The sequence below is a fragment of the Diospyros lotus genome, chromosome 8, assembly GCF_014633365.1.
Source record: "Diospyros lotus cultivar Yz01 chromosome 8, ASM1463336v1, whole genome shotgun sequence".
NCBI classification, from domain to species: Eukaryota; Viridiplantae; Streptophyta; class Magnoliopsida; order Ericales; family Ebenaceae; genus Diospyros; species Diospyros lotus.
This window is the reverse complement of record NC_068345.1, coordinates 40,735,829-40,969,828: the sequence shown is the minus strand read 5'-3', so window position 1 is coordinate 40,969,828 and position 234,000 is coordinate 40,735,829. Positions and strand designations below refer to the sequence as shown.

Here is a 234,000-nt window from a genome sequence, read left to right as displayed (position 1 = left end):
CTCGGATGTGGAACATGCACTGTGTAGGCAATGAAATCGAACTGGGTTCGTGATAGTTCCAATCGTTAAAGATTTGGAATTTTAGTGTAACTTTGAGTAGGGAGATGATGTCTCGGTGACACGTGCGGTTGGGTTATGCGGTCAATGAGTAATTAAGTGATCGGGACCTACTAGATGAAGTAGGCAGTTCACTCAAGACAGTTATTAATGATTATGTCTATAATGGAAACTTAGAGGTGTTGGGCTCAGGCAAGTGTAGAGCTTATGTCGGAACATGAGGGTATACTCAAGTGCATGTCTGGGAAGGGTTACCTTCTAAGCTGGAGACCGAGACTAGAATGGATTGCTGTTTGGGTTCGTTAATGATCCAACTTGACTAAGGATGTTCCCTAGGGTGCATTTGTGTTTTGAAGGTAATGATAGAATAAAATAATAAAGGATTTGAGGGTGAACAAGGATAATCGTGCATAAAATGGGAAGACCATCCTTACCCTGTTACTTGGTTTAGGGTAAAATAGTCCATCTGATGATCGTTTGCTCTCGGTTTGACCAGAAAGAGGTCACAAAACGAGTAACTATAAACAACCGCCATAACTTGATGAACAGAGATTTGGAGGATAAGGTGAAGGGTTGGTAGTTATCGAATGAGTCGTAGAAGGGATCCACAATTGGGTAAGTTGATTCCTAGGAGGGGAGATCGAGTGACATTTTAGATCCCGAGCATACGCGACAAATTGTGGGAGTAAGTACTGCCGAGAAAATGCTGTGTACCTGATTGAGAATCAGTTGGAAAAGTCAAACTAAAGGATATTGCTGTGAATTCGTGATTGAGTATGACATATTGCTTCTATGTCCCTATGCTTCGTAGGTACGTGGTAGGTTCCAATCACGTTATCGAGTATTAATTTTTCGACATGCAAGGAGATGGTTCTACTCCTGTCACTATCGGTTGTATCCAGAATTAGCTGCGTCCACATTGAGCCTGGTGCTGCGAGTCAGTTTATCATTAGGATTGAATGTCGCTGAATTTTGAGTTGCCTTTAAATTGATATGTGGTCGAGATAGCTTTGGGGAACGGTTGAGTTATGATGTGGTAATAGGAGAACATTGTGGTTGTATGTAATATATGATTGATGACGTTTCTTAAGCTAGTTAGGGTATTAGCGATTATATCGTGGCCCTAGTGAGGTGATGGATCGGGGAGATATGCTAATGTATTAAGTCTAGTAGTAGACTCAAACTTGTGGGAACTGGAAAATGATGATATGGAATGTCCTGGAGGTGATGTTGGATAATATCACGAGCGGTGTAAGCGTATCTTGAGGACATGTACTAGATGCGAATTTCGAGGACGAAATTCTATTAAGGAGGGGAGAATTGTAATATTCTAAAAATAATATAAGTGTAAATTAAATTTATTTAATTAATTAAATTGATTAACTTGTTTAAAAATTTTGTGGCTGTGCGTGTGTGTGTAGGGGTTAAGCAAGTGGCCATTTTGTCAAATGGAAAGCAAAGAAGAGCAGAGGAGAGAGAGAGAGAGCTGGGAGATTGAGGAGGGGGTGCGGCCGAGTGAAGAAGAAGCCGCGAGAGGAAGAGATAGAGCTCGAGATGGAGAGAAGATGGCCGAGCGAAGCAGCAGCGACTAGCGGCGGCCATGGCCGATTGCAGCGTGCGCGTGGGGAAGATGATGAACAGCAGCGGCCGCTGGAAGAGAAGAAGAAGAAGAAGAAGAAGAAGAAGAAAAGAAGAGGAAAGAAGAAAGGAAGAAGAAGAAGCCAGGCGTAGGAACAGTGGGCGCGGAGAGGAGGAAGAAAGGAAGAAGAAGAAGAAAAGGAAAGGAAGAAAGAAAAAAAAAATAAAGAAATTTTGGGATTTTTCGGCATGAGAAGTGATCAGGTACGTGGGTAAAAATTAGTCGAAGCATGTCATCTTTAAATTATAAATTTTAGGCGATTAAAATTAATTAATTTGAGTCTCGGTTGTGTTATTTGCTAGGAAATGATTTAATTTGCCTCGGGAGCTTGAGAGAGGTCGGAATCAGCTAGTTCCAGGCAAGTTCTCAACCCTCATCTCCTGATCTTTAATTCCCGTGAGAAACCCTATGATTTCTTGTATTTTATACTCTCCCTTTGTCTATTTCGGCTCGTTTATTAATTATAGAATTTTGAGTCGTTGATTTAAATTTAATTTACCAAGCTGGTTTCGAGGATTTTATTAGCGTGATTTAATTTAAAATAAATATGAGACTCGTTGAGATTTTAATTGTGGTGCGCTTACATGAGATTTTAGATGGTTAATTACTTATATTACACGATTATATTTAATTAATGTGAGCCACGGGTTTTATTAATAGTTATTAAATGCTTTACTTTGCAGTGGGAGTGCAAGAAAAAGAGGAAACAGTCGTGTGAAGGCAAGCTTCTAACCCTCTCCTCGTGTTCTTTAATTCCCGTGAGAGACTTCGTAGTTTCTCGTATTTTATCATCTCCTTTACTTTAATTCGGCAACTGGCCTTATTTGTTGAATTATTATTCATTGGGTTTAATTTAAATTAAATCCAGGACTTTTAGAGTTTATTTGTTATGAGTCTACGGGGGTTTGTATCGCCCCCCATTCCTTTGGGAATGATGCTGAACCAGCTTGGGAACTAGGTTCCTAGACGTGCGGGTTTATTTACAATTTTATTGGGTTTATTTACAGTTTTTCTTGGGTTTATTTATGGTTCGGTTAAAGCTATCAAGCAGTAAGGCAGGGGTCGGTTGTTGGTGACATTGGGGTAGACTATTGTACGGCCTTGAAGTGGACCGTCGGGTGGACACTCCTTGTCATTGGCCGTTGACCGGTGCCGAACACTGCTGACTAGCTCTGCCAGTATGTGATTTTCTGCACGTTTAGATTTATTATATTACTGTCCATGATTTGATATGCACATGGGTACGTGTTGCATATTGGGATATTCATTTATTGAGTATGCTTGGACACGGACATGCTAGCTTGGTTAGGTTGCATCCAGCACGGGCATATGCATCGCGTGTAGTTTACTATGTGGGCGGAGCATGGCCTGATGCCTGGATGTATGGGCGCCGGTGTATCACGTTGATGCTCACTACGCCATTGCATTGTTATGTGCATTGCATGGCTACTGGTAGTTATTAGTTCTCGGACGGGAGTACCGTTCCAAGGGAGCCTATGGCTCGGTTGTCGGGAGTATCGACGGGGACGGGCGACGGGAGTACCAGCCTGGGATCGCGCGCGCAGGTTTGTGGAGATATTTGTTGCCTTTCAGGGCAGCGGCAGGTTGGCATGGGACTTGGGTGCCGTGTGTCTTGTGTGGGCCCCAAGGACCGGTATGTGCTTTTATTATGCTCCACTATTGTGTTGTAGCGTCTCATGGCTTGTGTGTACCTAAGGATTTATTTTGGAGAGTTTTTTTTTTCTGATTATGCTCAACCTACAGCCTTTCTTTTCTTTATGCTTGCTGAGTCTCTCGACTTACCTTGCTTTCCATCATTCTAGGTAGTGGCAGCGTGGACCTTGGCAAGGGAGTCAGTGCCTAGCGACAGAGTCGGTATGGTGTACAGGCAGTCCCGTCAATCTCTGTCAACTCTGATGGTTGTATAGGGTTTGTTCTTTTATTTCTGACTGTGCCAGGTCATACCTCGTGTCTCATGTGTGTCGGCACAGGAGTTTGTATTTTTTTTTTTATCTTGTGACCGCTGTGCTAGCGGGGTTCCCGTAGTGCATGCATATGTATATAGTTTAGCTTCCGCTGTTCTTATTTTTGTGTATGCATGTCAGGGTGGTCTTTGTCTCGTGTTTCATTATTTTTCCCCTTCCGTAAGTGCTCTCGTTCGGATAATTTGGGTGGTTGGAAATATCCAGAGAGGAGTGTTTACTAAAGCGAGCAAAATGAGAAATTCTAAACCCGAAGAGAGATCAATGAAAACAACAGCATGTTACCCCATGATGTGATGATACGTGAATCTTTTGGGAATTGGGAAAATAAAGACATATACTTCATTTTATTGGATATATATAGAAAGTGAGAGTTTTATTAAGATCAAAACTGTTGGGATTTTTCTCACGGAGAAAGGAATTTTCTGATGAAATTCTTTTTCTTTTTCATTCATTTGGAAGAGTATTTATATATATGATACATGACTTTTTGATTCAAATACAACCTTCTAAATTTTTGACCTTTAATGCAATACCCTTTTTCCCAAAATGAGATGTACCTCTAAGCTATCTTAATACTCTTTTTGCAGCAACCCAATGAGCTTAACTTGGAGCTCCATAAACCTAGATAACATCCTTCCATCTTCAAATACATGAGACTACCAACAAAGCTTCTAACCATCCTTCCATCTTCTGGTTTTTCATCATCGATTTTAAAAAGTTTCTCATCTTGAACTAGTGGTGTAGGAGCAGACTTGCATTTTTTTAAAACATTTTTTGCATATTTGTTTCGAGAAACAAAAATCTTTTCACTTGATTATTGAATCTTCATGCCAAGAAAATAACTCATGGCACCCAAATCTGTCATGTCAAATTGCTTCAACATCTCTTGTTTGAACTTTTGAATTTCCTACAAATTATCTCTAATTACCAATAAATCATCAACATACAAAGATACAATTACCAAACCAGAATCTTTGTTGCCCTTTACATACAAAGTTGTCTCGTTTGGATTCCTCCTGAAACCTTGATTGATGAAATAATCATCAATACGATTGTATTAGGCTCTTGGAGCCTGTTTTAACCCATACAAAGCTTTCTTCAGTTTATAAACTTGGTCTTTTTGAGTTACATCCATCTGAAAGTTGCCAACCTTTTTGAGTTACATGAGAAATTAAAAGTCTGATGGTATGCCTTGCAACGTGTTGCCCTTTTTTGTTGACTGATGGCTTAAGAATAGAAATAAAGACCAAGAAGAACACAAAAACACAGAACACCAATACCCCACTCACATACGCAAAGGACACCCGAGATTTACGTATTCGAATTCATAAATGAATCCTGCTCACGACACGGGAGATCTCTAGTCAATCCACTATAGAAACAGGAACACGATTACAGGACTGATTACAAGAAGCCTCACTAATCAAGAACTTTACAGAAATACAAGCTCTCTTACAAATGCACTCCAACACGTACACAGATCTCTCGTTCTCTCTCTCAATTTACAGTGATACACACTTAGAGAAAAACAGGGGACACACATAAACTTTTTTTTTTTTCCGTTGCACTCGCATGCTCTGCCTCTTATTTATAGAGTAATTTTGATTAGCTTCAGGGAAGAGTTAGAAACAGTTAGAATTGGATAACAGATTAGGGTGTGGTCTGTTCTTTCTTTTTGAAACTTCATTTTATTGTGGGGAGTACCCAGCTGTTTCTTGGTGTTCCATGCCGCTGCCTTCTTCACATAATTTATAAAACTTAGATGAGATGTAGTCTTTGCCTCTGTTAGACTTGAGAACTTTCATCTTGCGTCACTTTGAGTATCTACAAGAGCTTTAAACTTCTTAAACACATTAAAGAATTAGATTTTCTTCTCATAAAATAAACCCAAGTCATCCTCGTAAAATCATCAATGGATAGAGTAATATACTAGTAACAAGTGATGGAATTCTTATGGGTCCACACACAATAGTATAAATAAGTTTTTAAGTTTTTGCTTAGACTCCTCTATAACTATAATAACAACATCAAACTTGTCTTACAAATTATTCAAAATCTTGAGCACTTGTCTATCTATATGGAACTGATTCTCCAAGAATTTTCATTTGATTCACCATCTTTGAAAATCTTGAAGAGTATATAACATATACAGGATACACCATCTTTGGAAGAGTATATAACATATACAGGATACACCATCTTTGGAAGAGTTTTTATACAGGATGCGACTTTTTGATCCAAATACAACCATTCAAATTGATTTCTAACCTTTAATGCAACACAACTTTCTAAGTTCAATGTAACACAATTTTTGAAGCATCATACATTAGCCTTCAATCGTACTTGGAAACGTATCATAATTCAACAATAATAATAGGAACTGTCACATAAAAGGCTAATTAAGGATTCTGAAGATATAACATCTTTTAGATTATATATTATTAAAAAAATATTCAAATTTTTTATTTTTTGAAAAAAAAAATTCAAACTAGTGGCTCAAGCAGGACAGAAGAGTGTTATGTTTTTTTTAATCTTGAAGTCTTCGGTCTCACCACATTTTCTACTGTAAACAAACACAAATTTTCTTCATAATCAATTACTCATAGACTATAGACGTAGAATGTGGCTTCCCACTCATTTCTTTACTTTAATATATAATTTCTCCGGTATTGATGAATTTAGACCCCTTTTTGTTTACTCTTCAGCTCCTCCTCAGCTCTATATGACAGCCCACATCAATTGGACTTGCCAAACGTCCGGGTAAGCTACAACTCAACAACGTCAATATTATTTACAGAATAATAAAATAGATTTTCGGTCGAGCAATAAGCAGCAAATTTAATTTAATTTAATTTAAGTTGAAGCTCTGTTATTTTCAATGAGATTATTGGACTAAAAATTTATTACAAATTTTTAGTAAAATTATTATAAATTTATGTAGAACTTTTATAAATTTGTATATAATGATTATAAATTTATGTTTGCCATACCTTTTTGTGGGTATTACATTTCCTTAAAACCACACACCGAATACTACTATTGAGATGGACTACTATATACATTTTAGGGGAAAATAATAAAATTATTTTTTTAATTTTATATTTCATAATAAATCATTCATTGTATTTTAATTTTTGTTATCAGTCATTAAATTTTAATTTTTTTATAATTTAGTTTATTTTTTATTTTTTTTATCAAACTCTATTACTGAAAATTAATGCCATATGCATTAATATAAATCTAAAAATAGCTTAATGTTAAAATTAACGTAAATCTCACAATTAATTGATTTTAATATTTATATTAATATATATTATATTAGTTTTATTTAAAATAATTTAATAAAAAATCAAAAAAAAGATTGAATTGTAATAAAAATTAAAATTTAATGATTATGGTGATAAAAATTAAAATATAATAATTAATTTGTTATAAATGTAAAATAATAAATTTATCCCAAATTTTAGCTTAATAATAAACTAGGTGTAATTTCACGCGATGCGTTAGTTTTTTTGTAAATAAATAATAGTGATATTTGTTTTATATTTTTTGTAAATATTGTTAGTATTAATTTTTAATTTTATTTGGAATAAGTTTTTGCTTGGAATATATTATAGATTTTGTTAGCTTTGTAGATTAGTGTGAAATATTTTATGTTATTTTAATTTATTCTTGTTATTTGATATTTTTTTGTATGATATATATTTTTTTAAAATTTCAGTATCGTAATTGGATGATTTGTTTGGTTTTTTTTTTTCTTTTATAAAATTTGAATTGAGTTTGTGGAAATAAATAGTATACCTTCAATTAGAAAAAGACTTTAATAGATTTAAAGTCTTTTATAAATTATGTGTGTGTGTTTTTTTTTATTTGTAATTAATTTATAGTACAGTATCATTATTGTTTTAGCTATGCACCATTTAATATTTTCATAATAAGTGTGATGATGCAGTAGCCGATCACCTTCTTCTGCTCCTACTATGTACCTGCAATGGAGACGGAGACTTGCTCCCCCGGTGTATTTTCGAAGATCAAGTTAGAACTCCTCACGAAAAATCCCCCGAAAAAATTCCTTGTACCTAAGTAATTAAAAGATGATTCCAAAAAAGGATCCCTTACCTTTTTTTCCTTTCTTTCTTTTATCCTTGCGTTAAGATGAAGATTCCGGATAGAGATTTTTAGGATCTCTATTCCGCTTTTCTTGGAATCTTATCAATAAGGGCTCAATAATCGTAGCCGTCTTCGAAAACTTCGGGATAACTTTCTTCCTCCGTATCCTTCAATGAAATGGTCAATCCCTAAGACCTTGGAGACTTCCTTACCGAACATCATGCCAACTAGCGTGGTGATACATATCTGCTATGTGTTCTTTTAGACCCAAGTAGGGTAGTATCGGTGAAGTACTTCTTTGGCGAACATGTGGCATGACTGCCATTGGACGTCTTCCTAGGATATGAACGTAATTACGGACCCGAGGGTATTCCCCTTATCAAAGTGAGTGTGTATAATTAAGGTATGACTATTGATATGTCTCTTATATTTTCATAAACAATAATGATTTTAAAACGGAATACATATTCTGATCACTTATCATAGATTTTTTTTTTTTTCTTCTAAAATGCTCTAAAACAATGGATATATAACCTCAGAGTATATCATATATAGGAGGGTTATTTTATGAAAAGTATGATGTATTCAGTTTTGGAGTTCTATTATTAGAGATTATAAGTGAAAAAAAAATAATAAACTTTTATTTGTTTGAAAATTGTCATAACCGTCTTATTTTTGTACATTTCAACTAACCAACTACTCTTTCAATGCAAAAAAACATATATAAAGAAGGAAGACTATACTTAAAACTAATTTTTACTTTGACTATTTGCAATAACGTGCAGGCGTGGAAATTATGGTTAGAAGGGCAAGCAGTAGAGTTGGTTGATCTGTTATTGGCACATTCATCACACACTTAAACTGAAGTGTTAAATTTGCGTACACATTGAATTCTTTTGTGTACAGAAATATTCAACAATTAGGCCTACTATATATATATCATCTGTAATTATTATTATGTTAGTAAGCAATATATAATATGGCGCTTTTTCAATTAACAGAATCAACATTTCAACGAGCCGATTACTGTTGAGAGCAACTCAACCCACGCCTTCTGTCAAAGAAATATTTCTTTTTGACTTTTAGTACTATGATGATACCTTTCGAAATGATTAAATATTTATTCCTCCACTTGTCCTAAGATTTCAGGTGCAGGGATAGGGTCCCATGTAAGTGTTTATCATGTGGGAACTCCCTTTTGTCAATTGAATATTTATTTCATGTCCAAATGCATTGGGTGGGTGGGTGGGTGGGTGTTTCCTGGAAGGAAAATTTGGTAGTTCATTTTCCACAAGAAGTTCGAGCCCACCAGTCCAGCCTCCCCACCTGTTCTTTTAGAACATAAGGAAAATTAAAGGACACATGGGGGCCTACATAAGGAAAATTAGACGGTAATGAGAGCTCCTTTTTCTAACCATTCCTTTCTTCCAGGACCTTTAATTTAGTTATGCTAATCATTTCAGTGGCCAAATAAAGAGTATAAACGTAGGTTAATGTTAATTATTATTATTATTATTTTAAAAATAATAATTAAATAACAATAAATATATTTTATTTTTGGTTAAAGTATATTTATTGTATTTTATTTTTAAATCTAAAAAATGTTATTAATTGTTAAATGTTTTGAAACCCAATACATTTATCATTACCTAAAAGAATTGTTTGAATGTTAGAAATAAGATTCAATCAATATATAGATTATGTGAAAATAAAATGCATTTATTGATACTTAACTATTGTTTTTAAAATAATAAAATAATTATCAATATTATTATTCATAAACATATTATAAGTAAAAATGTGACAAATAAACAAAGTGACAAGAAAGTGACAATCCCGCATAAATCTAAAGCAAAGGGATACATGAGATAAAATATGTCCCTATATATATATATATATATTTACAAAAAGGGCAATAAAGGAGCCTTGTAGTTTTTCTTGTATTCTTCCCTGTGAGCTATTATATATATATATTTTAACCACTGTTAGATTTTCACTCAAAAAAACTTCATAAAATTCTTTTTCAACCGATTCTCATAAATCATATGCCATCGATCAAGAATGCCTTCATGCATGTTATTGACTAGTAGTCATAAATTTCTCTTGTAAAGACAGGTTCATGTATAGAAAGAACACCTCCTGGTGTAATCATCCCTACCTAGATTGTTGCTGTAATCAAAGAAAAAAAGTATTTTTGAGTTGTAAATTGAGGCCCCTTCAACATCAGAATTGGCTCTAATACCATGTTAGGAGTTTCTTTTTAAGAAAAAAATAATTTTTTTTGTTCTTTTTCATTCACTTATAGAATATTTATTAATTAATCAAGATATAAATATAAAAAAAATAAGATATGAAAAACAATCCAGATCAAAGTGTTTTATATTGTATTTATTAAATTTTTTTGACAACTTTTAAAAAAGAAGTCACGTGATTTCTTATCTGAGTTTTTTCAGATAAATTTATCTTTTTTTTCTCCCCAGATAAATTTATCTTGATCCTTACAGATAAAAAAAAAAAATGACGCATGTGTTTTTAAATTTATTTAAAAAAATTTTAGAATGATTCTTAATCTTATTTTGATCATTTTATATTTTAATCTAAAAAATATTTAAATTTTATCTTAATATAATTTTATCTTATTCATTTTATCAAATTAAAAAAAAGTATTTATATATAAAGGATACATACTTTTTAACCTATCATCCAAATTTCTAACCATTAATAAAACACAGCTTTGCAAGTTCGACGCAACAGACACCTTTTACCTTTAATGCAACGCAACTTGCTAAGTCAATGTAACACAATTTTTGAAGCATCACACACTAGAATTCAAACGTAGTTGTTGGGAACGTATATAATTCAACAAATGCAATAGGAAGTTGTTGGAAACGTATATAATTCAACAAATGCAATAGGAACTGTCGGACATAAAAGCATCTTCAAAGGGAGTTGCTATTTTAGAGTGATAAATCATCATTTTGTAACTTTAAACAGTATTAAGACACCTCTAAATTATGCATTTCCTCCAATGACAGGTGCCAAAATAAGGTGTCATTTGAATATTTTAATATTTTTTATTAAAAAAATAATTAAAAATTTAAATTTCAAATCTCAATTAAATAAAATTGATTAACTAAAATAAAAATAATTATATATATATGTCGACGTTTGGAATTGGTCGACCGTGATTCGTTAGTCCGCACTGGTGTAATGAATTTGAGAAGGAGAAAAAGGGTTATCTAGTTCGATTCATTGATCCGCTGGCTGGTCCCTGCAAAATACTACTCAAATAAGTAAACGAGTAAGGAAATGCAGAGTACTAGCAAGTTGGCAGGGAAAAGTATACCAGGGCTCTTGGAAGAGCTAGTTGATATATGGGAGGAGGAGATGTCCTCCTGCATGTGTTGTATGTCTGTAGGTGATGTGACAGAATATCCAGCACTGGCGAAAACGCTTATGCAGCAACAAGGTGCCGACGGGATCCTCATTAATGTGAATGAGATCCGTCATTAATGAGGATGAGATCTAAGGTGGACGCGAGAAAATTCAGACACAATTGTAATGATGTTGTTGCAAGGGGTTAGAATGGGACTAACATGGGCCGAGAAGACGGGGCCAAATTGGGCTTGAATGGCCCAGCTGGGACGGCCCCTACCCTACTAATATTATCTAGCACATGACTTTCTCGTTTTGCGAGCTAATCAGCTAGGCCGACGAACTACAAGAGTCGATGGAGCTCGCTTGAAGTGTAGTTGGAAGCCCGCTCGGATAAGTCGGCGAGCCAGAGGCATTTCTGAGAGCTCACTTGGCCCTGCAATCCAAGCTCGGACTCCAGCAATGTGCGAGCTCGCTCTGAGAAATCCAGCTCGAGGTCTACTGGGCCTCATGCGATTAGGCTGGTTAGCTGAGTTGAGCCTAACCCATAAGGAGTAGAGCGGGAAATACCCGTAACAATATATAATATACCTCTAGAACCTTCCTTCCTCTGCGTTTCTCTTTCTTATCTCCTGCCCCTCCACGGCTCGCCCCCCCTCGCCCTCGTCAGTCGCTGCCTCTTCCTCGTAGGTCGCTGTCTCTGCCTCGCCCTCTTCTCTCTCGGTCGTTCGTCGTTGCTCTCCCTCGCCAGCAATTCTTCTTACTCCGTGGCTCCCTGCCTCGGCCTAGGCCTCGCCTTCACTGGCTCTGGCCCTCCGTCGCTCGCTGCCTCGGCCTAGCCCTCGCCCTCACTGGCTCCGACCCTCATTCGCTTGCTGCCTCATTAGTCGATAGTTGCCTTTCTGGCTCTTTCTCGCTCCGTCTCATATCGTTTGCTTAACTCATGTTTCAGGTAAATATATGTATATATAGAATTTAAAATATAGTCGTTGAAATTTTACCATTGACAAATGTAATCTCTCATATTTTCTCTCTCCAGGGGTTAAAAAAATGACACCGCAAGAGAATTATTGCCATTATTTGCAATCTCATATGTCACTCAGTATAAATTTTTTATTTTGAAATGTCATTTCAACAATTACGGGGATGGATCCCTGGACGACAACTCCCGTTAGAGTTCTAAAGATTTTGAATAAGTATTTACAATTTTTCAGTAAAATGATCCAAAAAATATTAAATATACATCTTTTAGATTATATATTATTTTTTTGAAAAAAAAATTCAAAAATCGGGTTCCCATTTCTTCACTTTAATAATTTCCCACCCATTTCTTCAAAATGTAGAATGTGGTTTCCCACGCATTTCTTCACATTAATAATTTCTCCGGTCTCCTCCTTAGCTCTATATATAACGCAACCCACGTCAATTCGGCCTGATCGGTGCTGTGTCATAAAGCTGGATCAGACCCCAGAAATCATGCCCTGGCTCTGTCAGTAATGGAAGATGAGATGAAGGGTCAGATCCTCTTAATTCTTTCCTTACTGTTCTGCTTTGTAATAAGCTTCACCACCCCCATCGTAGTCGACTCCTACGAGCGTTACCACTTTTGTTCAAACGCGAGCACTTACACTCCAGACAGTGCCTACGGAGCCAACCTCCAGGCCCTCTTGTCCGCTCTCTCGGACGCCGCCGACACCACCACCACCGGCTTCTACAACTCCACCGCCGGAGACAGCTCCTCCCCCTCTGACCAAGTCCACGGCCTCTTCCTCTGCCGCGGCGACGTCTCACCCGATCCTTGTTTAGAGTGCGTGTCGACGACCATCACAGAAATACAGAAGCTGTGCCCAGAACAGAGAGAAGCCATCATTTGGGACGATCATTGCACGCTCTGGTACTCGAACCAGTCCCGATCCGCCTTCTCCAACAATCCTGACGCTGTTGCAGAGATTTATAATAGGCAGGATATCAAAGCTTCGACCAAAACCGAGTTCAAGAAGGTTCTGGGAGAAACCCTGCGTGACGTAGCTAACCGGGCCGCAACAAGTCAATCGGCCGGCAAGAAGTTCGCCACTAAAGAAGCCAGCTTCGGTACTGCGAATCAGAAGCTATATACGCTCGCTCAGTGCACGCCAGATTTGTCTATTTCTGCTTGCAACTCCTGCCTCGCTGACGCTATCTCGGAGCTCAGCGTTTGTTGCGAGGGCAAGCGAGGTGCAAGAATTCTTACACCCCTTTACAACGTTAGGTATGAGATTTACCCCTTCTACTACCTCAACGCCGCCAGATCACCTCCGGCATCGGCCGTTCCTCCTCCACCGAATTCGCCCAACAGTCCAGGTAAACTGAAAAAACACAACACACACGCACACGCACACTCACACACATATATATTGTTTCACTGAATACAATCTCAGTCCACTCCACCAGCTGGTAGTTTGCTGCTCTGCCATCTTCCGAAAGATCTCACAAGTGAAGTGATCGTGAATGGTATATGTATACAAACAATATATATATAACACATGTGCATGCGTACATATATATACAATATATATAGGTGCACATGCATATATAGGTGCATATCTACATTTGCGTAGATATATTATATACATATATATATAATTCCTATATATATGTATACATAAAATAGCTTACATATATATTCCTTTTACAACATATATGTTGTTGTAGTATATATAGTAATTGTGATTGGCCAACAAACACTACATGTGAGAATACATTTCATTTCCTTTGTGAATTAGGAAATGAAGGAAGTAAAAGAAAAAGGACGATTATTATAGCTACGATCACAAGTGGATCTGCAATGCTCCTAGCGATAGGTGTACTCTTCTATCGAAGCAGAAGGAAAAGAAGAGAGAAAGGTATTCTATATTTGAAAATATAACTAAATTAATGATGTCATATATTAATATCTTTGTATTAATTTTTACAAATGCGTTACATTAGCTAACTCTCTATTTTTTCTATAGACAAAGAAAATAGTCAAGAAGTTCAATTAATAGGGTTGGCAGGAGGAATGGTTGACCAGAGCTATAGTATCAATACTGATCAGACAAAATCTTCAGACTTTCCCACCATTCAATTGGACCTTATACTTGCAGCTACAGCTCATTTTTTTGACGAAAATAAGCTAGGGGAAGGGGGGTTTGGTCCAGTTTACAAGGTAATTAAATTTAGTACATTAATTAATTTTTTTATTTATAATTGTGACTCATAATTTCTTAACGAAAAAGGATAATTGTTGGATAATGCAATTTTAAGTCACAGTAAATATCTCTAAAGATTCAATTGTTGGTTATGTGACGCAATTTACTTTAGAAAATTTAAGCTCGACACTTTCTCCTTCTAGTAAATGACATGAATTGAAAACTGATTGTAGGGTACATTACCAAATGGACGAGAGATTGCTGTCAAGAGACTCTCAAGAACTTCTCACCAAGGACTCCAAGAGTTCAAGAATGAAGTTACTTTGATTGCAAGATTACAACACAAGAATCTTGTCAAGCTCCTTGGTTGTTGCTTAGAGGGGAACGAGTCACTGCTCATCTATGAGTACATGCCCAACAAAAGCTTAGATGTTTGGCTCTTTGGTAATCAATCCGACGTCTATGCAATCAAAATAATTTCAATATTAATTTTTAAAATATAATCACTAACTTGAATGTTGTTTGATGTTTAATTATTAAATAGATTCAAGTAAAAGTGTGGAATTAGATTGGAAGATGCGTATTTTCATTATTAGTGGAATTGCTCGTGGTATTTTGTACCTACATGAAGATTCCCGACTTAGAATAATTCACAGAGATCTTAAACCAAGCAATATTTTGTTGGACAATGAAATGAATCCCAAAATATCAGATTTTGGAATGGCGAGAATTTTTGGTGGAAATCAAAACCAAGCCAACACAAAAAGAGTAGCCGGAACATAGTAAGAATACCTCTTCCATTTCAATAAAGCAATAATGATCTTAAAATTGAATACATAATCTCATGGCTTATCATGAATTTTTTTTTTTTTTTTTTGAAATACTCTAAAACAGTGGATATATGGCCCCGGAATATGCCATGGAAGGGTTATTTTCTGTGAAGTCTGATGTATTCAGTTTTGGAGTTCTCTTGCTAGAGATTATAAGTGGGAAAAAAAATACTGACTTTCATTTATCCGCGAATGGTCACAACCTCCTCACTTTTGTATGTTCAGCTAGCCAACTACTCTTTCAACACAAGAGCCATATGTAAAGAAGGAAAAATATGCTTGAACTAATTTTTGCTTTGACTATTTGCAATTATGTGCAGGCATGGGAATTATGGTTAAAAGGGCAAGCACTGGAGTTGGTTGATCCATTATTGGCGCATTCATCAGACTTAACTGAAGTGTTAAAGTGCATACACATTGGATTGCTTTGTGTTCAGAAAGATCCAACAGTTAGGCCTATCATGTCATCTGTAGTTGTTATGCTAGCAAGCAATAATATGGCGCTCCCTCAACCAACTGAACCGACATTTTATGTGGGTCAATTAGTCTTGAGATCAACTCAACCCACATCCTCTGCCAATGAAGCATCTCTTTCAAATATATCACCCCGTTGACTCTTACTATTATACTTTTCTTGTCTGGTTGCCAAAGAGAAAATCTATAACAACCTTGTCAGTCCATCCTATATTGCAACACTATTAATTTGTTAATATTTTATGTCCACTTTGAGGAATACCGTGGTCAAGTTTGCTTAGGATGTGTTTGATAATATAAAAATTTTATAGAAAATGTTCTATCTATAGAATTGGATTCTATTTTTGTTATTTGACACATTACATTTTTTATGAAATTTAATTTCATAGTATAACCATTAAAGTATCATTTAGTCTCTTTTTCATAAAAAATTTCATCTAGGAGAGAGGTGATTTTTATCTTTTATGCAAGTTAGAAAATATATATTTTTTTTCAATTAAATGCTATCAAACATACTCTTATGGTAAGTTGACTGGAATATAAGCATGCCATACAAACGACACGAGCAAAATGGATTGAAAATTTATTTATATACTAATATTTTATTAATTTGAAATTTTAATACTTCATCTAAATTTAAAAACTCATTAAAATTTTTAATTACTATTTGCACATAAAAATGGCATGCATGTAGACTTTATGAGATAAGAGGTTGTCTCCTTGTAACTTATCATATTATGCGTATTATTTAACTTATTTATATTGTTATATTAAAGTTTTCATATGATGAATGGATTAAATTCATTAATAAAGGGATTATTATACAAAAAACAATTATCAAATTTATCATTTCGTTCAAAAGAATCAAAGCTTACAACCTGTAAAGTGCTAAGGACATGAAATTATTGGCTCTCGTGTGTAAAGAATTAATATAATTCTAAAGGAACTGCCAATGAAATATTTTTTCTTCCACTTGCCCTAAGATTTCTCGTGAGTAGGGTCCCCCCATGTAAGTATTATCATGTGGGAACTGTCTCTTTTGTCGATCGATTGAACATTTCTTGCCCGAATACATTAGGTGGGTGTTTCCTGAGAAATTTAGTAGTAAAGAGATACTGTTTATTTAGTATTAACGTCAATAACATGTTTATAACTTGAAGTGGTGTCTACTCCTTACCATCGTTTATAGATAAGCCAGGCAGTGTCCGCTGGGTTCCCAAATTAAAGAAGGTCCAGTCCACCAGCAAGTCTTCTGCAGGCCGGTCAGGTGCTTCTACGCTACGCCCCGCAACGGTACTTGGAAATACAATAAATTAAAGCTGCTGAGAAAGCAGAGCAGCAAGGGAAGAAATAGAATCACACCCTTCATGTTCGCGATGCTCTCTCCTGGTGCCGTGGTCTTGGGTCTCAATTTCATATGTAGCTTTTATGATTCAGCGCCAGCAGCAGGTTGAGAGAAGATGTGAAGAAATTATTGGTAGTAGACTCGGTGAAAGCTGCATCCAGGTCAACAAAGCCTTAGCGGACTATAATTGGGTTCAGGGTTCTAGAGAGAGAGAAAGAGATAGAAATTAAGAGGTTCTTGTTGTAGAAAACGACACGAGGAGTAAAGACTGAAGACTAATAAAAATCAGTGTCATGGATGAAAACGGAGAAGCCAGAAAGAAACGGAGTCGTCAGGCAAACTGAGAGGTCCATTCGGGACACTGATAGTTTTGACGAAAGTTCCAACTTTTGTAGGAATATATCGTGGGAAACCTTGACCAAACGGAAGATATTTCTACGCATTCTGGAAGAAGACAGCTGATGCGTGCCTAATGACCAATTTGCCCTAATTCTTTGGATCTATTTTCAGTTTCGGGTAAAAGTTAGCGTTTATTATGTAGTTAGTTACAAATAGAGCATGCATCTTGAGAATGACAATGGGCCCAATATTAACCCAATTAAGCTACCAGACTTCAATTCGATCAGCCCAGCCCGGTCCAAGCAAATTAAGTGAACAACCAAATAGAAGGCCCAAGTTTTCGATTGGGCTTAACCCAAAAATGGGTAGCCCAATTGTGTTTAAACCCGAATAGCGCAAACCCAAACACCAAACAGAATATAAAACGACCCCTTGATCATCAGATTATAATAAATATGCTTGCTACCCAAAAACAAACAACTATTGGAGAATTAAATATTTGCCAACAGAACATTCTTTTTGTTACTATATATTATTTATTTTTAAATAATATATATTATATTAATTATATTATATCTAATCGTGTTTTAAATTATTTAATTAATAAATAAAATTATTTAAATATTAAAAATATAACATAATAAATACACATTATCATTGCATAATAATAGAGGGCCTTTTTATAACCATTCTTTTCCATGACTTTTAATTTAATTATGCTAATCATTTTGGTTTCCAAATAAAGAGTTGTCGATGTTCAATTTCGACCGACTGTGATTCGTTTTGGGCTGCAGTGAGTGAATCTGAAATACCAAGAAGAAGAAAATAAAAAATAACAGATATGAGTGAACACAATGAATTTTCATGTGATTCAGTCATAATGATACATACTCCACGAATATACTCCAATTATTCTTTTTGTTCCCCCTCTTATGATATTTCTGACTCTTATTTATAATGAGGGGTTTTTATAATTTGCATAAAATATAAAAATATAAAGATGATATAATAAGGGACAAACAATCCTTATCTTCTTCATAAAATTGGGAGTGAGATCCTCATTACGAGGAGTATGGTTCGCCTCAGATAAAGTAAGTAAGTCCCTGCCTCTGGCTGTTCAGCAGCCTTGTTGTCCATGCGACCTGGAGGTTTCAGGCCAGCGAACTAAATGGTTGATCTAGTGAACTATAGGCTTTATTGGGAGCTCGTTAAATCGATCGTCGGGAGCTCACTGGGAGCCTTACCCGGAGCTTGCTGGGAGATTATTTGGTTCCGCGATATGAGCTCGGATTTCAAGGGTGTATAAGCTTTCTTTAACGAGGTTGTTTGGACCTTCTGGGCTCCAGGTAATTGGGTCGGCCCACTAGACTGAGTCTACCCCATAAGGAGTGGTACGAGAAATACATGTAACAAGAGTATTAAACGTCGGTTAATGTTAATTATTATTTTTTTAAAGATAATCATTAGGTAATAATAAATATATTTTGTTTTTAAATAAATATTTGTTTGAATGTTAAAAATAAGATTCAATCAATATACATTATCCAAAACTAAAATGCTTTTATTGTTACTTAATTATTGTTTTTAAAATAATAAAATAATTATTAATATTATTCATAAACATATTATTTACATTTAAATTTTAAACATAAAAGCTAAGTAAAAATATGACAAATAAACAAAGTGGCAAGAAAGTGAAAATTCTAAGACAGGTCCGCATGAATCTAAAACAAAGGAATAGATGTGCGAGGCACATAAAATTAAATCAAGTTAAAGATGAATTGATTTAAGTCAAATGAAATCGAGTCAAAGTGGAGAACGGGAATGCTGGATTTCACATTTACAAGAAATTTACACAAATTGGAATGCTACCATTTGGGTCCACTTCAACTAATGGACAGGAACGGGTCACCTTTTCATTCCATAAAATTAAACACCGACCCATCGTTTGTAATGAAGACTCTGGGATTAGATTGTTGCCAATTCTATTTTTAATATGTTGGTGTTAAAATAAAATAATAAATTTATAAAATAAAAAATGTCATCGTTAAGTTGTTTGAGACCGTCGTTGCTTGAGAGTGTCATATGCCTAAGTCTACAAGAAAGAATACTATGCACAAACATTCCGATACTTAATTTAGACATTAAGAACTCTAAAAATTATAGAACTTCTCATTTTTTGAATGGAGGCCTATTTATTTATAGAAGAAAATATATTAATCTGAAAACTTTTTAGTTTAGAATTTTTAGTAGATGATGTTTATCTTAATATTTTAATATCTTATTAAAATTAGGATTTGACTAATCAGATCTGAAACAAGTCTAGAGTGGCCCAATGGGTTGGGTCAGACCAAATCTGGATCAAATCTAGGTCTTTGGCCAAAGCAATGGCCATCTGCAATGGCGAAACTCTATGATGGCAGAGCTTCAGGCAAGTGACAACGAGGGGTAAATGGCCGACAACAACAACGGCTTGTGGATGGTTGACTGGAGCAACTGGGAGGTGTAATCAACATAAGGTCAACGATTGACGGTAAGGCGAAGCAAGATAGCTGTTGGTAGTCGGTCGAATAATAGATACATTAATGGTGAAATCGACGAAGAAGGAAAAACAGTCTTTCGATGTTGTCGTTGGTGATGCGAAATCAACTATTTTGCATGCTTGTGTGGGACCCTTCCCGGTATACGAGAAATTTATGTTTTTTAGGCTTTTTTTTTGATCTTTTAATGGGTTTTTGTCCATGACACAACAATTGCTTTCAACTCTTTTATATAAGTTCTTGGATGGAAGAGTGGATTCTATCGTGGCTTACCATTATTTTTTATGATAGATTATTCTTACATTTTTTGAGCTTTAGATTTTGAATCGTTCTCACATTTTTTGCATTTTTGCTTTTTGAATCGTTCTCACGCCCTTGTGCTTTGATTTTTAAACTGTTCACGACTCAATTTTTTGGATCGTTCTCATGATCTTCAATATTTTCGTGTGTTCGGGACGGATAATTCATTTATTGATGCTATTAACCCTTGAATATCTTAACGGTTTTTAAACTAATAATTTTGTTATGTGTGTTTAGGGCGAGTCATTTTTTTGACGCTATCTTGGAGCTCCCTTCTTGTTGAGAGGGAAAGCGAGAGGCCATCGCATCACCTCCGGCATCGGCTATTCCTCATCCGCCGAGTTCGCCCACCAGTCCAAGTAAACTGAAAAAACACCACACACACGCACGCATATATATATATATATATTGTTTCATTGAATACAATCTCACTCCACTTTAGCAGCTGGTAGTTTCCTTGCTGCTCTGCCATCTTCTGATAGATCTCAGAAGTGAAGTGATCGTGAATGGTGTATGTATACAAACAATATATATATATATAATAAGGGAGAAGGGTTTTTGAAAATGCGTAAAATGTATCAGAGATACATTTCATTGTATGGCTCAGATTGATTTCACATTTTAATCTTCCCGCTCGCTGCACTCTCTGTCTACCCTCTGCAGGCGCAATGAGAAGGGTTCAGTGACCCACCTACTGCCTCTCTCTCTCCTTCTCTCTTACTCCTCTCTTTTAGCTTCCTCCCCCCGCTTCCTAAAACGCACCGTCGCCGCCCCCGCCGCCCCTCTCCCCTAATCCTCCTCTAGAGGCACCACTTTCTCCCTCTCCCCCTCCTCCAACTCCACCGTCGCCCCGCCCTCCACCGCAGACCCTATCTCCCTCGACCTGCTCCGTTGAGGAAACCCGACACATCCTCATCGCCCTCGCCGTTGAGACGGCCCAGAAACGAGGCTACGTCTTTTTCTCTGAGGTGCAGTTCATCCCGGAAGCCGATATCAAGGCCATCGATGAGCTCGGGAAGCAGCATAGTGATGGCCAGTTCGGGTACAGCGTCCAGAAGAAGATAAAAGTATAAAATAATGGAAAAAGAAAAATGAAAAAGATTAAGGATTAGGATAATGATCGGATGGGACGAGGGAAGGACAACAACAAGCATGACTGAATGATTATTATTAAATAATAAGACGTAGAAAGTACTAAGAAGAAGAAGATATGGTCCCAAGTTATCTTTATAATATTCATGCAGTGTGAAACGGTTTTGCTTGAAAAACGATTTTCCTTGAAGGGGTTGGTCCGAATTTCCCACCCCTGGGTTTTTTTTTTTCTCTATTCCCATTTTACCATGCTATATTTAGATACTTCAGTGCTTTCTGAAAATGAATTAAAAAGACAATTATTTTTCAGGCAATGTTACCAGTTGGTTGTTAGATTTGGATGCGATCGATTGCAGCACAGTCACGATACCATTTATTGTATTGCCACCTTCTTTTCTTCTTTCGTGAGTACTACAATTTGGACAATGCATAAAAAGAGAACAGAATTTTTAAAAATATATAAAATGTATATCAATAGTTGAAATTAGTTGAGATGAAAACTCAATTATTATCTTTCTCACAGACCTACCCACCCCATACCATCAACCGGTGCGATGGCGGTGGGGGGAAGCAAAGGTCGATGACGAGTGGGGGGGTGGGGGGATGGTTGTAAGGGGGGACGAGAGGGACAACGGTGAGTGGGGGGCCGGCGGCAGGGTTGGTCCTGAATTTTTTAGGGCCTAGGACAAAACTAAAAATTAGGCCCTCATATATATATTTAAACATAGTGATAAACTCACTCTTATTTTTCAATCAAGATCTAACATGTTCAAATTAACTAAAACTTTAACATTCAAGCCAAATAAATTGTATTGATTCAAACTTCAATATATTAAAATTTAGAATAAAAGACTACAATATATAAACAAGATAAATATTTATAACAATTCAATAAGTTCTTTTTTATCTTGCAAAATAAATTCTCTTTCATCTAGTAAAAAAAAAAAAAAAATTCTCTACATGCTGAATAGCTAAAGCAAAATAACATCAATCTATTTGAAATCTCTTTGCATCTTTAGCGTTAGCAACCAGCAAAACAAAAATATTTAAGCATTGTTACTTGAAAACATAAATAATACAAGGAAAGCCAATGTAATTTTAATACTTCAAAAAATAAATAAAGAACAATATAACCTAAAATTTGAGAAACTCCCTAGCGCACCTAGCACTCTTCGAACTTCAAAAACAGACTTGAAATCACAAATCACAGAAGCAGACTTCAAAAGCAGACTTAAAATTATAAATCAGCATGCGGAGCACTCTTCGAACTTTAAATAAAAAATGAACGACTTCAATTTCAAAAGCAGACTGAAAAAAAAATAAAAGCAGACTTGAAATGCTGAAGCGGGCAGACTTAAGTCCGCGAACTTCAAGTTCGTCGACTTCAATGAATTTGAAGTCCGCTTGCTGGACTTAATAAGCCTGTTGAAGGCGGACTTTAAATTTGTCTGGCCCTGAATTATGGGCCCCCCTTAAATAATGGGCCTGGGGCAATCGCACTTATTGCCCCTTTTTAGGGCCGGGCCTGGCCGGTGAGTGCGATGGCGATAAGGAGGGGCGAGAGGGACAACGACGGATGAGAGCAGCTGGTAGGGCTCGATGATGATTCGAGAGGTAGAGTGAGAGGAGGGCGACGACCGTCTATGGCTGATGGAGGGGACGATCAGGCAAAGCAATGCGAGCGGTAGAGGGAAGGGCACGGTAGACAGTGCTTGCGACAGAAGAGCGACAGACGGCAAACGTTGTTTGCGGCGGTGGGGGCGATGACGGTGTCGCACAAAAGCTATTATTATTGTTTTTAAAATAATAAAATAATTATTAATATTATTCATAAACATATTATTAACAATATTTAAACACAAAAGCTAAGTAAAAATGTGAGAAATAAACAAAGTGGCAAGAAAGTGAGAAGTCTAAGATGATCCGCATCACATCACATGAATCTACAACAAAGGAATAGATATGCGTGACACACATTTAAAATTAAACAACAAAGGAATGGACGTAAATGGGAAAGTTAGGACTTCAAAGTTAGCGCTGCATTTACTCAAATTGGAAGGCTGCCGCCATCTGGGCCCTCTTCTATTGACGAACAAGAGGAAGGTCACATTTTCATTTCATGGTCCAAAAGATGAAATTGCTCATTTCGGGCGCTTCCACACCCGATCTGATAGGATGTGAGAGGAGGTTAATCATGATGATTCAGCTAGACGTAGTGACTAGATTTGAATTCATCGCGCACAAAGAACCCCCTCATTTTGGAGAGAGGTACTCTCATATTGCTGCTTGCGAGATTCGATCCTCAGTTTTGGTTCAAGATTTATCACGGAAGGCACTTGGTGCCCCCTTCTTGACCAACTGGATTGCCCATGCAGGCACATTTTCATTTCATGAAATTAAACACCGATCCGTCATTTCAAATGAAAATTGAGGGATTAGATTGTTGCCAACTGTATTTTTAAAGTTTTATAAATATTATTTGAATAGTTTAATTTTATATTTATATTAATAAAAAATATAATATAATAAATACACATATCATTACCAAGGTTTTTAAAATCTAAATTTCAAGTCGGACTGAATTGGGATGAATAAAATCGAATTGTAAACTTGCTGCGAAGAGACTCAAGAACTTCTCACCAAGGACTCCAAGAGTTCAAGAATAAAGTTACTTTAATTGCAAGATTACAACACAAGAATCTTTTTTAGCTAGTTGGTTGTTCCGTAGAGGGGAACGAGTCACTGCTCATCTCTGAGTACGTGTCAAACAAAAGGTTAGGTTTGTTTTCTTTGACGTTTTCAACTCGTTTTAAATTTTTTAAAATATTAAAAATCCTTTTTCTTTACTATTTTCAATAACGTATTTTTAAAAATAACTAAAAATTTTATAGAAGAAACCCAAAATAATATTTTGTTGTTGTTTTGAGTGTTTTTAGTAAAAATACATTGAAAACTCAAAAATACAAAAAACAGTTCCCTCACCTCCCCCAACATAATCTCAACAGAACTCAGTTTCTTCTCTTTCTCCTCTTGCTATCTCTCTCTCAAGCATTGGCCGTTGACTGCCTCGCCATGTCCATCACTTCCATGAGCCACCATCGACCTCGCTCACCACCGTCGAAAGCCGCCGTCGACCGCCCCAACCTCAATTTCTTCTCTCATTCTTCTCTGCTCTCTCTTTCTCTCAAGCATCAGTCGTCGACTGCCCCGCCATCTCCATCGCTGCCATAAGCCACCATTGATCTCGCTCACCACCACCGAAAGCCGCCGTCGACTACCCCTCCCGGCCATTCAATCTTATTGGTTCAAACCGTGGGTCTCCTTTCTTCTTTTGATCGCCCCTCGCCATCTCGGTCACCTCTATTAGCTGCTATTGACCTTGCTCGCCACCGCTGAAAGCTGCCGTCGACCTCGCCCGCCACCACTGAAAGCCGCTACTATAGATTTTGCTGGTTTTATTGAAAGTTGTTGCTACCGTCAATGTTAGATTAAGGAGAAGATGCAGCCTATGTTGCACGGAAACACCTCATAGGTGCCGTTTCCCTGTTTCTGAAACGTTTCGGAAACGTTTCCTATTCCCGTTTCGGACCCTATTTATGCTTATTTTTTTAGAAAAACGTCTGTTTCCATGTTTCCATTTCCTATCAGAAACGTTTTCTGTTTCCGTTTCTGTGCAACATAGGATGCAGCGCTAGAGAATGGAAGTGCTGGAGAATAGAAGAAGAAATGGCAAAAAAGAAAAGAAAAAAATAAGAGAAAAAAAGAAACACAAAATAATTTTTCAAAATTACAAAACAAACACATTTTCTAGTTTTCATTTTAAGAAACAGTTTTGGATAATGACAAAATGAACATGTTTTCAAAAATCTCAAAACATACACTCAAAACACAAAATTGAAAATGAATTCAAAACTCAAAACTCAAAATTGAAACACGAAAATAACACCATCTTAAATTTTTGGTTCTTTGGTAATCAATTTGATATCTATGCAATCAAAATAATGTCAAAATTAATTTTTAAAATATAATTACTAACTTGAATATTGTTTGACTAGGGAATGCCCGTGCCTAAAGTCACGGCACGGTGTATTTATTAACATTGTATAACAAAAAATAAAAAAGTTAAATTAAAAAAGTTATTTTACAATTTAAACAAATTAAATTAAAAGTTAAATATCAAATAATACATATCAGTATAAAAAAAATTATAATTTATGAATATAAATATCAAATATAAAAAAATTATATTGAAAATTTAATTCCAAAATTTATTGCTTTTGTGCATACATATAAAATTTAATTCCAAAATTTGTATACAGATAAAAAGAGTGTGTGCGTGTGAGAATGTGATGATTTTGGGGGGGAAACATAGCTTGATCTTAGCCATTGATGAAAAATCAAAACCCATCTCAACCATTGAAAAAATGTCCCCCCTTACATTTGTGTTATACAATTCAAAAACCTTCTTACTTTATTATATAGATATAATATATATATACAAACACACATGATTGCGATCATGACAATAAGTGGTCGAGAACTCTTGTGTTCTCCGACCCCTATGGGTTAGGAATTCTTGATCGGAGAACACGTTTTTTTTTTTTTTTTTTTTATGTTATTTTAATTAAAAAATATTTTATTATAATAAAATAAACTTTGATAGTAAATTAAATATTAAATTTAGTAAATTAAACTTTGATAGTAAAAAAAAAAATTCTCTTATTATAAAGCAAGAAGATTTTTGACCAATTTCTATTAAACTTTAATATTTGACAAATTTCTATTAACTAATTTCTATTAAACTCAATAAATTAAATATTCTTTTTTAGTAAAATAGCAAATATTAAATTTATAAATATTATTTATAATTATTCATTATTATTGATTATTCATATATAATTATTCATTATTATAAATATTATTATTAATATTCATAATATAATTATTATTAGTCATTTTATAAACAATTTATAAAATTTTAAATGACAAAAGAAATAAATATTTTAATTATTTAATATAAATATAAATAATAATATTTTAACAAATAACAAAGTCGTCTACTGTTGGTGTCTTTTTCTATTTTAAAATTTTCAATTGTTGTAGAAAGCAATAATTTTTTACAGTAATTAATTTTTTTTTTTAAATAGAAAGCAAAGACTAAGTTTAGGTGTTGAACGAATTTATTGCATCATTTACAGTAGGGGTGTTCAAAAAAACCGACAAACCGTGGAAACCAACCGAACCGAACCGCACCGCGCGATTTTTTGAGGGAAGCGGTCCGGCACGGTTTGCGGTTTGAAGATTTCTCGGTTCGGTTTTAAACCGAATCGTTCAAGTATTTTGTAATAATAAAAAAAATATGAAATAATTTATTCTCAAACCAAAAAAAATAAATTTGGTAAACAGATTATCTGTTTTGTTTATATATAAACAAATTGTGGACAATCTGAAACAATCTGTACAGATTATTTGTATAAACAATCTGTACAGATTGTTTATATATACAATATTTTTATAGAAAACAAATTGTATAAATATTAAACAGATTATTTATATATAATTTTTTATTCATTTTAGTTTATGGGCTAAATGGTTGGTGAAATAATTTATTAAACTATGGAAATTGCACCACGAAAATTGATAGATTAATATTTTGGATGTTTTAAACAAATCGCGAAAACCGCACCGCAAAATGCACTGCGGTTCGGTGCGGTTTCGATGCACCAAACCAGACCGCGCGGTCTGGCTTGACAGAAAAACCGCACAAGCGGTTTGGCGTACAGAAAATGTCAAAAATCGATTAAACCGAACCGTGAACACCCCTAATTTACAGTAATAATTAATCCCCTCACTCAAGCTTAAAGTATAATTTTATTTACTTGTGATTTCTCTTTTTTAATTTTTATTTAATTAATTTGGTGCAATCAATCTGTTTGAATGACTGACTTATTAAGTGGTAGGATTAATTAATCTGTTGAAAATTTTTAGCGAAATATTATTTTTTAGAAATGTTCTCATAATATTATGTGTATAATTAAATTATTATTAAATGTTCTCATAATTAATTAATTAGAAATATCATTAAATGTTCTCATAATTAATTAATGAAATTATTAAAAGGTTACTGGCAATTGAAGTGGGAGACAAAGTGAGTAGGGCTAACATGAGGCACACTTACATGGTGAGAATTGAAATTGAAATGAGTAATAGCTTGCAGAATTGTTCTCCAGAGGCTGTCGAACATTTTCATTGAAGTGGGAGACAATAAAATTGTTAGATTTATTTTGGTTCAACTATATAAATGGGAGACAATTATTTTGTACACACATTGAAGTGGGAGACAATTAATTAATTATGTTATATTGTACACACATGCATATGAAAGTGGGAGACAATTCTCCAGAACAATTAGTTCAAGGCTGGCAGGAGGCACATTTGAAGTGGGAGACAAATGGGCCTGGAGAATTGTTCTCTAGAGGCTGCCGAGCACACATTGAAATTATATACACAAATTAAGAAAATATATACACACAATGACTATGCTTACAAACACACACGATACAAACACAATGCAAACACAGTCGCAACATTAAAACTATATACACACATTGGATATGCTCACAAACATAAAAACACTGACTACACACAGTGACTATTGGATATATACGCACACAATGACTATTGAAAATGCTCACAAACTAAAAAAATATATATGCACACAGTCATTGTGTGCTCACAAACACACAGTGACTATATACATACAAACACACACAGTCGTAATGGAGTTTCAGCGGCGGCGGGATATACATACACAATGAGGAGAGAGAGATAAGGGATGAGAGATAAGAAATATACATACACAATTATGGCAGATACACATAGTGAAATGGAGATAAGAAATATGCACACACAGTAAAATGAAATGGAGATACACATATATACCTTTGAGCTGGAGGCGGAGCTTCAGGTGGCGTTGGCGGGAGTTGATAGCGGTGGCTGGGTAGGGGCGACTACGGTGGGCAGCAGGGGCGATGACAGAGGGGGAGAATGGGATGGAGCGGGGCGTGATGGCAGTGGGCGACAATGGCGACAATGCAGGGGCTTTGAGAGAGAGAGATGGGGGGGAGAAGGGGGGTGGGTTTGCAGAGAGGGAGTGAGTTGGGTGTATAGGTGTCAAAAGGGCCGGCCCGGTCCGGCCCGAGTCGGCCCACGGGCTTTTTAAACGGGCCGGGCCGGCCCTTTTACTAAAAGGGCCGGGCCGGGCCCGGGCCCTTTTATAATTGATAGGGCCCGGCCCGGCCCACGGCCCCCCTACAAAAGGGCCGGGCCGGGCCCTTAGCCCACAGGGCCTAGTGGGCTGGGCCCGGTGGGCCCGGCCCTTTTTTTTAAATAATTTTTTTAAAAATAATACATATAATATATACATATATAAATATCAAAATAATACATATATAAAAATTAATTTGTTTTTTTAAAATATTTTCTATCTTAATTCTTAAGTTTTAAATATTATTTCATTATTTTATATTTCAAAATTCTATATGCCTTATAATTTTTGTTGTGAATTGATATGAAAAATAATGTACATATAAAAAGGAGAATGTTTATTTATAATTTAAATATATAAAAAATTTAACTTAAAAATTTTAAATAAATTAATTGATGGTTATTATTTATATATATTGCGAAATTAAATTTTTTAGCATCCAATATCAATAATTACCTAAGAATAACAAAATTAAAAAAAAAAATGAGTAAGGGCCTTACTGGTCCATAAGGGCCTCATGGGCCCGGCCCATAAGGGCCCAACGGGCCACGGGCCGGGCTGGGCCGGGCCGGGCCGTGGGCCCAATTTCTTTGGCCCAGCCCGGCCCCCCAATGGGGGCTGGGCTCGGCCCGGCCCGTATGAATAGTAACGGGCCGGGCCAAAGCCCGGCCCGTCACGGGCTGGGCCGGGCGGCCCGCGGGCCGCCCGGCCCTTTTGACACCTCTAGTTGGGTGGGTAGAAAGGGAGGAAGGGATGGGATGGGATGCATTTTGGGGGGAAAAACTATTGATCTCAGCCATCAAATCTCTTGAAAATTAATCTCAACCATTTAAAAAATATCCCCCTCACATTTGTTTCCAAATTTCAAAAACCATCCTCCCTTATTATATAGATGTTTAATTATTAAATAACTAAATGTGTGGAATTAGATTAGAAGAAACGTATTCTCATTATTAATGGAATTGCTCATGATATTTTGTATCTATATAAAGATTCCCGAGTCAAAATAATTCACATAGATCTTAAAATGAGTAACATTTTGTTAGATGACGAAATGAATCCCAAAATATCAAACTTTGAAATGGTGAAAATTTTTTATCGAGATCAAAACCAAGCTAGCATAAAAAAAAGTAGTTGGAACATAGTAAGAATGCCTCTTCCATTTTTATATAGGAATAATAATCTTAAAATTGAATACATATTCTCATTCCTTATCATGGATTGTTTTTTCTGAAATATCCTAAAACAGTGAATATATGGGCCCGGGGTATGCCATGGAAAGGTTATTTTTTGTGAAGTTTGATGTGTTTAATTTTTGAGTTCTCTTACTAGAAATTATAAGTGAAAAAAGAAATAATGACTTTCATTTATCCGTAAATGGTCATAGCCTCTTACTTTTGCATGTTCCAACCAGCCAACTACCATTCCAACGCAAGAAACATATGTATAGAAGAAAGAATATACTTGGAACTAATTTTTACTTTCATTATTTGTAATAATGAGCAATCATGGGAATTATGGTCTAAAGGGCAAACAGTCGAGTTGGTTGATCCATTATTGACACATTCATCACACTTAATCGAAGTGTTAAACTACATACACATTAGATTGCTTTGTGTTTAGAAAGATCCAACAGTTAAACCTACAATGTCATCTTTCATTGTTATGCTAGCAAGCAATACTATGGCGCTTCCTCAACCAACAAAACCAACATTTTCTATGGGTGGATTAGTTTTGAGATCAACTCAACCTACATCCTTTGTCAATGAAGTATCTCTTTTAGATATATTACGGTCGTTGACTTTTATTATGATACTTTTTTTGTTTGGTTGTCAAACAAAAAATTTATTAATAATCTTGTCCAAATATCCCATATTGTAACATTATAAATTTATTTATTTTTCGAGAATAAGTGATTGGCTTCTTGTGTCCGGTCATATTATACGTATTATCTATTTTATTTTTATTGTTACCTTAAAAGTTTTCATATGAATTGATTCAAATTAATTTATAAAGGGATTATTATACAAAAACAGATTTATCAAATTTACCTTTTCGTTAAAAAGAATCAAAGCTTACAACCTGTTTAGGGGTAAGGGCATGAAATTATTGGCTCTCGTTTCCTCCACTTGCCCTAAGATTTTTCGTGAGTAGGGTCCCATGTAAGTCTTATCATGTGGGAATTGTCTCTTTTGTCGATCGATTAAACATTTCATGCCTGAATACATTGGGTCCCGGCCTTTTAGAACATAAGGAAAATTAAAGGACACATGGGCCTAAATATAGATAACCCCAGGCAGTGTCCGGGTGGGTTCCCAAATTAAAGAGGCTCCACCACCAAGTCTGCTGCATGCCGGCCATGCTCATGCGCTTCCACGCCAGGCCACGCAAGTGACGCAACGGTACTTGTAAATATAATGAAGTGTAATGCAGTTTATTTCAAACAGAGCTTGCATCTTAAGAATGACAATGGGCCCAATATTAACCCAGTTAAGCTATCAGAATTCAATTTCGATCAGCCCAGCCCGGTCCAAATAAATTAAATGAATAACCAATTATATAAGGCCCAAGTGTTCGATTGGGCTTAACCCAGAAATGGGTAGCCCAAGTGTGTTCAAACCCGAATAGCACAAGCCCAAACACCGAATGGAATAGAAAGCGACCCCTTGATCAACAGATTATAGTAAAGATACTTTCCAGCTAACCAAAAGCAAAGAATTGTTGGAGAATTAAATATTTGCCAACAGAACAATCTTTTTGTTAATATATATTATTTTTAAATAACATATATTTATTATATTATATTTAATCATGCTTTAAACTAACTAATTAAATTATTTAAATATTAAAAATATAATAAATACACATTATCATTACATAATAATAATCAGAGCTTTTTCTGACCATTCTTTTCCGTGGCGTTTAATTTAATTATGCTAGTCATTTCAGTGGCCAAATAAAGTGTATAAACCTGGGTTAATGTTAATTATTATTATTATTATTATTTAAAAGATAATGATTAAATAATAATAAATATATTTTATTTTTAACTATTGTTTTTAAATAAAGACTTGTTTGAATGTTAAAAATAAGATTTAATCAACATATATTTTATGAAAAAAATGCTTTTATTGTTTTTAAAAATAATAAAATAATTCTTAATATTATTCATAAACATATTATTAACATTTTAATGTTAAAACTAAGTAAAAATGTGATAAATAAACAAAGAAAGTGAAAATTCTAAGACATCCCCCATTAATTTAAAAGAAAGGAATAGATATGCGTGACATTTATTTAAAATTAAGATAGGATGTCAAGTTGAATCGAAAGTGTTTATAGATAAATGTGAAACGGAACGTTGGATTACACACTTCCAAAGCATTTACTCAAATTGGAAGACTACCATTTGGGTCCTCTTCAATTACGGAGGAGGAGGAGGAGGAGGGTCACCTTTTCATTGATCATTTCATGGAATTATACACTGACTGACACATCGATTGAAATGAAAATTGAGGGAATTAGATTGTTGCCAACTCTATAAATATTATTTGAGAATTTAAAATTTTATATTAATAAAAATATATAATTTAAATAATAATTTTATTTTATTAATTACAACTTTTTGAAAACTTATTTAAAGAAGTTAGATGAATGAGAATGCTTTTAAGATGTTTTACTCTCATCACCTATATATATATATATATATATATATATATAACAAGGATGATTGATGGCATGGGACTCGCCCTCCATTTTATTCATCAGTAAATTAATGAATATGCTCAGGGTTCGTTGGATATGAAGCATCAAACGACATTGTTAGATTTAGCTGGTTAGAGAGCCACGTGCTGTAACTGTAGCTTGCCATTTGGCATCTGCTGGCGCTCGATTGCCCTTTCTTGCTCAATCTTATTCCCTACTCGCCTGTCACTTATATTGGAATAATCAATCATGCTTGCACGATTCGATCTCAGGCATCCATCTGTGCTTTATGAGTCTCGATCCCAGCCATTCATCATTATTTTTAATCTCGCGCCTCGGGATGTGAACCATCAGACAAAAATCGAAAAAGATGAGAAGAAGAAAAGCAAAGAGAAAGAAAGATCCGAGAGGTTTTGTTGAAGGCTTTCACCCTCGGGCTAAGGTTATCTGGTTTGCTCTCTGTTTTCTCTTTCTGTAAATGATTTGTATAGTGTATGTTCTATGGTTCGATAGTGTAACGCCCCAGTTTCCCGGAAGGGGGGAAAGCGAGCGTTATTCTTGGAATTTCAGGCACATATTTTTTTTCCTCATTAATCATCCATCATATACTCAACATCATTCGAAATCTCGACAATCCCGAGCCATTCTCTCAGTATATTAACTTAAGAATAAGCTGAGGCTAACAACATCATCACATCAGCGGAAGCAGAATCGAACCTCGACATACATAACCGAATTCATTTCATTCATAACGTAGAAATTGTTCGATAAGACACTTCAACAAAATACATCAAGTCTTATCTCTTGCTATACTGCTAATACCTTGAGCATAAACAAAATACATGCTACTGAAATCAACAGCTACATCTCAATAACCTCTTTTTCTTTAGCACCACTACTTTCACCTAGAACGTTTGAATATTTTAGGGACATAGTCTAAATTAGATGCTGAATCATCTAAGTGAGAGCTCAAAATCATTTTCATGAACATATGCAAATACGAATAACATCAACATAACCTTTAACAAATCATGCATCATAAAATCAAGCCGACATGACCCGACTTACCTCAGCCCAAGAGAATCCCACATAGCACTTAACCCTAATCGGGGAAAATGCAATCTTTCTAAAGGCAACACATCCACATCGAACAATGACGCAAGGCAATCCAACTTAAGAGGGGCAACATCAACGCATCTCTCCAACGTCTCGGGAACAATTGTTACCTTTCCCTACCCGGGAAGGTCAAGATCAACGCAGGAACCCGGCTCACCACATTTACATTAGAGATTATGTTCCCACTCAAAAGTACCTGGACCCCACATGCCAATGCCACATCCATGACCCTGCTTAAGGGGGACAACCTTACGCATGAACTCGGGTATCACCCCATATCATGCTAGGCTTTACGCTCACACCCAGAAGCAATTCGGATCTCGTCACACCCTGGCCACAAGATGATCAACACTATCCTTAGGAATCTGCATCCACCTCGGGAACAATATTACCGCTCAATGGTCCCGGGGTGGTGCCTCCTCGCAATCTAGCCACTCAAGCTGGTCCGGGGTGGCATCCACTTGCAGCCCCGCCACCTGGTCCCATAGGGTGAAGTCCATCTCAGCCCCGTCCCAGTGGGTATTTTTTTTTGGCACATTTCCCTAGTGCTACCACTCAAGTACCTCACACAGGTTGACGACACACATCCCACATAAACATCTCAAAACATGCTAATGCCAACGTCATAAAACATGCATCATTTAAACACCATTTCATGAACATAACTCATCGCATAAAATCAATGCACACGCATAAAACATTTAGGGACGAACCGTCATCTTTTAAACCTTTATCATACGTTAAAATCATTTTCATGCAATAAAACATTTCCAAGTAATGAAATCACGTTTAGTAAAATCAAACCACGTTTTTGTCATTCATATGCCATAAAACAAGTTTTCGGTCGAGAACTCTCACCTTTCGATGCAACTTAACTTTTCCTCGAAAAGCGCGCACCGCCTCATTAGCGCGCCAACCTCAAACTTCGCACAAATCACTTCGCCTTAGGCCTCAAGGCACCTTAGACATCATATTTATTTCCATAAGCATCAACATATCATTTTCCTTAATTTCCTCACGTTTTCCTATTTTCTCCATTTTTCCTCTTCTAAAATTCCAATAAATACTTCTTTAATAATTTCCTCAAATCTTACTTCACCAAAATTCATAATAATCAAATATCTTCAAGAGAAAATTACTGATCTTACATTGATGCTTCGATATCACGCAAAACGAGGCTCTTTGATGCTAAAATTGAGACAGTAGAAGGCCAAACTTCAAAACTAATGGCACACACTTCAAGATCTTGATTTTTCAGGAATTTAGAAATTTTTTGCAATTTTTTTCTCAGCCGCACGCGCCCTCACACGCTCAAGAAACATGCCCCACGCGCTTGCACGTGTGAGCCGCGCGTGTAATGCACGTGCCATTTCTTCTCCGACGAACTGGTTCGCCGGTCGGCCACCGAATTTTGGCCCCGATCACACCACGATGAATCCCACTCGAAGTCGATCCTAACCCCACCTCTTGATGCTCGAAAAGAGGCCGGGAAAGCCCTCAACCGACTGGCCAAACTCTCGGCCACACCCATTGCCTCCGAACTCTGATTTGCTCGATTACCCTCTCAAACCTTAACGAAAATGACTCAAACTCTCTAGAAACCTCAATCAAAACATGGGCTTCAAAAGCCCTATGCTTTGAGCCTCTGGTTCATTCGTTGGAGCCTTTGATTTGAAGCTCAAAAATGCCCCAGATTCGGCCAAACCCTAACTCGCGACTTGGCTATTTATAGCCTTAATTGGACCTCGAAATCGGCATGGGTGTTCGACCCAATGCCTCTAGCCTCCTATCCATCCATTGGGCGACCCAAATTCCCCGAAAAACGGCCTTGATCTACCGTTCATAGGTCGCGGCATAGCCACGACAAACCGACCGCCTGTGGTCGGATTTCTTGAAAATCTGGCCACCCTCGTGCTTGCTGTCGACCAAGGCTTGGTCCTTCGAGCTCCCACGACCATCCCCTCGAGATCCCACCAGTCAGAAGCCCCTTTTCGACGACCAGACATGGCTGTCGGCCATGGCAACCCCAAGTTTGCAAAATTATAGTTTTGCCCTCAACTTTTGCTTTATTGCACTTAGGCCCTTCTCATCAACCCCTGAACTTTCTTTTATTACCATTATAACCCTCCTATTTCAAAACTCATACTTCCTATTTTGAAGATCCCAAAAAATCGTCATTTCGACCTCTCTCCGGCCGATTCGACAAATTTTAAGAAATTACACTTTGGCCCAAATTTTTGTTTCGGCCTTAAATCCTTCTGTTTCTTCTAAAACCCACTTAAGGGTTGTTTAATACACCAAATACGACCCTCATCGGTCTTTCGTTGACTTCTCGGAAGCCCCTTACAATTATTTAGTTTTTCGGCCTTACTCATAGCTGTATTTTTGTTGTACCAAAAACTGTTCCCTATCCAATTTCTTTCGATGCTAAAAATCACTTCTCGACTTGTTCATTATCACTATCTTATTTTCCTTTGATATCTAAGTCTCGGGGCACTCCCTTCGATTGATTCGGTAGCTTATTTCCACTATTAAGCCCATTTTCGATATTTAATTCTCATTTAAATGACGTGGCTGATTAGTGGTTAATTTTATAAAAATTTTGTTATAATTATACCCTTCTTTTGATCTTAAAAATAGTTTAAATTAGATATTAATATATATTTTATGGTTATATGCAAGTTTAAATTGAAAAATGAATGAAATGAAATTTTAAAGTAAAATTTAATAATATATAAAATTATATATAATACATATACATCATTATATGCATGCATGTAATATATATATATATAATATAATATAATATAATATATATATATGTGCCATGTGTAATACATATATATAATATATAATTTATTATTAACATTAAATTATTTTTATTTTTTTTTAGGCATGAAAAATCAAGCCCATGAAGACTTAAAGTCCATGAAGAATTCAAGTCCATGAAGAAATCAAACCCATGGAAAAATCAAGCCCATGAAGAATTCAAGTCCATGAAGAAATCAAGCCCATGAAAAATTAAAGTCCATGAAGAATTAAGACCCAATTTGAGCAACCCATGGAAGATATTATTTGGAGAAGGCCCAAGGATTATTTTTAATCCTAATGAAGATTAAAAACCAATTTATAGAAATCTATTTTTTTTTATGTGAGAGCTTTATTAGGTGTGTTTTTTAGCTAAAATCCATTTAACTATTAGGTGGATATTATAGCTAAAATCCATTTAACTTTATGAATGCTTTATTAGGTATGTATTTTAGCTAAAATCCATTTAATATTAGGTGTGTATTATAGCTAAAATCCATTTAACTTTAAGTGTGTGAGTGCCCATTAGATATAATTATGTCTAGTTGAATAATTGAAATTGTGTGGTTTGTATTGCATCTTGTGGCCTATAAATAGATCACTTGATTGCATTTGTAAGGGTGATTATTATTCTTGAATTAAAGTTTAGTTGTTTCCTTATAATTCTCTCTTTGAGAATTGTTCTTGTTCTTTCCCCTTTTCTTTAGTATTCTCTTTTGTGATCTTACTTCCTTCCTTTCTTCTTTTAAATTCTTATGTCATTTATTATTACTTTATTATTCACCGCCTAAATAGCCGGTTAATTTGTGCCTTTAAATTTCTGCAATTTTAATTCTTGTCATTTAATTATTCACCGCCTAAATGGACGGTTAGTTTATGCCTTTAAAATTTCTGCAATTTTAATTCTTGTTATTTAATTATCCACCGCCTAAATGGCCGGTTAGTTTATGCCTTTAAAATTTCTTGTCATTTAAATTCTGTTATTTAAATTACGTCGTTTAAATTCATGTCAATTAACTTTTAAATGGAAATGAGTAGCTAAATCTAATCTTGGATTAAGGCAAGGACAGTGTCCAACGCCAATGATTCCCAAAGAAAGCTGCGCTTTAAATAAGTAACATTAATTTAAATTTCAGTATGAGTGTATCTTAATTATTGAGAAATCACTAGGTTTGGATTGGAGCGTAAGCCTAACTTAGAGCTTTCATGCCATGTATGAGAGTTACTAGAACTGGAAACGCTATCATACCCAAACCCGGATGATTAATTTAGTTGTTTTGTGTATTAATTGCAATTGAATTTATGGTGGTTGCTTAAATTAGAATCCCGCATATCATGTATGGGGATTGCTTAACCTAGAACTATCATCATCTCTAATTGCATTTAATAACAAACTCTCATATCTGAAATTAAATTAATGTTGCTAATCTTTTATGCTAAAATTTGGGAATCAACGGGTTGGCACTGAAATTGTCTTAACTCAAGTACTATCCAATTTTATATTCTCACTTAAAGTATTTATTTCAATTACTGCCTTAATTTATTTCCTAGAATCTGTTGTTTAAAAAACCATAAAAAACCTTGTTGCCAATTTATCCAAATGCGTGTGTGCTTGTGTGACATTCTTTTTATTTTGCCATAAATAAATCTCTCAGTGGACGACCTGGACTCATTCAGAAAATATAAATTTAAATTTGGACTACAACTGCACTCGTACACTGACGAGTATAAACCTCTCACCTAAACAAAGAAAAAAAAAATATAAAATTTTTATTGTGTTTTGTTTTGTGTTTTAATTGTAGGGTGGGAGTGCAGCCAAATTTTGGCGTCGTTGCCGGGGAGATTGAGGCAAAAACAAAAAGGAAAAAAAAAATATAAGAAGAAGCATCTCCTGATAAATTCGGTAACTCTGTTTCTTTTTACTTTATTTTTGCATAGTGTATGATACTTAGGTCAGGTAAAACTGTAGAAAATCAGTCACTCATGTCTCAACACAATGAGAACATGCCACTTCCACAGAACATGTCAGCACGTGGTAGTGACCACGGTGACCCTGATCCCATTGATCAGGAGATGATCAGACCCCTTAGGGAGTATCTTCATCCTCCTAGGCAGACAACCCCCTCATGCATTATTCTTCCCATCAATCATCATAGGTTTAACTTCAAACCTGGCACAATCCAATTGTTGCCAACTTTTCATGGCATGGATTCTGAAAATCCATATACTCATATGAAAGAATTTGAGGAAGTATGTAGCACTTGCATGGACCATACAGCAAATGAGGATGTCATAAGATTAAAACTCTTTCCATTCTCACTGAAAGATAAGGCAAAAATATGGTTAAGCACTCTTCCACCTAGATCTATAGGAACTTGGAGAGAAATGCAAATAACTTTCTTAAAAAAATACTTCCCTGCCAACAGAACTGCTACTCTTCAAAGACAAATCATGAACTTTGCCTGTAAATCAAATGAGAATTTTGCGCAAGCGTGGGAAAGGTTTAAAGACCTTCTTCACACTTGTCCGCACCATGCTTTTGAGCAATGGAGAGTGGTCAGTTTCTTTCATGATTCACTCACTCCCCAATTGAAAATGCTAGTTTCTACAATGTGCAATGGAGAATTCTATGAGAAGACTCCAAAAGAAGCTTTCCACTTCTTTGACACATTGGCTGAGAATACAAGGAACTGGGAAGTTGGTCCAACATCTGCTCTTGATTCAAGAGAAAATCCACAACCTAGAGGGAGATACCAACTGAGTGAGAGTGACGATTTAAATGCAAGACTAACTGCTTTAACAAAGAAAGTTGAAAACATGCAACCCAAAAAGGTGCAATCTGTTAATCAAGTGGAAGTAAAGTGTGCTGTGTGTGATGCAACAGATCATTCAACTGAAGAATGTCCTACCCTACCTGCTTTCAAGGAGGTATTGTATGGGCAGACTAATAACAATCATTCACACAACTTTGAGGGGAGACAAAATCAAAATCAGAGTGGAGCCTATTATGGGAATAATCAGAACTACAATTCATACCATCCCAATAATAGAAATCACCCCAATTTTTCTTGGAGAAATGATTCTGGAAATCATTCTCAACCTCCCTTCCCTACACAACAACATACCTTCCAACAAAATCAAGGTTCTTCATCCAATACTTACCAACCTCCTCATAGAAGATCTTTGGAAGATACCTTGCACCAGTTCATCCAAAGTCAAACAAGTATCAATAATCAGGTTGCTCAGCTTGTCAAAAATCAAGACCAAACAAACAGAGCCATAGAAGACATTAGGAGCCAGTTGACCAAGATAACACAAACATTGAGTGTGAGAGAACCCGGGAGGTTTTCATCCCAAACTAATCCTAACCCAATTAGGCAAACCAACCAGGCAGAAGCTTCAAATAGTGAAACCAACACTCATGAACAAGTGCAAGCAGTGACTGCCCTAAGAAGTGGAAGAATAATTGAGAAACCAACTGATCCTAGGATAAACCAACATGTTGATGAAGAAAAAGAACCAAAAGATCATGAATCCACCGTGGAAAAAAATGAAAAAAATGAGAAAAATGAGAAAAATGAAAAAAATGAAAAACAAAAAGAAGATGAGAAAGAAATTCAATACAGGCCCAAACCACCTTTTCCACAAAGGTTGAATCATTTGAAAAAAAAGCAACAAAATGCAGATATATATGAAGTGTTTAAGCAAGTGAGAATCAACATCCCGCTGTTGGATGCAATCAAACAAACACCTTCATATGCAAAGTTTTTGAAAGATCTGTGCACTGTCAAAAGGAAAACAAATGTGCATGAAAAGGTATTCTTGACTGAACAAGTCAGCGCCATTCTCCAATTGAAAACTCCTCCCAAATACAAAGATTCAGGCTGTCCAACCATTACATGCATCATAGGAAGTCAAAAGGTTGATCGGACACTCTTGGATTTAGGAGTTAGTGTCAATTTGTTGCCATACAGTGTGTATCAACAGTTGGGATTAGGTGAGCTTAAACCCACTAGAGTGACCCTTCAGCTGGCTGATCGATCAGTCAAAGTTCCACGAGGAATTGTGGAGGATGTTCTGGTACAAATCGATAAGTTCTACTTTCCAGTGGACTTCATCGTTTTGGACACCCAGCCGCATCAGGGGCCTCAACCTCCTGTGCCAGTCATCTTAGGTCGACCATTCCTTGCCACATCAAATGCCATCATCAACTGTAGGAATGGTGTGTTAAAGCTATCTTTTGGGAACATGACTGTAGAAATGAATATCTTCAGGGTAGCCAAACATCAGGACACTGAGAGTGAAGTGGAGGAGGTAGACTTGATCCAAACACTGACCAATGACTGTTTTGAAGAGTTCATGAGAAGACCCAAAGAAGGAAATTAAGATCTCGAAGAAATAAAAGAAGTGGAAGTCATAAGCAAAGAAAGTGAGAAGCCTACATGGATGCCTGGTTTAGAGCCATTAAGGAACTTGGACAATAAGCTCATGGCTCCTGATAGCCATCAGTCCATGCCTGAGAGAAAGCCATTGCCCAGTGATTTGAAGTATGTCTTTCTAGGAAAAGGGGAAGCATTCTCAGTGGTGATCTCTTCAAGTTTGACACCTCAGCAAGAGCAACAACTGATAGAAGTTCTAAAAGCACACAAGAAGTCATTAGGATGGACCATTTCAGATTTGCAAGGTATTAGCCCTTTGATCTGTACTCATAAGATATTCTTGGAAGAAGGAGCAAAACCAGTTAGGCAAATGCAAAGGAGATTAAATCCCAACATGAAAGAAGTTGTCAGAAAAGAAGTGCTTAAGCTATTGGATGCTGAAATAATTTACCCAATCTCTGATTCTAAGTGGGTAAGTTGACTGCACTCTCACCCTGCAATTAAAACACAAAACAAAACACAATAAAAATTTTATATTTTATTTATTTATTTAGGCGAGAGGTTTATACTCGTCAGTGTACGAGTGCAGTTGTAGTTCAAATTTAAATTTATACTTTCTGGATAAGTCCAGGTCGTCCACTGAGAGATTTATTTATGGCAAAAGAAAAAAAAAGAATGTCACACACACGCACACGCATTTAGATGGATTGATAACATGATTTTTTATGATTTTTTTAGATAACAAATACTAGAAAATAAAGCAAGACAGAAGTTGAAATAAATACTAAACGTGAGAATATGAAATTGGAAAGTACTTGAGTTAAGACAATTTCAGTGCCAACCCGTTGATTCCCAAATATTAGCATAAAAGATTAGCAACATTAATTTAATTTCAGATATGAGGATTTGTTATTAAATGCAATTAAAGATAATGATAGCTCTAGTTTAAGCAATCCCCATACATGATATGCGGGATTCTAATTTAAGAAACTACCATAAATTCAATTACAATTAATACACAAAACAACTAAATTAATCATCCGGGTTTGGGTATGATAGCGTTTCCAGTTCTAGTAACTCTTATGCGTGACATGAAAGCTCTAAGTTAGGCTTACGCTCCAATCCAAACCTAGTGATTTTTCAATAATCAAAACACACTCATATTGAAGTTTAAACCAATGTTACTCATTTAAAGCGTAGCTTTCTTTGGGAATCATTGGCGTTAGACACTGTCCTTGCCTTAACCCAAGATTAGATTTAGCTACTCATCTCTATTAAATTAATTGACAACAATTTAAATGACATAATTTAAATAATAGAATTTAAATGACAGGAATTAAAATAGAAGAAACTAACCGGCCATTTAGGCGGTAGATAATTAAAATATAAGAATTAAAATTGCAAGAATTTAAAGGCAAGAAACTAACCGTCCATTTAGGCGGTGAACAATTAAATGACAAGAATGAAAATTGCAGAAATTTAAAGGCACAAATTAACCGGCCATTTAGGCGGTGAATAATAAAGTAATAATAAATGACATAAGAATTTAAAAGAAGAAAGGAAGGAAGTAAGATCACAAGAGAGAATACTAAAGAAAAGGGGAAAGAACAAGAACAATTCTCAAAGAGAGAATTATAAGGAAACAACTAAACTTTGATTCAAGAATAATAATCACACTTACAAATGCAATCAAGTGATCTATTTATAGGCCACAAGATGCAATACAAACCACACAATTTCAATTATTCAACTAGACATAATTATATCTAATGGGCACTCACACACTTAAAGTTAAATGGATTTTAGCTATAATACACACCTAATATTAAATGGATTTTAGCTAAAATACATACCTAATAAAGCATTCATAAAGTTAAATGGATTTTAGCTATAATATCCACCTAATAGTTAAGTGGATTTTAGCTAAAAAACACACCTAATAAAGCTCTCACATAAAAAATAAAAATAGATTTCTATAAATTGATTTTTAATCTTCATTAGGATTAAAAATAATCCTTGGGCCTTCTCCAAATAATATCTTCCATGGGTTGCTCAAATTGGGCCTTAATTCTTCATGGGCTTAAATTCTTCATGGACTTTAATTTTTCATGTGCTTGATTTCTTCATGGACTTGAATTCTTCATGGGCTTGATTTCTCCATGGGTTTGATTTCTTCATGGACTTGAATTCTTCATGGACTTTAAGTCTTCATGGGCTTTAATTCTTCATGCCTAAAAAAAATAAAAATAATTTAATGATGTATTACACATGGCACATATATATATATTATATTATATTATATATATTACATGAATGCATATAATGATGTATATGTATTATATATAATTTTATATATTATTATTATTATTATTAAATTTTACTTTAAAATTTCATTTCATTCATTTTTCAATTTAAACTTGCATATAACCATAAAATATATATTAATATCTAATTTAAACTATTTTTAAGATCAAAAGAAGGATATAATTATAACAAAATTTTTATAAAATTAACCACTAATCATAAGTCCAACACAGGTAGTACCCAAAAAGTCTGGAGTCACTGTTGTAAAAAATGAGAACAATGAACTGATTCCCACGCGCATCCAGACAGGATGGCGTATGTGCATTGATTATAGAAAGCTCAATTCTGTGACAAGGAAAGATCATTTTCCTTTGCCTTTCTTGGATCAAGTTCTGGAGAGAATAGCAGGCCAAGCCTACTATTGTTTCTTAGATGGCTACTCAGGGTACAATCAGATAGAAATTGCACTAGAAGATCAAGAGAAGACAACTTTCACATGTCCATTTGGGACATTTGCATACAGGCGCATGCCATTTGGGTTATGCAATGCTCCAGCCACCTTTCAAAGGTGTATGATGAGCATTTTCAGTGAAATGGTTGAGCAGATTGTTGAAGTATTTATGGATGACTTTTCTGTTTATGGAAGTAACTTTGAGGCTTATTTGGAGAATCTGAAAAAGGTTTTAGCAAGATGTGAGGAAACAAATCTGATATTCAATTGGGAAAAATGTCACTTCATGGTGAAACAGGGCATAGTCTTGGGGCACATCGTTTCATCTAGGGGGATGGAGGTAGACAGGTCAAAAATTGAAACAATTCAAAAACTCCCCATCCCTAGGAATGTGAAAGATATCAGAAGTTTTTTGGGACATGCAGGGTTTTATAGGAGATTCATTGCTTCCTTTAGCACCATAACAAGACCCTTGTGCCATTTGTTGTCTCAAGATGTTCCGTTTGAATGGAGTCCTGCCTGTCAAAATGCTTTTGATAAATTGAAAGATGCACTCATTTCAGCACCTATCATTCAGTCCCCTGATTGGTCCCTCCCGTTTGAACTTATGTGCGATGCTAGTGATTACGCGGTAGGAGCTGTGTTAGGGCAGAGGAAGGATAAGAAACCTCATGTGATATATTATGCTAGCAATACTCTTAATGAGGCACAAAAAAATTACACCATTACAGAGAAAGAGTTACTAGCAGTTGTCTTTGCCCTGGACAAGTTTCGATCTTACCTCGTAGGGTCACTAGTGATCATTTTTACTGATCACGCTGCTCTGAAGTATTTGTTCACAAAGCAAGATGCAAAACCCCGTCTGCTCCGATGGATCTTACTCCTGCAAGAGTTCAACATTGAAATCAGAGACAAGAAGGGAGTAGAAAATGTGGTGGCTGACCATTTGTCAAGGATTCCAAGTCAAGATCTCACACAATTTGATGAACCAATTCATGACAATTTCCCTGATGAGCAACTGTTTAAAGTGAATGTTATTCGTGCATCATCTGTTGTCCCTTGGTATGCCGACATTGCGAACTACCTGGCAACTGGTCTGATCCCAGACCATTGGAGTAAGCAAGATAGGCATAAATTCTTCAGAAAAGTCAGAACCTTCTTTTGGGATGAGCCCTACCTCTTCAAGTATTGTCCTGACCAAATCATCCGTAGATGCATACCCGATCATGAGCAACAAAGTGTCATCAATTTCAGTCATACTCTTGCATGTGGAGGCCATTTTTCTGTTAAGAAAACAGTTGCAAAAATTTTTCAGAGTGGATTTTATTGGCCGACACTATTCAAGGATGTGTACAAGTTCTGTTCAAATTGCGATCGATGTCAAAGGTTAGGAAGTCTGTCAAGGAGAAACATGATGCCATTACATTCGATCCAAGTGTTAGAAGTTTTTGACTGTTGGGGTATGGATTTTATGGGCCCATTTGTCAATTCATTTGGTCATGAATATATCTTACTTGCTGTTGACTATGTGTCCAAATGGGTAGAAGCAATCCCGGCCAGAACAAATGACCATAGGACTGTCGTGAAATTTTTGAAAGAAAACATATTCAGTTGATTTGGGATGCCACGAGCAATCATCAGTGATGGGGGTTCCCATTTTTGTAATAAAGTTGTGGCAGGATTAATGAAGAAATATGGTGTACTGCATAAGGTTGCAACACCATACCATCCCCAAACCAATGGTCCAGCCGAGCTAGCCAATAGGGAGATTAAGCGCATATTGGAAAAGACTGTTGCTACTAATCGTAAGGATTGGTCCTTAAGACTAGTAGACGCTCTTTGGGCGTACATGACAGCTTACAAAACAATTTTGGGAATGTCTCCCTATAGGCTAGTATACGGTAAATCTTGTCATCTGCCGGTGGAAATTGAGCATAAAGCATATTGGGCAATTCATAAGATCAACAAGAGTCTAACTGAAGCAGGCTTATCCAGGAAGCTCCAATTGAATGAACTTGAAGAAATTCGGAATGAAGCATTTGAAAATGCACGATTGGCCAAGGTTCGCATGAAAGAGTTACATGATCGGCACATCATTCGAAAAAGCTTTCAGGTAGGGCAATGGGTACTCTTGTATGATTCTCGATTGCATCTATTCCCAGGAAAATTGAAGTCTCGATGGGTCGGCCCCTTTGTAATCAAGTCCATCTCAGGATATGGGGCATTTGAGATAGAAAATCTAGAGTCAGGACAGCTTCTAACAGTCAATGGTCATAGGTTGAAACCATACCAGGGTAGTGTTGAGGAGAATGAAGGAGTTGTGGATTTAGATGATCCATCATCATCTGATGAGTAGGGAAAGTTTCCTATCGTCTGGGAATCTGACGTTAAAAGACCACCTTTCCATTTAGGTTAAATGGATGTTTATAGATCTGAAAAAAAATAAAAAAAAATAAAAAAAAAAAATAAAAAAAAGAAAAAAATAAAATAAAATAAAAATAAAATAAAATAATAAAGAATTATATATATAAGTTGTTCATTTTCTGCATTACTTAATTAACTTTGATTCAAATAGTGTTTCTCTGTGTGCAGTCTAAATAAAATTTTTTTGCATACGAGTTCATGCATTGAAGACCACCAGGTATGCCTATCTTCTATCCTTTTATTGTCGATTGAGGACAATGCGCAATTTAAGTTGGGGGTAAGGTGTACTTGATTTTATTGGTGTTTGAAACTGATCTATTGTGCAAATAATTTTGTTAGACTCGATAATATTGTCTTGTGTGGTATGTATGATTTTATTAGGCCCCTAAAACAAAACATTTATTAAAAAAAAAAAATCAAAAAAATAATAATAATAATAATAAGAATAAGAATAAAAAAATTAAAAAATAATAATAAAATAATAATAAAAAAAATTTTTGAATTGAGAGAGACAGAATTGACGCTGGTGGTAGCTATCTTTTCTTGGGCAGTGCAATCACACTGCCCTATAAAGGATAAGGCACACTGCCAAATGTTGAAAAATGAGGCACCAAGCGTTGAAAAAGAGACGCCAAGCATAACCCTGTAATTATGGCATGCCTTGAGCCGAGTGTAAAATAGTGATGGTCATTGCTCTATAAGAGACTCCATATCTGTATAAGGCAAGCCACCCTTCTTGAGCTCAGTCTTCTTTCCTTTGTGTTATTCTCCGATCAGGTACTCTCATCCCTTTTGTAAAGTTTATAGTTCTTTACTTTTTTTCTTAGTATAGTTAAAAAAAAAAAAAAATGGATCTTTATCTCTCAAAAATTCACAAGTACTATCCATCTCTCCTGCAGAATGATTTGAAAAAAATTTATGTTGCTAGGTGTGAAAGACTTAGGTTGTTGATGCTTAATAACATCCCTGAAGATATTCGTTGGCTGATCGAAGCAAAAGTTCGATTAGCTGGTGAAACTTCACCTAGTTTTAAGCATTTTCCAGGCTTAGGGAAGAGTAGTTTTGCGAAGAAAAGAAGAGCGAAAAGAGTGAATGGTTGTTACAAATGTGCTCGATGGACCTGTAACACACGATGCAAATCTGTGGGGTTTACGTCCATAAATCGAGAAGATAAAATTAGTTTCATAAAGGATGGACTGAGTAAGGAGTCTCTGGATGATATCCGATTGATTCTTGAGACGCATCCGTGTGGAATAGTGCAAAGAGAACTTCTTGCTTTATGGACCCAGTTCAGAAGTGACCACCAACGCTATAGTCTTGGGAATCTGACTAAAAACGACCCTGTTTGCCAATCTATAAGAAAATTGGATGGGAAGCTTATCCCCACTTCATAGAAAGTGTTTAAGCCGTTTCTGGACGTAAAACCAGAGGAAGATGTGAGCCACAATCACAACTACTTATACATACACATGATTTTTGTTTGTATTTATTTCTTGTTGAATTGTTGTATAGCTACTTTTGATCGCCAAACTTCTTTTCAGGACATACAAAAGAAACAAACATGGAAGGCCAGTTAGTTCGTCGAATCAATACCATATGTGTACTTTGTGGCTCTCAACTTGGGAGCGATATTTGTTACGCACTTGCAGCGAGCGAACTTGGTAAAAAATTAGGAGAGAAAAAAATTAATTTGGTATATGGAGGGGGAAGTCGTGGATTGAATGGTTATGTTTCACAAGCTGTACATCTTGGAAATTCATCTGTGGTAGGTATAATGCCAATCGCTTTAGCTGAACCACATATTTCCGGGATTACACGCGGTCAACTTATAGAAACGACTTCTATGTCTGAGCACATGGCTTGTAAGATTTATCAGTCAGATGCCTTCATTGCTTTACCAGGAAGTTTTGGAACACTTGAAGAAATCTTTTGTATAATCTCCTGGGCCAAGAGTAATCTCCATACCAAACCTATTGGACTTTTAAATGTTAACCATTTTTTCGATGGGTTACTCTCTTTTCTTGATCAGGCTGTGGACCAACAGTTAATTTCTCGTTCAGCAAGAAAGATTCTCATTTCTGCATCCACCATTGATAAGCTGCTAGAGAAATTACATGCTTATGTTCCACAGTACGATCCTCATGAGCCTCGGATAGACTGGTCTAAGGCAATTAGTAACAAGCGCCAAAGGGGTCCGATTAATTTAGATTTATCACTGTGAGAAATGCTCTTTATTAAGATGGCTGAGTAAGGAGTACTTTTTGTACTCTTGAGACGCATCTAGTTATTGTACAACTTGTAGAATTTTTCTTGGTTGTGTTCTTTAAAAAAAAAAAAAAAAACAAAACAAAACTGTGGAATGTTGTTAGCAAAGTCTTTGATAAGATGGCTGAGTAAGGAGTACTTTTTGTACTCTTGAGACGCATTTTGCTTATCTTATGACTTGCATGAAATTTTTATTTTGGTGTGAAAATATAAATATATATATATATGGTGTGCTCATTTGTTGTTTAAGTTTTAGCAGTTCACAGCAAAATGGACTTGTGGAGTTACAGGTATTCTTAACAACCATAATTTATTACTGCAATTCAAGTTGGGGGGTGTAAGGTTTAGTTATGAATTATTTGGTTCATATTTAACTGTGAGTTTGCTATTGCTAGTTTGTAGTCATGTGTGAATTGATTATCTTTATCTGCTCTTATTAAAAAAAAAATTGTGTTTTAAATAACGCTATTCCTAAAGTTTTGAAGTTATGCACTGATAGCCGGTTAAGTTTGCAATACGAAACATGAATGCATTGATTTCTCATTTGAAAACGTTTATGCATGAGAATAAGTAATTTACATTCATCAGGGATTCAAAATTTAGAAATTGGTTATCGGTCATAAAGTCAAAGGTAATAGTAATTAGCTGATTAGTAAATTGTATGATCCCTCAACAGAAGTGGAGACTATTACCCAAGCAAGTGTTTGAGCCTAATAACCGTTAATTCTGAGTGAAATAACACTTACTCTAAATATGCTCTCTTGTTTATCTTATCTTTTCAATGGCTTCAAAATATCAATTCGCTTTGAATGTCTAGTATGATAGCGGATGAATTTGACTGGTTTCAAACTATGAATTAGATGACTGAGAAGCATGATAGGGGGATCAATTTCTTTCATTTTGAGCCTATTTTTTTTCTTTAAATCAAACTCTTGTTAGCCCATTTGAGCCATTTGTAGTACAACTTCTTTCGTTACCCTTATTTAACCCATAACCATATGAATTTTATCCAACCTGGTGTGATTTTGGGAATTAGTCTGTTTATCTATTTTCATATTTAAAAAGAAAAAGAAAAAAAAAAGAAAAAAAAAAGAGAAAAAAAAAAGAGAAGAAAAAAAAAAGTGAAAAAAGGGGACAAATTCTCTTAGTTATTCAGCATAACTGTTTCAAAATAAATGCTAAAAAAAAAAAAAAAAAAAATCCCGACACACCCTTTGCACACTCTACCTTTTCTTTGACAACCCGTATTAACCTTATAGCCCCATTACAACCCAGTCTGGTCCTTTTTTATGCTATAAATCATGTGATCTCAGAATTCGAGTTTGGAGTAGGGAATCATGTTTAAATTCAGAAGTTACTCGTCTAGAGCATTATTCCAATCATGAAGCTATGTCAATTTCCTTGTTCTTTCATGAAAATACGTTCCTTGTATTTGGGATGGCACCGAATTTTGAACTTGTTCTGCATTTACTCTTATAACGGTACACCCCCTTGTGTGTACACTTGAGGAATCCTTTTTATTGGAGAGAAAATCCATAGTAAGATTTGAAGTCAAAACTTCGAGGGAGTAAGTCTGTGTGTTGGTTATCCTAATTTCCATTCCTGAGATTGTATGACCTTTAACCAAAAATCTGATTTAGAATGCTAAATTATTTATTTAATTTTATGCATTTCGGTTTCGAATTTGAAATTTTTACATTCATACAGTTATTGTGAATAAAGTTTGGCAGGTGTATAATCTGATTGCTAAGGGACTAGCAATGTTTAAGTTGGGGGGTATGATTAGTGGTTAATTTTATAAAAATTTTGTTATAATTATACCCTTCTTTTGATCTTAAAAATAGTTTAAATTAGATATTAATATATATTTTATGGTTATATCCAAGTTTAAATTGAAAAATGAATGAAATGAAATTTTAAAGTAAAATTTAATAATAATAATAATAATATATAAAATTATATATAATACATATACATCATTATATGCATGCATGTAATATATATATAATATAATATAATATATATATATGTGCCATGTGTAATTCATATATATAATATATAATTTATTAATAACATTAAATTATTTTTATTTTTTTTTAGGCATGAAAAATCAAGCCCATGAAGACTTAAAGTCCATGAAGAATTCAAGTCCATGAAGAAATCAAACCCATGGAAAAATCAAGCCCATGAAGAATTCAAGTCCATGAAGAAATCAAGCCCATGAAAAATTAAAGTCCATGAAGAATTCAAGCCCATGAAGAATTAAGACCCAATTTGAGCAACCCATGGAAGATATTATTTGGAGAAGGCCCAAGGATTATTTTTAATCCTAATGAAGATTAAAAACTAATTTATAGAAATCTATTTTTTTTTATGTGAGAGCTTTATTAGGTGTGTTTTTTAGCTAAAATCCATTTAACTATTAGGTGGATATTATAGCTAAAATCCATTTAACTTTATGAATGCTTTATTAGGTATGTATTTTAGCTAAAATCTATTTAATATTAGGTGTGTATTATAGCTAAAATCCATTTAACTTTAAGTGTGTGAGTGCCCATTAGATATAATTATGTCTAGTTGAATAATTGAAATTGTGTGGTTTGTATTGCATCTTGTGGCCTATAAATAGATCACTTGATTGCATTTGTAAGGGTGATTATTATTCTTGAATTAAAGTTTAGTTGTTTCCTTATAATTCTCTCTTTGAGAATTGTTCTTGTTCTTTCCCCTTTTCTTTAGTATTCTCTTTTGTGATCTTACTTCCTTCCTTTCTTCTTTTAAATTCTTATGTCATTTATTATTACTTTATTATTCACCGCCTAAATAGCCGGTTAATTTGTGCCTTTAAATTTCTGCAATTTTAATTCTTGTCATTTAATTATTCACCGCCTAAATGGACGGTTAGTTTATGCCTTTAAAATTTCTGTAATTTTAATTCTTGTTATTTAATTATCCACCGCCTAAATGGCCGGTTAGTTTATGCCTTTAAAATTTCTTGTCATTTAAATTCTGTTATTTAAATTACGTCGTTTAAATTCATGTCAATTAACTTTTAAATGGAAATGAGTAGCTAAATCTAATCTTGGGTTAAGGCAAGGACAGTGTCCAACGCCAATGATTCCCAAAGAAAGCTGCGCTTTAAATAAGTAACATTAATTTAAATTTCAGTATGAGTGTATCTTAATTATTGAGAAATCACTAGGTTTGGATTGGAGCGTAAGCCTAACTTAGAGCTTTCATGCCATGTATGAGAGTTACTAGAACTGGAAACGCTATCATACCCAAACCCGGATGATTAATTTAGTTGTTTTGTGTATTAATTGCAATTGAATTTATGGTGGTTGCTTAAATTAGAATCCCGCATATCATGTATGGGGATTGCTTAACCTAGAACTATCATCATCTCTAATTGCATTTAATAACAAACTCTCATATCTGAAATTAAATTAATGTTGCTAATCTTTTATGCTAAAATTTGGGAATCAACGGGTTGGCACTGAAATTGTCTTAACTCAAGTACTATCCAATTTTATATTCTCACTTAAAGTATTTATTTCAATTACTGCCTTAATTTATTTCCTAGAATCTGTTGTTTAAAAAACCATAAAAAACCTTGTTGCCAATTTATCCAAATGCGTGTGTGCTTGTGTGACATTCTTTTTATTTTGCCATAAATAAATCTCTCAGTGGACGACCTGAACTCATTCAGAAAATATAAATTTAAATTTGGACTACAACTGCACTCGTACACTGACGAGTATAAACCTCTCACCTAAACAAAGAAAAAAAAATATAAAATTTTTATTGTGTTTTGTTTTGTGTTTTAATTGCAGGGTGGGAGTGCAGCCAGTGGCAACCTTATGCCAAAATGCGGTTTTACAGATAGGGTTGCCTTTAATCTGTATTAAGTGATTATAGGGCAAGTTTTGTTTCTTGAACCATCGTTTATACAAAGTGATTGGGAGGGTTTAAATGTGGGTGTAATCTCTAATTCTATTCATAGTTCAGTGAGCTCTTCTCACTAGAGTTCAACGTGGACGTAGCCCTAATTTGTGTGAACCACAGTAAAACTCTAGTGCCTTTTTTTTGTTTTCAATTTCATTTCAGTTCTGTGTATGAATGTTTTGCTTCCTGTTTTGTCCATCAAAAGTCTGAGATTGAAAGTTGTGAAAAACCCTAAGGTTTTTGTTAGTAGTTTACAACAAGTGGTATCAGAGCTGTATTAACATCGGCTCTTAGGGTTTCTGTAAGTTCAATCATTTTCAAATCTAGGGTTTCTTTGAGAGTTTGTGTCAGCAGGTGTGTGCTTGTGTTGATTCTCATAAGTGTCTAGAGTTCTCTAAGTTACCTTCATGCAAGGCGAAGATGACTTCTACCCGATTTGAAATCGGTATATTTGATGGAAAATGAGATTTTGGAAGCTGAAAAAAGAAGATGAGAGTGTTACTTTCTCATCATAAAGTGCTTATAGCACTTGAGATAGATGATCGCAAATGGTTTGCAGACCAGCTTGCGAGGATAGAGGAAATCAGAGAGGAAGCTTCCAATATTATCTTCCTCCATTTGGGTGATAGTGTGATCCGCAAAGTAGATGGTATGTCTACTCCCTTAGAACTCTGGAATAAATTAGATGCTTTGTTTTCTGTCATCACTGCACCTAACTTAGTTTACTTGAAAGGCATGATGTTTAACTTTAAAATGAGTACATCTAAGACAATGGATGAGAACATAAATGAATTTACTAGGCTTGCATTATTACTTAGAGGAACTGATTAAGCATTAGGTGACTCAAGTGAAGCTATGATTCTGTTAAATGCATTGCCTGATGATTATGATGTTGTTAAACATGCATTGAGATATACTGGAATTGTACCTAGTCTAAACCTTGTCATTTCAGGCATTAAGGCTAGAGAACTAGAACTAGGAACATCTAAGAAATCTGGAAATAATCTTTTTGTAAAGGGGAAGAATGAGAAAAAATATTATACTAGTAATAATGATCATACTAGTGGGTCAGGGCAAAAGGGTAAGAAGAAAAACAAGAAGGGTAAGTAAAAATGGAAATGCAATCACTGTGGGAAAAAGGGACACATTAAGAAAGACTGTTATGATTTTATCAGAAAACAAAAATAAAGGGGAAATGCAAATACTAATGCTAATAATTCAAATTCCTTAGCTGATGTTCTTACTGTTTTAGATTTTTCTATAGATAATGAATGGATCATGGATTCAGGTTGTTCTTTCCATATGTGTCCTAACATTGATTGGTTTCAAAATTTTGATAATAAAGAATCTGGAACAGTGTTTATGGGGAACAACCAATCTTGTAGGGTTAAGGGTATAGGAAATATATCTCTCAAATTACATGACAACAAAACTAGAATCTTAACTAATGTAAGATATGCTCCTAGCTTAAAAAGAAATCTGATATCTCTTGGCACGTTAGATAAGCTAGGGTTCTCTTATAAAGTAGAAAATGGATCCATGCATGTGTTTAAAGGAGATGAACTAATTGTTAGTGTTAATGCCCTAATGCTAGATTTAGATGGCATCTGGCATTTATATTTATGGGACTAATGATGTAATACTTGTAATATATAATAAAATATGTTTTCATATTTAAGGTCATATCTTCATTCATAGCTCTCCAATCATTAATATGAATGAGTCCTTAGACTTCCTGTTAAAGGTCTTATTCTTAAGTGTTGAGAATATGTGACAATTGACCTTTGTAATAAGGATGTCTTAATGGTTATTCGCAATCCTTAGACTTCTCAGAAGAGAACTATGATTAGTCGAGTACGAACTGACACATGAGATACTACATTTGATTAGTATGAGATACTAATGATAAATAATGACGAGTCGCATGCCATAATCCATGAGATGGATATAGTATACATGTGGGTAGGTGTTAGTGGAACGCTTACTGAATGTGATGCAGGTGATAGATCACATGGCTGGGAGGATCCATGATCTATCACAGGTTTCGATCGTGTTACTGATCCTTAGACCAGAAGCAACATAGTTGTCTTGTATGTCGGTGTCAAGAATTTGCCATTGCTAAATACCATTCGGTTACCAGGTGGGAGATGCACTGCGTGGTTCCTGTGTAGTGGCGTATGGAGATAGGTGATTGCTAATGGGATCCGTCGATCTTCGGCGTGAGGTGAACATTCTATGCGATCAGTGGTGGTTATGGTTGTATAAATCCCTGGCCAGGGTACACATGATTGAAAAGGTGTTTCTAATGTCGGAAAGTGTTTTGATGTGCCATCTCAATCACACCACACTGGATCTTAGCATAGTTATCGAGTTAGTGAGTTTGATCGATCCATGACTCTCACTCAATCGGGTTATTAATCGATGGAAATATTATAGTACATGGGAATTGAAAGCCCAAATAGGTTCTCAAGAAGTATGACTTCATTACTGGTAGGATCGCCTTGACATAATGCTAGTTGTCACTCAGGGTCTTTCGAGTTACATCGGGGAACTGGAGAGATCCTCATTGTAGACCAAAGTGTTTGGTTGGCGTCAAAGAGTTTGACGTGTCTCGATTGCTACTTAGTGGTGAATCTAGAAGGTTACACGCATATTCAAATGTAGTGGTTAATTAAGTGATGAAAGTTATAATCTTCATTAAAGGTTAACGAATTTTTTATCGGGATATTAATAATGAGAATGGTTCTAATTGGATAATTAATTCTTATATAATATTTTATATATAATAGTTATATATATATTATATTATATTATATTGAGAGAATTAATTTAAATTAAATATATGAAAATTAATAGAGAATTTTCATTATCTATATAATCTATATAATATATTATATAGATATTGATATGCTCTGCCAAAAGACCCATGGAAGCAAGCCGCAACTTATTAATTCCAACCAACCATTGAGAGATCATTTAACCAAAGAGCAAATTAAGATGATATGAAGCCTTACAGTTGGAGCATTTAATCAATTAAACTATTGCGGAGTCTAAAACTTAACAATTGAAGTTGAAACCCAAGCTGCCCAACACGTGAAAGCACAATTCAGGCAACATAAATATTGTTAAACAATTGAAAGTGAGCATAGGAGATTAAATAATTGGAAGTTCAGGAAGTCATGAATATTATATAAATATAATAGCAAGCATGGGCACGACAATTAGGCAATGAGAAGAAGCAGCAATTGGGGAGCAAGTGGGGGGCTAAGAGGCCACCACCCGATTTCAATTTGGCCACCCAATGGTGGCCAAAACTGAGACCCACTCGGTTGAACCGAGTGGTGTCTCGGTTGTAATTAGGGGAGCCGAGCTCTCATTTTAATAATGAGGGCGAATGCCCCTAATCGGTCCCTTGGAATCGAGATCCACTCGGTTCCGTTGAACCGAGTGGGTCTCGATAATTTCTAAGAGGAATTGAGACCCACTTGGTTCCTTTGAACCGAGTGGGTCTCGGCTATTATTTAAGGGGCCTCTCAGCCCCCTTCTCCCGGTTCATAGTGGCCATTAAGTGGCCACAACCAAGACCCACTTGGTTCTTTTGAATCGAGTGGGTCTCGATTCCTTCAAACCGAGTGGATCATACTCGGTTCTTAGCTTTTGCTTCTTCAAAATCCCAGAGTCGAATACATTGAGAATATGCCGTCCGGGAAGCTCCCGATGGTTGCCACGTGTCCCTCGGGAAGCCCGGGATGATTGCCACATGTCCCTCACTCTCTCATTTATAAATATGAGACTTGCCTCTTCATTAAGGGGGGATTGATTTTTGGAGAGATAAAAGGGTATATTTCGCTCTCAAGTCTCTTAAGGGCAGTCGGTTCTTTGGAGGCACTCAATTCTTGGGCAGTCGGTTATTGGGAAATCGATTCTTAAGCAATCAATTATTGGGCAGTCGATTATTGGGAAATCGATTTTTAGGTAATCGGTTATTGCTACAGTGTCAGTTCTCAAGGTCAATCGTTACTTAAGGCCAATCGGTTCTAAGGAAGACCTAGTCGATTCTTAGGTCAGTCGGTTTTAATCAAGACTCAATCGGTTCTGATGAAAACCCACCCGGTTCTTGGGCCAATTGGTTTTAACCAAGACCCAGTCGGTTATAATCAGCAGCCAGTCGGTTATAATTAGCAGCCAGTCGGTTATAATCATCAGCCAGTTGGTTCTTCAGCCAGTCATTTATAATCAGCAACCAGTCGGTTATAATCAGTAGCCGGTCGATTTTTCAGTCAATTAGTCGGTTATAATCAGCAGCCAGTCGGTTCTTCAGCCAGTCGGCTATAATCAGCAACTAGTCGATTATTTGAACAGTATTATTCATGAAAGAGCAATTATTCACCTGCAACTATTCATCAGCATAAACATGAACATTTATGCACATATCAGTAATGTCATGCATAATATCTGCGACATGCATTGGACATATTTATCGAAATATTGTCTGACTTGGCTGTCGGAGGGCTCGCGCGGGGAATTCCCCCGCGTGGCCTTTTAATTGTTGTTGTGCCCGCAGGCTAAATACTGGACGACTTTATCTTAGCCTTGGAAGACCAATCTATTGAAGGCCTCATCAAGTCCCACGTCGCTTATCACACGAAGATCCCTTTGGGTACTTAACAAAGAAGATTTTGAAGACTATTCCAGGTCCAGGCCTTGTTGAATTTCAACTCCAGCCCAATCCGGATCCCTTGAAGCCTCGCGAATGACACCCCTGACCCTTGACATTGATGGATACTTTTCCTCAAGTTGATCCCTACATAAATAAATATTATTGTTGTAACTTAGCCACAACAATTGACGTCGTTTGTGGGAAATGCAATGAAAAGTCAAACAAAATACGTCATCAATGGCAAACACCAGATGTAATATTCTAGTATTCTGAGAATAATAATAATTAATTTTTTTATTTTTAACATCAATTAGAGATTATAATTAAAAAAAATTAATGGGTTTAAAGTTAGTGGCTAAGTTGAAAAAATAAAGACTAAGTAAATAAGTTTAAAGTTAGTGGTTAAGTTGAAAAAAATAAAGACTAAGTAAATGAGTTAGAGTTAGTAGGCTAAGTGGGAAAAATAAAGATTAAGTAAATAGGTTTAGAGTTAGTAGGCTAAGTTGGAAAAATAAAGACTAAGTAAATGGGCTTAAAGTTAGTGGGCTAAATTGGAAAAATAAAGACTAAGTAAATGGATTTAAAGTTAGTGGGATAAGTTGGAAAAAATAAAAGGCTAAGTAAATAGGCTAATTAGTAGGCTAAGAAAATAAATTTAAAATTAATGAATTAAATAAAAGAATAATATATTTAAAAGAAGATTTAGTAAAAAATAATTAAGGTGACAAAATAATTAAAGATAGTAGGTGAAATAATTGAGAAATATTGGAGACAAAGTAGAGTGTGGACAAATAATTAAAGATTATGAGTGAGATTTAATGAAAAATAATTAAGAAAGATGACAAAATAATTAAAGATGATTGGTGAAATAATTGAGAAATTTGGGAGACAAATTAAGGTGTGGATAAATAATTAAAGATAATAAGTGAAATAATTGAGAAATGTTGGAGATAAAGTAGGGTGTGGACAAATAATTAAAGATTATGAGTGAGATTTAGTGAAAAATTAATTAAGAAAAATGACAAAATAATTAAAGATGATTAGGGAAATAATTGAGAAATATTGGAGACAAATTAAGGTGTGGACAAATAATTAAAGATAATGAGTGAAATAATTGAAAAATATTGGAGACAAAGTAGGGTGTGGACAAATAATTAAAGATTATGAGTGAGATTTAATGGAAAATAATTAAAAAAGATGACAAAATAATTAAAGATGATTAGGAAAATAATTGAGAAATGTTGGAGACAAAGTAAGGTGGGGATAAATAATCAAAGATAATGGTGAAATAATTGAGAAATGTGGAAGACAAAATAAGGTGTGGATAAATAATTAAAGATTTTTAGTTAGATTTAGTGAAAAAAATAATTAAGAAATGTGACAAAATAATTAAAGATAGTGGGTCACTACAATTATGTTAAGCTTAATTCAACCTCCTATAAATAGAGGAAACTTGAAAGATTTGGAAACTTAAATTAGAAGGAGAAAGGTTGAAAGAAAGATTTGAGAGTGAAAAGAGATTTGAAAAAGAGAAAGAAAAAAAATAAAGAGAGAGAGAGAGAAAAAAAATACCAAAACAATTCTTAGAAAAATTCTATAGGCTGGATTTAGTAGTTTGTGTGAAAATTTGTGGTAGAAGGCATTGTTGGATGCGCAAATCGAGGCTTAGTCGCAATATAAAAGAATATCAAATCGCTCCGCGGGAAGATGAGTTATCTTCAAAAATTTCTTCAAAAATTTTAGAAATATGAGAGTGATATTTTAGAATTTTTGATGATGAAATTGGAGGAGAAATACATGATTGATATTTATTATGGATTTTTTGAAGTAATAGATGCTTGAAAATCAAAGAGAAAATGAGAAATAAATAGAATATAGATTCTGAAAATTATGAGGAAATTTATGGGGTTTAGGAATATTGTTTTAGAAATTATTGTGAAGAGAAATTAAGAAAATTTTATGAGAAACTATTTATTTCATAATTTGGAGGAAATAATAGGAGAAAATGGGAGAAATTAGGAAAATTAGAGAAAATTATAAATCTGATTTTCTTAAGTAATTATGATGCCCAGGATATGTCAAGGTTCATAATTGAGTATGATTGAAAGTCCGACGCAAATTTTGAGGCAAAATTATGTTAAGGGCAAAATTGTCTTTTTGCAAGGTAAGTGGTACTTCCCAACTGAATTTGATTTTGTGAAAATGTTTGATTTGTAAGTTGTTCCACCCCAAAAACTGATTTTAGGTAAATGATTTCATCATGTTGTCATGCCTTGATGTGAGTATGTCATGTAGTTTGCATTTACATGTTTGATGATGAAATATGCATATGAGCACGATGAGATTCACGGTCATACTTTGCATGGGTTTGAGATTAGGTACTGGCTCCGTTACTTTGCCAATGGTGCACCCATACACCTCGGTCTGGTAGGGAGACTGGAAAAATGACGGGTAATCTTAAAGTGCAGTCGACCCAAACATGAGAGTTATGATGTTATGTGCATTGAATACATACATGAGCATTAAATGTTTTGTATCCTTACTTAGATGATTCATCATCTAACTTGGGCTTTGCCCCTGGAATATTCAAACGTTCCAGATGAAGATAATAGCAGAAACGAGGATGAATGAGGCATGTAATGGCACTTAGCAAAGTGCATGATGAGTTGTATGATCAGTTAAACATATGTTATGTTGCTCATGTATTTAAGTTCTGTTACTTCGAATTCTGAACATTTGAGAAATGATGATGTAGAACCCTATTTAGGGTTAATGTTAGTTGAGAACTTATGTTATGTATTAAGTCATGTTGAGAAATTTACGTTCCCGTGATGTAAGAACTGATTTATGATTAATGTTATGATGTTAGGTTCGATTCTAACTTCTGCATTTAATGTTTATGATAATTCTCATTAGAGATAAATGAATGGAAATTTTGGGATGTATAAGAGCAATGATATGGTTTAGTCTTCGTTTTAGTAGTATAAAAAAAAATTATCCCAGAATTGTCTTGAGTTATAACGCGCTCGAAAAATGGGGCATTACACCAAAGGCAATCAACGGAATATATTTCGAGGCGTTGAAATTCGCCCTCCTGCACGAGACTCGCAAAATCCAATGGGAGCGTATCAGCTTCCACCCAACTTTCAACGACAAGGGAGCCTTTAATCAACTCTCTATGACCCCCAAGAACAAGTGGGAGCCCAGTCACCCCCACCAGGTTCTCGACACTTGGTGAATCAGCACGAACCTCACCATCAACTTGGACCGTCACATCAAGTTATTCCTATTGTCCCCTTGGCGGACTATGAGGTATTACGACAATAACATATCAAAGGAATGCAAGCCCTACAAGACATGGTTGGATTACTCCAAAGTATGGTCCCTAGTACAATATTGTCGACAACAGTTAGAAGGTTTATACTCGAAATAGTACCACTGAGGGAAACTCAACCAAGAGATAAAGAGATTGATTCCTATGAAGAAGCTACGTCCAACACACACTCTCGATCCTCACCCCATTAAGAAAATTACTTAAAAACTCCATTGAGGGACCCTAACACCTTTGCATGACGAACATTGGGGCATAAGTCGACCTATCAAAGAGAGAAAGGTGACAGGCAAAACTCGAAAGGCAAAAGACAACCAGAAGCCATGACAAGCATGCCCGTAAGAGGAAAGCAAAGTCCTATTAGGAATTCATCGCCGAAAAATAAAAGGGTTGATAAAAACAACACTGCAATGAATATGCGAGATGACATGAAAAGAGCGATAGAAGAAGTACTGAAACAGAAAAAATTGATTCTGGCTATTGAGGAATAGCCCAAAAGGAAGTCCTCGTTCACCCAAAACATATTGGGGAAGTCATTGCCCAAAAAATTTAAAATGCCACAAATTATCCCTTATACTGGCAAGGATGACCCCGAAGATCATGTTGAAAATTATGAATCGCTAATGGTACTTCATGGATGGGAAAACGAAATCATGTGTCGAGCATTTTCGTTAACTTTAGTAGGGCATGCCCGGACCTGGTTCAAGGGATTACCTCATGGTTTTATTTCATCATTTGCACAGTTAAGAACAGAATTCATTAAAGCCTTTGTAATTAGTGGTCAGAGAAAGTGGGACGCAACACATCTTCTCAGTATTCGATAGGGAGCCAGAGAGACCCTTCGACAATATGTAGATAGATTTCGAAATGCCACCATTGAGATCTGAGACCTACCACTTGAAATGGCAATCTTTGCTATGATGCAAGGGGCACGACAAGTATCTTTCCAAGAGTTATTGTCATTAGACCCCCCAAAGTCCTTGGCAGATTTGCTTGTTAGAGCAAACAGATACGTACTCCACACTGAAGTGATGAAAACAGTGGAAGGAGATGAAAATGGAGAACGAAAGAGAAAAGATCGAGAAAGTGAAGAGGACTTCAACAAGCGACATGAAAGGGTACGGAGGCCGGATCCACCTAGACCCCAATTCAATCATTACACCCGCCTCACTCAGCCACAGTCTGCTATATTATCGGCAGTAGAAAGATCGGGGCTTATCAAGCCCCCGAAGAGAACTGATCATCCTATGGGAAGGGATTATGATGAATACTGCAGATATCATAGGACTCATGGACACTTCATTGATCAATGCAAGGAACTAAAAAATCAAATTGAAATGCTTATCTGGGAATGACATTTGCAAATATATGTACAAAAAGAAGAGAGGGACGACTGGGAGCCACAAAGAAGGGAAGAGAGGCCTGAGGGGCACAAGAACCATGATCGAAGACGAAAAGAGAAAGAGATGGACTATAGACAAAATCCAGCTCCTGACAATAAGCCAATTTCATGGTGATTAGAGCCACCTCGGCTGCATACAATGTGATTTTGGGCCGCCTCCTACTCAATGACATGAAGGCTATCATCTTCTCCAACCATCTATTGATGAAGTTCCCAACACCGCAGGGCGTGGGATAAATTCGTGGAGATTAGCGAACGACTCGCATTTGGGGAGAAGAATGAATGAACTCCACTCATTGCCAAACATACTGCGTAAGACTAATTCTGAGTTGTATTGTTTCTTTTAATATGAATTATCTGCATTTATGAGCCCAACGATAGATTGTGGGCACATACGCATTTGGTTGAACCACATTAATATTATTTTCTTGCGTGGATGAATTATTATTACTATTGTGTTCACTATTATTTGTCTACATTGCTGCTTGAGATGAAAGGAAAAGATCAATCGAAAGTCTTTTTCCCATAAAATGTCTCGTTGTCCAGTTTACAGCCCGACGACATGATGTACAAGATTGGCCCATTGTCCCGCCTAACGGCTTGAAATTGTGGTTCGTACAATCGCTCAATCTACAAGATTGGCCTATTGTCCCGCCTAAAGGCCCGACAATGTGGTTTGCACAATCGCTCTGTCTACAAGATTGACCCACTGTCCGGCCTAACGGCTCGGCAATGTGATTCACATAATCTCCCCATCTACATAATTGGCTCATTGTCCCGCTTAACGGTCCGACAATGTGATTTGTACAATTATCTCGTTTGAATGATTGGCTCGTTGTCCCGCCTAACATGTAGCGACCTGAAAATAGCAATTTAATTTAATTTTGGGGTTATTTGATTTAAAAGAAATATTAGAAATAATTTGTGGTGATTAAATAAAGTTTAATTATATGATTTTAAGGAAATAAGAAATTAGGATAATTAATTTTGTTATTTTAGGAATTTCTGGAATAAGAAAAAAATTAAAATAAATTTAATTGTGGGATTTTCAGAAGTTTTGGGCATTACTATAATTAAAATAGGGGGTGAGAGCGTAATTTATGAAAGTTTGGGGGTGCTGGCGTGAATTGTGGAAAAGCCCAAAAATCACCTTAAATATAACATAAGTTATATATATATCGAGGAAGCGTGCGGGAGCGAGGGCGTGCGTGTGAGGGGTCGGTCGCAGGTTCGAGCCCATGGGTGTGCACGCGCGAGGCTGGAATTTTGGTTGATTTATTTCAGCCATTAGACGTCGAAATGACGTCGTTTCGACTGAGGCGGTGGCCTCCCTAGTGGCCGCCCCATTGCTATCACGTGGCTCCTTCTCTTCCTTTCGTTTTTGGCTTAAATTAGCCCGATTTCAGGCGTGTTTTTTGCACAATTCAACAGCAAACAATTACAAAAAATTCCAGTGAGCTGCGATCTTGAATTTGAGAGATTTTGGGCTTCAAATCAGGATTAAATCAGGTTTAATCAGTGATTTAATTATCCAGGTATGTAGAGCAGCTAGTGATTAATATTCTGTACGGTCAGAATTTTTTTTAGGGCCCAATTTTATTAATTTTGGTAAATAATTGGGATATTGCAGTTTGTATAAATTTTTACCATGTTGGGTTGAATCAAGGCTAAGGTTATCTTCGAAAAGGCAAGTTCTTTTCATCCACCTCGTCGTTTCTTTCGTTGTCAATTTATTTGACCTCTCTTCATTTGATTCGGCTGTTAATAAATTATGGGATTTTAAACGGTGTGTTTTAAATATTTAATTTATTAACTGGGTCTCGAGGATTTTATTCATTGATTGCCTACGGGGGTTTGTACCACCCCCAAGCTTATAGGAATGATGTCGTACTCACCCGGGACTAGGTTCTTAGCTGTTGGGTATTATTAATGGATTTTTGGTTGTTTATTGGTTAGAGCAGTTGTGTAGTGGGGGCAGGGATTGACTGTTCGGTGTAGGTGTGGCTGTCGTACGGTCTATCTTAGGCCGTCAGATGGTCTCTCCTAGTCACTGACTACTGACCGGTGCCAGGCACTGTTGACTAGCTCTGTCGTTATGTGATTATAGCATGCCTATTTATATTTTATTCTTGGTGCATGGTTTGATGTGCACATAGGTACGGGCTGCATGTTGGGATTATCATGATTTGGTTATGCTTGATCACGAACATTCTAGTTGGCTAGGTTGCATCCAGCACGGGCATATGCATTGCGTGTGATTTACTATGTGGGCGGAGCATGGCCTGATGCCTGGATGTATGGGCGCCTTGTATCATGTTGATGCTCATTATGCCATTGCATTTTATGTGCATTGCATGGAGACTGATAGTATTTAGTTCTTGGACGGGAGTACCGTTCTGAGGGAGCCTTTGGCTCGGCTGTCGGGAGTACCGGCAAGGATACGGGTGACGGGAGTACCGACCCGGGACAGTGCGCACAGGCTTATGGAGATATATGTTGCCTTTCAGGGCAGCGGCAGGTTGGTATGGGACTTGGGTGTCAGGTGTCTTATGTGGGCCCCAAGGACCGGTATGTGCTTTTATTACGCGACACTTTTGTCTGGTTGCGTCACATGGCTTTGACTGCACTCTCACCCTGCAATTAAAACACAATAAAAACAAATCATAATAAAACTTTTATATTTTTTTTATTTTAGTGAGAGGTTTATACTCGCCAGTGTACGAGTGCAGTTGTAGTCCAAATTTAAATTTATATTTTCTAGATGAATCCAGGTCGTCCACTGAGAGATTTATTTATGGCAAAAAAAAAAGAATGTCACACACACGCACACGCATTTGGACAAATTGACAGCAAGATTTTTTATGGTTTTGTTTTTAGACAACAGATACTAGAAAATAAAGTAAGGCAAAAATTGAAATAAACATTAAACGTAAAAATATGAATTTGAATAGTGCTTGAGTTAAGACAATTTCAGTACCAACCCGTTGATTCCCAAAGTTTAGCATAAAAGATTGGCAACATTAATTTAATTTCAGATATGAGGGTTTGTTATTAAATGTAATTAGAGATGATGATAGTTCTAGGTTAAGCAATCCCCATACATGATATGCGGGATTCTAATTTAAGCAACTACCATAAATCCAATTACAATTAATATACAAAACAACTAAATTAATCATCCGAGTTTGGGTATGATAGCGTTTCCAGTTCTAGTAACTCTCATACATGGCATGAAAGCTCTAAGTTAGGCTTACGCTCCAATCCAAACCTAGTGATTTTTTAATAATTAATACACACTCATACTGAAATTTAAATTAAGGTTACTTATTTAAAACGCAGCTTTCTTTGGGAATCATTGGCGTTGGACACTGTCCTTGCCTTAACCCAAGATTAGATTTAGCTACTCATCTCCATTAAATTAATTGACAGGAATTTAAATGACATAATTTAAATAACAGAATTTAAATGACAGGAATTAAAATAGAAGAAATTAACCGGCCATTTAGGCGATAGATAATTAAAATACAAGAATTAAAATTGCAAGAATTTAAAGGCATAAACTAACCGTCCATTTAGGCGGTGAACAATTAAATGACAAGAATGTAAATTGCAAGAATTTAAAGGCAAAAACTAACCGTCCATTTAGGCGGTGAATAATAAAGTAATAATAAATGACATAAGAATTTTAAAAGAAGAAAGGAAGAAAGGAAGAAAGTAAGATCACAAGAGAAAATACTAAAGAAAAAGGGAAAGAACAAGAACAATTCTCAAAGAGAGAATTATAAGGAAACAACTAAACTTTTATTCAAGAATAATAATCACACTTACAAATGCAATCAAGTGATCTATTTATAGGCCACAAGATGCAATACAAACCACACAATTTCAATTATTCAACTAGACATAATTATATCTAATGGGCACTCACACACTTAAAGTTAAATGGATTTTAGCTATAATACACACCTAATATTAAATGGATTTTAGCTAAAATACATACCTAATAAAGCACTCATAAAGTTAAATGGATTTTAGCTATAATATCCACCTAATAGTTAAATGGATTTTAGCTAAAAAACACACCTAATAAAGCTCTCACATAAAAAATAAAAATAGATTTCTATAAATTGATTTTTAATCTTCATTAGGATTAAAAATAATCCTTGGGCCTTCTCCAAATAATATTTTCCATGGGTTGCTCAAATTGGGCCTTAATTCTTCATGGGCTTGAATTCTTCATGGACTTGATTTCTTCATGGGTTTGATTTCTTCATGGATTTGAATTCTTCATGGACTTTAATTTTTCATGGGCTTGATTTCTTCATGGGTTTGATTTCTTCATGGGTTTGATTTCTTCATGGATTTGATTTCTTCATGGCTAAAAATAAAAAAAAATAATTTAATATTATTAATAAATTATATATTATATATATGTATTACACATAGCACACATATATATTAGATTATATTATATATATAGTACATGCATATAATGATGTATATGTATTATATATAATTTTATATATTATTATTATTTACTTTAGAACTTCATTTCATTTATCTTTCAATTTAAACTTGCATATAACCATAAAATATATATTAATATCTAATTTAAACCATATTTAAGATCGAAAGAAGGGTATAATTATAACAAAATTTTTACAAAATTAACCACTAATCAGGCTTGTGTGTACATGTGGGTTTATATTTGGGGTGATCTCTTCTTCGATTCATGTTACAGCTTTTCTTTTCATATAAACTTGTTGAGTCTTGCGACTCACCTTGCTTTCTATCATTCCAGGTAAGGGTAAAGCGAAGGCCGAGGGAGAGGACCGCACCACCTAGTAGCCAGCCGTGTTGGTAGGGTGTACAGTTAGCTGCCCCGTCATCTCTGATGTTTTGTTAGAGTTTCTGTCTTTTATTTTTTACTGTGCCAGATTGTCCCTTGTATCTCCTATTTATTGGCACAGGGTTTGTATATATTTATTTACTCCTTGACCGCTGTTTCAGCGGGGTGCTTGTGGGCATGCATGTTTACTGTTTTGTTTCCGCTACTGTATTTCTTACGTATGCATGCCAGGGTATTTTTGACTCATGTCTTTTTCTCTTCCCTTATGTAAGCGCTTTCGTTCGGATAGACCGGGTGGTTGGGATATTCGGGCGGGGGTACTTACATAACGACTCGACAACGCGGTTTGAATAATCGTTCCATCAACAAGATCGGGTCCCCTAACCGCAGACGTAGGGTCACACCGAACCGCAAAAACAAAATATAATGCAGACGTAAGTTTACGTCGAACCACGTGAACAAAATATGATTATTTCTTAATAAACGCGAATGTAGGGTCACACCGAACTGCGAAAATAAAATATAATGCGGACGTAGATTTACGTCGAACCGCAAAAATAAAATATAACGTGGACGTAGGTTTACGCTGAATCGCGTGAACAAAATATGATTATTTCTTAACAACCGCGAACGTAGGGCCATGCCGAACCACGAAAATAAAATATAATGCAGACATAGGTTTATGTCGAACCGCGAAAATAAAACATACTGCGGACGTAGGTTTACGCTTAACTACGTGAATAAAATATGGATTTCTCTTTGACCATAGATACATATGCATTACTCTCATAACTACAGCAGACATCACCATGGTTTCAAAAAGAAAAACTCTCACCCTTTCGGGAGCTGGGAGCGCAAGGAGGAGTCAAGTCAATGAGCTAAGACGAGCAAATATTGAACATATGGATTTATACTGTAAAGGAAGAAACCCTGGCGTCATAAGTATTTTGCCGAGATATCTATTTCATCATCTTATAGCTGTTGATGCGTATGAAGGTCTGCAATACGAAAATGATGGGGTTAAAATGATCTCGCAATTTGAAGGAGGATTGCAGGGCGATATACTCTTATGCTTGAAATTTTCGAACAAAAGAATATGGAGCAATTGATATGTCCTACCAAAAGACCCGAGGAAGCAAGCCGCATCTTATTAATTCCAACCAACCATTGAGAGATCATTTAACCAAAGAGCAAATTAAGATGATATGAAGCCTTACAGTTGGAGCATTTAATCAATTAAACTATTGCGGAGTCTAAAACTTAACAATTGAAGTTGAAACCCAAGCTGCCCAACACGTGAAAGCACAATTCAGGCAACATAAATATTATTAAACAATTGAAAGTGAGCATAGGAGATTAAATAATTGGAAGTTCAGGAAGTCATGAATATTATATAAATATAATAGCAAGCATGGGCTCAACAATTAGGCAATGAGAAGAAGCAACAATTGGGGAGCAAGTGGGGGGCTAAGAGGCCCTCACCCGATTTCAATTTGGCCACCCAATGGTGGCTAAAATCGAGACCCACTCGGTTGAACTAAGTGGTGTCTCGATTGTAATTAGGGGAGCCTCTTGCTTGTCATTTCTGTTGGAATAATCAATTGTGCTTACACGATTTGATCTCAATCATCTATCTATGCTTTATGAGTCTCGATCCCAACCATTCATCATTGCTTTTAATCTCGCGCCTCGGGATGTGAACCATTAGACGAAAATCGAAAAAGGTGAGAAGAAGAAAAACAAAGAGAAAGAAAGATTCGAGAGGTTTTGTTGAAAGCCCTCGCTCTCGAGCTAGGGTTCTCTAGTTTGCTCTCTGTTTTCTCTTTCCATAAATGCTTTGTATAGTGTATGTTCTATGGTTCGATAGGTTTACCTTTAATCTGTATTAAGTGATTATAGGACAAGTTTTGTTTCTCAAACCATCGTTTGTATAGAATGATTGGGAAGGTTTAAATGTGGGTGTAATCTCTGATTCTATTCATAGTTTAGTGAACTCTTCTCACCAGAGCTCAACGTGGATGTAGTCCTAATTTGGGTGAACCACGGTAAAACTAGAGAAAAATTGAGCAAGTAAAAGAATAAAATAAAGAGTTCTGTATTTCTGTAACAGAAACTATATCAATCTCCCATGAGCACTTGCTACTCATTGATACTAATTTATATACTAGCAAACTAAACAACTATAACTTATTAAATAACTATCAGCAAAAGATAGCTAACAGCAGAAACTATCTCATTTGACTAATAGCTTTGAATAAGTCAATAAAACCTATCTTATTTAACTGTTGTAATTTGATTTTAAACTGTGCAATATCTGTTCATCTTGTTGGACTGCTTCAATTTGATTTTGAATTTGATTCAACCAATTGTGTTGTTGATCCATGCGATATCTTCTCATCTTGTTGGACTATCTTTTTGTTTGAATTTGCTGACTCCAAGTCTTCTTGACCACTTCAAACTCTCTCCACTGATTTTGAAATTATTTTGAGAACTCAGAACCTTATCACTCCAAGATTTTTGGGATTCCTTATTTCTCTTTTGGTTCTCATACTTATTGCTGACCTGTGATGTATCGTTAATAAAACTCTCGTGCTTTTTTTTTGTTTTCGTTTTCGTTTTAGTTTTGTGTATGAATGTTTTGCTTCCTGTTTTGTCCATCAAAAGTCTGAGATTGAAAGTGGTGAAAAACCCTAAGATTTTTTTTAGTAGTTTCCAACAGGGTTTTTATTGGGAAACTAGAGTTTAAAATTAATAATAAATTATTAGTAATAATTAGATTTAATTATATAAATATTAGGTTCTTGTAAAGACTGGTTGTATAAAAAGATTAGCGGGTGTAATCATCCCCACCACCCCAACTGTTGCTGTAAACAATGAAAAAATAATTTATGAGTTGTAAATTAGATTAGAATTGGCTCTGATATCACGTTGGCATTTTTTTTTTTTTTTAAGGAAGAAAGAATTTTTCTGATGAAATCCTTTTTCTTTTCCATTCATTTGAAAGAGTATTTCTAACCTTAATTAGTGCAACATAACTTTCTAAGTTTAATGTAACATAATTTGTGAAGCATTGATCATACATTAAAATTTAAAAGTACCTAGAAATATGTCATAATATTCAACTCTTTTCTTCACACTTTAATAATTTCTCCGGTTTTGATAAATTTAGACTCATTTTTATTCACTCTTCAACTCCTCCTTGGCTCTATAACACAACCCACGTAAAGCTAAAACTGAAAACAGATCTAAAGAATTAGGGCAAATTGGTCATTAGGTGCGCATCACCTGCCTTCTTCCAGAATGCGTATTGATATAGGGAAATTCTATTTACAACCATCAATTTTGCTCTCCGTAACCTATTTTTAATATTCCTAAAAAATCCTCACATAAAATCTCATATTTACCCTTAATAAATGCTGTATGTTCAACCACTCAGCATTTACTCTTTCAAGCGCGCGTGTACGCAATTTCTCATCCACCGTCGATACAGCCACTTTATTCACTATATCACCATATCTGAACACTTTTACTCACCCACGCCGCGCAGCCATTGTTATTCAACATACAACATTACAGAACAACTATTACTCACTCAACACGAAAGATTACTAAGCAAAGTTCAGCTCGTGATAGGCAAGTTAAGCATGGAAGATTATCATAAACAAATGTTTGCGGAGTTTTACAAAGAAGATAATAACTATTCATGTTCTGGCGAGAAAGAAGATGATGAAATACATGAGGTATTTGAAAATTTGTTGTATTTCTAAATTTATTTATAAGCAAGAGTTGGGAAACTCTGAAGGATACCCCAAATCCTCGGGGGGAATCAGTGTGCCCCGAATTCTTCGATTCGAGGACTCCTTGAGTATCCGAACCGAAGGATTTGGGAACTCGATGATGCCCCGAATCCTTCAGTTCGGGAGAGTAAAGTAACCCCGAATCTAATGATTCGGATATTTCATTACTTTAAATTATTTATGTTTTTTATTTACATAATTTTTATTTTTTGTTCATATTTCATCAGTCAGCTGTTGAACCGGTTACCAATCAGGTATCATACATTATTAAACTTTCATTTAGTTATTATGTGAACAATGTTTTTAAATTATTTATGTTTTCTATTTACATAATTTTTTTTCATTTCAACAGTCATTTGATGCTATTGAACCATTTACTACCAATGAGGTATCATACATTTTTATTAAATTTTTATTTCATTATTATTTGAACAATATTTGAATTCTATTTTTTTATCAGTTGTTTAGCAGTAAAGAAGAACTTATTGGATGGGTTAGACAAGTTGGAAAAGAAAATGGAATTGTTATTGTGATAAAGGGTTCTGAATGTGGAGGTCCCGGAAGGCCATTTAGAGTTCGTTTTGCTTGCGAAAGAGGTGGAAAATATAGACCATCAAAAAAGAGAGAAGAATCAGGGGAAGAATTAAAACGTAAGTGTACGGGTTCAAAGAAATGTGATTGTCCATTTCAATTAGTTGGCCTCAAAGTTTTAGACGAAAAATGGAAGTTGAAGATTACATGTGGATTTCACAATCATGCACCATCAACTCAACTTGAGGGTCATTCATATGCAGGGCGGCTTACAGAAGAAGAGAAAAAAATATTGAATACAATGTCTAATAATCTTGTGAAGCCTAGAAATATTTTGATGGCTATAAAGGCACAGGACCATAGAAACGCAACTACTATCAAAACTATATATAATGCACGTCAAAGATATAGACTTATAGAGAAAGGTGGTCGATCACAAATGCAACAGTTGATGAAGAAATTAGGAGAATGTAATTATGTGGAATGGCATAGATGTGAGAGATCAACAGATTGTATTACAGATTTATTTTGGGCTCATCCGATGGCTATAGAGTTATTAAAGGTATTCCCCCATGTTTTAATAATGGATTGTACATACAAAACTAATAGGTACAGATATCCACTGCTTCAGATTGTTGGTGTAACATCCACTGAATTGACTTTTCCTGTTGCATTTGCATTCATGGATCATGAATACGAGGATAACTATACATGGGCAATGGAAAGATTACAGAGTTTGATGGGATCTAATATATTTCCGAGAGTAGTTGTTACGGACAGAGAATTAGCATTGATAAATGCAATACATAAAGTGTTTCCAAATGCTACCACTTTATTGTGTAGGTGGCATATATCAAAAAATGTACTCGCTAATTGTAAGAAGTTCTTCGATAGAAAAGAGACATGGGAGAAGTTTATATTAGATTGGCAGCTTGTTATGTTTGCCTCAACTGAGAATGAATATGAACGTCGGCTTCATGACTTAACAGTTGAGTATCATATATATGACAATGCACTTGATTATGTGAGAAATGCATGGTTGAATAATTATAAGGAAAAGTTTGTTGCAGCGTGGACAAATAAGATAATGCATTTTGGGAATGTTACTACTAACAGGTACTATTTATAAAACTCAGATCTTATATATTTTTACTTATTATTTATATTATAATATACTCCAAAATTACGATATCTGATATATCAATATGATTTTGTTCAAGGGCTGAGAGTGCGCATGCGAAGCTGAAAAGACATCTTGGATCATCTCAAGGTGATTTTGAGTCATCATGGACAATCATCAACTCTCTTATTGAGTTACAGCATACTGAGATCAAAGGATCGTTTGAGAAGAGCTTAACATTGGTGCAACATAATTTCAAACTAGAAATTTTCAGAGAATTACGAGGTATTATCTCTAGAAATGCAATGAATATGGTGTTAAAGGAAACACAGATAGCTCAGAAAATTGGGGTGGATAAGATTTCATGTGGATGTGTGATAAGAAGTACACATGGTTTGCCTTGTGCACATGAAATTGCAGAGTTCATCATTCAAGGATGACCAATTCCCTTATCAGTTGTGCATTCTCATTGGAGAAAGTTACATTTGATGCAGACTAGTTGTGATGAAGATATCTCATCTCTACTGATGATTGAGCCAGAGATAGATACCATATATAAGAAGTTTCAATTAGAATCAGAGGCAGGTAAATTGGTATTGAAACAAAAGTTGAGAGAATTAGTTGATCCTGCTACAACTTCATTGATGGCACCAAGTGTTAAAGTTAAAACAAAAGGTAAGCCATCCTCAAAGAAAAAATATCACTTTGATAGTTCTACCAAGCGTGATCCATCTTATTTTGAAATAGTACAGTCGTCTCATGATAATACAACCCCAATAATACAGAGTTCAAGTAAGATAGGGAAGGAATGTAAGCATTCAAAATCTCGTGTGAATGTGAAATATAGATTGCGAGGTTATGATGATTCTTTTCCACCAAACATACAATATTTCATACACAATATTGTGAATGTAGATTCTGATGGACATTGTGGGTTTCGTGCCATTGCGGCATTACTTGGCATGAGTGAGCAAAATTGGGGAGATATTCGTCTTAACCTGATTGAAGAGTTACATGTTTTTCGTTCTGAGTATTCACAATTATATGGATCTAATATGCGTGTAGATGAGTTAATACATGCACTTTCTTGCTTTGAGTCTGTTGCACCTCCCCAGCACTGGATGACATTACCTGACATGGGACATTTGATCGCTTCAAAGTATAATGTGGTCTTGATCCATTTGTCTAGACTTCAATGTCTTACCTATCTTCCGCTGAGATCAGTACCTCCTCCATCACTACAACACAGAATTATTAGTATTGGTTTTGTGAATGATTGTCATTTTGTTCAAGTATTCTTATTTGTTATTATGTTGTGTATTTGGATTATTATATAGTTATTAGATTGTTATTAATAATACATGTTATTATTATTTTTCAGGTGTTTCTTAAATCAAACTCGCCAATACCTCCTGTTGCACTCAAGTGGCATAGATATCAAGCTGATAGTGCACGAGAATGGGAAACACCATATATAGCTAGAATTGAAGCATTTTTGTCTATGATCGACAAAAATGTTGCAACTAAAGATATTATTGATTTAAGTGATGGTTGACAAAAATATGAATGTAATGTTATTGATTTAAGTGATTGATAAGAAAATTATGTGGTAATTTGTTTATCAAGTTTTATTTTTATAAAATTATAATTGTATTAGTTATAGTTGTTATTGTGTATTAAATATGTGATATTTTTATAAAATGTGATTTGTATGCAAGTACCATTGATATGTTTCAGTTGCTTTAATTTAGTTTATTTAATTTTTTTGAAATTACATCAAAATTTATATTCATTTTGTTTTAATTTCTTTTCCATTGCTTTAATTTTAACATAAAATTAAATTAAAACTCTCCCGAACTTCAATATTCGGGGGGAGTCGATATATCCGAATCATGTGATTCGGGAACCCGCAGCATTCCTGAACCTCTAAGTTCGGGGTCATCCTCAATCACCGAATCTAGAGATTCGGGAGGATTTGTAAATTCCGAACTCGAGGGTTCGGGAAAATTCTCAATCACCGAACTCATAAACTCAAAAGTATTTGAAAATCTCGAAGTTAAGGATTCGGGGCCATCCCCAATCACCGAAGAGAGAGATTCTGGAATTTGAGTGACTCCCGAAGGCTGCACGTCGATACCTCCTTGACAGCATTTTTAAGTATATTAAATTTATATTTTTTAAGTTACATTATATTAAATTTATATTTCTTTACTTTTAATTTGTTTAGTTCCTTTAATTTTAGTAATTTTAAAATTTAAATCAACATTTATATTTATAATTTTTTTTAGTTGTTTTAATTTGAGTTTTCTTAAATTTTTTTAAAAGTTACATCAAAATTCATATTTTCTTTTGTTTTTTTGTCTTCAACCACTTAAAATTTAATTTGTTTAGTTAAATATAAAAGAGAAAGAAAAATAAAATAAAATTACATTAAATTAAAACTAACAATAAAATATTATTACAAATCACTTAAATAACTTGATCCATTTTAGAAATACAGCCAATAAAAGTACTAATAAAAATAATTAATTGATTCAATGTTCCATCCTACTCGTGCTTGAATTAGACATACTCATCATGCTTGAATTAGTCTTGCTCATCTTGATTGGGGGGTTGAGAAGTACGAGATGTGGAGGGTCCGGCAGCATCACACGGGGGCGATGGATTGAAGCTTGTAGAAGATGATAAAATACGGTTTACGTGGATACACGTCTCTCTCCATGCATCTGAGGATACGGGTTCAACACTTGACATGGTAAGATTGAGAGCACGTAATGCAACATCATTACGCTGGAAAAAAAAAAATATCAATGTTTTTGATTTAAATAAACTATATTCAATAATAACTTAAACATAAACTTAAAATCTTACTGCTTCAGCAAGACTAAGTAGATCTTGGCCACCTCTATCGAACCTTGATCTACGTTCAGGATTTTGTATCAATGCATGAGTAATAGATCCATACCACGGTAAGTATTCATATGTAAAGTGCCACGGAAATTCACAAGGTCTACCACGTCGATGTGGTGGTAATAAATGAATATCCCACCGATTCCAACTATGGTCAATAAATGCATAAATTACTCGATATGATGCCGTACCTGCACCCCGCTTAGCTTCAATAGGTGATAATGGAGGTGGAGGAATAGTTTGTACATACCCAAACTGTCATAATACCCTCTCAGGATGGTATGGTTCGATAATACTTCCACATTTTAAACAACCCGAGAAAAATGTAATCTCTGGTAATGGGTGATATGCACGAGCCCTCCAATACGGCATCCAAATTACCTGCAAGTGTTTTTTTTAATGTAAACATTAATTTTAGAATATATTAATTAATTTATAAAATCATAACACGAAAATAAAATACCTCGTCTAGTGATAAATCATCAATCTGCTCCATCACAGATTGTAAAGTATCATTATCACGAACAGGTAACCAACCAAGAGCACGTGGTTGTTCATCACTATATAACAAATTGTATTTATTTCTACTAAATTGAAAATGTTCATACACCCATGCCTGTAAATTTCATATAAATAATTATTAATATATGTTAAATATATGTACATACATAGAGTTATGAAATTAAAATAATTACCTCGAGTAAAGTAAGATATCCACTGATGCTCTTCACCTCTCGTCTACTCGCAATGCCAAGATGTCTATATAAATATGCTAGGCATGTAGCTCCCCATGCATAACTACCAATCATACTCAAATCATCCAACAATGTCAAATAGGCCACTGGAATTAATGTACCGCTCTTATCTACAAATAAGCTACAGCCTAATAAAAATAACAGATATGCTCTATTGACATGTTGGATTTCTTCGTTGGAAACTGAATCTGGTACATGCATGAATGTTTTTCTTAACCAATCTAACTTTACAAATGGTCCTCTATTTTCTGCTATCTGTTGGGCTGCTATATCTATTGAAATTCCAAGTAAACTAGATAATAAATCACGAGCTTCGTTACCACTCAAATGATAAGGGATAGATACGGGCCTTCCAGTGACTGGAATCTTCAAAATAGATGACACATCATATAATGTTATACTCAGCTCTCCAAATGGTAAATGAAATGTATTCGTCTCTGGCTGCCATCTTTCTGTAAATGCTGACACAATCGTAGGATTTATAAAACGATACGTGCAATCTATCAAAGGTGATAAACTAGAGGCCATAACGATATCACGAACACGTTGATTATTTAATGGCCATTCGGGAATTTTTAATCCATGACTTCTACATTTTAATACACCTCTTTCCTGTTAAAATAAAAAAATACTTAATTATTTCAATTATAATAATAACATGGGTGTAACAAAAAAATAATATAACTTACCTCTCCTGACCATATTGCAAACGCAACGTGATTTTTAAAGCTTTTCAGAATGGATGGATCCTCGGGGCCTCCAGGTAATGGTCCAACAGAAATATCATCGTGATCGGATGGTTGCTCTTGCTGACTAGCCTCAGTAGCATCAGCAGCAATGGCAATAGATGGTGAGGCATGTGGCTCTGAAAGAGATGGATCTACTGGTTCTGATACATCTAGTGGCTCACTAGTACCCTCTACTCTTCTCCTTCTCCTCGATGCAGTGGGACGCTGTCGAGAGGAAGAAGCAAGAGCTCGTTCTTCTTCATTTCTTCTCCCGCGTACCATATCTATACAATATAACACACAAATTATTAATATTTTTCTAAAACACAAGATTAATTAAAAAAATTAATTAGGCAAGTTTCAGGGGTTGGGGTTACCCAAAAGGGGTTGGGGTTACCAAAACAATAGGTTCGGGGGAACTCGCACCCCCCCCCCCCCGAACATCGCTGTTCGGGGGAAAAATTTTCCCCCGAACATCGCTGTTCTGGGGAAAAATTTTCCCCCGAACGAAAAAATTTTCCCGAGTTCCCCCGAATCTCAAGGTTCGGGGGAACCTATCCCTCAAACGCCCAAGTCTGCCGAATCAAAATTAACTGTTAAACAATATGAATCAAAATGTTTACCTATTTATGCGATTTGGGGGACTCCAACAAGCTGGATGAGGCAAACAAAATGGGCGAGGCTAAGTCAGTGACACTGTCACAGAAGACGAAGAAGGAGAATGAGGAGGAAAAGAATAGGGTTTGATGCGCGTGGGTGTAGTTTTTGAGGGTTGAGTGTGTAGAGGGTGTATTTGACATGTAAATGGTTACAAAAAGGAATAAGTGTGGCTGCAAATAGTAAAATTAAATATTTTAGTTAGAATGGTTATAAAGAGCAAATTCTATGGTTGCAAATAGAATTACCCATTGATATATTCCGCTTCGTTAAGGGTCCTATGAGAAAATCCCGACGACTCCATTTGTTTCTGCCTTCTCTGTTTTCATCCATGCCCCTGATTTTTAATAATCTTCAGTCTTCACTGATTTTTAATTCCCATGTCTCTCTCTCTGGAACCCTAAACCCAATTATAGTCCGATAAGGCTTCGTTGACCTGGATGCAGCTCTCGCCGAGTCTACCGCCATTATCATCTCTCAGCCTGCTGCTGGCGGGCGCTGAATCATAAATAAAAGCTAGAGATGAAATGAGAGCCAGGACCATGGCACCGGGAGAGAGAATCATGAACATGAAGGGTGTGATGATTCTATTTCTTCCTTTGCTGCTCTACTTTCTCACCAGCTTCATCCCCACTGTGTTTGGCTCCCTCAGTCTATACAATTTTTGCACCAACACAAACGCTTACAGTTCAAACAGTGCCTTCGGAGCAAACCTCAACACCCTCCTGTCGGCTCTCTCCAACGCCACCACCGCCACCGGCTTCTACAGCTCCACTGCCGGAAACAGCTCCTCCGACCGAGTCTACGGCCTCTTCCTCTGCCGCGGCGATGTCTCAACCGAAGCCTGCCGACTCTGCGTGGCGAATGCTAGCGTAGACATAGTGAACCTGTGCCCAACTCAGAGAGAAGCCATCGTTTGGTATGACTACTGCTTGCTCCGGTACTCGAACCAGTCCGTCTTCTCCAATCAGGGCCTAGTTTACTTGTCAAATACACAGGACATCGACACCTCGAGCCTAGCCCAGTTCAAGGAGGTCTTGGACGAAACCATGGGCGATATAGCTAACCAGGCTGCAAGAAATCAATCGGGGAGGAAGTTTGCGAGTAAAGACGCCAATTTCAGTGGAGATCAGAAGGTATATACGCTTGCACAGTGCACGGAAGATTTCTCTGTTTCTGATTGCAACTCTTGCCTCGCCGATGCTATCTCCAGACTCCCAGATTGTTGCGAGGGGAAGCAAGGAGGAAGAGTTCTTAAGTCCAGTTGCAACGTCAGGTATGAGATTTACCCCTTCTACTACCTCAGCGACACAGCATCGCCGCCCCCACCGGCGTCCTCTCCTCCTCCATCGGCTCCGGCGAACAGTCCAGGTAAACTCCAAAACAACAACGTCAATATTATTTACGGAATAATAAAATAGAATCTCAATCGAGCAATAAGCAGCAAATTTAATTTACATTAAGTTGAAGCTCTGTCATTTTCCATGAGCAGCAAATGTAATGGTAAATGATTCACATCGCTTTTGATTTATTGGACTAAAAATTTATTACTAATTTTTAGAAAAATTATTATAAATTTATGTAGAACTTTTCTAAATTTCTATATAATGATTATAGATTTATTAAAAATTTGTATATAAATTTGTGGCTATTACATTTCCTTAAAACCACACACCAAATGCTACTATTGAGATGGACTATAAATATTTTAGGGGTAAATAATAAAATTAGTTTTTTAATTTTGTTTTCATATTAAATTAATTGTTATATTTTAATTTTTATTATCACAGTCATTAAATTTTAATTCTTCTATAATTTAATTTATTATTTTATTTTTTTTATCAAACTCTGTTACTGAAAATTAATGTGTTATTCATTAATATAAATTTAAAATTTTCTTAATGTTAAAATTAGCATAAATCTCAAAATTAAGTGATTTTAACATTTATATTAATATATATTATATTAGTTTTCTTTAAAATAAGTTGATAAAAAAATCAAAAGAAAGATTGAATTGTAATAAAAATTAAAATGTAACGGTTATGGTGATAAAAATTAAAATATATTGATTAATTAGTTATAAATGTAACATAATAAATTTATCCCATATTTTTAGCCTAATAATAAATAAAAAATATTTTTATTTTTATGTCTTGTAACGTACCTATAATTCTTGATAACCCTTTACGGCAGTTTCCCCATCCGATCCTTGTTTTGAGTGCCTGACGAAGACCGTCGACGACCCACAACAAATACTGGTGGTGTGCCCAAAACAGGAAAAAGCCATCACTGGGGACGATGATTGCCAGTTCGGGTACTTGTCCAAGAATTCGGTATATATCAGGATTAATAGCCGGGACATCAGTGCTTCGACCAAAACTGAGTTCAAGCAGGAATTGGAGAAAACCCTGCGTGACGTAGCTAACCAGGCTGCAACAAGTCAATCGGCCGGCGGGAAGATTTCCACTAAAGAAGCCAGCTTCGGTACTGGGATTCTACATACGCTCGCTCAGTGCACTGCAGATTCTACGCCTGCTTGCAACTCCTGCCTCGCCGACGCTATCTCGGAGCTCCCCTCTTGCTGCGAGGGCAAGCGAAGTGCAAACGTTGAAGCATTGCATTGCAAAGTTTGGTATGACACTTCCCCAAACCCCGCCGCACCACCTACGGAATCGGCCGATCCTCATCCGCCGACTTCGCCCAACAGTCCGCCAGGTAAACTGAGAAAGCACAACACACACACGCACACGCACACAGGCAGGCACACATACACAGATATATACATATATATTGTTTCACTGAATAGAATCTCACTCCACTCCACCAGCTGGTAGTTTGCTTCTCTGCCATCTTCCGAAAGATCTCACAAGTGAAGTGATCGTGAATGGTGTATATATATATATTTACACACAACACACACACACACACACACACACACACATATATATATAATACATGTGCATGCATACAACTAATATATACAATACATATAGGTGCACATGGGTATATAGGTACATATAATACGTCTATAGTTACTACATTTACGTAGATATATAATATGTGTACATATATATAAAATTCCTATATATATATGTATGCATAGAATAACTTGTATATATATTCTCTTTAAAATATATCACATAATAATTGTGAATGACCAAAAAACACTGCGCGAGAAATAATGCATTTAATTTCTTTTGTGAATTAGGAAATAAAGGAAGTAAAAGAAGAACGATTATTATGGCTACGAGTATAAGTGGATTTGCAATAATGCTTCTAGCAGTAGGAGTGCTCGGTTCTTACATCCATAAGAGCAAAAGTAAAAGCAAAAGAAGAGAGAAAGGTATTTTATATTTGAATATATTATATTAATGATATCATATATTAATATCTTTGTATTAATTTGTACCAATGCGTTGCATTAGCTAACTCTCTATTTTCCCTTTGGACAAAGAAAATAGTAAAGATGCTCAATTATTAGGGTCGGCAGGAGGCATGGTTGATCAGAACTATGATACCACTAATCAGACAGAATCTAATTTACACTTCCTTACCATTCAACTAGATCTTATACTTGCAGCCACAGCACATTTTTCTGACGAAAACAAGCTAGGTGAAGGGGGATTTGGTCCAGTTTATAAGGTAAATTTTGTTCTTAATATTATGGACATTAATTAATTATTTTTTTTATAATTGTTACTCATAATTCTTAACGAAAAAGGATAATTGTTGAATGATGCAGTTTTAAGTCATCTTTTATCGTGGACGTAGATTTGGATAATTGATTCAACTACTTAAATCACAATGAATATCTCTATAAAGATTTAATTGTAGGTTATGCGTCGCAATTTACTTTAAAGAACTAAACCATGACACTTTCTCATTCTAACAAATGACATGAATTAAAAACTGATTGTAGGGTACATTACCAGATGGACGAGAGATTGCTGTGAAGAGACTCTCAGGAACTTCTCACCAAGGACTCCAAGAGTTCTTAAATGAAGTTACAATGATTGCAAAATTGCAACACTGGAATCTTGTCAAACTCCTTGGTTGTTGCTCCGAGGGGAACGAGTCACTGCTCATCTATGAATACATGCCCAACAAAAGCTTAGATGTTTGGCTCTTTGGTAATCAATTCGATGTCTATGCAATCAAAATAATAATGTTGAAATTATTTTTTAAAATATAATTACTAACTTGAATGTTGTTTAATGTTTAATTATTAAATAGATTCAACTAAAAGTGTGGAATTAGACTGGAAGAAGCGCATTCTCATTATTAATGGAATTGCTCGTGGCATTTTGTACCTACATGAAGATTCTCGACTCAAAATAATTCACAGAGATCTTAAAGCAAGCAATATTTTGTTGGACGACAAAATGAATCCCAAAATATCAGATTTCGGAATGGCGAGGATTTTTGGTCGAGATCAAAATCAAGCCAACACAGGAAGAGTAGTCGGAACATAGTAAGAATACCTCTTTCATTTTCATAGAGCAATAATGATCTTAAAATTGAATACAGATTCTCATCACTTATCATGGATTTTTTTTTCTTGAAATACTCGAAAACAGTGGATATATGGCCCCGGAGTATGCCATGGAAGGGTTATTTTCTGTGAAATCTGATGTATTCAGCTTTGGAGTTCTTTTGCTAGAGATTATAAGTGGGAAAAGAAATAATGGATTTCATTTATCCGTGAATGGTCATAGCCTCCTTACTTATGTATGTTCCAACCAGCCAACTACACTTTCAACGCACAAAACATATGTAAAGGAGAAAAAATATGCTTGAACTAATTTTTGCTTTCACTATTTGCAATAATGTGCAGGCTTGGGAATTATGGTCAAAAGAGCAAGCACTGGAGTTTGTAGATCCATTATTGGCACATTCATCACACTTAACTGAAGTGTTAAAGTGCATACACATTGGATTACTTTGTGTCCAAAAGGATCCAACAGATAGACCTACCATGTCATATGTAGTTGTTATGCTGGCAAGCAATAGTATGGTGCTTCCTCAACCAATAGAACCAGCATTTTCTGTGGGCCGATTAGTTTTGAGATCAACTCAACCCACATCCTCAACTAATGAAATATCTCTTTCAGATATGGATCCCCGTTGACTTTTTACTATGATACTTTTCTTGTTTGGTTGCCAAATAGAAAAGTTATCAAACAATCTTGTCCACCAATCCTATATTGTAACACTATAAGTTTGTTGGGTTTTTGAGAATAAGTGATTGGCTCCTCGTGAGTGGTTATATTGTATGTATTACCTAACTTATTTTTATTGTTACTTTAAAGTTTTTATATGAATTGATTCAATTCATTAATAAAAAGATTATTATGCAAATTTTTTTTATCAAACTTACCATTTCGTTAAAAAGAACAAAAGCTTAGAACCTCTTAAGGGGTAAGGGCATGAAATTATTGACTCTCGCTTTCTTCACTTCCCTAAGATTTCTTGTGAGTTGGGTCCCATGTAAGTCTTTATCATAGACTCATTCTACAGAGTCCGACAAGCTTACTGAGCGCCTTACATAAAGGGGTCCAAAAAACAAAATTGCCCCCACCCACTTTGCAAATTTGCAAAGTAGGCCACTACAGCTCTCTCTCTGCTCACTCATCTCCCTTCCATGGTTGTTACCTTGCCGTCGCACCTAGCTGCGTCTGTGTCTGTGATATCGCCTTTAATTTTGTAGAGGCGGCCCATAGTCACACCCACATAGTTAGTCGACAAACACCGGCCGACGATTCAAGGTGTTAAAGTTTGAGAATGTGTTTCAGGGATCGCTATGTGGTGATAAAAGAGGGTATTTTTGGAAAATTTTGATTGTAAAAAGTTATTAACGTGGTTACAAAGAATAAAAGGAGAAAAAAAAATTAATAGCTACGAAGAGCAAAAAAGATGGCTGTAAATAGAATTTTCCATAATTATGTTTCAATTATAAATTTACCCCATACTTTAATTACAAATTTATCCTTAAATTGAATATCCCTAATTTGCTATTTACTTCCTCATGGTCTTACTCATACTCTTTCTCGCCCCTCTCTCATACTTTCTCATTTTTCCTCTCTCTAGTTCTTGCTGACGTAGCCGTCGTCTGCTGTTGCCATCAATGCTTTTGGTCACCATTCTCTCCACGCACTACCGCCTTCATCTCTCTCTCTCTCTCTCTCTCATTCATTCCCTTTATCTCTCTTCTCATTCTTGTCGTCATAGACACAGACGCAGCTGCCTCCACCGCCATTGAAGCTCCTTTCTCTCTCTCTGGGTTTTTTGTTCTCGCTTGCTGCTTCTCTCCTATCATTGTTCACCTCTGTCGTCGACGCCTCCATCTCTTTCTCTCTCCCTCTCTCTTTCTTTCTCTAGACCTCCATCTTATCTAACGCCTCCACCATTCGCAGCCGTTGCCCGTCGTTTAGTGAAAATATATATTATCTCTAAATATAAATATACACAAACTAAGTATATATATTGCACAAATTATTTACATATATATAAATATACACAAATATGTTTGTTAAATACAATTATAAACTAAAAACATATTATACAAAATTATCTAGACCAAATTAAATCTATTTTGTTACTTTTAAAAATTTTGGCTCGTAACATGTTGAAACTTTTAAGAGTATAGTTTGGCTTGCTATTTTAAAAAAATTATTTTGTAATTTTATTTTATTTTTTAAGTTATAAAATAAAAATCAAACTATAAACCACAATATTATAATATTTATTTTTAATAAAAAGATATATTCTTATATCCATCACAATACAGTTATATTTCTTCTCTTTATCATTCATACAAAACATAAAATTTTATGTATTTTGTAATCATCTTATGTATAAATAATTATATATATTTTTATCTTATGATTTATTTATATTATTTGAATTAAAATATAAAAAATTGTACATAAAGTTAAAAAAAATCACAATATTATATTTCACGTTTATACAAGCAATAGAAATAAATAATAACATAAAAATATATTTTAACCCAAAGTATATTATTTATTTATATTCTTGTTTAGTTTATATTTTTATTTAGAAAAGATGTATATTTAACCCAAAATTATATACAAATACATTTTCTGTAACGACCCATTAGAGGGCCTAGTAATTATTCAAGAATGATTTAATTAATTGTTGAAGTATTTGATTAAGCGATTTTGCCAATTAATTATTTAATGTGGCAATTTAGAGATTTTGAAGGAAAAGAATAGCATTTATTTCTTTTTAATTTTGGAGTTTAAAAGAATTTGCCAAGGTGGCAATTTAGATTTTTAATTGAGATAATAGTATATAAATAGCATTTAATTCTAGTTATTTATTTTGGAAATTAAATGCAAGGGCATGAAGTTGATTTTGGAGTTTTATTATTATTTGAGAGTTTTAATAATAATTTTTGTATTATTATTAATTAAGTGAGATTATGTATTTAAAGGAGAATGAGAATCCATGTATGAGATGGATTTAGATTGAGAGTCTCCTAGTTAGATTTGGAGAAGGAATCCAAGTTGTAGAAGAAGTGTGATCTAGGACTTTATGTCTATATATAGAGCCCATTAGCTTAGCTTTTCTTCACGCCATGTGAAGAACCAAGAGGCCAAGAGATAGCAGAGGCTTGCTAGAGTCTTCAGGATCGCTCCAGGGTTCGATCAGAGAGTTCTATCAGGCAAGTATTCTTCCTGTAATCCCTTCCATTATAGGTTCATATCAGTTTTTCAGATTAATCCAGTTCTTCATTGAGTTCTCAGATTTTATATCAGTAACCAGAGACGTATATATATATATATATGTGTGTATAACAGTGAAGTTATGAGCAAGTTATAGTAATCCTTATCCATTTTGGATTGCAAGTTCCAGTAATCCTTATCTATTTTGGATTGCAAGTTCTATTAATCTTTATCCATTTTGGATTGCAAGTTCTATTAATCCTTATCCATCTTGGATTGCAAGTTTCAGTAATCCTAATCCATTTTGGATTGCAAGTTCTATTAATCCTCATCCATTTTGGATTGCAAGTTCCAGTAATCCTTATCCATTTTGGATTGCAAGTTCTATTAATCCTTATCCATTTTGGATTGCAAGTTCTATTAATCCTCATCCATTTTGGATTGCAAGTTTTATTACTCTAAATTCTAATATCCAGATACTTTGTATCGTATCCGGATGTATCTAAAGTTCTTCGAGTATGATATCCGGATGGTTTGTTTATACATCCGGAAAGGTCAAGATAATATCCGAATGTCTCGCCTGATATCCAGATGCCTCCCTCAAAAGTTAAATTTTTCATTCGAATAGTCCCCAGTTATATCCGAATGCATCAGTGAGATATCTGGATGACCAAAATCATATCCGGATGTCCTAGTTCATATCCGAATACTTCCCAACATATCCGAATAGCTTTTGCTTTGAATGTCAGTGAGCCTTTTTCATATCCGGATGTCTTTCATCATATCTGAATATCATTCCTGATATCCGGATGACTTTTCCAGAAATCCAATTTAGCTTCCAATGAGTCCTAATTCAAGTTTAATTCAATCAATGTATTCAATACCTTCCAACATTGAATTCATAAGTCAGAACATGACAAGTTAATCATACCCATACCATAAATCATAATTCATAGAATATTTGTATTCCAATATATAGATGAAGATCATATCATGTTTAGCATTATTTTATTTTGACATGATCAGCATTATTTTGTGAGATTATGTGCATACATTTTGGTATGAGCATTGAGCATGACTTTATATGGAGCACTACATATCGTGTGCCAGCATTTATGTGAGCATTGCATTGCATTATGCGCGCTAGGCGGCTTGTCCGCGGGGATCCCATCAGTTTCAGTTTCAGCTCGGTTTATGAGTTGCTCGCCTGGTGGCAACCAGGGGGCTAGGGGCTTTGCCCATAGTATGTGCTTACAGTTTTTATGTATGCAGGTTTCAGATCAGAGAGATATGTATTATCAGATTATGTGGGCCTATGAGCCAAAGTTGCATACCTGTATTTAGTTTACAGTTTATGTGCATTACATTTTTATGAATGCAATCAGACAGTGATTTTACAGTACAAGTTCAGTCAGTTATTTACCAGTATCGATATTCTTCGATTCAGCTTCAGCATTCTTTCCAGCTTATTACTTGCTGAGCTTTTGTAGCTCACCTTGTACTTTTTACCCCTCCAGGTTCTAGCAGGGGAGTATCAGATGTGGGGCCTAGCAGCAGTGTTCAGTAGTGTGTGTACGTGGAGCCGCTCAAGATAAAAGATGTCTGGGAGTTTATTGAGTTCTATAGAGTTTTCTTAGATTAGATCTATTTTATATTTCAATTGAGGGATTGTCCCTTAGATAGAGTTTGTGCTTTTCAGTTTGTATTGACTCAGAGTTTTTATTCTAGTTGATTGAGATGTTCAGTCATGGTATCAGATTTCAGTTTATTAGTTAGTTTATTTTATTATCCCCAGTAGCACCTCTTCTCGGGTAGTTCTAGGAGAGGGGGTGTTACATTTTCAGTAAATATATTATATATTTATATATGTGTTAGTTTAACAAAAGACTTAGAGAGAGAGAGAGGGAGGGCAAGGAGAAATGGAGGTGTCAGCGGCGACTGAAATGATAGAGGCGGATGGCGATGGAGGTTGCAACAGAGGTGAATGACGACTAGAAGCTTTGATGGTGGCGGCGAAGGTGGCTGTAATACCCAAGAAATTTGGGGGTGCTATTTTAAAGGAAAAAATAAAAATTCAGGGAAATAGGTATCTAAAAAGTCTAAAAAACTTACTGAATCAGTCGAAGGGAGAACCCTGAAGCTTAAATATCTAAGGAAAAATGAACGCCTTAAACGAGCATATCGAGGCAGGATTTTTAAGATCAAAAGAAATCGAATTCGAAACTATTTTCGGTACAACAAAAAAGTAGTTGCCATTTAGGTTGTAAGAACCGAATCTTTAAAGGAGACTTTTGGGAAGTCAACGGAAGCTTGAGAAGGCTTCGTTTTTTCATAAAGAACAACCCTTCAGTGGTTTCAAGAAGAAACGAATAAGGTTAGGGTCTAAATGAAGAAACGAGCCTAAGTGTAATTTTTCAAAGTTGCCCGAGAACAGTCAAAATGTCATTTTTTCCAAAAGTTTCAAAAGAGAAATTGAAAGATTTGAACTTGAGGGACTCAATAGCAATTAAGGAAAGTCCAGGGGTTGTGAGAAAGAGGGGCAAATTGAGAAAACCAAAATAGTTTGGGCCAAAGTGCAAAATAATGAAAACCTTGGCCATGGAATCCGACCAAGCCACGAGGAGTCGCCGAAAGCTTCTGGGGTTGCATGGGCAATGGTCAGGGAGGGCCAAAGAGTGATGATAAGCCGACAAGGGCCACTAGAGTGGCTAGATTTTCGAAAAACTCGACCAAAAAAGCTGGCCAAAAAATCGAACCCTGCAACTAGCTTTTGCAGCCGATGTTTGATGCTTTTAGGTCAATCTAGGGGTGGTGAGAACGTTTAAGGCAATGGGCAAGGCGGCCAAGGCCATTTGGAGCTTCAACATCGCCTATAAATAGAGTTCAACGATGGCTGAAATTTTCAAGAAATGGAAGCTCAAATTGAAACCATTTTCGAACGAATTGAGAGGCAAGGATAGATGGCTTTTGTTTCCCATAAGCTAAAGAGCATTTTTGGAGAATTTGGTGAGCAGCGGAGCATAAACGAAGGAGAATTGAAGGTTTATAGGAACCCTAGGCGGTCCGTTGGCCGAGAATTCGAGCTGCAAGTTGAGGCACTTCCCGACCTCCTTTTGAGCCATCTCAAGTACCATCATGATCGACTTGGTCGGACTTCATTGAGATGCAAAATTCTCATTTTTTTAGTGTACCATCACCGGGGAAGATGACCAATGCGTGAAGCTCACGCGTTAGTCTCACTCGCCTTATCACGCGCTAGCACGTGCAGGCACATGGGACCTTATTAATTTCTGATTTTTTTTTTATATTATTGGAAAATTATTTTAGGATTTTCTGTGAAAAAGGATTTGGAAAAAAAGTGAGGTAGGTATTTATTTTGGTTTATTAGAGTGAAAGGCAAGAAAATTAAAGAAAAATAGATTTTATTGATTATTTAAATAAATATCTTGCCTATGGTGCTTTTGGACTTGAGGTGAAACATTTGGTACGAATTTCAAAGTTGACACGCAAATCAAGACAGTTTGCATGCTTTTCGAGGTATCTCGATTTTTGTGAAAAGTGGGTGGTTTTATCCCCATAACCCATATTCGATATGATTACCTTTCTATGCATGATATTTACATATATTATGATTAATTTCGTCATATTTGTTCATATACAACTGCATGAAAAGTTATGATACTCACATGGCATGATATTATCATCATATTGAAACTCGTGCATGGAGTTGGGATGTCGCCCTAAGAGTGTAGCCGTAATTCCCCGATAGCAATTGATGGAACAACGTTTGGGTTATCCTGCAAAGGTTCAAGATTTTGTCTAGGGTTCCGTGTCAGGCTGGTAGGCCAGAGAAGTTACACTAAGGGTATCTTCTTATAAATGTCCATGCATCATTCATTCATTCATACTTGTCTAACCCTCATTTAGAAGATTTCATTTTTTAATATTGGACTATGTTCCTGGACTATTCCATATTCCAGGCGAGGCAAGCGGCCGGAAGGGCAAAGAGGTGATTGAAATGAGAGAAAGAAGGAGATAAGGTGTCGACGAAAGCTGAAATGATGACCATAAGAGCTGATGGTGTCAGTGGCAGCTGAAATGGTGACTATAAGTGTTGATGACAACGATTGCATCAACGAGAACGAGTAGAGAAAGAGAAAGAGGCGAGAGAAAGCGAATGAGAGACAAGGGGGAAGAATGAAGCAGGAAAGGATAAAAAGAGTATGAGGAAGAAGGCATGATTTTGGATGAGTATTCAAAAATTTGAGTTTAAAATATCGTGATATTTAAATGTCAAAATATCATGATAAATTTAATTATCATTCAACTTGTTACAATAAAATTCTCCATGTAGCATTATGTTTAAAAAGGCGCCACCACAAGTCTGCTGCATGCCATAATAATGAGATTAAAAATGAGAGCGCCTTTTTTTGAAATCGTTAAAACTAGTTCGGTTACTGAATTCTTATAGAATTGGATCAATCAAAACCGTTGACACCTCTAATAAAAGGGGATTTGTTTTATTTTATAACATAAATTTAGTTCATATTATGGACATCAATTAATTATTTTTTTATAATTGTGACACATAAAATCATAACAAAAAAAGATATCATCTTTCACTAAAATGATTCCAAAAATATTAAATATAACATCTTTTATATTATATATTATTAAAAAATATTCAGATTTTTGGTTTTTTGAAAAAAAATTCAAAATAGCGGCTCAAGCGACACATAAGAGTGTTTTGTATTTTTTAATCTTGAAGTCTTCGGTCAATTACAGGCTAAAACTATAGACGTAGAATGTGGTTTCCCACTCATTTCTTCACTTTAATATATAATAATTTCTCCAATTTTGATGAATTTATACCCCTTTTTATTTACTCTTCAACTCCTCTTTAGTTCTATAACACAACCCACATAAAGCCGAAACAAATAGATCTAAAGAATTAGGGCAAATTGGTCATTAGGCACGCATCACCGCTCTTCTGCTTGTTTCTGGTTTCTCCTTTTTCATCCATGCCGCCGATTTTTAACAGTCTTCAGTTTTCGTTTTGTTTTCTACAACAAGAACCTCTTAGTTTCCATCTCTCTCTCTCTCTCTCTCTCGTACCCTAAACCCTATAATAGTCCGATGCAGGTTTCACCGAGTCTAATGCCATTAATTTCTTCAAATAATCTCTCATTCTCAGCCTGCTGCTGGAGCTGAATCATAAAGGCTAGAGATGAAATTGAGGCCCATAACCTGACCATGGCACCTGGAGAAAGAATCATGAACATGAAGGGTGTGATTCTATTTCTTCCCTTGCAGCTCTGCTTTCTCACCAGCTTCATCCGGCCCACTGTGTTTGGCTCCCCCAGGATATACAATATTTGCACCAACAGTGCCTTCGGAGCCAACCTCAACACCCTCCTGTCCGCTATCTCCACCGCCACCGGCTTCTACAACTCCACCGCCGGAAACAGCTCCGACCGAGTCTACGGCCTCTTCCTCTGCCGCGGCGATGTCTCACCCCAAGCTTGCGGACAGTGCGTGGCGAATGCTAGCGTAGACCTAGTGAAGCTGTGCCCAACTCAGAGAGAAGCCATCGTTTGGTGTGACGACTGCTTGCTACGGTACTCAAACCAGTCCGTCTTCTCCAATCAGGGCCTAGTTTACTTGTAAGTAAAGAGGACATTGGCACCTCGAGCCTAACCCAGTTCAAGCAGGTCTTGGACGAAACCATGGGCGATATAGCTAACCAGGCTGCAAGAAATCAATCGGGGAGGAAGTTTGCGACTAAAGACGCCAATTTCAATGGAGATCAGAAGGTATATACGCTTGCACAGTGCACGGCAGATTTGTCTATTTCTGCTTGCAACCCTTGCCTCGCCGATGCCATCTCCCGACTCCCCACTTGTTGCGAGTGGAAGCAAGGAGGAAGAGTTATTAAGTCCAGTTGCAACGTCAGGTATGAGATTTACCCCTTCTACTCCCTCAACGCCACCTCAACGGCGCCCGCACTGGGCATTCCTCGTCCACCGGCTCCGGCGAACAGTCCAGGTAAACTCCAAAACGACAACGTCAATATTATTTACAGAATAATTAATAAAATAGAATCTCAGTGGAGCAATAAGCAGCAAATTTAGTTTAATTTAATTTGAAGATCGGTTATTAATTTTCCATAAGATATCAATGAATTAGAGAGTAATTAATGGTGAATGATTCGCATCGCTTTTGATTCATTGGACTAAAGATAGTGTTTTTTTTTTTTTTAAACATTACAGAGGATCATTAGATTATGACTAGAAGACGGATCATGGATATAGAAAGGGACTCTTTAATACAATTGCTTTACCAAAAAAAATTAAAAATTGCACAAAATTATAATACAATTGCTTTATCTAAAGTAGAACAGAAAATTAAAAATATTATAAACCATCACGCTTTACCACAAATCTAAACCATCACGCTTTACGTCAAACCCGCCGCAGTACCTCCGGCATCGGCTGTTCCTCCTCCACCGAGTTCGCCCAACAGTCACACCAATCTCACACGCCCACGCACACGCATACGCATACACAGAAACATATATATATATATATGTATATGTATGTATGTATGTATATATATATATTGTTTCACTGAATACAATCTCAGTCCACTCCACCAGCTGGTAGTTTGCTGGTCAGCCATCTTCCGAAAGATCTCACAAGTGAAGTGATCGTGAATGGTATATGTATACAAACAATATATATAGGTGCATATAATACTTCTATATATAGTTACTACGTTTAAGTAGATATATTATATACTTATATATATAATTCCTATATATATATGTATACATGGAAAATTCTCATTTTATTCTATGTATACATATATATTCTTTTTAAAACATATCTGTTGTAGTATAATATATAATTGTGATTGACCAACAAATACTACCAATACATTTCATTTCCTTTGTGAATTAAGAAATGAAGGAAGTAAAAGAAGAAAGGACCATTATTATGGCTACGATCTGGATTTGCAATGCTCCTAGTGGTAGCACTACAAGAAGAAGGAGTATTGTTGGTGAACTTTTTCCGACGATTTAATAAATCGCCGAATATGACATACGCATCCCTAGCAGTTTTGACAATCGTCGGGTATGGCATACACATCCCCGACGATTTCAAAAAATCGCCGGGAATATAATTTAATATAACATCACGAAAATTCCCCTTCTCTCTTGCACCTTGCCCAAATCTTCCTTTCATCCCCTTCTTTTCCAAAATCCCCCCTGCAAACCCTAGAACCCTCTCTCGCTCGGGCCTTGCTGTGTCTTTCTCGCTCACTCACTTGCCCTCACTCTCGTCATTGAGTCGTTGCCTTTCTCGCCCTAGCCCTCGCCCTCGCACTCGCACTTGCCCTTGCTCTCGCTCGCTCTCACTCTCGCTGCTCGTTCTCGCTCTCTTAGTCTCTGTCTCTCTTGCCCTCAATCACTCTCGCCCTCGCTTGCTCTCACCTTCGCCCTAAAAAAAGGTTAGCCTTAAAACTTCTGCTTTGATTTGTCTATTGTAGGTTTTCTTTTTTTTTCTTTTTTTACAATTTTGGAAGTAGATCATATATATAGATTTGGATTTCTTCAACTAAAAATGGATCAAACACTGAACTTCTTGTTCGAGTACATTGTTTCTCATACTTCTCTACTTCAACCTCAACTTTCACAATTCTAGTATTTAACAGAGAAGCTAGCATTTACAAGCCAGAGTCTAGCTGGGCACATTTTGTTTCTTGTCTAAGATTACCAGACTCTGAAATGTACTCCTAAACCATTTGTTTTCGCTTTAAGCTTGCAATTGATATGTTTGTCTTCAAAATAAGTTACATGAGCAAACATTTGCCAAACATTCATCCTCTAAAGTGAGCACGGTTTAACCAACCACCCTTGTGCTCCAATAATTCAGTAAATTAGCGACGCTTTTGTCCAAGGCAATTGTACTTTCCTCGCATAAAACTTGGGCCACCATCATTTGGATCCCTTCCGACTCTCTCGTATAAAATTCCCTAAAAAGGCATTCTCATTTTTCTCTGCCTATTCCTTCGAGCCGTGCCACTTGCATCCACAGTTTTTTTCTCCCCATCTAAGCATCAATCATAAAAAAATTACATATAAAAATAAAACTAAAGAACACCTTTTAATCAGACAGAGAAAATTCAAATGGTTTCTTCTTATCCTATACCCCAACAAGCTTTCTATGAATAAGCATATCAATATTGTATATTACATGCACAATTTTTAACTTTATTAACTCTGTTCTTGTGTACTTGGATGCCTTTTTATGTTTGTTTATTAGCTTTCTTTAGCTTGGCTGGCAATTGCATGAGTTTACATTGTCTTTTAGCAGTTTAAGAACCAAGGCAGCTAGTTTGTAATCAAGAACCTGTGAAGAAAAAATAGCCTTCCCATCAAACCATTACTTTGAAACAACAATGAACCAATAGTTTAATTATAGATACGTATCGCTCTCGTTTTGTTTCTAATCCTCCTCTCTGTTTATAGATACCCAAATATATGCGTGTGTTTAGGCACCCCCTAAGAGAATATTTCCTGGCCATTTGATTTGGTTTTTAATCCATTCAACAAGGCTGTGAAATTAAGTGTACATAACTAAAAAATAATAATTATTCTTTCATCATTTGTTTAATTAATTTTACCTCGGTTTTTCTGTTTTTTTATTTTTTATCAAATTAAGGTTCCATTTTCAGTGCAAGTTAATTAAAAGTCAATGTCACAACCCAAAACCTTTCATCGTCGTCACTTGGAGACATATTGGCAGGCAAATTTCCATTGATAGTATGACTTAGGTTTCTTCTTCTTATGTAGCTGAGGCTGCTTAGCGTAAGAGGGTTTGTGGGAGCAGATTAAACCTAGCTAAAAGCTTTGAGAAAAAGACTTGCATTCAATTATCGGCCATATATATGGTCCCCTCCTTAATTTGTTCACTAATCTATCATGCTTTCAATGAGTTTGTACTAACTTTGTCTTACTTGCATTCAGAGTGTTCTGTTTGTTACAAACAAACAAAACACTTTGAATTAAATTAAGTGGGTGACCTTATGGATCTAGATCGGGGAGTTGATACATGGGTTAGTAATTAAATTTTCTTAATTTTTTATGTAGTCCACATTATCATATTTTGACAAGTGGCAGCTGCTAGCGATCAAGGTAATGTACATGACCATATTCATTGCAAAATATTAGGTACACTGATCACCGGCCCAAATTAATTTAATTAAAGGTCGTAGTCATGATTATGCTTTATAAGCCATATACTTGCACTTAAAATCTTGAAAATAGTGAAAATTTTCAAGGGTTATAAGACAGCCAGCAAAAGTAGTGAAAATTTTCTCAGGAAAGTTTCCAAGAAGATTTTTGTTTCCTCATTCTGATTGCTCCCTCATTACTTTAATCATCCCTAGTCTGACCTAATTTATTCTTAATTTATTCTCACATAGCTGTCATGTTACTTGCCCTGCCAGTGTGTTTATGGAGAAGTTCATATAAAAATGAAATTTGACTTATCAATGAGAGATATATATATATATATATATATTGATAAAATTAAATGCTTGTTCTTAAGATTTATTATTTGATTTTATTATAGTGTCTGACTAAAACCCAAGTTTTTTTTTTTTTTTTGTGGGGTTTTCTTTAGACAACAACCCATCATTAATATTTAGAAGAAACACAAAACAGCTACGCTAGGATCCTAATATTTTTTTGACAAATGATTAGTCTTCATATGTAGCTAGTCTTAGATCAATAGAGATAATTGACAAACTAAGTTTATGTAATTAATCTTATTGTAGTGAAATTAAAATTTGGCACCTTGTTATATGGTGTTTTAGTAAATTATGGACAATAATTTACCAAAACAAAAGTATTGAAGTAATATAATTGAAGAAAATTACAAATGATTACTGAGTGTTTGAATCATTCTCAAGTAATCAAACTTTAAAGCGCAGGCCAAAAAATTAATATTTTTAATAAATAATAATAATAAATTATATATAAATTATTCAAATTATTTTAATTGAATCCTTATTCTTAATTAAAGTTGTTTCTCTTATTTAATTGAATCCTTATTCTTATCAAGTTTGATATATAAATTATTCTAATAGAGCTGAATAAGAGTTGGATTAATATATCGAACATGCTAGATCCTCGATACGAACAAAGAATTCATAAGTTCTTTCAGTTTGCCTATAGACATAAGGCTCCTGGGCTAAGTATATATTATCCATGTGTTAAATGTGTTAACTGATATTTTCATAAATGAGATGTTGTGCAGGAATACCTCATTCTGAATGAGTTTGACACTAATTACATAATAAGGACGGTTCATGGATAGTTATATGTGCCTCGTCATAGTCGAGAAGAATTTCAAGATTAGGAATATAATATTGGAGATGATATGGTGGGAATGATACATGATGCAAATGGAGTTCCTAGACACAATGTTGGAAGTAATGAAGAAGTTACGAGATTTTATGAACTGTTTGTTCATTTGATGAATAAACGAATACATCGTCACATTATTGCTAAGGCAATCATTGTGTCTATTGATCCGACCAAGTCTGTAGGGGAAGTAAAGTTAGGTAATGAGTTTGTTGAAATTAGTATATTTTATGTTGAATAGAAAGGGACTTAAAATGTTGAAAGTCCTCAAAATGGGTTGACCTCGGCAGAGGCGGACCACTTCTTTAACTATTTTATCGTTCTAAGTGGAATTAACTATAATTCATATATAGGTTTTTTAAACATCTTTGATGGATTCATGTATTTTTAATACATTTAATGAGTGTATATTATTTTGTTAAATTGAAAATATTATTTAAACATTCAAGTTTAATATTTTTAGGTGGTGTCTGTTAATCAAGATATAAATAAAAAAATGAGATATGAAAAGTATTATGGTAGTGTTTTTTTATTATATTTATTAAATTTATTTGATAATAATTAAAAAATAAGTCATGTGACTTAATATCTGAAATTTTATAAATAAATTTATCTTTTCTCATTTAGATAAATTTATTTTGGATCTTACAGATAAGAAAAATGACATATATATCCCTCAATATATTCTAAAAAAGTTAACAAGCCGTATGATAAAAATTTTAAAATGCTTCTTATCTTTATCTTAAATATTTTATATTTTGATCCTAAAAATATTATAATATTATCTTACTAATTTTAATAAACGCTATTTTAGTGATATTTTATATTAAAATATTACATTGCGCCTCATATTAGCATAAATATATAAAATATTAATAAAAATACCAAACTTATAGTGCAAATAGTCAAATTTGAAGGCGTTAAATGTAAATTACCCATGATTAAAAGAAGAGTTACTGTTTTTGGAAAAATTAATCAGGTGGGCGCGGGACCACGGTGGTCCAGCGAGGACCCACTGGTCAGGTCAGAACTGGGGAAACAGCGTGGTCCATTCCGTGATATAATACGCCCACCTGATATAGGTACATATATATAATACGCCTATATATAGTTGCTACATTTTCGTAGATATATTTCATACGTACATATATATAAAATTCCTATATATACATATAAATAGAATAGCGTAGATATATATATTATTTTTAAAACATATATATCTGTTGTGAAAGAGAATACATTTCATTTCCTTTGTGAATTAGGAAATGAAGGAAGTAAAAGAAAAGGAACAATTATAATGGCTACGATCACAAGTGGATCTGCAATGCTTCTAGCCGTAGGAGTGCTCGGTTCCTACATCTATTGGAGTAGAAGTAAAAGAAGAGAGAAAGGTATTTTATATTTAAAAATATTAAATTAATTTTATCATATATTAATATTTTTGTATTAATTTGTACAAGTGCGTTACATTAACTAAGTCTTTATTTTTCCTATGGACAAAGAAAATAGTCAAGAAGTTCAATTCTCAAGGTTGGCAGGAGGAATGGTTGAGCAGAACTACGGTATTATAGATCTGACAAACTCTTCACACTTTCCCACCATTCAACTAGATCTTATACTTGCAGCCACAGCACATTTTTCTGACGAAAACAAGCTAGGTGAAGGGGGATTTGGTCCAGTTTATAAGGTAAATTTTGTTCTTAATATTATGGACATTAATTAATTATTTTTTTTATAATTGTGACTCATAATTTTATAAAAGAAATGATAATTATTAGATAATGAAGTTTTAAGTCATCTTTTTCCGTAGACATAGAACTAACTGGATAAGTGATTCAATCACTTAAACACAATAAATATCTCTAAATTAAGATTCAATTGTAGGTTATAAGTCGCAATTTATACTTTAAAAAACTTAACCTCAACACTAGTAAATGACATGGATTGAAAATTGATTAATTGTAGGGTACCTAGAGATTGCTGCCAAGAGACTCTCAAGAACTTCTCACCAGGGACTTCAAGAGTTCAAGAATGAAATTAGTTTGATTGCAAGATTACAACACAAGAATCTTGTCAAGCTCCTTGGTTGTTGCTTAGAGGGGAACGAGTCACTGCTCATCTATGAGTACATGCCCAACAAAAGCTTAGATGTTTGGCTCTTTCGTAATTAATTTGACGTCTATACAATCAAAATAATGTCAAAATTAATTTTTAAAATATAATTACTAACTTGAATGTCGTTTGATGTTTAATTATTAATAGATTCAACTAAAAGTGTGGAGTTAGACTGGAAGAAGCGTATTCTCATTATTAATGGAATTGCTCGTGGCATTTTATACCTATATAAAGATTCTCGACTTAAAATAATTCATAGAGATCTTAAAGCAAGCAACATTTTGTTGGACGACAAAATGAATGCCAAAATATCAGACTTCGGAATGGTGAGAATTTTTTATGGAGATCAAAACCAAGCCAACACAAAAAGAGTAGTTGGGACATAGTAAGAATACGTCTTTCATTTTCATAAAGTAATAATGATCTTAAAATTGAATACAGATTCTCATCGCTTATCTTGAATTTTTTTTTTCTTGAAATACTCTAAAATAATGGATATATGGCTCCGGAGTATACTATGGAAGGGTTATTTTCTGTGAAGTCTAATGTATTCAGTTTTGGAGTTCTCTTGCTAGCGATTATAAGTGGGAAAAAGAATAATAGATTTCATTTATCCATAAATGGTCTTAGCCTCCTTACTTATGTATGTTCCAACAAGCCAATTACTCTTTCAACGCAAGAAACATATGTAAAGAAGGAAGAATATGCTTGAACTAATTTTTGCTTTCACTATTTGCAATAATGTGCAGGCATGGGAATTATGGTCGGAAGGGCAAGCGTTGGAGTTGGTTGCTCCATTATTGGCACATTCATCACACTTAACTGAAGTGTTAAAGTGCATACACATTGGATTGCTTTGTGTTCAGAAAGATCCTACAATTAGACCTATCATTTCATCTGTAGTTGTTATACTAGCAAGCAATAATATGACGCTTCCTCAACCAATAGAACCGGCATTTTATGTGGGTCGATTAGACTTGAGATCAAGTCAACCCACATTCTCTGCCAATGAAGTTTCTCTTTCAAATATATTACCCCGTTGACTTTTACTATAATACTTTTCTTGTTTGATTGCCAAAAAAAAAATTATCAACAGTCTTGTCCATTCATCTTATATTACTAACACTATAAAATTGTTGATTTTTTTGAGAATAAGTGGTTGGCTACTCGTGACTGGTCATATTATACGTATTACTTAAATTATTTTTATTGTTACGTTAAAGTTTGTATATGAATTGATTCTGTAACAACTCGTTAGCGAGTTTAGGCTGCTCGAATGATATTAACGTATGGGTGTAATTTTTTACTGACTTGAAAAAAAATGATTTTTTAGGATGCCATGAGGTATTGTAGGTGAAAATCAAGAAGAGTTGAACCCATGTTGAAGGGTCAAATACAAGGTATAAGTCAAAGCAAGGAAGATGGAAAAGTCAAATGAGCAAGGTATGTATAAAATATTGAGTTTGTGACATTAGAGATAATTATAAATGGAATTATGGATTATTGAAATATAATATGGGAATTATGGATTTATGGCTTCAACATATATAATTATGGATTTGGCCATTTAATGGAGATATATAAATGGGGAATTATTAAATGAAAGCAAAATTGGAAAGGAGAGAGAAAAGAGAGAGTCGATGGTGTTGAGAAGAAGCTAGGGTTCTCCATCTTCTTCTTCATTGATCATCAAGGCTTCAAGGGATTCATCACCCTCACCTTCTTCGTTTGCTAGATTTTTCTTTGTTTTGGTGAGGTTGGAGGATTTCATCATTTTGGAAGCTTTTCTCAAGCTCAACTCAAAAGAAAAGCTAGAAAAGGCAAGTTCCTTATGTTCTTCTCTTTTATATGCAATATTTAAGCCCTCTTTTAACAAGAAGTCTTTGGGTTTTATGTAACGCCTCGTATTCCAGGCACGTTATAACTTAAGATAATTTTAGAATAAATTTTTTTTATACTATTAAAACTAAGACTAAACCATATTATTACTCTTATCCATTCCAAAATTTTCATTCATTTATCTCTAAAGAGAATCATCATAAATATTAAATGCGGAAGTTAGAATCAAACCTAATATCATAACATTAATTATAAATCAGTTCTTACATCATGGAAACATAAGTTTCTCAACATGACTTAATACATAACATAAGTTCTCAATTAACATTAACCTTAGATAGGGTTCTACATCATCATTCCTCAAAACGTTCAGAATTCAAAATAGCAGAATTTAAATACATGAGCTACATAACATACATTCAACTGATCATACAACTCATCATACACTTTGCTAAGTGCCATTTCATAGCTCATTCATTCTTATTTCTGCTACAATCTCCATTTGAAATGTTTGAATATTCCAAGAGCAAAGCCCAAGTTAGATGATGAATCATCTAAGTAAGGGAAATAAAATATTTAATGCTCATGTATGTATGTAATGCACATAATATCATAACTCTCATGTTTGGGTCGATTGCACCTTAAGATTACCTGTCATTTTTCCAGTCTCCCTGCCAGACCGAGGTGTATGGGTGCACCATTGACAAAGTAACGGAGCCAGTACCTAATCCCAAACCCATATAACGTATGACCATAAATCTCATCATGCTCATATGCATATTTCATAGATCAAAACATGTAAATGCAATCTACATGACATACTCATAATAAGCCATGACAACATGATAAGATCATAACACTTAGTCCAGTTGAAAAGTACCACTTATTTTGCAAAAAGACAATTTTGTCCCTAGAGTAATTTTGTCTAAAAAATTCACGTCGGACTTCTAATCGTAATCAATTATCAATCTTGGCGTACCTTGGGCATCATAATTATTTAAGAAAATTAGATTTCTAATTTTCTCTAATTTTCTTAATTTCTCCCATTTCCTTCTATTATTTCCTCAAGATTATGAAATAAATACTTTCTCATAAAATTTTCTCAATTTCTCTTCTCAATAATTCCTAAAGAAATATTCCTAAGCCCCAGAAATTTCCTCATAATTTTCAGAATCCATGTTCTATTTATTTCTCATTTTCTCTTTGATTTTTAAATATTTATTGCCTCAAAAATCCATAATAAATACCAATCATGCATTTCTCTTCCAATTTCATCATCAAAAATTCTAAAATATCATTCTCGTATTTCTAAAATTTTTTAAGAAATTTTTGAAGATAACTCACCTTCTCGTAGAGCGATTCGATATTCTTCAATACTGCAATGAAACCTCAATTTGCGTATTCGACAACACCTTCTACCACAATTTTCACACAAACTACTAAACCCAGCCTATAGAATTTTTCTAGAAATTTATTGGTATTTTTCTCTCTCTATTTTTTTTTTCTTTCTCTTTTTCAAATCTCTCTCTCACTCTCAAATCTTTTTTTCTTACAACCTTTCTCTTTCTAATCTAAGTTCTCAAACCTTTCAAATTTTCTCTATTTATAGAAGGTTGAGTTAAGCTTAGTATAATTGTAGTGACCCACTATCTTTAATTATTTTGTTACATTTTTTAATTATTTTTCACTAAATCTCACTCATAATATTTAATTATTTATTTACACCCTGCTTTGTCTCTCACATTTCTTAATTATTTCACCCATTATCTTTGATTATTTGTCCACACCTTACTTTGTCTCCCACATTTCTCAATTATTTCACCCATCATCTTTAATTATTTTGTCATCTTTCTTAATTATTTTCTATTAAATCTCACTCATAATCTTTAATTATTTGTCAACACCTTACTTTGTCTCCCACATTTCTTAATTATTTCACCCATTATCTTTGATTATTTGTCTACACCTTACTTTGTTTCCCACATTTCTCAATTATTTTACCCATTATCTTTAATTATTTTGTCACATTTATTAATTATTTCCCACTAAATCTCACTCATAACCTTTAATTATTTCTCCACACCCTATTTTGTCTCCCATATTTCTCAATCATTTCATCCACTATCTTTAATTATTTTGTCACCTTAATTATTTTTCACTAAATCTTCTTTTAAATAGATTATTATTTAATTAATTAATTTTAAGTCCACTTTCTTAGCCTACTAACTCTAAGCCCATTTACTTAGTCTAGCCCATTAACTCTAAGCCCATTTACTTAGTCTTTATTTTTTTCAACTTAGTCTACTATCTCTAAGCCCATTAGTTTTCTCAATTATGATCTCTAATTGATGTCAAAAATATTTTAAATACAAAATTAATTATTATTATTTCCAAAATACTAGGATATTACATTTTATCAAATCAAAACTTCTTATTTTGAAAGAAAAGCTCTTGAAAATAACTATGTAGAAAGGATTGTAAACCTCCCTTGATCTTTGTGTGATGTTGTTAAAATGTTTTGGAACTTCAAATAGGGCTTGTGTCGATCATGCAAGCATTTTTGGAGACGCTTGTATGTTTGTGTGCAATCTCGAGTGGCAATGCATTTTGTCAGTTGACAGATGCCATAGGAATTGTTGATCATTTCCCCAAGACTGTCGACCGCTTTCACCAAGGCTGTCAATCGTTTCCCCACGGTTGTTAACCGATTCGACCATCTTTCTACTATGAAAATTATGTTGCTTCTTTGAATGTCTCCCTTTTAATTTTATATCTTGATTAGATGTCTTGGGAAGATAAATGTGCATGCAGGAGGTATGATGGTGACCTAGAGAATGGGCCATATAAAGTAAGTAACATTTGGAGGTATTATAAGAGTTGATTCATATGTGGTGTGAACACTTGCCTTGGGAATGTTTTAAAAATTTGGTTGTGGAGATGAGTGCTTAAGTGCATACAATGGGTATCGACAAGTTATTGTGTGAATGAAACAAGATAAGATTATCAGAGCTATGATTCATGTTTAACTGGGGGCACTCCTATGGTGGGGCCAATGTGACATCAGCGTGTGAGATCTTAGGCGTGTGCTGGCATGATAATGGAAGGTTGAGCAAACTGGGAACACTTCTACGGTGGGGCCACTACGGTATTGACGGGTGGCATTGTAAGCATATGCTAGTGCCATAGAGATGAGTTAAGCTTATGAGTGGGGCTTGATGGCCATGTTATATAAGGATTTGTGTGGTTCCAAAGGTTGTACGCTATGTTGTGAAAGTCCTTGTGATCAGAAAACTTGCTTTGTTGTGTGTTATATATGCCCACAATAAGATAGGGGATGGCATTGCATTGGGTTTGTATTGCTTAGAGTTGGAAAATGGGCGGGCCAGCCCGCCTCTTGCTTAGCCCACCCATTTCGTAGGCCAAGCCAAATTTGGCCCGCAAGAGAGGCGGATTGGGCCAGGCCAGGTGAAATAGGGCCTGGCACGGCCCTATGGCCCTTAATAAACTGGCCAAGGCAGGTTGAGCCAAGCAAGGCCATGGGCCACAAAGCACTAGCCCTGCCTGGCCAGTTTGCTATAATATTGGGCTGTGTTGGGAGGCAGGCGTGGCCATGGGCCGCCCAGCCCATTTGCCAACTCTAGTATTGCTACTTAACATGATCCTATTGTATATTGTTTCCTATTGCCTCATAAGCTTATATTGTACTAATCTCTTGTTCCATTCATTGTATTATACTTACTAGGCCTTATAGCTCATTTTTTCTACTCTCACCATTCTAGGTAAAGACAATGCTAGAGATGAGAGTGGTCTTAGCGGGGCATGATTGTTGAGTCAATTTATTCATATTAATTAAGTTTTGATAATTAATAAAAAGATAATCTTTAATAAATAAATTATAGTATTTTTGGTGATTAACAAAAAAATATTTTTCTTAAATATATTAATTGTAGTACCAAATTATTTTTGATTAATTTATAAAATATTATTTCATAGCATATATATTACCAAAAATATTATTTTGTATTAAAATATTTTTAAATATTTTTTAGATTAATTTATAAAATATTTTCATAGAATATGTATTACCATATATTATTTTCTATTAAAAATATTTTTTAGATTAATTTATAAAATATTTTCATAACATATGTATTATCAAAAATATTATTTTCTATTAAAATATTTTTTAGATTAATTTATTGATTATTTTCGTAGCACATATATTAAAAACAACGTCGTTTTGATGTCCCTTAGCTGAAATTAATTCCAGCATTTTCTCCCTATGCGTGCATGCCTCTTAAATCAAACTCATGACCTTCAGCTAGCCCCAACTTTCCTTCGCATGTGCGTGCTATCTAATCTACGAAGTTCCTTCGTTATATGGATATACATATTAATTTTAAGTTATAATTCTAACCTATTTTTGCTATAACAGTCAGATTTTTTACTATTAAAAAAATGTCTAAAATGTTTATAAATATCTCCCCCCCCCCCCCCCAATATCATTATAAATTCAAAGTACCTGAAAGATCCCAAATGCTTTCAAGCTAACATCCAAATAATTCGAGACTCACGAAGTATTATTGCATGAATACATTGGTCCGGGCCTTCAAGAACATAAGGAAAAGTAAAGAACACGTGGGCCTAAATATAGATAACCCCAGGCAGTGTCCGGTGGGTTCCCAAATTAAAGAGGCTCCACCACCAAGTCTCCTGCATGCCGGTCAGGCGCTTCCACGCCAGGCCACGCAACGGTACTTGGAAATATAATAAAGTGTAACGCTGTTTATTACAAACAGGGCATGCATCTTAAAATGACAATGGGCCCAATATTAAACCAATTAAGTAATCAGAATTCAATTTCGATCAGCCCAGCCCGGTCCAAACAAATTAAATGAATAACCAATTGGGCTTAAACCCTAACCATTATTTTCCGTGACCTTTAATTTAATTATGCGAATCATTTCAGTGGCCAAACAAAGAGTATAAACGTGGGTTAATGTTAATTATTATTATTTTAAAAATAATAATTAAGTAATAATAAATATATTTTATTTTTAAAATAAACACTTGTTTGAATGTTAAAAATAAAATTCAATCAATATATATTATCTGAAAATAAAACACTTTTATTGTTACTTAATTATTGTTTTTAAAATAATAAAATAATTATTAATATTATTCATAAACATATTATTAACAATATTTGGACATAAAAGCTAAGTAAACGGGAATAGACGTGAAGGGGGAAGTTAGGACTTCAAAGTTACACGACGTTTACTTAAATTGGACTTCAAAGTCACCTTTTCATTCCATGAAATTAAGCACAGACCCATCGTTTGGAATGAATATTGATGGATTAGATTGTTGCCAACTCTATAAATATTATTTGAATATTTAAATTACTAGTAATAATTAGATTTATATAAAGATTAGTTCTTGTAGAGACTGGTTACCTAGAAAGATCATCCTCAGACTGTTCCTGTAAATAATGAAAAAGGAATTTCTGAATTGCCTCTGATATCAAGTTTGGATTTTTTTTAAGGAGAAAGGAATTTCCTGATGAAATCCTTTTTCTTTTCCATTAATTTGAGAGAGTATTTATATAGAACCATTCAAATTTCTAACCTTTAATACAACACATTCTATGTTCAATGCATTTTTCCCTTTAATGCAACACAATAATAGTCCCGTCCATGGGTGTCGTTCATCCTTGCTGCTCTGCTTTCTCACCATGGCACCGGGAGAGAGATTCATGAACATGATGGGTGTCGTTCTATTTCTTCCCTTGCTGCTCTGCTTTCTCACCAGCTTCATCCCCACTGTGTTTGGCTCCTACGGGGGGGCTATTCAATTTTTGCACCAACACAACTGCTTACACTTCAAACAGTGCCTTCGGAGCCAACCTCAACACCCTCTTGTCCGCTCTCTCCAACGCCGCCAACGCCACCGCCACCAGCTTCTACAACTCCACCGCCGGAAACAGCTCCTCTGACCGAGTCTACGGCCTCTTCCTCTGCCGCGGCGATGTCTCACCCCAAACCTGCCGACTCTGCGTGGTGAATGCCAGCGTAGACATAGTGAAGCTGTGCCCAACTCAGAGAGAAGCCATCGTTCGGTATGATTACTGCTTTCTCAATCCGGTACTCGGACCAGTCGGTCTTCTCCAATCAGGGCGTAGTTTCCATGTCAAATTCAGAGGACATCGGCAGCTCGAGACTAACCCAGTTCAAGCAGGTCTTGGACGAAACCATGGTCGATATAGCAAACCAGGCTGCAAGAAATCAATTGGGGAGGAAGTTTGCGACTAAAGACGCCAATTTCAGTGGAGGTCAGAAGCTATATACACTTGCAGAGTGCACGGCCGATTTACTAACTCCAGACTCCAGGATTGTTGCGAGGGGAAGCAAGTAACAGTATGCGATTCGTCTGCCCGCACTGATAAAATCAACACGATTGCAAAGGAAAAAAACAAATAGCACAAATAACAAATAATACGTAAGAGAGTTTTTACGTAATTTGGCCAAAATAATGTATAGTCCACGACTGTTTTCTAATAATTTCAACAAAATAACAGTGTGTAATTGATCGTGTCTATAATATGGTTATCGACTCCTATTTATAGAGTGTGGTGCTTACAATTTGAATGACTCCTAAACGTAGAAAGATAATATTACAAAGATAATATGTTCTTATCAGTTTCGCAAAATCAGGAATGGGTTCCGTATTATCAAGGATTTGGTTTGCTCGAATAAGGCAAATGGGTATTGCCTCGGATTATTTCACGGTTTCTTTGTCATGCGAGCTAAAAGGATTGTCCAGCGAGCTGAAGGCGTTACTAGGAGCTCGCTCGGTTCCGTGGTTCGAGCTTGGTTATCGGCGATGCTCGACCTTGTTATGACGACTTTGACCTTGGGTCTGTTGGATTTCGGGAGATCAAGCCGACTTGCTGGGTTGAGCTTAGTCCATAAAAAGTGGATCAGAAAATGCTCGTAACACAAAAAAAACGTATTTTTAACAATCTCAAAATAAATATTTAAAATATAAAATTAAAAATAAATTCAAAATTCAAAATTAAAAACTGAAATACAATGAAAAGACTACCTTATTTATCCTAGCTAAACTCCAATCAAGTATACCCCACCAATTAATTAATTGGAGCAGAGGATACGACGAGGAGCTTGTGAAAATACCTTTCTGAAGCTGAAAACGAAGCCGTCAGAGTGCCAATAGAAATTTTGAACTTTCTAAATAATAATAATTAATTAATTAACAAAATAACAAAAAATTAAAAATAAAGCAGCCAAAGACAGAGAATTAAATAGCAGAAGACAGAAGAATCAAAGGAAAACCAGACGAGAGAGACTCCCGGCCATGTCTCGAGTTGATAACAATCTCAGGTAAAATTAGGTCTAAAGACAAAAAAGTTCTCACGTCGACAATCTTAAATGAGTTGATGATAATGTTTTTACCTTATAAATTCAATGTTGTGTTCAAGCAACAACATAATATTTTATAAATATTATTTGAGAATTTAAATTTAAAATTTTATATTAATAAAAAATATAATTTAAATATTTAAATAATATTTTTATTTTATTAAATTTTTTTTGAAAACATATTTAAAAAAATTAGATTAATGAGAACGCTTATAAGATGTTTGATGCTCGTCACTTATATATGTCAACGATAATTGATGGCATGAGACCCTCCATTTTAATCATCATGAATCAGAGGATCCAAATCCCTGCAGTATATTAATTAATTAATATGATCAGGATTTTTATTGGGAAATTGGAGCTTAAAATTAATAATAAATTATTAGTAATAATTAAACATATTATATAAATATTAGGTTCTTGTAAGGACTGGTTGTAATCATCCCCGGACTCTTCTTGTAAACAATGAAAAAAGAATTCCTGAGTAGTAAATATATATATATATATATATTTTTTTTTCTGTAAGTGGAGTTGTAAATATTAGGTATATGACTTTTTGATCCAAATACGACCATCCAAATTTCTAACCTTTAATGCAACACAACTTTCCAAGTTTAATATAACATAATTTTTGAAACATCAAACATTAAAATTTAAACGTACCTGGAAATGTGTCATAATTCAACAAAAACAATAGGAAATGGCACAGATAAGCCCAAGGATTCTGAAAATGCAAGTGTTACAATTTTTCAGTAAAATGATCCAAAAAAATATTAAATATAACATCTTTTAGATTATATACTATTAAAAAAAATTCAAATTTTTGATTTTTTGAAAGAAAAAATTCAAAATAGTGGCTCAAGCAGGACATAGAGTGTTGGTGACAAATTTGATTTTAACTTTGAAATATTATTTATAGACGAGTCTAGAATAAGTTTAATAAAATTTTATTTATTATCTCGCAAGTAGAATCCATTAAAGGTTCACAAGCTTGTTCAATTAAAAATTCACAAGGTCGTGAAAATATCTGATTTATTGGGGACGGAGTAGTAGACCCAAGCAAACCATAACAGCCGCCTTCGCCTGTTCCTCTCTACCTCTCGCCTGAATTAGGGCAAATTGGTCATTAGGCACGCATCACCCGTCTTCTTCCAGAATGCGTAGAGATATATTCCGCTCGGTTAAGATATCCCAAGTAAGTTGGTGAACTTTCGTCGAAACTATCATTGTCCCACGCCGTCCGGAATGGACTTTTCCCGACGACTCCATTTGTTTCTGCCTTCTCTGTTTTCATCCATGCCACTGATTTTTAGTAGTTTTCAGTCTTCACTCTTCGTTTCGTTTTCCACATCTAGAACCTCTTAATTTCCATTTCTTTCTCTCTCTCTCTCTCTAGTACCCTAAACCCAAGAATAGTCCGATTTCACCGAGTCTAATGCCATTAATTTCTTCACATCATCTCTCAGCCTGCTGCTGGCGGGCGCTGAATCATAAATAAAAGCTAGAGATGAAATTGAGGCCCATGACCATGGCACCGGGAGAAAGAATCATGAACATGAAGGGTGCGATTCTATTTCTTCCCTTGCTGCTCTGCTTTCTCAGCAGCTTCATCCCCATTGTGTTTGGCTCCTTATACAATTTTTGCACCAACACAACCGCTTACAGTTCAAACAGTGCCTTCGGAGCCAACCTCAACACCCTCTTGTCCGCTCTCTCCAACGCCACCACCGCCACCGGCTTCTACAGCTTCACCGCTGGAAACATCTCCTCCGACCCAGTCTACGGCCTCTTCCTCTGCCGCGGCGATGTCTCAAGCGAAGCCTGCCGACGGTGCGTGGTGATTGCTAGCGTAGACATAGTGAAGCTGTGCCCAACTCAGAGAGAAGCCATCGTTTGGTATGATGACTGCTTGCTCCGGTACTCGAACCAGTCCGTCTTCTCCAATCAGGGCCTAGTTTACATGTACAATAGACAGGACATTGGCACCTCGAGCCTAGCCCAGTTCAAGGAGGTCTTGGACGAAACCATGGGTGATATAGCTAACCAGGCTGCAAGAAATCAATCGGGGAGGAAGTTTGCGACTAAAGAAGCCAATTTCAGTGGAGATCAGAAGCTATATACGCTTGCACAGTGCACGGCAGATTTGTCTATTTCTGCTTGCAACTCTTGCCTCGCCGATGCTAACTCCAGACTCCCAGATTGTTGCGACGGGAAGCAAGGAGGAAGAGTTCTAAAGTCCAGTTGCAACGTCAGGTATGAGATTTACCCCTTCTACTACCTCAGCGACGACACCGCACCGGGGCCCGCACCGGGCATTCCTCCTCCACCGGGTCCGGCGAACAGTCCAGGTAAACTCCAAAACAATAACGTCAATATTATTTACAGAATAATAAAATAGAATCTCAGTCGGGTCAGGTTCATTAGATTATGATGACTAGAAGATGGATCATGGATATAGAACGGGTTTCTTTAATCTATCAGAAAGTGAATTTGTGCACCTTAGCTAAAAAAAAATTGCGCAAACTTATAGTACAATGGCTTTGTCTAAAGTAGAATAGAAAATTAAAAATATTATAAAAATGAAAACATTCAACCTAAGCTCACATCTACGTGTTTCACGCTTTACCACAAATCTAAACCATCACAATTCTTCCCGTAATGTCATCATAATGCTTTAATTCTAATTGTGATTGTCGTGATATATATAAATTTATAATAATAAAAAATTTGTTATTAATTTTTAATAAATTTATATAAAATTACTATAATTTAAGTTGAAGCTCTGTCATTTTCCATGAGATATCAACGAATCAAAATGAATGATTCGCATCGCTTTCGATTTATTGGACTAAAAATTTATTACTAATTTTTATTAAAATTATTATAAATTTATGTAAAACTTTTATAAATTTTTATATAATAATTATAAAGTTATATATCTGGTGCGTGATATTCATTGTTTTGTCATTCCTATTTGTGGGTATTACATTTCCTTAAAACCACACACCAAATGCTACTATTGAGATAGATTATATACATTTTAGGGGTAAATAATAAAATTAATTTTTTTATTTTTTTATTCATACTAAATTAATTATTATATTTTAATTTTTGTTATCACAGTCATCAAATTTTAATTTTTTTAATTTAATTTATTTTTTTATTTTTTTTTATCAAACTCATCACTAAAAATTAATGTAATATACATTAATATAAATCTAAATTTCATTTAATATTAAAATTAACTGAAATCCAACAATTACGTGATTTTAAGATTTATATTAATATATACTATATTAGCCTAATAATAAATAAATAAAATTATTTATATTTTTTACGTTTTGTAATGTAGTTATAACTGATTATACATGCACCTTTACGGCAGTTTCCCCATCCGATCCTTGTAAAGAGTGCCTGATGAAGGCCATCCTAGACATGGTGGTACGGTGCGGACAACAGGGAGAAGCCGATGATTGCCAGTTCCGATTCTCGAACAAGTCCGCATCCGGCTTCTCCAAGAACATAGATATCTCGATTAATAGCCGGGACATCAATGCTTCGAGCAAAACCGAGTTCGACCGGGTTTTGGGGGATACCCTGCGTGACGTAGCTAACCAGGCTGCAACAAGTGATCAATCGGACAGCACTGGCAACAAGTTTTTCACTAAAACTGCCAGCTTCGGTACTGGGATTCAGAAGCTATATACGCGCGCTGAGTGCATGCCATACTTGACTATTTCTGATTGCAACTCCTGCCTCGCCGACGCTATCTTGGAGCTCCCCGCTTGCTGCGAGGGAAAGCGAGGTGCAAGAGTTGTTACATCGTTTTGCAATGTTAGGTATGAGACTTACCCCTTCTACGACCAAAACTCCGCCGCACCACCTACAGAATCGGCCGATCCTCATCCGCCGACTTCGCCCAAGAGTCCAGGTAAACTGAAAAAACACAACACATGTCACGCACGCACAGGCAGGCAGGCGCACGCACACACACACAAAGATATATATATATATATATATATTGTTTCACTGAATACAATCTCAAGCCCACTCCACCAGCTGGTAGTTTGCTTCTCTGCCATCTTCGGAAAGATCTCACAAGTGAAGTGATCATGAATGGTGTGTGTGTGTGTGTGTGTATATATATTTACAATTTTACACACAACACATATATATATATATAATACATGTGCATGCATAAATATATATACAATACATATAGGTGCACGTGCGTATATAGGTACATATAATACGTCTATAGTTACTATATTTACGTAGATATATTATATGTGTACATATATATAAAATTCCTATATATGTGTATACATATAAAATAACTTGTATATATATTCTTTTTAAAATATATCACATAATAATTGTGAATGACCAAAAAACACTGCACGAGAAATAATGCATTTGATTTCTTTTGTGAATTAGGAAATAAAGGAAGTAAAAGAAGAACGATTATTATGGCCACGACCATAAGTGGATTTGCAATGCTTCTAGCAGTAGGAGTGCTTGGTTCTTACATCCATAAGAGCAAAAGCAAACGAAGAGAGAAAGGTATTTTATATTTGAAAATATTATATTAATGATATCATATATTAATATCATTGTATTAATTTGTACCAATGCGTTACATTAGCTTAACTCTCTATTTTCTCTATGGACAAAGAAATTAGTCAAGATGTTCAATTATATATTAGGGCCGGCAGGAGGTATGGTTGACCAGAACTATGATACCACTACTCAGACAGAATCTTCACACTTCCCTACCATTCAACTAGATCTTATACTTACAGCCACAGCACATTTTTCTGACGAAAACAAGCTAGGCGAAGGGGGATTTGGTCCAGTTTACAAGGTAAATTTTGTTCTTATTATGGACATTAATTAATTATTTTTTTTATAATTGTTACTCATAATTTCTTAACGAAAAAGAATAATTGTTGGATAATTGTCGACGTAGATTTGGATAACTGATTCAACTACTTGAATCACAATGAATATGTCTAAGGATTCAATTGTAGATTATGCATCGCAATTTACTTTAAAGAAACTAAACCCCGACACTTTCTCATTCTTACAAATGACATGAATAGAAAACTGATTGTAGGGTACATTACCAGATGGACGAGAGGTTGCTGTTAAGAGACTCTCAAGAACTTCTCACCAAGGACTCCAAGAGTTCTTAAATGAAGTTACAATGATTGCAAAATTGCAACACTGGAATCTTGTCAAGCTCTTTGGTTGTTGCTTAGAGGGGAACGAGTCATTGCTCATCTATGAATACATGCCCAACAAAAGCTTAGATGTTTGGCTCTTTGGTAATCAATTCGATATCTATATGCAATCAAAATAATGTTAAAATTAATTTTTTAAAATATAATTACTAACTTGAACGTTGTTTGATGTTTAATTATTCAATAGATTCAAGTAAAAGTGTGGGATTAGACTGGAAGAAGCGTATTCTCATTATTAATGGAATTGCTCGTGGCATTTTGTACTTACATGAAGATTCCCGACTCAAAATAATTCACAGAGATCTTAAAGCAAGTAACATTTTGTTGGACGACAAAATGAATCCCAAAATATCAGATTTCGGAATGGCGAGGATTTTTGGTCGAGATCAAAACCAAGCCAACACAGGAAGAGTAGTCGGAACATAGTAAGAATACCTCTTCCACTTTTATAGAGCAATAATGATCTTAAAATTGAATATCGATTCTCATCACTTACTATGGATTTTTTTTTTTTTTGAAATACTTCAAAACAGTGGATATATGGCCCCGGAGTATGCCATGGAAGGGTTATTTTCTGTGAAGTCTGATGTATTCAGCTTTGGAGTTCTCTTGCTAGAGATTACAAGTGGAAAAAAAAATAATGGATTTCATTTATCCGTGAATGGTCATAGCCTCCTTACTTATGTATGTTCCAACCAGCCAACTACACTTTCAACGCACGAAACATATGTAAAGAAGAAAAAATATGCTTGAACTAATTTTTGCTTTCACTATTTGCAATAATGTGCAGGCTTGGGAATTATGGTCAAAAGGGCAAGCACTGGAGTTTGTAGATCCATTATTGGCACATTCATCACACTTAACTGAAGTGTTAAAGTGCATACACATTGGATTACTTTGTGTCCAGAAAGATCCAACAGATAGACCTACCATGTCATATGTAGTTGTTATGCTAGCAAGCAATAGTATGGCGCTTCCTCAACCAATAGAACCAGCATTTTCTGTGGGCCGATTAATTTTGAGATCAACTCAACCTACATCCTCAACCAATGAAATATCTCTTTCAGATATAGATCCGCGTTGACTTTTTACTATGATCATTGCTGTTAAAATCCCGATTTTACGCGTACGATTTTACGATTCGAAGACCCCCAAACGATTCAAATCCCATGTAAAATCTAATTTGGGATAAAATCCTATAAAATCTCGATTTTACATGTACGATTTTACGATTTTACGCTTCAGAGATCCCCAAACGATTTTACGATTCAAAAACCTCTATTGATTTAAGTTGTAATTTAGAGGATGCTCCCAACGTCTCAATGTCACATAGCATCTGACATTGGAACTTATGCAATGAATTGTTATATTTTGCCTCTAAATTAGAACTTGATTTAACATTGATTACATAAATTCCAATATCACATAGCATCTAACATTAATTGCATAAGTTCCAATTTACTTGATTTAAATTATAATTTTTACTTGATTTAACATTGATTGCATAAGTAAATCAAGACAAACAAGTAATTAATTAATGGGTCACCCAACCCCAAATTGGGATATTACTTGATTTAATCAATGTTAAATCAAGAAAAAATTGTAATCTAAATCTAATGGAAGACATTGGAAGCATCCTCTAAAGAATTTTAAGCTATATTTTACCTCAAAATTACCTATATTTTGCCTCTAAATTGCCTATACCAACCTGCTAGTTTTTGAGCTATATTTGGGAAGTATCATTTTTTGAATTATAATAAGGAATAATCAAGTTATTAAATAATATTAATTCATTTTTTACAAAATTATATTATTATAAACATATATTTACAAAAATTAAAGGGTATTTTTAATTATCTCTAAAATCTTACGATTTTACGATTCGATTTTACGATCCGATTTTATGGACCCTTTGTCGATCCCACTTAAAATCCCGATTTTAACAACCTTGACTATGATACTTTTCTTGTTTGGTTGCCAAATAGAAAAGTTATCAAACAATCTTGTCCATCAATCCTATATTGTAACACTATAAATTTGTTGGTTTTTTTGAGAAAGAAGAGATTGGCTCCTCGTGAGTGGTCATATTGTATGTATTACCTAACTTATTTTTTTGTATGTATTACCTAACTTATTTTTATTGTTACGTTAAAGTTTTTATATGAATTGATTCAATCCATTAATAAAGAGAATATTATCAAACTTACCATTTTGTTAAAAAGAATAAAAGCTTAGAACCTGTCAAGGGGTAAGGGCATGAAATTATTGACTCCCGCTTCCTCCACTTGCCTTGAGATTTCTCCTGAGTAGGGTCCCATGTAAGTCTTTACCATGTGGGAACTGTCTCTTTTGTGGATTGAACATTTCATGCCTGAATACATTGGGTCCCGGCCTTCTAGAACATAAGGTAAATTAAAGGACACAAGGGCCTAAATATAGATAACCCCAGGCAGTGTCCGCTGGGTTCCCAAATTAAAGAGGGATAATGCTATATGAATAATTTGGGTGACAATTCTGCTCCAATTATAAATTTACTCTTTGTTTCAATTACAAATTTATACTCAAATTAAATACCCCCAATTTGCTATCCACTTTCTTATACTCTCTCTATCTCTCTCCCCCTTTCATTCCCTCTCGTCTCTCTCTTTTTTTGCTAGTTCTTGCCAACGCAGTTGTCGTCTGCCATCTATCGTTACCATCAACAATCTTGGTCTCCATTTCCGTTGTCGTCCAAAAATTTTGGAAAGCCCAGGAACTTTGTGAAAAGGGCTAAAAGGAAATTTTTAAACTTGAGAGGGGCAAAAGTAAATTTTTTGCAAAACTTGGATATCCATGGCCGATCAAGCTGACGAACATTGTCGATTTAGGCCAAGATTGGTTGAGGGAGTGGGCTGAGGGGCCTCAAGGCTAGGCTTATAGGTCGCTCCTTGGCTGACAACCGGTAGTGATGACGGCAAACATGGCTAAAATTTTGATCGAGAAGTGGCCATAATTTTGGGCCTCTGTAATTGGGTTTTTGGGGGCTTTGATCAAGGTTTTTGGACCGATCTAGGACAAGTATAGGTGCTAAGGACCTTGGAATAGAATGCCATTAGCACTTGGAGGCTCAGTTTCAAGTATAAATAGAAGGTTTCGGCCAAGGGTTTTTCATAACTTTCAGAGGCTAAAATCGTAAGTTCGAGGAGGAATTGAGTGAAATAGATAAGGGGCTTTTGCTCTCGAGGCACTGAGAATCAATTCTGGAAACTTTGGTGCGATTTGGTGTAGATTTTAATGAGTTTTTAACGTTGGCCGGAAACTTAGGCGAACAAGTTAGCTGAGACTTCAACGGCCGATTGGGCCATTTTGGGTCATCATTTCAAGCCGCCGAGCAACCCATAGTAATCGACTAAGGGAGTAGAGCATGCTAGGGGCATCAGCTAGCATCACTGGTGTACGGGCGCCGAAGAAGATGACTGGTGTGTGAAGCACACGCGCCAGTCCTTACTCGCAGCTCACGCGTTAAGCGCGTGCCAAGCAAGTATTTTTTGAAATCTTTTTGAAATTCTTAGAAAAATATTTTAGGAGTTTTGGTGCAAAAATATTTGGAAAAATGTTTGAGTATGTATTTATTTTGAAATATTAGAGAAGAATAGAAAGAAATTGTAGAAAAATAGGGTTTGATATTTTTTTGAATAAATATGATGAGTATGGTGCTTTGTGTCTCAAAATTGAGTGATTGTGCTACTTTTGAGACTTAGCATGCAAATCGAGGCTGTGCACGCTTTTCGAGGTGTTTTGGATCTAGTTTGAAATGTGAGTGATTTTACCCCAAAGGCTTATACATGATGAGATTTCCTTTACTATGCATACTATTCCCAAGAATTACTAAGTATTATGTAAATTATGAGCATATTGTCATATCTGTACATATACCGTCGCATCAATAAATGTGATTTCTTCACATTGGCATGATATTGTTGGCATATTGATATTTGTGTATGGGATGGGATGTTGCCCTAATAGTGTTGCTGTAATTCCCCAAGGGTAATGCCGAAACAATGCATAGGAGTAATCTGTTGCGTTGTGTGCAAGACGAAACTACTGCCTAAGGTTCCATGCTAGGTTATTTGTCAGAGAAGTTACACTAGGGTATCTGTTTATGTAAGTCCATGCATCATACATTCATGTTATTTTAACTCTCTCTTAAAAGATTCATTTTTTAATATTGGACATCTGTCCCTAGAATATTTCACGCTCCAAGCAAAATGAGCGGCTGAAAAGGCAAATGGGTGATCAAAGCGTGAGCATGATGGAAGTTGTGATGGGTCCTAAGCCAAGGCTAGGACAAATTATCCAGTTAGATTGGCTTGCTTTATTTTTTATTATTGTAATGTATATGTATGCACTCGTTTATATTATGATTTTTCGAAGTTTTATAAGGTTTTGATTCTCGCTTTTACTTATGTTTAAGTACACCACTTCCCAGTCATGTTTGGGAATTGGATTGTCCAGGCCCAATCTTGGTCCTCTACATAGGCCCAATCTCGACTCTCTCCTTAGGCCTAATCTTGGCCCAGCGCCAGCCTGCCGCGACATCATTGCGACTCCAATTGGGTATCCACGCGGCCACCTCAAATTCTACCCTCATTAATGGCAGATCCTATTCACATTAATGAGGGTCCCGTCGTCACCATGCTATCATCTGGGAACCTCTACCGGCGCCGGATAGTCAGTCCCATCACCTGCAAACATACGACGCACGCATGCAGGAGTACGTCTCCTCCTCCTATATCAGCCAATTCTCACTACAAGAAAATAGTGTATTTGAGACGGATTTTTTGTTTGAGATAGATTTTGAGATGAATTTTGGTCCGTCGGTAGAGTGCCCCTCGCAAAATTTGAGACAAATTTGAGATGAAATTTTTTCGTCTCTAATTGAGACGAATTTTGGGACGGAATTCTTCTGTCTCTGATTGAGACGGATTTTGAAACGCAATTTTTCTGTTTCTAATTGAGACAGATTTTGATGCGGAATTTTTCCGTCTCTAATTGAGATGGATTTTTTTCATCTCAAAATTCAGACGGATTTAGAGACAGAAAAATTAGTCTGAAATTTCAAATAGATATTAAGATGCATTTAGAGACGGAATTTTTTGTCTCAAAATTCGTCTCAATTTTAAGAAAAAAAGCAAATTTAATTTACATGTGAAATTGAGATGGATTTAGAGACAGATTTTTCCGTCTCTAAATCCGTCTCAAATTTTAAAAAAATTTAAAAAATAAAATAAAATTTATCGCATTGTGATACAAATTTAGAGATAGAAAAAATCTATCTCTAAATCCGTCTCAAATTTAGATATAATTAAAAAAAATAAAATATTTAAAAAAAAATAAAATTCAACCTGATAACAATTACAAATAACAGATCATGCATACAAATAACGTATACAAATCCATATTACATATCCATACAAATAACAGATCATGCTAATGATACGAAGAGTTCTAGGGCGATTGAGATGAAGAACGGTGATGTAGTCTATCTTCAATAGCCGAGAGCCACTGGTTGAAGGGTTCTATTGCTGTCCGAACAACTTCTTGTATCTGATCTAATAGTGAGACGGACGACGAAGGCTGTGGTGTCGATACATAGTAGGAACCAAGGATTATATGTGCCTTTGACCCCATCCCACAAATACGACTCTTTTTCTTATCGCCCGCAACCTCCAACCATAAGGATCTATTGTCAATAGTTGGGTACGAGGGCTGGCCAGCATCACTATCTTCTGAATGGCCAACAGCTGATGACTATGATGATGCCTCGTGTTGTCGCGTCTGAAAGTTAGCCTGCAAGCATCATGGATACATGTATGAAATACATTATACTATAAAAAGGCCAGTTAAGCATAATGAAATAATATAAAGACACAAGTAATGTATACTTACATAAGTATCCTCGAACCTCCTATGAACGAATCCGAAATTGTTTTTCCTTCTATGTGTTGCGAGGAACAACTCAGCTTGTGTCGGTGGGTGACCAAATTGTCTCGACTGCAAAGAAAAAAGAAAATGTTAATGTAAAAATTATTATTTCTCAAAAATTCATAAAGTAAAATATAATATTAAACATCAAATATTATCAATCTCTTTTTATGCTCAGACATTGGTACGAAACCACATGTATGCATACTACCTCCGATGTCTGTAGCCTTTTTTTTCTTTCCTTTTTTAGACTTATCCTTGAATTCTACAGAATTCCAATACTTCTTTAAGGCTTCAAATACAGAAAGTGACATCCATAAGGGTTTTTTATTCAAATCATTTCTGACACGAAATAAAATATCGATCATACTATCGGAGGCCGTCTTTTCAAAATTAACCCTGAATTGATGTTCCAAAGCACTATCCCAAGACCAGCTTTTATTCGAGACGGATTAAAATCTGTCTCTAAATCCGTCTCTAATTTGAGACGAATTTAGAGACGGAAAAAAAACCGTCACTAATTTGAGATGGATTAAAATCCGTCTCCAAATTCTTCTCTAATTTGAGGATTAAAATCCATCTCTAAATCCGTCTCTAATTTGAGACGGAAAAAATCAATCTAAAAATTTTGTCTCTAAATTATTGTTTTCTTGTAGTGTCTTCTCAAAACCAAGTTATGTTCTGACATTTGACCTATTGATACACTGATTCTCCTTACTCTTTTACTCACTCGACCATAGGAGTGCTTATAGGTGTCAGCCGCCCCCTAAATGGACCCGTCGCCAGAGCCAATGCCGCGCCTCCGATCATCCTCTCTTGGTTAGGAAGGAACATCTGGCACCCATCGTAGAACTCGATAAAACTTACCCACCCTATAAGCTCACAAAACCCTTTCGAACCAACCTCCCCACTGCTACACCACAACTCAAACCTTGACCGTGGAAACACCATTTCGACTCACTTACAGGTCAGAAGCCATGATCCCCATAGAGATTGAAGAACGTAGCCCCAGGCGACGACATTTTCGTGAAGACAACAACTACGAAGAACAGCGTGCCGACCTTAATCTTATCCAAGAAACTAGCGACCAAGCCCAAATCCACGAACAAGCAGTCAAACAACGAGCAGCCTCGGCCTCGAGTAACCTCAATCACTCTCCCTGAAGATAGCCTTGTATCAAACAGGCATTGGCAGACCTCGAGCTTCCTCAATCTAGCCCCAGCCTCGAGTAACCTCGGTCCTCTCCCTGAAGATAACCTTGTATCAAACAAGCACAACATAAACAGATCTTGGGTCACCTCGGACTCACTCGACCAGCTAAATATAAGGGATCTAAGAATTTTTCATTTTATTACTTGTAACTCATTCAATACAAGTATTAGCAAGACCTCGAGCTGATTAGTGGTTAATTTTGTAAAAATTATATTATAATTACACCTTTCTTTTGATCTTAAAAATGGCTTAAATTAGATATTAATATATATTTTATGGTTATATGTAAGTTTAAATGGAAAAAATGAATTAAATGAAATTCTAAAGTAAAATTGAAAAATAATAATAATAATAATAATATATATAATACATCATTATATGTGTGCATGGAATATACATATATATAATATAATCTAATATATATGTGCCATGTGTAATACATATATATAATATATAATTTATTAATAAAATTAAATTATTTTTTTTGTAAGCATGAAGAATTCAAACCCATAAAGAATTAAAGTCCATGAAAAATTCAAGCCCATGAAGAATTAAAGTCCATGAAGAATTCAAGCCCACGAATAATTAAAGCCCATAAAGAATTAAAGTCCATGAAGAATTAAAGCCCATGAAGAATTAAAACCCAATTTGAGCAACCCATAGAAGATATTATTTGGAGAAGGCCCAAGGATTATTTTTAATCCTAATTAAAAACCAATTTATAGAAATATATTTTTATTTTTTATGTGAGTGCTCTATTAGGTGTGTTTTTTAGCTAAAATCCATTTAACTATTAGGTGTGTATTATAACTAAAATCCATTTAACTTTATGAGTGCTTTATTAAGTATGTATTTTAGCTAAAATCCATTTAATATTAGGTGTGTATTATAGCTAAAATCCATTTAACTTTAAGTGTGTGAGTGCCTATTAGATATAATTATGTCTAGTTGAATAATTAAAATTGTGTGGTTTGTATTGCATCTTGTGGCCTATAAATAGGTCACTTGATTGCATTTGTAAGTGTGATTATTATTTTTGAATCAAAGTTTAGTTATTTTCTTAAAATTCTCTCTTTGAGAATTGTTTTTGTTCTCTCTCATTTTCTTTAGTATTTTCTCTGGTGATCTTACTTCCATCCTTTCTTCTTTTAAATTCTTATGTCATTTATTGTTACTTTATTAATCACCGCCTAAATGGCCGATTAGTTTACTCCTTTAAATTTATGCAATTTTAATTCTTGTCATTTAATTATCCACCGCCTAAATGGCCGGTTAGTTTCTACTATTTTAATTCCTGTCATTTAAATTCTATTATTTAAATTATGTCATTTAAATTCCTGTCAATTAATTTTCAAATAGAGATGAGTAGCTAAATCTAATATTGGGTTAAGGCAAGGACAGTATCCAACGCTAATGATTCTCAAAGAAAGCTACGCTTTAAATGAGTAACATTAGTTTAAACTTCAATATGAGTGTGTTTTGAATATTGAGAAATCACTAGATTTGGATTGGAACGTAAGCCTAACTTAGAGCTTTCATGTCACGCATGAGAGTTACTAGAACTGGAAACGCTATCATACCCAAACCCGGATGATTAATTTAGTTGTTTTGTGTATTAATTGCAATTGAATTTATGGTAGTTTCTTAAATTAGAATCCCGCATATCATGTATGGGGATTGCTTAAACTAGAGCTATCATTTTCTTTAATTGCATTTAATAACAAACCCTCATATTTGAAATTAAATTAATGTTGCTAATCTTTTATGCTAAAATTTGGGAATCAACGGGTTGGCACTGAAATTGTTTTAACTTAAGTACTATCCAATTTCATATTCTCACGTTCAGTATTTATTTCAACTTCTGTCTTGCTTTATTTTCTAGTATTTGTTATCTAAAAAATCATAAAAAATCATGTTATCAATCCATCTAAATGCGTGTGCGTGTGTGTGACATTCTTTTTTCTTTTGCCATAAATAAATCTCTCAGTAGACGACCTGGACTTATCCAGAAAGTATAAATTTAAATTTGGACTACAACTGCACTCGTACACTGACGAGTATAAACCTCTCGCCTAAATAAAGAAAAAAAATATAAAATTTTTATTGCGTTTTGTTTTGTGTTTTAATTGCAGGGTGAGAGTGCAGTCACGAGCCCGCCTCAATCCTTTCTTAACAGTGCTCCGGACTCAGGTCGATGCGGTCCGTTATAAGATATCGAGCTCACCTTGGTCCCCCATGTGCAATGTTGTGCTCTGAACCTAAGTCGACACTGTAACGACCCGTTAGTGGGTCTAAAAGTTTATTAATATTTTAATTGTGAAGATTTAGAGATTTGCCCTAATAAATTGAATGTTGGAAAATATTTTTAAGTGTCAAAATTTATGTATTTAAATTCATGAATTGGGTTGCCCATTTGGGCCAAATGTTTAAGGTCCATGAATGTGATAGGTTTAGAGAAATCCCATGGGGCTAAAATGAATTGGGCAATTAGTAAAGTGGGTATGGGAATTATATATATATATATATGTGTGTGTGTGTGCATATCTTGATGTGGCAAAATTTATATAAATAAATGATGTATTAAATTAATGGATTGGTCTTTGGAAACTTGGGTTGAGCCCAAGGGGAGATTTTGTATATTGCAAGTAGTATGGTTGTGAAGCCCATTGAGCTTAATGTTATGTTGAGGCCCTTTTTTGGTGGGCTAATGGAAATGGGCCATTATAATTAATTGAGCCAATGAGTTGGGCTTGGACCTATGTAAGGGTATGAGTGGATTTTTGAATTGGGCTTAGGCCCATGTGTAAAATATGAGAGATGAAATTTAATAAATGAAATTATATATATATAATTGTATTTTGTGGATTAAAAGAAAAGAAGAAAAGAATTGTAAAATGCAAAGTGACCAAATGATCCTTGTTTTACTGAAAAAGGTAAGGGCAATTAGAGAATTTCATAAATGGTTATTATTATAAATGAATTTATAGATATTATGGAGTAGAAAGGAAAATGAAAAAGAAAAGAAAAAGAGGTAAATGACTAAAAGGGGTTTAATGAGTTGTGGATTGTGTTTAAAAGAGATGGGCAAAATGGTAATTTGGCCAAGGGGAGTGGTTGGAAATCTGACAGGCGGCCATCCCTCCCCCATGCTCCTTTTATTTCCTTGTTCCTTTTTCTCTTTCCTTTCCCCTTCTTCCGATCAGTTTTCTTCTCCTTCCTCTTCTTCTTTTCTTCTTCTTCTTCTTCTTCTTCTTCTTCTTCTTCATTTTGGTGTCCATCGAAGCTTGAAGTGAAGTTGCAGCTGGGTGCATTCTTCTTCTTGAGTTTTCTTCATCTAAGGCAAGTTCTTCTTGCATTTCTTTTTGGTTATGCAAGTTTCTACTCTATTTCTCTTATATTACAAGTTCACGTTGATTCTCCTTGATATTGCAAACCTTGGTTTTTCTCTTGGGTCAAGTTGGTTTCCTTCTTGGTTTCCTTGTTTTCAAATCTTCTATTTGTTAGGAGATCAAATCATGAGTTTATATTGATGGGTGGATTATTTTCTCATTCTGTTAAAATCTTGTGTTTTGTCATCAATAGGTCTTTTTATGAGTTTTCATTAGGGTTTAGTTCACCCTAAATTCTCAAAGGAATGACACTTGATTGATTAAGAATATTAGAGAAGCAAGATTTGGTGTATCTTGCTTGGGAGGTTGAGTTTTGTTGGTTATCATTGTTATTTTTAAAGTTTCATGCCTCTATTGGTCGACCAAGTTTTTCTGTCAGTCGACCAAGTATGTGTTTTATTTTTCAGTTGTTCGACCAAGCATTTCTATCGGTCGACCAAGTAAGTGTTTTGTTCTCTGATTGGTCGACCAAGTGTTTTAGTCGATCGACCAAGTAACAATTTAAGCTTCTGTTAGTCGACCAAGTATTTCAGTCGGTCGACCAAGTGTTTTAGTCGGTTGACCAAATGGGCTGTTAGTCGACCAAGTGATTTCAGTCGGTCAACCAAGTGATAATATAAGCCTCCGTTAGTCGACCAAGTGTTTCAGTCAGTCGACCAAGTGATTTCAGTCGGTCGATCAAGTGATAATTTAAGCTTCTGTTAGTCGACCAAGTATTTTTACTCGGTCGACCAAGTCCCTATTTAGTCGACCAACTCTCCTTCATCGGTTGACTAAGTCCTCAGTCGGTTGACTAACTCTTTTATTTGGTCAACCAACAGAATGCATTGATTCTTTCTTTTTGGTCCGATTCTTTTCTAGTGCTTGAAATTCTTCCCCAAAGCTCTTGTGATATTTTAGTTGGCTTCAAAAATCATCTCGTGGATATGCAAGTGTTCCAAAAATAGGGAAGTTAATTAATGGTGGGGATTAAAGATGAAAATCATGAGTTTTTAAATGGTGAATTCATGTAATCAACTTGTTTGATCTTGAGAAATGGTATGAAAATGAATCCCAATAAATAATGCTAAATCGTGTGATGAAAATACCATTAGCTCATGTGAGGATGAAATCTTGAAATGTCTAAGTGTACATGATGATCATAATGAGAACATTTCTAATAATGAAGCATGTCGATATGTTTACTTGAAAACCCTCATGAGAATTGCATGGTATTATTATTTATGGTATGGAAATGAATCTCAATGAATGATGCCAAATCATATGATGAAAATATCATTGGCTCATGTGAGGAGATAATCTTGAAATGGCTAAATGCGCATGATGATTATGAGGAGAACATTGCTAATAATGTAGCATGTTTGATATGCTTACTTGAAACCTACATGAGCATTGCATGGTATTATTATTTGCGCACTTATTATTTTGCGCGGCGGTTACGTACCGCGGGTTGAGAAAATGATATTCTAAAGAGCGCCTGACGCAAGAGAGGTGGCCATAGACCCGGTGGGCGATGCTCAAGCCAAATGAATGGCTAAATGATTTTTCTATGTATATGTATGCATGCATGTGAATGAAAGGCCTTGAGGGCCGATATGCTGCATGAAATGATGCATAAAATGCATAATGCCAATGGCATGGAAATGATCATAATGATTGAGAAATGAAATGATGCATGAATTGCATAATGCCAATAGCATGAAAATGATCATAATGATTGAGAAATGAAATGATGCATGAATTGCATAATGCCAATGGCATGAAAATGATCATAATGATTGAGAAATGAAATGATGCATGAAATGCATAATGCCAATGGCATGGGAATGATAAAAATAATGGGATCTAATGGGAAACGTTACTCGTACTCGGGGAGTCTGGTCTATTCCATTTTGGGTTTATCCATGCCTTGACTCTATTGTATTTATTTGTTGCAATATATATATACTTGCTGAGCCATGTGGCTCACCTTGCTTATTCCTGTCATTCCAGGTAAGGGATAAGCTATCACTGAGGGCGAGTCCAATGAGGCTAGAGCCCGGGTTTAGTTGTGTACAGGAATGTCTCAGCCTCAAGATCTATGGGTGTAACATTGAGGGCATGAAATAGAGGGTTCGATGTGTTGTTAGAACCTTAGTGCCCTTTTATTTGAAAAATGTATGGGCGGTAAGCCCTAGATGATAATGTAAAAAGTGTGTAATATTTATTTTGAGCTCCTATTGATAGTGAGCAAATGTGAAGATGTTTTATTTTGGCTCTTGATGATTAGTGAGCAAATAAAAGAAAAAAAAAATTAGATGGTGTTTATTTTGAGTTTATTGTTCTTGTATCCATTTTGTGACGACATCCTTTCAGATTTCCTTTGCTAGCGGGATTATCTGGGAGAGGGCCGCTACAGACATGGTCCGTCACAGGACCTCGAGCTCCCCTCGATCCCCCATGTGTAGTGCCCTGGACCTAGGTCGACGCGGTCCGTCACAAGACCTCGAGTCCCCCTTGATCCTCATTTGCAGTGCTCCGAACCTAGGTCAACGCGATCCGTCACAGGACCTCGAGCCCGCCTCGATCCCCCATGTGCAATGCTCCGGACCTAGGTTGACGCGGTCCATCAGAGGACCCCAAGCCTGCCTCGATCCCCCATTTGCAGTGTTCCGGACCTAGGTCGACGCGGTTCATCACAGGACCTCAAGCCCGCCTCGGTCACCCATGTTTAGTGCTCCAGACCTAGGTTGACGCAGTCCGTCACAGGACCTCAAGACCGCCTCGATCCCCCATGTGCAGTGCTCCAGACCTAGGTCGATGCAGTCCATCACCAGACCTTGAGCCCGCCTCGGTCACCCATGTGTAGTGCTCTAGACCTAGGTCGACGCAGTTCATCATAGGACCTCGAGCCCACCTCGATCCCCCATGTGCAGTGCTCCGGACCTAGGTCGACGTGGTCCATCACAAAACCTCGAGCCCGCCTCAGTCCCCCATGTGCAATGCTCCGGACCTAGGTCGACGCGATCCATCATAGGACCTTAAGCCCACCTCAGTCCCCCAGTGCAGTGCTCCGGACCTATGTCGACGCGGTCCATCACAAGACCTCGAGCCCGCCTCGATCCCCCATGTGCAGTGCTCTAGACCTAGGTCGACGCGGTCCGTCCCAGGACCTCGAACTCACCTCGGTCCCCTATTTGTATTGCTTCGGACCTAGGCCGACACGGTCCGTCACAGGACCTCGAGCCCGCCTTGGTCCCCCATCTGTAATGCTCCGGACCTAGATAGATGCGGTCTGTTTGTAATACCCCTAGAGCCCAGAGAAGGGTAGTATAAATCAAGAATAAGTAAGAAAGGAAACAACACCAGCTGGATACCTTTTGTGCTGAATGTAGGTAAGGAACTCCTAAGTTAAGCATGCTTGAGCTGGGGAAGCTCAAGGATGGGTAACCCCCTCGGAAGTTCGTGTAAGCCCATTAGGGTAATTTGTTCTGGTCCTTCCTATTGCTCGATGCAAGATGTTACATCGTCATAGGGCCTCAAGCCCTCCTCGATCCCCCATGTACAGTGCTCTGGACCTAGGTCGACGCAGTCCATCCCAAGACCTTAAGCCCGCTTTGATCCCCCATGTGCAGTGCTTCGGACCTAGGTCGACGTAGTCTGTTACAGGACCTCAAGCTCACCTTGGTCCTCCATTTGCAGTGCTCCGAACCTAGGTCGACGCAGTCCGTCACAAGACCTTGAGCTCGCCTCGGTCCCCCATGTGCAGCGCTCCGGACCTAGGTCGACGCGGTCTGTCATAGGGCCTTGAGCTCGCGCTCTATCCCCCATGTGCAGTGCTCCGGACCTAAGTCGATGAAGTCTGTCACAAGACCTCGAGCTCGCCTCGATCCTCCACTAGTCGTGCTCGGGATCCAGACCAACGCGGTCAGTAGCAATATTTCGAGTTACCTCTAACCTCCAATAGCCGTGCTCAGTATCCAGACCGATGCGGTTCCTTAGGACTTCGAGTTACCTTGGTCCTCCACCAGCCGCGCTCGAGACCCAGATCGATGCAATCCACCAGACCTCGAGTCTACCTCAGTCCGATTCCAAAGTCGTGCCTTGTATCGGACAGGCACACCGGACCTTGAGTCTACCTCGATCCGATTCCAAAGTCGTGCCTTGTATCCGACAGGCATGACAAGACTCGAGTCTACCTCGGTCCGACTTTTAAGTCCGTCTCGACCCTATCAGGTCGTGCCTTGTATCAGACAAGCATGCCAGATCGCCTAGACTTTCCCTTCTCTAGCTCAAACGCTCGCTTCTCAAGCATCTGATCTGGGGGGCTGTGGACTGTCTGGGCCCAATCTCGGTCCTCTACATAGGCTCAATCTCGACCCTCTCCTCAAGCCCAATCTCGGCCAGCACCAGTCTACTGTGGCATCATTGTGACTCCCACTGGGTATTCGCGCGACCACCTCAAATCTTGCCCTCATTAATGGCGGATCTCATCCACATTAATGAGGGTCCAGTCGCCACCATGCTACCACTTGGGAACCTCCACCGACGCCAGATAATCAGTCTTATCACCTGCAAACGTATGACGCACGCATGCAGGAGGACGTCTCCTCCACCTATATCAGCCAGCTCTTCTTAAAGCCAAGGTATGTTCTGATCTCTGACCTATTGATACACTGCTTCTCCTTACTCTTTTACTCACTTGACCATCGGAGTGCTTGCAGGTGCCAGCCACCCCCCAGACGGACCTATCGTGGGAGCCTGCGCCCTGCCTTTAATCGTCCTCTCTTGGTTAGGAAGGAACAAGAATGTTAATCTTATTCAAGTATGTTGAGAATTTTAGTATGATTCATGCATATATATATATATATAAAAATTCCTAACATAAATATAACGCCCTGGAAAGGCGGGGCGTTACAGTCTCCATCTCATTTTCTCTCTCTTTCTCTTTCTGGGCCTCCATCTCCGCCGACGCCTCCATTGTTTGCTATTCGCCTCCACCATTCACAGTCGTTACTCATTGTTTACTGAAAATATATATTTTATCTAAATATAAATACACACAAACTAAGTATATATATTACGCAAAAGATTTACATATATAAATATACACAAATATGTTTGTTAAATACAATTATAAACTGAAAACATATTATACAAAATTATCTAGACCAAGTTAAACCTTTTTTGTTACTTTTAAAAATTTTGGCTTGTAACTTGTTGAAACTTTTAAGAGTTTAGTTTGGCATCCTTTTTTTAAAAAAATATTTTGTAGTTTTATTTTATTTTTTAAGTTATAAAATAAAAATCAAACTAAAAACCATAATATTATAATATTTATTTTTAATAAAAAAATATATTCTTATATCCATCACAATACAATTATATTTCTTCTCTTTATCATTTATACAAAACATAAAATATTATGCATTTTGTAATTATCTTATGTATAAATAATTATATATATTTGTTATATATATTTTCTGCTCGCATAAAGCAGGCTGGACTCGACCCAGTAGGTCGGCCCAATCTCTTGAAGCCTAAAGAGCCCAAGGCCAAGCTTGCCAGGACGAGGTAAGACGTCACCCACTCCGAGCTCAAACCGCGAAATCATGCGAGCTCCCAACAACGCATAAAGCTCGTGGATCGCAGAGGGAACCATGATGGGCCAAGCATTATTTTGGCTAGGCCGACCAAGCCTGATCTTAGCCCACTTCTCGACCCATATCTTGGCCCATGTTGGTCCCATCCTAACCTTATACTAGTCTGCAGCAACATCTTTGCAGCCTCTACTGGGTATCTATATGCATCTACATCTACATTAATGAGGGTTTTATCAACACTATGTTGTCACATGGGGACCCTCGCTAGCGTTGATATTCAGTCTCATCACCTACAAAAGCACGACGCAAACGGAGAGGACATCTCCTCATTCTATATCAGTAAGCTCTTCCAGAGCCAAGATATGTTTTCTCTGTCAACTTGCTGAAACTCTGCACCTTTTTACTCATTTACTTACTTGAGCGTCGGAGTATTTTGTATCTGCAAATCAACAAAACCAAATCACATCCTTCCTCCTTTCGGATTCATTACATCAGTGCGAACCAACGAATCATGGTCGATCAATTCCGAACGTCGACAATATTTTTATCTTATTATTTATTTATATTATTTGAATTAAAAGATCTAAAATTGTATATAAAGTTAAACAAAATCATAATATTATAATTCAGGTTTATACAAGCAATACAAATAAATAAGAAAATAAATAATAATATAAAAATATATTTTAACTCAAAGTATATTATTTATTTATATTCCTGTTTAGTCTATATTCTTATTTAGAAAATATGTATATTTAATCCAAAGTTATATAAAAATAAATTTTTAATAAATATATTATATATTTATATATATATATTAGTTTAACAAAAGACTTAGAGAGAGAGGAGGGAGAGATGGATGCATCGATAGCGGTTAGAACGACGGAGGCAGATGGCGATGGAGACTACAATGGAGGTGAACGGTGACCAGAAACATTGATGGCGATGGCTTCAATGGTGATGAAGGTGGTTGTGTTGGTGGCAATGATAACGAGAACGAGAATATAGAGAGGGGCTAAATAAAAAAAAGAATGAGATGAAGGCGTTGATAGCGGTTGGAATAGTGACGGTGGCGGCTTTAGTAGCTGCGAACGGAGACTGTAAAAGCGAAAACGAGCAAAGAGAGAGAATGAGGTGAGAACGAGAGAGAGAGAGAGAGAGAGAGGGGGAGATAAAGAGAGTGAGAAAAAATGCATGATTTTGAGGGGATATTTAAAAAAATAAATTTAAAATATTATGATATTTTAGTATAAAAATATCAGGATAAATTTAATTGTCATTCAAATTATTGCGATAAAAGTATTGATGTAGCATTATCCTTAAAAAGAGGCCCCACCACCAAGTCTGCTGCATGCCATAATAATGAGATTAAAAATGAGAGCGCCGACCTTTAGTTTAATTTTGTAATAATTTCAGTGGCCAAATAAAGAGTATAAACGTGGGTTAATGTTAATTATTATTATTATTTAAAAGATAATAATTAAGTAATAATAAATATATTTTTTTAACTATTGTTTTTAAATAAAGAATTATTTAAATGTTAAAAAAAGATTCAATTAACATACATTATCTGAAAATAAAACACTTTTATTGTTAATTAATTATTGTTTATAAAATGATAAAATAAATATTAATATTATTCATAAACATATTATTAACATTTCAATATAAAAACTAAGTAAAAATAAGACAAATAAATCAAGCGCCGAGAAAGTGAAAATTCTAAGGCGATTGCGCATAAATCTAATAAAAGGAATGGATATGTGCAACATATATAAAATTAAATTAAAATAAGATGAATTGATTCGAGTCAAATCAAATAGCATCAAGCGGATTGGGATGAGTGTTTTTAGATAGATAGATGTGAAAGGGAATGTTGGATTCCACAGTAAGAAGGCATTTATTCAAATTGAAAGGCTACTTTCTTAGATGAGTGTCATTGCAAAATTCTTTATATTTGTAATTTTAATTATGTGAAGAAAAATAAATTATAGGCATGAAATTTTATTTCATTATACAAGAAAAGGTTTGAACTCGTGCCCCATTAAATTAATATCGACATAACAACTAATTAAACTATACCCTAAATACATCATTTAAGTTTTTTTTTTTTTTATAATTCAGGTATCGGTGTTTACGCTCCCCTATCCTGAACCTATGACCCTCTCAAGAATCATAGGCAGATAAATTTAAGTCTGATCTCAGTCAGCAGAGTCAGTATTGATTCCAACAACATACAATCCAGCAAGAATTACATCACTTATTTTCAAACTACTCCTCCCACCACTCGAATCTATGATGTTCTTACCATTCTTTTTCTGTTCCACCGCTGAGCTACCCTGTGGGGGTCTATTTAAACTTTCTTCAATCAGTGGAAGGAGGACGGTCCCCTTTCATTCCATGAAATTAAACACTGACGCATGGTTTGAAATGAAAATTGAGGGAATTAGATTGTTGGCAACTCTATAAATATTATTTGAGAATTTAAATTTAAAATTTTATATTAATAAAAATATAATTTTAAATTTTAAATAATATTTTCATTTTATTAAAACTTTATGAAAATATATTTAAAAGAAGTTAGATGAATGAGAATGCTTTTAAAATGTTTGATGCTCATCACCTATATATATACATGTCAACGATGATTGATGGCATGGAACCCTCCATGCCATCAATCATAACATATTATATATAAAATTATTTGCACGGCAGCCCACTCCCCAGTTTCAATGTCTCCAATCTCAATTCTCCTTTTCCATTTTCCAATTTCCAATTTCCAATTTCATCGTCCCCAGCTAGCACGGGCACATTATGCGCCTCCTCCCCCGCGTCATTTCCTCCCTTTTCATCTCAATTGCTTTTCATAATTTTCACACACAAAATAATCAGAGCATGTACACAACATGTAAACGCTACAGTATTAATTGAGCATTGATACTGTAGCGTTTAATGTTAGAATGAGCATGGTTCTAATGTTCATTCTAACATATGGATTTAAATCTATCATATTATTTCTTTAATTGGGTGTTTTATACTATACTACTAAATTTCTTTTAATACATCACAATAATAAAAATTCAAATCCATTCCCTCACAACTATAAAAATATGCTTTCACACCCTCAATGTACTGAATGAACGAATGGCCACCATTGCTATGGCAAATCTTTACGAAAATCAAAGTTAGAACTCACAAGAAATCTCCCTCTCTCTCTATCTCTCTCTACCCCATTCTGCGGTGGAGCGTTGCTTTCTTGTAAGTATTATTATTATAGTCAAAATTTGTGGGAATTGCTTTTATTATTTTTGTGTGGACAAAATGGGACCCACTCTCACTAAATTTAATCGGAAAAAAATATGGGCCCCACACCCCACCCACTTTGACGTTAAAAAAATAAAAAATTAAAATTAAAATTAAAATATATAAAAAAGGGAGAGGGAGGGGAGTGTCATTTTGTTCACCCCTTTAATGGGGCTAAACGTAACCCCCGTCAGTGGGGGTTAAAAAAATAACCCATATGGAGGCAAACCCACCGCCCATTCTTTCACCCCCGTTCTCTCTCTCTCTCTCTCTCTCTCTCCCACACTCTCAAACCCACCGCCCAAAGAGCACCGACCGTCGCTTCCCTCGCCCCACCATCGTCGCAAGCATCATCGGCCATCACTTCCCAGCTGCCGTCGCCTCTCCCTTTGTCGCTCGCACTGACTAGCCCCCGCCGTCGCGCCCCCACAGCCGTGAGCATCGCCGCCGACCCCCCTCCATTTGCACCACTGGCATTGACCGTCGTCGCCCCCATCTTCTCACCGCCTGCCGCCGCCGCTGCCCGCAGGTCCCTCGTGAAAAGTTAACGCTCATTTTCTCTCCCCTCTCTTCTTCTCTCGACTCTGCTTCCCCTCTTCTTCTCTCTCGTCTCTGTTTCCCTCTTCTTCTCCAAGTCTCCCCCTCTCATCTCCTCTCTCCCCCATTTCCTCTTTTTTTCCAGCCAGCCTCGTGTCGCCGTCGCCTCTTCTCTCCTGTCGACCGCCTCGCCTCGCTGACCACAAGGCAGTGGCGCGATGCAGCAGTGAGGCGGTGGTGTAGAGGCGAGGCGAGACAGTGGTGCAAAGGCGAGGCGAGGCGGAAGGCAACGAGGAGGGGCGATGCAGCGGAAGGCAGCGAGAGCAAGGGAAGGGGAGAAGGAGAGAAAGAGGAACGGATGGATGAAACCCCCCCTGAAATGACTTTTTTACCCCCAAATTAATGACGGGGTAAAGTTATCCCGTTAAAGGGCGAACAAAATCGCACTCAAAGAGAGGACAATGATAGTGTACATGCACAGCATAATGGACCGCGCAAGGTCCCACCACAATGATTGCGCCCGCGTAATAATCTATAAATAAACAATGTTTTGTTGATTTTTTAATTTTAATAAATTAGTTTTTTTGTTTTAAAAATTTAATAAATATAAAATTAATAAAAAAACAACTATTTTATGCCTCCCATAATTTAATTAGCTAGTCTCTGGACTTGATGAATAATCATCATCATGTGATTGAACAATTGGCAGATAAAAAATGATTTTATTTTCTTGCGAGGGCAAGAATCGCGTGAAAAATACAGTGCGCAGGGGATCAAAATTCTGGGCTCTAGAGCAGGTTGTGCTTTGGGCAATGGTACATGAAATGAACGTGTGAAAAGAAAATAATAATAATAATAATAATTTGTGAACATTCAGCGTGCCGAATTAAAAAGTTAGAATCAGATTATTTTGTATTTTTTGTTAAATAAATAAAAATATCAAATTAATGGAATATAAATATAAAAATATAATAACTAAGTATTTAAATAATATTTAAATATTCTAAAAACTTTACCTAGTTACCCATGTCATCGTATATTTATGTTACGAAAGAAAAATCTTTCTTCTTTCCAATAATTAAGATATGAATGAGAAGTGAATATATCTTCAAAGTGTAAAAATTTATGTGTGTGAGTATGGTTCATAATTTTTGCACGCAAAATAATCACAAAATAATTTTCACACATAATTTTCATCTCATATATAAACCATACTCACACACAACACCAAACAAATATACCATACTCACACACGATTGTATTACCTCTCATTTAATGTTAGAATGAGCATATCATTATACTCTAGTTTACTGGAGTGCGATCTTGTGCACCCCATTTAACTGGGGTAACTTTACCCACTGTCATATCAACCGTTAACTTAAAAGGCAGTGTAGAGAGTTATTAGAGAATTGAAAAGAAAATATTTAATTAATTTTACACAGCCCAATGTAGCCGCCCGCCCGCCCAAACACTTCTTCTCTCAGTCTCTCCTGTAACTCTCTCTCTCTCACTTACTCACTTTCTTTCCCAGCATCTCTCTCTCCAGCAGCGGCCTTACACCTCCGGCGTCCGTCCAGCAGCGATTCTCCACTCTTTCTTTCTCTATCCGTCCCCTCTAGCAACGGCCACGACATCCCCTCCACCTTCGGTGTCCTCTCTCTTTTCGGCGTCCCCTCCAACAGCTACCGTGGTCTTCAGGCATCCCTTCCAGCAGCGGCCGCAACGTCCCCTCCACCTCCGGTGTCCCCTCTCTTTCCAGCGTCCCCTTCAACAGCGATCGTGGTCCTCGGGCATCCCCTCCAGCAACGGCCGCGACGTCCCCTCCACCTCCGGCGTGCTCTCTCTTCAGCATGGGGAGGCGGTTTATCAATTTATTTGGGCTTACAGAGGAGACATGACTCCTCCTGATTTTGATTTTGTTTGATTTAGGTTTTACGCGGTGTAATTAGAAGAGCAGCATATCATAAATTATGATTTGTTTACTTTTTAAGATCTTTTTAGTACTTAAAACTAAATAAATTCATAAAACTATATACCAGTATTTAGACACTATAAAACTCAAATAAAACTTTTTTGGCTGAAAGATATTGTTGGGTAAATATTAAACATTATATGTAATAATATATGATAAATATTATATAACATAATAATATTACAGGACATGATTTTATTTTAATTTTTTATAAGATAAATTATAATGAAGAGGTAAAAGTTATGTTTTTAACATTTAATATCAAAATATGTTCTCTTTCTTCCTACATATTATAAGTGATATTTTATAACGTTATCATGTAATAAAAAAATTAAACATATGTTTGAATAATAAAAAAATTACTCAAAAAATACTTATATTTGTTTAAAATTAATTTTCTACAAATTCAGCCAAATATGATATTAATAATTAAATAGAATTGGAGAATTAAGTCACAGGCCTGTATATTATATACCCATGGCAAAGAACACATTATTTGCCTAGATGACTTCCTTCTTAAGCAAATATAAGCATTTTTTAAGTAATTTTTTTATTACTCTGGAAGAAGCAGGAATCCGTGGGCTTGTTGAGGGGTTTGAGACCCTGGAAGGTGGGTGCGGAGAGCGAAGGCCATGGCAGAAAGAAGAAGAAAGAAGATGAAGATGAGATAGTGGATGGGAACTATATATCAAGAAAAGGATATATATATATATATATGTTTGTTTGGTATTTGTGAAGCAGAGTCTGGAGAGAGAGAGCCGGAGAGAGAGAGAGAGAGCCGTCGCTGGTGGAGGGGACGCCGGAGGTGGAGGGCCATTCTCCAACAACAGCAGGAGGCAGACGACACAACGGAGGTGGAGAGACACTGCTGGTGGAGGAGCGGTTGCCGGAGATGGAGGAAGACTCTGTGAGAGAGAGAGAGAGAGAGAGAGAGAGAGTGCGCGTGTGTGTGGTGTGAGAGAGAGTGAAAAGAGAAGAAATGGGTCAACTTGCATTGGGCCATGTGCAATTTTATTTGTCTTTCTCCCTCTCTCTGTTTAATTTAACAGTGGGTAAAGTTACCACCGTTAAATGGGGTGCACAAAATTGCACTCAGTTTACTGGCACTGCTCTAAACACTTGACTGGAAATGCAGATGCATAGCAAAAAAAAAAAATACGATAAGCTAGATGAACAACTATCGTAGACTATTTTATTGACGACTCATGCTAACATTACACATATACCCCCAAGTTGCAATTACATATCTATCGCCCACCTTCTCTCTCACTTCACCAAAAAGTAGAGGTGTTCAAAATAATCTGTGAATAACGAAAATCGCCCGCGTTGAATCAGACTGTGCTGAACCGTGCGATTTTTTCAAGGACGCAGTCTGGTGCGATTTGAAAAATACTCAAATTGCGATTTATGTGATTTGGGGTGCTGGACCGCCAGACTATATTAGTAATTAAAATAAATAAAATATAAAATATATAAAGTAATTAGATATTTGTTGTAACAGACTAGCAATCCCATTTTAGATCACTTTTTGTTATCATTTTGGAACCAAAAATTGCACCAAACCGCGCCAAACACCAAGTTTCAACAAATCGCACCGCATTATGTAGTGCGATTCGGTGCGATTTATCCGCACCAAATCAGATTGCTCGATTTGATTATAGGTGCAAACCGCATATGTGGTTTGACGCATTTTTTTGGCCAAAAATCGGTCAGACCACACCGTGCACACCCCTACTAAAAAGTTTTGAATACCTGCCCAATCCAAGCCTTCTTTTTCTCTCACTCTCACTTTCGCACCTACTCAGATGCCCAAACCTTCTTTGTCGTTGGCACACTCTCTCCCTCTCTGTAACGCCCCGCTTTCCCACAACGAGCGTTAACTCGAGATTTCGGGAATAATTTTTTTTTTTTTTTCAACATCGAACACACAACATAAGTCTCTCAATACATATACCTTCATCATAATCATTTCCCGTCAATCCCGATCGTACCTTCTTAGCATATCAAAATTTAATAATAAACTAAGACAGGTATCAACAATCACATCAGCGGAAGCAAGATCGAAACCTCAATAATATATAATCGATAATTCCTTTACAATAACCAAATCGATGTTTCACATGAAAATATCAAAATATTACATAACCTCTGAACATCGTAATCATGGACAAAACCTACGAAAACTAAACATAGCCGCTACATCTCGATGATATTCTTTCCCTTGGCGCCACTGCTTTCACCTGGAACGTTTGAATATTCCAGGGACATAGTCCAAATTATATGCTGAATCATCTAAGTGAGAGTTCAAAAACGTTTTCATGCAGATATAAAAAATCATATACAAAATCGATAAATCTCGACATGCACCAGCCTAAGAGAATCCCACATAGCACTTAACCCTAATCGGGGAAAATGCAATCTCTCTAAAGGCGACACAACCACTTTGGCCCATTGGCAAAACAGTCCTGCTTAAGAGGGACAACCTCGGCATATGAACCCGAGAATCACCCTATTGTCATTGTTAGGCTTTACGCTCCAACTCAAAAGCATTCCAAAACCCAACGCAACCCTAGCCCCAAGAGTGTCATATCAGCACTATCCTCGGAATCGACGTCACCTCGGCATTAATGCTATTGCTCAAAGGATCCTGGGGTGGTGTCCACTCGCAGCCCCACCACTTGAGCCAACAACCGGGGTGGTGTCCACTCTCAGTCCCTCCACTTGGGTCCCGTAGAGTGAAGTCCGTCTCAGCCCCGTCCCAAGTGGGTCACTTAGCATTAATCCTAGGTACGCATCCCGAGTGCTGTCACTCTGGGCTACGTCACAAATTACCAACCCACGTCCCACGTGGACGACACAAAACAAGCCAATGCCGAAAAATCATAACATGCATAAAAATCAACATCTCAATGTATGCAATTTACTGTACAAAATTAAATGCATGTGTAAATAACTGTTTGGACAACCATAATACACCAAGCCATAGGGATGAGCATTCACAGTAAACCATTCACATGTCACTCAAGGTCCCTTCGGGTAGAACCACTCATAAGTCAAAACAAAGTTGGGGGCGAACACTCACATTTGGCGAAATTTCAAATTCTTCTCGACAAGCGCGGTACGTCTCAATTTGCGTGCCTGCCTCGATTTGCGTGCCTTCTTCGAACTTCGCACGAGTCACTTCGTCTCAACCCTCAAAGCACCCTAATCATCACATTTATCCAACAATTATAATTTTCCTTAATTTTCTCACAATTTTTCCTATTTTTCTCCCATTTTCTTCTCTAATAATCCAAAATAAATATCTAAACAACTATTTTATCAAATATTTCTACATAATAATTCATAAGACAATATTTATAAGCCTCTGGGATTTTCTAGAAATTTTCCAGATTTTTCTCCTATTTTCTCAAATTTCCATAATTACTTTTCCTTGAGAAAATTTATTTCTCATCGATTTACTTCGAATATACTTCAATAAAAATCACCAAAACTCATAAAATAAATTCCTTATACTTCTGGAATTTTTTCAGAATTTTCTAAAAATTCCTCCTATTTATTTTCTATTTACATTTTATTTCAAAAATCAAAAATAATTATTTTCTCAAGAAATTTCCAAGATAAAAATTCATCAAAATAAACTATTCATCTTTCTAGAATTTCTTGATATTTTTCCATAATTTTAATTCCTTTAATTCTATTTTTTATTGAATTTTCTATATTTTCAGTATTAAAAAAACACAAAAAATACCTCCGGTCATCTTCTCCGGCGACGGTACACCGGAAAATTGAAGCGATGACACCAGGCTATTCCTCTCCCTTAGTCGATCCCAATGGTACCAATCTTGCTCGGAAAAAACCACCGGAAGCCTTCCGATTTGGCCAAAAACAGTCGGCTGAAGCTATCCCGCCACCGAACTCCGGCGAATCAAATTGACCCTCGATTCGAACTCCGATTGGCACGAAACTTTTCAGATCAGTTACCCATCACCTTGCGAACAAAAGCCCCTTATTAGATCGCTCGATCGATCACTCTACAACCCGATTTGGTATTTCACGCAAAATGTATATATATATACGGCCGAATGTATATATATGCGAAAACACCCTCTATACTACCCCAGAAATTCCCAAAATCTCCAGAAATGATCCTCTTCCCTCAAGGATCAAAAGCCCCTTATTGTTTTCTCTCGATTTGCTCTCAAAACTGAGCAATTTGATGTTTCATTTTCGGCCGAAACCCTTGGCTATTTATAGCCAAATTCGACCCCCACGTGGCCGATTTCCAGCCAAAACTCCTCCTACACGCCACCAGGACAGTCCTTGGCCATGCCCTGATGATCCTAGGCTGCCAAATGGCCGGATTTTCTGGCCAAATCTATGGCCAAATCGGCCATGCTTGTACAATTTTCTGAAAATTGCACTTTGGTCCTTTGAAATTTCTCTTTTGCATTTTGGCCCTTACCCTCAAGCCCCTGATCTCTTTAGCACCCTCACTAAGACCCTCAATATTAGGACTTCTCATTTCTCCCTTGAAATTTCTGAAAATTTACCGTTTTGACCTCCCTCGGGTATTTTTAGAAAATTACATTTAGGCCCGACTGATTTATTTGACCTCAAATCCACTCGATTCAACCTGAAACCTTTTAAGGGTTGTTCTATACATCGAATACTAGTCCTTGACACTCTCCATTGACTTTTTGGATGTCGTTTACAGCAATTCGGTAATACGACCTAATTGACAGTTGTATTTTTGCTGTACCAAAAACTGTTCTCGATCTCATTTCTTTCATCACTAAAAATCATAATTTTAATTTCTCGTCGATACTATACCATTTTCCTTGGCTATCTAGGGTCCGAGGTACTCCTTCTGATTAATTCGGTCGTCCAAAGCTGTGTTAGTGTGCCCTATAGTCTTATTTTTTCTAAAATTCCAATTATGCCCTTTATCAAACATCATTTTTATTCTCAAAATTATTCTCGAGTGTTACACTTTCTCTGGCCTGCAATTGTCTAAACCTCCATCGCATAGTGCATGACCTGTCAACAATGGATAACCGACAATCGATCTCGCCCCGACGTACTCTCTCTCTCATTCTAGCTCACAACCGACCGTTCGTCGCCGTTGAAGTTGTCGTTCCTGTTCGCTGTCGTTCCATTCCATTTCAGAAGGAGATACAAAATATAAATATACACAAACTATATATATTACATAAAAGATTTCTATATATATATACACAAATATGTTCTTTAAATATAACTATAAGCTAAAAATATATTATACAAAATTATTTAGATCAAATTAAACGTATCTTGTAATTTTTAAAATTTTTGGCTAGTAACATGTTGAAACTTTTAAGAGCAAAATTTGGCTTGCTATTTAAAAAATAATAATTTTATATTTTTTTTTATCTTAATATCATATTTTACAAGAGTCAAAAATTGTATGTAAAATTATATAAAATCATAATATCATATTTTACAAAAATTAAAAATTATATATAAAATTATACGAAATCATAGCATTATATTTCTGTTTAGTTTATATTTTTATTTAGAAAATATTTATTTAACCCAAAATTATATACAAATACATTTTCAATAAGTATACTATATATTTATATATGTGTTAGTTTAATATTTTAAAAATTAGAAACAAAATAATTAGAACTTCTAGTCACCAAACAGACGAGAACGATGGAAACGGAGAATGGCGAGGAACGACGACAACAAAATGGCCAATGCTTTTGTAACATATGGAGGCATCGACGGTGACTGGAGATCGAGGCATAGGCGGAGAGAGAAAGAGATGGATGCATCGACGGTGGCTGGAACGGTCACTAGAAGCGATGATGATGGTCGACCACTGTTAAGGGCGGATTTAGGAGCAAATCTGGGGGAGGGCTGGCCCCTAGATCTTTGAGTATTTCAGCCCTCATCCCCCTTAAATGGCCCAAATCTACCTCACAGATCTGGAAAATAGCTGAATCTGGGGGGTTGCAACCCGTGCCTTCCCTCTAAATTTGTCCCTGACCACTATCATTTGTTAGTATCGACGCGTGAGGTCGAGGAGGCGTCGTCTCACCTACATTCTTACTGCCGATGGAGGGCGGATCTGGCGATGGCCAATTTGGAGGAGGCGAGAGAGAGGCAGGAGCATTATGCAAGTCTTCAACCTTACCTGCCGTTGTAGATAGAGAGTGAGAGAGAGAAAGAGAAGCATTATGCGGGTCTTCAATTTAGGTTGAAAAGTCAAGGGTGAGTTTATAATTTACACTAAGGGTGTATTTGATTGCAAGTATGGAACCTTGCATAAAAAGAAAATAAATGCTAGGTAATTCAATGAGAAGAGGTCAAAGAGGAGCCACCATGGAAGCTTACCTCGAATCGAGACTTGGAGAATAAGAAAGTATCAGAGGAAGAAGAGGAGGTCAATGAGGTGCTACCATGGAAGCTTATCTCGAATCGGAACCTGGAGAATAAGAAGGCGCCAAAGGAAGTAGAGGAGGTCAAGGAGGTGCCGCCATGGAAGCTTACCTCAAATCAGGACTTGGAGAATAATAAGACGCTAGAGGAAGGAAATGAGGTCAAGGAGATGCTGCCATGGAAGGACCAACTCAATTTCAGAACCTTTGCGGCAAGCTTCGCTGCCCACTTTTAAAGCCTTCGTGGTAAGCTTCGCTGCCCATCTCTCTCTCTCCCCCCCCCCCCCACTCCCAAACCCAGTTCTACTCCCTACCTCACCCCATCGCCACCATCACTGGTTGCAGTGGCCATCATCACTGTTGCCATCTTCACTGCCCATCACTGCTGCCATCACTGATGGCTGGTGCGACGGCCGATCTTCATTGCTCTCCTTTGGTGGGCGGTGGAGAAAGAGGAAACAGCTGTGTGGTTCCATAGAAAATGAAATCTAAATCCCCCATGGGAAAATTAATTCCAGCAAACATGGGAATTGAGGGTCACGTGACTGCCATATGAAAAATATTTTTCATGAGAAATTTGGCTAATCAAACACTCCAAAAAATAAAATTTGAGTGAAAAATAGTCATTTTACATAAAAAAAAAAAAAAAACCAATCAAACAGGGCTTAAGAGTTGTCAACAAAGTGGGACGTTAAGCTTTATTAAAAAAAATAACTAGAAATGCTGATGCATAGAGCCCAAAACCCCCCAAAAAATAATTTCTATTCCAAACATACATACACGCATATGCATGAAAAAAAAGAAAAAGAAATACAGACAAAATTAACCACCAAAAAGAATAGCATACCGACAATTGGGAGGATGGCTGGAGGTAGAGGTGGCACAGTTGCTGTCGTCGGTTAGGCACTTGCGGGAGAGCGAGAGAGAGAGAACGAGCCGAAGGCACGCCAAACGTCCGAATGTGGAGGACCAGACGGCTAGAGGTGGAGGTGACGCAATCGCAATCGCCGGTCAAGCACTCACATGGGAGGGAGAGAGAGAGAACATATCTTTTTTTAAAATATATCCACTGTGGTATAGTAATTGTAATTGAGCAATAAACATTACACGAAAGAGAATAGGAAAAGATGGAAGTAAAAAAGGAAGAACAATTATTATGTCTACGATTGATTGCAAGTGGATCTACAATGCTCCTACCTAGCGGTTGGAGTGCCAACTCTGAGTCTCTACCAGAGCTGAAGGAATGGAAGAAAGAAAAGTATTTTATATTTAAAAATATTAAATTAATGAATGATATCATATATTAATATCTTTGTATTAATTTATACTTTACATTAGCTAACTCTCTATTTTCCCTCTAGACAAAGAAAATAGTTAAAAAGATCAATTATTACAGTTGACTAGAACTATTTATGGTATCAGTGATCAGACAAGATTTTCACACTCCTTTACCATTCAACTAGATCTTATAGTGGCAGCCACAACACGTTTATCTGACGAAAATAGTCTGAGGTGAAGGAGGATTTGTTCCCATTTACAACATATATAAATTTGGTTCTTATTATATATGGACATTAATTAATTATTTTTTTATAATTGTGACTCATAATATCATAACAAAAAAAGATAACATCTTTCAGTAAAATGATCCAAAAAAATATTACATATAACATCTTTTATATTATATATTATTAAAAAATATTCAGATTTTTGGTTTTTTGAAAAAAAAAATCAAAATAGTGGCTCAAGCGGGACACAAGAGTGTTTTGTCTTTTTTAATCTTGAAGTCTTCGGTCAATTATGGACTAATTAATACTATAGACGTAGAATGCGGTTTCCCACTCATTTCTTCACTTTAATATATAATAATTTCTCCGGTTTTGATGAATTTAGACCACTTATTATTTACTCTTCAACTCCTCCTCCTCAGTTCTTTAACACAACCCACATAAAGCCGAAACTGAAAATAGATCTAAAGAATTAGGGCAAATTGGTTATTAGGCACGCATCACCGCTCTTCCGCTTGTTTCTGGTTTCTCCTTTTTCATCCATTCCGCCGATTTTTAACAGTCTTCAGTCTTCAGTTTTCATTTAGTCTTCAGTCTTCGTTTTGTTTTCTACAACAAGAACCTCTTAATTTCTCTCTCTCTCTCTCTCTCTCTCTCTCGTACCCTAAGCCCTATAATAGTCCGATGCAGCTTTCACCGAGTCTGATGCCATTAATTTCTTCACATAATCTCTCACTCTCAGCCTGCTGCTGACGCTGAATCATAAAAGCTAGAGATGAAATTGAGGCCCATGACCATGGCACCGGGAGAAAGAATCATGTACATGAAGGGTGTGATTCTATTTCTTCCCTTGCTGCTCTGCTTTCTCACCAGCTTCATCCCCACTGTGTTTGGCTCCCCCAGGATATACAATATTTGCACCAACACAACCGCTTACACTTCCAACAGTGCCTTCGGAGCCAACCTCAACACCCTCCTGTTCGCTCTCTCCAACGCCACCACCGCCACCGGCTTCTACAACTCCACCGCCGGAAACAGCTCCTCCGACCGAGTCTACGGCCTCTTCCTCTGCCGCGGCGATGTCTCACCCCAAGCCTGCCGACAGTGCGTGGCGAATGCTAGCGTAGACCTAGTGAAGCTGTGCCCAACTCAGAGAGAAGCCATCGTTTGGTATGACGATTGCTTGCTCCGGTACTCGAACCAGTCCGTCTTCTCCAATCAGGGCCTAGTTTACTTGTACAGTAAAGAGGACATTGGCAGCTCGAGCCAAACCCAGTTCCAGCAGGTCTTGGACGAAACCATGGGCGATCTAGCTAACCAGGCTGCAAGAAATCTATCGGGGAGGAAGTTTGCGACTAAAGAAGCCAATTTCGGTGGAGATCAGAAGCTATATACGCTTGCACAGTGCACGGCAGATTTGTCTATTTCTGCTTGCAACTCTTGCCTCGCCGATGCTATCTCCGGACTCTCCACTTGTTGCGAGTGGAAGCAAGGAGGAAGAGTTATTAAGTCCAGTTGCAACGTCAGGTATGAGATTTACCCCTTCTACTACCTCAACGCCACTGCATCGGCGCCCGCACCGGGCATTCCTCCTAGTCCTCTGGCTCCGGCGAACAGTCCAGGTAAACTCCAAAACAACAACGTCAATATTATTTACACAACAGTCCATCTTGTAGTTTGCTGCTCTGCCATCTTCCGAAAGATCTCACAAGTGAAGTGATCGTGAATGGTATATGTATACAACAATATATATATATATATATTTATAAAACACATGTACATGCGTACATATATATACAATATATATAGGTGCACACGCATATATAGGTGCATATAATATATACTTCTATATATAGTTACTGCATTTAAGTATATGTATATAAAATTCCTATATATATATATATACACATAGAATAACTTACATATATATTCTTTTTAAAACATACCTGTTGCAGTATAGTAATTATGATTGACCAACAAACACTACATGAATGAGAACACATTTGATTTCCTTTGTGAATAAGGAAGCAAAAGAAGAAGAACGATTATTGTGGCTATGATCATAAGTGGATTTGCAATGCTTCTAGTAGTGGGAGTGCTCGGTTCTTACATCTATCGGAGCGGAAGGAAAAGAAGAGAGAAAGGTATTTTATATTTGAAAATATAACTAAATTAATGATATCATATATTAATATCTTTGTATTAATTTATACAAGTGTGTTACATTAGCTAACTCTCTCTATTTTCCTTATGGACAAAGAAAATAGTCAAGAAGTTCAATTATTAGGGTTGGCAGGAGGAATGGTTGATCTTCAGACTGAATCTTCAGACTTTCCCATCATTCAACTGAATCTTATACTCGCAGCCATAGCACATTTTTCTGATGAAAACAAGCTAGGCGAAGGGGGATTTGGTCCAGTTTACAAGGTAAATTTGGTTTTTATTATGGACATTAATTGATTTTTTTTTATAATTGTGACTCATAATTTCTTAATGAAAAAGGATAATTGTTGGATAAAGAAATTTTAAGTCATCTTTTCTCATCTCGTGGGTGTAGATCTGGACAAATGATTCAGCCATTTAAATTCACAGTAAATATCTCTAAATTGTAGATTATGCATCGTAATTTACTTTAGAAAACTTAATTAACCTCGAAATTTTCTCATTCTAGTAAATGACATGAATTGAAATTAAACTGATTGTAGGGTACATTACCAGATGGACGAGAGATCGCTGTGAAGAGACTCTCAAGAAGTTCTCACCAAGGACTCCAAGAGTTGAAAAATGAAGTTACTTTGATTGCAAGATTACAACACAGGAATCTTGTCAAGCTACTTGGTTGTTGCTTAGAAGGCAACGAGTCACTGCTCATCTATGAGTATATGGCCAACAAAAGCTTGGACGTTTGGCTCTTTGGTAATCAATTTGACGACAATGCAATCAAAATAATGTCAAAATTAATTTTTAAAATATAATTACTAACTTGAATGTTGTTTGATGTGTTTAATTGTTAAATAGATTCAACTAAACGTGTCGAATTAGATTGGAAGAAGCGGATTCTCATTATTAATGGAATTGCTCGTGGCATTTTATACTTACATGAAGATTCTCGACTCAAAATAATTCACAGAGATCTTAAAGCAAGCAATATTTTATTGGACCACGAAATGAATTCCAAAATATCAGACTTCGGAATGGCGAGAATTTTTTATGGAGATCAAAACCAAGCCAACACAGAAAGAGTAGTCGGAACATAGTAAGAATACCTCTTTCATTTCCATAAAGCAGTAATGATTTTAAAATTGAATACAGATTCTCATCACTCATCATGGATTTTTTTTTTTTGCAATACTATAAAACAGTGGATATATGGCCCCAGAGTATGCCATGGAAGGGTTATTTTCTGTGAAGTCTGATGTATTCAGTTTTGGAGTTCTCTTGCTAGAGATTATAAGTGGGAAAAGAAATAATGGCTTTCATTTGTCCGTGAATGGTCATAGTCTCCTTACTTTTGTATGTTCCAACTAGCCATCTTCTCTTTCAATGCAAGAAACATATGTAAAGAAGGAAAAATATGATTGAACTAATTTTTGCTTTCGCTATTTGCTATAATGTGCAGGCATGGGAACTATGGTTTAAAGGGCAAGCACTGGAGTTGGTTGATCCGTTATTGACACATTCATCACACTTAACTGAAGTGTTAAAATGCATACACATCGGATTGCTTTGTGTCCAGAAAGATCCAACAGTTAGACCTACCATGTCATCAATAGTTGTTATACTAGCAAGCAATAATATGGTGCTTCCTCAACCAACAGAACCAGCATTTTCTATGGGCCGATTGGTTTTGAGATCAACTCTACGCACATCCTCTGTCAATGAAGTATCTCTTTCAGATATATTACCCCGTTGACTTTTGCCATGATACTTTTCTTGTTTGGTTGCCAAATAAAAAATTTATCAACAATCTTGTCCATCCATTCTATATTGCAATTATTGTTGTTAAAATCACGAGTGAAGTCGTACAATTTTATAAGTTTACAAGTCATCAAACATAAAACTAGTCAACTAACATGTAGTATTAGTTTTGGCAGAATCAAAGCAAAATCGCGAGTTTAACCGGCAAACTCAGACCGATTTTACTTTTTGCCCCAATTTCCAAGTTAGAGACGGGCATATTTCCATCTCTAACCGAACTATATATATAAATAAATACATAATGTAAACTCAATAAATTTTCCCCTGAATCTCTTTTTTTTGTAACCCTTAATCAGCTGCTAACCCCTGCAATCGACGTTCCCTTGCTACTAGTCTGTGATGTGGTTGATCGGTGTTTCCCCTACATTCAGCATTCCCCCTTGCTGCAATGTGGTTGATCGATAAGTTTTCTTCCTTTTTTGGAAACCCTAATCGGCCACTAACCATTGCAATTGGCATTTTTCGTTACTACAAATGAGTGAATCAATGAGTAAGTGTGATGTGTGTTGTGTAGTGTCAATGATAATAGCGTTGGATTGCTAAGTGAGTGACTGAGTGAGTTTGCTCATTGTGCTGACCTCTGTGTGTGTTGTGTATTGTTCGATTGCTAAGTCGACTAATTTAATTTGTCTTTCTTTAATTGATTAGAACAATTGCTTCTATTTGCTACATGTTTTGATTATTTAGAATAATTGCTGCTACATGTATTGTTCAATTATTTTAGAATAATTGTTGCTTTAGTTTTTTCATATTTCAAAAATAAAATAATTTCATTATAAATATATATTTATATAAATTAAATGATATTTTTAATTATCCATAAAATTTTACAATTTTACAACTTGATTTTATGAAGTCCATTAGGATCTCACTTGAAATCTTGATTTTAAATACCATAATTGTGACACTATAAATTTGTTTACTTTTGGAGGATAAGTGGTTGGCCCCTGATCATGGGTCATATTGTACGTATTATCTAATTTATTTTTAATGTTACTTTAAAATTTACATATGAATTGATTCACTTCATTAATAAAAGAATTATTATACAAAATAAATTTATCAAATTTACAATTTCGTTAAAAAAATCAAAGTTTAGAACCTGTAAAGGGGTAAAAGGGCATGAAATTATTGGCTCTCGTTTCCTCCTCTTGCCCAAAGATTTTTCGTAAGGTCCCCTGTAAGTCTTTCATGTGGGAACCATCTCTTTTGTGGATTGAACATTTCATGCCTGAATACATTGGATCCCGGCCTTCTAGAACATAAGAAAAATTAAAGGACTCATGTGCCTAAATATAGATAACCCCAGGCAGTGTCCGCTGGGTTCCCAAATTAAAGAGGCTCCACCACCAAGTCTGCTGCATGCCGGCCAGGCGCTTCCACGCCAGGCCACGAACGGGACTTGGAAATATAATGAAGCGTAATGCAGTTTATTACAAACAGAGCATGCATCTTAAGAATGACAATGGGCCCAATATTAACCCAATTAAGCTATCAGAATTCAATTTCGATCAGCCCAGCCCGGTCCAAACAAATTAATTGAATAACCTATTATAAGGCCCAAATGTTCGATTGGTCTTAACCCAAAAATGGGTAGCCGAATTGGGTTTAAACCAGAATAGCGCAAACCCAAACACCAAATAGAATAGAAAACGACCCCTTTATCAACAGATTATAGTAAAGATAATTTCCAGCTAACCAAAAGCAAAGAATTATTGGAGAATTAAATACTTCCGAACAGAAAATTCTTTTTGTTAATATATATTATTTTTAAATAATATATATTTATTATATTATATTTAATCATGTTTTAAACTAATTAATTAATTAAATTATTTAAATATTAAAAATATAATATAATAAATACACATTATCATTACATAATAATGAGAGCGCCTTTTTCTAACCATTCTTCTCCATCACCTTTAATTTAATTATTATGCTAATCTTTTCAGTGGCCAAATAAAGAGTGTAAACATCAGTTAATGTTAATTATTATTATTTAAGAGATAATAATTAAGTAATAATAAATATATTTTATTTTTAACTATTATTTATAAGTAAATAATTATTTGACTGTTAAAAATAAGATTCAATCAACATATATACATTATCTGAAAATAAAACGCTTTTATTGTCACTTAATTATTATTGTTTTTAAGATAATAAAATAATTATTAATATTTTTCACAAACATATTATTAACATTTTAATATAAAATTTATGTAAAAATGTGACAAATAAAGCAAGTGGCAAGAAAGTGAAAATTCAAAGATAGATTGGCGTGAACCTAAAACAAAGGAATGGATATTTGAGACAAACGTGTATAATAAAATTAAATCAAATTAAGATAAATTGACTGCAGTCAAGTCAAGTTGATTGATTGATGGATGTGAGGGGAATGTTGACTTCAAAGTTACAAGACAAATACTTAAATTGGATAATGCTACACGAACGGAATAGTAAACAGAAAGTTAGACAACTCTAACAAAATTACATATCTAGCCCTTAAGGCAAAAGATAAGTTCACCCTCTCCCTCTGACTCTCACTTTCACCCTCTCCCTCTGTCAAAACCGCCCTCTCTCAAACCAATCCAGTCTTATCTCTCCCCCACTCTCTCTCTATCAAAGCCCACTCTTATCTCTCCCTCTCAAACCCGGTTGCAGCGTCCGCCCCCCACACAGTCGCTCGCACCGCCGTCACCGTCACCCCTGCCACCGCTGCTCGCACTGCCGTCGCCCAAGATGGCGCCACCGTCGTCGCTCGCCATCTCCCCCACCAAAACCGCTCGTCGTCGGCCCCCCACTCGCATAGCCGTCTCCTTCGCCAACACCGCGAACACCTCCCACCGTCGTCATCACCTCTACCACCGGCCACTGATCACTGTCGTCCCCCACACACCGTCGCTTCGACAGCCATCGCCGGCTCTCCGCCCCTACACAGTCGCCTGCCCCACCCCCTCCGTCGCCCACAGAAACCCTCCACCCCCACCCACCGCCCCCTTTGCATACATTTATATATTTTTTATATATTTATATCTTTTTATTTTTCTACTTTAATTTTTCTATTTTTATATGTGTTGGTGAAAATTTGGTTGTGAATGTGGAAAATTAAGAAGAGATGATGATTTTAGTTTTTGTAATTCTGAAAATGAAAAATTTGTTATTTGAGTGTAATTTTTTTAAAATTTATGTAATTAATTTAATATTAGGAAATTTATGTAATATAAATAATTTTATTTTATGAAATATATTTTAAAAAATTAGATTTGTCATATTTCAATCCCGAACTAGGTTGAATCCTCACAATCAATTAGGTTTAAAAAACTGCTACAATGATTGTGCAAATGATCTCTTAAATATAGTCAGCTCATACATGGCACTGAGAATCAATTTGTTGAAGCCTCCAAGTGACCAACACAAGGGCTTTCATCTAAAAACCAAATTACAGGTGAAATTACGAGTAAGCGAGATCAAGAACTCAAGTTGAAGCCTCCTGAATTTCAATTTTTTTTTTTATTAAGTTTTGATATATAATTTTCATTATAGTGATTTTGATTAAATATTGTTAAATCTAACCTTAAACTGTTACGCTTAAACTTTTAATCAAATTTTGATAATTTTTTTAAATATATTACATAATATAAAATTAATTATTTTACATAAATTTTATAATATAAAATTAATTACATAAATTTTAATTTTTAGAAAACTAAATTTACAAACAAATAATAAATTTTTAATTTTCAGAATTATAAAAAGTAAAATAATTACAAACAAAATAATATTTAACATTTTCATCTTGCTCGTCAAAGTCTTCAATCATATTCTTATTCCGACTACCACATTTGCTACCAGATAAATTTCATTTTTTGACAATATCATATAAATTTAATATTCTGTAAACCCAAACCAGAAACTCCTAACACAATCCAAAAATCAACCAAGTAAAAAGAAAAAAAAAATACAAATCTATGTAAATGTATATGCGTCCTGCCAGGGGGCGACCCGGTGAGGGCGGACAGCAGCAGTGGGTGGCCATCCGAGCAGCGATGAGGGGCCGGCGGTGTGATAGGTGCAGGCGGTTGCTCGCCACGGAGGGAGGGGTGATGACGGGTGGGGGCGCGGCGGTCCGAGCGGCGCTGTGGGGGGGGGGGGATGGCGGTTCGAGTGGCGCTGTGGGGGGGATGGCGGTCCGAGCGACGTTGTGGGGGGGCGACGGCGGTCTGCGGCCGATGATGGGGGTGACCTGGTGAGGGCGAGGCGCTGCGACCGGCAAAGGCAGGGGCAACAGCGGATGGTGCTCGCGGTGGGGGGGGCTAAGGCGGATGCTGCAACCTGCGATGGTGGGTTTGAAAGAAAGAATGGGGGAAAGATAGAGTGATTTTGAGAGAGAGAGAGAGGGGGGTTGAGAAAGGGTGGTTTTGAGAAAGAGTGAGAGATTTGAGAGAGGGTGGTTTTATTCTTTGGTGGATTTGAAAATGGGCGGGTCAAAAATTAATTCAAAAATATTTGGATAGATATTTTAAAACATGTCAATCTCTCGCGATATTTTTGTGTTAAAATATCGCGAGAAGTTGGAGTTGTCTAACTTTCTGTTCACTATTCCGTTCGTGTAGCATTATCCACTTAAATTAGAAGTAGGCTACCATTTGGGACCTCTTCAATTAATGGACACTGACCTATCTCGTTTGAAATGAAAATTGAGGGATTACATTAGATTGTTGCTAACTCTATAAATATTATTTGAGAATTTAAATTAAAATTTTTATATTAATAAAAAAAATATTTTAAGTATTTAAATAATATTTTTATTTTATTAAAACTTTTTGAAAACGTATTTAAAGAAGTTAGATGAATGAGAACGCTTTTAAGATGATTGATGGCATGGAACCCTCCATTTTAATCATCATGAATCAGAGGACCCAAATCTCTACAGTAAATTAATTAATATGATCAGGGTTTTTATTGGGAAATTGGAGCTTAAAATTAATAATAAATTATTAGTAACAACTAGATTTATTATATAAATATTAGGTTCTTGTAAACACTTGTTGTAATTATCCCCGGACTCTTATGGTAAACAATGAAAAAAGAATTCCTGAGTCATAAATTGAGATCCTGTCTACATCAGAATTGACTCTCGTATCATTTTGCGACTTTTTTTATTTTTAGGGAAAAAAGAATTTCTTGATGAATTTGTTTTTCTTTTCCATTCATTTAAAAGAGTATTTATTTATACAGGATATGTATTATTTAACATTAATACATATGAAGGTATCTATATATCATGTTTGTATCAGATTTGGAAACGACGTAGATCCATGTAAACCATAGTAGTCGCCTTCCCCTGTTTCTCTCTACCTCTTGCCTGCATCTCTTATTCTTCTCAAAACCCAGAGTTTTTGGGCCTTGAGACAACCGTCTCTTGTGCCACACTATAGGTCCAAGCCTGGGTGTAAGTGTGAATGTAAGTGAAGGTGTGCATGTGTGGAGGTTGGAAAAGTGCAAAATCTCACATTGAAAAATTAAGGAAAGTTGCAAGTATTCATATACTCCTCACTTGCTCTATGGATTTGGATTCCAAGTGGGCACCCAAATTTTGGGAGGGGCGAGCTCCTACCCCCATAGTTCCAGGCCAAAGCCTACATGCATCGCCAGCTTGGTTTGGTTTGAGAAGAAAAAAAATATATATATATATTTTATATTCGACGGTATTAATTATTGGAAGTCACAAATTTAATTATTAAAATTAATTTATAATTGTTGAAATTGATTTATAATTAAATTAAATAATTGACTTGTTTAATTTAATTTTCAATTTTATATTTATTATTTCAATTTTTGTAATTAAAATTGAAAATTTTATTAATTATCAAATTAAATTTTTAGTTTGTCAATTTTGTATTAGTCACCTATATATAGTTGAGCGTTCTCCATTTGTTGATCATCCAAAATTCAAGCATCTAATTTCTCTCTTCCTTACATATCTTTCATTCCTAATTCTTGTGTCACGGAGAGTGAGTGTCCAACAAGTTCTTCCAAATCTAATTTTGTTCATGGTTGCAATTCAATCGAAATCGATCATTGTATCTTGCTGAGACAGTTATCACAATCTGCTTGTAACTAGTACAGGGTAGATTTTATCTTTAGGACAGAGCTTCCAACATGTCTCGATCGCTATTTTTTTTTCTGCTAATATTCTTCTATTTTCAGTTCTTTATTCTTGAGGGGGTGATTAGGTCCCATGCCCCCCTCTCAATTTGCCTGCATCGGACAAATGATATGTTGCACAACGCTGACAACATATCAATTTTTAGCTTGTCAATTTCGTATTTGTCACTTATATATAGTTGAGCATTCTTCATTTGTTGATCATCCAAAATTTGAGCATTTGAATTCTTTATTCTTTGCATATCTTTCATTCCTAGTTCTTATGTCACGGAGAGCGACTGTCCAATGAGTTTTGCTAGATTCAATTTTGTTCGTTGTTGCAATTCAACCGAAATCGATCGTTGTATCCTGTTGAGACCATTGCCATTGTCTGCTTGTAATCGGTGTAAGGAAAATTTTGTCTTCAGAACATCACTTCTAGCATGCCTCGATCACTATTGTTTTTTTGCTAATGTTCTTTTGTTTTCAATTCTTTGTTCCTAAGGGGGTGATTGGGTCTCGCGCCCCCCCTTTCAATTTGTCTACATCGGCCAAATGATATGTTGGACAACGCTAACAACATATCAATTTTTAGCTTGTCAGTTTCGTATTTGTCACCTATATATAAGTGAGCGTTTTTCATTTGTTGATCATCCAGAATTCAAGCATCTGAATTCTCTCTTCTTTGCATATCTTTCAATCCTAGTTCTTGTGTCACGAAGAACGAGTGTCCAACAAGTTTAGCCAGATCTGATTTTGTTCATGGTTGCAATTCAATCGGAATCGATTGTTGTATCATACTAGGACGGTTGTCATAGTCTGCTTGTAATTAGTGCAGGGCAAATTCTTTCTTTGGGATAGGGCTTCCAATGTACCTTGATCGCTGTTGTTTTTCTGCTAATGTTCTTCTGTTTTTAGTTCTTTGGTCCTAAAGGGGTGATTGGGTCCTACACACCCCCTCAATTTGTCTGCGTCGAGAAAATGATATGTTGCACAACGCTAGGCAACATATCAATTTCGTCATGAATATAGAATGGGTTTTTTAAATCTATTAGAAAAGTCATTTAGTACAACTTAGCCAAAATAAAAAATTGCACAAAATTATAATACAGTTGCTTTGTCTAAAGTAGAATAAAAAATTAAAAATATTATAAAAATGAAAACATTCAACCTAACAACATTTAACCCCATGACTTGATGATAGTGGAATTCGTTTGGGCGTGTGTTATTGTAAATGTATGCTGGGAATTCCACATCAATTCGTCAGTGGGTGAATGTTAGGTTTATATATGCTGGCTAGACAACAACTTTTTGAAAATTGTTGCCTAGACTGTTATAGTTTGTATTAGAGCCAATTGGTTAGACCAACGATGGTGCGCCTAAGAGCAATCCTGTAGTGGAGATACCTCACTCCCAAATGAGGGAGAGGCATGTGCTGGGAATTCCACATTGGTCTGTTAGTGGTTGAATCCTGGGTTATACATGTTGGGTAGGTAGCAATCTTTTGAAGGTGGTTGTCTAGATTGTTATAGTTTCTAGACTAGCTTCTATGTCAACACGAGTAGTTTAACTCATCACAACCTCATAAGGGTGTTGAGAATTGTTTTTTTTTTTTTTTATTGCTATTTTCAAATTTATTCAATTAGCCTTTGCATAGTTTGTATATTCTGCTTAACAGGGACTTAAGCAAAACAATGGTTTTTCTCAAAGTCAAACCTTTGGAACGAGGGAATGAGTCATTGCTCATCTATGAGTACATGTCTAACAAAAGCTTAGATGGTATTTTTTTTGTTTTTTAGTTTTGAGTTTTGAATTTATTTTCATTTTTATGTTTTGAGTGTCTATTTTGATATTTTTGAAAATATGTTATTTTTATCATTATGAACAACTATTTTTAAAAATAGAAAATTAGAAAACGCATTTGCGTTGAAATTTTGGAAAACTATTTCTTTTTTGTTATTATGATATTTTATTCAATGAATTTAATTATTAAATAATAAAATTAACTCTTTTTAATAAAATTCAACTATTAAAAATAATAATAAATTTGATTAATAAATTACTAACATACATCTTACCAATAATTTATGTTAAACTATACACTTAATAATATAACATATGTTATCTTATATTTTTAGTTATAATATAGATATAGATATACTACATTTTTTAAATTTTAAATAAATATATAATTTTATTTTCAAAATTTAATAATAAATTTTTTAATTCTTTTTTTCTCTTTTTTCTTTTCTTCATTTTCTTTTTTCTCTTTTCTTCTTCTCTAGGGCCCTACATCTTCTCCAACACTGGCTTCGTCGCCAGCAATCATCTCCGGCCGAAAATTCACATGATCAAAGCCTACTATTAGAAACTTCAAGCCAAAAGGGTTAACATACACAAAAATAAACCAAATTTAACGATTAGATTTGCGTAGATCTAATATTTAATTTCCGACCGCAAACTCAAAACGGCATTGCCAGTCGCCACCGACCACAGTGGCTAATGGTTTTCCGCAATTAGAGGCAACCACCAGATATCCAAGGGTCCATCGACCAACATACCCAAAAACTAACAAGATTTAGCGACCAAATCTCCTTAGATCTAGCAAGAGATGAGAGGAATATAGAGATAAGATAAGAAAGAATACTTAAAACCAACAACCAGTTGGAGAGCAGTTGATGACGACTCGCATTGCCGGTGCCGTGCGTGGTTGACTTCGATAGTAACAGTAATAGTGAGGCGTGCGATCGATAGCGGTAGCAGTGGCTGTCAACGGCCAAAAGAGAAAATAGGAGAATGGAGAGAAGATAAGAGAGAGTACATAAAACTAGCAGCTAGTTGGGGGGCGATCAACAACGGCTCACACTACCGGTGGTGTGTGCAGTCGATGATGGTAGTTGTAGTGGCGATCGAGGATGCGATCGACGACAATGGCGATGGCTGTCGATGGCCAGAAGAAAAGAAAGGAGTGGAGAGAAGATAAGAAATAGAAAATATGTGGGTCTGGCGAGATTGAGATGGGGGGTTGCTGGTGTTTTTTGTGTTTTCATCATTTTGGGTGTTTTTAGTTACTTTTGGATGAAAACACCCAAAACAACAAAATGTTATTTTAAGTTTTTTTTTATAAAAAATTTTCCTATTTTTGAAAATGTGTTTTTGAAAGCAGAAAAGAGAATGTGTTTTCAGTATTTTGAAAAATTGAAAACTCAAAACGAGTTAAAAACAGTAAAAAGAACAAACCTTAAGGCTGCGTTCTCTTTACTTTTCAATTTTCAAATTTGAGTTTTGAATTTATTTTCAGTTTTCTGTTTTGATAGTCTGATTTTAGAAAATTGAAAACGTGTTCTCTTTATCGTTTTGAAAAACTATTTCTCAAAACAGAAATGCGTTCTCTTTGAAATTTTGAAAATAAAATTTTAATGATATTTTATTCAATAAATTTGATTATTCAGTAAATTAGAAATATTTAATGTTAATATATTATTAAAAAATATATATATTTTAAAATTAATGAATTTTATAATATTTTTTCTCATTACAACAACAAAATATAAATAAATAATTGTATTTTGAGTTTAAAGTTTGTTTTGAATGAAAACACTCAAAATAACTTTTTGTTATTTTGAGTTTTCTTTACAATTTTTTTTTTGTTTTCAAAAATGTATTTTTAAAAATAGTAAAGAAAACGCATTTTCATTATTTTAGAAAATCGAAAACTAAAACTGATTTGAAAACAGCAAAAAAAACGCAATCTAAGATGTTTGGTTCTTTGGTAATCAATCCCACGTCAATGCAACCAAAAAAATGTCAAAATTAATTTTTAAAATATAATTACTAAGTTGAATGTTGTTTGATGTTTAATTATTAAATAGATTCAATTAAAACTATAGAATTAGACTAAAAGAGGTGTATTCTCATTATTAGTAAAATTGCTCGTGGTATTTTGTACCTATACGAGGATTCCCAACTTAGAATAATTCATAGAAAATTTAAAACAAGCAATATTTTGCTTAATGATAAAATGAATCTCAAAATATTAGACTTCGAATTGGCAAGATGAATTTTTTTTTTTATCTCTGACTAGGATAGAGACAGAAAAAATGGAGTCTCTAACTCAAAATTTTATTTTATTTTTTTAAAAAATATTTTTCAAATTTGTTTAAATGTATTATGAAATTTATGTTTATTTTTAGATTAAATAATTATTTTTTATATTAAAAATTATATTTACAACAAAAAATATATATTTTTATTTATCAATTTTCCCCTTATAGAAATTCTTAATTTTTTTTAAAATGTCGGTTGAGTTCTCTATGTTATTTCCAGGCTATTTTTAGTTTTTAGTTTTCTTAAGCAATGAAAATGCATTTATTTTATCATTTTTAAAAATATATTTTCGAAAACAAGAAAAATTTTTATAAGGAAACTCAAAACAACAAAATTGAAAACATGGAAAAAATGAACAACCAAAACAATCTCTAAATCCAAAATATGGAAAACACAATCTATTTTTCATGTTTTGGTTCTAAAAAATAAAAGGGGAAAAAAAAGAAGGAAGAAAAAAAATTTATTCTTAAATTTTAAAAATAAAATTATATATTTATTTAAAATTAAAAAATATAGTATATTTATATTATAATTAAAAATATAGGATAACATATAGTATATTATCAAATATGTTACACATATTATGTATAATAATATTTAATATAAATTATCACTTAGATATAAGTAATTTATTAATTAAATTTATTATTTTATTTTAATAGTAAAATTTTATTAAAAAAATTAATTTTATCATTTAATAATTAAATTTATTAAATAAAATATTATATAATTTTTTTTCTCAAAATTTTAAAATAAACGCATTTTCTAATGATTCAATCTTATCATTTATAATCACACTATGTAACATTAATTTATGTTTTTAATTTTTATTTTAATACTTCTTATTTATAATTATATTATGATAACAGTTACTATTTTTTTCTAAGTTAATTAATTTATTTATTTAAAATTAAATAGTTTTAATTTTTTAAATAATTAAATTTATTTAATAAAATATTATTAAAAAAATTATTTTTAAAATTTTAAAGAGAAGGCGTTTTCTAATTTTTTGTTTTGGGAAATAATTTTTTAAAATAATAAAAAGAACGTATTTTTAATTTTTAAAAATAGACTATAAAATAAAAAATTCAAAATAAATTTAAAATAAAAAATAAAAAATTAAAAAGTAAAAGAACGCAGCTGTCATGTCTCTATTTTTATTTTGTATTGTTTCTGTTTTTCATTCTCATTTTCATATACAGTAAATTGTTTAATTATGAGCCTTAATGGAAAGCTGTACAGAAGTTATGTACTGATGGACGACAAGTGTAATCCAAACTTGATAAACAGTGCACAAAAAGGGGGACCATTATGGATGATCACAAGTGTAAAGATTTGGATGGACTATTATAAATAGAACTGGCAATTTTGGACACGATCCGATTACACAACACGACACGACACGGAGTTAAGCGGGTTAGGGTTGGGCTTAATCGGGTTCGGGTCATAAACGGGTCAACCCGTTTATGACACGATTATTTTCGTGTCTTAGGCGGGTCAACCTGTCTAACCCGTTTAGACACGAAATGACACGTTTAATTAAACGTGTTAACGGGTTGACCCGAACACGTTAACACGATTATATACGAAATGACACGTTTAATTAAAAGGGTTAGTGAGTTGATCTGAACACGTTAACACGATTATACACGAAATAACACGTTTAAAACTAAATAACACGTTTAACAGGTGACATAACATGATCCATTTAAATTAAACGGGTTAAACAGGTTAACAGGTGACACGACACGATACGACACGTTTAGTTAAACGGGTTAAACGGGTCGTGTCGTGTTACACGTTTAATAAACGTGTCGTGTTCGGGTTTAAGGAATTTGACACGATTATTAAACGGGTCGTGTTCGGGTTAGCCTGACACGTGTTATACGTGTGTCTCGACACGACACGATTACGACCCGTCAACACGAATTGCCACCCCTAATTATAAAGATGTGTTTGGGATCATAGGCCAGTCTGAGTACTTACCTTACAGTCTTTAGCCCGTCCGCAACTTTCCACCAACGGCTATCAAACTCATTAATTTCCTCCAACTCCATGCCATGGTTGGTCAAAGTTGATGTTCAAACGCCCATTTTTCAACTTATTTATTAATAATTAGACCATCCAAATTCTCCATAATTGAATCATTTCTATGGAACATCTTATCATAGGGAGTTGAAAATACTAAGATAATTAAGAGGAGATTCTAATTACACATATAGGGTTTAGGTAAGAAATGCTTTAGGTAATAATAGTGATATGCATTTCAATTAATAGCGCAACAAACATACAAATGCTTCAAGCAACAAGAGTGATTCATGTATCACTTAGTACACTAGATACAACGTGTGGTCTGAACAAGTATAACTATTATCTCATTCTCTCATACATTACAGAGTCGAGCTCTACGCCACTGTTGGCAACTTTCAGCTGTCCAATCTCCTAATTCTGCTGTATTGATCCGCTTAGTAATTAGGAATTAGTATCACAAATGTTAACTTTCTCATCAAACGATAGATTAATTTGTAAATATACTTTCAGAATCTTAAGTTAGTGTTTGGGGAGTAGTTAGGTATCTTTATCACTAATGTTGACATTCGCGTAAATGTATCATTCTATCACTTAGGACGTTAAGGTATTGACGAATTCTGATCTTATTTGCATTTCATGGAGTTACTATATAGAAAGTTTTTTCTTACCCTTGTATATTGTTGTATATAGTTTGTTTTTATTTTATGTAGATGAAGCTTTTTCTTTTGCTAGTTTTATCTCTATGGAGTTTGTTTTTGTTGTAATGATCCAAATATGCTCTAATAGATAGTTTATAGGCTTTTTTGCAGTCTATCGTTTAAAATTTTTATTTATTAAAAAAATTAAATTTAAATTTAAATCACATAAGTCTGAGTTGAATTTATTTGATTTTTTAATGTCCTTGCTAGCTTAATCAAATGCAACGCATAGATTGTTGAGACCACCCCCCCCCCCCCCCCCCACCCCAAAAAAAAAAAAAAAAACAAAACGCACCAGAAATTCAAAAAATCCGTTCTTCTTTCCAACTCCTCCACCGGCAACAATGGCTTCTACTACTACTACTACTAAGTACACCGCCGGAAGCAGCTGCTCCTCCGATTGACAAAGCCATGAAGGGAATAAATCTAGTTCTAAGTCAATTATATATCGGGAAGATCGCTATCCACTTTCAAAGATCAGCTCGGACTTTGTAAAGAGTTGCTATAAATTCAACCCCACAGTCTCTTTCAGTGTCTGAAAATTCAACTCTCTGAATCTTTATAGGGTTCTATAATCTTTGACAATAAGGGAAGGGAGAACCAATATACCCACGACACGAGGACTGGTTTGGATTGGAATAGTAAGCGGAGATTGATGATTAGGCCAGGCAACACTAAAACCTTACTCAATTTCAACTATAATCCCAATATCCATCATCAAATTAATCAATCCAAGACTCTAAACTTGATCTAAAGCCGCCCGCAAACATGATTAAACTATGAAATAGTCATATCGTAACACAACAGTACGTACTGTACACAGATAGCATTACGTGCATGCATGGGTGGCTCACACGTAGTCAAGTGCTTAGATTGTGTCATCATTTTAGTTTCGAAAAGCCACCTTTTATCATGTGTTGGTTATCTATATAAGTTCAAGACTTAACACATTACATGATCATTTAAATGTCTTACATTTTCTCGAAAACCCACATTCTAATTTTCACATCAACCAAATGTCTTAATGCGTCATGACGAGCAGCCAGCAAATTAAAGTGTAGTACACCTCTAACTTAAGCCTGAAAATTGAACTCAAAAAGTTGGGGCAAATTGGTCAATAGTGCACGCTGCGTCCAGTATGAGCCGGTCTGCTTAGCTAGCTCCCTTCCAGAATATCTATATATAAAAATTGACATTTTATTCTCCCCTTGCCCCCTTGGTCAAGGTTTCTCACTTGCTTGATGAGATGGTCCCATCTCCGAACTGTCCCTATTGCTCTCATCGTCTCTAAGGGACAGTTCACAATTTCTTTTTACAACCAGTAATCTGCTACTTAAGAACTAATCGTGCTATGCCTGTGGGGCTTCTTTTTCCTTCTTAAGTCTCACCCATCCATCCTCATTCCTCACCACCCATTTCTTCATATATATCATGTCTCAGGCTGATGCTGAAAAAGCAAGACCACTCCCCAAAACCATGGCACTGCCAGATAGAATGAAGGGTCAGACCCTCCTCTTAGTTCTTTGCTTTCTCAGCTTCACCGCCTCAACAACCGACGCCGTCAGGCTTTACCACTTTTGCACAACCACGACTCCTTACGCTCCAAACAGTGCCTTCAGATCCAACCTCAACACCCTCTTGACCGCTCTCTCCGCCGCCGCTAACACCACCGTAGCCGGCTTCTACAACTCCACCGCAGGCAACAGCTCCTCCGACAAAGTCTACGGCCTCTACCTCTGCCGCGGCGATGCCTCTGCCAAAGCCTGTCGAGACTGCGTGGCCAATACTACCCAAGATTTAGTCAAATCCTGCCCAACACAGAGAGAAGCCATCGTTTGGTGCTCTTAAAAACTCTTTACGTATATATCAATCATATAAAAATTTTTTTTTGAACAAAATACATAATTTCTTGTTTTGTGTCGCGTATGTGTTTCTTCTAACAGGTACGACGATTGCATGCTCCAGTACTCGAACCAGTCGGTCTTCTCCAATCCGTCGGACGCTTCCTTCGCGAATGCGAAGGACATTGACTCTTCGATCAAAACCGAGTTCAACCAGGTCGTGCTACAAACCCTGGCTGCCGTAGCCAACCAGGCCGCAAGAAATCAATCGGGCATGAAGTTCGCAACTAAAGAAGCCAACTTTAGTGGGAATCGGCCGCTATATACGCTTGCTCAGTGCACCCCGGATTTGCCGATTTCTGCGTGCAACTCATGCCTCGCCGACGCCATCTCGACAATCTCGAGTTGCTGCCTGGGCAAGCAAGGTTCTAGAGATCTTAGGTCCAGTTGCAACATCAGGTATGAGATTTACCCGTTCTACTACCTCAACGCCACAGCTTCGGCGCCGCCTCCAGCTCCACCGCCAGCTCCACAGCCGAACAATTCAGGTTGGTAATTAAACTGGAAAAACAGCGTTGATTAATTATTAGTTCAGAGAATAAAATAAAATCCCACTTTAGAAGCTGCAAATTTGATTTGCGGTTCTGTCATTTTACTTAAGATGTCTAACTAATCAAAGGTGACCCTGACATATATATATATATATATAGCTTTTGACTTAATGGAACAGAGTAATGCTTTTTTGAAACCCTAAGTACGTACGGGGTACCCTAGACGTGAGGTTAATTATATTATTACAAGGTGGTGGTTGATTATTATTGATATATAAACTAGAAAGGGTGGGTTTCTTTAATCTCTCTCATACAAGACTAGAGCACTATAAATCTTTTTTTTCTTTTTTTATTTAAAGTTACTTTTTTTTAGCGAGTCTATATATATTAGCCTATTAGGCGGGTTAGATTTGGCCCACATATGACCCGAACCAAGGTGGTGGTTGATTATTATTGATATATAAACTAGAAAAGATGGGTTTCTTTAATCTCTCCCATACAAGACTAGAGCACTATAAATCTTTTTTTTCTTTTTTATTTAAAGTTACTTTTTTTTAGCGAGTCTATATATCTATTAGCCTATTAGGCGGGTTAGATTTGGCCCACACCCGAACCAAATCTATCAAATCTGATTGATGTTTTGGAAAATGATAAGTGCCTCTCCTACCATTAAGAATTGAGCGTGTTAATTGGCCATTTTAATTCTACCTTTTAATCTCTTTCTTTTTTTCTCTCCCTCTTTTATAGAAAATATATTTTTAATAATAAAAAAATATATTTCAATTACAAAATTATATTTTCTAATTTTTATATACAAACTAAAATTATATATCTTTGAAAATATGAACATATATTATTTATATATTATGTATTATTTTTGTATGTATACTAGTAGGTGAGCACTTCTATAGATTGTATGAAAACGAAAATAGAAACAGATGCGGGACGGAACGAAAATAGGGAAATGACATTTTTTAAAAAGTAGGAAATGGAAACGTATAAGACAATGTATAAATAAAAAATATAGGGGTTTTTTTATAAATATAATTTTTAATTTAAAAAATAATTATTCAATTTTAAAATAAACACAAATTTTATAACACATTTAAACAGATATAAATATAAGTTCTATTATGAACCATGACTTACTAATTAAAAATAAATAATAAATTTAAAAAAAACTAAACATAATACAAGATGAAGAAGGAAGAAGATATTCAATTTAGGCTTAAAAATTTTGAGTTAGAGACAAAAAATATTCCATCTCTAATATTTTTGTGGATCCAAATGTGTTTTTAATATTTTTTAATATTATAAAATGGTCTCAAAATATTTTAAAAATTACAAAAACAGCCCAAAATTTTTTAAAAATATTTTTTGATTTTTGATATAGAAAATATTTTGAAAAAGTTGAAACGACACCTCAAGCCATTTCAGTGCATCAGAGGCTCTTAATTATGCCTAGGGTGTTCCAATGGGTTGGGCTAGAATTTGCTAAGTTGAGCTTGGTCTTGAAATGGGTTGGATTGATTCCCACTTTATTTAGGACCTAGCCCAGTTTGTCAATTAAAGGTGATGAACAATGAACATATTTCCCAATTCGAAATCAAAATGCTATTTTAACGCATAACTATGATTCCAACACTTTTTATCTTTTATTTTTTATTTTTCTGGGTTGATGCAGGAAAAGGGGGGATCTCATCACGGGCACTCATTGCCATCATTGTTCCTATAGCAGTCATCTTAGCCTTGCTTTTCATAGTAGGCCTCTGCTTCATAAGAAGGAAAGCGAAAAAGAAATATAAAGCTGTCGAAGAAACCTGTGGTAAGGTCCAAAGAACGAACAGAATATAAGCTCTTCTTCCAGTATGCTGGTTCTACTTCTACAAAAATTTTCTGTTGCCTCCGTCGGGCAACAGAAAATTTGCCCGACGTGGGCAAATTAGGGCGGGGGGTGGGGTTGAGCCCCGGAGTAAGACCCACACGTCCACCCCCTACAATTCGGGTTGGGCAACATAACAACCCTGTCTACTTCTAACCATTTAAAGTTACTCTTTTGAGTGAAGAAGAAACGTGGGAAAATGCATGACATGTATATATATATGCTTTGAATTTGTTCAGATGAACACGAGATCAGTGAAGTGCAGTCCTTGCAGTATAGCCTGGCCTCAATTCAAGAAGCCACAAACAACTTTTCCGATGACAACAAAGTTGGTGAAGGTGGATTTGGTGCTGTCTACAAAGTAAGAAACATAACCTATATTAAACTGGAGCCAATAACCACTAGATTTGTTGAGGGTTGTACTCTTAGCTATCTTTTTTTTTACTTCGCGAATGTTCTTGATTGTCCTTGACCCTGAGCTTATATAGGACTTACTTGACTGTTACCAAAGGAGTGTGCATAGAGTGCATCACTCTATCTCTTGATATGTCCTTCAACAATTAAGTTAGTCACAAAATTTAAAATAGAGTGATATAAAGATGTAATGAATAAAATACTTAATTTTTAAAATTCACACATTTATATAGGTATATTACGAAGCCAATGAATGGAAGGTCGCGATCACACCACATGAATGATCTGATGTAGGATTGATGGATGATTATAATCATGACACGTGAATGGTTGGATTTAAACTTATGAATTGATTTTGATGATAAGTGATGTGGGCCTGGATTTTGACCTAGTCCCTTGGTCTAGATCTTTTATTTGGGCTTAATATCTCCTCGAGTCCGATCTAACTCGGTCTTGGGATCCGCATAAGATGTCCCTAGTCATGAATCATCTTTAAGAAGCTCCTAAAACATTTTCTTAATATTTCTTAAAATCAAGATGTCCATCACAACTTATTATTACTATTAAGGCTTGTTAAATTTTTAAGCCAATATCTAAGTTAGTGACATTATTTTCAGGGAATACTTCCAGACATGCAAGAGGTAGCAGTGAAGAGGCTGTCTCGAAACTCTGGGCAAGGTGCAGTGGAGTTCAAGAATGAGGTTGTCTTGGTGGCCAAGCTTCAACACAGACATCTAGTGAGGCTACTCGGATTCTGCTTGGAAGGAGAAGAAAAGATACTCATTTATGAGTTCGTGCCCAATAAAAGCCTCGACTACTTTCTCTTCGGTATATATAGCATATATCTGTACCACTCTACTTGTTACATCATCCTTTCATTTCATTTCATAATGAACATGATTATCAAGAGCACACATATATTCAACCATATTTACACTGATAGTGTAAAACTAACGCGCATCTGATAAACAGATCCAGAAAAGCAAGAAAAATTGGATTGGTCGAGGCGTTACAAGATTATAGGAGGGATAGCCAGGGGGATTCTTTATCTTCATGAAGATTCTCGGCTTCGAATAATCCATCGTGATCTCAAAGCAAGCAATATTCTGTTGGATGGGGATATGAATGCAAAAATTTCAGATTTTGGCATGGCAAGGATCTTTGGCGTTGATCAAACTCATGGAAATACGAGTAGGGTTGTTGGGACGTAGTAAGTATTTAGTTCTCGCATTCCCTCTGTTTTTTTTTTTTTTGTTAATTTTGATCAGCTCACCCATCATTCCTCCATTACTAATTAAGACAAACCTTACGATAAAGAAGGGAAAATAATAGAAGGGATATCCTTGGAGATACAGGAAAATAAATAAATGCATGCTTTTCCACTCTACTTATAAACTTCATTAAATTGCAGTCCATTAAATTATCAAATATTTGTGTTGGTTTAAGTACCCAAATAAATTTTTAAGGTTTCTTATTCACTTGTGTTAATATGGTAATCGTATTGGCTTGTAGTGGTTATATGTCTCCAGAGTATGCAATGCACGGGCAATTTTCTGTGAAGACAGACGTGTATAGTTTTGGGGTATTAATTTTAGAGATCATAAGCAGCAAGAAGAACAGCAACTTTTACGAATCAGGCTATGCAGAAGACCTTTTGAGCTATGTGAGTTATTAGAACAAATAATTCTAATGATTTTTCTTGGTGCTAATTCATCGTCTCAACATGTCATGCATGCATGTTGAATTCTTATAGGCTTGGAAGCTCTGGCGAGATGAATCCCCTCTAAAGTTGGTGGATCCAATTCTCGAAGGATCTTATTCAGTAAATGAAGTCCTTAGATGCATCCACATCGCCTTGTTGTGCGTCCAGGAGGATCCACAAGCCAGGCCTTCAATGGCAACGGTAATTCTGATGCTAAACAGCTACTCAATTGGGCTTCCAGTTCCTGAAAAGCCTGCATTTTTTGCGGGTAGCAGAACAGGGTCCCAAATACCTTATGTGGAGACAGACCAATCCACCACAAGCATGTCAATGCCATGGTCTGTGAATGAAACATCAATAACCGAGCTGCATCCCAGATGATCGATCTTGAGAAGTCTATGCCGCCACATCCAGGTTGAGAAACAGCTCGTTATGTTCTGATGAATAAATTCATGCTCTCGGGTGTGAAGCATATGTTTTAGTACTTGAAAGACTCAAAAGTATGAACTGTATTTCTCCTTATCCGGTTGGTTTTGCAACATCAATGTGACTTAAATATGTAAATGCTTTAAGAATTCACCGACCTCTCTGATGTAGCAGTATTAAGGTTTGATTTGTTGATATTTATGGATTTATTATCTTTATGTAAATAAGAAACAATACTTTTCTCTATCAACGTTTAGAACCAGCTCGACCATGAAGTCATCTAGGCAGTCACCTAAGGTCCCGCATTTGTGAAAGCCCCAAAATTTTACAATTTGTATATTTTTTATGTTTTTAATAATAAATATTTTATTAAAAAAATTAAGTCCAAAATAAAATCTAATTTTCAATCCAAATTTTCACGAACACTCAACCCAACAATCAATTTGTCCAACCATCAACGTTTTATCTTTCTCATTTTATCTTTCTAATTTTTATGTTTTCTATTTCCATTGTTCTCAATTTTTTTTTCTCAATTTTTACCATTTCTTCTTGAATATCCCATGGACTTTAAAACTGAAAATTTATTTTTTATTATAAATCTTTCAATTGCAATCTTAAAAAAAATCCCATCGTTCATAATTTTCTTTCCTTAATTTTTATCTTTTCTTTACTTATTGTAGTAGGTTATTTGTGCTTTTTATTTTTATTTTTTTATCTCTCGAACATTATATTTTAGTTTAAAATTCACTATTGTTAAGAGGTTATCATATTTTGTAATTAATTAAATTTTATTTTTTTTTCTTTTTAATCCCTCGGGATAACTTAAGTGATCAACAACATGGATTTTAGGTACTAGGTATGCCAAGCTTGTGTGTTCAAATTTTGGGCAATACGATAAATATCGCTTAACTACACGAAGGGCCATGGGCACGAGTCTTTGACTTAGACTTACCTTGGCCTGGCCCAATGGTTTGATTTGAGTCAGTCCATGGGTTATAGGAAAGTAACGCTCGCATCGAAGGCATCACTAGGCAAAACTCCTTGATTCCTATGTTAAAAAAAAAAAAAAAAAAAAAACTTTTTTAATTTAATGAAATGATGAAATTTTTCTATATAAATGTATATTATTTATTTTTTTCCTAAAATAAGTTAATACTCAAAATATCTGATAAATTTTTTCACCTGAAACCCCAAATTGGTTTAGCCTTATGCCAAGGCTTTGTTCTTTATAATTATGGCCATAGACACTTATATTAGGAGTGTTGTAAGGGATGGGCTACAAGTAAGCCATGAGAGTCAACTAATTTATTAGTGGCATGGTCTTTTGGCTACAAGTAAGTCATGAGAGGCCAAGGTTGTCCGTTCAAATCTTGGGCAATACGATAGATATTGCTTAACTATACGAGAGGCCATGGACAAGGATCTTTAACTCGGACTTACCTTGACCTAATCTGATGGTTCAATTTGAGTTAGCCCATAGGTTATAGAGAAATAACGCTAGCACCAAAGGCGTCATTATGCAAAATTCCTTGATTCCTATGTTAAAAAAAATAATAATAATAATAATTTAATGAAATGATGGAATTTTTCTGTATAAATGTATATTATTTATTTTTTTACTAAAATAAGTTAATACTCAAAATATCCGATAAATTTTTTTCACGAAACCCCAAATTGGTTTAGCCCTATGCCAAGGCTCTGTTCTTTATAATTATGGTCATAGACACTTATATTAGGAGTGTTGTAAGGGATGGGCTGCAAGTAAGCCATGAGAGTCAACTAATTTATTACAAAAATCCAGAAATCCAGGGGTGAAACAATAATTTGAACATGAACATGGCAAAAAGGCAAACATGAGATGTGGCTGCTGGGATTCGAGCCCAGGTCTCCACGGCCACAACGTGGAATTCTTACCACTAAACTACAGCCACCCATGCGTATGAACGTCAAGATTATTTCTATATGAAGAAACTATGAGTCAATAATCCATCTTGGTCTTCGGGAATTAGTTCATTGCGGCAATTGAAGAGACGGAAATGCTATTTAAACCTTGCATTTACATTGATATATCATCCGCACTGAGCTATGCTATGTGTCTGCACTTTCTCTGTCCATATATTAATGGTTGGTTTGGGCTGGGGGCACTTTCTATGTCTTTCTTGTGGAAGCCATTTTGAGGCACATTTGCAGCAAAGTGAATCTAGAAGAAATGAAGTCTTTCAAGTGGGAAGCCCTCATTTCTTCAAATCTTACTAGAAGGAATTAAGTTTGTTACAAGATTAATTCCTTTTTGCTGTATCTTCCATGCAAGGCAGACTCAGAGTGGATAAAATACTACAATGGCCTGATGAGCCATGCATGCCCTTTTGATACATATCATCATCTTCGGCTTCATCTCCTTCGGAAACTGAAATGTTTGGGGTCCCAATTCCTTTTGTGCACCTTGTTGATGATGACAACAAATTTACAAGGAATCTGACCGGATTTATGAACAAAAGTAGCCAATGTGTAGACAAAACCTAGAAAAGTTAGATTCGGAGTTGCGAAATTTCTTGCCATACAAGGTGCTGTAAAGAGCCATCCATCCACTAATGGAGGGAAAGCCCAATCCAAAGTTGATATAATAGAAGTGAAGAAAAGTAGGACTCCATGGCTGAACTGGAACAGCAATACATCATTTGAATCTGGTGGTGGCCGCGGTATATACATATATATGGATGGGCCTTAAGATGGGTGGGGACTGTGAATGGATTCAAAGTTGACGTTGCTAGCTAGGAACGAAATCGACTTTCCCAACAAAGTAATAAATTAAGTTTGAGAATGTGTTGGGTTTTATTATTTTGAAAAATATATCAATTAAATAATTTAATTCGTAATGGATAGGCGAGATTCTTGACAAGATTTCTCCTCATGATTGCTAAGGCACGATCTCTAAATGTGACGAACTTGTAGATCTCATGTTAAGTAGACAAATATCTAAGGTGTAAACTACTTCTATGACAAAATGGGAAGAACACATGTCGCCTTGCAATTGTTTCATCATGGAAGAAGGGATATCATAAAAACCAAAACCCTTTATCAATGTCATGCGTCTGATTATCCCAATTCATAATTATATTCTTTATAAAATTATTATATTTGATATCATATTTTAAGTATTTCGATCTCATCTTTTGCTATTGTTATTATTCAAATATAATAATAAATTTATTAATTAAAAATATTATCGTCGAGCCACTAAGAATTTATAAGAACTAGAATGATTAGAAAGTGTACGGAAATCATAGCATAAATACTTTGATGTTTAAGTTAAATATTAAAGACTTAAAAATCGTATTGAAACCAATATAAAAAACTTATATTTTCTAAAATTAGAACCTATTTATATATAAAAGAGTATGGAGCTTTCCTTAATCCATTAGAACGAGGATTCTTATAAATAATTTCTATCTTGACATTTTGAAATTCACTAAAATTAAGATTTTTATAAAAAAAACATTCATCCTAATATTGTAAAGTTTTATTAAAATTATAATTTCTTATAAATAATGTCTTTGGATGTTTAAGTTGTCTAATTTGTGGGTTTTGCAAGACCCTTGGTTAGAAAAAAAAAAATTATACCCTTGTAACTCAAAAAATTATTTTAAACTTTTAAATTTGTTTGATCGTTTACTAAACTTTAACCTATGACACAACTACAAACTCTCTATTTTATCAGTGTGGGATTTTCCTAGTGTGTGAGTGTAAGTGTGTGTGGGTGGTTGTCCCACATTGGTTGTGTAAAGAGGTGAGAGTGGGTATTTATACTCCTCCCTCACACTTGGGTTTGGGCCCTAAGGGGCACCCAGATTTTGTGAGCGGGCGAACCCCTTGGCCCTCGCGCGCGCCGCCGCCCCCGTCCGGTCGGTCGGGCGGGTCGTATAGATATATTTTTTACATAAAGAAAATCTAAAATTAAATTATTTTCTTTAATTTTATTTTTCCATCTTCTAGAAGTGGCTCTGGGTACCCGAAGTGGCGTCCTTTATTTAAGTCGCTGGTCTGTTCGTTTCCTCGAATCGTCGGACATTCAAGCCAGCGATCAATGCCGACTTGAATGTTGCGTCGCCTCGGTGCCCTCGTTCCAGCCTATAAAAGGATGGATGTTCCTCGAGTTCAAGGCATCTGAGTTGCAGCGTCTGCCTTCCTTTCTCTTTTGCGTTCAATCACAGAGAGCAAAGTCTTCCTCGAGTTCTGCCAGATCCGGTCGATCGTGGTCGCCGTTCGCTGGAGATAGACCGTTGAAGCCTGCGTTGACAGTCGCCGTAGCCTGCTAGTGACCGGAGCAGGGCGCATCTGTCTTCAGGCCAGCACATCCCTGCGTGCCTCGGTCGTTCCATTATCTTTTTGCCATTGCCGAAAGCTGGGTTTGAGTTCCTAATCCTGTTGCTACTTTCAGAATATATTGTCGTGGGTTGACTGTTTATTGCTATCGAAAACTCCATATATATATATTTCGTTTCTGTGCTGGTGTGCTATTGGGAATTTTGACTCTAGGAGCTTCTACATAATTGTTGGTCTTGTTGGTTGTTGCTGCTGTCTCAACAATCTGCATTTATTTTCCTCTACGGTTCTAACAATCTGAAGACAGATTAGTTGAAAGGAAAATAATCGACAAAAACAAAAAAAAAAAATTCATAACTTGAAATGGCTGCCCCCAACAACAACGTGCCTATGGCCACTGCCTCAGCCTCCGCTGCTGTTGGACCCCCTGTTTCCAAACCGACAACTCATGTTGAAAAGCCACAACAGTTCAATGGGGAAGACTTTAAGAGGTGGCAACAAAAGATGGTCTTTTAGCTGACCACTTTGAACCTGGCACATATCCTGAATGAAGCATGCCCAGTCACCCCGGAGAATGCAACTGCGGAGGAAGTAGCTGCCAAGGAAGCGTGGATGCATACGGACTTCCTGTGCCGGAACTACATCCTAAGTGCCTTGGTGGACTCACTGTACAACATATATTGTACTGTTTACCCAACAGCCAAGGATCTGTGGGATGCCCTGGACAAGAAGTACAAACTGGAAGATGCTGGGACCAAGAAATTCCTCGTGGGAAAATTTCTTGACTACAAGATGGTTGACTCTAAGTTGGTGGTCAACCAGTTGGAAGAACTGCAAGTGCTCTTTAGTGACTTGCTGAGTGAGGGACTGGTCATAAATGAACCTTTCCAAGTTGCCGTTGTGATCGAGAAGTTACCACCATCGTGGAAAGACTTCAAGAACTACCTCAAGCACAAGCGAAAAGAGCTATCCATGGAGGATCTGGCTGTCAGACTCCGCATTGAAGAGGACAACCGGAAGGGAGATAAAGCTCCTCTCAGGATGGAAGCAAGAGCCAACGTGGTTGAAGCTTCAAAAACTCAGCCTAAGAAACAACAAGGCAAAAAGAAGAATGCGAACATGGGTCCCAAGAATAAGACCCCCACTAAGCGCATCCAAGGGACCTGCTGGGTGTGCGGCAAGACAGGTCATAGGGCCATTGACTGCCGTCACAAGAAGGGACAGGGCTCTGCCAACAACCAGCGCAAGAACAATCAGGCCAACATGATGGAAGAAGATGTCGACCTGATAGCGGTGGTCACTGATATCTGCATGGTGTCGAATGCCAAGGGCTGGTGGATCGACACGGAGGCTACTAAGCACATCTGCAGTGACAGGGCTCTGTTCGCCACATATGAAAGTACTAACGGCTCTGAGAAGCTGTACATGGGGAATGCTTCTGCATCTCCTGTGGTCGGAAAAGGCAAGGTCCTGCTGAAGTGGACCTCGGGGAAGATACTTACCCTCACTGACGTGTGCCACGTGCCGGAAATCCGGAAGAACTTGGTGTCTGGGACTCTACTGAACAAGAATGGTTTCAAACTTGTATTTGAGTCTGACAAGTTCACTCTTAGTAAGGGGGGGTGTATGTGGGACGGGGTTATTTACTTGATGGTGTGTTTAAACTTAATGTACTTGCCCAAGTTCCCAAGAATAATGAGAATAAGAACAAGGCTTCCGTTTATTCTGTTGAGTTGTGTGATGTGTGGCACTCAAGGTTAGGGCACGTCAATTATCGTTCTCTCCAAAGAATGGTAAACTTAGGACTATTGCCTAACTTCAGTATTGACAAAGGACATAAATGTGAAGTTTGTGTCGAGTCAAAGTTCACAAGGAAGCCGTTTTCGTCTGTGGAAAGAAACAGTGAGTTACTCGATTTAATTCACAGTGATCTATGTGACATGAAAAGTACTCCTACTAGAGGTGGGAAGAAGTACTTTGTCACATTCATAGATGATTGTAGCAAATACTGCTATGTGTATCTACTACACAGTAAAGACGAGACCTTAGATGTCTTTAAGACATATAAGGCAGAAGTTGAAAATCAACTAGGGAAGAAAGTGAAGGTGCTGAGATCAGATAGAGGCGGTGAATATGAATCAACGTCTCTCTCTGAGTTTTGTGAGGTTAATGGAATAGTCCATCAAACCACAGCACCGTATACACCACAACAAAATGGTGTAGCCGAAAGAAAAAATCGAACTGTAAAGGACATGGTCAACTGCATGCTGAACAGTTCAGGTTTACCCCACAACTTGTGGGGGGAGGCGTTGCTCACAGCAAATTTAGTTTTGAATCGAGTTCCACATAAGAAGACTGACAAATCTCCTTATGAAGTGTGGAATGGGAAGCAACCCTCATATAAAATCCTCAAAGTGTGGGGGTGTTTGGCTAAGGTGCAAGTTCCGTTACCGAAGAGGGTCAAACTTGGACCAAAAACGATAGACTGTGTCTTTATTGGCTATGCACTGAACAGTGCTGCCTATAGGTTCTTGGTGATAAAGTCAGAAATACCTGATATTAATAATAACACCATAATGGAATCTATAGAAGTGGAGTTCTTTGAGAACATATACCCTTTTAAGGAAGAAAGACACAGTGACGGTGGTTCCAAGAGAAAGTATGAAGCGAGTTCTTCTGAGGCCCAAGTTGGTCAGGAGACCGAGGTTGAACCTAGAAGGAGCAAAAGAGCTAAGAAGGCTACTTCTCTTGGACCTGATCTCCTAACTTATATGGTAGAAGATGAGCCTCAAACATTTAATGAGGCTATGACGTCGCCTGATGCTCCGTATTGGAAAGAGGCCGTCAATAGTGAGATAGAGTCCATTATGCAAAACCAGACTTGGGTGTTGGTTAACTTACCTCCGGGAAGTAAGCCAATTGGATGCAAATGGATATTTAAGAAGAAACTAAAGGCTGATGGTACTATCAATAAATACAAAGCCCGACTAGTAGCTAAAGGCTATCGCCAAAAGGAAGGGCAAGACTTCTTCGATACCTATTCTCCAGTGACGAGAATCACATCTATAAGGATGTTGGTTGCAATTGCAGCATTACATAATTTGGAAATTCACCAGATGGATGTAAAGACTGTATTTTTAAATGGAGACTTAGAGGAATAAGTGTATATGGAACAGCCGGAAGGATTTGTTGTCAAAGGACATGAGAAGAAAGTGTGCAAACTCATAAAGTCACTTTATGGACTAAAACAAGCACCAAAGCAATGGCATGAGAAATTTGATCACACTATGCTTGCAAATGGGTTCAAGAGAAATGAGTGTGATAAATGTGTTTATGTTAAAACCATAAATCACGAGTGTGTCATTGTATGCCTATATGTGGATGATATGCTTATAATGGGCACTAACATGAGTGTCTTAGAATCCACAAAAGGGATGTTGAATTCCAACTTTGATATGAAAGACTTAGGTCTTGCTGATGTCATTCTTGGTATTCGCATAACGAAGAATGCCGACGGGTATATACTTACTCAATCACATTATGTCGAGAAAGTATTGCGTAGATTTGGTCATTTTGAGAGTAAGCCCGCGGTTACTCCGTTTGATCCAAATTCTAAACTAAAGAAAAACAATGGTGAAGGTGTATCTCCATTGGAATATGCTAGGGTCATCGGAAGTTTGATGTATATCATGAATTGTACAAGACCCGATATTGCCTACTCAGTAGGTAGGTTGGCAAGATACACGAGCAATCCTGGACGTGACCATTGGGATGCTCTGGTCAGGGTACTCAGGTACTTGAAGTACACATTAGAGTATGGATTGCATTACACGAGGTATCCACCTGTACTGGAAGGGTTTAGTGATGCTAATTGGATCTCGGATAGCATGGAGACTAAATCGACCAGTGGGTATGTGTTTACCTTAGGTGGAGCCGCTGTATCGTGGAGGTCTTCAAAACAGACGTGCATTGCGCGATCTACGATGGAGTCAGAGTTTATTACTCTGGATAAAGCAGGTGAAAAAGCTGAATGGCTTCGAAATTTCCTTGAAGACGTTCCACTGTGGCCTAAGCCTGTAAATGCCATATGTGTCTACTGTGACAACTTAGCTGCTTCTATGCGGGCTAAAAACAGTGTCTACAATGGGAAGTCAAGACACATAAGGCACAGGCATAATTCTATAAGGCAGCTGCTCACCAATGGAATAATTTCCATTGATTATGTGAAGTCGAAGGAAAATTTGACAGATCCTTTGACAAAATGAGTGACAAGGAAAGAAGTCACTTCTACATCGAAGGGAATGGGGTTAAAGCCTGTGAAATGAACTACCCGGTGGTAACCTAACCCAGTTGACTGGAGATCCCACGATCTGGGTTAAATAGACAAACTGGCTGGGATAATTCATAGTCTACACACTAAGGAACCTATAGTTCCTTCCCAGTTCCTGTTAATCAGAGTGTGCATTCTGTTGGTGGTACAGGTAATATTGGTATCTTGTTATAAGAGGAGCATTAACAAAGTGCTCTTAATCAATGGTTACCTATGTGAGAGTAGAAGTGGGTCGCTTCTATGAGAACTGTTCTAAAGGCTTGGGTTCTCTAGAGCTCTCATGAATTCAGGATACTGTCCAGGACCAAAATGGATACAATCGTATAGAACTCGAAGGTGTAAGGTGAGTTGTGTGTGGTATCTGTTGTCTTGATTTACTATCAGAAGTGTAGTTCAAGAGCTAAGCTCACTACTTCTTCGGTAAGTTCGACAGATACTCACTAAGGGAGGTTCAAGTCCAAAAGACACCTTGCCTGACGCATAACTTGTTGTTTGCTCTCTGTGGCGTCGTGTCGGTATGTTGGGATAGCACACTTACACTCATGTGGGGGATTGTGAGATTTTCCTAGTGTGTGAGTGTAAGTGTGTGTGTGGGTGGTTGTCCCACATTGGTTGTGTAAAGAGGTGAGAGTGGGTATTTATACTCCTCCCTCACACTTGGGTTTGGGCCCTAAGGGGCACCCAGATTTTGTGAGCGGGCGAACCCCTTGGCCCTCACGCGCGCCGCCGCCGTCGTCCGTCGGGTCGGGTCATATAGATATATTTTTTACATAAAGAAAATCTAAAATTAAATTATTTTCTTTAATTTTATTTTTCCATCTTCTAGAAGTGGCTCTGGGTACCCGAAGTGGCGTCCTTTATTTAAGTCGTTGGTCTGTTCGTCTCCTCGAATCGTCGGACATTCAAGCCAGCGATCAATGCCGACTTGAATGTTGCGTCGCCTCGGTGCCCTCGTTCCAACCTATAAAAGGATGGATGTTCCTCGAGTTCAAGGCATCTGAGTTGCAGCGTCTGCCTTCCTTTCTCTTTTGCGTTCAATCACAGAGAGCAAAGTCTTCCTCAAGTTCTGCCAGATCCGGTCTATCGTGGTCGCCGTTCGCCGGAGATAGACCGTTGAAGCCTGCGTTGACAGTCGTCGTAGCCTGCCAGTGACCAGAGCAGGGTGCATCTGTCTTCAAGCCAGCGCATCCCTGCGTGCCTCGGTCGTTCTATCATCTTTTTGCCATTGCCGAAAGCTGGGTTTGAGTTCCTAATCCTGTTGCTACTTTCAGAATATATTGTCGTGGGTTGACTGTTTATTGCTATCGAAAACTCCATATATATATATATTTCGTTTCTGTGCTGGTGTGCTATTGGGAATTTTGACTCTGGGAGCTTCTACATAATTGTTGGTCTTGTTGGTTGTTGCTGCTGTCTCAACAATCTGCATTTATTTTCCTCTACGGTTCTAACAATCAACTCATCTGGTAAGTACATTACATTTATTAGTTTTCTTTCTTAGAAATCATCTTATATATAGTTACTTGTATGACTAGAAAAATTTAATAAAAAAAAAAAAAAGAGATGTTCTACAGCTCTAGCTAGCTAGCTGTTTCAATTTTTAACTTACAATGGAGATAGTGCCAAAGAAACCAATATATATATATATATATATATATTCAGATAATTGTGTGCATGGTATCCCACCCAAACCAAGAACATATGTTGGGGTGGACAATGACAATGTTGTCTCTGAATACGTCTTAAAGGTTAATGGTTGTGATGTTTACAACACTTGATAAACATATAATTAAAATACCACTAGTTACTATAGATGGTTCCAGCAGAGCATCCACAAGAAACCCACTTTATTACCCAAACGACAAAGAAATATAAAGGTAACTCTATAAATAATCCACACTACATATCATCATCTCAAAGAATAGTTTATACACTTCATTGATTCATCGCATTCATACACACCATTAATGCTCTATTTTTGTAACTCATAAGATCAATTCCCCCCCCCCCCCATATACATATATGTATGTATGTATGTATATACACTATCTATCTACTCGCTCGGATACAAACTACATCTTGATATATAATTTTAATGTGTAGTTGATTTTAATTATATTCCACATAAGATGATGTGATCTGCTATCTTTGAATATAATAATAAATTTATTTATTGAGAATATCATTGTCAAGTCACTTAGACTTTATAAGAAAAAAAATGATCAAAGAGTGTAAGACAGTTCCTGTACAAACACTTTGATATTTAAGTTAAACACTGAATTTTATTAAAAATTTAAATATAATATTAAAATGAGTATCAAAGACGTACCTTATTTTTGAAATAAGTGTTCATTTATGTATAGAGAAACAAAAATACTTTTTTGTGATAAGTATATTTGGTTTTATAAAATCTACTAGAATCAAGATTCTTATAGATAATATTTATTTTTTTTGTAAATTTTTTTAAAAAAAAATTCAAATATCAAAATTATCATATTTACACTTTATTCAAAACTACCTCAAAAGATGATAAATTTACACGACGTGTAACATTATATAATCTTCGGGAAATTACATGAGTCTCCCGAACTTCGGGAATCTCTCAATTTTTTTGATCTCTTGCAAATGGTCTCATGGAGATATGTTCAATTTTTGGGAGAGACAATCTCTTGGGGGACAATTTTGATCTCTTGAAAATAATTCAAACTTCTATTTTTAGACCAAAAATTTATTTTGAGCTTTAAAACTCTCCCATGCATCCCATAGTTTTGATCTCACCAACTGATAGTCCTATTTGCCCAAATCAACGATGGTAGACCATTTTGCTTATATTATGTCTTACTTTCTTATAGTTATAGATTTCTAAGGGCATAATAATGGAAGGCCTATTTCTGTCCTATTGTTAGCAAAGTAGAAAGTAGGTCATATTGTGCTTCCATAAGCCTCCACCTCATCCAACCATCTCTTTCCATCTGTCTTTTCTTTTTTTAATTTGTCTTAATCATCCACGTCATAAGAAATACCTTTAATATTGATAATATTGAATATTTAACCAATTTGTGTTAACAAAGTTAGATATTTTTATTTTTTATTCTTTTTCTACTGGCCCCCATTTTCCTTAGGGTTTTTTTTTTTATTCGCTTTCTATCAAGTCTTTGAAGACAATGACTACTACCAGACACGGTATGACTTAAACAATATATTTTTTAATTTATACATAATTTAACGTTCGTCACAATAAAAGTTAAAAAAATAATAATTTTTAATAATTTTAATATTTTATATATTAAAAATTAAACATTATATTTTTAATTATCGAACAATAATCCATCCTAGGAAAATTGAGATGCCAACCCACGCGCGCCCAAGAGAGCAAACAATATTAAAAGGGGTGAGAGATGGCTCAACAAGTAAATGTACCAACGTTAATTTACAAAAGTTTTCATTTCCTATTTCCTATTTCCTGTTTCCTGTTTGTTTGCGTCTGCCATGCAGCACCTTCCTCCTCTGTCCTCGTTGAAAGCCCCCCGTCTCCTCGTTCCCACCACTCGTCTAGGCAACTTCACCGCCCATTAAATAAGCCTAGCTAGGCCTATGAAGCTTTACAGTTCCATTCAATGGCTATTTCTCCCCTTGATCCTATTCATTAACCCTTCTGACGCAAAACCCATCTCAGAAATGCCAAGATTTGATGAGCTCCTCAACTTGGCCCAACAATGGTGGACTCACTATCCACACTTCCAAGATGCCCAGCTGAAGTTTACACCTTCCATGGTGATAGCCGCAGTCCTTTGTTTCATGGCTGCATCAATATCCAGTGCAGGTGGGATCGGCGGCGGTGGCATGTTCATCCCCATCTTGGCCATAGTGGCTGGCTTAGACCTCAAAACAGCCTCAGGCCTCTCGGCTTTTATGGTCACAGGAGGGTCAATCGCCAATGTCGCGTGCCAGATGTTTGTGAAAAGTCCCAAGTTTGGTGGCAAGGGTTTGATAGACTACGATATAGCGCTGTTATCACAGCCATGCATGTTGCTAGGGGTGAGTATTGGGGTAATCTGTAACGTCGTGTTCCCAGAGTGGCTCATCACCATACTTTTTGTGGCTTTTCTTGCTTGGTGTACCTTCAAGACGTGTAAATCTGGGGTGTCGCATTGGAAATTGGAGTCCGAAGAGGGAAGGAGGAATGGATTTGGAGAATTGGAAAATGGATTAGTGGGGAATGGTGTCAAGGTCTTGAAAGAGCCCCTCTTGAATGGGAAATTGGAGAAGTGCAGATTGGGCATTCCGTGGATGAAATTGGGCTTGTTGATTCTGGTCTGGTTTTCTTTCTTTCTTCTCTATCTTCTTCGTGGAGACAGATACGGACGGGTATGGCTTTTATCTCATCCTCCTATTCCTTCAATTTATTATGTGTTCTCTCCAAATTTGACAACTCAAGATAATCTTCCCTTTATGTGTTGATCCAATGATAATATAAAAATTCATGCTCCTGGAATGAAGTTTTAGTCCCCTACGGCTGACCTTCCTTCTCAACCGTTTCCTATAATTTGATGCACTAATGAACTATGATAAACGTGTTCAAGACTTTCTATGCATCGGCAGACAGACAGGAAAGGAAAAGGAAACAAAAGAAAGATATACGTCTATGGAATTCTAAGCTTTGGAATCTTCCATGGATGGACAGGTTTTGTTGCTTTGCCATGATGAATAGATAATTTTAGATTCCATCAGTTCAATACCATGTCTATTGTCTAGTTTATGGAGCAAACACACTCTCTCTCTCTCTCTCTCTCTCTCTCTCTCTCTCTCTCTATATATATATATATATATATAAGTTTACATTATTTGGGTCCTTTTGGTGTGTTAAGTTTTTCTGAATGATCCTCAGTTGCACAATATTTGGGTGAAAGGGTGAAATTTGGTTTCTGAAACTTGCATACAGAGCATCACCTCAATAGAGCCTTGTGGACTGGGATACTGGATTCTCTCAGCTCTGCAAATTCCTCTTGCCATAGTTTTTACTGCTTGGATCTTGTACAGAAGGCAAACTCCACAAGATCAGACTTCATATCAGCAGGTTCTTTCTGAAGCATAATTTCAATCACTCTGAAATTTCTGTTTCTGTTTGCGGGGCTAAACCTGATTTAGACACTTGAACTTTTCACCACAGCGAAAGAGTGAGCTAGGCAGAGGTGGACCATCAAACAAGTTCATTTTCCCTGTAATGGCCCTATTAGCAGGAGGTTTAGGTGGAGTTTTTGGGATTGGCGGTGGAATGCTCATAAGCCCTCTTCTTCTTCAAGTTGGAATAGCGCCAGAAGTAAGCCTTGAATTTCAATAAACTCTTGTGTGCATAAAAAACAAGCTTAGCGACTTGCCCCACCTTCACGTTACGGCGCCTAATCTTCTTCGACTGCACCCAAGTGTTGTCCAAGCGACCAATTATATCATCGCTAAGTTTTAGTGACGGTATCACTATTTCCTTCACCCTTAAATCCAAAATTCTCAATGGTGGGCAACCAATCAAGCCCCAAGGGCAAAACGAGGCTGCTCACGGAAAGACTCAAATATGAGATCTTTGCCCAAACACACTCCAGCGGTCGTGCCACTTGGTGCAGGTAACTGGCATAACATGTTATCTTGGTGCAGGTAACTGCGGCAACTTGTTCGTTCTTGGTGTTCTTCTCATCTTCCATGTCGGCAACTCAGTACTTACTCCTTGGCATGGAGCACGAGGATGCCGCTCTGTGCTTGGCATTCGTTTGTTTCGTCGCCTCACTAGTTGGGTTGATGGTGGTGCAGAGAGCAGTAGATAAGCATGGAAGAGCCTCACTCATAGTGTTCTCAGTTGGCACTGCGATGGCTCTGAGCACTGTTCTGATAACCAGTTTTGGAGCTTTTGATGTATGGAGAGACTATACAACTGGGAGATACATGGGATTCAAACGCCCATGTTGAACACACACACCAAGTTAAATCCTTACAAGTGCTTAACCTTATGTCTTACCAATAAGAAATGTAGTCAAAATCAACTATGCCGGGAATATATGTCTCTAAATAATGGGTGTTTTGAGAAGAATTAGGCTATGGCAAAACGGTACTCTTCATTATTGGAACCACCTAAATAACTCGGCCTTCATAGGGACTGAAGAACCTATAAATTGTCCATCTGTTTGATGAAATTGAAATAAGTATGCATCCAAGCAAATCCTTCATTTGTCTCCCTGCATTTTCTTCCTAAAGCAAGGAATCCATTCATATACCAAGCCTCAGAATTGAGTGAAAAGTGAAAAGAAATTAAGAAGAAGAAGAAGAAGAAGAAGGAGAAGATGTTTAGATAAAAGTCTACAAATTATTCACAAACTTGGGGGATTTAAGAACAATTTCCAATCATCAAACTATTTCAAACACAACTTGGGTTTTTTTACGTCAGCCACGGAATCGTGTAATGGTTTCGAATGACTGTTGAACCATTAACCAGACATGGGCTTTACACAATGACATATTACACTGTTTTGAGACAGAAATTAAATACACACACAAGCAACAAGCACCCAGTCATTTCCATGTACAAGGCTGGATTGCAATGTTCTACTGGAAATCATGGTAGTGCGGCTAGGCCACATGAACCTGGCTGGAACTGATAAGGCCTTCTATCGATCTCTTTACTACTTCTGGATTTGCACCCACTAGCTTGTCAACAGCTGAACCTTCCTTTATCAGTAAAAATGTTGGCATGGCCTTCACCTCGTATGTAGCAGCTACCTCCTAACACAACCAAACAAGAACAAAAATTCTAGTGTCACTATTGAACTCTTTTTGCAAGTAAGATGACCAGGTACCGCAGGTATATTAACAAGCAGACAAGTTCAGGAAAGTGAGAGGAAGTCTTGAAGCTAACAATCATGTTCAGTATGGACAATATCACAATTTCACAAAAAAGAAACCTTAATTAGCTTGGTGCTTCAGAAGGTGTATTAACAGTCTTGAAGCTAACAATCTTGTTGATTGCTTCAAATTTATGCCCACCATTCACTTTCATCTAGTGTGTTTGTCACTATCCAATCTCTTCCACTAAAAATACAATTCCTGAACAAAATTTTAAGCCCTGTTAACTGACTTCACACTCCTGTTACTTTTTCTAGCTCCAAGGCGGTTTGTCCAAAATCTTTTTCTTTCCAGCTTTCATTTTGAGTAGAAAATGTGTTCAGGGTTTTTTTTTTGCAACAAGGTTGAGGGTCTGAGTCATGGAAACAACCCCTTGATTAAAAGAAAGGGGAGAAAATTATGATCGTCCCCAACCCTCCCTCGTAAAGCAAGATGTCTCATGTATCGAGGATGTCATTTTTCAACTGAATATTCAAATCTCAACTGCACTTTTATTTTCATTAAAATTAGATTATCTTTTTTTTATGAGGTTCCATATTGTTAACCAAACAAATAACACACAGAAATGAGATGCCATTTCACTCATCAGAATCTATGAAATAAAGTGCAATACCTTGAGTTCATCTACATCAACTGTGAGAAACAATACATCTGGGTGAGTTGAGGCCAATTGCTCGAAGAAAGGGTTCATTGCCACTGATGGAATGCACCAAGAAGCTGTAAAATGAGCCACAACCTACAATCCCCAGAGTATTCACACGCACAAAAGTAATTACACGAGGAAAAAACACAAAAAAGGGAAGATGGAACAATTTTAAGTCAAAGCCCTCAACAATCATCACCATAATCTCGCCAATAGCTGTTTTTCATAAATTTATCATAGGTAAATAGCTGCCTGGGAGCCATAAAGGTTGAACAGACAATAGAATCACCCAGAAATGATGCTGTAAAGTATCCATTTTTTTCAGGAATTTCCAAGGTTTAAGAGTCAAAAGGCTAACATGGAATACGCAAATAACAAGATTCAAAAACAGGGTGGTTTTATGCAAGGGATTTGAGAACTCACAGGGCAGCCTTGATTGGTGGCCTGCGAGAGATAGGAATCCCAGGAAGCCCTTGAATCAACCTTCACAACTTTGTGCTTGTTCTGCTGCTCCTGCTGAGTTTCCATTTCTTTCTTTTCCCTATCTACTCTTCCTCTTCCCTGGGGCCTAGGGGTTTTCTTAATTGATGTACTTCAATTAGGATATGCTTGCACAATATTATCTAATGGAAAATGACAGGGAAGATAAAATACAAGTTGTTTGAGATTGGACCCACCTTTTCCTTATTGAGTTTATCTGTGGGCCGTTGAAATTCTGGTACCCCATGATCGGGAAGTTACACCATATTCTGTACCAAAAAAAAAAAAAAAAGTTATATGATATGCCGGAACAGAATGATTTTGTTGAATGAAATAGAGTACATACATATAAATTTAGTTATCAGAGCTGAAAAGGGGAAATTTTGGTTACTAAATAACAAAAATTGTGGTCTTGGTGTGAAAATTTTATTTTTGAAAAATAATTTAAGGAGAGTTTCATTTTAAGAAGTTTTTTTTTGTTTTTTATCAAAAGTTATAGTTTTGTAAACATTTTGGGTATCCTTCAATATAGGTCCAGTTTTTACTTCAAATCTACTTTAAAATTTTGATTTTATTAAAGCATCCCTTAATTTATAACGTGTATTGCGATATAATTACTTTACAAGACCAATTAATCCTCGTTAAAATCATATCTTTACCATTAAGCACAACATTTTAAGAACAATAAACTATATGATACATGGGCAAACTGGAGAAATTGCAGAGATCGTTACTTAATCCATAGATTCTACAAATAATCAACTCTTCCAAGTCCAACACGGATCATATCAACTCAGTATAATCGTTAACCTAATTTAATGAAAGGAGGAGTAGAAGAAAAGAATGGAACGAAAAAGAAAATTAATCAAGCATGGCCTCCTTGTTGAGGTTGCTGCGTCTTCTGGGCATCATTGGCAATGGCTGGAACACAGTAAGCAGCTATAAACACTGCGTGAAGGAAGCAAACGATCCCTCCAATGCTCAGAAACCGATGGTTTCCCATCCCATTCCCACACGATTTTCTCGAGTTCTCCATCGTCCCTAACATCAGCATTGAGGATCCCACTGCCCATATAATCCTAAATATTGCAAGCACTGATCGTGTCACTATAATTAAATCTTTCAAGAATCTATTAATTAATATCATCATGCAAATCATATATATATACCAGGAGAAGATGAGAGCGGCCATGGCGAATTGCTTGTCAGCAGAGGCCCTGCGTAGCTTGTTTATGGAACAAAGGCAAGTGCAGCCACCGAGCAAGTTAGCACTGATGTGGGCGAGGGCCAGAAGCACTGCTGCAGCCAACCCAAAGTCGAATGCTGTTTGACTTGGCCCCCTACATTCAACTAGCCTCTCCCTGAAATGCTCCACCTGTGTTGCAACAAAACGGTTCACGGCTTAGAGAATTCAAGGTTGAGGGTCAATAGACGACAAGATATATACCTTGTTCTGGGCCATGTCAGCTTCTATGCCAAGTACCCCGGCTGTGATATCCATGACCATGATCAACGAACAAACAACTCCAGCAGCAACGAACTTTTGCATTTTACCGAATTGGGGGAGCTCTGAGAGACTTTTTCAAAGAAGAAATTAACAGAATATGTGTCCAGAAGCTATTGGATAATGAATCTCTCACATGATCTCCTTCTGTTGTTTAATTATTTGACTTCGTCTCAGGCTAGCTTTCAGAGAAAAATCTGAATATAAATGGTCTCAGAGGATTGCATATGCATGAATATGATACAGATTAATTAACCGGCAAAAAAAAGAATAAAATAATAATAATAATAACATGATAAAGACTAGTGTGCTTAATGGAGGAAAGTTTTCCTGGGGCTTGAAAGCGACTTTATTCTATGCTGTTGCTTTCAATCAAAGGAATAGAATTCCTTTGTGGAGAGGATTGGATTCCTTACAGGAGCATTAACACAACAGTTCAATATTCCAAGAACATGAAAATTTTGATTATATATGATGCTTATATTCCAATTAGATCATGCATGTTCGATTCTGGATTCGTATTGGGATTAGAGTTTACTTATTTGGTTTGTTTATTTTGCTGGGCCTTCATAGCTAACTAGGTGTTATTTGTTGGGTTCATATTTAGTCTTTTGTATCGATTTTTGTATGTTTGCATTAATATGCATTGCATATGCTTGAGTTGTTTGTTTTAGCTTTTGATTACTCGTGGAGGACTGATTTCATGTGCAAAGAAGAGGGGCAAGACCCTAAATCATCTTTTCAAGGTCCCATGGACAAATCAACAATATCGAAGCCTTCTTGAAGATATTAGAATAGTGATGCGTCCGGAAAGAAGGAAGACATAAACCAAGAGTTTGCAAAGAGGCTTAAAAATAAGAGGATAAATTTGGTATAATTAGAAATATTAAGGATAAATTAGAAACTAAAAAAATAAATGCTTGATATAAGAATGAGTAGTGTAGTATTCACTAACTAATTCTTTTACATGTTGATTCTTCTATGGGACACAAATCAATAATCCAAAATGACATGAATTTACACTTAATTATTAATTAGTTCATAGTGCAAGACCATGAATTAGATGAGTCTCCAGTGTGATTGTCCCTCTCTCTTTGATCTTGTCCTTCGAATTTTAAAAATCTGTAATCATTCTTCCAAGAGATCATGGCAGCTACGTGCATAGTTTAGATATAGAAACGCCCATTAATTAATGTCAGTCTATCTTCAACAATAAATTAATTAATTTAATTTAATCATGGCCATCATAACAATAATCAGACATTTTGTCTAAGGCAGTAGTTTTTGTGCTTGAAACATGTTCTATGATACTTCAACACAGCTAAGCTTCTTACCTGGGTAGCCATGGTGATGTTTAATCGAATATTCTGCACAAATCTCGTATGGTATTTAATTAATTAAACACATCTGAACTACGTTCTTGGAAAATCCCTCTGCAACACAACATTAATCATGTGGATATATCAAAGACAGTTTATTTTTCCATCTGGCAAAGTGCAGCTGCTTCATTTATTAATATCACTGACAAATGATTCAGGCGCATTCACATGCCCTAACTCCTATAAGGTCAGTGACAAAGACGAAGAACGAAGAACCCATCATTAACTATGCTCACCTTTCACTCATTAATGGCTCATGTTTTTGTCTGGCTCTGAGCCCGTAATCAATTAGGCTTTCCATCTTCTTTCCCTTTCATGAGGACCCACTTAAGCGCCCCTGAGAAATGGTGCATGGAGAGAGCTAGTTTCGGTGCATGGAAGTTTGGTAAAGACGTATCTTTTTATGGGTTTCCTTTCTGAAGACATTCTAAAGTTGCCATAAATTGAGGTTGCATATGTATTGAGCAGCCAACAAGCTTTGCACTATGCAGCCATGGCGACTTTGACAGAAAAGCTGTGCCATGGAAAGCGATGGGCTCTTTTGCAAAAGCCACTCCCAAAGCTCTAGTAGTATTCTTGCGAAAAGAAGCTTTCAAGGGGAAAGTGAGGAACATAGATAGATAGATATATAGATAGATGGAGAGAAGGAAAGAGGAAAAGAAGATGCCAGCTGTTTGGATGGCTCTGAGGAGATCACTCCAGTGCAGAGCAGAGCCATTAGAGGTTCATGATCCGAATCTCATCTGTGGTGATGATGATCATGGCAACACAATATTGACCAAGAAAACAGGCAGGTTTGGCTGTTCGACGTCAATAAGGTCTATTTCAAACCTCAAGGATGTCATCCATGGAAGCAAGAGACACATGGAAAAGCCACCATCTTCTAGTCCCAAATCCACTGCTGGAAGCTGCAGTGAATTAGGCTTTGGATTCAATGGTATTATTGATCATGATGGGCCTTGTATTGGAAAAACTTCTCTTGGTTCTTCGACTTTACTATTGACTTGCCATAAATGTAGTGAACAATTCTCCAAGTGGGAAGCTGTTGAAGCTCATCATCTCTCCAAACATGCCGGTAAAAACAACCCTTTAGTTTCCTTTCACAATCTTATAACTCATATGATACTTAAGCGTCGTCTTAGTTTCCTTTCACAATGTTGTGTAGTGACGAAGCTTGATGAAGGAGACTCATCCAGGAAGATTGTACAGATGATCTGCCAAACTGGCTGGCTGAAGAACGGCAACAAGTTCGGGCACATCGAGAGAATCCTCAAGGTCCACAACATGCAAAAGACAATCGCTCAATTCGAAGAATACAGAGAAATCGTGAAGATCAAAGCCAGCAAGCCGCAGAAGAAGCACCCCCGGTGCCTGGCCGACGGGAACGAGCTTATGAGGTTCCATGGCACCACTGTGGAGTGCCCTCTCGGCATCAATGGCTCGTCGAGCCTCTGCACATCGGACCGTTGCAATGTCTGCAGAATCTTAAGGCACGGGTTTCCCTCCAAGAAGGAGCTGAGCAGCGGCGGCATTGGTGTCTTCACTGCTTCAAATGGTACAAGAGCATTGGAGGCCATTGAACCACAAGAAAATAATTCATTGCCAACTGGAAAGCGAGCTCTGCTAATTTGCAGAGTCATAGCCGGGAGAGTTCACGGGCCGGTGGAGAGTCTTCAAGAGCTCTCCCGCCGATCAGGATTCGAGTCATTGGCCGTAAAAGTTGGGCTGTATTCGAACATTGAGGAACTGTTTTCACTGAATCCCACTGCTCTGCTTCCTTGCTTTGTGGTGATTTTCAACTCCTGAATGCCTGTGTGTATCCACAGAGAGTCCACTTTCTAGCTAAATAGGCGGTGTCAGGCTCCTTCTTGGCAATTTGACATTCTATTCCTAGCAAATTAAATTAGGCATGTATGTTTGATTATAGTTTTTATCTTTATAATTAATTTTTTTTGTAATGTGGGAATTTCAATGGGTACCTGATTTGTCACGAATTGAATTCAGAGTTTGGCCGCTATAGAGACATAGACAATTGCATGGTCTCACGTAAAGACAAAATCAAATCCATCACCTTGCAACAACAGTATAATTGTTTAATTATATATATATATATATTTTGTAAACATAAGAAAAAGTCCCTATCAGTCCCTACAAAACAAAAATATTATGATGCGCCCTCTGTTTGTTTGTTTTGTTGGTGAGTTTGTGGGGAATAATGCCCTTTCATATCCACTTAGCATGATGTTTGGTTGTCCCATCAAATCCATGAGCAGTATGATTAGGGCGCCAATAAACCACAAGAGATAGTAAAGGCAAGAGTCTGGAAATTCAAATACTCAACATTAAAAGCTCTCTTGAAATGGTTTTAAAAACAGGTTTTCCTCTCCCAAGTATAATACAAAATATGTATGCAAGGCATTACATAAAAGAGAAATTCAAATTCTCTTTAATTTAAGTATCATTCAAAAAATATATTTTTTTAAATAATACCTTTCTCATAGACTATCAATAAATAGATAAAGACTTTTTTAGAAAAAATATTTTGTTTTAAATCTTTCTAACCATTTATTAGTCAATTGTTACTTCGGATGAACTTTATTAAGTATTGATGAATTATTTGCACCATTAATCACTATGTTATTCTAATGAGTTTTTTAATTTACTTTTTAACGGTTATAAATTGAAGTTTAGAGAGAAAGCGGGTGCCTACTTACTTCCATGGGGTGGGGACATTCACGCGCACTCCTCACCTACAATGCAGTATGGCACGTGACGCATAGCATCGCGGGTTTGCCCAACAACCCCACTGTCATGCTGCCTTAATTATGCTCCAACGGTAGACTCTCACCAAACACTTTCCCTTTTTTTTTCTAAAAATAAAATTAAAGAACCTTAATAATTCATACATAATTATTGATTTGTCATAAGCAAAATTTTGTTAAAAGATTAAAAACGTTTTAAAAGTTCAAAATAATTTTTAAACAAATAAAAGATATCGTGCAAAATATCTAAATTTCTCAAGAGACTAAAAAATCAAGAAAATTTTTCAAACACCAAAAAATTAGGAAACCATTATGATTTTCCAAAAATCAAAAGACCGGGATATCATAATGGTCTCCTCGGAGATCATAAAATTGAGAAACCATCCCAGTCTCTTGGAGACCTAATCTGGATAAGTCTTACCGTCCATTAGAGACCATAACCAAGCTCTTGGAGAGTATAACATCTTAGAACTTGTCTTGTAAAACTCTCTTTGACCGAAGAGTCTTGAATAAAGTACAAATATGATAATTTTAATATTTAAAAATTCTTTCAAGAGTTCTGCAAAAAAGAATAGATATTATTTATAAAAATTCTAATCTTAATCGACCTTAGAGTACTATGATAAGCATTATTCTTAAAAATCTAATTATAGTAGATTTTGGAAGACCATATATAGATATTTATCAACAAAGTCTCATACTTTTCTATGAATAGATGAATCATCATTTTAAAAAAAGTATGTCTCTAATATTGCATTCAATTATTTAGTAAAGTTTAGTATATAATGTAAGCATCATAGTGTTTGTATGAGAATTGTCTTGTGCTCTCTAATTATTCTTTTTTATAGAATTTAAACAATTTGACAATTATATTTTTAATAAATAAATTTATTATTATATTTAAACAAGAACAATTGCGTATCTAAATTAAATTGTTGCTATTAATAGTTTGCGGTGAATATTCTATAGGAGGTCTCCAAAATAATATCAAAAAAGTCACGCGAGGATTGGGATGTCTTTGTGTCCTATAATAGTTTCACATCTTATCTCTATTCGAGTATTGAATACTTATAGACTTATAGTATGTTTGTTATCGAATTGTTCATATAAGAATTTAAAAATAATTTATTTGTAAAAATTCTTTTACGTCACTGACTATGTTTTTTCTTATTACATTAACGGTCGACGTTTCGAAATACGATTAAATTTTAAAAGATGAATTGATAGATAAATTAATTTATTTTTTTAAAATAAAATAATATAAACAAAGTGCTATATGATCAAATTTAGGCAAAGTTGTCTTATTCTTTTAGTTGTTGAGTTTAGTTATTTAGATAGTGTTTGTTAAAATAAGTAAGATAAATTTATATTAAAATAAAATTAAAATACTTTTTAGACTAAGATATAAAATAAAAAAAATTAGAAAACATTTTAAGATTTTTATCAAGTTGTTTATTAAATTTTTTAAAATACACTAGATAACACAACTATCATTTTTTCTTATTTGTAAAGACCAATATATGTTTATCTTGAGAGAAACAAAAGATAAGTATATCTAAAAAAATTCAAACAAGAAGTCACGTAATTTTTTTTTTCAAAGATCACCAAATAAATTTAACAAATACATTAAAAATAACAAAAGTCTAGAACACATAGATCTTAGATTTTTTGATTTATATTGATTAATAAACACTATTTTTTTTCTTTTTTTTATATTTTTTTGTTCACTCAAACCTTTTATTATTTTGAATACACTCCTAAATCTATATTTTTTAATTAATTTAACATCTATATTTTGATTTTTTTTATGGCCATTTAAACTTTTCATTGTTTCAATTACACTTATAGACTTATATTTTTCAATCAATTTAATTCTTGTACTTTAACTTCTTCTTCTTTTTATGTGACGATTCGAACTTTTCATTGTTTTGATTACACTACTAGACCTGTATTTTTAAATTAATTTAACTCTTATATTTTGACATAAACAGAATATGACGTGCATTTTATCATATAACTTTACTTCTTGTTACACATGAAAGTATAAAAATTAAATTGATTCAAAAATATAGATTTAAGAGTGTAATCGAAATAATAAAATATTTAAATTATCACATAAAAAATGTCAAAATATAAGAATTAAATTAATTTAAAAATTAATGATATAATTAAAATAATAAAAAATTTAAATTATCACGTACAAAAATATATGAAATATGAATTTAGCCAATTTTTTCCATTAAGCTCGGGTCTTGGCAATTTCCCACAAGCATGGTTTTTAAGAAAATAAAATAAAAAATAAATTATAATTATTAAATAGAAACCTTACATGACTATGTGGCTGTTCTTTTATACATGCTATTTCTTTTGGGAATTTCTATCCGCAGCTCATAAAATTGATGTTCACAACCCTTATTCTACAAAATTCTTCACTAATTTTAAAATTTCCATTTTAACCCCGCAGCCCATTACCTCCTTCGACCACCCCCGACCGCCACATTACCTTTCTCTTTCTCTCCTACACTATATACACACATAAATACATACATATATATATACACATGGGCAGCAACCATGGTTGCTGGCCCACCGCCATTAATCGACCCCCCACACACACATTCTCGCTCTCTCTTTTTGTGCAATAGCCGCTAACCGTAGCAGAGAAAAGAGAAAGAGAAGGGGTTGGTCGCCATGGCCGACCCACACACACATATATATATACACACTCACACACATACACATGATTCCATAGCTGCGGCCATGGAAACTGACCCATCTGATGGTTGTTACAGAAAGAGAGAGAGAGAAGGGATCAGCCATGGCTGACCCACACACACACAAACACACCTATAAATATATATATATACACACATGCATGGCCGTGCCCATGAAACCAGCTTTCCTCGACTGCTAGTAGTCGGGGGAAAATGGTTTTATTTTTTTATTTTAATTAAATTTATTTTATTATAATAAAAAAATAATACAAATAAATAAATTCTAGAATATCCGTGTATTTTAAGTAATTTTAAATTATCGTAATTAAGTGTTGAATTTTTTAAATTTTATTTTATTATAATAAAAAAATTTAATTAAAATGAAAAAAATAAAAAACGTCTTTTTAGTAAATAACACATGCGACGAAAAAGAAATGAGAAATTTTATTAGCAGCTCGTAAAATTGCTCTTCACAACCCACACCTTGCAAAAATTTTCACTAATTTTAAAATTTTCATTTTAGCCCCATAGTCCACTATCTCCTCTGACCACCTTGGATTGCCGCCTCACCTCTCTCTTTCTCTTCCGTATCATATACACATACACACACAAACACATACGTATATATATATATATACACACACGAGCGGCAACCATGGCTGTCGACCCATCGCCATTAGCTAACCCCCTCTACACACATAGTCACACAAGTAAGGGGTCGGCTAATGGTGGATGTGTGACTGTGTGTGTAAGGGGGTCAGCTAATGGCTATGGGTCAACAGCCATAGCTGTCGTCCGTGTGTATATATATATTGTTGTTGCCAAAAAATAACAATTTATTTTTTAGTTGTGGACAGATGTAAAAGTCTTGGGAGTCGTGCCTTCAACGATGAGAATCTTGACGTGTAACTGGATTTGGTGATCTCATAGAGTGGATGTTCTGGTAAGGCTGATGATCTAGTGGACTGATGATCAGGTGGCCCAAGATAATCGAGTGACTTGAGGCGAACGAATGACCCGAGGCGACCGAGTGACCTGAGGCAATCGAGTGACCTGAGGCGAACGAGTGGCCTACAAAACGAGAGCACTGTTAGGACGTTGGTGGGGGTTCCCGCGCGAACCCTCCGATGTTTAAGTCAAATCTCGAGAGAAAATAAGAAATTATACTTCAATTACTCTAGCGTGCATATCTTGTGAGGGAGAGGGGACCTTGTATTTATAGCGGAGGGTGAGGGAGGCCTAACGATATTCTCGGCGAGAATCTCGCGGCCCATTCCGAAGATCTCGCAACCCATTCGGTTGAGCGCCTAATGACAAGAGGGGGTCCACTCGGTTGCAAACGATTGGATCGCGAAAAATGTTAGAGTCAGAGGGTCACTCAGCATGACCGAGTGACCCCCCACTCGGTTATGCCCCGAGTGGGATTTCTTGGCCTAACCAAGTGGATCCCACTTGGCTAGGCTGAGTTGGGGCGAGAGCCCATTGGGCACAACCGAATAGACCCCCACTCGGTTGTACCGAGCAGGGGTGCGGCCACTCGGCTAACCAAGTGGCCCCCCACTCAACTAACCGAGTGGCCCCCCACTCGGTTATGCCGAATAAGTCTTCTTCGACCCCTTGCCTTTGCTTTCTTCCACTGAATTGGGGCCCATATTTGATCGGATATCCGCTTCACTTTCTCGGGTACATCATATATATACATATGTGTTTGTGTGTATGTGTATATGATACGATACGAAAAAGAAAGAGAGGTGAGGCGGTAGTCCAGGGTGGCCAGAGAAGATACTGGACTATGAGGTCAAACTGAAAATTTTAAAATTAGCGAAGAATTTTATAGGATATGGGTTGTGAAAAGTAATTTTACGGGCTGGGAATAGAATTTTTCATTTCCTTTTCGTCGCATGTTTATTTACTAAAAAGACCAAAGAGTACTTAGATATGTTTATGTGGCTGGCAGTGCATCTCTCCAAGAGAGGGAAAGCGAAAGGCATTGATGGAAATACGAAAGAGCCAACCATGAGGCATTGAATCACCCCTAATACGAAAGAGGGCTGAGTGTAGGAATTTGGTGGGACTTTCACGTGCTTACCTTCTTCCTCTCGATTCAATCAGGTGAAACTGAAGAAATATCTCTATTTAAGACGCTTCCTAAACTTGCCATGGAAAACGCAATCCCATCCCATTCTCATCCCGCCCACTGCTACTGGTTCTTCATCCTCATCCTCAGCTATGGCAGCAGCCCCACCGCCAACGTTAGGAGCCAAGGCAGCGTGCGTGATCGGCGGCACCGGCTTCGTGGCAGCCACGCTCATCAAGCTGCTCCTCGAGAAGGGCTACGCCGTCAACACCACCGTCAGGGACCCTGGTAACCGCTTCATTGCCCACCCTCTTTCCTCTTTCATCTATTTCATGTCAATTTCCAATTGTGCCCCATTATTTCTGTCTATTTACATGTTTCGCCCGCATTTTTTGGATCGTCCCCTCGTGCGAGAAGGAAGCTCAGTCAGGCTTGTGTTTTCTGGTTTTGAAATTGAAAATAAAAGATATTATAATGCATTTGGTAGATGTTGTGATGTGAGAAGAAGACTGACCGACAAAGGAACCCGGATTTTGTTCAGCTGGTGTAAAAATTGGAATCTAGTTTTAAAATTAAGAAAAAAAAAATAATTTCATTTGTAGAATAAGAGCTGCTATGACTATGAGAAAGAAGACCAATCGAGACTCGACACAAACATTGGTTTTGTCCTAGTGGTGTTCTAAAAATTGTGATACTTATGTATGATATGAATTATTAGCTTACCCGTAGAATTCATGTAGTTAATCCCACGTAATAGGATAAAGAATTGATATGATGTTGTTTGATAAGTTAATTTTGAAAACTATTTAAATGATATGGAAATATCATGATTTTAGAAACAATAGGAAGATCTTCTTATCAGTGGAAGAAATTATTGTTGGATGTAAGTAAAAATTGCATAAAAATAAAGGTACCAACAAATGAGTCTTTGGAACTAAGCCTTCCCAGCCATATCCCCACGTTACATATTGGCATTGGCATACCCTTTGGACGATCTTGAAATACCCTTTAAATATCATTAAAAAAAAGAGAAAAACCCATTTAAGAAAGAGAAGAATGATTGTATGACACTTGATTACAGGTGTTTGATTGACCATAATGTCATGAACTGTTTTGACATGATTTGACTGCAGACAATAAGAAGAAGATCTCCCACCTCCTAACCATGAAGAGTTTGGGCAGCTTGAATATCTTCCAAGCAGAACTAACCGATGAAAAGAGCTTCGATGCACCCATTGCAGGATGTGACCTGGTCTTCCAAGTTGCAACACCCGTGAACTTTGCTTCTGAAGATCCAGAGGTACAGAATTTTCATTAGCATTGCCAAAATTAAGAAGGATCTACTGGATCTTTAACTGGCCCGGTGCCAAACTTTCGAATGTAGAATGACATGATAAAGCCGGCTATCCAAGGTGTGGTTAATGTTCTGAAAGCCTGCGCCAAAGCAGGATCCGTTAAGCGGGTTGTCTTAACATCATCAGCGGCTGCTGTGACAATCAATCAGCTAAATGGAACTGGCCTGGTCATGGATGAGAGCCACTGGACCGATGTCGAGTTTCTGAGTACCGTGAAGCCCCCCACTTGGGTAATTCCCGGCATTCTTTCATTTTCACGATTCTCAGAGCTTGAGTCTGTGTTTCCCTAGATGATCATCTGCATTTACAGGGTTATCCTGCATCAAAGACACTAGCTGAGAAAGCAGCTTGGAAGTTTGCCCAAGAAAACAACATTGACCTTGTAACCATCATCCCCGCTCTTATGTCTGGCCCTTCTCTTACTGTTGACCCGCCCAGCAGTATGGGTCTTGCCATGTCCTTGATCACAGGTGCGAACTGACAACGCGAACAATACTAGATTCTTGTGGAGGGCTCGATCGCTTGACTCTGTCGCAATATTCATCAAGTGAAAAACAAATAAAAACCAGCATCGGGGTTAGAACTGTTTTAGTACTAATTGAATGTGTAACACTCTGCAGGGAACGAATTCCTCATAAATGCATTGAAAGGTATGCAGATGCTGTCAGGGTCCATCTCCATTGCCCATGTGGAGGATGTTTGCCGCGCCCACATATTTGTTGCAGAGAAGAAGTCGGCTTCTGGACGATACATTTGCTGTGCTGTCAATACCAGTGTTCCAGAGCTTGCCAAGTTCCTGAGCAAGAGATACCCACAGTACAATGTTCCCACTGAGTAAGCCCCCTTATCTGATGGCGTGCTTGTAATTGTGATTTATACTTTTATCAACTCCTTTTTGTCTTTGAAAAAATTGCAGCTTCGGGGATTTCCCTTCCAAGGCAAAGTTGGTTTTGTCGTCTGACAAGCTTACCAAAGAGGGATTCAGCTTTCAGTATGGAATAGAAGATATCTACGACCAATCTGTGGAGTACTTCAAGGCCAAGGGGATTTTGAAGAACTAAAGAATCCTTAGATTAATCATTATATACATTGTAGCAGCTATCTTGGCACGAAATGCAGCTTTCCCTTCCTACATGTGTCGAGCTTTCATCTAGCAATGCTTTTGCTTTGTTGTATGGGTACTGTTGAATGACACATCTACTTTAGTAGCTTTGAATAATGTGCGTGAAAAATCAGCCTTCTGAGAAGATCATCCCTGCAACATCCAGACCAACAAAGACTGATGCTTTGTCCAGTTAAAGAGCTTTAAGTCCATTTCTTCACTCAAATGTTGATATGAAAGTAATAATATAAACGATAATATCACCCTATTTTTAAACTCTGTTTATTGTATTATTTAGAATTTAATTTTAGATAATAATTATTTAGAAAACAAAAATTATTTCACCCCTTAGAAAAATAAATTTCATGGAAAAAAATTTTAAATGCTTGTAATATACATATATTTTTTATAAAAAATATTTAATTATTCTTATAAAAAATATGTAAATAATTATATATTATTAGACATTTCTATGAAAAATGTGTGTTATCAAACAGACTCTTAGAGCAACTCCAATGTAAGTTGTCATTTGGGGTGCTATTCTCGTAACTGTAAAAATGGTACTCTGGATTAGAAAATTTTCACCTCAACGAGAATGGCATATGGGATTACAAAATGACAATAACTTTTTAGTAGTGCTATTTTTTCAATTTCTGGAGAGAGAAAAAAATGAGATGTTGCATTTGTTTACGGTAAAATTCAATGACTATATTTCAACTTTTATATATACATATATTACCTGAAACAAAGGTTTAGCAAGTGAGGTGAAACGGAGCAAGATAGAACCAAAGAGGTAGCAATCGATTAGTGAGGCAGCGAGTGACGAAGGGCTAAAGGGACGAGTTGGCGAGGGTGAGGTCGAGGTGATGAGCGACAGAGTGAGAAGAGTCAAGAGAGACAACAAACAATAGCAACACCGACTGAGGGGAGAACCGATGAGAGTACGTGATAAGAACCGACCAAGCAAGGGTGAGGGGAAGCGAGTTGTCGAGGGGAAGAGGGCAAGAGAGAGATGTGCAGGAAGGTTTTGGATTCAGGTTTTATAAATCAATTATATATATAATTATTTTTATTTTAGTTAATTAATTATTAATTATTTATATAAATATTTTTACTTAAATTTTGAAATTTAAAATTTTAATTATATTTTTTAATAAAAAATATTAAAAATTATTAAAATGACACTCCTATTTTTAATCTACCATTAGAGCAGAAGAATAATTTAGAGATATCATAACACTATTTAAAATTACAAATTAGTGATTTAACAGTCCAAAACAACAACTTCTTTTAAATATGCTCTTGGGAGCTCAGAATGGTATCCATAGGTAACTTAATGGTTAATAATTGAATGTGGTATCATAATACAAAGATTTGGAATTTAAATTTTGCCATCAATCTAGTATTTAAGTGAGTGCACGTGTTTACACTAATTATTATATAATAAAAAATAATCGTATGTTAAGGGAGTTAGTGGTTGATAAATTATTTACAGAAATTTAAATTTAATAAATCAAAACTGTTTTTTTCAAAAATACAAAAGCCAAAAAAAAAAAAAAAAAAAAACCAAAGACCAAAAACCAAACGGACCGCAAGCAATAAACTAAATAAACTGATAATTGACTGTAGCAGTGAAAAAAATTAAAAAGTAACCAAAAAAGCTAAAAAACCCAAAAATAACCCTTTTATTTTGATGAATATCTTCTTCTTCTTTTTCTGCAATTCTATTAAATATGTCATTCTCTATTTCTTAATTTAGTAAAAAAATACATCATTTTTGATATTTCAATCAATTCGATTATTTTATTTTTTTTAGGAAGAAGACGGAATAGAACTAAAATAATTGAGAAATTCAAATTTAAAAATCGATCCAAATCGGTCTATGAATTGAAGTGCAATTTTTAACTAGTTTAATTTAATTATTTTGATTTAACTAGAATTCTATTGCTCGCAATTGATAGACAAAATTTTATACAGAATTTATGTATAAAATCATGTAATTTAGTAATGATTATGTATTAAAAAAATAATTATGATAAAAAAAATCTAGTAACACCTTGTTCTGAAAGGGTTTTCTGTATAAAAATTCAGCAATTACGAGGGCAAATTTACTAAATTTGCAGCACAAATATCTAATTACTAATACGAAATGAGGTTTTTATTTTAGAATCATAGATATGTGTTGTATCTAACTTATTGCGGAACAGAGAAAAAATTATTATTATAACATGCTCGGTACGACGTCGTAGCATTGGTCCATGGGGATACAAACCACACACACTTGTAGAGAGGTGAACCCCTGTGCGGAACGCTAAAATCTGTCTCTCTGCTTCCTCTTCTTCGTCCGTTCTCCTCCACCTCCTCCTGTGAAGCCCCGTCGAAAGAGAAATCCAGAAGGGGAATAGAAGTTTATTATTATATCTATATCTATCGTATATATACATATACAGAGAGAGAAGGAGGGAGTAGAGAGGCAGAATAATGTCGAAGAAGAAGGCTTCGGGAGGCTCCACAACCACCATGACGCTCAAGGACTTCCATGGCGGCTCCATCCCTTCCGATCTCCGTCTCCCTTCTGCTCCTGGCCTGTAAGTTTCATCGTCTAATTCATCCTCTCCCCCGGAACGTTGAAACTTTAACGTGTTAATATCTGCAATCGAGATAATTCTTGGTTTCAATCCGGATCTCTTTTTGTTCATCTGATTCTATTTTTATATTGCTCAGATCTGGGGATGTACGTGCATGTGTATGTATGTGTAATATAGTTTTCTTGGTTCGATATATGGCTGAATTTGTGAATTTAGTAGATCTGTAATGCAAGCCCTAGGAAAAGTCTCACGAAGCGGACATCTTTTTTGACAGAATTGTGAGGCCTTCGGACCGGCAGGGGTCTTGGGGAAACCCTATTGGGAGATCCGATCATCGGCTACTGCGGCCTGGGTCAGCGGGGGCGGCGAGGAGTACTTTTGATGATAAGGCCCCGTTTCTCACTCCAGGCGCGCGTATTGGCCGGAATTTCGATGAGGATGAGCGGAAGCCATTGGATGGCGGGTCGGGTCCCCGCAGGACAGTGAGTGAGGAGAGTATTCGTGTAATGCCAACACGGGGGGAGTCGAAACCTGATTACTCATGTTCAGGGAGATTGCCTAGCCGACAGGCTTCAGTGTCTCAGCTATCTAGTGGTGGTCCGGGTTCTTATGCTGGGAGGGTTGCGGAAGCAAGTCCGATTGGGGGCAATTCTCAGAACTTTGGTGGCAATACTGCTAGTCAGCCTTCTGGGGCACACCCAAATGCGTGGGCTATGAGGAAGGAAGTGGTGAGTCCCACTGAGCCGTTGCCTGCTGCATTATCAAGTCTGAATGCTGCCTCTAAGTTAGCTCATGCCAGTGCCCTTGAGAAGGTTTCATCAGGGAGATGGCAGTCTAAGCAGTCAGTCCATCATCCAACAGATGTTGAGGCCATTAGACATAATGCGACGGAGAGTGAATTTCACTCCAAAGGTGAAAGTTTTTATGGTAACAGCAGCCTCCACATGAGGGATTCGGCAGGTAGTTTGGAATATCATGATGCGATGTTGGTAAGGCATGCTGAAAAGAGTTTGACCATTGATGATGGTATGCGGAGTGGTGGCAGGGAGCTGCCAACCTATGAGCGGGCAAGGTCTCCTATGTACTCAAAAACAATAGAGAGTAAACCTACAAGTCACACTGATAGGTTTCAACCGCCCCATAATGGCAGCAAATTTGGTGGATTGGAATTGCCATCACCGGTGCCTTCAGACCAATCAGAATGTCCCAAGTTGAAACTGCTACCAAGGTCCAAGCCATTGGAGGGTTCTGAATCAAATCTTGATTATAAGCAGGTAAAACTATATGTGTGTGTGTGTTTTTATCTTGGATATCTTTTTATGGATTCCATTGCTTTACATTCCCTTTGCCTCTTGAATGCGGGGGTACTATCAGCCACGTAATTCTGATCACCGGGAAAATGTTGCTGAACCCTATGGAAATGCAAATACCACAAAGTCTGGACTATCTGGAGCTGACAATGGAAATCAAACTGTTGAACGACCAAAGTTGAATTTAAAGCCAAGGTCTCAGCCTCTTGAACAATTGGAAGGAAATACTGAAAGAGAAAGGTCAGTAACTAGTCTTGTCGCTGTTGACAAATGCCAGCAAACGATTTCCCTTAATGATTTTCTGAACCCTGTTTACTTCTCTGGGAATTTGATGTTTGTTCAAGTAATTTTGTTGATCTATTTCATCATCCTAGAGAATTAACGTGGGCTTGTTAAATGAACAAAAATTAGATAATTCAGGTAACCCTGTAACTTGAGAGATGGGTGGGGGAGACAGTATATTGTGAATAGTAGGGACTTCAGACTAAGAAGAGAAAAATTTGTATGAATTTTATACTTGAAACTGCTTTATATGTTTCATTGTTCATAAGAACAGTGGTTTGGCTTCTGAATGTATGCATTTTCATATTTTCTCATGTTGCCCTCTAAGAGGTCTAAGCTGGTTTGGGGGGTGTGTGGAGGATGGGTTGTGAAATTGATGATGAGAGATTTCCACGTGTAGTTTGGTTGATGAATGATCTCTGAATTCTCATTTTAGGGTGTCAGTTGAGTCAGATATGCCGATGAAATAAAAGCCTCTGGTTCTCTGGAGCCATATATTTTAACATACATATGCATATTGGTTCCTTTTTTGTTTCTTTCTCTTGGCCATGTTGTTTCTTCTTCCTTTTTGTTTGTCTTTTTTTCCTCCCTATTTTATGTGATAAGGCTATGTTCAAATACAATCCTTTCCCAACCCGCACAAGGCAGAGAGGCTCATGCATTATGGATGCCCTTTCATAGTTGTTTATTTAAACTTTAGGTGTACCTCAAGGGACAGAATTGCAGTGGCAATTATGTTTTTCTTTTATGTGTTTGATCTGGGAATTCTTTCTCAAAGATGCCCAGCATGAAATGATTTTACTTGTATTTTGATATTCTCCCTACTTTCCACCTTCCAAATGCTGTTTTTATTCTTGATTTACATGAGATAACAGGTTGGTAACTTTGTTTTGCTGCCCATGCTCATGTTAAAGCTTAACATATTTTTCTTCTCCACAAATATATGACAGTGTATGGAATTCATTAATCTCCCTTTTGACAAGTTGTATTTATTCTCACACCTGTTGCTTATTTATCTGGAAGGGGTCTGCTAGAGTTGATTATCCTAACATCCTTATTAAACTGGCTTTAGCATGTAAATATGAATTGACTGAGAGTGGCTTATTCTTTGCTCACTGTAGATTATTTGTACTAATTTTGTTAGTCTTTCTAGTTTCGTTAGTGTAACCAAATAGGCCTTCTAATTTAATTATACAAATGATATATTACATTTAACATAGTTTAAGTTATACTTATTAATGACTTTGCTCCAAAGTGGTTGTCATGTCCCTAGGAGCAATAGAGGGGCAATATTGTAATAGGGATATAATAATTGTTAGGAGGTATTTTGCAATTTGTTAGGATTATAGTGTACTGCACATTGGTGCATGGGCTGAGGCTAATGGTTGTATTGCACATAGGTGCAACGGCTGTGAGACTATAAATAAGCCACTGTCGTAGGAGGGTAATCATGTTTGAATTGTTGAATGAATTACCTCATTTTCCTTTCTTGAATTCTCTCAATCTCACTTTAATTTCCCTCTAATCTCTCTCTCTCAATTTCCCTCTCTTTCTCTTGGTTCTCCCTAATCTCCCTTTCTGTTTTGTTCTTCCCTAATTTCCTTCCATTTCTTCAGATCTAACTCCCCAATTCATTCCAATTACCTTTTAAACCTGTCATGAACCCTAGGTCCGTGACAATTGGTATCAAAGCATCATTCCTTAGCAGTTTTCTTGTTGATTAATTTCCGACAGAAAATGATGGTTGCTGTCCAGCCTACCGTCTGACACAACTGACTCAAAATTTGATCTCGACACAAGGAGGATTGATTCTCGGAATTTAGAGATGACTATGGAAACCGGAAGCAGCGATGTGTGAAGGCGAAGTAGAGCTGGTGACCCTCAGCCATTGAATTGTGATCTTGACTGTGGTTCCCTAGCGGTTGGGTCTAAGTCGTTGCATGTGATAACGAAGAGCCAGCTAAGTTTAGCGAACGTCAGTAGTGAGGCGCGAAGTAGATCCTAGCAAATTCAGGTGAATTTCGACACTCCTTAGATGGTGATTGGGTGAGCGATTCTCCTGGGTTGATGTGAGGCGCTTGTCACCTGAAAATTTTGGGCACTCTTGTCTGACTTTTGAAGACGAAGATGGCCATTGATTCTCGAAATCAGATTTCAATGTGTTGTGTTTGCCTCGAGATAGATGATAGGAGATTAGTGCAAGCTTTGAAGATTTATTTATCTGCTGGATTTTTTTTAGGCAGTTAGGGTTTTATTTCTCAAAATGTAATTGTTGTATCTTTGGGAGTCTAACTATAATATCCCATATTTGATTAATTATATGGGGGTTCCGCCTTTTCACGGGACTATTATGTAAATAAGGAGAATAATAAGGTAGAAGGGTAAAGGGTACTAGTGTAATATAAATTAGATTGGTAGTTACTAGCACATGGGTCTAATTCAAATGTAACCCAAATATTGGCGCCAAGGCTTGGTACTTATATAACCAACCCTTATGACCATGGGAGATATCTTTTGGGAATTCAATTGATTCAATTTCCCTCTCAACTTCTCTTTCTCTCTCTCTCTATTCCTTCTTTCTTTCCTTCTAATTCACCAGTTCCCGCACAATTCTCACTAAATTGTGAGAGAACTCTCTCTTGTTAGAATCACATTTTGACATGTCTTTTCTATAAATAAGAGGGCAAGGCGGCAGTTGAGACAGATCTAATATTCTTTCAAGTTCTCGGTTGCTATTGTGAGTACATGTTATTCTAGAGAAAGTGAGGCTTGTGTATGAGTTCTTGGACTTTCTTGGAGTGAATGAGAGATTGTACTTGAGCGATAGGATTGTATGTGTAGTGGCCCACTACCGGATAGTCCCGCTAGCATAGGATATCCGAAAGGAGGTCATCACAAGTGTGATATAGAACAATAACATACAACACCATAATACTATCCTTAGATAAACTCAGCGGAAGCTAACATAAAGGTTTACAACATCTTAGACCATAGTCTAAACAAAATGAAATACAAGGGCACTAACAAATTTTACAACATAAAATTTCCTCACACTTGCCCTCATCACAAATGCTAACATAGACCATCTAATTTGGAAGGTCTCTGTACACTTCTAACCCTGGGCTTTAGCCCCACTGGGCTCGCCCTCAACCACTGCTCTACTTGTACCTGGAATGACATGAGAGTAAACAAGGTGAGCCACAAGGCTCAGCAAGTGTATTTATAAAGCATGGAGATATAGAATCAAAGGCAGGGATAATCAAGATAGAATAAACAACTCTATGAGGAGATATTAGTATAACGCGACTCATAAGTTCTCGGTTTACATTAATTTCCCATGCCGTGATTATTACATATATTATGCACTCGTTCCCATGCTCATGCATATGCACCAATAGTAGGGAATTTTTTCTGCATAATTCTCAAGGCTCTCACGGCCTATATATATATATATATCCATTCATGAATATATATACATCATGAAAATACATCAACAAATGATAACAATTTGAGCCACGCCTTCTGGGTTGATGGCCACCTCACCCGCGTCAAGCGCTCATAGGATATCCTTTCTCATCCACGGACTTAGCCGTCGCGCAAAATAATAGGTGCGCAAATCAGTATAATCATGCATCACATATGCATATCCCCATTTCATGTCAATCCTCAATGATTAAGAAAAATCTCAAATCATGCTTAACATGCACAATTACATAAATTAAAGTGTGCACTATCTTATGATCACAGGGTAAATTTTAATACATTTATTGACTCATACTTATAGAAATGTCCAAACCAATATTTACGGTATATTTTTACCCCAATAATAATCGCAAGGAATCAAAATTTATACATGCAAGAAACACTAAATCTTGCATGACACTAGACCCTAATGAATAAATGTCATTCCTTAAGAAATGTAGGGTGACACAAAACCCTGTTTAGATTTTTGCAATGTTCAACAAGAAAACGAATTAATATTGCAAGATTTATCGAAATAAGGAAAATAAAACCCTTTTATCCAACAATGAGGGTTATCAAGAATAATTCAAAAAAACAATGGAAGAACTATACAAAAATCATAATTTTAAACGTAGGAATGATAGACTACATAGGAAGAGTTGAATAACAACATATTTCAGAAATTTCCAGATTTCAAGCATATTTTCAAAAATCCAATCTAGGCTCAATATTTGGTAAAATACCACAAACGATATACCAAATAAAAGCCTAATGAGTCTAGTTTCTGGAACATCAACTAGATTTGAAATCGGAAATAACCACAAGGAGATATTCCACAAAAACCGAAACAAGGCAGAATTTGTAACAGTAATTTACAGAATTCTACATAGAATTCAACAAGGTTGTTATGGGTACAAATCATAACCAAAAATTTCAAATCTTATACCGAATCAAAGCCCATGAAGTCTATTTTATAGAAAAAATAAATGGATCACAATTTGGATATAACCACAGAGCATTATACCCCAAAAACCGAAGCAAGAACAGATTATTCAAAAACAGAGCAGAAAATTTCCAGATTCTGGGCAAGAATTTACAAGGATACTGTAGGCTCAAAACACAGCCAAAAATTCTAAAAAATTTACCAAATGAAGATTATCAAGTCTAGTTTATACAGAAACAAACGGATCTTGAATCGGATATAACCACAGAGAGTTATACCCTAAAGAGTACAACAAGGTCAGTTTACTCGAAAGCAGTAAAATTTTCAGATCTTAGCAGGGATTTACAAGGCTATAACATGATCAAATCTTAGTCAAAAAATTCGATTCTTGTGTCTAAAATGAAGCTTAAGATGTCTAGTTTACAACCCAACAAACGGATCTCAATTTGGATATAAACACAAGGAGTTATAGACCAAAGAACATAACATGGTCAGTGAATCCGAGAATAAGAATTTAAGAGCAACAACTTAAAAATGAAGGAAACAAGCCTTCTAAGATGGAAACAAGGTTGAAGAACTTGCATTAAAATATAATCAAGAGAAGAAGAACTTACACAATCATAAGGAGAAGAAGAAGAAGAAGATCTTGAATTTGAAACAAGAAGGAAGGGAACTTGCCTTAGATGGTTGCAATCCAAAGAGATGAAGACACCCCTTGAAATTGAAAATTCCATAGTCTCCACTTAAAGCTTCAATGAAGAAGAACAATGGAGGAAGAAGAGACAATCGGGAGAGGGAGAAGAAGAAGGGAACAAGAAAGTAAGAAGAAAGAAAAGGAGGAAAAAAAATGTGGGAGACTTGTCTCCCAACTCCTTTCAATCCATCTCCCTTTTAATTTTCTCTAATTTACCCTTCATACTAACACACACAATTCACATATCTCTTACCCATTTTGGTCATTTTACCATTTTCTTAATCTTTTTTTCTTTTTAATTAAGATACCATTCTCTATGCCCATAGCCCAAGCCCAAGTCAAAATATATAGCCCAAGCCCAAGTCAAAATATATGGCCCAATCCAATTAAGGCCCAATGGACTTTTCTTGAGATTTGGGTTCAACCCAATTCATTTACACTTAAGATTTAATTATTTATCAATGGTCTAATTCAAATAAGGCCCAAACCCATTTAGCCCACAACTTTGAGACTTTTTCACACCAAATATTATTTTCATTAATTTACCCCCATTACCAACTCATATAATATTTTTAACAATTAATTAATAAAGGCAACAACTCTAATGTGCAAACTAAAATATCCATAACACCTAGACCCACTAACGGGTCGTTACAGTATGAGAGCTTGGGTTTTGTATTGATCAATTTCTACTGAATAAAGGCTGCTCGATTGAGGGTGTTGGATTGCTGGATGTAGAGCCAATTCAATTGGCTTGAACCAGGATAAAAGGTTGCGTCTCATGTGGTTTGATTGTGTTTCTTGTTCTGTTTTATGCCTTTAAATTCTGTTCTTTATTATCTGATGTCTTGTGGTTTGTTGGCCAGTGAGTTGTGAGTGTGTTGAGTGGTTTCTTGGGTGCATTTAAAGACTGTCAGTTCTCCCAATTTATAACACGATGCATGGAGGTGATTGACAGTGGATAGGCAGTTGTTTTCGATCTGATTCTAAGGGTTATTGCTAGCTGACGTGATTAACTCCACAAGCGATTTTGGCAATTCAGTGTAGTTGATTCATCAAAGTCAATTGAATTCTCGGAAGAATTACAACAGAGTCGACGACTCGTTGCAGATTTAATCGAGCCTGTTAACCTTAGGACTCTTAGGTTACAATCTTAGACGAGAAAACCCTCACATAAACCCTCTCAAACACTCTCGGATGCAATGAAAGAATAGAAATAGAATATATGGACAACAGAAAAGGAAATAACAGAATAAAAAGATCAAACCAAACAGCATTAGGCGCAGATTTTATCCTGGTTCGAAATGCCTTTGGCAATCCTACATCCAGCCTTCAAACACCCACCAAGAGCAGCCTTTTATTAGGATGAAACTGATCAGTACAAAACCCAACCTCTCTCTCAATCCTATCGCTCAAGTACAGCCCTTGTTCACTCCAAGAAAACTCAAGAACACAATACATATGCCTCACTTTCTCTAAAACAAAGAATACTCACAATAGAAGAAGAGAACTTGGCAAGAGAGAGGAAGATGTTAGACTGCCGCCTTGCCCTCTTATTTATAGAGGAGGCAGAACCCCCATATAACTAATGACTATAGAGAAATTACAGTTAGACCCCCAAAGTTTACATTAATTACACTTTGGCTTAAAAAACCCTAACTGTTTAATAACTTCCAGCCAATAATCTTCCATACTTTACTGATCTTCTACCGCACAAACTCTAGGCAAATTTCAACAAATCTCCACCATTTGCCTTGAGTTCTTCATCCGATAGCCAAAAAAAAAAAAAAAACCTGCTCTCCACATGAGTGATGGACACAAACCTGATCAAATCAAACACAAACACATCAAAGAAAAACATATCAATGCTGTAAAACATAATAATGGACCACTCTTTGGATAAATTCTAGCTGCAATAACTAAACCTGCAACTCTTATTAAAAATTATCCTCCTCAAGGGTTTAAAATTTTACACAGCATTACAAACACAGTGCACCTCACCCGGATTGACCTTTCACAGCTAGACTCCATTCCTAGCTCCCAAAAAATCCGGCCTTTAGGCTTTACCACTGCCTTTCTTCTCATGTTTGTTTCAGAACAAGACTGCTAGACTTCTTTTCTTAACTCTCCTCTAACTATCTACCAGGGAATCAAGATATGCTTAAGATTGGGTAACCTAGGCTGCTTTAAGCTATCCAAATCCTATTTCAACCTCTATGCCTTAGAAATTCCAGCTTCTCCCTTTATTCTTCACTCTCAAAACTGATCTTGACACTCAGCTATACCTTGAGAATCCTTCATGAACAAATACTGATGAAGCTGCCTTACATTTCCCTAGGCATACCATTGAAATACACACAGCTTTCCATGCACTCAACAATTCAACCCTTGGACTTATCCTAAAGGGATCAGATTCCTTATACCTTCACCCGGAATTACCATCATCCCTAGAGAGACCTTCTAAGCAATCAACCTTGCTTACCATTCCCTCTAACCTCTATTCCTTTGGGCTACTCTATAGGATCACTTTTCCCCTTAGATTCCACATGGATAATGGCTGTTAGTGATACCTATTTGATCCAAAATTAAGCCTTCATGTGCTGCTTTAATCAATGGCCATTTGTCTAGCATTTTTCCTAGACTTTTCCCCATTTCCAGCACCTTCCTTAATTCTCAAATAGACACTTCTCAGCACTCCACCCCTATAACCTAAGAGATCTTCCATTTAAGTCCAAGATTCTCCCCAAATTTACATGGCTGCATGCCATTCATTTGGACAAGAGTGCATCCCTCTTCTGCACAAGAGATTCTATTTGACAGCCTATTCTTTAGCACTCAAAATAGTGCATAAGACTCCTTAGACCCGACAATTCCATATCTCACTTGTAACTTAACCTTTGGCTTCTAACTTATCCCATCCTAGGCAACACTACATATGGAGACCTAGTCAAAAAACTACATGGATTCTATTCCTATATACCTGCAAATTTTCCCCTCCCCTAATATCCCTAGCCTTAGATACCTTTCCCAGTCCTTGCTCACCATTGTGAGCCATCCTCAAGAAATGAGCTAACCTAACTTATCATAGGCTATCCTTAGTGGCTGCAGCTTATCCACAAGACCTGCAAACATGCACCACATATCCTCTATTCTTGAGGGTTGCTACCATCTCTCTAAGAGATCCTTGCAACTTCTTAGGACTCCAATTCTCATTATCTAATTATTCCTAAGGACATTAGACTTTCTTATTTAAAAACAGGGACATTTTTACAGTTTCTAATATTCTGGAACAGCTCCACCATGCTTCCTATTCTCACATCTCCAATTATCTTGGCCTTAGATTGATGTCTAGACAAACCATTTCCCCTTCCAGCATGTCTCTATGGGTAAATACCCATTTGCTATGAGAAGAACACCCTAAACCTAGGACCTATGCTACTCTACCAGCATACCTAGAAAAACTATAGGACATCTGCATTCTCATAGCCAAAACCACACATGGTGTTAGAGCATTCGGGGCTGGTTTTCTCCTGGTTTTCTTTCTTCTTGTTTGGGCAGTTTCTCTTGATGTGGCCCTCCTCATGACATAAGAAACACCTAACAGATCTCCTACTATTTTTAGACTTAGATCTTCCCCTATCCTTATTTCTTTGATCCCCCTTTTCCGGCCTAGACACAGCTGCTAGGGCATCTCCTCGAGAACTATTTACCTCTACCTTTTGTTGCAGTTCCTTGGAGTTTAAAGCTCCAATTACATCATCAAGTGACAGTTTTTCCCTGCCATGCTTTAGTATGTCAACAAAGGTCTCATAGGTCTTAGGCAAAGAATGCAAGAGAATGAGGGCCTTGTCCTCATCATCATACTTGATATCTATGTTCTCTAGGTCCAAACACAGCTTTGTAAAATCATCAATATGATCATGCAATTTCTGACCTTCTCCCATTCTAAATGAGAAGAAGCGGGTTTTCAAGAACAACCGAGTAGAAAGGGTCTTGGTTAGATATAGGGTCTCTAACCTATTCCATAGGGATAGGGCGGTGGTCATCTTGGATACTTCTCTTAAAACCTTATCACCAAGGCTAAGAATCAACGTATTAAAGGCCTTCTCATCAATTTCCTCTTTCTGTTTTAGCCTTTCTTGTTTCTGTTCTGCCGAGAGAGTTTCAGGCAATTTTCTTTCCTCTTCTAAGGCTGATTTCAGTCCTAAGTTCCCTAGTAAAGCTTTCATTTTAATCCTCCAAAGGCCAAAATCATTATGGCCAGTGAATTTCTCTACATCATATCTTGTTGCAGCCATGGCCGAAGACAGTAGGTAGATTAAATCAACAAGAAATATAAAGAAACCTTGCAAGAAAGCAGTTCTTGATCCTAGGGGAGGCTCTGATACCAAATTGTTAACCTTAGGACTCTTAGGTTACAACCTTAGACGAGAAAACCCTCACATAAACCCTCTCAAACACTCTCGGATGCAATGAAAGAATAGAAATAGAATATATGGACAACAGAAAAGGAAATAACAGAATAAAAAGATCAAACCAAACAGCATTAGGCGCAGATTTTATCCTGGTTCGAAATGCCTTTGGCAATCCTACATCCAGCCTTCAAACACCCACCAAGAGCAGCCTTTTATTAGGATGAAACTGATCAGTACAAAACCCAACCTCTCTCTCAATCCTATCACTCAAGTACAGCCCTTGTTCACTCCAAGAAAACTCAAGAACACAATACATATGCCTCACTTTCTCTAAAACAAAGAATACTCACAATAGAAGAAGAGAACTTGGCAAGAGAGAGGAAGATGTTAGACTGCCGCCTTGCCCTCTTATTTATAGAGGAGGCAGAACCCCCATATAACTAATGACTATAGAGAAATTACAGTTAGACCCCCAAAGTTTACATTAATTACACTTTGGCTTAAAAAAACCCTAACTGTTTAATAACTTCCAGCCAATAATCTTCCATACTTTACTGATCTTCTACCGCACAAACTCTAGGCAAACTTCAACAGAGCCGTTGTTGCTCGAAGTGGAAGGGTGAAGCGGATACGACGGTCTTGGAAGCCATTTTGTAAGAAAAGAAGAGAATTGAAACTGATTTTCTTACATTCAAATAATGTACACAGTTGGTTCCTCTTACAAAGGAGAAGATCCACACATATGGAAACTTAATATATCCATCTTCTACAAGAAATACCATATACATATTTACACTTGTTAGGAAAGTTTCCTAAGTTAGGCTTGAGGGAACTATTAGGAAACTTCTATTCTAGGACTGAAGAGACTATTAGGAAAGTTCCTAACATCTTTGACCTTATTCCAGATTAGGAAAGGTTGTTGCATCTTTGACCTTTAGCGCACGAGCACACTACATGCACATTGTCTCATGAGCACACAGGAATACACAATCTCAAGAGCACACGAACATAGCCCACACAACCACCCATCATACGCATGCTTCAACACTTCTCCTCAAGCTAGTGAATGAATGTCTATTATTCCCAGCTTGTCTACTAGATCCTCAAACCGTTTGATAGGCAACCCTTTGGTAAGAACATTTGCTATCTGTTGGTTAGATGACACATAGGAAATTTTGAGAAAATCGGGCTCCAATTTTTCCTTAAGAAAATGCCCGTCAATCTCAATATGTTTGGTCCTGTCATGTTGCACAGGATTATGGACAATATTAATCACTGCTGATTGATTGTCACACAACAATTCAATGGGCCGTTGCACCGGGACCTTCAAGTCCTCTAGAATTATCTACAGTCATAAGAGTTCACACACTCCAAGGGCCATAACCCTGAATTCTGCCTCAGCACTTGATCTTGACACAACTCCTTGCTTTTTGCTCCTCCAAGATCTAAGTTATCCCCTCAGAATACACAATATTCGGTTGTGTACCTCCTATCAACTAGAGAGCCTCCATAACCAGCATCTGTACAATCTTGTACCTCTAAATCAGCTCTTGGTGCAAAAAGAATGCCTTTGCCCGGAGTAGCTTTTAGGTAATTTAATATTCTTCTCATTACATGTATGTGTTCCTCAGTGGGGCTGTGCATGAATTGATTCACTAGGTTGACAGTAAATGCTATGTCAAATCTAGTATGAGAGAGATATATCAATTTATCTACCAATTGTTGGAACCACCCTTCGTCTACAGCCTCTCTAGTAGGGTTTTCCTACAGTTTTATGTTAGGATCCACAGGAATCCGTTCTCCCTTTCCTCTTAGTAGACCTGTTTCAGCAAGTAAGTCAAGAACATACTTACGTCAAGACAAGAAAATTCTTGTTTGTGAGTATGCAATTTCAATCCCCAAGAAATATTTCAGCATCCCAAGGTCTTTAATTTCAAATTTGTTGGCTAGGTTTTGCTTGAGAAGTTCCTGTTTAGCTTCATTGTTTCCTGTCACAATAATATTATCAACATAAACCAACAATGCTGTTACCTTTTCTCTCATATGTTTGATGAAGAGGGTATGATCCCTTCTACTTTGATGGTATCCCATAGCATTCATAGTTGTAGAGAACTGGCCAAACTAGGCTTGTGGAGACACTGCTTGAGTCCATACAAAGCCTTTCTAAGCTTGCATACTTGCCTTGCTCCTTCATGGGTAAAGCTAGGAGGTAATTCCATGAAGACCTCCTCCTTCAAATCCCCATGCTAAAATGCGTTTTTAACATCAAGTTGTTGCAGCTTCCACCCAAGATTAGCTGCTAAGGATATAAGTACTCGGACTGTTGTCATTTTTGCTGCTGGTGCAAAGGTCTCAAGGTAATCAATACCATAGGATTAAGTATAGCCTTTGGCCACTAGTTTTGCATCTTTCGAGGGTACCATTAGTCTTATACTTTAAATTGAATATTTGCCTGCAGCCCACATGCCTAACTCCCTTGGGTTGAGGCACTAATTCCCAGGTTTGATTTTTGTGTAGAGCCCTCATCTCTTCCAACATAGCCCCTTTCCATTTATGATCTTTTAGAGCTTCCTCCACTGACTTTGGAATAACAATAGCATCTAGGGATGTTAGGAAGCTTTTATGGTTAGGACTAGGAGAAAGGCGATGGTAGGATAGGAAATTGGCTAGGGGATGTTTAGTACAATTTCTGACCCCTTTTTGGATGGCAATTGGAAGGTCTAGGTCAGTAGGTTCAGGGTCTGTTAAGGCTGAACTGGAATCTCCAGGAATGTGCACTTCCACACTTGGGTCCGGGGCTGAGGTTGGTGCAGGCTGTGGACCATCACTAGGCTGCCTTCTTTTGTACACATAGGGAGATCCCTTGTACCTAACCGAAGATGACAACTGCTGCTTTGCTTGTTCAGGACGGATTGTATTAGGATGAGAGGAATGGGAAGGAGCATGCTGAGGGGAAGAAGGAAGGAGCAGATTAGGAAGTTGATCAGCAGCATCAAGTTGACTGGGACTTGATGTTTGCTGATCCTGGAAAAAAGGAAGGAATTTTCAGAATCAGCTTCAGCTTGTATACTCTCCCAAAATGATTGGGACTAGATAAAGGTGACATTATTGGAGATAGAATTTTCTCGACGTAGGATTGTAACATTAAAAGCCCTTTTGAGTTGGAGAGTATCCAAGGAAAACACATTTTTTAGCTCTAGGATCAAGCTTATCTTGATTGACTTTGGGTATGTGAACAAAGCATACACATCCAAACACTCTAAGAGGTAGAGGAGAATGCAAACTCAAGTCTAGGAATAAAAGAGGCCAAACATTGAAAGGGACTTTGATTATTAAGAACCTTAGATGGAACCCTATTAATTACATAAGTTGCTTTAAAAATAGCTTCCCCCAAAAAATGTTTGGGAACATGGTGATGATAGAGAAGAGTCCTAGTCACATTAATAAGATGTTTCATCTTTCTTTCAGTTACTCCATTCTATTGTGGAGTGAAAATTCATGGACTATCCCCTCTTGTTGGAAAAACTTATGCAAGTGATTATTAAAATAATCCTTTGCATTATCAGTCCTAAATCTTTGAATAGGAGTGCCAAATTGAGTTAGAATCATTTTGTAAAAATAGGGTAAAATAGTTCTAATATTAGCTTTATCTTTCAGCAGAAAAACCCAACACATTGGGGTGCAATCATCTATAAAGGAAATGAACCACTTTGCCCCTGAGCTGTTTAGAACTTTATAAGCATCCCAAACATCCGAATGGATTAAATTAAATGGCTTGGATGAGAGTTTATTGCTAATTGGATAAGACACTCAATGATGCTTAGCCATTACACGCACATCACATTGAAAAGTACTAGGGTCCAGAGTCCCAAACAATGTAGGGAACATTCCTTTTAATAGATTGAAAGGGGGATGACCTAATCTAAAGTGGTGAAGCCAAATGGCAAAAAGATCTGAAACTGATTTGGATGAATAAGCTACCTGTAGGTGTTTCTCTTTAGGAAAGGCGCTCTTCCCTTGTAAGATATACATCCCATGTTGTTTCTTAGCCGCACCAATTGTTCTCCCTATAATGCCCTACTCTCTCGAAGCGAGCGTTACTTTAGAATTTCGAGGATATATTTTTTTTTTCAATATCATGCACACAACATAAGTTTCTCGATATACATACCCTCAACATAATCATTTCCCGACAATCCCGATAATACCTCCTCAGCATCTCAAATTTAATAATTATATTAATAGACTAAGACAGGTAATATCAATCATATTAGCGAAAGTAAGATCGAAACCTCAATGATATATAACCGATAAATTCTTTTTACAATTAAATAACCAAATTGATGTTTCACATGAAAATATCAAAATATTGCATAACCTTTGAATATCGGAATCATAGACAAAGATCTACGAAACTAAAGCATAACGGCTACATCTCAATCATGTCTTTTCCTTTAGGGCCGTTGCTTTTACCTGGAATGTTTGAATATTTCAGGGACAAAGTTCAAATTAGATGCTGAATCATCTAAGTGAGAGTTCAAAAACATTTTCATGAATATATGCAAAATCATATATAAAATCGACAAATCCTAACATACTCCAGCCCTAAGAGAACCCCACAAAGCACTTAACCCTAATCGGGGAAAATGCAATATCTCTAAAGGCGACACGACCACATCGACCCATTGGCAAACATGATCCTGCTTAAGAGAGACAACCTGAACATATGAACTCGGGTATCACCCCATTATCATCGTTAGGCATTATGCCCCCACTCAAAAGCATTCCAAAACCCAATGCAATCCTAACCCCAAGAGTATCATATTAGCACTATCCCCAGAATCAACGACACCTCGGTACTAATGCTATTGCTCAAAAGAACCTGGGGTGGTGTTCACTCTCAGCCTCGCCACTTGAGCTAACAACCGGGGTGGAGTCCACTCTCAGTCCCGCCACTTGAGTACCGTAGGGTGAAGTCTATCTCAACCCCGTCCCAAGTGGGTCACATAACATTAATTTTTGGCATGTATCTCGAGTACTATCACTCAAGTGTCACGTCACAGGTTAACAACTCACGTTCCACATGGACAACCCATAACATGCTAATGCCGAAAATCATAATATGCATAACATAAAATCAACATTTCAATGTATGCAATTTATCGTACGAAATTCAATGCATATGCAAATAATCGTCTGGACGAACCATCGCACGAAACCAACCACTCACGGGTAAAATGAATTCATCATAGGGTTTTACCATTCAAGTAAACAAAGTTTATAACTTCTCACAATAAGCCAAGCCATAGGAATGAACACTCATCTTTAGACGCAAGTCAAATTTTCTCAAAAAGCGTGAAACGCCTCGATTTGCGTGCCCACCTCAAACTTCGCACGAGTCACTTCACCTTAAGCTGCAAGGCACCCTAATCATCATATTTATCCAATAATCATCAAAATATAATTTTCTCCTTAATTTCCTCACATTTTCCTATTTTTCTCCCATTTTTTTATCACTAATAATCCAAAATAAATATCTACACAACTATTTTCTCAAATATTTTTACATAATCATACATAAAATAATTTTTCAAGAATTTTGGAGGAAAAAAAAAAAAAAAAATCAGAAAATACCTCTTTGGCACGCGCCAGGCGAGCGAATTGTGTGTAGTAGCAGCGTGTGAAGGCCACGCGCTCTTTCTTCTCCGGCGAGCTCTTCGCCAGCCGACGACCGGAATTCTTCTCCGACCACACCAACTGGTAACCTTCTTTAAGTCGATCACGAAGGTACCCTTGGGTGCCTGAAACAACCACCGGAGGGCCTCTAAATTGAGCAAAACCAGACTCGGTCCAGCCATCGCGTGCGACTTTTCGACCAAGCCCAAACCGCCTTTATACCCACTCCAAAATGCTTCAAAATCTCCAGAAATGCTCCTCTACTCTTGGGGAACAAAAGCCCCTTAATCTCACCCTCAAAAACTTCCCAAAACTCGACCAAATCGAAGCTTTAAACTTGCGAAAACTCTCGGCCAAAGCTCGGCTATTTATAGCCAAATTCGACCCCATTGTGGCCAATCATCGGCCATAGCTTCTCCCACACGCTTCCTAGACCATCCTTGGCCATGCCCTGATGAGACTTGGCAGCCATTTCTCCGGATTTTCATGCCATGCTTGCGGCCAGATCGGCCATGCCTGTGTAGGTTTTCGAAAATTACACTTTGGCCCCCCTTGAAACTTTCTTTTGCATTTTGGCCCTTATCCTCAAGCCCCTGCATTATCCAACTATTCCACTAAGTCTCATAAGATCTAAACCCTTCATTCCACCCCCGAAGACTTAGAAACCATCGTTTCGACCTCCCTCGGCCAAAATTAATAAATTACACTTAGGCCTGATTATATGTAAGATCATATGCTGAACGAAAATCCTTATGTTTCTTCTCGAAACCTCTTAAGGGTGGTTTCTTATATTTAATATAGCCCTACTCGGGGTCCCGTTGACTTCCCGGGAATCCCTTACCCTCATTTGGTTTCTTAGCCTGAATCATAGCTGTATCGAAAATCGTTTCAAATCAGATTTCTTTTTATGCCATAAATCTTATATCAGGACACTCGTTACTGATGTACCATTTTCTTTAGGCATCCAAGTCCCGGGATACTCTTTGCAGTCGATTCGGCGACTTATTGCCCTTTCTAGCCGTTTTTTCAGTATCCCAAGCTCCTCGAAATTACGTGGCAACCTTATGTCTATACGGGGTATTACACTCCCTGTGTCCATGACCTGAAATTTACGCATATATGGAGAAAAAAACAGCATGACAATTTAGGACTTTAGTGAGCTGATTTATGGAAATAAGATTGGTGGTCAAATTTGGTACATGGAGTACTCGATTGATGGACAATTGAGGGCTAAAAATAACTTTGCCTTTTCCTTTGCTGGGAACAAAGGTCCCATTGGCGATAGTATTCTGTTTGGTAGTTTCAATTGGCTCATAGGTATCAAAAACATGAAAATTGGGGGGTCATGTGATCATTGGCTTCTGACTCCAGAACTCACATGTTATTCCTATCAGTTTTGGAGGTTGAAAAGGAACTATAGTTTAGATTTTTACCTTGCTGTGCAATGGAGCAAGATGCTCCATCCTAGATTGTCCTTAGGAATGCCTTCAGCTTATTTATTTCCTCTGCATTGAGCTTGTTGAAATCAGCTCTAGTTGCATCTCCTTTATCAACCTCTTCCTCTTGCTCCTTGTTTGAAAGACAATTTTGGGGCTTCATGTTCTTAAACCCTCCAATTCTATTCAAAACAGCCTCCTTCCCATGAAGCTTAAAATAGGTCTCTCTAGTGTGTCGAGGCTTCTTACAGTAGGTACACCACTGCCCTTCATGACCTGAGATCTTGGTTTGGGCTACTGCCTTCCACACTTCACCTCCTGCTCCCTCTTTGTTGTTGGATATTAAGGCTGAACTTTCAGTGCTATGCTCACTGAGCATAGCCCCTCCTCGGTTTTCCTCACTTCTCACAATGGCAAACACCTCATTTAAAGTGGGAAGCTTATCTCTACCAAGAACTTGAATTCAGACTCGATCAAATTCAGGGTTTAGGCCTGCTAGAAACTCAACTGTGTGATTTCTGTAAAAAAATTGATTTAAGGTGGAAGCATCTTCACAGCACACCATTTTTATGGCTTGATATTGATCAAGCTCCAGTCACAATCCTTTCATCTTATTATAATATTCGGTAATTGTTGATTAACCTTGCCTAGTAGAGCTGATCTTGGTTTTGACTTCAAAGATCACCGAGGCATCCTTCACCTTGGAGTAGGTTTGTCTCACCGTCTCCCATATCTCCTTTGTTGTTCCAAGAAACATGAAATTCTTGCTAACCTCTAGTTGCATCGTATTCCATAGCCAAGCCATGATGAGGGAATCCTCAACATCCCAAGCTATGAAGGTAGGATCTGAGTTCTTGGGTGGGATTCCATTTAAGTGGCTGATTTTACCTCGGGCTTTGAGGAAGGTCTTGATGAGCTGTGACCACTGCAAGTAGTTCCTACTATCTAGGCGGTACGACTGATGTGATGCACATTTGGTAAATCCCCTGTTCCAAAAGGTTGATCAACAGGAGTAGATTCCCTAGTTGCCACGGTTGAAACAGTTTTTGAGGATTTTGACATGTTTGCTAGTCAGATTTATTGAATGGTGGGGAAGGAATGAAGGCTTTCTCAAATGCAGAGGGAAGACATTGCAATGAAGGCACTCGTTAGGGCTGAAGGCAAATCAGGCTAGAATCAAGGGCTCTGATACCATATAAGAAAAGAAGAGAATTGAAACTGATTTTTTTACGTTCAAATAATGTACATAGTTGGTTCCTCTTATAGAGGAGAAGATCAATACATATGGAAACTTAATATATCCATCTTTTACAAGAAATACCATATACATATTTACACTTGTTAGGAAAGTTTCCTAAGTTAGACTTGAGGCAACTATTAGGAAACTTCCTATTCTAGGACCAGAGAGACTATTAGGAAAGTTCCTAATCTAGAATAAGAAGGTTTCTTATTCTAGATTAGGAAGGTTGCTGCATCTTTGACCTTATTCCAGATTTGAAAATCCTGTTGCATCTTTGACCTTTAGCGCACGAGCACACTGTCGCATGAGCACATGGGAATACACAATCTCAATAGCACACGAACACAACCCACACAACCACCCATCATACGCATGCTTCAACACATTTCATAAACTAGGACAATGATCGACAGTCCATACTCAAATTGTGTAGGCGAATTTAGCTTCATTGATTTTGACGGAGGAAGTTTTGGAAATGAGTTTATAGGCATATGCAACGATCGCTTCTCAATTCTGATGGTTAAATAGTAGCTATTTGATCCTTAGTAGAATCATCCAAAGCTGTTCCTCGGTTGGTGATCCCATTAGTGATTTGAATTCTGATGGCAGATGACATCAGGGTGAAACCGAGACGATCGCAATTGCAGCAAGTAACAACAACGATGACGGAGAGGTAGATCCATGTTAGATCTGTAGAATCGGTAGTAGATAGGAAGCTAGATAGTGTTGTCGGTTTGTTGCGAGAGGACATCAATCACATGCATGAAATTATAGATGAATTCATAAATTGGATGAGGGACTAGTACATGATAATGTTCGTCAAACGGAATCAGGTTAGACTACCTACTTGTTTGCTTTCCAAAGAATATTCTAATCCAATTATTATAGAGAAGCTATCGGGTCCCACGATTGATCCTTACTCTCCTTGAAAAAATGGGTCAGATCATGTCTCACTAGGGAATCCTTATCTTACTCGTCCATGGAACCGGAACTCCATTGACAAATCTCAGAATCCAATGCAGGGAGACAAAACGGTTGTTTCAGAATGGGATGTTGGAATGTCTAGGGAAGAAAACGATAATAAGAAGGACGTGGTTAAGGAAGCATTCTTGCCTCAAGAGTTCCCTAAAATGCAACAGTCTAAGTAAGGGTCAAAATTGTGGGAAAATGATTCATTGCGTACCTTCAATTTTGACTACAAGAAGTATTTTGATTTAAGCAGCAATGACAACAAGGATGACTGCAATATTGGAAATAATATTGACAGTGAAAAGCATTATTTGGAGGGAAGCTGTAACGATCTGGTGGTTGGGACAACAGGTACGAAGGAACAATTTGATTCCTTTGGGAAAGTTCTTGATGAGGATGTTTCAAGTGATAATGAAAGAAGTTCAAAATAAGGGATGATTGATGCAGTCAATTAGTTGGCAGGAATAACTGGAGACAACAAGGAATTTTTGGAAGGGAAGAGGAATTTTGCTGTAGTGATTGAGAAGTTAAAAGTAGAAGTAGTACCTCAAGATGCAACTATCGAAAGGATAAAAGAGGAAACTGGGGCAATATTCGATGAAGTGACCAAGGGGGCCAAGGCCAATTCATTACCTTTGGTGACTAGTGCAAGGACTAAAGGATTGGATGGTGTCTTGGATTGGAATTCTATAAGAAATGGAATTGATAGTAGAGTTCCTAAGGATATTGTTCTATTGCCCATGGTTTCGGATAATGCTGAGGATTCCTTAACTAATGATAAAGTGAAGACAACACCAATAGGAGAAAGTCTTGCTGATCCTAAATGGTGTCACTGTGTTGCTGTCATTTCCGAAGATGCAAGCCAGAATTCAAAAGGTGCAAACTAGTTTTTGATGCTGGTGGTAACAAAGGTAACCAAAGCAAGTGTTTCAGGGGAGCATGACAAGCTCGCTGAAAAGAGAGATGCTGATTTCTCTTCTGACCAAGGGAAATCTCCTATGAGTTACGACCTTACTAGGCATTCTCTCCATTAGCAGATTCAAAGTTGTGAGGAATCTTGGAGACTGGCTGTAGCTAGAGGAAAGCTAAGGAAGATAGCTGCATAAGTCAAAAGTTTGACTGTGGAGAATAAAGTTGTTTTTTGCTTTGTGCGTTATTGCTACAGTTGGCCAATTGGGATTTTTGCCTGTTGTGATGAGGGATGGAGTGATGACTGGAATTGATGCTGCATCAACTCCTAAACCTGACATTTCTACATTGCTGCATTTAAAGGCGTTTGCAAATATTGTTGCAAATGGTGACAAAATATTAAAGAAAGCTGGGGTCATAGTTAGCCAATCTTCTGGACGTGGACCAGCCCACATTGAAGAAATTGTGGTGTGGAAAGTTGGCAAGGACAACAACTAGCAAATTTCAGTTGCTCTCTTTGACCAATAGAGAGTAATCGATTTTGGCTGTGTTCTAGGCGAGGTGGACACGAGAACCACTGCAAATTTGTTATGCATATAGAGATTTTTCAAAACTTCTCCATCCAAGTTGTGGAAGAGAAGGAAAAAGCATATTGGAAGCTGTGAAGGTTTGGCATTTCTTGGCGACAATAAATGTTTTAAAGAGGAGAACCGGGGGGGGGGGGAATTGTCATGTTCCTAGGAGCAATAGAGAGGTAATATTGTAATAGGGATATAATAGTTTTTAATAGGTATTTTGCAATTTGTTAGGATTATAGTGGCACATGGGTGTATGGATTGAGGCCAAACAGTTGTATTGCACATGGGTGCAGGGGCTGTGAGGCTATAAATAAGCTACTGTTGTAGGAGTGTAATCATGTTTGAATTGTTAAATGAATTCTCTCATTTTCCTCTCTTGAATTGTCGCAATCTCCCTCCAATTTTCCTCTATTCTCTCTCTCAATTTCCCTCTCTTCTCTTGGTTCTCCCTAATCTCCCTCTCTGTTTTGTTCTTCCCTAATTTCCTCCCATTTCTTTAGATCTAACTCCCCAATTCCTTCTAATTATCTTCAAAACCTGTCATGAACCCTAGGTCCATGACATTGGTCTTTCTCTCGCCTTGTGGTTTTGGTAGAAAATTCAAAAAATCAGGTTGCAAAAGGCAGCCATATCTTTAAACTTTAAAAAGTTATTTTTCCTTGTATTTTTTGTTGGTTCCCTTATTAACCTTCTGCCTCCAGTTTTGGCAAATGGCATGGATGCCTTTTCTTTCTTTTTTTTTTTTTTCTTTTTTTATTATGCTGTTTTTTTAAAAAAAGTTTATTTTGTTGTTTGTTCCTTGGGTTCTGACCTAGTGATTTGTGCTTATGTGTTTGTCATATCTGCACTTGATACAGGAACAGTGTGTTTGGTGGTGCTCGCCCACGTGAATTGGTAAGTTATTGATCTGTTTTACTGAGTGATATTGGGTCTCAAACTTAGTCATTACAAGGCAGTTTGCAGATTGTGCTAGTTTATTAGTAGACTGGGGGTTGATCCTATTTGATGAAATTGCTGATCTTGCTCAGGTTCTGAAGGATCGGGGTGTTGACGACGTCATTGTCAATGATCATGATGGAGTTCAACCTCCTGATAGGTAGTGTGATCTTCTTCACTCATTTATTTCCTTTGACAAGGTAGATTTCCTGATCCTGTGCATAGGTATCTTGCCTTGACTTATCCGTTGTTGTATGAAGGATCAAGCGAGATGTTCCCAGAACTGAAACGGTACCTACACATGCAATGCCCACCCGCTATAATGAAAAAGCAGATAACACTCCGGTTGATAATAGGATCAGAAAGAATAATGATAGGCGGGATAACAGAGTAGATGCTGAGAAGACCGATAACCAGAGGAGGAACTGGCGAAGCGAGAATTGGAGGACCAATAGGGAAATTGAGAAGCACCAGCAGCCACAGCAGCAGCCACAGGAGAGGCCTCCTTCACCAGAGACATGGCGCAGGCCGGCTGAGCAGCCAAAACCAGTCTCATCTGACTCTCCCGGACTGCGTTATGGTAAAACAGCTTCAGCAGTTGAGCTTGCATGTGCTTTCTCAAAGTCAGTTTCAGATCCCAAGGCTGCTGAGAGATTTCATCCCCATAGGGGCACTCCCGGCCGCGGCGCCCAGATGCCTTTCTCTCGGCTCATGGATACGAACTCCAGGCCTCAGATTAATGGTTACTGATTTTTGCATGTTGGTTTAGATGTCACCCACCTGCAGATAGAAGAGAGAGAGAGAGAGAGTGTGGTTAAGCTGGTGGAAGATCACTCGTTTTAGAAGCTGTGGGGATGTGCTGCTGCCTGCAGTGAGGAGCGCGTATACCTGCAACGTGGTATCCGAATTTCACGCTTCTTTCTCAGCCTGCACCCGCGCCATCACCAAAAATTGGAAAAGGAAACAAATAAATAAAAACTGCTTGGCCTGTTTGGCCAGCAGCAATGGCATTCGAAATTTCTGAATTCATTCAGACAAACTAATTTGATGTTGCCACTTGCCAACAGGATGTGATAAACTTAGCCCTTGGTTTGTGTTTGTTATACAGATTATGAACTAATTTGGTCTTTTGTCACATTCTTATTCTAGTGGTTACAGTTTTTGAAGCCATAGCTGTCTGGATTTCAGTTCAATTCAGACACAGTGCATTGTTGAACGAATTGTTTCACCTGTTAAATTGGTGATTAAGGAGTGTCATGGTATATCTTCTTCAACTTGGTTTAAAAGCTGTGCAGGATTCAACTTGTCCTGTTCGGTTCTTTCTATGGATAAAAACTCTTCTCATGACATTTATTGATTGATTGATTTATTTTTCTAAAGAAAAAGACCCAGAAAATAAAGGGTTATTTGATTGAGGTTGGTTGAATGTGGAGGTCCACAAGGGTGCTGGTAATTTTCAAAGCGACCATATGATTTCCATTTGCCCTTGTTATACGGCCTTAACATCAAATCTACCTTTCAACACTAGTCAAGCTAAACTCTGGACAAAACAAATAATTGAGTTACTCGTTTTGCAAGATGTCTTCCATGATTGCATGCCCATCCACATGGCAATTGGCATATGAGGTTGCAATTAATTCATCAATCGTGAAGGTGTACAAATACTTTTGTATTTTATTAAAAATATCATATAGAATCTTAAATTTTTAAAACGTTTTATTAGACACTTTTATTCTAAAAAACAAAACTTTTATATACCCGTTACGCAATATTCAAATTTAACGTGGAAGCTTGAAATGCATGCGCTGATGGCTCTGTCTCACCGGAGCGAGCCACCTTTCTCCGCCTCTTCTGCCCCCGCCACCTCCCTCCATCCTCCTGCTCCTCCTCTACTTCCACAACAGCAGCTCTGTCCTCTTCAGTGCCTCCTCCCAGTCCCAACCCTTCCACGACTCCTACTCCTTCATCACTGCCCAAACCCCCGCCCTCGTCCTCTCCATCGACTACTGCCTCGCCCCAGAGCATTGCCTTCCCGCCGCCTACAACGCAACCCTACGTGTACTCAATCTCGATCTCTCTCTAGTAAAGATCCAAGGGCTGATAATGAATCAGCCCTTCTTCGGTGGGGTTTTTGCTAGACGAAATCGGAGATCAAATTCATTGATAACAAGATTGTGCCATTAGCGGCCAACGATCTCCTATGGTCACTCGCATTGCCCAATGACCATGAGTACTGCAATTCGATGGTTGTAAGCGACGATGGGAAGATCAAACGGCTGTCTAGGTGCATGGTGAGGGCGTTTGGCAGGGACCCACTAGCGGATTGGCAGAAGATGTTTAATAGTTCGTGCTAAACACGCTCATCCTTCGGCGTCGAGGGCGAGGCGGTGCCATGTTTTTATAGCCTTCAGTGTGTCGAGGTCGACGGCGCCTCCTCGCTGCCTCGTCCTCCAGTGTCAAGAGCGAGAAAGAGAAGCAGAGGAACAGCAGGTAGGGCGCGCCATGTTTTTACAGCCTTCTACCACATTAAATTTTTTACTACCTACGAGAGAGAGAGAGAGCCGCCGGGGGGGGGGGGCTTCCTGCCACAGGACACGTTGTGGGCCTTTATTGGCCCGGTCGCTAAGCACCCCTTACTAAATGAGCTCACTAGCATGCTCTTATACATTTTGCTCATTAGGCAAAAGAAAGTGCTTAATAGTTTTATTTTTTTAAAATAAAGATATTTAATAAATCGTTTTGAAAGTTCGCGGTACCATACCACGTTTTTGGTAAAATACAAAGCTATCTTTTTGCCTTCACTTTCAGGCATGTGGATTAGGATCTGAACGGATTTGGTTTTATATCCAAATAGATGGAGTCAAACCATGGAAGGGACGATCTCACTTTCAATATCCAATCTCCATACCAGCTACAAACTTACTTCTGTAGGATGTTAAGACTTCATTATTGTGGATTCAGACCTAACATCCAATGGAATGATTATCCCAAAAAAACCAGTCAAAATCACAGTTTTTGGTTATTCTAACAAGTAAAGGTTGGGTTTGTTTGTCAACTAAGCCCGCTACCACATTTGGTGGCAAAAAGGAGAAAATTATGACTGGCGATGCACATATGGGCCATGGACTATTAACTGCTGCCACAGAGAGAGAGAGAGAGAGAGAGAGAGACTTTTTTTTTTATGTGGTCTGCTTATGATTTCAAGTAGTAAGTGGGACACATATCTCAATGTCTCGGACGTTTCTTATTCCCTTCAAGCAGCGCAACAAATATCAAGGACCCCTCTCATGGCCATCTCTTTGCACCATAGCTCTTTACCTCTCTTTTCATTCGACCTTTTGCTGGGTTCTGCAAACAAGTGACTGGAACTCAGTTTTAGGATTTCTTTCTTTCAACCATGGGAATGTTCTGTGATCTTGAGGTAGATGTCAATGGGGAAGAGATTTTCTTTGTAGACAAGGTAATTTCACTCTCTCGAACTCCATCTTTCTTGCTTTGAACCATGGGAATGTTCTGTTCCATGTTCTGAACTGTGTAGTTTATACACTTCCCTTCTCTTTCATTTAGAAGTTTTCAAGCTGACAACCTTCCATCTTGGTGCTCGTATACTTTTGCAGGAAATTCTTGCATCTTTCTCGAGAAAAATAAGAAATTTGTTTAGAAGATTCACAGCAACAAAGATCCCCCTAAAAGTGATATTCCATGACTTTCCAGGAGGAGCCGAGGGCTTTGAGCTCATCATGAGGTTCTGCTACAACAATGGGAAAATTGAGATAACCCCCTCCGACATATTTTTACTGCATTGCGCTGCAAGTTTCATGGAAGTGAATTTGATAGAACCAAGCCATGAACATTTTGAAGGGATATTCCAATGCTGGGACTGGTCTGAATCGCTATCATGTTTGAAACAGTGCCAACATTTACTTGCAGCTGTGAATTCTCCAATCATGCTCCAGAAGTTCTTGAACCTGTTTGTAGAAAGGCTTGCTTGGCTTAGCGTTTCAAGCCCCTATACTTCTCCCTCGAAGAATTCCAACTCTCAATCTTCCTCCGATACAAGCACTGACAGTGTCAAAAGCTACTTGTCTCAACCCACATGGTGGTTTGAAGATCTTGCTTTTCTAAACACGAACTTGTTGAGCAAGCTTATAGAGGCAATGATCTTGCAGAAATTCAACCACGCAACGATAAGCTCGTTCCTCTTTTACTACCAAAGATCAAAACTTCTTGGCTCCCCACCGGCTGAGAAGCACAAAATCATCGAGGCCGTGACCAATCTGCTGTTTTTGCTTGATAGGAGGTCTATTTCTTCCAGAAGCTTATTCAATTTATTTGGATTGGCTTTGTGTTTGAAAGCACGCAAATGCTCCATGAACAAGCTTGAGGCGTTGATTGGTTCCAAGTTGGATCAGGCTACAATAGATGATTTACTCGTTCCATCACCACGGGGGAAGCAATATATGTACGATGTGAATCTGATCCTGAGGCTGCTGAATTCATTTTTCACAGAAAACCGGCTTTCCACAACCCGGTTGAAGAAAGTTGCCTGCTTGATGGACTTGTACCTTGCAGAAGTGGCCCTTGATCCCCATCTTAAGCCTTCCAAGTTCATAAAATTAGCCACAGCTGTTCCGGGTTTTGCCAGAGACTCCCAGGATGGGATCTACCTGGCTATTGACATGTACTTGAAGGTATCCTATCTATTTGCATTCTTGTCTGTAAAATTTTTCAATTTGGGATCGAACTGTCAAGCTTGAAACTGTGAAGGTTAGACTGAGTTCACTTGGATGTTCTTGCAGGTTCATCGCAGTTTAAGCAAGAAGGCAAAGATGAAAGTCTGTCTTTTGCTGAATCATAACATGCTCTTGAGGGAGGATTTATTAGAGCTAGCCAAGAAGTCTAAATTTCAACCTGGTCCGGGAGAGGTATGGTGGCCAAGCTCAAGAGCCTTGTCCATGGCTGCAAGCATGTTAAAGCCTTGAGCGAATCGCCATTTTTTATGCTTCTTGATGGGGAAAAGAGAAGTAATTAAGACCATGCATGTTGAAAGAAAATCAAACATCCCCTTCATGCAGACTGAACGAACAAAAACCCAGCAAAAATCTAGATATATAGCAAAGCCTGTAAAAGTTCTTTCCAATGTTTCTTCCATATGAGTTGTACAGTTTTGAGCTACGGGTTATTAATGAATTTGAAACGAAAACTACTCTATTCAGGCACTATTATGATTGCACTTAAAATCTGTGATATTACAAGAATTATCAGTCAGGATTTAAAATTACAGGAACTTAATCCAATCTTACTTTGGGGAGAGATTTGATCTTCCCAAGGTTGAGGGGCATACTTCCAAAGTCAAGAAGGAAGCTTCTACCACAAAAGAAAAGTAAGTGCTTAGTTAAATGTAATGGGGGAGATAGACACAACTGTGTGATCTTTGTCTTGTTGCGAGCTGCAGAGAGCCATAAATGCGGATTAAGAAAATGGGTAGATGTTTCTAAAGAATATTTGCATTGGCTACAAATACAATGCCAAATGGCCAAGAAGTCTAAGCTAAGAAGACAGTGTCAGTGAGAGAGATGCGCGCCGAATAACTTGCGCCTTGTGGGGCTCGCTAAGCCATTGGTCATCTTAGCATCAACATTAGTGCAATAGAACCCAAGGCCAAGGATTACAATACATTGGAAAATGTTGCAGGAACCAGACTTTGCAGAGATACTTATTATAACCATTTGACCACATGGCCTTCTTCTTCATCAACATCAATGCTGCAAAGACATTTTTTTTTTTTTTTAAATTAAGCACTATCACTCGTGTCTCCGTCGAACTTGCTCCAAGATCATCACGAGAAAGATAAATCAGAGATGTGTATGGATGATTAGATTTTTTTTTTTTTTTTTAAATCTATGTCCACGGGTACTTACCAAGAACCACTCTCAGAAGAAACTTTATTTTCCCAGGAATCGATCCCGCACTGACAGCCTCCAACATAACTTTTACAGCTCCCTCCTTTGCCACCCAGCTATTCTCTTGGGATTCTTTTTCCCTTTCTTGTTTGGTGGTGTTGTGCTTATTTATTTAGTTAAATAAATAATGACTAACTTCACCCTTTAATTAGTAAATAAACTAAGTTTGAGAAATTGTGAATAAATTCATTTAAATATATACTAAAATACACCAGCTAATTTATATAAGTTTTAAATTAATTTGAAATCGAGTTTAAAATAAATTTTAAACTTAAGAGTTCATGAAAGAGTCCCAAAGATGAGAATGCTTTACCATTAAAAATTTGACCCGAAAAGAAATGCTAGTTTTTGAAAACTGATGATGACTGAAAAAGTGAAACTTTAAAGAGAAAAAATGTCATTTTCCTAGATATATTTGGAACTAGAAAGGCTTTAAATTTGGCTGGTCAACTCAAAATAGACTTAAAAACAATATATATATACACCATAATAACATCTAATTTTCGAATGTCGTATGTTAATTGGTTAATTACTTGATGGCTCATAACCTTAGTTTATTACTTAATTAGTATTGATATTAATTAACTTGAGAGCGATTTGAAGAGTTCCAAAATGGCATGTCTTTGGAAGGCAGAGCTAATAAATGCAATATTGTCGTGGTCTTGAACTAAAAAAAAGTGTACATATTTCAAGCTAAAATGGACAGACATTCTAGAAATCACCAACTTATCTTAGTAAGAACAAAACCTAAAAAAAAAAACATCTTTGATAAGAGGGATTTTTTTTTATTGGAAAGAGAGAGCATTTAATGATCACACTCTACAAAGCCTTTCCTTGGCGCTACATTTGGAGCAAATATTTTTGGAATGCTAATTAAAAATAAATAAATAAATAAATGCTTTTACCTGCATGCATACATGTAAACTAGAGGGTGGGTCATGTTATGTACAAGAAAAAATAAATAAATAGAATTTTATTGAATAATGTTTTGACAGTTAAAACTTATATTTTTTGTTTTAATGTTTTTATATTTTTTTTTGTGATTATTTAAAATTTTTATTATTTTGATTACATTTCTAAACTTATATTTTCTAATTAATTTAAAATTTATATTTTTAACTTTTTTTTTTTTGTGTCAACATGAATTTTTTATTATTTCGATTATATTTTTGCACCTATAATTTCAAGTCAATTTAACCTTCTATACTTTGACATTAATAGAGTGTGATGTGTAATTTATCATCTCACTTTAAATTTTTTTTACAAATAAAGTAAATAAATTAAATTGACTTGAAAATACAAGTCTAGGAATATAATCAAAACAATGAAAAGTTTGAGTTATTACGTGAAAAAAAAAGTTAAAATATATGAATGTGAATTCATGGGTGTAATCGAAATAACAAAAAATTTAAGTGATCACACGAAAAAATACATAAAAATATAAAGATAAAAATATGAATTTGGTCGATGTTTGACAATAACAACTTACCTTTTAATTTTTTAGTTAGGATTTTAAATAAAATGAGATTTAATATAGTGGTAAAGTTATTTAAAATATTAATTATTTTCTATATAAGTTATGAGTTGAAATATTTGTGATGTAGTTAATTTTTTTTTTTAAATAAGATACATAAAAATATATTTTTAAAAAATACTTTACTAATAGGACTAGAATTAATAGAGCGATTATTTTACTTGAGTAACTAAAGAAAATCTAATAGAAGAAAATTATTTTAATAATATATATTCTTTTTGAACAAAAATTATCCAAAACAAATAAAATACAAATAATCCAAAAATATTTCATAACTAATCTAAAACAAATGCACATCATCTTTTTTAACTACTTTTTAAAAAAAAATATATATATATTTTTAACCGCTCAAACAAATTAATTACACTCTATAGCCATTCAAACAAACTAATTATATTCTACAATTACTTCTTTTTCAAGAATTATACTTAAACTAAAAATATAAGAAGGTCAAAACTAGTTAGGTTGAAATTTAAATAAAATGATATATTTGTAAAATTAGCTGACAGAGTCAAAACTGGTAAAGTAGTTATAGAGTGTAATTAATTTGTTTGAGTGACTGAAAAATAGTTTTTTTTAGAAAAATGACTCAATACAATTTTTTTTTAAACATGATTAGTTTTTACAATTTTCACTAGTTATAGTGGGATAAATATTTTCTTGCGTACAAATCCTATTATGGGCCATTTAGTTCGGAGCCCAAGTGTATTCTGATCCTCATATTGGGCTTTAAAAGCTGATGGCCCAGGATAACGGCGACTGGGCCTCTGGGCTATTAAATCACTGCACAATGTAACGGCGTCATAAAAAATTTAGACGGAAGAGTCGTCTTCCTGCTTGGGAGACCGACGAGACGATACAGAGAATCCACAAAGGCGCGACCCGATTCTGTTTCGATCTTGACGAACGACTCTTTCTTTGTGATTTCGATTCTCCCGGGAAAACTCTGAGGATGTTGGAGAAGATCGGATTGCCGGCAAAGCCCTCACTGAGGGGGAGCAATTGGGTGGTCGACGCCTCGCATTGTCAGGGCTGTTCTTCTCAGTTCACCTTCATCAATCGCAAGGTCTCTCTCTCTCTCTCTCTCTCAAACCTTTCTTCTTTGATACGGATATATCTTAGAAATTGGATCTTTTGTGGTCAATTTTAGGGAACTGGTGATCATCGCCCAAATATTCAATTCTTGTGTAGATATATTTCAGTCTCATTTTTTCTGAAATTGGTTGTTTCACGTTTTACCTTTTGAAGTGTTATTTTTCGGAAATTCGTTCAAGTTTGGGAAATTTAGTTGCTCAGAGAATTATTTGTTTATTCTATAGATTTGTCTGCGACCCGCGGGTCATAATTGGCTGATTTGGATTTTATCTTTGAGTTGGATGGCTGATGGCCATGATTAGTTTGAGTGTTAAGTGGTTATCATTTTTTGGAGTTCTCACCATGGCATAACATCTTTGATTTTATCTCACCTAGAATTTACCATTTCAATATGATATTTTTGAACTATTAGTTCAAATTATTAAGTTCTCTTTTATTCACAGAGGTTCTATTAAGATTTTGCTTTGATATTGACACCTATAATCCAATGAATTTCTTTGAGCCTTAATCACTTAATGTTGTTTTATGTATTTTCAGCATCACTGCCGCAGATGTGGGGGCTTGTTTTGCAACAGTTGTACCCAGCAAAGAATGGTGTTACGTGGACAAGGTGATTCACCGGTACGTATTTGTGAACCCTGTAAAAAGCTTGAAGAGGCAGCACGTTTTGAGATGCGATATGGACACAGGAATAGAAATGGAAGAGGTAGGCTTATATATTTCATTGCTATCCCGGAAATGGAATAAGTATGCTTATGGATTTCAGTGTTTTACTGCTTTTCCAGTTTCTAAATTATATTTCCAATGGCATTATTCAATGCAAAAACAAATAATCAACAGAAACTCTAATCTCCATCCTTTTTACACAATGGCACTATTCAGTCACAACCTGAACCTGATTTATCTTTCTCAGATTATCAAAGGTAAGGATAGAACCAAGAGAGTGTTTTCCAAGAAAAAATCTTTCTACTTCGTTGGACTTATAGAATGAGGGAAGGGAACCCCCAAAAAAAAAAAGAAAAAAAAAAAAGAAGGAAACTCTATAATGCCGAATGACTATTGGTACAATCTTTTTCTGTATGTTTGTTTGTTCTGCTCGAGCTGCTAAATTTCTTGAATCCACTGCTTTTTGGGAACGTTTTATTTGTTTTGTAGCTTTTGCATGTTCTGTTGAATGGATCTCTCCCACTCTTTCTCTCTTTATGTTGGAGCTGGTTTTGGGTTTTCTTTTGGATTTTGTGTGTGTGTGTTTTGCACTTAATTGGATCCTTGTATGCGGGCAGTGTTCACAAGTTTATCTATTATATGCAGTGGAGGTGGGGGTTTCACTTACTAGGAAGGTTACATGTTAGCGGTGTTCACAAGTTTATTTATCAGCTGCCGCTCTAATGCAATATATAACCAATGGGGAATTTTTCTAGTGGGTGTTCATCACCATTTTTTTTTTCATGTGTACACTTCGCTGGATACTTTTGCATGAAGATGAACAAACAACAGTGTAACTATATATAAAATATGGTTATTTGTGAATATAGCTATATTCTATTAGTACAGTCATTTGTCAATCAGCAATCATTCTTGTTCAAGAATTTGATGGGTTGGATCTGTTCAATTATGGGAGTTGGTCTATATATCCTGAAAATCTTTTCAATTTGATAGATGGAATATCTGGTCTTGAACCAATCTTTTGTCTTTTGATCTCAGTTGCTTTTATATTAAGTAAAGCATTATTTTGTTCAAAGATTTTTAGAGGCACAGAAAAAGGGCATACAGTACTTTTTATATTGAAAAGTAGCATTCAGGCTAAACCATCATACTGTATATGTAGGTGGTTCAAAATTGACATCCAGACATGAGGATGAAGTTCTAAATCAGATTCTGGGTAGTGACAGGAAGGAATTGGTTTCCAGACTCCCAAGGGATACAAGTGGTACATCATCTTCAAGCATTGGAGAAGTCTCCACTCATGATGAGGGAGAAGGACCTAGAACTGCTTCTATAGAGGAGCCTGCTCTGGCTCTGGCTGAGAAGGAATCTCCCACTCCTGAAGAATTGCATCGGCAGGCTCTGGATGAAAAGAAGAAATATAAAATTCTGAAAGCAGAAGGAAAATCTGAAGAAGCTTTAAAAGCCTTTAAATTGGGAAAGGAGCTCGAGCGGCAGGCTGGAGCTTTGGAATTATTATTAAGAAAAAATCGTAAAAAGGTTTTGTCTTCAAGCAACATAGCTGAGATCCAGAAAACCAACGATGACAATACATATTCAGGCCAAAGAAACAAACTCTCTCCCCAGAAGAGTAAAGAAAAAGATGACATTTCTGCTGAACTCAGAGAACTGGGATGGTCCGATATGGATCTTCATGATGCAGATAAGAAACCAGCAAGCTTGAGTTTGGAGGGTGAACTTTCTACTCTTCTTGGAGAAGTCTCTCGGAAAACTAGTAGTGTCAAGGGAAGTCATGGTATTGACAAAACCCAGGTCATTGCTCACAAGAAAAGGGCTCTTGCATTGATGCGTGAAGGAAGACTTGATGAAGCAAAGGAAGAACTGAAGAGAGCTAAAGTTCTTGAAAAGAAACTTGAGGAAGAGGAATTCTTGGCCGAGGCTGAGGATTCTGATGATGAGCTTTCTGCTCTGATCCGTAGTATTGACAGTGACAAACCAGATAGCCTGTTGGTTTCATATGAGCCCAATCCTGGTTTTGATTTTGCTCACCTGGTGGGTGTTGCCAATGATCTTGATTTTGATGACAACTTTGAGGTGACTGATAAAGATATGGGTGACCCGGAAATTACTGCTGCATTAAAATCATTAGGTTGGGCTGATGAAGCCAATCATGTTGAGGACATTAAGTTCCAATTTCTCCCTGTTGATAAGGAGGCACTGTCAAGTGAAATTCAGTCATTGAAAAGAGAAGCTCTTAACCAGAAAAGGGCAGGAAATACTGCAGAGGCAATAGAGCTCCTAAAGAAGGCAAAGGTACTAGAAAAGGACATTGACAACTATGCTACTCAAGAAGTGGATGCAGTGCCAAGCAATCCTGCAAAACTAGAGACTGGGTCAGCTAGTCAATCAGGTGATAACCCAACCGAATCAAATAAGGCTGATGTCAGAAATGTTAACAGAACGGAGAAAGCAGACTCTAAATTGGCTCCAAAAAGTAGGCTAATGATTCAGAAAGAGCTGCTGGGCCTGAAAAAAAGGGCTCTTGCTTTGCGAAGGGAAGGTAAATTGGATGAGGCAGATGAAGAACTGAAAAGGGGGAAGGTTCTTGAGCAGCAACTCGAAGAGATGGATAATGCCTCAAAAATGAAGGCCACATGTCATAGTGTTCGTAATAAGAATGATGATGACATTCCTGTTCCAGATATTGTAGATGAAGAAGGGGATGTGACAGAACAGGACATGCATGACCCAACATATCTTGCATTTTTGAAGAACCTGGGTTGGAAGGAGGAGGATGACAAAAATGTCACATTTTCATCCAAACCCGTTAACCAATACGTTCGCAGAATTGATTCCGCTGTTACTGAAGCTGTTAGTTCTATTCAGGTTATACCATCTAGAAGAAGTAAAGGTGAAATCCAGAAGGAGCTCCTTGGCTTGAAAAGAAAGGCACTTGCTTTGAGACGCCAAGATGAGACTGAGGAGGCAGATGAAGTACTGAAAATGGCAAAAGTATTAGAGGCTGAATTAGCAGAGATGGAAGTGCCAAAGAAAGAAGCTCAATTAGAAAGCAGTAAGCATGTGGAAAATGAGATTTGTAGTTCTTCTCCCCACAATAATGCAGTTGTAGGAGGAATTAAAAGAGGTGTACCAGAAGAAGACATGCAAGGTTCTGCACTGGTCTCAGAGCTTAAGAATTCAGGGGGGAAGGGTGAAGTTGAACCTGCAGCCAGGCAAGAAAAATACTCTGAAAAAATTGCTACTAGTTCTTTGCGTCCTAATCATCTAGGAACCAAAGATCTGGGAATCAATAACAAAACTACGCATGAGGAAAGAGAGGAAATAATTCTAAAACATACAAAACCACAAATTGATGAATTTGATTCAATTCAGGCTACTGTTCCTGAGAATGATCACAGTTCTGTCCGGCAAGAAATTCTTATTCTGAAAAGAAAGGCAGTCGCTTTGAAGAGAGAGGGGAAATTGGCAGAAGCTAGGGAGGAACTTCGCCAGGCAAAGCTTTTGGAGAAGAGTTTGGAGGATAGCATCTCTCATCCTTTCACTAGTTCTAGCAATGTTTTGAGCGCTTCTTCTAATGTCACTTCTGTTCAACAAAAAGAGCATGTTTCATCAAAACCACTGTCCAGTCGTGATCGTTTCAAGTTGCAACAAGAGTCCCTCAGCCACAAAAGGCTTGCGTTGAAGCTGCGGAGGGAAGGGCGTACTGAAGAAGCAGAGGCTGAGTTTGAATTGGCCAAGTCCCTTGAAGCTCAGTTGGAGGAATTGGCTACCAATGATTCTGTTAAAAGTTCCATCAGTGAAGCAAAACTTGATGATGTTGGTGTCGAGGATTTTCTGGATCCTCAACTTTTGTCTGCTTTGAAAGCAATAGGTATTGAAGATGCTAGTGCATCCCAAGGTTCTGAGAAACCAGAGCCAGTAAAGCCTGTTGTTGGTAAGAGTGAAAGCTCTGATCAAGAAAGAGTCCAACTGAAAGAACAGATCAAGGCAGAAAAGTTGAAAGCACTAAACTTGAAGCGTTCAGGGAAGCAAGCTGAAGCCCTGGATGCTCTTCGTCGGGCAAAAGTGCTTGAAAAGAAGCTGAATTCTCTAGCTTCATAGATATACATAATCATGTCAATCTTCTCCCACAGCTAGGGCTACCTTGATTAACACTTAGAAAAACCAGAGGTTGAGGTCATCATGGAAGGATAGTGTGGTTGCTGGATGATCTGAACTGAAAGATCAAGGTATTGGAACCTATGCTTACGCTTTTAATAGTTTGTACATTAATCTGTAACACGAGTCACTGTAATTTTTACCTGTTTTCTTTTGATGAGTAAGAACATTAATGTGTGTTTTTTTACCTCCGGATTCTTTACTTGGCCGTGTGAGCTAACAAGGATTGGTGGGCATGTATTGTTAGTAAAATGTTAATCTTTACCTTTGCCTGAAGCACCAATTATTTGAGCTTTATTTTCTGTTCTAATGATTCCGATTTGTTTGGATGAACTTTAGTTCATTTCTACACACTCAATGTTAACATTACACAAGCACAATTACCATACATTTGGAAACTTAGAGAGCTGTTTTTTTCATGTTTTAATTTTCAATTTTGAATTCGTTTTGAATGTTTGTTTTGAAATGATTGGAAACACGTTC

At 36.4% G+C, this 234,000-nt stretch overlaps 12 protein-coding genes, 1 long non-coding RNA gene, 1 other non-coding gene and 1 pseudogene across 25 annotated transcripts; 11 read left to right on the top strand and 4 right to left on the bottom strand.

Annotated features, from left to right (window-relative positions):
• Positions 1-12,498: 12,498 nt before the first annotated feature.
• On the top strand, positions 12,499-15,919 carry LOC127808917 (cysteine-rich receptor-like protein kinase 15). The gene is made up of 7 exons (XM_052347653.1): positions 12,499-13,506; positions 13,929-14,048; positions 14,157-14,350; positions 14,567-14,777; positions 14,878-15,115; positions 15,228-15,378; positions 15,484-15,919. The coding sequence occupies exons 1-7, from the start codon at positions 12,663-12,665 to the stop codon at positions 15,775-15,777; spliced, it is 2,052 nt and encodes a 683-aa protein (XP_052203613.1). The 5' UTR covers positions 12,499-12,662; the 3' UTR covers positions 15,778-15,919.
• Positions 15,920-76,964: 61,045 nt separating this feature from the next.
• Positions 76,965-145,236, top strand: LOC127808915 (cysteine-rich receptor-like protein kinase 10). Of its 11 annotated transcripts, none has more exons than XM_052347630.1 (8): positions 76,965-78,028; positions 109,553-110,098; positions 110,605-110,730; positions 110,874-111,031; positions 111,284-111,494; positions 111,598-111,835; positions 144,665-144,815; positions 144,922-145,236. In XM_052347630.1, the coding sequence occupies exons 1-8, from the start codon at positions 77,185-77,187 to the stop codon at positions 145,213-145,215; spliced, it is 2,568 nt and encodes an 855-aa protein (XP_052203590.1). In that variant the 5' UTR covers positions 76,965-77,184; the 3' UTR covers positions 145,216-145,236. The 11 variants fall into 11 exon arrangements, with proteins under 11 accessions (XP_052203590.1, XP_052203594.1, XP_052203593.1 ...); XM_052347633.1 differs by lacking the exons at positions 109,553-110,098; positions 110,605-110,730; positions 110,874-111,031; ... (2 more) ...; positions 144,665-144,815; positions 144,922-145,236 and adding exons at positions 78,851-79,372; positions 79,866-80,000; positions 80,238-80,299; ... (2 more) ...; positions 81,235-81,385; positions 81,492-81,954 and having other exon boundaries at positions 76,970-78,028; XM_052347632.1 differs by lacking the exons at positions 109,553-110,098; positions 110,605-110,730; positions 110,874-111,031; ... (2 more) ...; positions 144,665-144,815; positions 144,922-145,236 and adding exons at positions 78,851-79,372; positions 79,866-80,000; positions 80,223-80,299; ... (2 more) ...; positions 81,235-81,385; positions 81,492-81,954 and having other exon boundaries at positions 76,970-78,028.
• On the top strand, positions 89,274-95,148 carry LOC127808922 (cysteine-rich receptor-like protein kinase 25; annotated as a pseudogene).
• LOC127808926 (uncharacterized) lies at positions 135,437-137,571 on the bottom strand. Its single transcript, XR_008025006.1, has 3 exons — positions 137,121-137,571; positions 136,452-136,573; positions 135,437-135,609 (listed from the first exon to the last, which is right to left on the bottom strand). It is a non-coding gene; the product is annotated as an uncharacterized LOC127808926 (long non-coding RNA).
• Positions 141,863-143,022, top strand: LOC127807598 (cysteine-rich receptor-like protein kinase 25). Its single transcript, XM_052345594.1, has one exon. It carries the CDS (start codon positions 142,078-142,080, stop codon positions 143,020-143,022), a length of 945 nt encoding a protein of 314 aa, XP_052201554.1. The 5' UTR covers positions 141,863-142,077.
• A 14,426-nt stretch (positions 145,237-159,662) lies between the features above and the next one.
• On the top strand, positions 159,663-165,244 carry LOC127808918 (cysteine-rich receptor-like protein kinase 10). Its single transcript, XM_052347654.1, has 8 exons — positions 159,663-160,107; positions 160,213-160,658; positions 162,346-162,486; positions 162,783-162,904; positions 163,575-163,785; positions 163,930-164,167; positions 164,470-164,620; positions 164,711-165,244. Exons 1-8 carry the CDS (start codon positions 159,701-159,703, stop codon positions 165,038-165,040), a joined length of 2,046 nt encoding a protein of 681 aa, XP_052203614.1. The 5' UTR covers positions 159,663-159,700; the 3' UTR covers positions 165,041-165,244.
• Positions 165,245-166,944: 1,700 nt separating this feature from the next.
• On the bottom strand, positions 166,945-167,016 carry TRNAH-GUG (transfer RNA histidin (anticodon GUG)). Its single transcript has one exon. It is a non-coding gene; the product is annotated as a tRNA-His (tRNA).
• A 10,140-nt stretch (positions 167,017-177,156) lies between these two features.
• LOC127807982 (sulfite exporter TauE/SafE family protein 5-like) lies at positions 177,157-179,955 on the top strand. Its single transcript, XM_052346267.1, has 4 exons — positions 177,157-178,106; positions 178,681-178,815; positions 178,909-179,058; positions 179,388-179,955. The coding sequence occupies exons 1-4, from the start codon at positions 177,333-177,335 to the stop codon at positions 179,694-179,696; spliced, it is 1,368 nt and encodes a 455-aa protein (XP_052202227.1). The 5' UTR covers positions 177,157-177,332; the 3' UTR covers positions 179,697-179,955.
• A 94-nt stretch (positions 179,956-180,049) lies between these two features.
• Positions 180,050-182,088, bottom strand: LOC127807986 (thioredoxin-like protein CXXS1). The gene is made up of 4 exons (XM_052346271.1): positions 181,947-182,088; positions 181,693-181,837; positions 181,240-181,362; positions 180,050-180,506 (listed from the first exon to the last, which is right to left on the bottom strand). Exons 1-4 carry the CDS (start codon positions 181,994-181,996, stop codon positions 180,354-180,356), a joined length of 471 nt encoding a protein of 156 aa, XP_052202231.1. The 5' UTR covers positions 181,997-182,088; the 3' UTR covers positions 180,050-180,353.
• A 145-nt stretch (positions 182,089-182,233) lies between these two features.
• On the bottom strand, positions 182,234-183,477 carry LOC127807985 (protein DESIGUAL 2-like). Its single transcript, XM_052346270.1, has 3 exons — positions 183,197-183,477; positions 182,919-183,124; positions 182,234-182,828 (listed from the first exon to the last, which is right to left on the bottom strand). Exons 1-3 carry the CDS (start codon positions 183,296-183,298, stop codon positions 182,615-182,617), a joined length of 522 nt encoding a protein of 173 aa, XP_052202230.1. The 5' UTR covers positions 183,299-183,477; the 3' UTR covers positions 182,234-182,614.
• Positions 183,478-184,844: 1,367 nt separating this feature from the next.
• LOC127807984 (uncharacterized) lies at positions 184,845-186,612 on the top strand. Of its 2 annotated transcripts, XM_052346269.1 has the most exons (2): positions 184,845-185,707; positions 185,798-186,612. In XM_052346269.1, exons 1-2 carry the CDS (start codon positions 185,269-185,271, stop codon positions 186,436-186,438), a joined length of 1,080 nt encoding a protein of 359 aa, XP_052202229.1. In that variant the 5' UTR covers positions 184,845-185,268; the 3' UTR covers positions 186,439-186,612. The 2 variants fall into 2 exon arrangements, with proteins under 2 accessions (XP_052202229.1, XP_052202228.1); XM_052346268.1 differs by having other exon boundaries at positions 184,845-186,612.
• Positions 186,613-192,173: 5,561 nt separating this feature from the next.
• On the top strand, positions 192,174-194,759 carry LOC127808981 (anthocyanidin reductase ((2S)-flavan-3-ol-forming)). Its single transcript, XM_052347750.1, has 6 exons — positions 192,174-192,473; positions 193,319-193,485; positions 193,570-193,770; positions 193,851-194,010; positions 194,161-194,374; positions 194,457-194,759. Exons 1-6 carry the CDS (start codon positions 192,338-192,340, stop codon positions 194,599-194,601), a joined length of 1,023 nt encoding a protein of 340 aa, XP_052203710.1. The 5' UTR covers positions 192,174-192,337; the 3' UTR covers positions 194,602-194,759.
• A 2,168-nt stretch (positions 194,760-196,927) lies between these two features.
• LOC127808871 (uncharacterized) lies at positions 196,928-221,354 on the top strand. Its single transcript, XM_052347559.1, has 6 exons — positions 196,928-197,230; positions 197,505-198,504; positions 198,605-198,780; positions 220,002-220,038; positions 220,173-220,240; positions 220,341-221,354. Exons 1-6 carry the CDS (start codon positions 197,124-197,126, stop codon positions 220,828-220,830), a joined length of 1,878 nt encoding a protein of 625 aa, XP_052203519.1. The 5' UTR covers positions 196,928-197,123; the 3' UTR covers positions 220,831-221,354.
• A 183-nt stretch (positions 221,355-221,537) lies between these two features.
• Positions 221,538-225,348, top strand: LOC127808872 (BTB/POZ domain-containing protein At3g22104-like). Its single transcript, XM_052347560.1, has 3 exons — positions 221,538-223,540; positions 223,698-224,771; positions 224,880-225,348. The coding sequence occupies exons 1-3, from the start codon at positions 223,478-223,480 to the stop codon at positions 225,060-225,062; spliced, it is 1,320 nt and encodes a 439-aa protein (XP_052203520.1). The 5' UTR covers positions 221,538-223,477; the 3' UTR covers positions 225,063-225,348.
• Positions 225,349-228,395: 3,047 nt separating this feature from the next.
• Positions 228,396-233,796, top strand: LOC127808870 (uncharacterized). Its single transcript, XM_052347558.1, has 3 exons — positions 228,396-228,643; positions 229,210-229,378; positions 230,501-233,796. Exons 1-3 carry the CDS (start codon positions 228,530-228,532, stop codon positions 233,458-233,460), a joined length of 3,243 nt encoding a protein of 1,080 aa, XP_052203518.1. The 5' UTR covers positions 228,396-228,529; the 3' UTR covers positions 233,461-233,796.
• The last annotated feature ends 204 nt before the right edge of the window (positions 233,797-234,000 follow it).

Bases quoted from the DNA above. Each gene is read 5' to 3' on its own strand.
- LOC127808981 (XM_052347750.1), top strand. From the start codon at position 192,338: ATGGCAGCAGCCCCACCGCCAACGTTAGGAGCCAAGGCAGCGTGCGTG. The intron at 192,474-193,318 runs GTAACCGCTTCA...ATTTGACTGCAG, and splicing joins CACCACCGTCAGGGACCCTG to ACAATAAGAAGAAGATCTCC. The intron at 193,486-193,569 runs GTACAGAATTTT...TTTCGAATGTAG, and splicing joins TTGCTTCTGAAGATCCAGAG to AATGACATGATAAAGCCGGC.
- LOC127808918 (XM_052347654.1), top strand. From the start codon at position 159,701: ATGTCTCAGGCTGATGCTGAAAAAGCAAGACCACTCCCCAAAACCATG. The intron at 164,168-164,469 runs GTAAGTATTTAG...ATTGGCTTGTAG, and splicing joins AGTAGGGTTGTTGGGACGTA to TGGTTATATGTCTCCAGAGT. The intron at 164,621-164,710 runs GTGAGTTATTAG...GAATTCTTATAG, and splicing joins CAGAAGACCTTTTGAGCTAT to GCTTGGAAGCTCTGGCGAGA.
- LOC127808871 (XM_052347559.1), top strand. From the start codon at position 197,124: ATGTCGAAGAAGAAGGCTTCGGGAGGCTCCACAACCACCATGACGCTC. The intron at 198,505-198,604 runs GTAAAACTATAT...GGGTACTATCAG, and splicing joins CAAATCTTGATTATAAGCAG to CCACGTAATTCTGATCACCG. The intron at 220,039-220,172 runs GTAAGTTATTGA...GATCTTGCTCAG, and splicing joins GTGCTCGCCCACGTGAATTG to GTTCTGAAGGATCGGGGTGT.
- LOC127808917 (XM_052347653.1), top strand. From the start codon at position 12,663: ATGGAAGATGAGATGAAGGGTCAGATCCTCTTAATTCTTTCCTTACTG. The intron at 15,116-15,227 runs GTAAGAATACCT...ACTCTAAAACAG, and splicing joins AAAAGAGTAGCCGGAACATA to TGGATATATGGCCCCGGAAT. The intron at 15,379-15,483 runs GTATGTTCAGCT...AATTATGTGCAG, and splicing joins GTCACAACCTCCTCACTTTT to GCATGGGAATTATGGTTAAA.
- LOC127808870 (XM_052347558.1), top strand. From the start codon at position 228,530: ATGTTGGAGAAGATCGGATTGCCGGCAAAGCCCTCACTGAGGGGGAGC. The intron at 228,644-229,209 runs GTCTCTCTCTCT...ATGTATTTTCAG, and splicing joins TCACCTTCATCAATCGCAAG to CATCACTGCCGCAGATGTGG. The intron at 229,379-230,500 runs GTAGGCTTATAT...CTGTATATGTAG, and splicing joins CAGGAATAGAAATGGAAGAG to GTGGTTCAAAATTGACATCC.
- LOC127808915 (XM_052347628.1), top strand. From the start codon at position 77,185: ATGAGAGCCAGGACCATGGCACCGGGAGAGAGAATCATGAACATGAAG. The intron at 80,788-80,890 runs GTAATCAATTCG...ATTATTAAATAG, and splicing joins CTTAGATGTTTGGCTCTTTG to ATTCAACTAAAAGTGTGGAA. The intron at 81,129-81,234 runs GTAAGAATACCT...ACTCGAAAACAG, and splicing joins GGAAGAGTAGTCGGAACATA to TGGATATATGGCCCCGGAGT.
- LOC127807984 (XM_052346268.1), top strand. From the start codon at position 185,269: ATGGAGAGAAGGAAAGAGGAAAAGAAGATGCCAGCTGTTTGGATGGCT.
- LOC127807985 (XM_052346270.1), bottom strand. From the start codon at position 183,298: ATGCAAAAGTTCGTTGCTGCTGGAGTTGTTTGTTCGTTGATCATGGTC. The intron at 183,125-183,196 runs GTATATATCTTG...GTTGCAACACAG, and splicing joins CTGACATGGCCCAGAACAAG to GTGGAGCATTTCAGGGAGAG. The intron at 182,829-182,918 runs GTATATATATAT...TGCAATATTTAG, and splicing joins GCCGCTCTCATCTTCTCCTG to GATTATATGGGCAGTGGGAT.
- LOC127808872 (XM_052347560.1), top strand. From the start codon at position 223,478: ATGGGAATGTTCTGTGATCTTGAGGTAGATGTCAATGGGGAAGAGATT. The intron at 223,541-223,697 runs GTAATTTCACTC...ATACTTTTGCAG, and splicing joins AGATTTTCTTTGTAGACAAG to GAAATTCTTGCATCTTTCTC. The intron at 224,772-224,879 runs GTATCCTATCTA...ATGTTCTTGCAG, and splicing joins CTATTGACATGTACTTGAAG to GTTCATCGCAGTTTAAGCAA.
- LOC127807598 (XM_052345594.1), top strand. From the start codon at position 142,078: ATGAAATTGAGGCCCATGACCATGGCACCGGGAGAAAGAATCATGTAC.
- LOC127807982 (XM_052346267.1), top strand. From the start codon at position 177,333: ATGAAGCTTTACAGTTCCATTCAATGGCTATTTCTCCCCTTGATCCTA. The intron at 178,107-178,680 runs GTATGGCTTTTA...ACTTGCATACAG, and splicing joins GTGGAGACAGATACGGACGG to AGCATCACCTCAATAGAGCC. The intron at 179,059-179,387 runs GTAAGCCTTGAA...ATCTTGGTGCAG, and splicing joins AAGTTGGAATAGCGCCAGAA to GTAACTGCGGCAACTTGTTC.
- LOC127807986 (XM_052346271.1), bottom strand. From the start codon at position 181,996: ATGGGGTACCAGAATTTCAACGGCCCACAGATAAACTCAATAAGGAAA. The intron at 181,838-181,946 runs GTGGGTCCAATC...GAAAACCCCTAG, and splicing joins ATAAACTCAATAAGGAAAAG to GCCCCAGGGAAGAGGAAGAG. The intron at 181,363-181,692 runs GTGAGTTCTCAA...TGGGGATTGTAG, and splicing joins CCACCAATCAAGGCTGCCCT to GTTGTGGCTCATTTTACAGC.